The 273466-nt window shown below is 36.6% G+C and overlaps 4 protein-coding genes across 17 annotated transcripts; 1 reads left to right on the forward strand and 3 right to left on the reverse strand.

The window, feature by feature from the left end:
- Positions 1-3227: 3227 nt before the first annotated feature.
- Positions 3228-72679, reverse strand: SANBR (SANT and BTB domain regulator of CSR). 4 transcript variants are annotated; one of them, XM_036926057.2, is made up of 22 exons: positions 72551-72679; positions 57910-58067; positions 46067-46253; positions 45150-45243; positions 42986-43206; positions 39604-39662; positions 38087-38247; positions 36967-37053; positions 36743-36853; positions 34626-34749; positions 31833-31985; positions 26483-26628; positions 25680-25779; positions 24686-24718; positions 23786-23885; positions 16115-16206; positions 15354-15371; positions 14891-14919; positions 14743-14816; positions 14177-14265; positions 12467-12558; positions 3229-5981 (listed from the first exon to the last, which is right to left on the reverse strand). In XM_036926057.2, the coding sequence occupies exons 2-22, from the start codon at positions 58057-58059 to the stop codon at positions 5945-5947; spliced, it is 2157 nt and encodes a 718-aa protein (XP_036781952.2). In that variant the 5' UTR covers positions 58060-58067; positions 72551-72679; the 3' UTR covers positions 3229-5944. The 4 variants fall into 4 exon arrangements, with proteins under 4 accessions (XP_036781954.2, XP_036781952.2, XP_036781950.2 ...); XM_036926055.2 differs by having other exon boundaries at positions 42968-43206; XM_036926059.2 differs by lacking the exon at positions 36967-37053 and having other exon boundaries at positions 3228-5981; positions 42968-43206.
- A 7634-nt stretch (positions 72680-80313) lies between these two features.
- PEX13 (peroxisomal biogenesis factor 13) lies at positions 80314-108824 on the reverse strand. Its single transcript, XM_036926022.2, has 4 exons — positions 108589-108824; positions 94217-94911; positions 91533-91658; positions 80314-82905 (listed from the first exon to the last, which is right to left on the reverse strand). The coding sequence occupies exons 1-4, from the start codon at positions 108678-108680 to the stop codon at positions 82610-82612; spliced, it is 1209 nt and encodes a 402-aa protein (XP_036781917.1). The 5' UTR covers positions 108681-108824; the 3' UTR covers positions 80314-82609.
- A 175-nt stretch (positions 108825-108999) lies between these two features.
- PUS10 (pseudouridine synthase 10) lies at positions 109000-183540 on the forward strand. 7 transcript variants are annotated; one of them, XM_057497176.1, is made up of 18 exons: positions 109003-109196; positions 112494-112631; positions 115023-115286; positions 116897-116983; positions 152914-152948; positions 156370-156481; positions 158484-158545; positions 158841-158886; positions 161005-161069; positions 162452-162537; positions 163581-163706; positions 167138-167194; positions 167997-168130; positions 168222-168277; positions 169332-169449; positions 174615-174757; positions 177109-177208; positions 179321-183540. In XM_057497176.1, the coding sequence occupies exons 2-18, from the start codon at positions 112506-112508 to the stop codon at positions 179357-179359; spliced, it is 1656 nt and encodes a 551-aa protein (XP_057353159.1). In that variant the 5' UTR covers positions 109003-109196; positions 112494-112505; the 3' UTR covers positions 179360-183540. The 7 variants fall into 7 exon arrangements, with proteins under 7 accessions (XP_057353162.1, XP_057353159.1, XP_057353158.1 ...); XM_057497175.1 differs by having other exon boundaries at positions 109004-109275; XM_036926017.2 differs by having other exon boundaries at positions 109007-109275; positions 168054-168130.
- REL (REL proto-oncogene, NF-kB subunit) lies at positions 183057-223753 on the reverse strand. 5 transcript variants are annotated; one of them, XM_036926016.2, is made up of 10 exons: positions 223405-223753; positions 214452-214594; positions 212363-212511; positions 207897-207988; positions 194147-194287; positions 192854-192958; positions 192069-192281; positions 191427-191495; positions 191224-191292; positions 183057-190120 (listed from the first exon to the last, which is right to left on the reverse strand). In XM_036926016.2, exons 1-10 carry the CDS (start codon positions 223412-223414, stop codon positions 189372-189374), a joined length of 1740 nt encoding a protein of 579 aa, XP_036781911.1. In that variant the 5' UTR covers positions 223415-223753; the 3' UTR covers positions 183057-189371. The 5 variants fall into 5 exon arrangements, with proteins under 5 accessions (XP_036781911.1, XP_036781910.1, XP_036781909.1 ...); XM_036926015.2 differs by having other exon boundaries at positions 191224-191295; positions 223405-223752; XM_036926014.2 differs by having other exon boundaries at positions 183057-190156; positions 223405-223751.
- Positions 223754-273466: the final 49713 nt, after the last annotated feature.

Here is a 273466-nt window from a genome sequence, read left to right on the forward strand (position 1 = left end):
AATAAACAAGACAGATAAGCCTCTAGCCAGATATATTAAGAGAAAAAGAGAATCAACACACATCAACAGAATCAGAAACGAGAAAGGAAAAATCACGACAGACCCCATAGAAATGCAAAGAATTATTAGAGAGTACTATGAAAACCTATGTGCTAAGAAGCTGGAAAACCTAGAAGAAATGGACAACTTCCTAGAAAAATACAAACTTCCAAGACTGACCAAGGAAGAAAAACAAAAATTAAACAAACCAATTACCAGCAAAGAAATTGAAGCAGTAATAAAAAAACTACCAAAGAACAAAACCCCCGGGCCAGACGGATGTACCTCGGAATTTTACCAGATATACAGAGAAGACATAATACCCATTCTCCTTAAAGTTTTCCAAAAAATAGAAGAGGAAGGAATACTCCCAAACTCATTCTATGAAGCCAATATCACCCTAATACCAAAACCAGGCAAAGACCCCACCAAAAAAGAAAACTACAGACCAATATCCCTGATGAACGTAGACGCAAAAATACTCAATATATTAGCAAACCGAATTCATTAATAATACATCAAGAGGATCATACACCATGACCAAGTGGGATTCATCCCAGGGATGCAAGGATGGTACAACATTCGAAAATCCATCAACATCATCCACCACATCAACAAAAAGAAGGACAAAAACCACATGATCATCTCCATAGATGCTGAAAAAGCATTTGACAAAATTCAACAGCCATTCATGATAAAAACTCTCAACAAAATGGGTATAGAGGGCAAGTACCTCAACATAATAAAGGCCATCTATGATAAACCCACAGCCAACATCATACTGAACAGAGAGAAGCTGAAAGCTTTTCCTCTGAGATCGGGAACAAGACAGGGATGCCCACTCTCCCCACTGTTATTTAACATAGTACTGGAGGTCCTAGCCATGGCAATTAGACAAAACAAAGAAGCGCAAGGAATCCAGATTGGTAAAGAAGAAGTCAAACTGTCACTATTTGCAGATGACATGATATTGTACATGAAAAACCCTAGACTCCATTCCAAAACTACTAGAACTGATATCGGAATACAGCAAATTTTCAGGATACAAAATTAACACACAGAAATCTGTGGCTTTCCTATATACTAACAATGAACCAATAGAAAGAGAAATCAGGAAAAGAATTCCATTCACAATTGCATCAAAAAGAATAAAATACCTAGGAATAAACCTAACCAAAGAAGTGAAAGACCTATACCCTGAAAACTATAAGACACTCTTAAGAGAAATTAAAGAGGACACTAACAAATAGAAACTCATCCCATGCTCTTGGCTAGGAAGAATTAATATCATCAAAATGGCCATCCTGCCCAAAGGAATCTACAGATTTGATGCAATCCCTATCAAATTACCAACAGCATTCTTCAACTAACTGGAACAAATAGTGCAAAAATTCATATGGAACCACCAAAGACCCCGAATAGCCAAAGCAATCCTGAGAAGGAATAAAGTGTGGGGTGGGATCTCGCTCCCCAACTTCAAGCTCAACTACAAAGCCACAGTAATCAAGACAATTTGGTACTGGCACAAGAACAGAGTCACAGACCAATGGAACAGAACAGAGACTCCAGACATTAACCCAAACATATATGGTCAATTAATATTTTGATTTCGATAAAGGAGCCATGGACATACAATGGGGAAATGACAGTCTCTTCAACAGATGGTGCTGGCAAAACTGGACAGCTACATGTGAATGAAACTGGATCACTGTCTAACCCCATACACAAAAGTAAATTCGAAATGGATCAAAGACCTGAATGTAAGTCATGAAACCATAAAACTCTTACATAAAAACATAGGCAAAAATCTCTTGGACATAAACATGAGCGACTTCTTCATGAACATATCTCCCGGGGCAAGGGAAACAAAAGCAAAAATGAACAAGTGGGACTACATCAAGCTGAAAAGCTTCTGTACAGCAAAGGACACCATCAATAGAACAAAAAGGTACCCTACAGTATGGGAGAATATATTCATAAATGACAGATCTGATAAAGGGTTGACATCCAAAATATATAAAGAGTTCATGCACCTCAATAAACAAAAAGCAAATAATTCAATTAGAAAATGGGCTGAGGAGCTGAACAGACAACTCTCCACAGAAGAAATTCCAATGGCCAATGGACACATGAAAAGATGCTCCATATCATTAGTTATCAGAGAAATGCAAATTAAAACCATAATGAGATATCACCTCACACCAGTAAGGATGGCTACCATGCAAAAGACAAACAACAACAAATGTTGGCAAGATTGTGGAGAAAGGGGAACCCTCCTACACTGCTGGTGGGAATGTAAATTAGTTCAACCATTGTGGAAAGCAGTATGGAGGTTCCTCAAAAAGCTCAAAATAGAAATACCATTTGACCCAGAAATTCCACTTTTAGGAATTTACCCTAAGAATGCAGCAGCCCAGTTTGAAAAAGACAGATGCACCCCTATGTTTATCACAGCACTATTTACAATAGCCAAGAAATGGAAGCAACCTAAGTGTCCATCAGTAGATGAATGCATAAAGAAGATGTATTACATATACACAATGGAATATCATTCAGCCATAAGAAGAAAACAAATCCTACCATTTGCAACAACATGGATGGAGCTAGAGGGTATTATGCTCAGTGAAATACGCCAGGCAGAGAAAGACAAATACCAAATGATTTCACTCATATGTGGAGTATAAGAACAAAGAAAAACTGAAGGAACAAAACAGCAGCAGAATCACAGAACCCAAGAATGGACTAACAGTAACCAAAGAGAAAGGGACTGAGGAGAATGGGAGGGAAGAGAGGGTTAAGGGTGGGGAAAAAGAAAGGGGGTATTACAATTAGCATGTATAATATGGAGGGGGGACTTGGGGAGGGCTGTGCAACACAGAGAAGACAAGTAGTGATTCTACAACATCTTACTACACTGATGGACAGTGACTGTAATGGGGTTTGTCGGGGGGACTTGGTGAAGGGGGAACCCTAGTGAACATAATGTTCTTCATGTAATTGTAGATTAATGGTAACAAAATAAAAATAAATAAACAAATTGTTCCAAGAAGGTGTTGGAACATGCTGATAGGCCCAGATTCCAATCCCAGTGTGTAGGTTACTTCACCTCCCTGAGCTTTCTTCTCCACCTATAAAATGGGGATGACACCCAACTGGGGGGTTTACTGTGAGGCTAAAGGAGATAAGGCATCCAAGAAAGCTAGCTCCGTCCTCAGCATTTACATTCGACAAATAGCACTACTCTTCTACATCACCTCTAGTTTGATAAGAACTGGCCTTATACACATATAGTAAGAGGCAAGCTAGCTACATTTACTCCAGGAAAGATACATCTTGGAAGGAGGGCTGCTATTAGACTATGGTGGAGTCTTCACCCTCTCCCCCTCAGTTAATGTTTTTGAAAACAGAACAGGTCCCTCACTACAACATATCAGAGTTTTCTTACCTAGCTCTTCTTACAAATGATGTTTACTCTTCCTAAACAACACAGGACCTTTAATATAATAAAGTAACAAATGATGCCCTAGCAACCACTAAAGTATTAGAGACCTCTTTTCTTTCTTGCATTAGACACAAATACACATCATTCTTAGCAACTCAGATTATAAGAAGATGAATATCAAACCTTCATCTTAAAAAATCTAAGGCTCCTTTCAAAATATTAAAATAACAATGCAACACAACAACAATTAACATTTATGGAGGGCTTAGCCAGAAAGTACTGCATTGTTTTAGGTCTACAAATCATTTAATTCACCAACAATCCTACAAGGATGGGAATATTATCCCCATATCATCTTAACATTAATCTTAATATTATCCCCAAAACATCTCACAATATCTGGCTGAGTGTTCTGAAAAAGGAAAATTACAGACAAAACAATACAGCAGTGTAGAATCAGCACTATTACCGAATAATCTTTTCTGCAGTATTTTATCCCTCAAATGCGTTGCTGAATCTTTACCAGAATAAAATAAAAAATTTAAAAATACTGAAATTTACAAAGTTTACCTTGTAACAGCTAATTTTCATGAAAACCTGTCACATAGGGACCATCCAGACTTTTTCTGAGAAGATGGACTGATTCAAATCAAGGACTTTTCAAACAACTTTTGTCATTAACATTTATTTCCACCAGAGAAATTTTAATTCAGAATTAATATAAGGTGAAACCTCACAGTATTTGGCAAAAGAAAAGCTATTTAGAGGTTGATGAAAATGTGGTACCTGTGTTATGTATTATGGACACTAACAAAATAAAACCATACTCTGAAGATATCAAATTCTGATAAACGCTGGTTTGTAAAAATCAATTCAGTCGTACAGCTCCCCAAGGGAGAAGAAGCAATTTGCCTTTTCACCATCAGTTAAAAATCAAGAGTGTATTTCCTCTTCTAGTTGAGACCATCACATGACATATAACATGTACAAACCTAAATTCTTTTAATCAGAGAATATAGTAAATTAAACAAGGCTCTGGTATTTAACAGGGTTTACAGATCATGTATAAAACATTTTCTTTTGAAAATAAAAATTTTATAATCTTTTTCAAAATATCAAACAGTTGAAAAATATACAAACTGGAACAAAATTTCCAAACAGAAGTTCAAAATGCTTGGCAAAGCCATACATATATAACATCAAAAAACATCCAGTTCAGTTACCAACTAAAACACGCACTGAAAAAAATAATTTCTGTACATGTAAACTGATTGTAAAATTTTAACATTTCAATGGAAATTGGAGTTCTGTCACACATTATCAGTCTGTTCTCTAAATAATATGTTGAAATTTCAATTATAAGGCAAATGAAGACTAAAACTAGAAACAGTGCGTCTTACAGTTTTTCAGAGACCAACATGTAATTTCCAAACACATAATTTTTTTATATGCTTATGGTCTGGAAAAAATTTTCCCTGAGCACTCTTTCTGCTTGGTCAGAAAAATTAATTGGTTTGTAGAGAAAATTTTTATTTTCATTTCTTTTGAATATATGCGATTTTTTACCCATTTTGGAATATTTTCTTCTAGATATTACTAAAGTAGTAATTATAACTGTTTTAAGGGGCTATTGGAATGGCTACAGAAATATGGCTGGGTTTTAGAGACCTGAGAACTGTATGATGGATGTCTCACACAACTGAAATGATTTACTATCCTAAAACTATCAAAAGTCATTTTAACATATTCAGAATGGCACTAGCTTCACAGAGGAAAGGGGTAATAATCAGTAATTTCAGCTCAAATGACCAATAGAAAAACATTAAAAACTGAGGAAAAAAAGTTGGATTACCATTGTGTTTTCCATGGAATAATGTTGAAAAAATGAACCCTTCTGCCTAACACAGGAAATACCTCACCTTGAAACTTTATTCAATGCAATCTTGAAATCTGTCACTTCTTAATATTCATGCAAACTTAAAATTAGCATCACTGGGAATTTCATCACATGAACTGCAGTTCTCGATGCTATCCCAAGATTTACAGCCAAAAGACATACCACAATCAGTGCACATGCACAGTACCATATCAGCTGTGTCCCCTTAATTTTTTTTACTTCTTAAAAATTTTATTTTAGCTGCTTGAGAGTTTAGGCTTCTTCCTTTCCAAATAAATAAAAGAGAACAGATATTAGGAGTCTTAGCTATGCAAATTGTGAATACTAATTTTTCTACATAACCTAGCATCACACTAAAAGAAAATTAGATTTAAGAAGTTTCATATTTAGGTTTCATAAGACTGCATACATTTTCCTTAGCATTATGATTTATGTGGCTTGCAAGAATAATACATAATTTAGAACATTTAGAAGTCATTGTTCTGAAGATCTTCAAGAAGCGAGCAATTTTTAGTTGTTCAGAGGTATGTCTTCTGTCTTTGTAGTTAGTTATGTGGTAAGGTGTCTTATGCAGGACGCCCTGGACCAAAACGGCTTTTAGACCTACATTTTTTAAACAGAGAAGAATGTCAGAGGTGCTTCTAAAACAATAGGAAACTGTTGCTGGTTTAGGTTATCTTTGCTCGACAGTATCAAAGTTTAATGAAACTTTATATAGTGCCACAATCCACTTTTAAAAACCCTTGGAGTGAAATGGCTTCTGGAATTGAGTTATTTTTTGAGTTTTGGGAGATAATATTATGCATTATGGATCTGGAGCAGTGCCCCATAATCAAACACATCAATGGTAAAATAAGTGAATATTTACATTAAGTAGGATGGATAACACTTATAAAAAGTACCAAAGTAATTCAGTTTAGGTTTGAGTTGCCACAAATATATGAAGAAATTTTTTGGTTTTGTGAGCTCTTTGTATTTCAGAATTGCAGATAGACGTTTGGATCTGTAGTATTAATGATCAAATCTAAGTAACTGTTAGTTTTTAAAAGAATATGTGATAAAATGACATAGGACCCAGAAGTTAGAACTTTTATTAAGAGAAATAATATAAAACAAGAAATGAGAGAAGACTTCAATGATTTATATTAAGTAACTATATAACCTATAAATAGCATAAAAATTCTACTAATTCATGGAAGCACTACAGTTTACATTTTTATCAGCTTGTATTTCATCTGTTGTCTCAGCTTACTCAATAAACAGAAAATGAAAAAAAATTATATTCATTAAATTTTTTTATTTTGATATCATTAATCTACAATTACATGAAGAACATTATGTTTACTAGGCTCCCCCTTCACTGAGTCCCCTCCATAAACCCTATTATAGTTACTGTCCATCAGCATAGTAAGATGCTATAGAATCACTACTTGTCTTCTCTGTGTTGTACTGCCTTCCCCATGCACCCACCCCCCACATTATACATGCTAATCGTAATGCCCTCTTTCTTTTTCTCCGCCCTTATCCCTACCTTCCCACCCATCCTCCCTGGTCCCTTTCCCTTTGGTAACTGTTAGTCCCTTCTTGGGTTCTGTGATTCCGCTGCTGTTTTGTTCCTTCAGTTTTTCTTTTGTTCTTATATTCCACATGAGTGAAATCATATAGAACATGTCTTTCTCCACCTGGCTTATTTCACTGAGCATAATACCCTCTAGCTCCATCCATGTTGTTGCAAATGGTAGGATCTGTTTTCTTCTTCTGGCTGAATAATATTTCATTGTGTATATGTACCACATCTTCTGTATCCATTCATCTACTGATGGACACTTAGATTGCTTCCATTTCTTAGCTACTGTAAATAGTGCTGTGATAAACATAGGGGTGCATCTGTCTTTTTCAAACTGGGCTGCTGCATTCTTAGGGTAAATTCCTAGGAATGGAAATCCTGGGTCAAATGGTATTTCTATTTTGAGCTTTTTGAGGAACCTTCATACTGCTTTTCACAATGGCTGAACTAATTTACATTCCCACCAGCAGTGTAGGAGGGTTCCCATTTCTCCACAATCTTGCCAACATTTGTTGTTGTTTGTCTTTTGGATGGTGGCGATCCTTACTGGTGTGAGGTGATATCTCATTGTGGTTTTAAATTACATTTCTCTGATGACTAGTGATGTGGAGCATCTTTTAATGTGTCTACTGGCCATCTGAATTTCTTCCTTGGCGAACTGTCTGTTCAGCTCCTTTGCCCATTTTTTAACTGGATTATTTGCTTTTTGTTTGTTGAGGTGTGTGAGCTCTTTATATATTTTGGATGTCAACCCTTTATCAGATCTGTCATTTAGGAATATATTCTCCCATACTGTAGGGTACCTTTTTGTTCTATTGATGGTGTCCTTTCCTGTACAGAAGCTTTTCAGCTTGATGTATTCCCATTTGTTCATTTTTGCTTTTGTTTCCCTTGTCTGGGGAGATATGTTCATGAAGAAGTCACTCATGTTTACATCCATGAGATTTTTGTCTATGTTTTTTTCTAAGAGTTTTATGGTTTTATGACTTATATTCAGGTCTTTGATCCATTTCGAATTTACTTTTGTGTATGGGGATACACAGTGGTCCAGTTTCATTCTCTTACATGTAGCTGCCCAGTTTTGCCAGCACCAACTGTTGAAGAGGCTGTCATTTCCCCATTGTATATCCATGGCTCCTTTATCAAATATTAATTGATCATATATGTTTGGGTTAATGTCTGGAGTCTCAATTCTGTTACATTGGTCTGTGGCTCTGTTCTTGTGTAGTACCAAATTGTCATGATTACTGTGGCTTTGTAGTAGAGCTTGAAGTTGGGGAGAGACATCCCCCGCCACTTTATTCTTCCTTCTCAGGAATGCTTTGGCTTTTCAGGGTTTTTGATGGTTCTATATGAATTTTTGAATTATTTGTTCCAGTTCGTTGAAGAATGCTGTTGGTAATTTGATAGGGATTGCATTGAATCTGTATATTGCTTTGGGCAGGATGGCCATTTTGACGATATTAATTCTTCCTAGCCAGGAGCATGGGATGAGTTTCCATTTGTTAGTGTCCTCTTTAATTTCTCTTAAGAGTGTCTTGTAGTTTTCAGGGTAAAGTTCTTTCACTTCTTTGGTTAGGTTTATTCCTAGGTATTTTATTCTTTTTGAAGCTATTGTGAATGGGATTGTTTTCCTGATTTCTCTATTAGTTCATTATTGGTGTATAGGAAAGCCACAGCTTTCTGGGTATTAATTTTGTATCCTGCAGTTTTGCTGAATTCCAAAATTAGTTCCAGTAGTTTTGGAGTGGAATCTTTAGGGTTTTTATGTACAATATCATGTCATCTGGAAATAGTGACAGTTTAACTTCTTTACCAATCTGGATTCCTTGTATTTCTTTGTTTTGTCTAATTTCTGTGGCTGGGACCTCCAGTACTATGTTGAATAACAGTGGGGAGAGTGGGCATCCCTGTCTTGTTTCCGATCTCAGAGGAAAAGCTTTCAGCTTCTCGCTGTTCAGTATGATGTTGGCTGTGGGTTTATCATATATGGGCTTTATTATGTTGAGGTACTTGCCCTGTATACCCATTTTATTGAGAGTTTTTATCACGAATGGATGTTAATCTTGTCGAATGCTTTTTCAGCATCTATGGAGATGATCATGTGGTTTTTGTCCTTCTTTTTGTTGATGTGGGGGATGATGTTGATGGATTTTCGAATGTTGTACCATCCTTGCATCCCTGGGATGAATCCCACTTGGTCATGGTGTATGACCCTTTTGATGTATTTTTGAATTTGGTTTGCTAATATTTTATTGAATATTTTTGCATCTATGTTCATCAGGGATATTGGTCTGTAGTTTTCTTTTTGGGTGGGGTCTTTGCCTGGTTTTGGTATTAGGGTGATGTTGGCTTCATAGAATGAGTTTGGGTATTATGTCTTCTCTGTATGTCTGATAAAATTCCGAGGTAAATCCATCTGGCCCAGGGGTTTTGTTCCTGGGTAGTTTTTTGATTAGCGCTTCAATTTCGTTGCTGGTAATTGGTCTGTTTAGATTTTCTGTTTCTTCTGGGTCAGTCTTGGAAGGTTGTATTTTTCTAGGAAGTTGTCCATTTCTCCTAGGCTCTCCAGCTTGTTAGCATATAGGTTTTCATAGCATACTCTAATAGTTCTTTGCATTTCTATGGGGTCTGTTGTGATTTTTCCTTTCTCGTTTCTGATTCTGTTGATGTGTGTTGATTCTGTTTTTCTCTTAATAAATCTGGCTAGAGGCTTATCTGTTTTGTTTATTTTCTCAAAGAACCAGCTCTTGGTTTCACTGATTTTTTTTCTATTGTTTTATTCTTCTCAATTTTATTTATTTCTTCTCTGATCTTTATCATGCCCCTCCTTCTGCTGACCTTAGGCCTCATTTGTTCTTCATTTTCCTAATTTCGATAATTGTGACATTAGACTATTCATTTGGGATTGTTCTTCCTTCTTAAAGTATGACTGGATTGCTATATACTTTCCTCTTAGACCTGCCTTTGCTGCATCCCACAGAAGTTGGGGCTTTGTGTTGTTGTTGTCATTTGTTTACATATATTGCTTGATCTCTATTTTAATTTGGTCGTTGATCCACTGATTATTTAGGAGCATGTTGTTAAGCCTCCATGTGTTTGTGAGCCTTTTTGCTTTCTTTGTACAATTCATTTCTAGTTTTATACCTCTGTGGTCTGAAAAGTCGGTTGGTAGGATTTCAATCTTTTTAATTTACTGCGGCTCTTTTTGTGGCCTAGTATGTGGTCTATTCTGGAAAATGTTCCATGTGCACTTGAGAAGAATGTGTATCCTGTTGCTTTTGGGTGTAGAGTTCTGTAGATGTCTATTAGGTCCATCTGTTCTAGTCTGATGCTCAGTGCCTCTGTGTCCTTATTTATTTTCTGTCTGGTGGATCCATTGCAGGCTTTAGACTCGTGGTTACCAAAGGTTCAAGGTTAGCTTCTTTATTATCTTACTGTCTAACTTAACTCAGTTATTGAGCTATTATAAACACTGTCTGATGTTTCTTTATTTCTCTCCCTTCTTATTCCTCCTCCTCCATTCTTTATATGTTGGGTGTTTTATTCTGTGCTCTTTTGCGTTTCCTTTGACTGCTTTTGTGAGTCGTTGATTTTATTTTTTGCCTTTAGTTAGTATTTGGTTGGTCTGCTTTCTTTGCTGTGATTTTATTTTCTCTGGTGACATCTATTTAGCCTCAGTAATGCTCCCATTTAGAGCAGTCCCTCTAAAAGACCCTGTGGAGGGTGGTTTGTGGGAGGCAAATTCCCTCAACTTCTGCTTATGTGGGAATTGTGTAATCCCTCCTTCATATTTAAATGGTAATCGTGCTGGATACGGTATCCTTGGTTCAAGGCCCTTCTGTTTCACTGCATTGAATATATCACGCCATTCTCTTCTGACCTCTAAGGTTTCTGTTGAGAAGTCTGATAATAGCCTGATGGGTTTTTCCTTTGTAGGTGACCTTTTTCCTCTCTAGCTGCCTTTAAAACTCTGTCCTTGTCCTTGATCTTTGCTATTTTAATTATTATGTGTGTTGGTGTTGTCCTCCTTGGGTCCCTTCTATTGGGAGTTCTGTGTGCTTCTGTGATCTGAGTGACTATTTCCTCCCCCAGTTTGGGGAAGTTTTCAGCAATTATTTCTCCAAATACACTTTCTATCCCTTTTCTCTCTCTTCTTCTTCTGGGGTCCCTATAATGCGGATATTGTTCCTTTTGGATTGGTCACACAGTTCTCTTAATATTGTTTCATTTCTGGAGATCCTTTTACCTTTCTCTGTGTCAGCTTCTATGCACTCCTATTCTCTGGTTTCTATTCCATTAATGTCCTCTTGTATCTCGTCCATTCTGCTTTTAAGTCCTTCCAGAGATTGTTTTATTTCTGTAGTCTTCCTCCCTACTTTGTCGGTTAGCTCTTAAATTTTTCTTTCAGCTCCATCAGCATGGTTATGATCTTTATTTTGAATTCTTTTTCAGGTAGATTGGTTAGGTCTATCTCCCCAGGTTCCCTCTCAGGGGAGGATGTCTGTGTGATTCTGGTCTGGATCAAATTATTCTGCCTTTTCATGGTGATAGAGGTAGTTGTGGGGAGTTGGCACGTGTGTCAGCTGGGAGAACGTCCCTTGCTAGTTTGTGCCCTTCCTCTCCTGGGAGAACAGCAACCCCTAGTGGTTTGTGGTGGCAGCTGCGCAGAGATGGGGCCTCTTAGTCTGGCCCAGGTGGCTGCTGTGGGTGTGGCTGGTCTCAGGCTGTTGCTCTGCTATGGCAGGGCTGCATCGCAGGGGAAACGGGCGGGAGGCTGTTTAATGCCGTGAGGGGCCTCCAATCTGCGCTGCCGCCCAGGGGTTTAGAGCAACCAGAGTTCCCCAGGATTCCCAGATGCTGGGCTGAGTGCACCAGGACGCTTCCATCCAGCTGTGAGGCCCCTGTCCCTTTAAGACTTTCAAAAAGCACTCGCTTTTCTTTTTCTCAGGGGCACCAGCTGCGGGGACCCGCTCGCAGGTTTTAGTGTTCTGTTTCCCTAGTATCCAGCACACCACGCACTGTGTGCCTGCGTTCCCGGTGGGGATGGCTGGGGCTGGGTAGTTAGCAGTCCTGGGCTCCCTCTCCCTCCCCAGTCCTACTCCTCTCCTCCCACTGGGAGCTGGGGTTAGGGGCACGCTCAGGTCCCGCGGGGCCTTGACTGGTATCTTACCCCCTTCGTGAGGTGTAGATGTAGCCTGGCTGTTGTCCTGTGTCTTCTGGTCTCTCTTTTAGGAAGAGTTGTATTTGTTGTATTTTCAAAAATATATATGGTTTTGGGAGGAGATTTCCGCTGCTCTACTCATGCCGCCAACTTGGCTCCTCTCCCACATTCATTAAATTTTGTCTTAACTTTTAAATTAAAATGTGGTTGTGATTAATGTGCTGTTGATGTAATCCTTGAAACCAGACAAAACTAAACTGAAATTGTATGTCTGTAGTGTTCATATGATTTTCCCTAAAAAAGAAAAATAATCACCTCAAAGCCAGTGGCATTCTGAGTTCATCTGTGCTGATTTACCTTGTGTTTTTCTCTGAGCTGCTTTGCCTCATGCTGACTGGCACAGAGGCCTTGATCTGTGCTTCAAGCCTGGAATAAATACCTCCTGCAAACTGCATGGTAAAGGAGAAAAATTAAATTATTATAATTTCTACAGAATCAATGGAAGTTCTGCTTTATTAAAACTGCATTGCTTTTTAATTTAGAATTTTGATTTTTTACATACAGTAAAATTCATGCTTTTTAGTGTAGAGTTCTGAGGTTTGACAAATGGGTACAATTGTGTGACCATTGTAATAATGGATACATACAACAGTTCCATCACCCCAAGAAAATACCTCTTTTAAGTCAATCTATTTGTTACCACCAATTCCTGGCAAAAGCATTTAAGTAAATTTTAAGTCTTTACATTTTTGTATTTTCCAAAACATTATATAAATAGAATCATACAGTCAGTAGCCTTTTGAATGTGGCTATTTTCTCTTAGCATAGTGTAGAGGAGATCAACCTATGTTGTTGCATGTATCATAGATACCAAAGTAGGTTTTTCTTTTTTATATGTGCCGCAGTCTGTTTATTCGTTCAGCAGGTAAAGGACATTCGGGTTGTTTCTAGTTTTTGGTGAATGTGAATAAAGCTATTATAAACTGTGTGAACTGATCAATATGGTGAGTGAATGTCTAAACTTTGTAAGAAGCTGACAAACTGTCTTCCAAAATGGCTTTTCCTTTAGGCATCCCTGTTAGCTATATGCGAGAGCCCCTGTTGCTCTACATCCTGGCCAGCTTTTTTTTTCTCTTATGTTTAGACATTCTAGGTGGTATGTAATGGTATCTCATTGAGGTTTTAATTTACATTTCTCTATTGACTAATGTTGTTGCATCTTTTCATGTGCTTATTTGCCATCTTTATCCCTTCTCTCATAAAATGGTTAATCTTTGCCCGTTAATTTTTGTTGAATTATTTTATTATTGTAGTTTGAAAGTTCTTTATATATTCTGGATAAAAATCCTTTCTGGATGGAAAAGATAAGGGTTTTACACATATTTTCTCATAGTTCGTGGCTTATCCTTTCATTCTCTTAATAGTGTCTTTCAAAAACAAGAACTTTTCAGTTTTGATGAAGTCCAATTTGTCAATTTTTTCTTTTATGGATCATGCTTTTGGTGTCATAGCTAAGAAATATTTGCCTAATGGTCATAAAGATTTTTTAATGTTTTCTTTTAGATGTTTCATAGGGAAATAAATTTTTAAAAGAACAAGGGCAAGAGTTATTGTGACTACATAATACCAATAATCATGACACTATGACTAATATGTAAGTCTAGTACGAATATAGGTATTTCTAGTCATCATTTTCAGCAAGATACCACCTTACTTTAGAGAGAATACCTAAGCATACATGCAGAGTTGACTGAAATCAGCAACTTCTAGAAAGTCACTCTCTGGGTAGTCAGCATTTGGTTAGCAATGCAATTAATCTATTCTTGGTATGACATTACAATTTCAGCAACAATGTACTTTATTATGTGCGTTATAGAGCACCTATGGACCATGGACAATAAGAGGTACTGGAAAGCTTTTGAGAATGAACTGGCTAACTGGTACAGAATATAAAACTATTAAAATTACTCTTCTAAAATTCTGCCTAAAATATTTTTATACTCCTCATGGTGAAAGTAGGGAAGTGTAGTCAAGCAAACACAGTACACACTAGTATATAATTCTTACTTCTTTTGCTTCCTTTGACTTCACTCGGTCCAGATCACCTAATCTCATCTTTATTAGGTGCCCTGTAATTTCAGACATCCGCCGCTGATCTAAAAGTAACAAATAACAAACCTTACTTTTGCATGAGGATGATTTATAACTTTTACTTCTTAAAGGCTGCAATCATGAGCATTTATGAAAATATCATTGTATATTACTTTAAAGACATATACACCTATTTATCTTTGAAGAATTTTAGGCAGCAAGAGACAAAATGGCTCAAACATCGATAACTGTGTTGCTTTTAACATTACTGCAAACCAACCTAGAACATATTCAGTCATCTTTAGAGTAAAAATAATGAACAAGTCAGTTTGAGAGACCTCAAAACCATAGGTACATAAAACAATATATTATCTTCTGGGATTGTCTAGTAATAAAACTCTGGTGGATGCCTAAGGAATGTGCTAATTCTGGACCTTATTTCAGTTGGAACCTTTAAAGCTACTCAACATACTTCATAAAATGAAAGATTCCTCTCTGTTATTTATACCTAACTTGTACATTACCCAGATTGTGAAACTTACCATCTTCTCTTTGTGCATCCTGGTTGAATCTCAAGGATCTTGTGGCATCCCACTTATTCTTCTGCATACTCACACTACTGAGAAAATTAAAAATCAGCACTGATGCATTAAGAGTGGACATCTGATTAGATTAAGGAGGAATACTCACATGAAAGGAGACACGTCTCTAGAAGTTGGCTAAGAAAAAGGAGACATTAAGGCCCAATTAGAAAATATTTACTCATTAGTGTTAATTAAAGAGCTTACGTTTATTAAATGCAAGACACTGTATCAAGAACATTACAAGTATTATTTCATTTAAGCCTTGTAACAACCATATGAGACAGGTACTATTATTATCTTTATAATAAAACAGGTTCGGAGAAGTTAAGAAATCTGTCCAAAAAGATACAGACCAAGAATTTGAACCCACTTGACCTGTCTGACCTGGAAGCCCCAGCTTAAGCAACTTTTTAGAATTCACCCATTCATGTATTTGTGGTACTTAACAATCCATCCAATGGAATTGTGTGGAACTTTTCTCAACCAGCCTCTCACACATTTTTAAAATCTCTTTTAGCCAACTGTGGTTATTACTGTCCTCTTATTCCTACCTGGCTTTTTATCCCTACCTGGCTTTTTATCCCTTCCTTTGAAGGCACGGGGAGAGAAAAATTTATTTTAAAAGATAGTTTATTAAAAATTTTTTAAGTTTATCTTACTTCTTGAATAAGTAATATTGGTTCAAAATTCAAAAGGTTCAAATAGCACATGTAATAAAAAGCCTCTGTCCCCCAAACATTCAGTTCTTTTCCATAGAGGCAACAATTTTATAAATTTCTTGTGTAGTTTTCCAGAGATATCTTATGTATATACAAGGAAATTCATAAATATTATTCTACTTATTCTACACATATGGTAATATAAATATGTCACTATGCATTCCTTTTTTTTTAACCTATCAATGTATCTTAGAGATCTTTATTCTCAGTCTCTATGGAACTTCTTCATTCATTTTTACACTGCTAGCATTCTATTGTATTTTTTAAAATCGGAATATAGTTGGTATACAGTATTTTATTAGTTTCAGATGTACAGCAGTGATTTGACAATTATATACATTACCAAATGGTCAGCATAGCAAGTATTGCCACCCTCTGCCATCACACCAAGATACTACAACATATGGGATAATCTTCATGCTGTCCTTCCATTCCTGTGACTGATCTATTTTATAATTTGAAGTTTGTACCTCTTTAACCCTTTCACCTACTTCACCCATCCTCCCTCCCCCATTGGGGTACTTTTACTCTTCTTTTTCAGATTTTTCCTGGCTATACTTGCTTATTTCTCAATGTGAACCTTAGAATTGTAATAGACAATTTAGAATTACCTTTTCCAAAGCCTTTTCTTTCTTCTGACAACAAGGTGAAGATATCTGCTTTTTTGGTTGTTTAGTGAACTTCTTTGGCTTTTCCTTTTTCCCTGGTAACAGAAGGTCAATGTTATGAGCATAAGTTCAATATACTTCTCCAATGCACTAGTTACTTCCAAACAATAAAACCATTTAAAAATTTGTTTTTTTTAAAACTAATAAATTATCGCTGGATAAAAAATAAATACATGAGGAAGTAAAACCAAAAGTGATCTATAGGAGTTCACTTTAATCACCTCTCTTCTTTCTATGTGACAACCTTTGAGGGCAAAATGAGGGCAATGAATTAAAAGTCCCAATTAACTTAAATGTAGAAAGACGTTAAGGAAAACTACCTGTTTGTTTCTCTGAATCTAATTTGACAGTGGAGTCATCTCCTACATCCAAAATTTTATATAAATGAAAACTATAGCACAAATAAACACAGTCTGAGAATGGGAGGAGAGAACTCACAAAAAATCTTGTCTTTTGCCTAGGCAGGAGTTAGGGCATGAAGGCAAAAATGGAAGTAGAACAGAAATGATTTTAGGAAGAAGAAGATTTGGGACAAATTGTATTCTGGACTAGCGCATTCCTACAGACAATATTCTGAATTTATTCTGGCTGAGAGTTTAGAGGGAAAGGAGAGGAGGAGAGAGGAAGGAGGGGAAAGAGGCATTTCTCTAAAAACAATGGGTGAAGGTAAGGGTAATACATTTCATCACTATTTCACAAACATCAATTATTTGTATACCACCTGTACAATTTTTGCTCTGTCATTTAAAAGGGAAACTTTATATTATCATAATTGGAAAACTTATAAAATATGCTACAAAGAAGGTAATCTTGAAGATATTAGAATAAAAACAAAACAATATTAATCATCTAGAGAGATTTATTTGCCTACTGGAAAATTCTGAGCCTCTGACATGTGTTTCTTTGTTAAACTGGGAGATTACCCAGTGTTATAAAATGGCTAAAAGACATGATAGGTGGGACATCTTATAATGGCAATGTGAAGACAGTTCCCTCCAAAGAAGGAAATGATAACTACAGAACAAAAAAATTATAAAAGACCATCTGCAATACTGGCAAAGAATCAAAAGAAGGTAGAAAGTTGAGCACTACATTTAGAAGATGCATGAGGTATGAACTGTGAATTTAGGACCTTCTTGCCTGCAGGGACTGACTTCCCAATCTCCCCGGTTCAGGGAGGAAAAATCACAGCCTTAGAAGCTCCAGGGAGAAGATGAGAGTTCAAAAGAACAGAGAAGCTGGCAATTTAAAGGGCAAATTTTGGAGGCAAGAAAGTAAAAAACCTGAAATCTAAAATGTGAAGATATACTCTGCCCAGATTCCTAGCTGAGTGTTAAAATCATGCAAGTGTATGGGAGATCCTAAGAAGCCCAGCTGAAAAAGGCAAGCAGAAACTAGGGTGGGGTGCCAACCCTTGCAAGATAGAACTGCCTTTAGTGAGATGTAGGTTTCTTTTGCCTTTGATAGAACGCTTTCCCCAAACTGCATATAGCTTGAGCTTCTGATAGCAGAAGGCTTATTGACTTGAGGTGTCATAGGTCAGACTTGGGACTGGAAAAACAAGTAGAAATCTGGAAGGAACCCATAAGAAGGTAAGCCAGGGGAACACTAAGCAGGTAAGTCTCCAAATCCTAGTATCAATTCTGCCCATATCCTTGGCTGAACTCTACACTACACAGGGTGGTGTATCCCCTGGCGGACAGGCTAAAGAAGCAGCAGTTAGCAGCCAAGAAAAACCTGTGCAAAGATACCATCCACTGCACACCATGGAGGAGACTGATTTTGCAATTTAGATCAGGTACATTAACTACCTACTAGAATGAAAAAAACCAACAACTCTCAGAACAAAACATTTCAAGAGTTGTACAGAGATAATCTATAATGTCTAGTTTTCAACCAAAAGTTATAAGAAGAAGAAATTGAAAAGTGTGACTCACTCAGAAAAAAAAAAAACAGTGAATGGAAATTGATTCTGAGACAGTCTGCATGTTGGATCGAGCAGACAATAATTTCACAGCAGCTATTATTATAAATATATTCAAATGGAAAAAATGGTGTTATTGAGTAAACACATAGGAAATCTCAATAAAGAAATGAAAACTATAAAAGAACAAAGCAGAAATACTAGAGCTGAAAAGCATAATAATTGAAATAAAAAATTTTACTAGATGGGCTCAAGAAAAAATCTGAAATGGCAGAAGAATGAATGAAGAAGCTCAACAAATCCGACGTAAGATAAAGAGAAAGAAAACCACACCTAGGTATATCACAGCAAAGCTTCTGAAAGTCAAAGATATAAAAAAAAGTCTTGAAAGGAGCAGGTTAAAAAAGGCACATTACACACAGGGGAACAAGAATATCAATGATGGACTTCTCCTCAGAAACAATGGAGGCCAGAATACATTGGAATGACTAAGCCAAAGTGTTGAAAGCAAAAAAGTTCCATAAAGTCTTGTTTTATTTAACCAGGAGGAAAACTATATTTAAAAAACAAAAGTGAAATAAAGACATTTTTAGATAAATAAAAACAAGAGAATTCATTGCCAGTATACTGGCACTCTAGGAAATAATGAAATTTCTTCAGAATGAAAGAAAGTAACATCAGATGGCAACTCAGGCATAAAGAAAAATGGTAAATATGTGGGTAAATAAAAAATACTAAATGTAAATTTTTTTCTTTTGTTCCCTTACATTCTTTAAATAACAAATGTTTAAAACAAAAAATCATAAAACTTTTGGGCTTATAATGTATAGAATATATATGACAATAGCACAAAGAAGGGAAAGCAAATGGAGCTATATTACTTTAAGGTTCTTATATTTTATCTGAAGTAATTCATATTCATTTTAGTAGACTGAGATATAGGTTGAAAATCCATGTTGCAATCTTTAGAACAACCAAATGCAAAGAAATATAACTAAAAACCTAATAAAGTAGTTCAAATGATACACCAAAATTATTTTCTTAGCACAAAGAATGCAGAAAAGAAACAAAAACCTTTGGGGCAATTAGAAAATGAATAGCAAAATGGCAGAACTAATATAACCAAATCAATAAATACTTAAGATATAAATGAAATGCTCTAATCAAAAGTCAGAGATTGTCAAACTGGATAAAAAAAGCTGTTTCCAACAATATGCTATCTACAAAGTATGCACTTTAAAAAACACAAACAGGTTGAAAATAAAAGGATAGAAAAAAGATATACCATCCAAACAGTGAATGAAAGAACTCTAGAGTGAGATTATATTAATATCAAACAAAACAGACTTTAACATCATTAGTTGTACTATAGACAAAGAGGGATACATCATAATGATAAGAATCAATACACTATCAATGTATGTGTGCCTAATCATAAAGCTCTAACATACACAGAACAAAAACTGATAGACTTAAAAGGAAAAAATACATAAATTAACATTTACAGCTGGAGATTCCAACACCCACCCCTCTCTTACTAACTGATAAAACAAGTAGAAAATTAGCACAATGATAGATTTGTGCCAGATAGTCAACTTGAACTGACATTTATGGACTTCTCTAATAATAACAGCATTTATTCACATTCTTTTCATGAATATCCAGAATATTTCTCAATAAAATTTAAAGGACGAAACCACATATAGTACATTCTCTGACCATAATGGAATTAAATTGGAAACCTATACCTGAAAAGTATCCTGAAAATCTGAAAATAAAGCAGCACATTACTAAAACATGGGTCAAAGAAAAAATCGTAAGGGAAATTTAAAAATATTTTGAATTGAATATAAATGGAAACAAAATATATCAAAATGAGAAATAGTGGAAGCAGTGTTTAGAGTAAATCCATATAGCTTTAAATGCTTATATTAGAAAAGAAGAAAAGTAAAAAAAAAAAGTGATTTAAATTTCTACCTTAGGAAGATAGGAAAAGGAAACAGTCCAAAGTAATTATGAGGGAGGAAATACTAAATTTCAGAGTGAAAAATCAATGAAAGACAAAATAGACAAACTATTGAGATAATCAGTGAAATCAAAAGCTGGTTCTTAGAAAAGATAATTAAACTAATAAACCTCTACTTAAAGTGATCGAGATAAAAAACAAATTACCAATATCAGGAATAAAAGGCATTATAATAGATCCTTCAAAAAAGGATAAGAAAATACCACAATCAACTTTATGCCAATAAACCTGACTAACTTGGATAAAGTGGACAAATTTCTTGAAAGATATAAATGATCAAAACAGATTCAAAATGAAGTAGAAAACTTGAATAGCACTATATTAACTAAAGATACTGATTTTGTAATTTAAAACTTTCACATAAGGAAAACTACAGGCCCAGATGACTTTACTGAATTTATAATACATTTTAAAATACATTAATACAAACACTATACAAATTCTTTCAGAAAAGAGAAGTAAACACTTTCCAACTCATTTTACAAGGTCAGTATTACCCTGATACCAAAACTTGAAGGAGACATCACAAAAGACCCAAGAAATATTCCTCATGAACACAAATAAAAAATCTTTAACAAAACATCAACAAGTCAAATACAGTAATACATAAAAAGAAAATACCTTATAACCAGGTAGAGTTTACCCTGAAAGACTGGTGTAACACTTGAAAAATCAATGTAATTTGTCATATTGCTATAATAAAAGGGAAAACCTATATTACCATTTCAACTGAAGAAAAAGCATTGGACAAAATTCAATGATTCATCAGAATAACTCAGTAAACCAAAAACAGAATGGAATATCCTTAACCTGAGAAAGGGCATTTATGAGAAACCAACAAGAAACATTATATACTTAATGGTTAAAGAGTGAAGGCAAGGATGCCTAGTCTCACTAATTCTATTCAACATCAGCTCCTAACTAATGCAAAAGGCAACACAGAGAAATAAAAGGCATATGCATTGGAAAGGAATCTAAAAATTGAAGGAAAATTAAGTGACTTTAGCAAGGTCACAGGATACAAGGTCAATATAGAGATCAGTTATATATTAATTACCACTGATGAACAATTAAAAAAAATTTTTTTAAACCTAATTCCATTTGTAAAAGCATTAAAAATACTTAGGAAAAATTTTAACAAAAAATATTCAACATTTGCATACTGAAACTACAAAACATTTCTGAAAGATATTAAAGAAGAATTAAATAGAGAGATATTCCATGTTCATATATTGGAAGAATTGCAATGGTAAAAAAAAAATTGATATATGGGTTCAATACAATTCCAATAAAAATCCCAGTAGTATTTTTGTAGAAATAGCTACACTCATTCTAAAATGTATAGGAAATACAAAACACCTAAAAATATCACAATAATCTAAAGTAAAAGAACAATTTTGAAGGACTCACACCAACAGATTTTAAGACTTACTACAAAAACTAAGGCAGTGTGGTGGTGATAAACTGATGTAAAGACAGACATAAGAATCAGAAGAGAACAGAGTTTGGAAATACATCCATATGTAAATGGTCAATTTATTTTTTAACAAATGTACTAAGGTAATCCAGTGGAGAAAGAACAGTGTTTTCAACAAATGGTTCTGGAACAACTGGCTATGTCTATGGAAAAAATAGTAAGTTTGACCCTTAATTCACACCATACACAAAAATTAGCCTGGAAATGATCATAGACTTAAAAATAAAAGCTAAAATCATACAGCTTCTAAAAGGAAACAGCAGAAAATCTCTTGTGACCTTGGCATAGGCAGAGGTTTCTTAATTACAAAAACATGAAACATAAAAGGAAAACTAAAAAATTAAGAGTTCACAAAATTAAGAACTTTTGCTCTCCAAAGGATACCATTAATAAAATTAAAAGGCAAATCATAGACTTGGGGAAAATGTCTGCAAACATATGGATTTGTATCCAAAAATATATAAAGAACACTTACAATTCAATAAAATTAAGGAAAACCATCCAATTAAAAAAACAGGCAAAAGATTTAAACTGACACTTAACAAAAAAGATACAAATGGCCGATGAGCACATGAAAAGATGCCTAGAACTGTAGACCCACTAGAATGGCTAAAGTTAAATAAAACCAGTAATACCAAGTACATATACAAATGTGTAGTAACTGGAACTTTTATACATTGCTGGTGGGATGCAAAATAAGTTACTCTGCAAAACAGTTTGGCAGTTTCTTATAAAGGTAAACACACACCATATAACCCAGCAATTCCTCTCCTAAGTATCTACCCAAGAAAAATGAAAACATAAGTCCACACAGACATGTATGCAAATGTTCAAAGCAGCATTATTCATAATAGCCAAGAACTGGAAACAACCCAAATGTCCATGAAATGGTAAATAAATTATAGTATACTTACACAATGGAATACTACTCTGCAATAAAAAGGAACTACTGATATATACAATAATATGGATGAATCTCAAAAATATTATACTAAGTGAAAGAAGCTAGAGTTAAGAGACTACTCATGACTCCATTTATAGGTGATCTTAGAAGAGGTAAAACTTCGTGATGAAAGCAGACAAGAGGTTGTCTGGGGGTGGAAGTGGGGAAAGAGAACTGAGTGTAAAGGGGCAGGAAAGAATTGTTTGGAGGGATGTTCTTGGGCTTGATTTGGTGGTGGTTATACAACTACATGCCAAAACTCATCAATATGCACACTTAAAAAAATGGGTGAACTTTATTACATGTAAGTTATACCTCAATCAACTGTGAAAATAAAAGCCCGCATTAACAGGAATATTTTCTCCTTGACTAACTAGGATGGAAAAATAATTGGTAAAGGAGTAGTTTTTTCATAAAGGGATTCACATGTAAAGAAATATTACTTAAACTTGGAAATAAGACAAAGGGAAGGTTGCATTTCCTTTTGGTGTCATATTGGGGGATTGTTTAAAAGGCCTACACAAGAATAACTGAATTCTCTATAGAATGTCATCATTTTTTACTTTCCTATCTACTGCTGATCAAAGGAAGATGCCATAAAGTTTCATGTGAACCTGTAGTTTTTTGTGTCTAATAGAAATACAAATTATTTCTGTCTAGTGAAAAAGATAACCTCAAACATAATGAGTTTATTGCCTTGTAGGAAATCAGTTTTGTATCTAACTTGCTAACTTTTTTAAACATTCTTTTCAAATGCTTATAAATGCCTATAAATAGGAGTATACAAATGCTCTTTGAAACTGTTATTTATTTCACTAATGAGTTGAAAAATTTTGATGCAAGTTCATTCTATAGTTGTATGAAGTCATGTATACAGTTGTATAAAGTCAGGTTTTAATTTTTAAAAATCATACTTTGGTTACTATGATTTAATCCTTCATTTGAGTGTTACTTCAAATTGTCTTAGGTACCTTGATGTGTCACACATTTTGAGAAACCCATTGGGTTACACCTTGGAGGATTGTTTCTTAATACACTGCACTTTATAACTTCATGAGTATTCTGTGTTAGTGCCAGCATTAGGGAATCTTGAAAGAGCCTCCTTTATTTATTTATTTATTTATTTATTCCTCGTAATCTACCATGTAGACTTATAAAGCCAATTCCTCAGCCCTTGCATTAAAGCCTTCAGAATGCAACCCTTTCGTAAAAGTGACACTTGATTTTAACTTAGAAACCAATACTTTGTTTCTTGGATACTTCTTCTTCATCTCCAACTTCATCTTCAGTGACTTCAGAGCCAGTGGTATATTCTTCTTCTTCTGAAAATAATGACTGTTGTTTCTGAATTTAAGAAAACAAAACAAATCCTGTTAAAAATATAATATTATCACATCTCAAATTAACTCTTTCAAATACATTTATCTGAATTTATTTTGACGAATGAGGCAAACAAGAGCTGATAAAATGTGCCTCGCACAATGTTCAGGAAATGGATATTAGGACAGGATCACATAATACCCAATATTTATTTCCTTCACATATCCTAGCAGAGTGATGGGCACATAATAGGTACTCAGTATTTGTTGAATTGTACCCTCTATCACTCAACTGAATATATACTCTTGATATTAAGATTAGATTAAAATACAATAATTGCTAATATAAAAGTCATCTCACAAACTAGCATGTGTGCACAGTGTCTGGATGACTGTGGCCCTGGATTACTCACATCAAATTCCTACTTCTATCCATTCTACTGTCTGTCCTCACTGATCCATTCTGGTGAATACTTGTGGGAGATGGCACAGTAGTAGCAAACAGGTAAAAAAAACCCCAACCAATCAATCCAACAGCCAAATAACTGGAACTTAACAGATTTGTTGCTTTGTTCCATGTCCTAAATGTGGCTTAAAAGTGACTTTTAAAAAGTCATTTTAGGAGACTTACACACTATGCAGCCAGATAATGAAGCATTATCTTTTAAACAATGGCATTTTTAGTGAGTAAAAATTGTTGAAGCTGAAAAGGATGACACACATTTAACTAAAATCTGTAAAATAAGATACTAGTAAGATTCTATTACACTAAACTTTAATTTAGTAGAAAGAGATCCATGAAATAGAATATAGTTGCTCTCTTACCAGTTGCAGAGTCCAGTTTTTTAGTGACAGAAACTATAAAAAAGACAAAGGAATAAAAGATTAATAAATCTGCATCTGCCCAGACTGTAGTTCCTTATTTTCATATGAATACTGTAGACAGCTGAGAAAAGTTACAAGTTCCCTTCCAGGCTGAAATGTAATTTAAAACTCAGGCTGAAAATGATACACTATAATCTACATCTGCTGCCTAGAGGAAGATGGATATGTTTACAAAAAAAGAGAAAAAGAAAAGAAAATCAGTGCCATTTCCAAAGGAAAGGTAAATCACATGTAGAGACAATATAGTTTTAGTTATATTTTGAACAGCTGCACTTTTTGTGTTTATGTTTTATTATAAATTAAGGAACCAGATCATATATGGATATTCAAGAAATCTTATTTGCTACTTTATAAGAATTCACAAATAAATGTTAATGATTCAGCATTTATAGCCACCTGGAGTTGATAATGCATTTTACATGGAATAGTTGACTTCCCCAAGTAAATGCTACCTCAGCCAACACAAAGTTTCTCTGGTTGTTAGTAACAGGGATCAAAGAAATCAAAGCTTTCTGGTCACCTTAAAAATATTTGTTTTGAAACCTTGGAAAAACTAAATGCATTCCTGGTTACAATTTGAAAGTACAATTTTATACCAAAAAAAGTTCATAGGACTGGGAGGGGACAAAATATCCCATCTTACTATCTTCATTCCCCAAATTATTATTTATCCATAATAATAACCCTGAAGACCATGTTATTTTTTTTCCCCCAAATTTAAGTTGTTTATTATTAATTCGTTGAGGACAAGGAATGTGTCCTGTTATGCTTACAGTCATATTAACCCAGCATAATACCTTGTTATGATCAGATAGTCAGTAAATGCTTATTAATGAAAATTTCAATTTCAGTTTAGACTGACCAGGTTCCTGTCAAAGATTAAATGTCATCAATTGTTTATATAAATAAAGCATAAGTGAAATAAGCTACTCACAGCATTGAGTTCCCCACTTTTGGGGCCCCATGGGGTATTTGGCTCCAGTAAAACATCACATTCTAGACCCTTCTCATCACAGGGACCAATGCCAGAATCACTTGAAAGAAAAAGACATTTTATAAAGAAGTGTCCAGTTTATTAATAATTTAAATGTAAATGATATATCTTTTATTGCAAATGAATCACTCTTTAGAAATGGTTCCCGTGTATAGCACACCACTTCAACAGCTCCATTTCTTAATTCACCTAGTGATTCCCCTGTAGAAGTCCTCCATGTGCAGGGTTGGGGGCACCACTGCACTTCAAATATCATATTTGCCAGGTAGGGAAATGTGCTGCTATGACTGGTACTGCTATGAGAATAGCCTTTACTAAAGGGTCCTCCTACCCTCAACCTGACAGGTGGCTGTAATTACCAAATAAAGGAAGTGACTTCAGAAATTAAATTTAATCATCTTTTTTTCCTAGTGTTTTATCAATCAAATATTTATGATGGGGAACTTGGGAAAAAGAAAAAACCCTCAAAAACTGGATTGCAGTTCCCAAACTTTCAAATGCTAAGAATTTCCTTTATTTGTTTTTTCTTCCCCTTGGACCTCCAATATTTTGCAGTGTTTTCCCTAGCCAACAAATACCTACTTGCTTTATTATAAGCTATCATAAAATCTCAGTTAAGCTTTCTGAAATAATGTACACTATTTGAGGGCTGAGATTATTGATTTAGGGAGGCACTAGGGGAGAGAGGGTGCTAAGAAGTGAACATACTACAGCAGCAGCATAGCATTTTTCCACTGGCTTACCTAACTGCATCTTTAGAAAAAGGCGCAACAATGACATCTTTGTGTTTGTGCAGATCGTCCAATATTCTAGCAGTCGGACAGGACAGCAAATCTCCACCTTCACCTTGTTCACGAAGAGCAACCATATGGTCCCTCACTTTACAACCCTGTCATGTAAGAGACACTAAATTAGAGAGGCTAGTTCACTGCAGAAGCATTTATTTAAAGATGAGTGTATGTTTTCGTTCTTTGCTCAGTCATATCATATCAACCATTTTAAAAACTTTTTCTCAAGAAAAATCAGTCATACAAAAAAGAGCATGAAACATAAACATATGCCTTAACAAATATCCAAGAATATCCATATAATCACCATCCACATTAAGAAATAGAAAATTGTCAACAATCCAGTAGTCTCCATGGGACCATTTCCAATCATAACTGCCTCTCTTTTCCCAAAAGACAAGCTCTATCCTGCTACTAACTTCCTTGCTTTTATTCTTTTACCACTTAAGGATGCATCCCTAAACACTATAGTTTGGTTTTGCCTCACTTGTTTTGCCCAACATTATGTTTTTTGAGTCAGCCATGTTATTGCACGTAACAGTAATGTTTGCTTTAAGGTATGAGTATACACAACCATTTAATCTATTCTACAGTTGAGGGGTGGCCTGTTTCCAGTTTGGAGCTATTACAAATAATACTATCAAACATTCTTTTACGTGTTTCCTGGTGTACAAGTGCTCATATGTACCAAATTGTATTACTACAGCAGTATATGAGATTCTCATTACTCTGTATCCTTGCTAACACTTTGTTAGATATTTCAATTCTAGTCACTCTGGCGAGCATGTAGTGATATCTCATTGTGGTTTTAATTTGCATTTCCCCAATTACAAAGAGGCTGAGCTCTTTTCCTGTATACTGGACAACTGAATGTTTTCTTCTGTGAAGTATCTATTGCCTTTTTTCTTACTGGCTTGTAGGAGTCATGAACCTTTTATGTGTTCTGGTCCCTCAGTGAGTTTGTCTCCTCAGTTTCAGTTTATTTAATGCAGTTAACATACTTTATTTTGCAGTCTCTTCCTTAATGGTATTATCTTTTATAGCTTTCTTAGTTTTCCTTTCGCATATAGGCCTTTTTTGTGAATAGCTTGGGCTGGAGTAAAATTCCATTTTTTTCCCCATATGGATATCCTGATGTCCTAGTACCTCTTACTGGAAAGTCTATCCTTTGCCCACTGCTCTATGTCATCTCTGCATGGTCAAGTATCCAAGTGAAAGTACCCTGTTCTCTTCTAGTGGCCCATCCGTCTACTCTTTGCCAGTATCATCCTGTCTTAATTATCCAAGCTTTATAATAAATCTTGATACTGGGTAGAGCAAGTACTTTTACTTTTGGATTCTTTAAGAGTATTTTAGCTATTTTTGGCCCATTCCATTTCCATATACATTTTAGAATCTGGTTAGCAAAGTTCCCCATAAAACCTTGTTACGATTTTTATTGACAATACATTGATCTATATAGGACAGCTTTAGGAACATTTACATCTTTACAATATTGAGTCTTCCAATCTATGAACAACAAACTATTTTGTTTAAGTTTTATTTTCTCTCAATAATGGTTTATGTTTTCTATATAGAGTTCTTACACATATTTTGTTAGACTTATTCTTAGGTATTTGATATTTTTGAGGCTACCGTAAATTTTTTAAATTTCATTTCTAACATTAGTTGGTTTACAGGAATACAATTGATACTTGTAAATGGTTTTTAGTAGATCAATCTTAAATTCTTTTGAATTCTAACAGCTTATCTGTAGATTCCTCAGGGTTTCCAATGTTTACAATATTATCTGCAAATTATGATAGTTCCTTTTCAGTCCTTATATCTTTTTATTTTTTATTTTTTGCACTGATACACTGTCTAGGACCTCTAGTTCAATGTGAGAAGTGTGGTGACAAAGGGCATTCTTATAGTAAGTACTCCTAATTTCAAAGTTAGACATTCATTTTCTAAGTCTCTTTCTTTTTTTATTTCTCATCATTTCATCTCTTTGTGCTTCATTTTGAATAGTTTCTTCTAATCTTTATCTTTTACTAATTCTTCAGCTGTATCTGATCTGCTATTACACTTAGCAGAACTTGAATTTATTATGTTTTTTAGTTCTAGCATTTATGTTTGTTTTATTTATACCCTCTTTGCCACTTTTTATAGTATATAATTTCCTGTTAGAAATTTCCAAGCTTAGCTTCTATCAACTTAAACTAGTAGTCTTATTTATTTTGTAGTTCTAAATTCAATAATTGCAGTTTTTATAGTTTGTTTTTGTTGTCTAAATTCTGCTGTTCCCATTGCTGGTTAAGTTATTTTCATCTATGTCAGGTTATCTTTGTATACTGAATATTTTATTTAAAAAATTATTTGTAGAAATAATTTGAGGTGTAGAATAATGTTATCTTTCTCCAAAGATGATATTTTATGCTTTTGTCAGATGCTTGGGGACAATGGCAATCAAGGATTACGTTAATCCAAGTTTAGGCTTTGAAAGTTCCTTGGCCACCCAAATGAATCAAAGCCTGGCTGCTATCTAGGCAAGGGATGGTTTATTTCTGATTTACTCTTATTTTCTTTGGAATTCCACTTCAAAGTGTAAGGGTGGGGATATTATTCATGACTATCCCTATTCTTAATAGACTTGGACCCTGAACATTCCCAGAAATTCTGATAGGCACCAAAAGTTCAGCCCAGCCTCTCAGCCACCTCTTTTAGATTGATAATTGCTCTCAGGACAAAAACATGGCCCTAAGTGCCAGCTCACCTTGGGTTTTCATCATTTCCTGTATCTTTACAGTAATTCCTCATTGCCTTATTAGTTCTTTGCTGCTTTTAATATGATCTTTGAATTTTATCCACCTGTATTTTAATTGCCTTTTGATGGAAGGATTGGCCTGAATTACTTAGTCTGCCATTATTGGAAATATAAATCACCATATGAGCTAATTAGATTCCCCTTAGCCCAAGAAATCACCTCAATCAATATCCTCAATTCAATACAAGAATTATCATATAGTTTAATTGCTATTTATTCCCGAATTCTCTCACAATGAATGGAATATTAGTAGTAAATACAACCAGTAGACAGTAATAAGCCAAAGAATTACAACATTTAAAAGTATTGTTCAAAAAAATGTGAATATGAGAGTTAAAATAGAAACATAATATCTACCAAGTATGATGACTAAAAATTGCAGTACTGCAAATCATAACAGTAATCATGAGTTAATTACATATCTTGGGACTATCAAAGCTAATTCAATCTTGCTTCAAGTCTCATGTCCAATTTAAATAGCTTTGTATTTACCTAAAACTGTAAGTATGAACATTATGTGGGTAACCTATTACCTCACCAATAAAATTTCTGACTAATCAAAGTTGCTAATTGATCATAAATAGAACAAATCTCCTAATTCAGCTTAAATCCTATGATCCATCATTTCAATAACATTCATGTTAATATCCCAAATTCTTTCCCCTAAATTTAATCATACCCCAACAGGTAAAGCCCCAACTCTGGATGAGCTCAACTACCTATTTTCTCCATGCCGGCACTCAAGTAGCCAAGGCAGCTAGAGTGACATAAAAAGGCATGTTTGGATTTCACTGTTAAATTTATAATTACTAATTTCTAATGGGCTCTCAAACTGCCAAGTTACCTACAGCATTTATCTGAAAAATTTACTCTCATGTTTTCTAAAAAGACTATTTCAAACCTTCAATACTTCTTTTGAACCTTGAAACCTTCCTTTTTCCCCTCATTCCTAGCAGATGGCTTTATCTTCTACTTTATAGAGAACAGGAAAGACATTAGATTTGAAAATGTTATCATCCAATGACAAAACACAATTTTACTGATACCTGCAACATCCTACTCTTCTCTCCTGTTATATAACAAAGGAGTTGCCTTTTACTCCTGTCTGAATTAATACTGCCACATGTGTGTAAGATCTCACTCTACCTTGCCCTCCTCAACTTTACACTATCAACCTCTCCTCCTCAATTAGATCCTTCCCACTAACTTATAAAAAGATCTTTCCTGTTCAAACAAAACAGAAACAATAAACAAATACCTATAACCTAATTACTGACTTTTCTCTTTCTCGAATTTCCCAAAAGAGCTGTTATTCACACTGTCTCCATTTGTTGTTCTTCCACTAATTCCTTACACTGATATGGCTTCTGGATCTAGTACTCCCCAAAACAGATCTACACACCTATAAATTCCAAGTCACCAAAGCCATTCTCTACATTGCAACTGTTATATTTTAAACCCAAAATAAAGAAAAAACTCAAACATGGCCTACAAAGCCCTGCTCCTCATGGCCTGACACCTCCTCATGTTGCCCGCCTTGCTCTGAATGATGCATGCCTTCCCTAACAGGCCAGTCTCTTTCATTCACTGTTCCTTTTGGCTTTGATGTTCTGACTGGAGTGCTCCTTTCCTTCTTTGCTTCACACATCCTACCCACCCTTTGTATCTCAACCAAATGTCAACTCCTCACAAAGGCTTTCCCTGGCTTCAACACCGAGGTCAGATCAGCCTATTACAGATGTTTATGACCTCACCTACTTCAACATTTCTTTCCATGCTTTTTTTTTCCTTTTGATACTATTGCCTGAATTATAAGCTTCATGAAGGCAGAAACTATCTAGTTTTACACACTACTCTCTGCCTGGCACAGTGTGTGACACAACTCTGGTGCTTTATAAATATTTTATGGATGATGAGAAGAGATTTAGGTTTCTTTCACCTGTTCATGATATTTAATTACATAACATTTTCAAAAGCATTAGTGATCAAGGGCTCTAACCTATAGCAACACTCACATATTGCACACGGTGCAAAGATGTTAATTGCAATACTGTAATACCATCAATCTGGAAACAACCTAAATGTTTATCAATAGGAGAACAGTTAAATAAGTTGTAGTATATGCACAATTTGGAATATTGCACAGCAGATACAGAAAATGACACAGAAAGATGAGCTAAATATATTATTGAGTGAAATTGGCAAATTATAGAATAATATGAATAGTATAATCTTATTTACAATACAGAAACCATATGTAATTTGAGCCTGAAATATATAAAACAATGTCTGAAAGGAAATTAACTGCAGTTATCTTAAAAAGAGATACAGAACAAGGGAGTGGTATAGAGGGACATAATCTTTACTATATTTATTTATGTACTAAAGTCTTTTCTACATGAATGTACTGATATTTTAAAAACAATAAAAGGAAGAAAGATTTAAATAAAAAGTGTTAGTCAACATTGAAACTATAAAAGGGCAACATTCAATATTTACCTTTGTAAGCTGAGTGGGATCAAACCGGAGAACCTTTTGGTTACAGCAGGGATAAATTCCAGTGCCAATAGTACTCAATGAACTGGCTGCAGTAGGATAAACCACTGTTTCTGAGTGATACTGACAATGTGAAAATTCTATACAAAGAAATGCCTAAATAAAAGAATTATATAAAATCTATTATTATTCCCACTATGAAACTATACCTCTCAAAAACACTTTACTCAAGACCATATATTGTATCCTCCATTTACATAATAGGTACAGAAAAGGCAAATCTCTAGAGATACAAAGTGATTGCCTAGGGTTAGAGGTGGCATTGGGGAGTGGCAGCAAATGAGTACAAGGGACCTTTTTGGGTTGATAGAAATATACTAAAATTGGATGGTAGTGATGGCTGCACATCTCTGGAAATTTATTAAAAATAAAAAAACATGAATTTTGTGGCATGTAATTAAATCTCAATAAAGCTATTAAGAAAGCAAAAACAAAAGCACTTCACTAAAAATTCAGATGAATTAAATGGATCTTGATGTACATCCAATTTTACAACTGGTCAGTCATGTAAAAGTGTTTTCCAGTGAAAAAAATGAAATAAAAATTTGCCTCATTTGATTATTCTTTGATGTATTTTTTAAGGTAAATATTTAGCATTAGTATTAATGGAAACTATGGAGTAATTCTGAATCATTGATGAAAAACCTAATCAAGGTTTAATTATAAAATTAATAGGCTTCAGATATGTTTATAAGATGGTAAAATAATTTAAGAAAATAACAAAATTAAAAGTTTTAAGCACTCATCTTGAACATAAAAGAAATGAGTCTATTATTCAGAATTCTTATTGGTTTCAATTATGATTTTTAATTAAAAATTTGAGTCTGATGAAAGCTATAAGGTACATATTCACACACAAAGTATTTTACATACAAACTATTCTGTGAATTTATGAACGCTCCATAATAAATAGTATATATAAGTCAATATTCAATTTTCCATAAAAGGGAAAAAAATCCCTCAAATTTTCTCTGTTCTGACATGCTAAAGAAGTCAAGTTTCAGAAGCCTGATATTCTTAATTATAAGTGATACTCTACTATGAGGAGGACCACTACATACTATTAAGCTTAACAAAACCAGCTTGACACTATCAAGTGCTAGTGAGGATGTGAAATAACTGGATTCATATATGGCTGGTAGCAGTGCAAAACTCTTAGGAATGGTAAATGTTAAGCTAACATTTACCACACAATCCAGCAATCCTACTTCTAGGTAATCACCCAAGACAAACAAATACCTACATTCACATGAAAACCTGAATGGAGATGTTTCTGCTGCTTTCTTTGTAATGGTCTCAGACTAGAAACGCTACAAAGTCCTTCACAGATGAGCAGATAAACATACTGTGATACATTCATACAATGGTCTATTACCTAGCACTAAAAAGGAGTAAACTGATATATACAACAACATAGATAAATTTCAAATCCATTTTGTAAAGTCAAAGAAGCTAGACTCAGCTGAATACTATGATTCTATTTATATGACATTCTGGAAAAGTCAAAACTAAATAGTAAACAGATCAGTTTGTCAGAGGCTGAGGTGGGAGAAGGAACTGACTAAAAGAGGCACAGCGGAATTTTTTAGGGTGATGGAAGGGTTTATGCTTTGATTGTGGTAGTAGTTACATTACTGTGTGCATTTGTCAAACCTCATAAAAAGGTAGAATTTTACTGCATAAGCATACATTTTACTGTATATAAATTACACCATCAATAAATCCAATTTTTAAATATTGTGGAGGCATAGGAAGTTGGTGTAAAATATTGTAGAGGCATGGGAAGTTCCAATGAGTTTGAAATTTAAACAGTTTGAACAATCTCACCATTGGGTTTTGATAAAAGCTGCTCTTCCTTTCCCTCTACTGAAAATCATTACCCAAGTGCAAGGAAAATTACCAGAAGCAGGAGATATTAGGGATATCATAAAAAATGTATGTAGAACACTCTGGATTTATACATAAGACTAATTAGGAATGATTGTGACCTATAAAGAATGAACAAAACCTTATTGGGGATACAATTGTTATAACAAAGAGGGCACATATCAATAGCCTCCTATCTGCAAAGGTGCTTCTGAATTTCTATGAAAATTTATGGGCAACAGAGAAAGTTTAAATAGAAATAATTAAAGACAAAAAGAATTGTTTGTTTTTTTTCCAGTGGAAAAAATGGATTTGATCACTTTAAACCTGTTGGTTTTCTAAAGATTGGCAAGGCATTGATTGTTTCAGCAATGAAAATAAAAAAGAGGCATAAACATAGCACTGTCCTTTTTACCACTATGGCTGAACCTTGAACAACACAGGTTTGAGCAGTATGGATTCACTTACATGAGGATTTTTTTCAATAAAAATATTGGAAAGTTTTTGGAGAGATGTATAACAATTTGAAAAAAACATTTTCTTTTCTGTAGCTTAAGTGTAAGAATACAGTATATACTACATATAACATATAATATATGTGTTAATCAACTGTTTATGTTATAAGTAAAGCTTCCAGTCAACAGTAGGCTGTGAATAGTTAAGTTTTTAGGGAGTCAAAAGTTATACACGGATTTCTGACCATGCAGAGTGTCAGTACTCCAACCCCTGCATTGTTCAAGGCTCAACCACAGTTTCTTTAAAAAGATGCAGATACTGTCCAAAAAATCCAAACATACTACTTAAACAGCATATATTAAAAGAGTCTGCTCTCACTGTTTACAGAGAAGAATATTTTTTAGAAAACCTCACCTGATAACATCTCGAACAAGTTAGCCAGTTGACTGTTCCCCATAAGCGCCAATACACATCTCTCCAAGACTTTAATTCTTCAAAAAGACTATTCAAATACTCATGAACATCCCAAGTCTTATCTCTAGGGAAAAGAGACTCAACTTCATACTATTTTACAAGCAAGCAATATAGACAGTTTGTTTTAAGCAAATATTTTTAAATTTGTTGCTTATTTCCAAGAATATTCCCCAAATGATGGCTGTGGGATGGCCTACATTGAATGGTAGATAAAACATCACTTGGGAGTTTGTGTGGAAACTCAAACTTCCTTTCTATGGACAACAGAAAAAGGTGTGCAAGACTGAATGCCAAATTATTTTGCTAAGCTAGATAAATTATTTTACTAACTAAATTAAATACAGTTTGAGCAGGCTAACATTTGGGATTTAGGCATATGTTGCTAAATGGAACCTGTATTCTAATTGTACGTATAAAGTAAGTTATTAATTATTGGTGATTCTAAACATTTCATTAATGGATTAGTTCTTTATATTATTTTTCAATAGACATTTTCTAGTCATTGAGTGATAGAATAATATATAATCAGCTCTTGGTAATATACAGTTTTAAGTTAAGTAATATAAACTTAAAAAAAATAGCAAAGGCTTAAAAACCTATTTGCTATGGTTATATGTAACTCAAGTTCCTATTTTTTTTCTAAGTGCCTTCATCCTTTGTACTTTTACTATTTTTGCCCTTAGTTCAACAAGTAACAAAATGTCATTATGTTATTACAAATTATAAAGCATATCTTTTTTAAGTTATTTAAAGACAATTTTTAAAACGTCATCAACAGCTGACTTACAGGAAAATAATTTAAATAAAACAATAAAAATGAATGCTAAAGTTTTATCATTTTTTTCACATAGTAGTGTTCTAGTTATTGCTGTCAGATAGAAGTAATTTTCAAAAACGGAATCAAGTCTCAAGACACAAAAGTATAAAATTCTAAGTGCTCTGAATAACTAATGATTCCCTGATTATTGTATGGAGAGTAAAATGAAACATTTAAAAATTGACTGTGCTATTAATACTAGAGTCAAATGTACTTCTCTGTATTTCTGTTTTAATGTTTGAAATAAGAAATCAAACATTTGTAGGGTTTTTTCTTTAACTAAAGTGCTGTATATTTTTAATACAGAAAAAAAGAACAAGGAAAAAGAAAACTAAACCATCCATATACCATTACTGAAAGGTAAAACCACAGTTAACATTTTAATAAACACATTTTTAGTTTTGTTTTATAACCTGTTTTTTTTCCACTTGATTTATGACTAGAAACTTTCCATGTAAGTATATATTCATCTACAACATCATTCTCAAAGCCTGCAAATGAAGAATTCATTAGATGTGTTTTATAGAGAGACACTATTATATGGATTTATTTTAGTTTGTTTTAACATTTGGGTATTTACTTTTTTTTCTATTTAAACAATACAGCAGTAAATGTCCTTACTAAGTGCTTTCATAAATCCGCTTTACATGGTGGGATAAATTCAACATTACCTCTTTGCATAAATTCCTAGCAATAAGATATTGTCAGAGAATATATACATTTTAGAGTTCCTGCTTTCCTGAGATCTTATACAGATTTAGAACACTCTCCCCCCAACTCAGAAAGAGAACTGGTTTTGAACTTAAAGGGGAATAAAACAGGATCATGTATTAATGGAATTTGAAAAAGTATGAAGGATAGATTATGGAAAATCCAGTTTTAAAGACAATTTTCCTCGTTTGCCAAAATCCACCTGAAAATAAATTTGGTTCTGCCAAATTCAATATAGCACTTGTATGGACAACTAAAATTTGTTAGTGAAAAGAATCATTTTAATGGTGCTGACCAGAATGTATTTCAAGATAAAGGCACAATAATTTTTACTATTTTAAAGTTTAAAAAATCATGAAATTTACTCAGTAAATAAAATATGGCTTTTACAACTTTCTTTTGAAAGTAAGACCTTTAAGAAGTTGGATCATGTGCAGAAAAGATGTTATTCTATTTTTTATAGTAATTATGCTTTTATAAATACACCAGTAATTCACATTTAAAAAGCTGTATTTTATTTCCACTATACCTTATGTGAATGTAGATAATATTTCCATGTTGATCCACATTGATTTTTCCAGGAATGCAAGGAATTCTTCGTTCTGTTTCTTTTGTTAAAAGTTTCTTACACAAATAGCATCTATAACACAAAGGAGATACAGAAACATCCAAGAAGAAAATTTTAAATGTAGTAAAAATTAAATAATTTAGCTGCATTATATTAGTATATCAAAGGAAAACACATTATCGTACCTATATAAGGTTGCTGCATTATTCCGAGAATCTGGGTTCAAGTACTCAGGATCAAAGAGTCTCTCAATCTTCTTACAAAAAAGTTTACTATTAACAAAGGACCAACAAATTAATTTTCTACATTTACTTTACTAAAGTCACTTAATAGTGATGAAAACAAGCACTGACCCAGCTGCACATGAAGAAAATAAAATTAATAAATCCTTAAGAGAGCTTCTCTTTGGGAATTTATAATACATTTTTAGTATTCTAAGTAAATAAACCTACTACCAAGAACTGCTTCATCAGGAACCTATTTATGCAAGAAAAAATAGGAATTTATTTTCACAAGGATATCTACCACGCTTTAGTTCTTTGTTACCAGACTAGTCAAGATTGAGGATGTCCAGCAAGTATATTAAATAATCTTCACAAGACCCGGACCCATCTCTTGATTCCCCTCACCCCAATCTTTCCTGTTCCTATTAAGGGCACTACCATCCACTTAGCTGTTCAACTTTAAAACCTAATAATTATCATAGAATATTCTCTCTTCCCACATCATTCCATTTGAAAATCTGTCAAATCTTCCTAATAACACACTTTGAATTCACCTACTTCTTTTCAGTTCCACTGCTTCTACCCTAGTCCAAACCCTTTCATCTCTCACTAGACTACTGCCAGCCTCATAGGTCTCCTTCTTTCCCTTATCCTTACAGTCTATCCTCCACATAGCAACCAGAATGACTGCTTAAAATCAAATCAGATCATGCCACTCCTCTGCTTCCATTCACACTCAGAATAAAGTACACGCTTCGTGCTATGTCCTAAACAGCCCCAAAGCTGGATTAAGCTCCTAACCATTGAGATATATCATACCACTCTTTCCCTTTATAGTAAAACCTGTATTAATAATTTTTAACATAATTCACTATTACAGTATGCTTTTATATACATTATACAAGAAAACTCACTTGTTGCTAATTTTATCTTGAGCTATCTGCTCTGGGTAAATTTTACTTCATTTAAAATAAAAATACTTCTAAACCTATTCTAAAAACAGAATAATTCATTAAAATTAAGTTGAAATATGTTTCTTCTAACAGGAAAATTAGGTTAAAAATGAAATTTTAAACATTACCTCCTGAACTTATCTTTCTTGTCCTTTAAATCATCAACTTCATTGTGTGTAAACAGATCAGCTATGCGCGTAAGAAGATTTGCATTAATACAGTTCATATTGCATGGGGTGACTACTATGGCATTCATGTTTTTGTGGCAATACTGAATACACTGCTCAACCTAAGAAAAACACGGAATAGAAAATGAATGCTGTAAAAAGTACCATGAATGATATTATCACAGTAATACTGTTCAAAGATGAAATTCATTAAAAGCCTGGATTTTGCTATTTGGGTTAATCTACACTATTGCAAAGTGGTCTAGCATGTAAAATTTGTAAAAACACATACACGTACTAGAAAAATAATTTTTTATCTTATTAGCATATTTTAAACAACAACGCAATGATATCTTTTGTGGTTGTGGCAAGTATAAAACTGAGTCCTCAAACTCAAGTGTACAGAATATGTGACTCTAATCAATTTAGTGGAAATTTTAAGCCTCCATTTCTGATTGGCAGAAGCGTAACTTCAGTCATTTCAGGGTTTTCTCAGTTGTGTTGCGCTTGCTCTTTGACTTTCTTCTCCTTTCTCCAACCTGAGGGATTTACTGATTAGTTTTGGGAAAACTAGCACTGGCTAACCATGTATTCATCCAAATATTTTGTTTATGGCATAAAAATTATCCTTTAAGGCTCAGATTTCAAAACCCAAAGGTGAAGGACTCTTTTAGTCTCTGTTTTTTCTGTAACCCTTCCTTAAAACAATACCTGTAACTGAGTGAAGAGCAACTAAGGAGTAGAAAGGATATAGGGAACTAGTAAAAATCCAAACAACTAAATGAAAAAACTTCACATCTGCTAACATGGCAAGGAGTACTCTGCCTATGTGGTTTCACCAGGGGCTAAAAGCAAATATTTGTTTAAAGTAAAACCATAGAAACATATAAAATCAGTTGAAATGATAAAGAAATTTATTAAATGAAAAAAATGAAATTTAATTTTAGAGCTTGGTACATATAAGAATATTCTGCAGTTATGTTTCATTAACTGCTCTTAAACAATAGACATGAGCATCTGGTTTATACATATAAAATTACATTGTTTAATAGTTAGGTATATGTGCTGAATTCACTGAATTATAAATATGAAAGACAAAAATAAACAAAACATACTTAAAGAAATTACTTAAACAGACAAATATATTCCAATTAATTTTCATTTAATTTGGTTTTAGAGCAAAATCTGATAAAGTTAACTCCATCTAGTTTCATCTAATACAACAGTGAGCTCCTACTTGAGGGCAAACTACTTGCATTAAAGGTATAATATACAAATGATTACATAGTCTAACCCCTCCCAAAAGAACAAAGTACCTCCAAATAGGAACAGTTTATTCTAATGGCATCACACTCTTGAATTAACAACTATTTTAGTAAGAAGTCTTAGAAATTTCTAGACATTTGGAGGAAAAATCGGTTTACATGTTAAATCAAACACAGGTGAATAGAAGAGTTGGATCTTTTATTAATACTTACCAATGAATCCATTTTCAAAAACTCTGAAGAAATAAGAATTGAAATGACATTTCCTGGCTCTAAAAAAAAGGAAAAAATTAAATTCTCCTTTTGATTTGTACCTTAGTCTCCTCAGAACAGGTTCCTTCTCACCTTAAAAGAGTATGTGTTCCCTTATATAAGAACGATTTATTATAACCTTACTAAGCCATATAACTTAGATACATGCAAGAAAGAAAACACAAGGCTAAAACAGGGTTTCGAGAAAATGCACAGAAAATTTGCCTTGTAATTAGATTAATATAAAGTAAAAAGACCCCAGGTAAAAATACAACACATGCAAACTTCTGCTTAACTAAATCAAGGAAAAAGATAATTACAATTGAGAATATGTCATCCTAAAAAAATCACAGTGAGAATTTTATTTAATGATTAATGAGAGCACTTGTTATTAGTGAAATTATTTCAAAAGCTTGTAAGGAATGAATATTTAATCAAGAAGATTCTGAAAGATAACATAAAATTTGCTACTGTGGAAGTATTAAAGTTACTGCCTAAAGGCAGACTGAGGTGAGCCTTCAGAAGCATAACTGGGGGAAGAGGGATGCTGGCTGACACTACTGTTTCAGTAAACCTAAGTTACCTTCCATGAAGTATATTTAAAAAAAAAGAAAACACTGATTTTTACCCTTATGGCACTAAGACAGTCCTTCAAAACAAAGTACTATGCAGGCAATCCTTAAAATAAATAGTCTTAATCTTTCTTTGAATAACAAATCTGGATTAAAGGTTCTCAAATGGAAACAGTGATGGGAGGAAGGAGCTGGTGAAAAAGTTCCTCACAGAACTGTAATATAACCAACCCATTCCAGTTAAAACCCACTGTCTGGATTATTAGAGATTTAATTAAGCAGTCTAAATTTCCCTGGTTAGAATAAAAATTGCTTTTATAAAAATTTACATTTGTAGTCACTGATTTAAGGTAGAAAATGACAGGGTGACTAGTTTTGCTCCATTTCTTTTACATCTACTATACATATAAATATCCTGGATCAAACAATATTTTTTTCTCTCTACATATTTTGATTATTATTTCATACATATTTTTCATATCAGGGTGGTCTGGGTGCTCTGGTTGAAAATTTTGATTTAGGAATCTTGTAATTTTTATTTAAGGACTACTAGAAACCTTTTCCATTAATTTGGTCACTAAAATGTAATAAATTATACACTTCTCCAGAAAACTCTTATACTGTGAGTATAGATTTATTTGCTAATAAGAATTTAGAAACATTTTGGTGCTGCTGTATATAGCAATTCCAGTGCACAGAAAGGCTTTCTTAAAACACAAGTGTGATTTCTCATTTAAGTTTATGCCTAATGTAAGATTACTTGGTAATTATTCTCCCTATCATCTAGAACACTGGTTCTCAAACTTTCAATCTCAAGACCTCTTTAAAATCTTAAAAACCGAGAATCCTAAGGAGCTTTTGATTATATAGGCTGTATCTATCACTATTTACCATATTAGAAATTAGAACAGAAAAAAATTTAAAATATTCATTTAAAAAGAACTATAAATAATAAACTCATTATATCTTAACATATTTTTATGAAAATATAATGTATATTTTCCAGAACGAAAAAAAATTTAGCAGGAAGAGTAACACTGACGTTTTTTGCTTATCTCTTCAATGTCTGACTTATAAGAAGACAGCTAGATTCTCTTATCTGTTTCTACATTCAATTTGTGGGTAGTCCATTTGCAACAACATGCATGGAGCTAGAGGGTATTATGCTCAGAAATAAGCCAGGTGGAGAAAGACAAGTACTAAATGATTTCACTCATTTGTGGAGTATAACAACAAAGCAAAACTGAAGGAACAAAACAGCAGCAGAGTCACAGACTCTAAGAAGGGACTAGCAGTTACCAAAGGGAAGGAGTAGGGAAAGGGGGGCAGAAGGAAGGGAGAAGGGGATTAAGGGGCATTATGATTAGCATACATAATGTAGGGTGGTCACAGGGAAAGCAGTATAGCACAGAGAAGACAAGTAGTGACTTTATAGCATCTTACTATGCTGATAGACAGTGACTGTAACAGGGTATGTGGTAGGGACTTGATTAATAGGGGGGAATGTAGTGACCACAATATTGCTCATGTGAAACCTTCATAAGATTATATATCAATGATACCTTAATAAAAAAAAAAAGAATTGAAAAAAAATTTGTGGGTAGTCTTTGATGTTACATCAAAACTTGACAAATGGTAGTTTCTTAAAAGTTAGTTGCAATGGAATCTGAAATCATATCACTGAACTGTTCTTATTCTGTTACCTCAAAATCCATTGATTGCTCTCAAACTGAATGGAACATGCATTGGTTATTTGGAAAATACTGAGTCAATGAATTATGTAGATCTTCCAAATGTTGAAACATTTCATTGTAAATATTTAAAAATGACATTCATTAATATGACCACCATTCTCACCAGAAATGTTTTTAGATACTGACAAACTGTCAAGCACATGGAAGGAGATAAAGATTTCCAAAAGTCTAATTCTCACTTGCAAGTTTGAATTTCATCATTGGCAACAAATACTGATGGTTGTTTCCCTTTAGTTGACCAGCTCACTTAATTCATTTTCAAGAAAATGTCTGCCAAATGCCCAAGTCTGAACAACTATAATTTGTCAGTCATTCTTTCAAATAAAAATGGTTTTGTGTTTTTAAAAAAGTAGCTAGCTTAGTTTGCAGCTCAAACAACTGCACGAGTGCTTTTCCTCAATACGAACATCATATTACGGTGCACAGCGGAAGCACACTTTCCATGTTATCACGTAGATTATTAAAAAGAGGTTTACTCAAGGGTCAAGAGTTAATAAATTTAGTAATTTTTACTGCTTCATCAAGGACATTCTTAAGAAAAACTGGATTTTTTTTTCTTTTTTTCCTTTTCATTATGAGTAAATGGTGTTGAAGAATACAATAAACACTCATACAGTCTGTGAGCTACAGCTCCAACAGTTTTACCTTCCTTTACTTCTGTAACATTTGAACTAATGTCAACACAGAAAGAAAGACAAATAACACCTTGGTACAATTACTATGGAAACTGTCTTGGCCTCACGGATCCTCTAAAAGTATCTCTAGGACACCAGCACCTGGTCCAAGATTCACCCAGAGAGAACTGCTGACCTAGAGATGTTTACAAAACATCACTATAATTTGCTAAAGAAAAGGATGAGATACCAGTTTGCTAAAAGGCAGTTACTAATCTGAGCATAAATACTAATGTCTAATTTCCCGCATTTTATGTTTGTCCTGAAGCAACTACCAAGTGACATGCAAACTGCACTACAAAATAAGCAACAGACTGTCTTTTACCTAAAGTGGGCATCTCACCATCTTTATTTTCCTTAGTGTTCCTTTTAACATATTTTATCAACCAGTTGAAAATGTGAACGTCACAATGAACTGAAATGTCCACCTCTTCCCAGCGTTGAGCATCCATAGACAAATATTCAGCAAAGTACTTCATTTCTGATATCAAAAGATCTCGTGGGCAAATAAAATCTTCTTTCAAGTTTTTTGCTTCATCACATACATGGATCACCATGTTTGGCCTTTGTAAAAAATGTTACACAGAAATGAAATTATTAGAGTTCTAGAAAAGGAGATGAGAATATTGACATTTATTGGAAGTACAAGAACAAGATGTTTCTGAAAGTTCTAACCACAACTCAGTTTACTGGGGTTTGACATTTAGAATTTTTGTTAAGTATCTTGCTAACTTGATCCTTATCTTAGATTGTGACTAATTTTAGTTGAACTGTTAATTAACATAATAGGTTAAGTTATTAAGCTTAACAAGTTTATAGTTTAAAAATAAAAAATATTTTTACTATAGGATTAATAATTTACATGGCTTAAAATTTATTTTTATAAGTTAATTAAAAGGCTTTAAAAATAATACCAATTCACAGAGAAAAATTAAATACTACATTCTATTTCTTTTGAGGAATATAAAATAGCACTTATACATGGTTATGAGTATGAGGAGAATAGGATTAAATAGTAAAATATTCTTACTATTAATAAGATAAAAAAAGTTATTCATTAAAGATCTAAAAATCAGCATGGCTACTTAGTTATTTGTAACAGGAAGAAAGTTGTTTCTAGGAATTCATTAAATATAAATTAGTAAATGTAGTTAAAAGAATTAAGACTACAATGTGTTCATTTACATTATTTAAAAAATAATTTATTTATATGATAAGTCAGAAAGATTGCTTCAAAAACCATATACTCCTTGAATTCACTTTCCTGTAAAAATTATATCACCTCAAAAAGACCATCAGTGTGATCCAGAAATGCCTTCATGTCATTACTAAAGGAAGAGAATAGGAAGAGATACACTGTTCTATGTTAAATACGAATGTAAGTGTGTTTAATTGAATTTCATATATTTCTAATAGAAAAAAAATTCATTTGAAATAAAATTGGGCTACTAGAAAAAGGATTATTAATCAACACTCTGTCAAAGTTAAAGGAATTTAAATAACTCTTTGCAAATTGTTCTTCCAAAGAAATTATGGTCAAAATGTAAAAAAGTAATGCCTGATAAAATGAAGCGTAACATTTTCTGTGGATTTTTGGACCTCAATATGAAATACTAGATAAATTACCTCATACTTTTTTGTGCCACACAAACAAACCAGTCAGTTAAAAATCTATGTGAGTAAACTGAAAATCACCACTTTATACACTTTAAAAATGTGAATTTTTTTATTGTGGCAAAATGTACTTAACATAAAATTTGCCATTTTAGCGATTTTTAAGTGTAGATTTACATTGTTACCATCATCCATCTCCAGAACCATCACCAACCATTTCCAGAACTTTTTCAAAAGGGTTAATTTTATGGTATATAAATATGTAAATTATATATTAATACATCAATAAAGCTGTCACAAAAATAGTATCAAAACTGAAAAAACAGAAAGGAACTTTGAGAGATGATGAAAATGTTCTATGTCTCACTGAGTGATGGTTACATGTATACCCATCAAAATGAACATTTAAAATATGTGCAGTTTATTGTATGTAAAATATACAAAAGAGTAGAAAATTATCAAAACTTGAAATATATTGAAAGATATAATTATTACATGTTTCTCTAATGAGCAATTATATTCAAATAGTTCTAAAATAGTTTTAACAACATTGGGGAACTAATGGCAGAGATTCTTCTTTGGTATTTAAAATTTATTATTCAAAGTTTTATGTTAACTGATGCTATTTCTAATATTTACAAAAATGAAAATGAATTTTTAAAATGGAGAACTGTAGTCCAATTCATAAATGACATGAATAAGCCATAAGTTTAGGTATCCAGCAACTGTTTACAGTTCAGCAAAAGAACTAACCTGATTTCAATTGTTTCAGAAATTGTATAATGTGAAATTACTAAATTATGGTAACTTATATATACAATCCCAATCATATATTTTATAATTTAAAGTTGATATTCAGATTAAATCTTATCTAGCAAAGACCAGCCTCCTACCCTTCAGATTCTTCAGTCTTTTCTCCACCATTACGAGTAGTACAATTTTCACTTTCTGAAGAACAATTCCTTGTAGAAGCTGTACTATGTCTTCCTTAAATACAGAAACAAACACATACAAAAAAAAGCAGGAAGGTTAGCATTTCTAGCTGAGACAGGGTTTTTTACTTATTGAATGGTTATACTGTAAATGCATGAATTCCAAGGCTAGTTAAAGATTGAAATTTGTCAGGTGGCATTTCCTTTAATACTTTTGAAGGTATGTAGAAGAAACTGTACAAAAAAAGATCACAAATTGTTAACATTACACTGAAGATTTAAAAAATATTGATATGGTATGTACAGATGGGGCCAAATGTTCAAAAGTCATAACAATTAGCTTTCCCTTCCTGAAGCAAATTTTTATATCAATACTCTGTTGCTGCTGAGATTAAAATAACTCACTGCTCAGGATTTCTAAAACCAGTTATTATTTCCAACATAGTTGTAGAAAACATCTCTTCTACCCAGATGCTGCATCATTTGAAGCTATTGTTGACTGCACTTAAGGGTACTAAAAAAAAGATAACATGAGAGACAAGCAAGGTTCTCTCAGTAAAAAAATATTAAGTAAAAGGTATAGGTTAAATCCCTTAAAATTTTTTAACATAACTAGGCTAACAGACTGGGGTAATAAATTTTGATATAGGAAAGAGTGTTTTTTGGAGATAGTGTTTGGCCTGTTATTAACGTTAAAAAATTTTTTCAAATATAACAAAAACAAATTTCTAAAATTCAGGAAGATACAAATAAATAGATTTTTCTATTAATATTTATAATAGTCTTTACATAAATAAAGGAAAGTTGATTGGAATGCATAATATATTGCAGAATTTTCATAAGGACAAGCACTGTTTTTTTTATTTTAAAAACCTTACCTGTTTTGGAAACTGCATCCTGACCAACTGAAGTCTCCTGAAATTCACCTGGTGTCTCAAGAAGTGAGGATTTGATATACATGGCTAAACTTTCAATTGGATTCTCTCCAGCAGCCATTAGGGGGTTATACTGGTTGTCAACAGGTGAGCTTCCACTGCTTTTCAATTCATCAAACCTTTTTGCACACTGTAATGATATAAAAGGAAGGAAATTTTAAAATGAGAAGATAATGTCTTCCATTTAAAGATAATTTTCTATAATAATTTTTTATAAGTGAATATTAGTCCATTGAGTAACATCTAGAAAATTATTAGCACATATTTCAATATACAAAAGCCTCCGGCTTTTTTTTTTTAATTCAACGTAGAATTTTTTAATACACTTTCACTCAAAGCCATAATATACTTAAGCTTTTGTGAAAAATGAAGAATGTCTTTATTAGCCATATTTCCCTGTGGTCTGTTTCTAATATCAGTTGACAATATTAATAATTTAGTTAATTGGGCTTTAATTTTTACATTAACTGAGTTTTCACCAGGAATAAGACCAAATTCTAAACTTCAATGGAAAGAAAACCAAAAAATTTCTGATTACTGACACTAAATTTTTTAATTAAAATAATGAAGACTTATTCTTACTAACACTGAGGTTCACCTTGCATAAAATGTGGTATAGTAACACTTCATGGTCACATATTTGGGCATAGTTTGTTCTAACACAGTATTTTCCCTTAATCTATTAGGCATGGAATCAATATAGAAGGTCCAGATTAGTAACTGGGAAAAAATAAGAAATAAAATACTGTAAATTAGAAAATATCAGGAGTGTATTAAGCATGATAAGGTTTAGTATTCCTTTATGAAAATGTTCTCTCTATGTTTGTACTAGGTCACAACATAATGTCTTCCTTACTGTGGGTCTTGGTCAAACAATACTGTTACAGCACCCATTTTTGAGTTTCCATCAACATCAACATGACAGATTCTATAGCAGACCAAGCAATTCGGGAGGTGCAAAAGGAGAAAAATATATACCATGTATATGTGTATATAGTAAATGAACAGTGCATTGAGTATGGCATTGACAAATATTTATCAAGTACCTATTAGATATTAAACACTATCTTCAGTAAGGACTATTTAGATTGTTACTATTACAGTTTACCATTGAACAATGTGGAGGTTAGGGATGCTGACTCTGGGGCACAGTTGAAAATTCAAATACAACTTTTGACTCCCCAAAAACTAGCTGCTAATAACTTACTGTTGATGAGAAGCCTTACTGATAACATGACTAGTCAATCAACACATGACTAGTCAATCAACACATATTGTGTATATGTATTATATACTGTATGCAATAAAGTAAGGTAGAGAAAAGAAAATATTTTTTCAAATTGTTGCAAATCTGCAGAAAATTTTCCATTTGAATTGTGAACCTGCACAGTTCAAACCCATATTGTTCAAGGGTCAACTATCTGTGCCATGAAGAAATGCCAGTCTTTTGAAAAGTGAAGTAATACTTTTTTAAAAAGGCATTTAAGAGCTACGTAAGTGCAAGGGAAACAAAATAAAATATAAACAAGTGGACTACATCAAACCCAAAAAGCTTCTGTATAGCAAAGGACACCATCAACAGAACAAAAAGGCATCCTACAGTATGGGAGCATATATTCATAAATGATTTATCAAATAAGGGATTAACATTTAAAATATACAAAGAACTCAGATGCCTCAACATCAAAAGAACAACCTGATTAAAAAATGAGCAGAGGACCTGAACAGACATTTTTTCCAAAGAAGAAATACAGATTATAATAGGCACATGAAAAGATGCTCCACATAGGAGGCGGAGCCAACATGGCGGCGTGAGTAGGACACTGGGAATCTCCTTCCAAAAACATATATACTTTTGAAAATACAACAAACACAACTAGCCCTAAAAGAGAGACCAGAAGACGCAGGACAGTGGCCAGACTGCAGCTACACCAGCGAGAACCCAGCGACTGGTGAAAGGGGTAAGATACAAGCCCCGGCCTGCGGGACCCGAGCGCCCCTCCCCCCAGCTCCCGGCGGGAGAACAATAGGCAGAGCGGGAGGGAGACGGAGCCCAGGACTGCCCAACACCCAGCCCCAGCCATCCGGGCCAGAGCGCAGACACAGTACATGCCCAGGGGGCCCTGGATACTGGGGGAACAGGGAGTAAGACCTCTGAGTGGGTGCTGAAGCTGATGCCCCTGTGACAAAGAAAAGCGGGGGCTTTTTGAAAGTCTTAAAGGGACAGGGACTTAACAGCTTGACGGAAACAACCCAGGTCACAGTACAGCAGCTGGAAATCACAGGGAAACCGGGTGCACTAACCCCCTGGGCAACAGCTCTGAGACCCCTCACGGAGGCAAACAGTCAAGCAGTCCCCCCATCCATCACCCCACCGGGCGCTGCGAAAGCAGAGAAGCAGCCTGAGACAAATTCCGCCCACAGAAAGGGAGATTTCTCCCTCCCGGCCAGGCAAGACACAAAGACCCACTCTACACGCAATTACCCAACACAAGCCACTAGGGGTCGCAGTTGCCCCAGTAAAGAAAGGCCAGTAGTAAGTGAAAATTTTGGCCCTCCCAGCTGACAGTCAATAGCACCTGTCAACATGAAAAGGCAAAAAAATATGATCCAGACAAGACTAACCCAGACAGCTTCAGCATCTACTACATCTTCCCCTGAGAAGGAATCTGGGGAGATAGATTTAGCCAGTCTACCTGAAAAAGAATTCAAAACAAAAGTCATAACCATGCTGATGGACTTGCAGAGAAATATGCAAGAACTAAGGAAGGAGAATTCAGAAATAAAACAAGCTCTGGAAGGACTTCAAAACAGAATGGACGAGATGCAAGAGACCATTAATGGACTAGAAAACAGAGAACAGGAACGCAGAGAAGCTGATGCAGAGAGAGATAAAAGGATCTCCAGGAATCAAAGAATTTTAAGAGAGCTGAGTGACCAATCGAAAAGGAACAATATAAGAATTATAGGTATTCCAGAAGAAGTAGAGAGAGAAAAGGGGATAGAAAATGTCTTTGAAGAAATAATTGCTGAAAATTTCCCCAAACTAGGGGAAGAAATGGCCTCTCAGACCACAGAGGTACACAGAACTCCCATGACAAGGGATCCAAGGAGGGCAACACCAAGACACATAATAATTAAAATGGCAAAGATCAAAGACAAGGACAAAGTATTACAGGCAGCCAGAGAGAAAAAAAAGGTTACCTACAAAGGAAAACCCATCAGGCTATCATCAGACTTCTCAACAGAAACCCTACAGGCCAGAAGAGAATGGCATGATATACTTAATGCAATGAAACAGAAGGGCCTCGAACCAAGACTACTGTATCCAGCACGAATATCATTTAAATATGAAGGAGGGATTAAACAATTCCCAGACAAGCAAAAGTTGAGGGAATTTGCCTCCCACAAACCACCTCTACAGGGCATCCTACAGGGACTGCTCTAGATGGGAGCACTCCTAAAAAGAGCACACAACAAAACACCCAACATAGGAAGAAGGGAGGAGGAGGAATAAGAAGGGAGAGAAATAAAGAATCATCAGATTGTGTTTATAATAGCTCAACAAGCGAGTTAAGTTAGACAGTAAGACAGTAAAGAAGCTAACCCTAAACCTTTGGTAACCACAGACTTAAAGCCTGCAATGGCAATAAATTCATACCTTTCAATAATCACCCTAAATGTAAATGGACTGAAAGCACCAATCAAAAGACACAGAGTAATAGAATGGATAAAAAAGCAAGATCCATCCATATGCAGCTTACAAGAGACTCACCTCAAACCCAAAGACGCGCACAGACTTAAAGTCAAGGGATGGAAAAAGATATTTCAAGCAAACAACAGAGAGAAGAAAGCAGGTGTTGCAATTCTGGTATCAGACAAAACAGACTTCAAAATAAAGAAAGTAACAAAAGACAAAGAAGGACATTACATAATGATAAAGGGCTCAGTCCATCAAGAGGATATAACCATTATAAATATATATGCACCCAATACAGGAGCACCAACATACCTGAAACAAATATTAACAGAACTAAAGGAGGAAATAGAATGCAATGCATTCATTCTAGGAGACTTCAACACACCACTCACTCCAAAGGACAGATCCACCAGACAGAAAATAAGTAAGGACACAGAGGCACTGAACAACACACTAGAACAGATGGACCTAATAGACATCTACAGAACTCTACATCCAAAAGCAACAGGATACACGTTCTTCTCAAGTGCACATGGAACATTCTCCAGAATAGACCACATACTAGGACACAAAAAGAGCCTCAGTAAATTCCAAAAGATTGAAACCCTACCAACCAACTTTTCAGACCACAAAGGCATTAAACTAGAAATAAACTGTTCAAAGAAAGCAAAAAGGCTCACAAACACATGGAGGCTAAACAACACGCTCCTAAATAATCAATGGATCAATGACCAAATCAAAATGGAGATCCAGCAATATATGGAAACAAATGACAACAACAACACTAAGCCCCAACTTCTGTGGGACGCAGCAAAAGCAGTCTTAAGAGGAAAGTATATAGCACTCCAAGCATATTTAAAAAAGGAAGAGCAATCCCAAATGAACGGTCTAATGTCACAACTATCAAAATTGGAAAAAGAAGAACAAATGAGGCCTAAGGTCAGCAGAAGGAGGGACATAATAAAGATCAGAGAAGAAATAAATAAAATTGAGAAGAATAAAACAATAGCAAAAATCAATGAAACCAAGAGCTGGTTCTTCGAGAAAATAAACAAAATAGATAAGCCTCTAGCCAGACTTATTAAGAGGAAAAGAGAGTCAACACAAATCAACAGTATCAGAAATGAGAAAGGAAAAATCACAACAGATCCCGCAGAAATACAAAGAATTATTAGAGACTACTATGAAAACCTATATGCTAACAAGCTGGGAAACCTAGGAGAAATGGACAACTTCCTAGAAAAATACAACCTTCCAAGACTGACCCAAAAAGAAACAGAAAATCTAAACAGACCAATTACCAGCAACGAAATTGAAGCGGTAATCAAAAAACTACCAAAGAACAAAACCCCTGGGCCAGATGGATTTACCTCGGAATTTTATCAGACATACAGGGAAGACATAATACCCATTCTCCTTAAAGTTTTCCAAGAAATAGAAGAGGAGGGGACACTCCCAAACTCATTCTATGAAGCTAACATCACCCTAATACCAAAACCAGGCAAAGACACCACCAAAAAAGAAAACTACAGACCAATATCCCTGATGAACGTAGACGCAAAAATACTCAACAAAATTTTAGCAAACCGAATTCAAAAATACATCAAAACCATCGTACACCATGACCAAGTGGGATTCATCCCAGGGATGCAAGGATGGCACAACATTCGAAAGTCCATCAACATTATCCACCACATCAACAAAAAGAAAGACAAAAACCACATGATCATCTCCATAGATGCTGAAAAAGCATTTGACAAAGTTCAACATCCATTCATGATAAAAACTCTCAGCAAAATCGGAATAGAGGGCAAGTACCTCAACATAATAAAGGCCATCTATGAAAAACCCACAGCCAACATTATATTGAATAGCGAGAAGCTGAAAGCATTTCTGCTGAGATCGGGAACTAGACAGGGATGCCCACTCTCCCCACTGTTATTTAACATTGTACTAGAGGTCCTAGCCACGGCAATCAGACAAAACAAAAAAATACAAGGAATCCAGATTGGCAAAGAAGAAGTCAAACTGTCACTATTTGCAGATGACATGATACTGTACATAAAAAACCCTAAAGACTCCACCCCAGAACTACTAGAACTGATATCGGAATACAGCAAAGTTGCAGGATACAAAATCAACACACAGAAATCTGTGGCTTTCCTATATACCAACAATGAACCAACAGAAAGAGAAATCAGGAAAACAACTCCATTCACAATTGCATCAAAAAAAATAAAATACCTAGGAATAAACCTAACCAAAGAAGTGAAAGACTTATATTCTGAAAACTACAAGTCACTCTTAAAAGAAATTAAAGGGGACACTAACAGATGGAAACGCATCCCATGCTCATGGCTAGGAAGAATTAATATCGTCAAAATGGCCATCCTGCCCAAAGCAATATACAGATTTGATGCAATCCCTATGAAACTACCAGCAACATTCTTCAATGAACTGGAACAAATAATTCAAAAATTCATATGGAACCACCAAAGACCCCGAATAGCCAAAGCAATCCTGAGAAAGAAGAATAAAGTAGGGGGGATCTCACTCCCCAACTTCAAGCTCTATTATAAAGCCATAGTAATCAAGACAATTTGGTACTGGCACAAGAACAGAGCCACAGACCAATGGAACAGACTAGACAATCCAGACATTAACTCAGACGTATATGGTCAATTAATATTTGATAAAGGAGCCATGGACATACAATGGCGAAATGACAGTCTCTTCAACAGATGGTGCTGGCAAAACTGGACAGCTACATGTAGGAGAATGAAACTGGACCATCGTCTAACCCCATATACAAAAGTAAACTCAAAATGGATCAAAGACCTGAATGTAAGTCATGAAACCATTAAACTCTTGGAAGAAAACATAGGCAAAAACCTCTGAGACATAAACATGAGTGACCTCTTCTTGAACATATCTCCCCGGGCAAGGAAAACAACAGCAAAAATGAACAAGTGGGACTATATTAAGCTGAAAAGCTTCTGTACAGCAAAAGACACCATCAATAGAACAAAAAGAAACCCTACAGTATGGGAGAATATCTTTGAAAATGACACATCCGATAAAGGCTTGACGTCCAGAATATATAAAGAGCTCACATGCCTCAACAAACAAAAAACAAATAACCCAATTAAAAAATGGGCAAAGGAACTGAACAGACGGTTCTCCAAAAAAGAAATACAGATGGCCAACAGACACATGAAAAGATGCTCCACATCGCTAATTATCAGAGAAATGCAAATTAAAAGTACAATGAGGTATCACCTCACACCAGTAAGGATGGCTGCCATCCAAAAGACAAAGAACAACAAATGTTGGCGAGGCTGTGGAGAAAGGGGAACCCTCCTACACTGCTGGTGGGAATGTAAACTTGTTCAACCATTGTGGAAAGCAGTATGGAGGTACATCAAAATGCTCAAAACAGACTTACCATTTGACCCAGGAATTGCACTCCTAGGAATTTACCCTAAGAATGCAGCAATCAAGTATGAGAAAGATCAGTGCACCCCTTTGTTTATCGCAGCACTATTTACAATAGCCAAGAATTGGAAGCAACCTAAATGTCCATCGATAGATGAATGGATAAAGAAGATGTGGTACATATACACAATGGAATACTACTCAGCCATAAGAAAAGGGCAAATCCAACCATTTGCAGCAACATGGATGGAGCTGGAGGGTATTATGCTCAGTGATACAAGCCAAGCGGAGAAAGAGAAATACCAAATGATTTCACTTATCTGTGGAATATAAGAACAAAGGAAAAACTGAAGGAACAAAACAGCAGCAGAATCACAGAACTCAAGAATGGACTAACAGGTACCAAAGGGAAAGGGACTGGGGAGGATGGGTGGGTAGGGAGGGATAAGGGGGGGAGAAGTAGGGGGGTATTAAGATTAGCATCCATAGCGGGGTGGGAGAAAGGGGTGGGCTGTACAACACAGAGAAGACAAGTAGTGATTCTACAACAGGTTGCTACGCTGATGGACAGTGACTGTAAAGGAGTATATAGGGGGGACCTGGTATAGGGGAGAGCCTAGTAAACATAATATTTGTCATGTAAGTGTAGATTAATGATTAAAAAAAAAAAAATGCAGTTCCTATGTGGTGACCTCTAATGAGTTCTACACAATGATATAAAGGACATATAAAAGTGTAGGCAAAGGGTCTGTTTGTGCTTATACAGAGGATCAAAGCCTAATTTGGCTACCCCGAAAATGAACTAAGAAACGATATGAAAGAGAACTTCCAACATCAGCACTCTCTGGAAGACTCATGCCAGAAGATGATCATCAAAAAACCCCAACAAAGATCCACGCACTGCTACAGCTGTAGATGCACTCATCCCACCAGCTCCTGGACTTGCCATGGGAATGAAGGAGATATCTAAGCTGGCCTGTGCATACAGTAAAACAACAAATTTGACTGGATCTATACTGTTGGAACTCAACCAAGAATTAGGAGAAGTGCAAATTGTAGCGCTCCAAAATCTTACAACTACAGACTATTTACTGTTAAAAGAACATATGGGATGTGAACAGTACCAGGAATGGGTTGTTTTAATTTGTCTGATTTTTCTCAAACTATTCAAATTCAGTTAGATAATAACCATCATATCATTGATAAGTTTTCACAAATGCCTAGGGTGCCTAACTGGTTTTCTTGGTTTCACTGGAGATGGCTGGTAATTACAGATATGCTTTGGTTATGTAACTATACTCCTATTATGTTAATGTGTGTGCGCAATTTAAGTAGTAGCTTAAAATCTATACATGCTGAAGTTACTCTACAAGAAGATATGTCAAAGAAATAATCAATCTTCCCATGCTTTCTCCCGCCTGCTACTTCTATAGCTTTTCTTCTTCCTTCCTAATTACAACGAATTCTTAAATAGAATTCGTGCCTCATATCAAATTTACCGAGTATCATAAATCCTCCAAGTGGTAAAGATACCTCAAGACAAATGCTGGGCATAGAAGCCACAGGGCATAAATATGCAAAGAAATAAAAAGCTAACCATTTCAAACAATAAGGCTTCTCTCTCACTTACCAACTTAACATTTCCCTGTATGGCCCCGGAAGATGACTGGTTAGCCAGAGACGGGTAAGATTCCTCAAGGGAGGAACAACCTAAGACAGGCACAGTCGCACGGGGGCCATCAGGTGAGAAATTGGGGATCAACAGAGGTGAGGCTTAGAACCTCACCCTCCCTGTTCTGAGAGAAATCTTCTGCATACGTGGATGTTTTATTGCCCTTGTCTAGCTTGGATTAACACATAGTCTACAGGCACACACCTGATCATCTACATTTGCTCTCTTACAACACTAAACTATGTTTTCTACCTTTATGTTGTATCTACCTACCACTTCAGCATCTTATTAAAAATAATAAAGAGAGAAATGTGGTATCCACATATAAATCAAGTATAAAAATCAAATGTGTACTCATATTTGAACTGACTGTTTATAGTTCACAATGCATGAGCAAAACCAAAAGTTTCTGTGATGACTGCCCTTGTACTGTTCACCATGTAACTTATTCACTATGTAAGAATTTGTTCTCCATGTAAGAACTTGTTCGTTATGCTTCAGAAGACTGGAGACTGACGAAAATTAGGCTTGGGGTGGATTAATGATTGTGCATTGAGCATTGACTCCCCTATACAGAATTTTATTGTTGTTAACAACCATTTGATCAATAAATATGAGAGATGCCCCAACAACAACAACCAAGAAAAAGTACACACTTCCAATTGTAAAATAAATAAGTAACCGGGATGTAATGTATAGCATAAGGAATATAGTCAAAATATTGTAACAACTTGGTATGGTGATAGCTGGTACTTAGAATTATCATGTATATAAATGTTGAATCACTGTGTTGTACACCTGAAACTAATGTAATGTGATACTGTGTGTCAACTACCCTTCAATAAAAAATAATTATCTAAAAAAAAAAAAAAAAAAAAAGATGCTCCACATAGGTAATCATCAGGGAAATGCAAATCAAAACCACAGTGAGACATCATCTCACATGAGTTAGGATGGCTACTATCTAGAAGACAATAAATAACAAGCACTGGCAAGGATGTGGAGAAAAGCGACCCTTTCTACACCATTGGTGGGAATGTAAATTGGTGCAGCCACTGTGGAAAGCAGTATAGAGGTTCCTCAGAAAACTAAAAATAGAAATACCATTTGACCAAGTAACTCCACTCCTAGGAATTCACCCAAAGAAAACAAAACTCCTGATTCAAAAAGATATATGCACCCCTATGTTTACTGCTGCACTATTTACAATAGCCAAGATATAGAAACAACCAAAGTGTCCATCACTAGATGAATGGATAAAGATGATGTAGTACATATACAGAGTGGAATATTATTCCACCATAAAAAGAAAGAAACCTTGCCATTTGTGATAACATGGATGGACCTAGAGGGTATTATGCTAAGTGAAATAGCCAGGCAGAGAAAGACAAATACCATATGATTTTACTTACTTGTGGAATATAAAAACAAAACAAAACAAAACAAAATGGACATAACAGTAGACTCATAATGGCAGTAGACTCAGAGACACCAAGAAGTGACTGGTGGTTACCATGAGGAAGTGGTTGGGGTGGGGAGGGAGGGTAAGGCAGATAAAAGGGCACAAAAATCTCAGTCATAATATAAGTTTGTCATGGGGATGGAACTGTTGCATGGAGAATACAGCCACTGGTGCTGTAACATCATTCTGTGTTGACAGATAGTAACTGCACTAGTTGGGGTGAGGATTTAATAATGTGTATAACTGTTGAACCAATGTACTGTGTACTTGAAACCAATATAATATTTTATATCAACTATACTTCAATAAAATAAAATAATTAAATTACTAACAGAAATGGTAATGTTTTTCTTTTGGTTGCTTTTCTAGGGCTGTGCATATTTATAGTACTTAACACAAAGCATGGAGATACTACAAAGTATAACAAATGAAAGGAAAAAAGTTTTGATTTCCAACCATTTTAAAGTGCATTTCAAGAACGTGGGTAACTGCTGAACCACGGTATTGTATACTTGAAACCGATTTAAGATTTATATCAATTGTACATCAATTTAAAAAAAAGCTATGGAAGTGTAAACCTTTTGAAATATTATGTAATCAATACTCCCACCTTTACTCAAAGTCTTAAAACTAAATAAAAATAATTAATATGATAAATAAGAAACAAAATTTTTTGTATGAAGACTATAATGATGAAAGTCGGGGCAAAGAAAAGAAACAAATGCTCTAACATCGTAGAAAAATGTATAGATTCACATGTATATGTATAGGATAAAGAATATAAATGGTTTAATTGAATCCATTTTTCCTACAAAATGAGTTCACTTTCTACACACAGTAAGTGGTAGGTAGGCTTTTAAAACACAGATTCTTTTGATATCTCTTAGGTTAAGTTTATACCTGTATTGGAAACTGAAGTATATTTATCTTATTTAAGAAGCTTACAAAGATTTCTAATACTTAAAAAACTTAAGTAAAGATATTTTTTAAAAGATTAAAATTCTGAATATTTGAAAGGAGTACATGATTGCTTAAACAAAAAATTCAAGTAAAATGTAAATAATTTAAGCTATACTGTTAAATGTTCTTTTGTGTTTAAGCGAGAATTACATGGTACTGTATGCAAAAGAACAAGGTTGGACCCCTTATATCACACCATATGGAAAAATTACCTCAAAATAGGTCAAAGACTAAATATAAGGGCTAAAACTATAAAATTCTAAAAAATATAAATGTTTGTGACCTTGGATTAGGTAATGGCTTCTTAGATAAGACACTAAAAGTACATGCAACAAAGAAGAATTAGATAAACTAGACTACCAAAACCTAAGACTTTGTGCTTCAAAGGATATCATCAACAAATCTAGTCAAATCAAATAATATGCACATTCAGGATTTATATATGCATATAAGTATGTACAATTCAAAATATTTTTTTCTCTCTTAGTAGTTGTTCCTTAAAATTGATCACCTTTTCTGATTTTTTTTTCAGGAGGTATATGAGGGGCATTATTTACCTCTTTGGGTGTTAATCCAGGCACAAGCCTTGCCACCGTTTCCCAGTTGATGGTCTGATGGATTCCAACTAATGGATAAAGGATCATGTCCAACACCATTTGGTTGTTATTGTTCAGGAAACTGATATTTTCTGAATAACCACGACTCATCTTTACAACTGCAGAAGACAAATAGATTTATTTACATCTGAAATCCAAATGTTTTCAGAACATTATAAATTAGCTATAATTCATTCCTAAGAATTATCTGCTATCATGTGAAGGAAAAATAAAACCAACCTAAAATGAACAGAGAATATACAGCTCAAATCTCTTCAAATATAATAGCTTTTGGATATTATAGATTGGTGGGTGTGTGAATAAATGTTATTAAAAAAGCATAATAAAATACTAATGCTAGAATATAAGTGGTGGGTACATTGATTTTCACTATATAATTCTTTTGACTTTGCTGTATGTATAACATTTTTCATAATAAAACATTGAGGGAAAAAGTTTGATACAATATATCTTAAAAAATCAAGTGTACCTGATTCATATTTTGATTAGCAATTTATGGCTGGTAGAATAAAACTGTTAAAAAGAATTATAATTATAATTTCATTCTAGTCCTAAGCCATCTTTAATTTTTTTTTATTAAGGTATCATTGATATACAATCTTATGCTCAGGTTTCACATGAGCAACATTGTGGTTACTACAGTTCCCTATTATCAAGTTCCCACCACATACCCCATTAGTCACTGTCCATCAGCACAGTAAGATGCTAGAGTCACTACTTGTCTTCTCTGTGCTATACTTCCTTCCTTGTGCCCCTCCCCCATATTATGTGTGCTAATCATAATGCCCCTTAATCCCCTTATCCCTCCCTTCCCAACCACACTCCCCAGTCCCTTTCCCTTTGGTAACTGTTAGTCCATTCTTGGACTGCAGTTCTGTGAGTCTGCTGCTGTTTTGTTCCTTCAGTTTTTGCTTTGTTGTTATACTCCACAGATGAGTGAAATCATTTGGTACTCATCTTTCTCTGCGAGCCACCTTTAATTTAAAAAATTTTTCTGTGAGTGTATGTCCACACCACAATGAAGGCTAGAATACTTAATTTTTACTGATATAATCAAATAGAACTTAAAACCAAGTTAATCTGACATTTTAGGATAAGCATTCACTGTTATTGTGTCATGTGATTATTAGTTATAAATGGTGGGGAGATTATATCAACAACTGTAATTAGTAGTTGTTTGAAACAACTTTTTTGGGAAAGTTCTCCTCTTCCTTATCTTCAGATGCAATGCAACAACTGGCCTGATAAGGCTTATTAAACCTTACATACTGCCCCCCACACACACCCTGACACTCATATATAAAAAGCCAAGGCACCTCCAAACACATACACACATGCACTCACTCCTGCAGAGTGGAGGCTTCCCTTGCTTCTTCACCTGGCTCCCAACCCATCTCTTTTCCTTTAATATCCTCTAGTTCAATCCAGGAGCCCTTGAATAGCATATCCAGTAATGAAGGGTTTCCAAGATCTTCAGGCAATAGGATCACCACAAAAAAGGGCTTTCCAAATGGATACAGTTCACTAAACATTGAGTGAGTTCCAATTATGTGCCAAGCATTGGGGATATAAAAATAAATATGACATGGCCCCTCTTCAGTGGTTACAACTCATGAGAGATAATAGCAAACAGATAATTTTAGTATCATTTGCTAAGATCCAAAGCAGAGGGGATCAATGGAGGGGGAGAGAGGAAGGACACATAATAACTGCTATTTACTGAGTATTTATTAGGAGCCTGGAACTGTATTAACTATTTTATATAAGTCATTTCAATATATTATGATCACAGCCTTATCAGATAGGTGCTCTCCCCAGTTTTACAAGATGAAGAACCAGGTTCAGAGAAAATAAGTAATTTATACAAGGCCACAGAATAAGCAGAGTAAGGATTCAAACCCATGTTAAACTGACACTCAAATCCATACTTTTTCTGTTAAATACAAGAGATGTAATATAGGGCAGACAGCAGATTAGGAATGATGGCTTAGGGTAGAGAGAGACACAGTCTAACATATTTTGAAGTTAATTATGATTCAATGGAACAATTCTGAAAGTTTCTGTTTGTGTATGTGTGTGGAGGGAAGACTGCAGTATCAAATAGAAAAATAATTTACCTCATTTACACTTAGAGAAATAAGAATTTATGTTGATTATGCCTCCAAAAACTGGTAATTAAAAAAAATAATTTTAAAAACCTTTTTTGTGTCAACATGTATGTGATGTTTTTTATTTTATTCAAACATTTACTGAGCCCTCTCTATGTGTCAGGCATTGTATCTGAAATTAGAATATATATTTACAGATGGAAATAATGACAAAGGTTTACAGCTAGTCGTATCTATGATTTAATTGATGTTGAATTCTGGGTTGAGAATACAATCTCCAAATATAAGCTGTTCCTATGGAAAAATATTATCTATTTTAGGATAACAAGTACAAAGCAAAGATCCACTGACAGGCCAGAACAATGGAAAAAGCAGTGTATACAGGAATCTGAAACTCTGGTTTGAGCTTTAACTCTACCCATGGTAGTCAAGGGATCTGAACTGAAGCAATAAAATTAAGTCACAGTAATACCTCTTGACGGACATCACAGGGAGAATCAAAGGGATTATGCTGTGAAAGCACTTTGAAGAAAATAAAAGCACCTCACAAATGTAAAGTAGCATAAAATAACTTATCTACCTCCTAGGATGTGCTGAGGATTATATGAGAAGTTTAAATGTTGGAATGGGGAGTTGGAATGTAGAAACTCTTGGTGTTAACTATGGAGAGCCGGAAGTGGGAACACGGGAAGTGAGATCACTGTGGGTGGCTCACAGAAGTGAGCCTGTGTATGTAAGTTATGCTGTGAAATAAAACTGTGTCAATGGTCCGCCATCCGCTGTCAGTGGACCTCCTGACCCCAACTTTGATTTCTGTGTCTTTCTTACTATATCTGTGTTTTTCTTATTCTCCCACCCACCCCTCTCAGGTTCAGCTGGTTTGCAGAGGTGGTCTCAGCAGATGGAACCCAATCAGGGACCTGAGAATGGGGTGACAAAAAACTTAAGTGAGGAGACTCCCCAAGGATCAAACGTGCATCAGGAAATAAGGTACGGAAGCAACAGAGTCTGAAGGGAGGTATGGGAGCAATAGAGTCAGGAGTAAAACAGTCAGGGTCTAAGGACCAAGAAATCTTTGTACATATGCTTAAAGCTATGCTTCGCACCCGAGGCAATAATGTGCACAGTCGGCAGCTAGAATATTTTCTTGCTTTTGTGCAAGATATGGTTTCCCAAAGAAGGAACCATAAATGAGCAGGCTTGGCAAAAAGTAGGGCTGCAGCTTAAACAGCGCTTCACCCTTCATGGGCCTCGGGACTTTCCTGTAGAAATATTTGCTTTATGGAATTCAGTGAAGGAAAGTTTGGACCCCTCCCCCGAGCTTACTTGTTTGCCTGACAGACTTCTGGAGGGAGGCTCTATAGTCAAGCAATTGAAACAATAGTCACCGGTTATGAGGCTTTGGCTAATGCGACAGCCCCCATGGACTGTGAGCCGTTACCTCCCAAGTATGAACAAAACAATGAGCTACTACCTCCCAAGTATGAACAAGAGTTGTTAAAAGAGGAACAGCAATGTGAGAAGGAGCCCCCTAGGAATGGGCAACATGGCATCCAACATGGCAACCAGGAGTTGCCATGTGAGCAGGAGTACTCGTATTATGAGCAGGAGGAACCTGCCTCCTCAGAGTCCAAGATGGAGGGAGAGGGCGACACAGGGCCCTCTGACACCTTGAAACCTCCTACCTACTACTGTGGGTCTATCTCAGCAACTTTTCAAAAATTGAAAGTGTCTTCTCCTAAACCCCTGCAATCACGCCCTCATGTACTAATAGGCCTTGGAGCAGTGAATTGCAAGCAGGAAGCCCCTCCGTACCTCTGCGCCCCACTAATAGTCTGACCAGGGACATTCCCTATTGTTGCTACCATTGTAACTCCCGGTGCCCCTCGCTGTTCAGCTTTGCAGCGCAGCATCCAGGAAGCCCAGAAGTGGGATGGGTTCCACACCCTCTGCCTACGGGTCATTGAAAGGCAGGAAGGGGATGGAAATAACAGACAATACAATCCTATATCTTTCAAAACTTTGAAAGAGCTCAAACAGCCTGTCTCTCAATATGGCCCAAGTGCGCCTTTTACCCTTGCTCTCTTGGAGGGAGTATCATCTGAAGCTCTGGCTCCTAATGACCGGAAAATGCTCGCTAAGGCATGTCTCACTAGAGGTGATTATTTGCTATGGAAGAGTGAATTTGTAAACTTGTGCACACAACAGGCCAATAGAAATCAAATGCATAACATTCCCACCAGCCTGGATATGTCAACTGGGGAAGGGCAGTATTCTGCCTTGACAAATTAGCTTCAGTTCACTTTACAATCATATCAGCAAATTAACATTTGCGGAAGCAAGTCTGCCCACCCCAGGAACCAGAACAGAGGAGCTCAGCAGCATTAGGCAAGGCCCAGATGAGCCATTTCAGGAATTTGTATCTTGCTTACTGTAGGCACTATCCAGAGTAGTTCCTGATTTTGAGGCTGGGAATATTCTCGCTAGACAACTGGCCTATGAAAACGCACAGAGAACATGTTAGGGCCTCAGTCAGCTTTACAGAAAAAAGGGAACTCTTTCCAACTTTGTCAAACTCTGCGCAGATGTGGGATCTTCCTACATGAAGGGTGCAGCATTAGCGGCCGCACTACAAAAAACATTCGGGCGAACACAAAAGCCCCGCCCCTGGCAAGGTACAGAGTGCCATCTTAAAGGTGGATGTTTTCGCTGCAGGCAGCTCGACTATTTTGCTCAAGAGTGCCCTCACTCAAAAGAGCATCCACGGGCGCCTCCTGCCATCCCCTACATACCCCAGAAAAACCAAATAGGACCCCTGGAATTTGCCTGTGGTGTTGCTAAGGTAAGCACTGGTCCCATGACTGTAGGTTTTATTTCATGAATTGATGTTCAGGGACTACCATTGTTGGGAAACTCCCAGCGGGGCCCACATTGGCCACAGCAAATAATGGGGGCCCTGTCCATGACTCCTTCAATTATCCTTCCCCACGCAAGAGTTAAGAAACCCCAAGAAGTGCAGGATTGGACCTCAGTCCCACCTCTCAATTCGTACTAACTCATGTAATGGGACCCTAAGCTATTCCCACTGGAGTATATAGCCCCTTACCTCCCAGTACAGTAGGCCTTATTTTAGGCAGGAGTAGCTGGAACTTGAAAGGACTGCAGGTGCAGCACGGAGTCAAAGACTCCGACTGTATGGGTGAAATTAAAGTGATGTGTTGCTCATCTTTCAGAATTATTCAAATGTTATCCTCTGACTGCATAGCTCAACTTGTGCTGCCTTTTGTACAAATTGGCCACTGCCAGTCCTCCCAGACAAGAGGGCACTGAGGCTTCAGTTCCTCGGACACCTTTTGGGTCCAACAGGTGGGATTTGAATGACCTACTTTGACTCTTTGGATTGACTGGAAGTGTTTTGAAGGTGTTTGGATACTGGAACCAATGTGTCCATCGTTTCATCATGGCACTGGCCCACCACTTGGCCCACCCAAGAGGCTATGACTGATCTGCAAGGTATTGGTAAGGCACGGGGTCCTCTACAGAGTTCTCAGACACACACCTGATCAGACAAGGAGGGACATACAGGGACTTTGCGACCTTATGTCCTCGACCATCTCCGTGTTCATCTGTGGGGATGGGATATTTTAGCTCAAATGTCAGTTTTACTCTATAGCCCTAGTCCCCAAGTTGCTCAAATGATGCTGGATCAGGGGCATGTGCCCAGCAGCGGCCTGGGAAGTGAGGGCAAAGGTCAGCCACTCCCGATCTCCCCCTTCTTTCTTTAATAGAAACCTCACACTTAAAAATCAGTTATTTAAACAAAAAGGGGGAACATAGGGAACTCCCCCGCAAACCAACTAAACCTTGCCCTGTTCACACTCAATTTTCTTTCAGTGGATGAGCAAGGCCTCACAGCAGCAGACAGATTTTGGACCCCCCAAATTAAAAAAATTAGCTTTGGTCAGATGGAAAGACCCCCTCACAGGTCTTTGGCAAGGACCTGACCCGGTATACTTATCTGGGGGAGAGGTCATGTTTGTGTTTTCTCTAGGTCTGCTGCAGGTCCTCACTGGCTCCTTGAGTAGCTGGTCACGCATCATCATGCAGAGGTTGACTCCTGGGATGAGGCTGAGGACCACCCCAGAAGTCTGCCACAATGCCCAACATCATATCAAACGTGGAGAGCTAATCCCCCGACATGGGGACAGCTCAAAAGTCTGACTCAGGAGGGAGAGGAGATGGTCAGACATCAGGGTCTGATCCTTATGCCTGATAAGCTGTTCCTGGAGATGTTAGCTATTGTCACCATCTAGGTGGGATTAGTACATGGAGAGGCCTACTGGACCTTTTATCCAAATCCCCCTATGTTATACCCAATCACCTGGGGTGATGAATTGGTCCCAGTGTCTGTTAATGACACCCAAGTCCTGGGAGGGCACCCAGGATCAGATGGGCCACACTGGCAGCAATCAGCACTATTTAACTATTCTGGACGGGTGGTGGATCCTCCCTTATGTGGAGTCCACCAACTCATGGATGGGTGCTTGTTGCTAGGACAGGTTAACAATACTGCTATGGGAGGCTCCGTGATAGCAACCATTAGTGGGCCTTGGGACATTGGCAAATACATATCCACTGTCTCTATAGTAGGGCTACCTAGTACCACCACTGTTGTGGCCCCAACTCATCCTCCCTTACCTACCGTGCAAACAGCACCAGTGTAGAATCGGAAAAATCTGTCCTTTGGGTAGACTGTGCTCACCCTCTGGCCGCCCAACACAATCTTAGTCATTTCTCAGAATTAGTGTTTGATTGGTCCCATCACTTAACTTGGCCCAATCGAGACTAGATGACACCTGGAGCATATGTATTGCCCATCCTTACCACCTCACAGCGTAAGATGCAATGAGAGTTGTGGTGTATTTAGGCCGCCACAGATTATGTTAACTTTTCCTCCTCCTCCACAAGTGACCTAAATCTTGTACAACCCTATGGGGTATGTGCCTGCGTGTGGTCCCCAGATGTGCTGCTTGTAGGACCTTTTAACATCTCTTTCCAGGGAAGCCTGTATAACACATCCTACATAAAGTGCAACCTAACCAAGTGTCTACCTGGAACAAAGGGAACTTAGTCCTTTTCCAACCACCATATATTATGCTGCCCTCCAACCTATCTGAACCATGGTATGATGACCCGGGGACATAAGCCCTTACAGAAATGAAGAATGAGCTCTCCAGGAGCCGGAGAACTGTTGGACTCATAATTGCTGGATTAGTGGCTGCTATTTATATCCTCATCACTGCTGTTACGGCAGCTAGGGCCCTTTCACAATCCATACACACTGCCCAATATGTCAATCAATTGGCCCATTACGCCTCTCAAGCTCTAAAAATTCAAGAGGCCATTCATGTAAAGATAGAGAACTGACTTGCAGCCCGGGAACGTACAGTGATAGTCATGGGTGATGAGGTGGAAACCTTCCAATGGCAGTTACAATGCCATGCTGCATTTAAAAGCATCTGTATTACCAATGTACCTTATGACAATTCCCAAAGGGAATGGAACAAAATTTGCATCCATCTCCTAGGAGTGTGGAAACATACAAACCTTAGTCTCAATCTACATAATTTGCATTAAGAAATATTAGACATCTGAAATGCCTGACTGGATATAATAGATCCCCGAGAGCTAGTGAAACAAGTTCTGGAACATCTTAAGGGCTTTAACCCATTCAGTATGCTGAAACATACCCTCTGGTACCTGCTTGCTTTGGTGTCTGATAATCGTTTTGTTTTGCTTGTTGTTATTCAGCTGGTGAGCCCTCAAGAAAGGAATCCGCGCAGACCAACTGAACCTACATGAACTGGGGCTTCAATTAAAGAAAGGCGGAGAGCTCCCAGCTTTGCCCTGAAGTCTCCTTTCCAAACTTCTCACCTGACTACCTGTTTGCTGGTTCTGTGACCTTTCTTCTTCCTTCCTAAACACAGTCCTTTCTAGAATCTCCCTACTCTGTTGTTCCAGGAAGGGTATCTTCCATTGTCTATTGTGACTAAAGGGTGTCTTGTATATGCCCCATACATGGAGTTGCCTTGTGCCAAAGGCCCTCCTTGAAGAAGAAACCTGGGTTCCCCAAAACATGTGACCAGAGCTAGGCCCCACCAGATGAGGGAACCCAAGGCAGGTGCTGGGCATGGAAGCCATGGGGACAAAGACAACCAAGGAGCCAGAGAACTGACCCTCTCAAAGGACGCTGCTCCTCTCTCACTCACATGCTTCACATCACCCTGTTTGGCCCCAGAGGATGGCTGGTTAGCCAGAGACGGGTAAGATTCCTCAAGGGAGGAACAACCTAAGACAGGCACAGTCACAGAGGGGCCATCAGGAGAGGGCTTGGGGGCCAACAGAGGTGGGGCATAGACCCTCACCCCCCAACCTTGCAGAGGCCTGAATCCCCACCACTTCTGACGGAGGTCTCCTGCCCCCATGGCTGCTTTCTGCCCATGCCCAGCTCAGATCAGGACTCAGGCAATGGACAAAGACCTGGCCAAAAGCGGCTGCCCCCTCATTGCAAAAAGATTTGTTTCCTGCTTCTATCTTGGACCATGGCAAAAGGGCAGCTGAAGGGAAGGGCTGTGCTGGAACACCTTCTGCTTGCTATAATCTTTATTGTATCTATCCACTACCTGAGGTTTCTATTAAAGAAGGGGGAGATATGGAGAGCCAGAAGTGAGATCACTTCCGGAAATGATATCTCTGAAAGTGAGATCATTGTGGGCGGCTCATGGAAGTGAGCCTGGATATATAAGTTCTGCTGTGAAAACTGCATCAATGGTCCACCATGAGCAGTCAGTGGACCTCCTGACTCCAAGTTTGATTTCTGTGTCTTTCTTGCTATCTCTGTATTTTTCTTATTCTCCCACCCACCCCTCTCAGCTTCAGCCAGTTTGCAGAGCTGGTCTCAGCAGTTAACTATGACTAGAATTATGTAATTGTTTACATAAAACAATCTTGTAGGAAATCAGGTGATAGACATCATAAAGTTATCCTACATATTTCTTCATGAACATTAGCAAGATACAAACAAAACACTGAGCACTCTAAAAATCATAGCTTTCTAGCAACCAGAGAGGTACCTTGTTGATTGGCCAGAATCATGTTATGGGTAAGAGTATAGGTTATGGAGCCAGACTGCCCAAACTGTCATCCCAGTTCTACCACTTAATGTATTATCTGGTTCAGATTACTTATCTCTATGCCTTAATTTCCTCATCTGCAAAACAAATAATTATAGTAATGTAAAATTAATCAAGGGAACCTCACTAGAGCAAGGAGGCTAGAAGGGGGAGCCTTATCACTGTCAATTACAGGAAGAATTGTCAGTTACAGACCCCAACAGAAGAACTGTCAGATGGAAAGAATCATCAATTACAGATCCCAACAGGAAAAGATATACATTGCATCTCCTATAAGAAATTTACTACCTCTGCAACTCCGCCAATGAGAATCTGGCATCACCCAGAACTCTTGGGATTTCTCCACTGGACTTTCATTCAAAATTCCCCCTCTCAAATTCATCCTTCTTCATAAAATAACGTTCCTCTCCTTTGTTTGTTTTACTTGTCTATGGTTTTGCCATAGCTTGCTTTTCCTGAACTGCAATTCCATCTATTCCAGAATAAACCCATTTTTGCTGGTACAATAACATAGTTTTATTTTTAAGGTTAACAGTAGCTAGCTCACATATTTTTGAGGATATATGAACAGTGCTACCTGGCACATAGTAAGGACTATATAATGTTTGTAGTAGTATGACCATTTCCAGAGATCCTCAGATTAAACAGATTCATAAAGATAAATGTGATAGATAAAAGGAGAGAAAGCAACATTCCAATGAGGTATGCTCTCAACAAAATAGGCACAAAGTCGGATTTAGATTCTTACCCAGTTTTACCACTTTCCATGTACACTATGGTTTCAATTGTCCCAGCTAAAAGGAAAATAATACCTACCTTTGGGGTTATTGTAAGGATTAAATAATAATACACATAAAGCACCCAGCACACCACCTGGCACAATAAGGTACTCAATAGATAATCTAGTACTGCTATTATTGTTTTTTCCCTACCTATTTTGGCTTTTATAGGCATAGAAAATTAATAAGAATTAGTTTACTAACTATAAAACACTACCTTGAGCCCAGTAGAAAAGACTTTACAGAACTCCACTTGTGCACCTAGCTTATCATCACTTTTCATACCACACAATTTGAGATGTATGTTAGGGTATGGAGTGCCTTATTAACATTTGTTTGGGTCTCAGAAGAACAGTCTAAAACAGAATTCAGGGTAAGGACCTGGGTGCTGTATTTTCCTCCCAAAAAATATTCATTTAAAATTTCTAAACTATTTATTGTGGCCTACAATGTGCAGGCACCTGTCAGCTAATCAAAAATACTGTCCACATCAAATACTTAAAAACTGTGTGTATATTTCAAATATGATTCTCATTTATAATACACATACTTAAAAATAATTTAAATCATCTAGATGTGAAAAAATTTTTTTTCTGTTGACATGTTCTTTATGGAACTGAATCATACCAAGCAAGGGAAGACTATCCAGTATTAATTTCAGTTAAATTAATGTTCAAGAAAGCATCCCTTGGATTCTGAATATAAGTATGAAAAGCACAGCATTAACAGATAATCCCTAAAAGCATATAAATTCTCTTGAAATAGTTGTCACAGGGGGGTGGAGCCAACATGGCGGCGTGAGTAGGACAGTGGGAATCTCCTCCCAAAAACATATATACTTTTGAAAATACAACAAACACAACTAGCCCTAAAAGAGAGACCAGAAGACGCAGGACAGTGGCCAGACTGCAGCTACACCAGCGAGAACCCAGCGACTGGTGAAAGGGGTAAGATACAAGCCCCGGCCCGGCGGGACCCGAGCGCCCCTCCCCCCAGCTCCCGGCGGGAGAACAGGAAGAGCGGGAGGGAGACGGAGCACAGGACTGCTGAACACCCAGCCCCAGCCATCCGGGCCAGAGCGCAGACACAGTACGTGCCCAGGGGGCCCTGGATACTGGGGGAACAGGGAGTAAGACCTCTGAGCGGGTGCCGAAGCTGATGCCCCTGTGACAAAGAAAAGCGGGGGCTTTTTGAAAGTCTTAAAGGGACAGGGACTTAACAGCTTGACGGAAACAACCCAGGTCACAGTACAGCAGCTGCAAATTACAGGGAAAACCGGGTGCACTAACCCCCTGGGCAACAGCTCTGAGACCCCTCACGGAGGCAAACAGTCAAGCAGCCCCCCCCATCCATTACCCCACCGGGCGCTGCGAAAGCAGAGAAGCAGCCTGAGACAAATTCCGCCCACAGAAAGGGAAATTTCTCCCTTCCGGCCGGGCAAGACACAAAGACCCAGTCTACACGCAATTACCCAACACAAGCCACTAGGGGTCGCAGTTGTCCCAGTAAAGAAAGGCCAGTAGCAAGTGAAAATTTTGGTCCTCCCAGCTGACAGTCAATAGCACCTGTCAACATGAAAAGGCAAAAAAATATGATCCAGACAAGACTAACCCAGACAGCTTTGGCATCTGCTACATCTTCCCCTGAGAAGGAATCTGGGGAGATAGATTTAGCCAGTCTACCTGAAAAAGAATTCAAAACAAAAGTCATAACCATGCTGATGGACTTGCAGAGAAATATGCAAGAACTAAGGAAGGAGAATTCAGAAATAAAACAAGCTCTGGAAGGACTTCAAAACAGAATGGACGAGATGCAAGAGACCATTAATGGACTAGAAAACAGAGAACAGGAACGCAGAGAAGCTGATGCAGAGAGAGATAAAAGGATCTCCAGGAATCAAAGAATTTTAAGAGAGCTGAGTGACCAATCGAAAAGGAACAATATAAGAATTATAGGTATTCCAGAAGAAGTAGAGAGAGAAAAGGGGATAGAAAATGTCTTTGAAGAAATAATTGCTGAAAATTTCCCCAAACTAGGGGAAGAAATGGCCTCTCAGACCACAGAGGTACACAGAACTCCCATGACAAGGGATCCAAGGAGGGCAACACCAAGACACATAATAATTAAAATGGCAAAGATCAAAGACAAGGACAAAGTATTACAGGCAGCCAGAGAGAAAAAAAAGGTTACCTACAAAGGAAAACCCATCAGGCTATCATCAGACTTCTCAACAGAAACCCTACAGGCCAGAAGAGAATGGCATGATATACTTAATGCAATGAAACAGAAGGGCCTCGAACCAAGACTACTGTATCCAGCACGAATATCATTTAAATATGAAGGAGGGATTAAACAATTCCCAGACAAGCAAAAGTTGAGGGAATTTGCCTCCCACAAACCACCTCTACAGGGCATCCTACAGGGACTGCTCTAGATGGGAGCACTCCTAAAAAGAGCACACAACAAAACACCCAACATAGGAAGAAGGGAGGAGGAGGAATAAGAAGGGAGAGAAATAAAGAATCATCAGACTGTGTTTATAATAGCTCAACAAGCGAGTTAAGTTAGACAGTAAGATAGTAAAGAAGCTAACCCTAAACCTTTGGTAACCACAAACTTAAAGCCTGCAATGGCAATAAATTCATACCTTTCAATAATCACCCTAAATGTAAATGGACTGAATGCACCAATCAAAAGACACAGAGTAATAGAATGGATAAAAAAGCAAGATCCATCCATATGCTGCTTACAAGAGACTCACCTCAAACCCAAAGACGCGCACAGACTTAAAGTCAAGGGATGGAAAAAGATATTTCAAGCAAACAACAGAGAGAAGAAAGCAGGTGTTGCAATTCTGGTATCAGACAAAACAGACTTCAAAATAAATAAAGTAACAAAAGACAAAGAAGGACATTACATAATGATAAAGGGCTCAGTCCATCAAGAGGATATAACCATTATAAATATATATGCACCCAATACAGGAGCACCAACATACCTGAAACAAATATTAACAGAACTAAAGGAGGAAATAGAATGCAATGCATTCATTCTAGGAGACTTCAACACACCACTCACTCCAAAGGACAGATCCACCAGACAGAAAATAAGTAAGGACACAGAGGCACTGAACAACACACTAGAACAGATGGACCTAATAGACATCTACAGAACTCTACATCCAAAAGCAACAGGATACACATTCTTCTCAAGTGCACATGGAACATTCTCCAGAATAGACCACATACTAGGACACAAAAAGAGCCTCAGTAAATTCCAAAAGATTGAAACCCTACCAACCAACTTTTCAGACCACAAAGGCATTAAACTAGAAATAAACTGTTCAAAGAAAGCAAAAAGGCTCACAAACACATGGAGGCTAAACAACACGCTCCTAAATAATCAATGGATCAATGACCAAATCAAAATGGAGATCCAGCAATATATGGAAACAAATGACAACAACAACACCAAGCCCCAACTTCTGTGGGACACAGCAAAAGCAGTCTTAAGAAATAGTTGTCACAGTGCATCCCATTCTGCAAAAAAAGTATAGACTTATCAAAAACTATGACAGTAAGAAAAAGTTTGAAGCTCAAATTACACTATCTAATCTATTCCCATTCATATTTTTTTTAATGTTAATGTTTTTAAGGTGAAACATATTATTTATCAGAAATAAAAAGTCTACTTGGTTAACGCACTAGACTTTTAAGGACCACACCTCATTCCCATTCCCACAATCTTGGTTTATTTAAATGTATTTAATAACTGGTATTATTACACCACATATTATAAACCACAACTGGCATCTGACTTTTTTTTCTCTTCAAATAGAGAAAGGCTCTTGTAAGACCGACTTTTTTCCCTAGGCAGAGGCAGGATGAGAAGCGAGGGGTCCCGGCAGGCAGGTCAGAGGCCTTTGGCATGACGGAAGGTGGGAGGTAACACTGAGTCATCCCGCACCAGAGGAGACTTGTGCCCAGGCTCCTGACCACTAACGAATGAGAAAGACGGCAGCGGGTTTTCATCTTGAAGGAGAAAGTAAAATCCCATTGGAAACCTAGGATGGCTAGATCAAAGCCCTGCAAACCTTCCGCCCAGAGGCTCACTGAGCGGCCCGTCCTCTGGGCACCGCAGACCTTCGCGGTTTTCCCGCCTCTCCCGCAGCGGCAGATACTCTCAGGGCCAAGGGCGGGTGGGGCGGACAAAGGCGCAAGGCTGGAAGATGGGGGCAGAGACCCGGGGCCCTGCCGGACTGGCAGACGCGCTGGGGTCCCTCAACTGGTGCGCGGGCGGGACGGGCGGCGGGGATCTGGCGCCAGTAGGGCGGGCTACAGGCTGCGCAGCCGCGTTCGGGGCGTTGGGGCGAGAGGGAGACCGGCCCAGGCCGCCGCGGGAGGAGGCCGCGGCGGGAACACGCCGGCTGCCAGCAGTACCGCCCCTCGTCGCACTTCCCGCCCTCCCACCGGCGTCCGAGGCTCCACCGCATCCCGCTCACCTCCACAGAGTCGCGGCGGTCCTCGCTCCGCCGTCACCTGCAGAGGCCAGCACCACCAGCGCTTGTGCCATGAAGAGCTCCGGCGACCCTGCTCACACACCCAGCTTCGGCCGCCCTCACACGCCTCCCCGCCGGCTTGTGGGCGGCTGGGGACCAGTGCCCGGGGGCGGGGAGCTCCGCCAAACGCCGCCTAGCCAATGGTCGGCCAGCGCTGCAGAGGCGGAGCCAATGAGCGACGAGCTCCACCGGCGGGCGGCCGCTCGCCTTACCTTTGCCTCCTTCATCCCCCTCTTGCTTTCACTCCCAGGCTTGTCGCAGTGCAGCGTCCCCACCCTCCCAGCGTCTGGTCTCTTAGCAACCAGATCCTCCAAGCCTGATCGTAGGTGGCCAACTCTGAGACCAGAAGAAAAGTGAACAGAGGAGAGAGAAAAGAACTTGGAAAAAATGAAATGGTTGGCAGTGCAGGTCACTTTGGTATACCTGCTGAGGTTAGGTAGAATGGAAGATTGTATGGGCTAAGGGGCACCTAAACTATCTTGAGTGAAGCATTCTCTTTAGGAGGCATCGCCTGAAAAATGTAAGTACATTTTCTCTGGGTTACAAATCCAGTTTTTATTCACATTAATGAGTTTAACGTGTGTATCACTGTGGTCAACACCACTACTAAGAACCTAGTAAGACAGGCTCAGTCTTGCAAGGTAAATGATACATGTCAGTATTTTTAATGTCCACTTAAAATGTGTCTATTCTGAGAACCGAAACTAAATGTTAGAAAGGACAGAAAATGTAAAGCCCTATCCAAATGAATAATTACTATGATGAGATGTATGGTTGTCTAACTGTACAGAATGTCAGTTTTTCCATTTGTATCACTTGTGCTTTCTGAAAATCTTTTACAGTGTTTGTTCCACAAAGACATTAAAGGTAGGCAAGCTTTTACCATAAGATAATTGGTAAATTCTTAAAGAGAAGCCACTTGCTCTCTACTTCCTTTATTTCTCCTTTCACATAGGCTGGAATGCAGTGGTGACGGTGGTGAGCCAACTGAAACCATGAGGACAAGAGGGACCGGTAATGGATTGAAAGGCAATAACAGAAAGAACCTGGGCCCTGAATTACTTTGTAATTCACCTGCATTAAATTGGAAGGCAGATTATCAAGCCTATGGCTCTGAAGGTAGTGGTTTAGAAAAAGTCAAAGTATAGGTTTGTGTTGGCTGACACTCCTTGCTTTTAGCAAGGTTCAATAGAAAGAAATGAAGAAAATTAATCAGTGTGCAAGAAGAGATAGAAGATAATACTACTGGACCCTATCCATAACATTTGTTTCTGCTGTGGATTCACGTACTACTATGCATCTCTGACAGATCAAGTCAGGTACAGAATGTCTGAAGTTTTTTCTTGTCTCTCCAGCCTTTTCTACAACAATACCCATTTATATAATGACAGAGCTAAAACAGATCCTTGAAAGATCAGCTTCTTCAATCTCTTCATTTTAAGGTCAGAGAAAGTTCAAGTGATGTAGCCAAAGTCAAAAAGCCAACTCATTAGGTTCGATGACCTGTGCCAAAGAAGAATCTTTCTTTGGCATTGCATAGATTCCTTTCTGAGGCCTTTTATGTAGAATGGGAAATTTTACCTATTCTCCTCCTCACCAAGTCTAACCCTTTTGTGTTCATAAGCTCACCTAACCCTTTATTAGTTTTACAACAGACTAAGTTGCTTTAACAGAGACCCCAAATACAGTGGCTTAAACATGATAAAAGTTTCTCTTTCAAATCACAGTAAAGGGGGTGGTCCAGGAGTGGCATGGCTGCTCTGCCATCCTTGACACACACTTCTATCTTCCATCTGAAATGGCTGCAGAAGGCTTACTCTTACTTCCATACCCCACAGAAGGAATGGGAGACAGGGCAAGAAATGCACACCCTAGTACTTTTAAAGGCAGGATCCAGAACTTACATGTATAATTTCCCCTTATATCACATTGGCTACAACTTAACCACAAAGGAGGAGACTCCATTTGAGCAGCTCTGTAGACAGCTAAAAGATGGGAGTTCCCGAACACTTTTGTATTATGGGAGAGTTAATATTAGTGGCCCATCAGCAGTCTCTACATTACAGCCTAGTTCCAAGAGAATTGTGTGCTACCCAGACCTCTACTGTTGAGTTCATTAGAATAAATTATTTTTGAAACATTTTTAACTACAGTGAAATGTGAAACAAAAAAACCCTTCATTAGTACAGTAAAAAATACATATACACAGAAAAATGCTTATGGATAAAAGGAAAATAAAAATAAATGCAAATACCTTTTGGAGTCTAGCTGGAGAACAGCATTTAAAACTAAACATAACTTTCTTCCTGACAAGGCAAAGGGTTATATAAAACAACAAAATAATGTGGAAGAATAAAAGATAGGTATCAATAAGCACATTTCCTTTATCTGCTTCAAAGTCTGGAAGAAATTTAAAAGGTATGTGTTGGAGGCCATGTTCATTTCCCAAAAAACGTCTCTGATGTTTACTATATCCTGGAGGTGGAGTTTTTTACAACCAAAAAGTGGAAGACCCTGTACACAATAACTTACTGTAAACCGATAAGCCACATGTTCAGACTGCAAGTCCTACATGATATCATCACACGTGTTTATGTGTGTGGCAGTTCTATGCCCAACATTGTAGAATCTTGATTGTTTACTCTTGAACAACTTTTCCCCTAGTCCCTCAGTACCTTTGCTAGTGACAGGTAGAGATGATTTCCCACTCTTCAAATAGGCTGCTACAAGTAAATATTCTTGATCCTAAAGGGCACTGTTCCTCTTGATTCCCTTAGCGAGGTCTTCAGTCCTTAGATAGCTCCAGATTCAAAACTGCATCTTGGTAACCTGGCTTAAGTCAACAAAATATTAGCAAACCAAATTCAAAAATACATCAAGAAGATCATACACCATGATCTAGTGTGATTCATCTCAGGGATGCAAGGATGGTACAGCATTCAAAAATCCATCAACATCATCCACCACATCAACAAAAAGAAGGACAAAAACCACACGATCATCTCCATAGACACTGAAAAAGCATTCGACAAAATTCAACATGCATTCATGATAAAAACTCTCAGCAAAATGGGTAAAGAGGGCAAGTTCCTCAACATAATAAAGGCCATATATGACAAACCCATAGCCAACATCATACTTAACAGCGAGAAGTTGAAAGCTTTTCCTCTAAGATCGGGAACAAGACAGGGATGCCCACTCTCCCCATTGTTATTCAACATAGTACTGGAAGTCCTGGCCATGGCAATCAGACAAAACAAAGAAATACAAGGCACCCAGATTGGTAAAGAAGAAGTCAAATTGTCACTATTTGCAGATGACATGATACTGTACATAAAAAACCCTAAAGAATCCACTCCAAAACTACTAGAACTAATATCTGAATTCAGCAAAGTTGCATACAAAATTAATACACAGAAACCTGTTGCTTTCCTATACACTAACAATGAACTAGCAGAAAGAGAAATCAGGAAAACAATTCCATTCACAATTGCATCAAAAAGAATAAAACACCTAGGAATAAACCTAACCAAGAAATTGAAAGGCATATATTCTGAAAACTACAAGACACTCTTGGGAGAAATTAAAGAGGACACTAACAAATGGAAACTCATCCCATGCTCTTGGCTAGGAAGCATTAATTTTGTCAAAAATGGCCATCCTGCCTAAAGCAATCTACAGATTCAATGCAATGCCCATGAAAATATGAACAAGATTCTTCAACGAACTGGAACAAATAGTTTTAAAACTCATATGCAACCACAAAAGACCCCGAATAGCCAAAGCAATCCTGAGAAGGAAGAATAAAGCAGGGGGGATCTCACTACCCAACTTCAAGCTCTACTACAAAGCCACAGTAATCAAGACAATTTGGTACTGGCACAAGAACAGAGCCACAAACCAGTGGAACAGATTAGAGTGTCCAGACATTAACCCAAACATATATGGTCAATTAATATTTGATAAAGGAGCCATGGATATACAATGGTGAAATGACAGTCTCTTCAACAGATGGTGCTGGCAAAACTGGACAGCTACATGTAAGAGAATGAAACTGGACCAGTGTCTAACCCCATACACAAAAGTAAATTTGAAATGGATCAAAGACCTGAATGTAAGTCATGAAACCATAAAACTCTTAGAAAAAAACATAGGCAAAAATCTCTTAGACATAAAATGAGTGACCTCTTCTTGAACATATCTCCCTGGGCAAGGAAAACAAAAGCAAAAATGAACAAGTGGGACTATATTAAGCTGAAAAGCTTCTGTACAGCAAAAGACACCATCAATAGAACAAAAAGGTACCCTACAGTATGGGAGAATATATTTGTAAATGACAGATCCAATAAAGGATTGACATCCAAAATATATAAAGAGCTTACCCACCTCAACAAAGAAAAAACAAATAATCCAATTAAAAAATGGGCAGAGGAACTGAACAGTTCTCCAAAAGAGAAATTCAGATGGCCAACAGACATATGAAAAGATGCTCCACATCGCTAATTATCAGAGAAATGCAAATTAAAGCCACAATGAGATATCACCTCACACCAGTAAGGATGGCTACCATCCAAAAGACAAACAACAACAAATGTTGGCGAGGTTGTGGAGAAAGGGGAACCCTCCTACACTGCTGGTGGGAATGTAAATTAGTTCAACCATTGTGGAAAGCAGTATGGAGGTTCCTCAAAATGCTCAAAATAGACTTACGATTTGACCCAGGAATTCCACTCCTAGGAATTTACCCTAAGAATGCAGCACTCCAGTTTGAAAAAGATAGATGCACCCCTATGTTTATCGCAGCACTATTTACAATAGCCAAGAATTGGAAGCAACTTAAGTGTCCATCAGTGCTTAAAGAAGATGTGGTACATATACACAATGGAATATTATTCATCCATAAGAAGAAAAAAATCCTACCATTTGCAACAACATGGATGGAGCTAGGGGGTATTATGCTCAGTGAAATAAGCCAAGCAGAGAAAGAGAAATACCAAATGATTTCACTCATCTGTGGAGTATAAGAATAAAGGAAAAACTGAAGGAACAAAACAGCAGCAGAATCACAGAACCCAAGAATGGACTAACAGGTACCAAAGGGAAAGGGACTGGGGAGGATGGGTGGGTAGGGAGGGATAAGGGGGGGGAGAAGAAAGGGGGTATTATGATTAGCATGCATAATGTGGGGGGTGGGAGAAAGGGGAGGGCTGTGCAACACAAAGAAGAGAAGTAGTGATTCTACAACATTTTGCTATGCAGATGGACAGTGACTGTAATGGGGTTTGTTGGGGGGGACTTGGTATAGGGGAGAGCCTAGTAAACATAATATTCTTCATGTACCTGTAGATTAAGGATAACACAAAAAAAAAAGAGAGAGAAAGAAAAGGGGGATTACTCCCTGATAGGATAAAACTAACTGCAAATCAACAAGTAATGCATGCTTTACATATCCTTAATTTTGATCTTTTAAAGGGTAACAGATGATCAGCTATGGAAGTACATTTTTCTGATAATATTCCTTTCTCTTAAAAAAAAACAGCAGTTCCTGTGTGGTGATCTCCAATAGGTTCTTCACAATGGTATAAAGGTCATATCAAAGTGTGGGCAAAGGGTTTGTTTGTGTTTATACAGAGGATCAAAGCCTAATTTGGCTACACAGAAAATGAATTAAGATACGATATGAAGAAGAACTTCCAACATCACTATCTTCTGGAAGAGTGGTTCCAGAAGATGATCATTAAAAAACTTCAACAAAGATCCTGGCGCTGCTGCAGTTGTAGCTGCATTCATCCCACCGGTTCCTGGACTTGCCATTGGAATGAATGAGATATCTAAGCTGGCCTGTGCAAACAGTAAAACAACTTTAACTGGATCTATACTGTCGGAACTCAACCAAGAATTAGGAGAAGTGCAAGTTGCAGTGCTCCAAAATCGTGCGACTATCTACTGTTAAAAGAACATATGGGATGTGAACAGTTTCCAGGAATGTGTTGTTTTGTCTGATTTTTCTCAAGCTATTCAAATTCAGTTAGACAATATCCATCATATCATTGATAAATTTTCACAAATGCCTAGGGTACCTAACTGGTTTTCTTGGTTTCACTGGATATGGCTGGTAATTGTAGGTCTGCTTTTGTTATGTAGCTGTATTCCTATTATGTTAATGTGTGTGCGCAATTTAATTAGTACTTTAAAACCTATACATGCTTATGTTACTCTACAAGAAGATATGTCAAAGAAATAAAAAAAAATCAAGTCCTACTGAAGATATAGAGAAAATGAAACCCTCATGTTTTGTTGGTTTAAATGTAAACTGGTACAACTATTCCTGCGGAACAGGTCACCAATACTTAGCTGAAATTAAGTATGCATATACCCCAAACTCGAGTCATTCTACTCCAGGACATACATACACACGGCAGCTTCATAGGAAGACATGTACCAGTTTGTGAAAGTAGGAACAGCTGGGGAACAAACTAAGCATCCATAACTAGAGGACAGGATAAATTATGGTATGTGAATGCAACAGAACAGGCACCAGTCAGAGACATGCTATATACACTAACAGGAGTAGGTCTTTAAAATCTAGTATTTTATGAAACTTAGAAATGAGATTTATACCACAAAACATTTACTAAAGTAAAAAACACACAAAGCAAATATTATATAGTTTTCCAAGGAAATATATAAAAAATTTTGAAAGATGGCTTGGAAGGATAGACATTATAGTAGGGAATGAAGAGTATGGAGTTGCAGGCAGAAGAAAAACTATTATAGTACAATAAAACAGAAGGAAAGTGTATCCTTTCTAAATCAGTGATATTGGTGTCATTAATAAATAATATGATTGATGACTGACTCAGTTCTGAGCACCTGAGATCCTTAAGAAATTAAACATTTATTTTACACCATGAATAGAAACACTGTTAAGACATGTTAGGTTATTTAAACATTACATCTTTAAATGTGAAAAACTAGTCATGGGGTATAATATAATAAGTATCCCGAAAGATTTTTGAGTTAGCTGACTTTTAAAGAAACAGATCATTCTCCCAAATGAGATAAGCTAAATAAAAAACTATGTAATATGAAAAGGACATTTCAATGTTGAAAAAACAGAATTTTTTATGTTGAATATTCTGTTTTTCTAAGTTAGGACGTCTTGGTGTTCAGCAAAATAAATTTAAATAACGTTTTAGGCAAAGTTTGTAAGTACAAGTAAACTAATTTTGATTTTTAAGTATGTGTAAATCTGAAATTCTTGACTGACATACTTGGTGACATTTTTACAGAATGTAGAAAGTCTAAATATACATGAGAAAAAATTGTAAAACATATAATTGCCATAAAACTTTACTTTTGATTGTGCTTTATATTTTTAAAAAATCTTTCTCATGTGAGGCAGATGTAGCACCTATCTCCAATGTTATCAGTGAAGAAACAGAAATAATGTGAGTTAAATCTTACAGTTAGTAGTAGTACTGTCCAAACTGGAAATCTAGGTCCACCAAAACCTAGATTTGTGATTATTTTTATTTAACTCATCTTCTAGGTAATTTTCATATAAATGTATTTTTCTTTAAATTACAAGGAAACAGACACATTGTTTGCAGTAGTTAATATGCAAGATGAGATGAAGAAAAATAGACTTTTTATATTAATTTCAATCCTTAAAGAGTTAACAGCTTATCTTCAAAAAATGTCTATCAAGTTTAATATATTTTTATTTGTCCAGTAAAGGTAACTTTACAATCTACTAAAAATAAAATTTTAACTGAAGAACAGTTTCTTTTTCCATTAAAGAAATACAAGATGAAAGACAGCTGCATTCAAATACATAATTATGACAATTGACAGACTGAACTACATAAATAAATAAAATGTTAAAAGATGAGAATTTTATGTTCTCTGGTTTTTTCCTTTCTAAACTGATAAAATCCAGAAAAAAATTTTAAATGAAACCTGTTTTCTCACTGTAACTTGTGATTACTTAATTGAAAATGTTTTGATTTCAGTAATATCTGTAAATTGGCATTCCTCAAATAAGTTCCTTAAAATAACAATATTTGAGCCTTGAACATTGCACTTAATCTAAAAAAAACATACTAAAACTGTCATTGATAAAAAATTTTATAAAATTTCTTATTCTAGTCCTAATTGCTTTCCTAAAATTTTAATAGAAAAGGAATTTACAGACACAAATAGCTAAGTCAGATAATGTATACTGTAATTTAGCATACTTAACTAAAATATAAACACCCTAAGAAACGTGAAATTGTTTTTGTCATTTATTGTGTGTTATATTCCTTTCCCTATACATCTTTAAAAGCAGTCACAAATTCTATCCTAAAGGCCCACCTTTTCTACCCTTAATAGCACTAACAACATTTCATCTCTACTTTACTTCTAGAATCCAATTTAGGCCTTCAACACCAAATTTCATAATTTATCAAAAATTTATTTCAAGAACAAAATTTCCATAAATTACTAACAAAACAAAGCAGAAACTCTACTGTAGAATACAAACAGAAAATAATACACAAGAAACTTTATCTCCCCTATCTAAAGACTAATATCTGGGTGTTAGGCCTAAGATAAATAAATTTTACTATCTTATTATCTTTTTCTGCATAGTGAACATTTGTTATTTTGAATGATATTTATTATATTGTCATTTCAAAAGAGAGGTTCCCAAGAAGCCTTTAGTAAAGTTCTATGTGAGTATATAGTTGGTTCCTGCATGTTTTAGTCTGAACTGCTCTAGAATTACTTATTTAATGAACAAAAAGTCTGTAGAAAAAAGATGAAATACCAAACCAAAATCTTTACCAAATAACTCCAAGTTTTCAACACTATCTGTAAACATATTCTTGTACACCTGTATTCCTGATAGTATTATTTTGTAGTATAAGCACAGCAAGTAGAGAAAATTTCCAGTTTTGTGGGAAAATATTCAGTATACTGAAATTTAACTGCATTTGAAGTGTTTAAGCAAAAAAACAAGTCAAACAGCATTATCATATTGCCAAACAGCATCAGCATTTTATTTATAGTCTCAGTAGTAAAAATTAAATCTAAAATAAATGTGTATCCAATATGATACCTTTTCAATGTGTAAAGAACAGCCTGAATGTGGAATTTCAAAAGGAATTAAACTAGGTAAATGCACAGAATCTATGAAAATATTCAAAATCAATATTGGTAGAATTGATTATATCATTAAGTGCAAACTCTTGGCCAAAGGAAAGAAACTAAATCTTTCATATGTTCTGACTCATCCAGGATGAAAATTAGTTATATTGTAAATGGATAAAATATTATATTATCCTCAGAAGCAATGGAAATAATCTGTAAGAAAGATAAATTTCAGCTTTTTACTAGCTGAGAAACTATGTGGGCTAAATATCACTCTAGAACTATCTCCTTTACAATGCTTCTAGTGGCCTGTTCAAGATAAATTTTTAAAAATACAGTAAGAGATAATAGTACCAATTGCAAGTAGATGAAAACATATTACTGTCTAAAGCAAACCCAAGACTGAATATAATAGATTAGAAAATTTTTATTATTTAGTTTAATTAAAGTTATAAAAAAAATTAGACTTTTTGTTCTCATGTTATCATTTGATATCTGAGGATTCCAAGTCAATTAATCTAGAACTTTACAGAGCATTAATGATCCCTACGGTAGCAGTGCATTCTATGGTTCATCAGACTTACTCTTCCAATAAACATAGGGTTTCAAATAAGATGAAAATGACAGCAGCCCCCATAATCTTAAAATGCAGGTGAAATAAACATGGTCCAATAACTTGTAAAATGTAACCAGGTCACTAGACCAACACACTAGTGTACAACTTTATTAATAATTTCTAGCAGCAAAACACCTGGAATAGTCATTAAGAAAATGTGTTCATTGGATTTTACATTAATTTCTTTGTAAGAAGTAATTTTTAAAAAGTACTCTAAAGTATAGTTCAACCACAGGCAAACACGAAAGATATCAAAGATCCTGTTTATCACTTTTCCCAGTGGAATCAGGTGCAACTGGAACCTTACTAGTTTCAACAAAAACAGATTCAAAGGCAGCTTCCTGTTCATCCAAAGAATCAACAGGCGTGGATCCTTTAATTAGTGTAGTGTTGGTAAAAGACGGTTGCTGCTTGGAAATTTTACTGGATTCCATTGTTTTTCTACCTCTTCTTTTACCGAGAATTTTGACATAGTTAGCAGGTATAAGTCCTGTTGCTCGACCATCAAGACTAGCCAGAAGCCAACCACGCACTTTGGGTTGCTGTTCTGATGGAAGAAAAGACATCCTTGTAATTATAACATATTTTGGAGGTCCAACAGAATATTGAGAGTAAAATATTAAGTAAAATCTGTGTTACAATTACATAATAAAACATAAAATATACAGATAGTATATATACAAACACTCAAAATCAAATGAGTAGGCTTAACAGTTCAAGGGTCCCTTATAATTTGTACTTTTTTATACTTACTAAATATTTATTTCAACCTTGAAGAACATAGTTTATGTCAGTTGGTAAAATAGGGTAAGGAGATTCAGATCTCTCAAAAGCTGAAAACATCAATGTCTTTCATATTTTTATTTTTATTATTATTTTTATATTGAGGTACATAAAATAAAATGCACAAATCTTAGCATACAGCTTGATGAATTCTGACATGTGTATACACTCATGTAACCATCACCGAGATCAAGATATCACACGTCTTTTACATTTTAAATTGGAATTTAAGGAATGAACTTGTCATTCCTTCTCAGTAGGGTAAGTTTGGGGCAAGTATAGAAAATATTTACCTTTATATAAGCCAGCTCTCTTTACATACTTTTGACCAAAATATAGAAGTCATTGTAGTGTGATTATGATGGATAATCCTGAAGATAGTGAATGTTAATTTAAATCCATAATGGACAAAAATGAAGACCTCAGTTATCCCTGGTCACATGACAAAAAGTTAAAGGCAATACTCTAAGCTTAAAGTAGGAAAGGTGGTTTGATTCATTTGATTTTGTGTTTTGGTATTCTCTTACTTATCCATGTATTTTAAGAAGTTATTTGGCTCTTGGAGCTTTAGTTCAACATTATAATTTAGACACATTACATTTTTATGTTTAATATTCTATAATAAAAGAAAAAAACACTTATATTAACCCTGTCTGTAACCCTAATATCTTTATCAACAAAATGACTTTTGTTCTAAAAGCACAAATGTACTTTACTTGAGTGATAGAGGAAAGCAAAGAAACAAAGCCAAATGTTAAGAGGCACTAGTCGTTGAAGAATAACGTGACATAAGAAATGTTTCTCAAATATTATAATGTAATAAAGGGCAACAATACTTGATGCTTTATTCTTTAGATTAACTAAAATTGATTATCTGTATTGGTCCTATCTCTAATAATAAGTCTTAAAAAGGAATCATTTTTTTGAAATCTGAAATAGCAAGATTCTATTTTCACTAGAAGAAAAACATGAATATAATAACTATAAACCTAGGTTTTGTGTATAAAGGGATGAGGCAGAAATTTCGGAAATTTGATCCCGATTTTTAAATTATTTACACATTAAAACTAATGATTTGAAAACTGAAGGTATTTTTTTCCTTATATAAGGAGTGACTAAAACCAATTAAAGTCAAAAGTTTCCATTAATAGATCACACAGAAAACAGCCAAAGTGGTTAAAGGACAGGTTCTAAAGTCAGAAAAACCTAGGTTCATAGTCTAGCTCCTCTAAATCTTAGCTTTGTGATACTGGACAATTTACTCATCCTGAGTCTTAGTCTTCTCATGTGCAAAATGGAGACAAGATAATAACAGTACTCACTTCACAGTATTATTATAAAATTAAATGAAATATGTAAAGTACAATGCCTTATACATAGTAAGTATTCTATAAATGACAGCTGTTATTATTGTTACTAATATCTTTACCAACAAAATATGACTTTTTGTAGCAAGCCTGAATCCCAAACACAACCTTTTTTTTTTGAATTTTTATATTTTTTATTAAGGTATTATTGATATTCACTCTTATGAAGGTTTCACATGAAAAAACAATGTGGTTACTACATTTACCCATATTATCAAGTCACCACCCATACCCCATTACAGTCACTGTCCATCAGTGTAGTAAGATGCCACAGATTCACTGTTGGCCTTCTCTGTGCTACAGTTTTCCCCGTGACCCCCCACACCATGTGTACTAAACATAATCCCCCTCAATCCCCTTCTCCCTCCCTCCCCACCCGCCCTCCCATACCTCTCCCTTTTGGTAACCACTAGTCCTTTCTTGGAGTCTGTGAGGCCTACTGTTATTTTGTTCCTTCAGTTTTGCTTCGTTGTTATACTTCACAAATGAGGGAAATCATTTGGCAATTGCCTTTCTCCACCTGGTTTACTTAACTGAGCATAATATCCTCCAGTTCCATCCATGTTGTTGCAAATGGTAGGATTTGTTTCTTTCTTATGGCTGAATAGTATTCCATTGTGTATATGTACCACATCTTCTTTATCCATTCATCTACTGATGGACACTTAGGTTGCTTCCATACCTTGGCTACTGTAAATAGTGCTGTGATAAACATAGGGGTGCATATGTCTTTTTGAATCTGAGAAGTTGTATTCTTTGGGTAAATTCCAAGGAGTGGGATTCCCGGGTCAAATGGTATTCTTATTTTTAGTTTTTTGAGGACCCTCCATATTGCTTTCCACAATGGTTGAACTAGCTTACATTCCCACCAGCAGTGTAGGAGGGTTCCCTTTTCTCCACATCCTCGCCAGCATTTGTTGTTCTTAGTCTTTTCGATGCTGGCCATCCTTACTGGTGTGAGATAAAATCTCACAGTGGTTTTAACTTGCATTTCCCTGATGATTAGTGATGTGGAGCATCTTTTCATGTGTCTGTTGGCCATCTGAATTTCTTCTTTGGAGAATCGTCTCTTCCCATTTTTGATTGGGTTATTTGCTTTTTGAGTGTTGAGGCATGTGAGTTCTTTATATATTTTGGTTGTTAACCCCTTGTCAGATATATCATTTACAAAATTATTCTAACTATACTGCAGAATGCCTTTTTGTTCTGTTGATGGTGTCCTTGCCATACAGAAACATTTTAGTTTGATGAAGTCCCATGAGTTCATTTTCACTTTTGTTTCCCTTGCTTGTGGAGATGCATTTAGGAAGAAGCTGCTCATGCTCATATTCAGGAGAGTTTTCCCTATGTTTTCTAAGAGTTTTATGGTTTCATGACTTACATTCAGGTCTTTGATCCATTTCGAGTTTACTTTTGTATATGGGGTTAAACAATAATCCAGTTTCATTCTCTTGCATGTAGCTGTCCAATTTTGCCAACACCAGCTGTTGAAGAGGCTGTCATTTCCCCACTGTATGTCCATGGCTCCTTTATCATGTATTAATTGACCATATATGGTTGCATTTATATCAGGGCTCTGTAGTCTGTTCCATTGGTCTATGGGTCAGTTCTTGTGCCAGTACCAAATTGTCTTGACTACTGTGGCTTTGTAGTAGATTGAAGTTGGGGAGCATAATCCCCCCAGCTTTATTCTTCCGTCTCAGGATTGCTTTGGCTATTCAGGGTCTTTAGTGGTTCCATATGAATTTTAGAACGATTTTCTCTAGTTCATTGAAGAATGCTGTTAGTATTTTGATAGGAATTGCACTGAATCTGTAGATTGCTTTAGGCAGGATGGCCATTTTGACAATATTAATTCTTCCTATCCATGAGTACGGAATGTGTTTCCATTTATTGGTATCTTCTTTAAATTCTCTCATCAGTGTCTTGTAGTTTTCAGAGTATAGGTCTTTCACTACCTTGGTTAGGTTTATTCCTAGGTATTTTATTCTTTTTGGTGCAATTGTGAATGGAATTCTTTTCCTGATTTCTCTTTCTGCTACTTCATCATTAGTGTATAGGAATGCAAGAGATTTCTGTGCATTAATTTTGTATCCCACAATTTTACTGAATTCAGATATTAGATCAGAAGTTTTGGAGTGGATTCTTTAGGATTTTTTATGTACAATATCATGTCATCTGCAAATAGGGATAGTTTAACTTCTTCTTTGCTAATCTGGGTGCCTTGTATTTCTTTGTGTTGTCAACTGCCGTGGCTAGGACCTCCAGACCTATGTTGAATAAAAGTGGGGAGAGTGGGCATCCCCCTTATTCCCGATCTTAACGGAAAAGCTTTCAGCTTCTCGCTGTTAAGTATAATGTTGGCTGTGGGTTTTTCATATGTGGCCTTTATTATGACGAGGTGCTTGCCCTCTATACCCATTTTGTTGAGAGTTTTTACCATGAATGAATGTTGAATTTTGTCAAATGCTTTTTCAGCATCTATGGAGGTGATCATGTGGTTTTTGTCCTTTATGTTAATGTGGTGGATGATGCTGATGTATTTTTGAATGTTGTACCATCTTTGCATCCCTGGAATAAATCCTACTTGATCATGATGGATGATCTTTTTAATGTATTTTTGAATTTGGTTTACTAATATTTTGTTGAGTATTTTTGCATCTATGTTCATCAGGGACATTGGTCTGTAGTTTTCTTTTCTGGTGGTGTCTTTGCCTGGTTTTGGTATTAGAGTGATTGTGACCTCGTAGAATGAGTTTGGGAGTATTCCCTCTTCTTCTACTTTTTGGAAAACTTTAAAGAGGATGGGTATTAGGTTTTCACTAAATGTTTGATAAAATTCAGCGGTGAAGCCATCTGGTCCAGGAGTTTTATTCTTAGGCAGTGCTTTGAATATCAATTCAATTTCATTGCTGGTAATTGGTTTGTTCAGATTTTGTGTTTATTTCTGGGTTGCCTTGGAAGGTTGTATTTTTCTAGGATGTTGTCCATTTCTTCTAGGTTATCCAGTTTGTTAGCATATAGATTTTCATAGTATTCTCTAATAATTCTTTGCATTTCTGTGGTGTCTGTCATGATTTTTCCTTTCTCATTTCTGATTCTGTTTTTGTGTGTAGACTCTCTTTTTTCTTTGTAAGTCAGGCTACGGCTTTATCTATTTTGTTTATTTTCTCAAAGAACCAACTCTTGCTTTCATTGATTCTTTCTGTTGTTTTATTCTTCTCTATTTTATTTATTTCTGCTCTAATCTTTATTATGTCCCTCCTTCTACTGACTTTGGGCCTCAATTGTTCTTCTTTTTCTAGTTTCATTAGTTGTGAGTTTAGACTGTTCATTTAGGATTGTTCTTCTTTCCTGAGGTATGCCTGTATTGTAATATAGTTTCCTCTTAGCATGGCCTTCACTGCATCCCACAGATTTTGCAGGGTTGAACTATTGTTGTCATTTGTCTCCATATATTGCTTGATGTTGGATTTTATTTGGTCATTGATCCAGATTATTTAGGAGCATGTTGTCAAGCCTCCATGTGTTTGTGGGATTTTTCACTTTCTTTGCCTATTTCTAGTTTCTTACTTTTGTGGTCTGAGAAACTGGTTGGTACAATTTCAATCTTTTTGAATTTACTGAGGCTCCTTTTGTGGCCTAGTAGATGATCTATTCTTGAAAATGTTCCACGTGCACTTGAGAAGAATGCGTATTCTGCTGCTTTTGGGTGTAGAGTTGTGTAGATGTCTTTTAGGTCCATCTGAGCTAATGTGTTGTTCAGTGCCTCTGTCTCCTGACTTATTTTCTGTCTGGTTGATCTGTCCTTTAGAGTGAGTGTAGTGTTGATGTCTTCTAGAATGAATGCATTGCATTCTATTTCCCCTTGTAATTCTGTTAGTATTTGTTTCACATATGTAGGTGCTCCTGTGTTGGGTGCATAGATATTTATAATGGTTATCTCTTCTTGTTGGATTGACCCCTTTATCATTATGTAATCTTCTTCTTTGTCTCTTGTTACTTCCCTTGTTTTGAAGTCTATTTTTTCTGATACAAGTACTGCAATTCCTGTTTTTTTCTCCCTATTAGTTGCATGAAGTATCTTTCTCCATCCCTTCACTTTTAGTCTGTTCATGTCTTTAGGTTTAAAGTAAGGCTCTTGTAGGCAGCATATAGATGGGTCTTGTTTTTTATCCATTCAGTTACTCTATGTCTTTTGAATGGGGCATTCAGTCCATTTACATTTAGGGTGATTATCGATAGGTATGTACTTATTGCCATTGCAGGCTTTAGATTCGTGGTTACCAAAGGTTCAAGGGTAACTTCCTTACTATCTAAGAGTCTAACTTAACTCACTTAGTGTGCTATTACAAACACAATCTAAAGGTTCTTTTCTTTTTTCTCCTCCCTTGTCTTCCTCCTCCATTTTTTATATATTAGGTATCATATTCTGTACTCTGTCTATCCCTTGATTGCCTTTGGGGGTAGTAGATTTAATTTTGCATTTGCTTAGTAATTAACTGTTCTACTTTCTTTACTGTGGTTTATTACCTCTGGTGTCAGCTATTAAACCTTAGGAACACTTCCATCTATAGGAGTCTCTCCAAAATACACTATAGAGATGGTTTGTGGAAGGTAAATTCTCTCAGCTTTTGCTTGTGGAAATTGTTTAATCCCTCCTTCAAATCTAAATGATAATCTTGCCAGACAAAGTATTCTTAGTTTGAGGCCCTTGTGCTTCATTGCACTAAATATATCATGCCACTTCCTTCTGGCCTGTAGGGTTTCTGCTGAGAAGTCTGATGATAGCCTGATGGGCTTTCCTTTGTATGTGATCTTATTTGTCCCTCTGGCTGCTTTTAATAGTCTGTCCTTATCCTTGATCTTTGCCATTTTAATTATTATATGTGTTGGTGTTGTCTTCCTTGGGTCCCTTGTGTTGGTAGACTTCACCTCCATGGCCTGAGAGACTATCTCCTTCCCCAGATTGGGGAAGTTCTCAGCAATTACCTCCTCAAAGACACTCTGTATCTCTTTTTCTCTCTCCTTCTTCTTCTGGTACCCCTACAATGCGATATTGTTACATTTGGATTGTTCACACAGTTCTCTCAATATTCTTTCATTATTAGAGATCCTTTTTTCTCTCTGTGCCTCAGCTTCTTTGTATTCTTCTTCTCTAATTTCTGTTTCATTTATCATCTCCTCCACTGTATCTAAAATGCTTTTAAAACCTTCCATTGTATGTTTCATTTCTGATACCGTGTTTCCTAATGATTGGATCTCCATCCAGAATTCTTTCCTGTGTTCTTGAATATTTTTCTGTACCTTCATGAGTATGTTAATGATTTTTATTTTGAAATCTCTTCCAGGAAGATTCATCAGTTCGATTTCATTTGAATCTTCTCTGGTGTATTTATAATTTTGCTTTGAACCAGGTTCTTTGGATGTTTCATATTTTTATGCGGTGCCCTGTAGTGCCCAGAAGCTCTACTATCTGGAGCTGCTCAGCCCCTGGAGCAATGTTGAGGGTTGCACGGGAGTGGTGTTGGTGCCTGGGGGGAGGAAAGAGCTGTTTCCTGCTTCCCGGCTGCTACGCCTGTCTCCACTGCCTGAACCAGTGGGCTGATCACACAGGTATAAGCCTCTTGTGCTTTGCGTTTGTAGTTGCTGTAGACAGGTCTTCACTCTGGCTGGCCTAACGCCGGGGTAGGGTTTGCCGGTTTGTGAGCCAGGTGGGGCTGACCGTGAGGAAGGCGCAGCAGGCTGCATATCATGGTAGGGGGCCTTGGAGGTGCATAGCCAGCTAGGGGGCTGGAGTGCCTGAAGAACGTGAAAGTTCCCAACCTGCTGGGCAGAGTGCACCCAGACAATTTTGTCTACCTATCCTTTCTCCTGAGCAGTAAGCTCTGTGTAATCCTTGCCCCTTTAGCAGCCCTCTTGCTTTTAGGAAGTCTCTCTGACTGCCTGCCTTTCTTTTGTCCCAGAGCAGCCAGATATGGATCCCTGCTTTCCACAAGCAGCTGGAATCCCAGTCTCTCCAAGTATTCTGCCTGTCTTAGCTTTCCAACCCCCCCTAATCTGGAGAGCACCATGAAATGTAGGTTTGTGCTCCCAGAGCAGATCTCCAGAGCTAGGTGTTCAGCAGTTCCAGGCCTCCAGTCCCTCCCTGCTCCGTTTCTCTTCCTTCCGCCTATAAGCTGGGGTGGGGGAAGGGCTTGGGTCCTGCCAGATCACGGCTTTTGTATGTTACCCTGTTCCATGAGGTTTATTCTTTTCTCCAGGTGTATGCGGTCTGGTGCAGCCCTCTTTCCTGTTGCTCTTTCAGGATTAGTTTTATTAATTATATTTTCATATTATATGTGGTATTAGGAGGAAGCCTCTGTTTCACCTCTAAAGCCGCCATCTTTAATCCTGTCTCCACACAATCTTTTTAAAAAAATTTTTTTTATAAATCCACAAAATTTCTGATCATTACTGGGTAAAGCTGAAGGAAAAGGTCATTTTGCCTGGAGCTATTAAAAACTATTAGTGTCCTGGTCCAAAAATAAACCTGAGATATATATGAATTTCTTGCTTAGGTTCTTTAATATTTCATGACAATAATTCCTAAAACATTCATGTTAGAGTTTCTGAAGTAAACATTATTCAAGTAAAAATAGAGAGCAATACCAGTCCCAGTAAAGAGCAATAGGGATACTTAGATGATACTAGATAATTTCTCTGGTTAGATTTTGTTACATTTAGTGCTTACCTCATGTTTTTTTGGGGGGATTAAGAGTTTGGAATTCAAGTGTTTTTAGTTTAGAGGAGATTATATAAACAAAATCTTTTCCTTATCTCAGTGAAATATGACTGGAAACCTCCATTAGGCATTTATTCCCCACTTCCCTAGATTTGGAAGTTCTAAACTGACTTGAAAGAGAAATCCTAGTAACTACTTCTGAATTAACTAACAATGTCCCAGATCCTTTGTTGTGGTTTTTAATACTCCATTTACAAATTCTAAAAATTCAGATAATCCAATTTATTCAAGTTTTGTTACCTTTGAGAGCTAAGTTTAGCATATCACCAGCATGGAAAGAAATTTCTTCTTCAGATACAGCAGCAAAATCATATTCTGCTCTAGCAACTACATGGTCATCCTCACCACTTGCCCAGTTGGTGCTGTCTGTAAATCAAATTAAGAATTAAGATTAGGTTAGTAAAACTTAATGAAAGGAAAATACAGATATTTCACTAACTATACCTTACAAACTGCATAAATTTATTTGCCAACAGCAATGTCCCCCTGCCCAAAGTAAATTCTATAATTAACCCTATGTAAAATCAACAAAATGTTCACTACATTATCTGTTGTGCACTTTTTCCTCTTCAAGCTCAAAATTCTAGCTCCCTTATTTTAAGTCAGGGGTGGACAAATGTTTTTTCTGTAAAGGATCAGATAGTAAATACATCAGGCTATATAGGCCATGAGGCAAAGCCGGAGGTATTGTATAATTACTCATATGAGAGAAAACTTTTTTCATAATTTTTTTGAGAAAACTCAAAATGTAATAAAAATTAAGTTCTTTTTCTGTAATAAAGGTGTACTACTGGTAAGAATGGAATATTTTGGGGTTGGGATATTTCTCATAATTGGGGTTCAAAGGCAGTGTTTCCTATCATCATTTTCAATTGCAGAAGTTCATCTGTTAATGCTCATTTGTAATGAGATTTAAGGTATGTCTCTTTAAAAATGTTTTTTCACACAAACAGGTACTGCCAAATCCTGAAATTATTAGTCCAATGAACATGTGCTTTTACCTAAGCATATTAATCTCTAAGAAGATGAATACAATATTGTTTAATTCTTCTTTTGATATTTACCTTTTACCAAGTCATTACATAGGAATTAAGTCACTTACATATGAAGATTATGTGCAAGTTCCTCAATAGCACAGTTGAATGAATTTTGAAATATGGAAGTTTCCTTTGCACTTGCATGGAGGTCCAAAACACACTGTACTCTTCCCTTCCTCACCTCCATCTGCTCTCACTTTGCTCCATTCATGCTGGCCTCCTTGCTGTCCACATGACATGCCGGGCACACTACCTCTTAAATACTTTGGCACTTTTGCTATTCCCTATGCCTCAAATACTTCCCTCAAATAGCTGCAGGACTTACTCTCTTATCTCCTTCGTGTAGGACTTCCCTGAGTCTATGCAGCATGGTAACCTGACTTCTGCAACTCTTCCCTACTTGGTTTTTTTTCTCTGGCATTTGTTACCTTCTTACTATATATTTTACTACTTGTTCATTGCTGACTACCCCCACTAGACAGTTGCAAGATTAGAGATTTTTTTAATCCTTTGTATTTGCTGCTATATACCCAGCTCCTAGAACTGTGTCTGGCACATAGTAAATGCTCACAAATATTTATTGAATTAATGAATAAAACATATCTAATATTCCAGATTTAAAGATCTAGGGCATTTTGATTCTTCCTTTCCCTTTAAGTAACTCATCTAGCTTGTAACTTAAATCTATTACATCTGTCTTGCTTTTCACATACCCTACTTCAGCCCTTCATTTTTTTCTCATCTAGTCAAGTACAAAAGCATCATAACTTATGTCACCAAATTAACACATATTTATAAGCACCTAAGCAGGCTGTTAGCTTTGGGGAATATAAAGGCAGACATAATCTATAATTATTTATGAATCAGATAATCTAACTTCAACCTGTTTTAACCTGCAATGACCTATCTTAAACACTTGAGACAGACTGACCTATTTAGAGCACTGTTTATGTGTTTGTCACAAGCCTGCTGAAAAACAAAAATCCCACTTTCCTCCCTAGATGAAAATGAAGGGCTTTCACTATTATCTTTCAGCCTAACTTCTCAGCCTTATTTCATATTATCCTTTGATTCCATGCAATAGGACATCTGAACAAATCTCACATTCCCTGCCTATGTACTCTTCTTGTTCCCTCTGTTCCACATGCTTGTCAATCTTTTTTTCCCCTACCTAATTGATGAAATGTCATCTATCCTTCAAAAATTTAACTTAAATGTCACTTCTTCCTGGATACCAATAGCCAAAAAATATTAGTTTCTCTTTTATAAATTGAGACAGTACTCTGTGTCAGTGTATAGAGTAAGGACTTACCAAACAGGCCTGGTTTTGTTTTTGGTTCTGCCTTATTAAAATTGTGATCTTGGGCAAGTGACTTCTCTGAAACTCATTTTTGTCACTTATAAAATGAGGATTAATTCCTACCTCTTAGGGTTGTTGTAAGAATTAGATAAGATAAAACAAAATACATAAACATGTCTTACATATAAAAAAGGCTCAATAAACCATTTCTCTTTCCCTGTCTTTTTCCTCATCACATTCTTTCTGCCTCATTACAATGACCTGTTTATGTGTTTTACCCTCCTCCCCGCCAATAAGTTTTAGAAAGAGGGGGATTATGTCCTACATGTTTGTTTCCTCCACAGCATCAAGTTCAGTACCTTGTAAATAGTAGTTAGGTAATGTGTACTGCTACACTGTGCACAAACAATGAATAAATCAACAAGCCTGCTTTTGCTACATATTCTTTCAGTTCCTAAGTTCTTAACTGAAAATATAATTGGATCAAAATATCAGATACAAATGAATATAATTATGCTAATTTAACGCATCTATTCTTGAAATTTGAGATTGTTATGTGGTTCTTGAAACCACACTCTTACTCTTACCTGTTACTTCATCACTGTAGGTAGACAGCAGTTTCCAGATGAGGTAAGGACCACCAAGGATAACAGCAAAGAACAAGAATATTGGCCAAGACTTTGCTGAGTTAGCTCCACCATCCTCAGCACCAAGGCAAGCCACAGTTCCTTCACTTTCTGCCCACAGGTCCTCATTCTCAGAGCCTTTTCTTAAACCCATCATCCACTGTAACCGTCTGTAAAGATACCTTATGGTCCTAACTAATGCAAAAGCTGAAAAAACCTTTGTGAAGTGTATTTTTAATCGGGAAAAGTGATTTGCTACATCCAGAACAGCCCTGAAACTGTTATAGACAGCTGAAAAGGTAGCATCCATCATCATACTGACAGAGGCAAATGCATGCACAATACTTTCAATGGACTGAAATGCACCTCTGCTACTTTCTTCAGCTTGCTGAACAAATCTACTAGGTGGAAGATCATCTACACGGAGGCGGTTATAGCCTAACCCATTATATCCATAACTATAGGGGCTATAGCTTCCATAAAATGAATTTCCATAGGCACCATATCCTGAAGAAAATGAACTGTAAGCAGGTCTGAAAGTGTTCACACTGCTGCTTCCTGTCTGCTGTGATGGCCTTGGAAGAATAGGTGGGGGCACTCTGGTAAGTGTTGGTTGTCCAGGTCTTGTCAGTAAAGTAGGACCCAAATCAGCAGATCTAAAACCAAAAAAGATTCAAAATAGTAACTTAAGCACACAGTAAATTCAATTCAAAGTAACTGTTAAACACCTCCTATATATTGATTGTTAATGACAGATTCTACTGAAAATATATTAATAGTCTCTAATATCCAGATGCTCAGAATTTCAAGGTTAAGATAAAAATGAGTAATATAAAATAGTTGGTTGACTGAATTCTGACATTTACTGTTTACTTATGCTGGCATTATTAGTAGTATCTTCAATCTGTGATTTCCTTTTAAGACACCAGTTCATTTTTTTCAGCCTTTGTGGATTTCCATCTTTCCATCAGGACTCCATAAACCTACATATTCTTATTTGCTCTATAATGCCTTCAAGCAGATGTTTTCATATTCTACTTAGCTCTTCTACTTGTTCTCACCAGGGTTTTTCTTTCCCCCAAACTACATGTTCTGCCATCATCAGAAGTCCTTCCCAAAATTTTTTGTCCATACTTTGTACAGTATCTTCCATTTGTTTAAAAGTCTGTCTCTTTTTATTTAATTTTTTAATTGAGATATCATTGATACACAATCTTATATTGGTGTCAAATGTACAACACAGTCGTTAAACAGTAACTCATGCTATTAAATCCTCACCCCCTCTAGTGTGGTTACTATCTACCAACATAGAAAGATGTTACAGAATCATTGACTATATTCTCCATGATGTACTACTGTCTGTGTGACTAACTTATACTGTGATTGTGAATTATTGTGCCCCTTTATTCCCCTTATACTCTCCCTGGCCCACCCCAACCCCTCCTCCTTGGTAGCCCCTAGTCACTTCTCAGTGTCTATAAGTCTATTACTGTTTTGATTATTATGTTTTGCTTTGTTTCCATATTCCACAAATAAGTAAAATCATATAGTATTTGTCTTTCTTCACCTGGCTTATTTCACTGAGCACAATACCCTCTAGATCCATCCAAGTTGTTGCAAATGGGAGGATTTTTCTTTTTATGGCTGAATAATATCCCAATGTGTATATGTAACACATTTTCTTTACCCATTCATCTATTGATAGACACTGGTTGCTTCCATATCTTGGCTATTGTAAATAATGTGGCAATAAATACAGGGATGCATTTATCTTTTGATTCATGGATTTGTTTCTTTGGGTAAACTCCTAGAAGTGGGATTACTGGGTCAAATTACATTTGTTTCTAGTTTTTTAAGGAACCTCCATACTGCTTTCCACAGTGGCTGCACCAAATTACATTCCCACCAACAGTGTAGGAAGGTTCCCTTTTCTCTACATCCTCACCAGCACTGGTTATTTCTTTCTTTTGTATAGTGACCATTCTAACTGGTGTGAAGGGATACCTCATTGTGGTTTTGATTTGCATTTCCCTGATGATTAGCGATATGGAGCATCTTTTAATGTGCCTGTTGGCCATTTGTATTTTCTTCTTTGGAGCAATATCTGTTCAAGTCCTCCACCCATTTTTTAATCTGGTTATTTGTTTTTTGGGTGTTGAGGTGTATGAGTTCTTTATATATTTTAGATGTTAACCCCTTATCAAATGAGTCATTTATTAATATATTCTCCCATACTGTAGGCTGACTTTTTGTTCTCCTGGTGGTGTCCTTTTCTGTACAGAAGCTTTTTTGATTTAGTCCCATTTGTTCATTTTTTATTTTGTTTCTCTTGCCTAATGAGATATGCCCAGGAAAAAAATTGCTCATACTTATGTTCAAGAGATTTTTCCTATGTTTTCTTCTAAGACTTTTGTGGTTTCATGACTTATATTCAAGTTTTTGATCCACTTCAAGTTTACTTTTATATATGGAGTTGGACAGTAATTGTTTCCTTTTCTTAAATGTAGCTGTATGTTTTTGCCAACACCAGTGATTGAAGAGGCCGTTTTCTCCCCATTGTATATCCATGGCTCCTTTATCATATATTAACTAACCATATATATGTGGGTTTATATCTGGGCTTTCTATTCTGTTCCATTGATCTATAGGTCTGTTCTTCTGCCAGTACCAAATTGTTTTGATTACTGTAGCTATATAGTAGAGCTTGAAGTCAGGGAGTGTAATCTCCCTGGCTTTGTTCTTCTTTCTCAGGATTGCTTTGGCTATTTGGTTTTTTTTTATGGTCCCATATGAATTTTAGAACTATTTGTTCTAGTTCATTGCAAAATGCTGTTGGTATTTTGATAGGAATTGCACTGATTCTGTAAATTTCCATGGGCAGGATGGCTATTTTGACAATATTTATTCTTCCTATCCATGAGTATGGAATAGATTTCCATTTATTGGTGTGTTGAATTTCTATCATGAGAGTCTTATAGTTTTAAGAGTACAGGTGTTTTACCTCCTTGGTTAGGTTTATTCCTAGGTATTTTATTTTGGGATGTAATTTTAAGTGGAATTGTTTTCCTGATTTCTCTTTCTGTGAGTTCATTGTTAGTATATAGAAATGCACCAAATTTCTGTGTATTAATTTTGCACACTGCAGCTTTGCTGAATCCAGTTACTAGTTCTAATAGTTTTTTGGTGGAGTCTATAGGGTTTTCTATGTATAATATCATGTCATCTGCAAATAGTGACAGTTTAACTTGTTCCTTACCAATTTGGATGTCTTTTTCTCTTTGTGTTGTCTGATTGCTGCGTTTAGGACCTCCAGTACTACGTTGAGTAAAAGTGCTGAGAGTGGACATTGTCGTCTTGTTCCTGATCTTAGAGGAAAAGCTTTCAGCCTTTCACTATTAAGTGTGATGTTGGCTGTGGGTTTGTCATATATGGCCTTTATTATGTTGAGGTATGCCCCTCTATTCCCATTTTGTTGAGGGTTTTTATCATGAATGGATGTTGAATTTTATCTAATGTGTTTTCAGCATCTATTGAGATGATCATGTGGTTTTTATCCTTTTTGCTAATGTGGTGTATGATACTCACTGATTTATGAATATTATACCATCCTTGCATCCCTAGAATAAATCTTGGGATTTATTGGTCACAATGGATGATCTTTTTGATGTATTTTAAAATTCGGTTTGCTAATACTTTGTTGAGGATTTTTGCATCTATGTTCATTAGGGATATTGGTCTATAATTTTCTTTTTTGTGGTGTCTTTGTCTGGTTTTGGTATTAGAGTGATACTAACCTCATAGAATGACTTTGGAAGTATTCCCTCCTCTTCTACTTTTTGTAATACTTTAAGAAGGATGGGTATTAACTCTTCTTTAAATATTTGGTAGAATTCAGCTATGAAACCATCTAGTATTTTCTTTTTGGGAGTTTTTTGATTACCAGTTCAATATCATTGCTGGTGATTGGTCTGTTCAGATTTTCTGTTTCTTCCTGGGTCAATCTTGGAAGGTTGTTTTTTTCTAGGAAGTTGTCCATTTCTTATCATTCTTTCATTCCTAGAGATCCCTTTTCTCTCTGTTCCTTAGCTTCATTGTGCTCTTCTTCTCTAATTTCCATCTCATTGATTGTCTCCTCTACCTGCAGCCATCTATTATTCATTCCCTCTATTGTACATTTCATTTGTTACTGTATTCTCCAGCACTGAGAGGCTCTTTTTCAGATAATCTGTCTCTTTGTTGAAGTGCTCCCTGAGATCTTCAATAGTTTTCCACAAATCAGTGAGCATTATTTATGACTTTTACTTTGAAATCTTTATCAAAGAAGACTGGTGACCTCCATTTCCTTTAGTCCTCTTTCTGGTGTTTCATCTCAGTTCTGTTTGGAACATATTCCTCTGCCTCCTCATTTTTTCAGGGTTTCTGTATTTCTATCTTTGTTTTAGATGGATCTGTTGTGCTCCCTGGCCTAGACAGTAATAGTTTTAGGAAGGAGGCACCCTTTGGTGCTCAGCTCATGACTCTTTACTCTCCAGTGCCTGATTCTACTTTGCGGGAGCCCGAGTTGCTACTGGTATGCAATGGGCAGGGCTGCCTTTCTAACTGTTTTGATCTGAGCCTGCAGTGCCAGCAGTTTAGCCACCTGTGTGATCAGAGGCCTCTGCTGGCATCTTTGTGGATGGGGGAACCCTCTGCCTGCATGGCAGTGATGGCAGAGCTTCAGGGTTAATGGGATGGGGTGCCATTGTGGGCCTCTGAGGCAGGGTGGGATGCAAAGTGCTGGACCTGCATACCTGCAGGGAAGAAGGAGCTCTGGGAGCTGTCTCCTGCAGGCACTGCCCTAGTTGGGCTGAAAAAAGGCCAAGAAAGCTGGGAGAGTCTCCCTGTGCCTGCCAGGCTAAAGTCTGATGTTGCTGTCCAGCCCATTGGGTTGGTTCCCTAGCAGTGCATGCAGGGAGGCAGCTTGGGGCTGGGTTGCCAGTGAGGTGGATGGAGCACCTGAGGCTCCTAAGAGTTTCTGACCTATTGGGCCAAGGGAGGGTTGGAGAGGTATCATCCACCTGCTCTTCTCCTGAGGAGAGAGCTCCACTCAACCTTGCCCCTCTGGCACTCCTCCTGCTGCTGGCATGTCTTTCAAACCGCTGCCTGTCTTTCAAACTGTGCTGAGTCTCAGTGGGACCAGTAGCATGTGCCTGTCTTCACAAGCAGCTGGAGACTCAGCCTCCCAGAGTGTTCCAACTGTCCCTGGTGTCCAGCCCTGATAGTCACCAGAACCCAATGTAATGTTCACCTGTGCTCCCAAAGCAGATCTCCAGGGCCAGGTGTGCAGAGTTCCTGGGCACCTATTCCCTCCCTGCTCTGTTCTTCTTTCTCCCACTTGTGGGCTGGGATGGCAAACGGGCTTGGTTCCCCTTGATCAAGACTCTGCCACTTCACCCTTTTCTGTGTGGTCTTCTCTCCTCCCCCAGGTGTAGGTGATCTGTTTTACAGTCCTCAGGTCATTTTCAGGTTTAGTTATTTTGTTGTGGTTTCTTCCTTTATGTGTTTCTGGGAGGAGGTTTTTGCCTTGCCTTCGTACTCCGCCATCTCTTTTCCAGTTCTGCTTACCACCACTTCACCAAAAACACTGGTCCAAGACCTGCTCTTCAGGCATCTCCTCCCAGGAGTGGCTGCCACAGGTCTGCCTCTTATTCCGGAAGGTGAGTTCCTTAAAAGATTTCCTTGTTTCTCTACCACTTACTACAGTGCTTAGCATATAATGAGTACTGATATAAACCCTATACTGGAGACTTTCATTAGTGAATATTTAATACATATATATCACACAGACTATTAAGACAGATCATTTTTCTTAATATACCCTTGCATTGATTCATAAATTGCAACCAATATATTGCTTTAAAAATTATAGGGAATTAAATGTAAACATTTAATAAGAAAAGTAAAAGTTCTCCTCTTACTTTTCTCTGCTTTTATTGTCTATTTCTGGCATTTACAAGAACATTCAGTGTTCATGTACAGTCTTTCTTTCTGTTACAAACAGCAAAATAAGAACTAAATAGGCCTATACTTAGAAGAGCAAAAGATGGATTTTCATTGATGAATGTGCAGTCTCCCCATTCAACTTTTCATTCTGAAAAAATTCAAATAAAAAAAAGTACAGAAACTCATATACCTTCTATCTCAATTCAAAAACTACTATTGTTTTGCCAGATTTGCTATTTCTCTCTCACTCTCTGGAATTTATAATTTTCCAACTCAGCAACTTAAAATTTCCTCACTCTCAAGGAATTTTTAAAATTCCGGAACCATCTCAATGTAGACTTGATACATTACTCCTAAATACCTTAGCATGCATCTCCTAAGAACAAAGATATTTCACATAAAACCCTAATACCATTTTCCCATTTTTCAAAATTAACAGTAATTCTATATCATCTATTACCCAATTGATATTCATAAACAAATCCATAACCTTCAAATGTATTAACAACTTTGAGATAAAATTCACATACCATAAAATTACCCTTTGAAAGTGTGAAAATGCAATAGTTCAAAAAATATTCAAAGGTGCACAACTACCACCATATGTAATTTCAGAAAATTTTCATCATCTGCAAAATAAATCCCATATTCATTAGTAGTCAGTCACTCCCCATTTCCTGCTCTATCCCTACCCTAGGGAACTACATATCTACTTTCTGTCTCTATAGTTTGTCTGCTCTGGGCATTTCTTATACAGTTGATTTTTATTATTTGTGATATATTCTATAAAGTTGCTGCAAACACTGAATTAGCAAGTATGGAATCATTGCTCTGGGCAGAAACAATGCTCCTTAGGAACACTAGACAATGCTTTAGCACAATGCTTAGATGTCATTTTAAAACAGCAAAATCACCAACAAAAATGTGGAAAATGTGGCACTAAACAGATTGTGAAAGGGGACCTGTTTACAGTATTAAAGCTGAAAAAAGAAGCCACTGTTGCTTTGGTCACCCTGAGCTGAGAGATCACTTGGACCTTTCACCACTCTATGCACGTCTGTGAATGATCAGGAAAGCACTCCGAGTACTGATTTGGGGGTTACAAATAAATTTTTGTGAGTAGGCAAAACTGCAAATCAGGAATCTGTAAATAATAATGATTTACTGTAAATGGAATCACAATATTTTGTATTTTGTGACTGGCTTCTTTCACTTAGCATGTTTTGAAGGTTCATCTATAATAATTTACTATAAATGGGATCACAATATTTTGTATTTTGTGACTGGCTTCTTTCACTTAGCATGTTTTGAAGGTTCATCTATATTGTATTATGTATCAGTACTCCATTTCTTTTTATTGCTGAATTATATTAGTCTATACATCAGATGATGAACATGTGGATTGCTTCCACTTTTTGGCTATTATGATGAATACTGTTATGAACATTTATATATAAGTTTTTGTGTGGACATATGTTGTCATATCTCTTAGGTATATATGCCTATGTATGGAATTTCTGGGTTATAAGCTTAACCTTCTTTAGAACTGCCAGACTGTTTTCCAAAGCAATAGTACCATTTTACATTACTACCAGCAATGCATGAGGGTTCCAATTTCTCCACAACCTTGTCAACTACTGTTATAATTCTTCATGTTCATTGTAGCCATGTGGAATCTCACTGTGGTTAAGATTTGCATTTCCCTGAGTTAATGATGTTGAGTATCTAACTTTTCATGTGCTTACTGGCCAGTTTCAGATCTTTTGTAGAGAAATGTCTATTTACATATTTTGCCCACTTAAGAAATAGGCTATTTGCCTTTTTAATGTTGGGTTGTAAGAGTCAAATGTCTTTCAGGTTGTTTCTTTTTTTTAACAAAAATTCAGGGAAGGTTCACACATTGCATTTGGTTGTCTCCTCATCTCTTCTAAACTAGAACAATTTCATTTTAAAAATGTCCTTGACCTTTTGAAGAGTTCAGCCAGTTTTCTTCTAGAATGTCCCACATTCTGAATCTGTTTCCCCAAAATGTTTAAATGTGCCTCCATCCTCTGTATTTCCAGTTTAAGATTGCATCTGAAGGTTTAAGAGGAGTTCAGGAAAAAGAGATGGGAAAGAACAGTGCTCAAACAATATTTAAAGATATAACTGGTGAATATTTTCCTGAATTAAAGAAAGATATGACCCCTTAGATTGAATGAACACTGTGGATAAATAAGCATGAATACCTTAGCTACTGAGAAGCAAAAAAAAGTAGATTTTATGGCAAGAATGCATGGATGATATTGTTTACTTCATATTGCATCACATCATAAAAAATGGAACAGAACTCAAAAAGGAGTCAGTTGATTACCAAATAGTGTAGTATATTAGGGTTTTGGTAAAGCAGCTTTCTCCAAAGTAGGAGCAATAATAGATAAAACAAAGAGAACACACAGGCACAGCTAGATTTACGGAACAGAAACTAAACAGAAACGTTAAAAGATTGTGTGTGGCAGGGGTCGGTGAAGCTGCAGGCCTACTCAATTCTGGGTCTGGAATCAGGAGACAGTGACTGCCAAGGCTTGGACTTCTAGGAAATAACAAGAACTAAAAGTGCCCCACTCAAATAGAACTAGTTTATTGCTTGAGGCTGAGGACTGTGATGCACCATCTCGGCTCCTAGAAGAAATTACAAAAGTTGCTGACAATGACTTAAAAATTTTTTTTAAGTTACAGTACTAAGAATGAGGGAAGACTCTGATAAGGCCTCAAGCCCAGGAAATGCAACAAGTTAACTACTGACTCAGTCAGTGACTTAATCTTTGATATTCTTAATCTAAACCACCATTTTTATACATGATTCTTACATGGGGGTGGGGTGGTGGAAATAGGTGGTGGGTGCTGAGGGAGCAGGTAGAGGCAATAGAAAACCTACCAGTAAGAGGTGAATGCAGAAGATGGGAAAGGAGTGAAAACAGAACTCAAAAATTCCTAATCAAAATGAATGTATCAGAAACACCAAACATGAAGAAATAAAAACACTAAGAAACCAAGCTAACAAATATCAACAGTAAGAATGAAAATTCATTCAGGGAAAAACTGATTTTATATAATAGCTCAACAGATTCTAAATATGTTTAAAATGGCCAAAGACATGCACAAAGCAATAATATCTATGAAATAAAAATCAAAATGTAATAAAACCATGTAAATAAGAAAAATAATTCCATTACAAATATTAGACATGATGTCCACAGCCATAGGGGTAATTTGCAATTTTGAGGCAAAAAGAAAATTTGTTGTACACTAAGGAACAGAGTAGAAATAAGAATTTGGGGAACTTCTCTTCAAATGATGGCATTCTAGGTAATCAGACTAACCCTCCCACTGAAAACAACTAGAGAAGCTAGAAAAAAATATAAATTATCTGTTTAAAGAATCAGAGAACAAGGCATTGAGGAATTACATAGTCAAGATCCAGGAGAAAGAGAAAACCCAGAAAGCCCATTTTGATATGTTTCTTAAGTGATCAGGGCAAGTTCTTGAAGGGATGGCTGACAGGATGAGAAGCTAACCAGAACTTTTAATAGACCCCTTGGGCTATGGAGATAAAAACAGAGTTCAGAACCCCCAAAGAAAAGGGTTAAGGTAAACCCACACTTCAGACTGGGACCTTAAAGGGCCATATGCTAGGAGTAAGGTGAAAAGTTTTACAGGAAATAGACTAGCCCTGGTAGGAAACAAAATCATAGTTTCAAATCAGCTCAATTCTTTTTTTAAAGTAAAAAAAAATTTTTTTAATCCCACTAACAGAAAGACATTGCCACTACTCCCAGGAAAATTGAAATCTAGTATGGAAAAAAGAACAAGGAAATGTTACGCAGCCACATCCAGTTCATATACAATAAAGAGGACAGATCTGTCATTATTGGTTTGTTTAAAAAATGCAAGTCATCTCAATTCTTGATGGGATTAAAATGATCCTAGATTGCTAATGGCCCAAGGTATGTGTATTAGGCCAAGTAAAAGTAAAACTCTTTGGAGTTAGATACAATTCTAGGCCTTCAATCACCTTAAATTGCCTGTATAAAATGTCTAGCTCTCATTAAAAAATAACTAGACCTCTAGGAAGACAAAACTACGAAAAAAAGAGCAACATCAGACAATACAAAAAGATGCACAGAGGAGGCAGATAATATAGTTATTATGCAGAGACTAACAACTATGCTCAATACATTCAAGGAAAAAAGATAAGACTGAGATTTTTAAGCAGAGAATAGAAACTATAAAGCAGGACCAAGTGAGAATTCTAAAACTAAAAAGAAACCCACAAAAACCTGAAACTATGAACTCAATAATTGGTTTGGTTTAATTCTGACACACCGAAGAAAAATATCAGTGAACTATTAGAGAGTTCAGAAGAAGAAAACACTCAGAATGTAGACTGAGTAACAGAAGACTACATACAGAGAAGAGTATATAGGTTCAGGTTGTATAGTGAAATATAGAGCATACATGTAATGGAGTTAAAGGAGTGAAAAGATGATGGGCAGAAGCGGTATTTGAAGATAATGGCTGAGACTTCTGAAATTAATGAAAGACATCAACTGAGATTTAAGTATCTCTATGAATGCTACCCAAAGCCACACTGAGGCCCAACAAAGTATAACTGCTGAAAATCAAAAACAAAGAGAAAATAGAGGAAAAAAGAGATGCCTTTCAAAGAAGCAAGAATAAGACAGAGATGGTGGAAACTGTCAGAAAGCTGGCAGAAAAAAAAAGGAAGCCAGGAAAAGTATAGGTTTCTTAATAACAATATTGACTTAGCTTCTCTAGATTTATTGTTAACTAAACAATAAATGTCTTTATAGTCCAAAGCACACTAACTCAGGTTGGTTACTTGTATCAGAAACTATTCTGTTATATAATGACATAATGTTTAAGAGGAGTTCCAGAAGAGATAGGAAAGAATAGTGCTCAAACAATATTTAAAGATGCAACAGGTAAGAATTTTCTTGAGTTAAAGAAAGATATGAATCCTCAGATTGAACACTGTAGGTACTAAGCATGAACACTATAGCTACGGAGCAGGTGAAACAATAGACATTCATTAATAAAGCTGCAGAGGACTAAGGTATCCTAAAGGCTACTAAGGAGAAAAAAGTTTACCTAAAGAAGAATAAAAATTAAACTCAATAGAAAAATTTCTGTAGCTATATAACTCTGATACAAAACCAGAAAAGTATAGTACAAAGAAAGAAAATTACAAGCCATTTTCACCTAGGAACATATATGTCAAGATCTTAAAATATTAGATCAGAATTCAGCATTGTATTTTACAAAATAACCACAATTAAACATTCACCCAGAAGATCAAGGATGATTCATCATTAGAAAGCTAAGTGATGCAATAAACCACATTTTCATATTAAAAGAAAAAATACATATAATTAGATACAGAAAAGTCATTCATAAAATGTAATACTCCTTCATAATAAAATTCTGAGTGAGATAAAGAGTTCGATAGGAAATCTATCAAAAACAAAAACCTAAAATCACACTTAATATCAAGACTTAACAAGCATTCCAATGAAAGTCAGGACCAATACAAGGATATTGGCTGCCTATGCTGGCTTATTTGTAAACGGGGATTGTCAACATAGAACACAAAAGAATTTTAAACAAACCTTCAAAATAAATTAAGAGTCTAAATTATGCTGGATATAATATCTGTATCTTATAAAAGATGGGAAAGGACTTTATAGAGACAATTATAAAGTATTATTTAAGGAAAAAAAGATAAAAATTCTCACTGATTATACCTTATGCAATATTCACAGGTGGAAAGACCTACTTGATCGATAAATAAAAGTCCCAGTAAGTCTTTTTAGAAGGGTAAATGTAACAAAGGGAATTCTGAAGAACAGCAATGTGTAGAGGCTCTCGACATATCAGGTATCAAAACTTATTATAAAGACAGTGTGGTGCTAGCATGAGAATAGAAAGACCAATAGAATATTATCAGAAAGTCCCCTGAACAGAGCCAGACCTTAAGGAAAATGGTATGATACAGATGGAATTATAAATCAGTATGGGATAGACAAATAAATGGTACTGGGACAGTTTTCTACATAGAAAAAATTAGATTCCCTATTTCACACTAATTTTGTACAACAAAGTCAGTTCCAGGTGGATTAAAGATATGGATGTGAAAAGCAGACGATTTAAAAGAAAAATAAAGGGAAAAAATTTTTCTGATTTGAGGTAGAAGGGATTGAACGAAGACATGAAAAGTACACACTATATTAAAAATTTGGCTATATTTAAAATTGAAAGTATCTGTACAAATAAATGAACATGAATATACATAAAGCAAGACAGGTCATAGACTGAAAGATATTAAAAACATATAAAATAGAATTAATATGAATAAAATACTCCTACTCCTATAAATTGATAAGCAAAAGATTAAAGCCAATAGAAAAGTACACAAAAGATACCAACAGAAAAAACTCAAATGACCAATAAACAATCCAAAAGATGCTCAATCTTGTTACGATTCAGAGAAGTGCAAATTAAAGATGAAACATCATCTCACATTCATTAGATTGGCGAATACAGTACTAAAAAATAACATCATCAAGGGTTGGAAAGAATGCACAGAAAGAGAATACCTCACTAGTGAAAATGTGAAGTTTGGTATAAAACCACTTTGGGAAGCAAGTTGGCAATAGTCAGTACTTGAAGATAAACATTCCCCCAAGCAATTCCACTCATAGCAGTAACACATTAGGAAAGCTCCTGAAAATGTGGACAAAGAGAAAGGCCAACAATGTTCACTGCAGCAGTTTTTAATATATAACTATAAACACCTAAAACAGAACAAATGAAGTTTGTTTTTATATAATAGAATATCCTCTGGCAATTAAAATGAGCTATATGCACAGGATAAACCATAAAATAATATTTAGTGGAAAAATACTTAGCAAAATCATACACTCAGTTTGAAAATATTTAAAGTTTAAGAACATACTAAACAATAACATACATATATATAATGTACATAATAGCCTAGGTACTAAAATATAAAATATAAAAACATTACTAGGTACACTGAACACTAAATAGGGACAGTAGTTACCAAAAGAAGGAAGAACGGGAGAGTTTAACTGTGTCTCTAATTTTCATTTTTAAAAAATCGGAGGTAAATCTGGCAAAATGTTAATAGTCCTTAAAGCTAGGAGTGAATACACAAGTATTCATCATCTTATTCTACTGGCTCTACGTGTTTAAAATAATTCACAATGAAAAAAACGGAAAAATGGTTAATACTACATAAAGAGAACCTTAAGAGGTACGAGAATAAAACCTCTCTCCCAACAAAGGGCAGTCCAAAAAAAATTTTTTTAAGTCAAACCACTCATAAAAAAGGGAGCAGAGTGTCAACCCAGCTTAACAGCATAATTAAAGCTTATTACTTGTTATGCACCATTGTTAAATTACGTAGCTAATGTGTTTAAGTATCTTAGCGTTTAAATAAAAAATTACGAGATTTTAGAACACAGCAGAAATACATTCTAGTTTGCTTAAGGATTTGTACGTGTTAGGTAAAACCTACCGTAGTAGGTGAACTGACATTCACGTCTCACCTTCTTTATTAAGATGTCCAGATTCGCCCACACAAAACACAGATTCGCCCAACACAAAACACACAAGCCTGTGAAAGTCTTATTCTATTTTAACCTTTTTTGGGTTGTATACACATTTAATACTAATTAAAAAGTCACAAAAGCCACAGGCCTTAGAAAATTATACACTATTTTACGCACAAAGGCCATTAGATTTGGAACTCCCGCTTTAAAGTCGCTTCTCCACATCTTTATCCGAAACATTTCTGAGTTCTGTTGGTAAACAACGCGTCTCAACTGCGTAAAAGTGACCTTTGGGGCTTTCACCAGTTTCTCGAGAGGTTTTCGAAGCTTTAGAGCGACTTTGCTGCCTATCTAGCGGGAGCATTTGCCGCTCTCAACTGCTACAGCCTGAAAGTCTAACGCTTTAAAGGGGATCTGGTAGCTCTGCCAAAGAGTCCCGCAAGCAGAAAGGGGCAGGAAGCCGCTCCCTTTCTTTCAGGCACCGGGACCCAGAGAAGCAACCAGGAGCTCCCTGGAGAACCCATAGCCGTCGGGTCAGAAACAGCTGTCTGACGCCGAAATTGCCTTTGCAGGCTCCCTGGCACCCCCTCGACCCGCTCCCGGTTGGGGGCAGGTTGAGAGGGGGAGGGGACCTCACCCAACAGCGGTCTCAACCGCCTCCTGCTAAGTCCCTGCTCGAGCCCACCAAACCTGCGGTCAGAGGAATCCCACACTCACTGGAAAGTGGGACCGGGCCCTGGTCCCGGCCCGGCCCCTGGAATTCGGCGGGTCTCCCAGGGCTTGGGGGGAGGCGGCGGCTGGGACGCCATCTCCTCCGACTCCGCTCGGCTGTGGTTCCGCGCTGGGACTCTCTAGGCCGCGGTACAGCGGTACCTCGCGCGCCAGGCACGCAGGCAGAACACCGAGCCCTCCACCCCGCCCACTTCTGCAGTCAGGACGTCGTTGTGGTGCCCTGCCAGCTGGGGGGCACGGGATAGGAGGTTGCCACTAATCCATGGTGGTGACGGTGGCTATTTGTCCTAGAAAGAATTTTCTTTCTAGACCTGAGGGTAAGAGCTCATCGATATTTCTGGCAGCAGCTACAATATCCTAGACACCGGAGACCCTTAGAGGCTTCCCGGGTACTAGTCCGACTTAGGCCGGGAGTTGGTTCCTGGCAATTGCACGCTCTCAGGGTCGCTGGGGCTTGGGACCGCCGGCCAGGGAGTTTTACTGATTGCCCTACAAACTAGCGGGGGAAAGTTCACTCCATCCTCGACGGGACTGGTACTTTCGTTCTAAAAAGCTCTCGTTTCCTTGGGGAACAGAATTGCTAGACGCAATAGGTGCGTTATCTTTAGTCTTCCCCGTTCCCTCTGCGGATCGGAAGGGGTTAAATCTCAGGCTCCGGCGCCGTGGGAGAAGGTGAGGCTGGGAGGTCTGAGGTGAGGGGGCGCGGACTGGGTGCCAGAGAGGTGTGGGTGGAGGGGATCGTTTCCTTCCTGCTGTAATGGCTTTGTTAGCAAAGACGGAGTGGAAGTTTCTCGGACCTGACCGAAAGGAGGAAGGGCTTGGCTTGGTCAAAGGAGAGACCCGAAGTTAGACCTCGGATGAATTTCCAAGAATCTATAGTAGATTCCACAGCTAAATGTATCCGTAGCGCAATGAACTTGTGAACGCCCGCTTCTTTGGAAATCTACACCCCACCCTCAACCCCAACCCTACGAAAGGAATGACATCCTTCTGTATGGACGTTAGTGAAAACAGCAAGGAATAGGAGACTCAGTTTGGCCATTTTGGTTTTTCATATGTCTTCCCTGTTTGCAGTGAGTGGTTTCTGTAGACGTCCGAGGTGTGAAAAGGATCTCTCCTCCAGTAAACCAAAGACTGGGCCAGTTCTGATTGGTTTGTGGAGAAGGGACTTGATCCCTGAAGGGTTATTGACCTGAGGGGGTAGGTTCTGTTGCAATGACTTGGTCCAGTTCATTCTGTAAAACAAAAAGCAAAAATCTTAAAGGCAACAACCAACAATAAAAACATTAGTTTGGAATGCATTTCTCAGGGCTTTCTTTCATACGTAATAAATCTAATATGAAAGGACTTATTTCTGATGTCTTTGAAATCCTATCAATTCAACACTGTACTTGAGGATGAAACAACTAAATTTAAGGCATAACATATTTATTTCCTCCCTTTAATGTTAACGTGCAGAAGTCGCTAGATAACTGCTAGGTGAAAATGATCTTGAGGGTTTCTAAGTCCATTCAAGTACCAACACACATTAAAGGGGGCTTTTTGTTTCTTTTAAGACCTCTTCAAATTAGGACAGGTGGTTTCCTAATTTTCAACAGGGTTGGAAACTTCTCAAAGCCAAGAGATGTGTCATTTTTTACTTTGCCTAATATACTTAGGCTAGTGAACCTATTGGAGAAGTAAACATTCAATCTTTGAACCAAAGGAAAAAAAGCATGCATTTTAATAAAACGACTAAACTTAAGTCCTCCCCCGCCCCCCACGAAGTGTTTGATACGAGTTGTCCTTTTTAAGCACTTAAAACTCAACTTATTGGGGAGGAAGGTTTTTTTCTCTTTTTTATTAATCCCAGAAAAGATTAAATGAAATCCTTGACCTTAACTAATGAAAAGGAGGAGAGAAGATAATTTAAAATAGGTGGTGAGAGGTGGAGAAAGACAAGTATGATTTTACTTCTTTGTGGAATCTAAAAACAAAATAATACATAATGGACAAAATGGCAGTAGACTCATAGACACTGAGAAGTGACTGGTGATTACCATGGGGGAGGGGTTGAGGAGAGAGAGAGAGAGAGAGAGTGTGTGTGTTTGTAGGGTGAGAGGGATAAAGGGCACAAAAACTCTCAATCATAATATAAATTGGACACCTGGATGGAAGGGCAGTATGGAGAATATAGTCAATGATTCTGTAACATCTTCCTATGTTGACAGATAGTAACTACACTAGTGGGGGTGATGATTTAATAATATGGGTAACTGTTGAACCACTGTTGTGTACTTGACACCAATATAAGATTGTAAGATTGCATACCAATGATACTTCCAATAAATAAATAAGTAAATAAAATAGATGAAAAAAAAGAAACAGTTTCTCTGTGAGGAAGGTGCAGTAAGGGACACTAAATGCTGATAATCAGCGCCTCATGGAATCCCAACAACTCTGCATCAAATTAGCATATTAAATGCACTGGGGGAAGGAATTCAGGTCACTTGTAAATAATAATGACCACACAGTTTCATTATATATAGTGTTATCCACATATTCTGTGTACTTTTGTGAAAATGCCCTAGATCCCAAAGTTACTTAAGCAACCCTAAATCGGTGTTTCCCAATCCATATGTCTAAAAGTTTCCCAGACTGGTATGTCCAGACAAGCCTCTCTTTCCTCTTTCTTTCCTTGCCAATACAAATATTCACCTGAATTAGAACCCAGCCAGTGGCATTCTGGTTTTTGTACTCATGGCTACTGAACTGTTTTTTTATGAAGAGAATACCTATCTCTCTCTCAAGGATCTACTTCAGATTACTGGCCACAAGCATTTAGAAACTTGCAAGTAAGTAGTAGGTTTTAAAGGGTTGAAAAACACAAACTCTAAGAATCACATCTTTGTAGTAAGTAGTTGGTAAGAGCTTCACCCTCACAAATTTTAAGCGAATGCATTTGAATTATGAAACAGCACAAATTAAAATGTGCTGTCTTTTGTCTTTATGACCACTATGACTCCATACCACAACATTGCCATGCAATCATTGTTTTATGAAACTGCTAGTTCCTCATTTTAAAGTAATGTGAACTGATTGATTGATCTGAAGATCTGTTTTTGCCAAACAGAATGATTAGGTAATTTTAATACCTTTCCTTCCTGGCAGCAAGAGAGTTATGTTAGATTCCCCCTCACCCCAATTCTCTTTAGTATTTGTTTCTGAGTGAGTTTATATTAATGAAAAAAGTAGCAACTTGTTTTAAAGCATAATTACTCTAAACTATTTTGTGTTTAATTTGTTTTTGTTCAAGGTTTTGTCTATGAAAGCAGATTTTTCTCATTTCACTAAATAGTTGGTTGTTGTGTAGTTTATTATTTCATCAAAATAAAAATGTTTTTGGATCTACTGATCAATTTGCTTTAAATAACTGCTTAACTATCATTAAGGTTAGCCAAGTATTATGTAATATAGACTGATCTGGTTATTTTTTTCTAGCAAACTCATTTTTACTTTCTAATAGGAAACGTTTGTTGAATTTACTACTCTGTTCTCTGTACTGAATGGCACAAAAGAGTAACGTTTCACTCTTTGCTATTGTTAACATTACGCTCCTCAAGGACAACCATTCCTGATTATTTCTTCTTATTTAGTTATATTGATATACTTTATCATAATCCAGAATGCTAAGCTAAATTCCTTGACAATTAGAAACTTTTACTTGATTCACCTAATAAATCTTTAAGTTTATGTTTCAACATGCATATAATGGCAGGGATATTACTGGAGAGTATGAAGTAGTGTTTTTCAAATAAAAGCTGGTTTTCATCCCTAAAGGTGGTGACATATTTATCTGTGAAGATAAAACAGAAAAGATGCTCATTAGTTTTATTTTTCTTTCTTTCTAGTTATAATTCAATATGTTTCCACTGATGGAGGAGAACAAGCATGTGGCTCAGTTGTTGTTCAGTACTGGTACTTGTCCAAGATGTATCTTCAGATTCTGTGGTGTGGATTTGCATGCACCTTACAAACTTCCTTACAAGGTATTTGCATTTTTTTTCAGGTTAGAAAGTTTCTCTATTTTTAAACGAGTATCTGTACATGTGAGGGCAAGTATCTATCCATAACTCATTAAATTTTAAAAAAATACTGTAATGGTTACTGATAATGGTGATTTTGGAATTTCCATTACCATAAAAATGTAAGTTCCTCCTTAAGTGGTTATATCTAACATTTAATATAATGGGGTCTTTATGGAGCAATTTCTTGGTGCATTTAATGTTTCGACAGGTCTTTCTTAAAGTATATCTATACGGAATAACACAAAACAGTGCTTCTCAGAGATAATTTAATAAGATGTAACAGGAGGGGATGATAATCCTGAGATCTTCTATTAAGCGGAAGCATTGTGGTTTGATTGCTTTTTTTCTTTTTCTGTTTTCTATATACCATTTGTACTTAGAAGTAGGTATTTGTAACCCTCTTGAAGTAAATGCTTAACATTATTATTTATTGCTATTAATAATAAAAATAATATAATAGAGATATTTGGCATTTATGGTACTATACAGAGACCTTTGACATTTAATAGAATACTTTCACATAAAATATATAACATTTTGTGAAATGTATTTGATTCTATTAGTGATGCTCTTTTCAGAGGCAGATAGCAATTACATATATGTGTGTGTGTATATATATATGTAAATATATACATGTATAAACAACATATACACACACAAATGTGCACTCAGTTTCTTATAATTTTTTTACACTGCCTAGGAGTCAGCAATAGTGGTCATTTTTCCTGTGTATTAGTTGTTCCTATTATTTTTGAAATAATAATTATATCCAGTATTCATATAGCATTATTATATGTCAAGTTCTCATATAATCCTCATGATAACCTATTAGGTAAGTACATACTATGATTGTCTCTATTTTCAGATGAAGAAACTGAGGCACAGAGAGGTTAAGCAACCTGTCCAAAGTTACACAGCTATTAAGTGAGCAAGCTAGGAAATGAACTTTCTGTCTGAATCCAAAGCCTAGAATTTGGAGCTAGAAGATGTGGATTTGAATCCCAGTTCCACCACTTTTCAACTTCACTTTTCTCCTCTGTAAATGGGAATGATGATAACATCCATCTCACAGAATTTTAAGGGACAATATCTAATAAAGTATGTAAAAACATATATGTGTATATATTCATTTATATACACTATAATAAGACTGGTTCTTTGTAACTCTTCTTACATGTTTTTCAGACACATTATATATAATCTATTATTCTATTCATATGTTGTTAAGATTTAAAATACATATTAAAGAGTCTTAGTGTTTCCAACTTTTGTTTGTATCATTTTATGTAACTAAACATGAAAATACTTGAAGACAATTTTTTTGGTAAATGTGCTTAAATTTTCATCTGTTTTATATATATAATTATGTATACATACATATATGTGCTATACTATACTGACATTATAGATCTTAGAAAATAAAACATTTGTGTGGGTCATAATATATATGTGTATGTATGTATATTTCTCTGTTAAAGATAAAACAAGAACTAATGTCTTAATAAAATGAATGAAATTTGCTTACTTTAGAGTCAGCAAGTTGTTACCTGAGTGAAATTCAAAAGGGTATTTATTCAACAACTGAATAGTAAAATCTAATTTAGACAAAGCAAAGGAAAAGTCCTCTGAGTGTATAGGTGAGTGGAATGTCTGAAATATGAGAATGGTTTCAAAGGAATGACATTTTTCTACATTCTAATACAAAGGGGGACAGAAATTAGGCACAACAGAATCAGGCAGAGGGCTTCTTTCAATTAATGCATATAAATGGTTCATAATTATGGTGCCAACTTTCATCAATGCCAGCATCTGTTTACCTTTGTTTAGGTAATTGTCTTGAAATTATTTTTACTTAATAGGCTTCCAATCTCTAATTTTTTAGATTTCATATGAGAGTTTCAGGTAAATAATGAGATTTTAGTGATTGTGAAATTATTAAATAACCTAGCAAGGATGGAAATCTGTTTGTATTTCTATTTCTTAATAATTAGAATTGAAATTTTTTTACTACAATTAGTAAATAAATGAGCCTCACAACAGAATTACAACTCAAATTAATAAATCTGTTAATGGAGCCTTTCTGCCTCAGATTGAGGACTTCAGCTTCACTGATATTTGAAACTTTTCTGAAAAAATATTCATACATTTATTGTAGAAGTAGATAATTCTGTTTTAAATTCCCCAGAATGCCAATGCTGGCTAATACAATTAATTGATTGCTACAAAATTGATACAAATCAATATTGCCTAAGTCTGTGATATATCAAAATTTTCACTCCTGTTTTCATGCTTCATCTTACCCTTAAGGGCATTATCAATGGGTTATTACTTTTTTTTAAATTAACTTTCCAGGAGTTGCTCAATGAACTACAGAAATTTCTGGAAACTGAAAAAGATGAATTAATTTTGGAAGTTCCAAACCCACCTCCCAAGAAAATTCGACTACAAGAACTAGAAGATGGGATTGATGGGATTGATAATCTGAGTCAAAATGGAGAGGCAAGGGTCTCCGTTATTGAAGATGGAAGCATTGCTTCCAAGAACTCAAATTTAAAAGTATGCAACGTATGTCTAGGAATTCTTCAAGAATTTTGTGAAAAAGAGTTCATTAAAAAGGTAAATAATCTGTTTATTATATGTGCAATTATATAGAGATTTTCAGTCTTAAGTCCTGAAATTCTAGACCTAAGGAGTAATGCCATTCATTTCAACTTGTTTCCCAGCAACCTGTTAATTTTCTTATTTAAAAAAAAAAACAAAAGCCTACTATTTTTTTTTTTTTTGTAGATAATTATTTTTTATTGAAGGGTAGTTGACACACAGTATTGCATTACATTAGTTTCAGGTGTACAACATAGTGATTCAACATTTATATACATGACAATCCTAGGTACCAGCTATCACCATACCAAGCTGTTACAATATCTTGACTATATTCATTACATCCCGGTTACTTATTATTTTACCATTGGAAGTGTGTACTTTTTTTTTTTTGTGAGGGCATCTCTCATATTTATTGATCAAATGGTTGTTAACAACAATAAAATTCTGTATAGGGGAGTCAGTGCTCAATGCACAATCATTAATCCACCCCAAGCCTAATTTTCGTCAGTCTCCAATCTTCTGAGGCATAACAAACAAGTTCTTACATGGAGAACAAATTCTTACATAGTGAATAAGTTCTTACATGGTGAACAGTACAAGGGCAGCCATCACAGAAACCTTCGGTTTTGCTCATGCATTATGAACTATAAACAGTCAGTTCAAATATGAATACTCATTTGATTTTTATACTTGATTTATATGTGGATACCACATTTCTCTCTTTATTATTATTATTTTTAATAAAATGCTGAAGTGGTAGGTAGATACAAGATAAAGGTAGAAAACATAGTTTAGTGTTGTAAGAGAGCAAATGTAGATGATCAGGTGTGTGCCTGTAGACTATGTGTTAATCCAAGCTAGACAAGGGCAATAAAACATCCACGTATGCAGAAGATTTCTCTCAGAACAGGGGGGGTGAGGTTCTAAGCCTCACCTCTGTTGATCCCCAATTTCTCACCTGATGACCCCCCTGCGACTGTGCCTGTCTTAGGTTGTTCCTCCCTTGAGGAATCTTACCTGTCTCTGAAAAGCCTACTATTTTTGAATTACCTTTTTATCAACATGATATCTGAAAATTGATGAAATATGTATCCATGTATTTCAGTCATGATTGCTGTTCAATTGAAGAAAAATATAGCAGCTTTCCCTTTGCTATTTAATATAGCTAAGGAGTAGAGGAGAGCTTTCTTCATCTTATCTATTAGTGTTTAGGAAAGACAAGTGTTAACAGCCTTGTGGAAGCTACATGACTGATGTGGGATTGCCTTTTGTTTTCAGCTGTTAAGAGTGCCAAATTTGGCTTTATATTGTTTTAAGTATTTTTTGAATTATGAAATGATCTAATAGAAAACTATTTTGACATTGAACAGATTATTTTGCAGGTGAGTCCTGGCTGTTTTGATGGCTCATTATTATCAGTCTTCAGGGGCATAGTTAGCAATATTTGATTTCAGGATGTGTGTGAGTTTCCAAAAGTGGAAGTTTGGAAGTTCTGCAGTGTCATCTCCTAGAGCAAAAAGTCATGTTATGAAGATTAGTGTGAAATTTTTCAGCAATTCCTGGTAATTTATGTAATACTTCTCTATGTAATAAAAAATACTTTTTATGTAATACTTTTTTAGGTGTGCCAGAAGGTTGAGGCCTCTGAGTTTGAATTTACCAACTTGGTATTTTCAGTCTCCTTCCCACCACAGCTATCTGTAAGAGAGGTAAGGTCATTTACATGCATAAAACTATGTGAAATGCATGCTAGAAATTTCTCAATAATGAGGATGTAAAAATATTCCTTACCATATAATATTTTTCACATTTTGTGTATAGATTGAATGATTGAAAACATAACATTACTATAGCTACTTAATAATGTTGAGTGAATGGATAAAAAAAACAATTACTAGTTAAGTTACTTTATTCATATAGGACTACCTCCTTTTTTAAAAGTCCTCATTCAAAAGCAGACATTCATTGAACATTAGCTGTGTGTGACGCATGTTGGTCAGAGAAAGAGATTTGACTAGAACTCCAGAGATTTTTTGGGGCAGATCTGTGCATTTTATAGTGGCCCTAGGGTAGGGTCATTTCAATTATGATTAACCTTATTTTCTGGAGTTAAAATATAAAAAGTGGTACCTCTTTTAGTCAGTGGAAAAAGGGAGAGAAATTACCTCATGTTTATTTTAACTTCTTCATTTGTTAAGTGAAAAAAAAAAGTCATTACTGTAACATTCTTGTGTGTCCAAACTAACTTGGAAACATAAAACTATCTTTGTTAATGCTGCTAAATAAAATATAGGGAGAATGGCCTCTGTAATCTCAAAATTATAACACTGAGTTGTAAATGTACGCATTTATATGTGTGAGGTATATTTCCCCTAAGAATCGAAAGCATCACAGCTTATTACATTTTTTTTTTTGCTGATTGAATGCTTTTATTTTATTTTATTATTTTAAAAAATTTTGATATCATTAATATACAATCACATGAGCAACATTTTGGTTACTAGAATCCCCCCATTATCAAGTCTCCATCATATACCCCATTACAGTCATTGTCCATCAGTGTAGTAAGATGCTACGGAGTCACTGCTTGTCTTCTCTGCACTATACTGCCTTCCCTGTGACCCCTCTGTTATGTGTGCTAATCATAATACCCCATATTCCCCTTATCCCTCCCTTCCCACCCACCCTCCCTAGTCCCTTTCCCTTTGTTAACTGTTAGTCCATTCTTTGGTCCTGTGAATCTGCTGCTGTTTTGTTCCTTCAGTTTTTGCTTTGTTCTTACGATGAGTGAAATCATTTGGTACTTGTCTTTCTCCACCTGGCTTATTTCACTGAGCATAATACCCTCTAGCTCCATTCATGCTGTTGCAAATGGTAGGATTTGTTTTCTTCTTATGGCTGAATAATATTCCATTGTGTATATGTACCACATCTTCTTTATCTATTCATCTACTGATGGACACTTAGGTTGCTTCCATTTCTTGGCTATTGTAAATAAATATAGGGGTGCATATGCCTTTTTCAAACTGGGCTCCTGATTTCTTAGGGTAAATTCCTAGGAGTGGAATTCCTGGGTCAAATGGTATTTCTATTTTTAGTTTTTTGAGGAATCTCCATACTGCTTTCCACAATGGTTGAACTAATTTACATTCCCACCAGCAGTGTAGGAGGGTTCCCCTTTCTCCACACCCTCGCCAACATTTGTTGTTGTTTGTCTTTTGGATGTTGGCCATCCTAACTGGTGTGAGGTGATATCTCATTGTGGTTTTAATTTGCATTTCTCTGATTAGCAATGTGGAGCATCTTTTCATGTGCCTGTTTGCCATCTGAATTTCTTCTTTGAAGAAGTGTCTGTTCAGCTCCTCTGCCCATTTTTTAATTGGATTATTTGCTTTTTGTTTGTTGAGGTATGTGAGCTCTTTATATATTTTGGATGTCAACCCCTTGTTGGATCTGTCATTTATGAATATATTCTCCCATACTGTAGGATGCCTTTTTGTTCTACTGATGTTGTCCTTTGTTGTTCAGAAGCTTTTTAGTTTGATATAGTCCCATTTGTTCATTTTTCCTTTTGTTTCCCTTGCCTGGGGAGATATATTCATGAAAAGTTGCTCATGTTTCTATTCAAGAGAGTTTTGCCTATATTTTCTTCTAAGAGCTTTATGGTTTCATGACTTACATTCAAGTCTTTGATCCATTTCGAGTTTACTTTTGTGTATGGAGTTAGACAGTAATCCAGTTTCATTCTCTTGCATGTAGCTGTCCAGTTTTGCCAACACCAGCTGTTGAAGAAGCTATAATTTCCCCATTATATATCCATGGCTCCTTTATTGTGTATTAATTGACCATATATGCTTGGGTTAATATCTGAACTCTATTCTGTTCCATTGGTCTATGGGTCTGTTCTTATGCCAGTACCAAATTGTCTTGATTACTGTGGCTTTGTAGTAGAGCTTGAAGTTGGGAAGTGTAATCCCCCCTGCTTTATTCTTCCTTCTCAGGATTGCTTTGGCTATTCGGGGTCTTTTCTGGTTCCATATGAATTTTAGAACTATTTGTTCCAGTTCGTTGAAGAATGCTGTTGGTATTTTGGTAGGGATTGCATTGAATCTGTAGATTGCTTTAGGCAGGATGGCCATTTTGACAATATTAATTCTTCCTAGCCAAGAGCATGGGATGAATTTCCATTTATTAGTGTCCTCTTTAATTTCTCTCAAGAGTGTCTTGTAGTTTTCAGAATATAGGTCTTTCAATTCCTTGGTTAGGTTTATTCCTGGTGTTTTAATCTTCTTGATGCAATTGTGAATGGAACTCTTTTCCTGATTTCTCTTTTTGCTAGTTCATTGTTAGTGTATAGGAATGTAACAGATTTCTGTGTATTAATTTTGTACCCTTCAACTTTGCTGAATTCAGATATTAGTTCTAGCAGTTTTAGAGTGGACTCTTTAGGGTTTTTTATGTACAGTATCATGTCATCTGCAAATCAAGTAAAGGATTTTTTAAATTAAATTTGTATTAATCCCTCCATATTCCTGGTCCTACCAATCCCTTTCTGGGTATAGCTATAGTTTCTATTTATCTTAATTATAAAAGCACTAATTTAAAGGCTGAAGGAGATATATGATAGTGGTGATATAGCAAGAAATTGTGTACCTGCATTGAGATGTAAGATCCTGTGAGTGGAAGGATGCTGAACACCATATAGAGGAGAATAAAAGAGAGAAATAGGGTAGATTCTACAGGGATGGAACTGTTTTGTGTATCCCTTGGCCAAGGGAAAAGGTAATGAGTTGGAGACAGGAACCAGACACAGAAGTTAGTATGTAGAGTAGTATGAGGGACTCCCAGAGTTTAGGCCTTGGATTGATACCACACTTGGTTAAAAGCACATTGTTTGGCAGCTTTTGAATTGGAACAGTGTATTCTTCTAAAGTGGTGGTTCTCAAACTTATTATGCATAGGACTCCTTCGGAGAGTTTCCCGGGCAATTCCCAGAGATTCTCATACAGCAGGTCAGTGGGACCCATGAACCTCTGTTTCTAACAAGCTAATGGGTGATATTGAGCTGCCAATACAAGGACCACACTTTGAGAACCACTGTCCTATAGGATAATGGGGGAACTAATCTGCTCCTAGATGAAAATATTGATAACCTCTTAAAATTTGTGCTCCTGATAGGGAGAGAGAAACAGGCATAATTAGAATATACCCTAGACTTTTGATACGTAGACATCAAACAGTTCAAAGAAAAGGCAGTCAAAGAAAGATGCCAAAGGAATCTGGGCTGGAAGATAAATTTAAAAGGATTGGGAAGTTCAAAGACAGTATAATTCCGACTTTAATTAAAACCAAATTATCCCAACCAATAAAAATAAATTTGGGGAAAAATAACAAATTCAATGAAGGAGAAAGGGGGAATATCCCTCTCTTCCATATTTACATAAACATTTGTATTTAATGTATTTATATATATTATTCAACTTTTTATTTTGGCAAACTTCAAAAGTACTAAGACTAGCCTAACAGACCCCTATATATGTATAATCCAACTCCAACAGTTAAATTCTTTTGCCAGCCTGAGATCAATTTCAAAGAAAAAGATAGAGGAAAGGTAAGTCAAATTAATGCAGATGTAAGGAGGCTTAGGTCTGTAAGAATAACAAACAATTGGAAAATAAAATCTCTAATGAATAGTGGTTTGTAAGAATTACTAAGGAAGACTTGGGATACTTAAAGTTATGTTTAGAGCAAGAAGGAGATGAAAAGGGGATGGATCTGCTCTTTGGAATGGAGATATGCTGCTGCTGATTGATGTAAAGAAAGCAGACCTCTGACGGTCCTGTTTTCCTTCTGTCCTTCCTGTCAAGGAAAATGATCTTCAACAAGAGGGTAGAATGATGATTGGTAAGGGAGAATGAAAGCTCCGCGTGGTGAAGAGTCTCTGAATGGGTTCAGGTGTCGGGCCTGGATGAATTACATTCCTACAGATAAGGATAGTTGCAATTTCCCAAAGGTGAAAAAGTTGGTCTGTTAACTACCAATGAGTGAGCTGGACCCTAAAACCCTAGCAATATTCTAGACCAGCACCTAAAAAATAAATTGTGGGCACTAAAGATAAAAAAACTTGTGTCATCAACACACGGAACAGATTGGCTAAGAACAAGTCATGCTTGCATCATTCCTTCCTTTTACTGACTAGCAGGACTGGTAAAGCAGGACAATACAACACTAGTGTGACTGGAACTCAGCTAGCCATTTGACCAAGTCACTTTCTCATGATAACTTCCTGAAAGTGGCAGGAAACATGAACCAGATGTGAAATAATTGGGCAGATTGTGCCTGATGGTCATACCCAAAAGGAGCTCATTAATTACTGGTACCAGACTCAACAGTGTTTCTTCAAACTTGCTCTGCAGTTCTGGGACTCACTTGGGAATAGGTGTTGAAAACAGATTGCTGGACCTTATTTCAGACTTCCTGAATCAGAGTCCCTAGATAGAAGAGATAGAAGCACCGCAACAATTCATGTACACTCTAACGTTAAAAAATCATGGAACTTAAGGGAAATTTCTGGTGTGCTGCAGGACTCTTCATATCTTGTCTTGTTCATCATTTCTGTCAGTGGTGATATAATGGGAACACTTACTGCAGGTGTGCATGACCAGTTCAGAGTATAGCAGATAGGCTGAGTGTTAGAAGTGAGATCCAGAAAGATCTCAAGAACAGGGAAAATCTAACAAGATGAAATTTAACAGGAATGAACATAAGTTCTTATACTTGTGTTTAGGAAAACAACTGCTAAGAAAAGGATGAGATAGGAGTGGCTTAAAAGCTGTGTTTATAGACCAGGCTTAGGGGTTTTAATAAACAGCCCAATAAGAATTAGGGGTATGGCATAGATAACCTCTTTGGATTTTAGTCCAGATATTAGAAGGATAGTATCTGGAAAGATGAAGGTGAAAAAATACTGTTTCATGCAGTGCTGGCCATACCTGGAATGCCATATTCAGATGGATTATTCTGTTAGGAGGAACAGGGCAGTTGGGAAGGCGTTTTGTGGTAGTCCACATCCTAGTTCTTGAAACTTGTGAATATGCTTCCTTAGTGAAAAAAAGGGGAATTTTGTAGATGTAATGAACATTAAGGGCCCTGAGATGAAGAGATTATCCTAAATTATCTGAGTGGGCTCAACTTAATGACAGAGTCCTTAAAAGTGCCCTTCCTGGCTAGGTCAGGATCAAAGGAAGATGTGATTATAGACGAATGGTCAGACAGATACAGTTTGTTCACTTTGAAGATAGTGGAAAGGAGCCATGAAGCACAGAATATGGGAGGCTTCTGGAAGCCAGCAAAGGCAGGACATGGGTTCTTTTCACATGGGACGTCCAGAAAGGAACTCGGTCTTGTTGTTGCCTTGATTTTGGCCCAGTGAGACCCATGTTGCACTTATGACTGAAAGAACTATAAGATAATATGTTTGTATTGTTTTAAACCACTGTGTGTGTGGTGATGTGTTTTAGCAGCAATAGAAAATGAATATGCATTTAGAGGAGTGTGTTCAGAATGGTGGAGACATCTGAAATCTTGTCATACGAGCTACTGCTGAAGGAACTTGGGTTATTTAAATTGAAGAAAAGATGATTTAGTGGCATAAATTTGCTCTCCTTAAATATTCAAGCGGTGTTCTACTGCAGAGTTAGAATCAAGAGGGAAATAATTTTCAGCTGTAAGGAATTATCCAGAACAGGATAGATTATTTTCAGAGATGGTGAGTTTTCTATGCCCAGAATGTTTAAGCCAAGGCAGGGCAACTACTTGGCAGAGATACATAGAAAGAAGGTGTGTACCACATAGTTGGTTAGATTAGGGACTTGTTCAGCCTTTCAACTCCAAGATCCTATAAAGTATTAAGAAAAATATTTACAGTATTTTTTTAATGTTAGTTTATATTCATGATTGATTCCATTCCACTTCTACACCACAGTAAATTAGTGCTGCTCTAAAATTACTGTAGATTTAATGACCCAGATTTATGCTAATATTAGGCTAAACTTACATTTATGGAAAAAGAGCATTATTCCATTAAGTACTTCTAAAAGTGAATACTTTGTAATATAAAGTCCTGTTCTTTTAGGTTTATCTTTACTAGTGGAATCCAGTAGAGGGCAATATTGTACTATCAGTTTGGCTTATTAGTTCCTCCTCAAGGTGGCTTGTGGGAAATAGTTTGCTTACTCTATTGACTTAAGTAGGTATAGTGTCTTTTAGTTGTATGAAACATTTACTTCTTGAAATGCACCCTAAGACCGTTGAAAACTTTTCTGGGGTTGGGGGAATCAGAACTTTTTCCTTTCATTTGTTATACTTTGTAGTAACTCCAAGCTTTGTACTAAGGACTATAAACTATACACAGCCCTGGAAAAGTAACCAAAAGTAAAAGCATTACCATTTCTGTGTTAGCAATTTATTTATTTTTTATTCAAGTGCAGTTGATACAGAATATCATATTGGTTTCAAGTACAGGACATAGTGGTTCAACAGTTAGACACAGTATAAATCCTTACCCCAACTAATGCAGTTACTATCTGTCAACATAGAAGGATATTACTGAACCACTGACTATATTCTCTGTGCAGCACTTCCATCCCCCTGACCAACTTATATTATGATTGAAATTTTTGTGCACCTTTATCCCTCTCACCCTCCCCACCTAACCTACCCCAACTGCTCCCCCATGGTAACCACCAGTCAATTCTTGGTGTCTCTGTGTCTATTGCTGTTTCGTTAATTCTGTTTTGATTTATTTTTAGATTTCACAAATAAGTGAAATCATACGGTATTTGTCTTTCTCCACCTGGCTTATTTCACTTAGCATGATACCCTAGAGAGTCCATCCATGTTGTTGCAAATGACAGGATTTCCTTATTTTTTATGGCTGAATAATATTCCATTGTGTATATGTATCACCTCTTCTTTATCCATTCATCATTAATGGACACTTTGACTATTGTAAATAATGCAGCAATAAATATAGGGTGCATACATGTTTTCAAATCAGGGTTTTTGTTTTCCTCAGGTAAATTCCTAGAAGTGGGATTACTGGGTCATATGGTATTTCTATTTTTAGTGTTCTGAGAAATCTCCATACTGCTTTCCATAGGGGCTACACCAAATTACATTCCCAACAGTGTAGGAGGGTTCCCTTTTCTCCACATCCTCGCCAGCACTGGGTATTTGTTGTTAATTCTTTTGGATGGTGGCCATTCTAACTGGTGTTAGAGGTGATAACTCACTGTGGTTCTGATTTGCATTTCCCTGATGATTAGTGACACAGAATATCTTTTCATGTGCCTGTTGGCCATCTGTATGTCTTTTTTGGAAAAATGTCTCTTCAGGTCCTCTGCCCATTTTTTAATTGGGGTTTGTTTTTGTTTTTTTTTGGTGTTGAGGCATATGAGTTCTTTATATATTTTGGCTGTTAACCCCTTATGTTTGCAATTTATATTTATAAATTTTTTTCTTGAATTTTGACAAATGGGTATCCAAAAGACTTTGGATTTTTACTTAAATCTGTGGGTTCTTAACCAGTTTGGGGTCATCATCTCATTAAGAATCTAAAGAAAGCAATGAAATCCTTTCCTAAAAATATATTCAAAAAAATGCTCATATTCAAAATTTTGCATTGGGACCTCTTAAACTCCAGCCATTAATCTAGAATCTTTCTTAATTGAATGCTCCAGTAATTTTCTTTCTTTGTAATTGATTGATGTGCTTGCCTTTTCTAAAGGGCAATTGTTTTAATATTATATTTAGTTCATAGAAAGGAATCTGGTGAAATTTCTTTGACTTCAAGTATGGACCGCTACACTTTCAAGTTCATGTTGCTGAGCTGAACTTGCAGGCTGAGCTGGCTGTCTTCATTAACCCAACTCTCTGAGTTAGCATGCATATTTTCTGCTTTTTGTTGATTTTCCATGACTTCTCAATATTTATTTTGTATGACAAATACCCTTCCTAAATCAATTTTCCATCTCACCTACCATTTAAGACCAACCCAAGGTTCACTCCAATCAACAAACTTTCTGAGCTTCCTAAAGAGTTTTCAGAATTTGTAGCCTATTTTTCATTAGGTTAGTTGGCTAGAATTTGCCTCAACCTCTATATGGTCCACTTACCATGCAAAGAATTTTTTTACAAGGTTGCTGAACAAAGGATTAGAAAAACATGAAAAATTATAGAGATCAATGTTTCTGCCCTTTAAGTGTCTTTCAGTAAACTCTACAGCTTAGAAGACAATTACTTTGCTATGTTTTGAATATATAGGCTGCAACTTTTAAGACCCCCTCAGAGGATGTGCAGCAACTCAAACCTATCTTCCTTATACAAGGTAATTCTAAAAGCATGTCCCTGTGAGCACACCACCAGTATATGGAAGTCTGCATTATTAGAATCACAGAATCATAGATCTGTAAGAGACCGTGGTGATCATCTGGAACAGGGCTCCCAACTTTTTATGATACTCACTGAAGAATGATTACATGTATATGCTTTGCCACCTTCCCCAGGTGTAAATCCATTCATATCTATGGAGAATATCTGATGGAAGGTTCATGAGTTCCCAATCTTTGGCAGTTTAATGGATCTCCCATATCTGTGAATTGAGTAGATAATATGGTTGGATGATTTTTTTCAGCTTCACAGATTGTGACCATTTCACTAATCATCTCACTCATCCTCATTTGGAGAGGGTGCCCGATATGTCACATTTGGAATTTCAGTGTGTCTCCCTGCTTTGTGCTCTTTTTTATTTGTTTTCAAACCACACTGTCTCTCCATCATGTATCCATATGTGTGTGTGTGTGTGTGTGTGTGTGTGTGTGTGTGTGTGTGTGTGTGCGTGTTTTACCTAACTACTTTGGCTTCATGGACATTGTCTTTTCTCATGGACATTGTCTTTTCTCAACTACTCTTATCAAGAACATAACTAAGGATCAAGAGATCATCAGAATGATGAACCTAGTCAGAGCTCCTGCAACAGGGGGAATATGGACTCAACATAGTAGAGGTTCAAGATTCTGTTACTTGATACACAACTGGGGCATGTGTTCCAAGGGAGAAAGGATGAGTGACATATAATTAGGCAAGTTTTTGTAGAACCCAAGTCCTGATTAGGATGGGCAATAAGAAATCCAGCTGTCAAGACAGTCAGACCAGAAATTGAAGAGGTGTAATAACTCACTATTAGGGGTGCAGGCCCAGGGGAGCCCAACATATGAAACAAAAACCCATCCCTGAAGTCACTGCATCATGCAACAGAGGAATGAATCATATTCCTGGGAGTGAGATGCCATGGTGAAGCAGGGACTACGAGCAAGCCTAATCCTAAAGACCACCACAGTAAAACAATGTATATTGAATCCAGGAGAGCATTTAGTAGGGTATTCAGACATATGTTTAAATACTTAAAGATGCATCTCTATGTTTACTTCCTAGCCTTGCTTTTTTTCTTGGCCTGAACCAGGTAAGTATCGGTGGAAAAGGAAGCAAGAAAGAAGAGGTTACTTACCTACCTATGTGGGTAGTTGAGAGGTAGCAGGGTGCATTAAGAACATGAAGCAGCCTTAAAACTTGAAATTTACTGTTTTAATTTGTATGGTCTTATTCTTGTGAATTGTCAGATTTTGTATCTTTAAATTTTACATTAAGAAATTGTAATAGAATTAATAGGAATATAAGATGAAGCAAATCCTTTTTCTTCAAAATTCTCTATCAAGTGCAACCTATTACCACTTTGCTATTTACCAACTTTTGAGTTCCTTAACAAACTTTTAGGGCGATGAGGCCTAGTAAAGTAAGTTTCAGAAAAAGGGAACTTGTAATTTAGACTCTGCCTACTTCAGGTTTGGGTTTCTCTTACATAAGGAAGTCATCTCAACTATCTTTTCTGATACCACCACCACGATTTAGACTTAGTAATTCTAACCTACTTAACCTATTAAGTTATGGTTGTTTTTGAAAAATCATTCATAGTAACGATAGCAGTATGTGTAATAGTTTATATGTGAAACACAGAGTAGTAGTTTATATGTGAAACACCCACACCGCCACCACAATGTGTACTCATATCTTAGGGGCAGCAAGATAAAACCCCTTTCTTAGGAAGACAAGGAGTGGTAGCTACCACTATTTATTGAGTATTTGTATAACAGCGTGCTGTGTATGCTCTCTCATTTCATCATTATAACCCCTTTAAATAGGTGGCATTATCTCAACTTTACAGATGGTGAAATTGAAACTCAAGGTCACACTGCTAACAAATAATAACTAGGATTTGAATGCTCATCTGTCCAGCTCCAAAGCATACGCTTTTGATTATTGCTATGCCCTACTGCCTACATTATGATTTAGTCAGATTTCCAAAGTTGGTTATTGTGTTTCTGTGTTTACAGGAGAGACTTAGCCTAGGTTTTGACCTTCACTCTTATTCTTTTTCTTCAAATTCTGTGTAATATCTTCAAAGTTAGAGAAAGGATCCTTGGTAAAAAATATGGAACCAGAGCTCTTGTAATCTTTTAGCGAGAGGAATGATAAAACTACCAGTTATTTGGTGATTCCCTGAAACTATGGCGTTGAAAATAAAATTAAAAATACATAATTTAGCACTTTCCCACAACACTTGTGTTCAAGTTTTGTTATCAGATGACTGGAATAGTTGCAGAAGAGATTTTGAATCAAGTATCTTATTATAGCATGTATTAAGATAGGGGAATTTCTGGTCAGTTTTTGAGGAGGTATGTTTGATTTTCCTTTGATCTTAGAAAGATTGATTCACGTGTGTATGAGAAGATGAGTTATGATGTTTAAGTCCCTAATACTGGTAGGTGGGAGTGCCAGTAAGGCTTTCATCCAAGTCCTTTTGTCACAGATATGTCCAAGTGTCCAAGAAGAGGGGCTGGTAGCAGGGGTGCCCTGAAGTCAGACACATCCAACTTCATTATTGATTTGTCAGAGACCTCTTTCTTAAGAAGTAGTATAGTATTTTTTTCCCTTTTAGAAAAAGTAAAGATTAATTAATGAAATAGTTTTAGACCAGGTTTGTCAGTTCAAAAGTGATGATTAATGGTAGCGCTACAGCTTCTCCTCCTTTTTAAAAAAATTAGTTTGTACTTCTTAAAATATTGAAAGTTATCTTTACAGATCTTCCCTTTAAACAAACCTAATCTGCTTTTTCTCACCAATATTAATACAGTGGATCACTACATATAGAATCTATTTTCTAGAGTAGATACCACTTCAGGCCCAAGTGGAAATGTTTGTATGAGAATTTTTTTTTCCCTGAGAAAAACTGAGTAATTTTCTCCTTGCCATTATTTTTATCCTGCAAAGTTACCCAATTTTTTAAATGTGATAAATATCTTTCAACCAATTTGGACACACTTCATTTATAAAACACTCATGTAAAAGACCTTAGTTGAACATTGGGTTGTCATTTTTCAATACTACTTCCTTTCTACTGCTTGTAGCTTTTGGTATAATAGTTAGTGGGTCAGAGATCAGCTGGGTGTAGGGCAGTCTCTACAACCTTGGCAAGAACACTCAGGGTAGGTACTGGCAAAAGGAAGAGGGCAAGTTTTCTATTTAAAGAATTTATATATATGCATGGAAATTTACATACATAGAGCAAATGAAAGGGTCATATTGTTTTCATTGCATCATAACTTAAATGCTATTCATATACGTAACTACTGAAGTATTGATATAATTGAAACTCTTGATTCTTTTTTATGGTGAAATCTCAGTTTTCCTCTGAAGTGGTTAAAATGTTACTGTGAGTATCTGGGCAGAGCTGATGTGAGTAGAACTTACTTGGGTAGGGAAAAATAAAATGTATTTTATTTAAATGTGGTCATGAAGCATACAAAATGATGAAATAATGAAGTAGATACAAAGGTATCAGCACAGGTGGCCCATTTATTATTATATTTAGAATTATAAATTGTTTCTTTTTAGGATTCAGTTCACATCTAGAATTTAAATTTTCTGTCAAGCTAGGGTATGATGGAAATTGATCATATGATACTCATTTGATATTATCAATATAAATTCATGTTAGAAAGCTTGAGATTTTAGTGAGATTTTGGGTCATATTTCTGAAAGCATTGCAGAAGTCTTCTACCTATCAAGAAAGTGGTGATGTGCATGCAACTATTGAGTAACTCAATAACCAAGCATGAATGCTAAATTGGTGTTCCAAAAGATACTTTAAAACACAGACATGTATTCAGGGCACTTCTGTTGGATAACATTTTTATTCACAATATAACCTTTGTTATTCTACAAATAAGATTAAGATGCACCACATGTGTCTTATGAAAAACTTCTAATCACACTCACTACAGGTATAGTGCAATGAATCAAAGTGAGTGTTCAGATAAACAATATCCTTAGCACAGACACATTTTTTCCTCTGGGCTTATGACATAGTGTCTCTTGTTGAACATCTTAGGTAAAGTCTTATTCCATTTTGTTTTGTCTTTCATATTTCTCACATTTTAAGTAATTGCCTTATAGAATACATAGATTACATAACATGAGTCCTTGAAGTTGAAGTCTATTCTAGAATAGGAATATTTTCATTTTCTTTTTAAATAAGCTTTTGTTAGTGTTTTCATCAGCAGTTAACCCCTTCCTTCTTCTCAGAGGTAACCATTATCTTTACTCCTGAAACTAGAGTTTAAGTGGGCCTGATTTTGAACTTTATATAAAAATGGAATCATAACATGATATATCTCTGTGGCTTCTTTCACTTGATATTATTTCTAAAGATGCACTCATATTGCTCTGGGGAGCTATAAATTGTTCATTTTCATTGCTGTAAGATACACAGTTGCATGAATATACTTCAGTTTGTTCCTACTACTATTAATGGATATTAAGGTAATTTCTAGTTTTTGGCTACTTGCAACAATAAAAACAAACATTTTTGTAGCTGAACCAGTGTATATGTACAGGAGTTTGTCTAGGTATATGTCTATGAGTGGAATCGCTGAGTCATAAGGAATACATATTTTTGACTTCACTAGATTATGCCAAAGGCTTTTCCAAAGTGGTTGTACACAAAGTTTTCATTCCCACCAACAGTGTATGAGCATTGCAGTTATTTTGCATCTTCACTGACTTCGTAGTATTGAGTTTCTTAGTTTTAGCATTTCCATGGGTATTAATGTTATCTCGCATGTTTTAATTTTACGACTTATAAACAGTAAACTGCACCTCTTTAAAGGGTACAGTTGGTTGAACTTTTATACATGCTATACCGAAGTAACCCTCATCACAATGAAAATATAGAACATTTCCATCACTTCCAAAGTTTTCTTGTGCCTTGTGTAGTGCTTCCACTCCCAGCTCCAGGCAACTACTTTTCAGGCATTATAGATAGGTTGGTGTCCATTTCTTTTAGAATTTCATATAAATGGAATCATACATGATGCATTCTTTTCTCTGTGGCTTTGACACAGCATAATTTTGAGAGCCATCCATGCTTTTGTGTGTATATCAGTAATTAAGTCCTTTTTATTGCAAGTAGTTTCATTGTATAAATATAAAACAATTTGTTTTTTGAAAGATATAGGGGTTGTCCCAGTTTTTGGCTATAATGAATAAAGTCTGTTATGAACTTTTATGTACAATTCTTTGTGTGAAAATATTTTCATTTTTCTTGGGTAAATACCTTGGAATGGAATATCTGGGTCATATGTTAAGTATATGTTTAACCTTATGAGAAACTGCCAATTTTCCTAAGTGGATTTACCAGTTTAAGTTGATATTCCACCAGTAGTAAGTTGCTGCTTCACATGCTTGCCAGTATTTGGTATTGTCATTCTCTTTCATTTGAGACATATTAGTGGGTGTGTAGAGTTTGTATATTAATTTTCCTGATGACTAATGATGTTGAGAATCTTTTCTTGTGCTTACTTGCCATTCATAATCTTTGCAAAGTCTCTCTAATAAACTTTGTCAGATCTTAAACCCATTTAAAAAAACATTGGATTGTTTGTCTTTTTATTGAGCTGTGGGAGTTTGTAATATATTCCATGTAAAAATCTTCACTATGTGTATGTGTTACAAATATCATCTCCCATACTGTAACTTGCTCTTTAATTTTCTTAGTGATATCTGTCAAAGAAAAGAAGTTCTTACTTTTGATAAAGTCTAATTTATCAGCTTTTTATTCTTATGGTTCATGTTATTTGTGTCCTAGGTAACAGATCTTCATGTGTTGCATGGTTGCAGAGATTTTTCTCCTATGTTTTATTCTAAGTTATTCTTTTAGTTTTTACATTTAGATCTATGATCCATTCTGAATTAATTTTTATGTATTGTATGAGGCAAAAATTAATGTTTGTTTTTTCCATCTGATGAAAGGACAATTCTTTTCCCATTGATTTCCTTGTGTGTACATGTTCCTTTACTCTTTCTTTGTTACATTGATATGTTAGTCCATCCTTAGTCAATATCATACTGTCTTGATTACTATGGAGTTATAGTATGTCTTAAACAGTCATATATCTTCTTAAAAAGGGAAGAGAAGAAATAAATATACATATATACATATCTATTATATTTACCCACAAATTCACCACTTCTTGTGTCTTGATTCTTTCCTGTCGATCCAAGTTGCTAACTGGTATCATATTCCTTCAGCCTGAAGAACTTAAGATTTTTGTTGTTATTGTTATTTTATATTGCTCCCGATGAATCTCTCAGTTTTTGCTTATCTGAAAGTTTTTATCTTTTCTTCAATTTTATAGGGTAGTTTCACTGGACATAGAACTTTTAGTTGACATAATTTTTCCTTAAACCACTTTGAATATGTTGTTCCAGTATCTTATGTTGTTTTTCTGATGTGAAATCTGTCATTAATTGTACTTTTGTTCTCCTTTATGCAACACCTTGTTTTCTCTTGGCTTCTTTCAAAATTGTTTTCTTTATAGTTGTTCTTTAAGCTTTTTCTAGTACATTAAATTCTGGACCCATTTAGAGTTAGTTTCTGCTGACTGCTATTTTCTTAAAAACGAATCACTTTCTTGTTTCTTTGCATGTCTAGTAATTTTGGTTGAAAATTGTATGTCATGTATAATATGTTGTGGCAAATCTGGAAACTGTTTTGTTCTTCTGAGTGTTGTTTTATGGTTCTAGCCAGTTCATTTGCCTGGTTTCTATTTGAAATCTTATTTCTTCAATGGCATACAGAGCTGATATTTCAGTTACCTCTTTACTGGTCTGACCCCTTGGAGGTCTCCCCTGCCTCCATGAAATTAGAGGTTAGATGGTTTGGGCACAATGACAGACTTTTAGCCGCCTATCTTTAAAATGTTTATTTCTTTTTCTTGCCTTATCACATTGGATCTCCAGTACAATGTCTAGTAGAATTGTGGATAACAGGCATTTTTGTCTTGTTTCTGATCTCAAAGGGTAAATAAAGTTTTAACATTTCACTATTAAGTACATTTCCCCTTTAAATGTGACATGTTTCTTAGGTTTGTGTGTGTAGAGATGCTCTTTGTTATGGGTTCAGTTATGCCCACAAAGCATTTACGTTTTTACCCAGTGCCTGTGAATGTGAATTTACTTGGAAATAGTCTCTGCAGATATAGTCAACTTAAGATGAGGTGATTAGGGTGGCCCCTAATCTAATATGGCTAGCATTATAAGAAAAGAAAAGAAACAGATACAGAGGGAAAACAACTATATGAGAATGGAGGCAGAGATTGGAATTGTGCTGCCACAAGCTAAGGAAAACCTGAGCATACCAGAAAAGAGGCAAGGAAAGATTCTTCCCTAGAGGTTTTGGAGGGAACATCATCCTCCTATCGCCTCAATTTCAGACTTCTAGTCTCCAGAACTGTGAAAGAATAAATTTCTGTTGTTTTGTGCCACTCAGGTTGGGTACTTTGTTATGGTAGTCCTAGGTACTAATACACCCTTTATCAGATAAAAGAAATCCCCTTCTCTTGAGTTTATTAGTGTTTTTTATCATGAATGAGATGCTGAATTTTATCAAATACTTTTTAGCATTCAGTGAAATGACCATGTATTTCTCTTTTATTCCATTAATGTGATTAATTAAATTGTATTGATTTAAAAATATTAAACATTGCATTCCTGGAATAAACTGCCTTGTTTGTAATATATTATAATAGATGACTTGATATGCTAGCATTTTGTTTAGGAACTTTTTGCATCTATGTGAGTGTGTGTGGCCTATAGTTTTTCTTACAATGTTCTTGTCAGATATTGGCTTCAAGGTTGTGCTGCTGGCTTATAAAATTAGTTGGGTAATATTCTTTTTTTACTATTCTCTTTGTTGTAATTTATTCCTTAAGTATTTGGTACAATTAGTCAGGGAAGCCATCTTGGTCTGTAGTTTCCTTTGTGGGAAAGTTTTAAATTATAGATTAATTTCCTTAATAGGACTATTCAGCTTTTTAAAATTTTTGTGTCAGTTCTGTTAACATTTGTTTTTCTAAATATTTGCCCTTTTCATCTAAGTTTTCAAAGTTATTGATATGAAATTAATCCTTTTAATGTGTGAAAGATCTTTAGGGATATCTCCTTTTTAAAATCCTATTATTGGTTATTTATGTTTTCTTTTTTGCCCTTTTCATGTTTTTGAAAAACTAACTTCTCATTTTGTTGATCTGCTCTAATGAATATTTGTTTGCTAGTTCATTAATTTATTATTTTATCTGTATTATTTTCTTCCTTCTACTTTCTTTGAATTTGATTTGCTGTTCTTTTAATAAAACTTATGACATGATCAATTTCCAGTGTTTCTTCTTTTCTAATATATATATTAAAATCATAAATTTCCCTCTAAACACATTTAGATATGTAGTATTTTTATTATTCAGTTAAAAATCTTTTGTAGTTTCCTTTTTCTTAGACCCATGGCTATATAGAAGTATATTTTAAAATTTCCAAATACATAGCCATTTTCTAGTTACCTTTATGTTTTTAGTTTAATTGAACTAATTAGAAAACATACTTGCTCTTTGACCTTTTTTTTGAGATTTCCTTTAAGGTCCAGAATATGGTCAGTTTTCCTAAGTGTTCTGTGTGCATTCAAGAAGAATGTACAGGGTAAGTTTATTGAGATATATGTTATATTTTACATCTGCCTTACAGCCCAGAATGTATATTCTGCAATTCTTGGGTATAGTCAATTCAGTCAATTAGATTGTCTGTTAATGATGTTATTCAAATCTTTTTCATCATTTCTGATTTTTTTTTTTAATCTGCTTATTCCCTCATGTACTAAGAGAGTTTGAAACTACTATGATTTTAGATTTGTCTCATTCTCCTTTTAATTATGTCAGTTTTGCTTTCGGTGTTTTTAGGTTATTATTAGATACCTACAGATCTAGAATTTGTATCCTTGCACAATGTACCATTATAAAGTGTTTATTTTTCTGTCTAGTAACACTCTTTGTCTTAAAAGTTACTTTCCATCTAATGGAGATCTATCAATTTAGGTTTTATTTTGCAAAATAATTATTTGAAAGAACATGAAGAGAAAATATGTGAAAAAAATAATTTAGGTAATGTGTGTATTCTTTTTTGGAAATTAATAGGATTCACACCCAGTAATGACCCCTAGAATCTTTGCAAGTTCTAAGATTATGTAATAGAAGACTGGCAGATAGAAAAAAAAGGTATAAAAAATCATTACCAGTTAGATTCACGAGTGTGTTTAATAATCATTTTTGACATTTCGTAAACTTAGGCTTTTAAAAAATTTGTTTAGTTATTTTAGCTTTATTTTTATATCATATTGTACAAAATTAGTGGTGGTATATGAATAACTCATCACACTGCCATTCTCTAGAAATTTATATGAAATTTCCCTCACACCAAAACTTTGTCATTACATCTTGCCTTTAGGCAGATCTTCACCAAATTATTCCTAGGAATCTGAGGTTCCTTTTTGCTTCTTCCTCCCTGTCTCTCTTCCCTTTTCCCTGTCTTCTCCCCTTTTCCCCTTCCTCCCTCCTTCCTTCCCTTCCTAATGCTACATCAAGAGGTCCTAATAAAAATATTAGCAAGATTTAAACTGGACAAGATTTAAGGTCCAAGGTCCCTTCTTTCCCAGTGTCTTACTTCATTTTGTTATTGGGTGTGTGGTTTGACCTGCCTTGGTCTTTGTCTTGTTTACCTGTTAACCACCATTCATAACTAGAAACTGGCCCGGTTCAGATGCTCTTCCATTCTCAGATTCATAAAAAATTTCAAATATCCACCTTCCTTAAACTTTTAAACTAAAACTAGAACTAAAAGTTTGGAAGGAGAAAAGCTTGAGGAAATCCACTTATTTTGTTTAATGTGCTTCAAGAAATAACTTAATATATTTTTTGAATTACTAAATAAAGTCAGGAGACCTGCATTATAAAAAAAATTAACATTTTTGTAGAATATCTTATTTAAACTTCCAATTATACAAAAAATAGCATTCTCCCTATTTTACAGATGAGGAACAAGCACCAAAAGGGCACTGAATAGCCCCAAATCACTTGCTGCTAAGTAGGAAAAGAACTTGAACCCAGTTCTTTCTATCTAAAAGTCTCATGCTTTTTCCAGAATACTTTAAGACCTCCTTCCCATTCTGGTTCTGACATTACTTAGGCAAGTCCCTGGAAAGAAAAGGAGGTGGCAGAGGCACTAAATCTTAACAGATCAGAGGAGTTTCTCATTTACTTGAAAATATTTTGTTTGAAGTTTTCAGTGCATTGCTTTGATAAATTCAAATATTGATAGCTTGACATATAACCTATTTTTCAAATTATAATAAAATTCATTAATTTGGGGAAAGGTTTTTCTTTAAAGACAAATTATAATATTTGGGAGTATGAATTTTCTTTCACAATATTTTCTATTTGGTTATTAGGAAAGTGTGCGTGTTTTGATTTTTATCTCACAACTGCCTAACTTCCTAGTGCCTCTTAACAGTAGTGGTTTTTCAGTTGGTTATCTAGGTACGTAATCACCTAACTTAGAAATAGTGATAACTTTCTCTTTTATTTTTTACTGTTTATATTTATTTATTGTGTGTGTGTGTGTGTGTGTGTTCCTTATCTCATAGAATTGACTAGAATCTCCAAAATATTACATAATAGTGGTGATACTGGTGATTCTTGTCTTAACCCTCAAAATTGGAATGTTTCTAGCATTTTAATATTAAATATATTGTTAACTCTTTTCTGAGGGATGTTCTATTTAAGGAAGTTTGCTTCTAATCCAGTTTAATAAGTAAAATCAGAAATAGATTATTTGCAATAATTATATATCTCTCTAACTATTTTTGTAGTCAAGTAAATGACAAACACCAGGATTTTCTGGTGTTGAACTTTTATTGTTTTCCTGAAATAAATGTTTTTTAGCATTATTTAAAAAAAATTTACTTACTAATAGTTTATTTAGGATTTTTACATATGCATATGTAAATAAGACTACCTATTGTTTACCATTTTTGTTATCTTTCTTTGGTTTAGGTTTAAGTTATGCAATTAGAGTATATATTAGATGTGGTTTGGGTATTAGGTTATATAAGCTTTGTGGAATTAATTGTTAGGCTTTCTATCTTTTGTGGTCTGAAAATTTTAGCAATAAAAGAATAATCTGTTTCTATTTCTTCAAGTTTTGGTACACTTCACTTATAAAATCATTTTAGAGGGTTCTAATGCTAGACCTCTATTACTTTTTCAATTTCTTCTGTTGAAAGTTATTGGTCATTTGGTTTTGTTGCTTCTTGAGTCAAATTTTAACTATTTGTATTTTCCTTCCAAATTATCCATTTCAGCTAAATCAGTGGTTCTCAAAATGTGGTCTAGAGACCCCCAGGGGTCTTTGCAAGGGGCCTGTGAGGTCAAAGCATTTTCATAATACTATGTAATTATTAGCCTTTTTCACTCATTCTCTCAAGAGTATATAGTGGAGTTTTCCAGAGGCTACATGATATGTACTATTGCAACAAATTGAATGTAGAAGCAGATATGAAAATCCAGCTTTTATTAAGAAACAGAGATTTGTAAAAGTGTACCCCACCAGATGCCATTCTTCTTACTAAATTATTTTTTTAGAAATGTAGTATTTCCCCCAAAAAACTGTTATTTATGTTAACATATGATGGGTTATTACTTTGCTGTTAATTTTAAATGCATTAATATTATAAAAATTGATAGTTTTAATTGCTAATATGGTAAATATTGATTGATATAGCCAACATAAACAAAAACTATTTTGGGTTCTCAAAAATTTTTAATATTGTAGAGAGTCTTGAAACCAACTGAGAACCACTAATCTAGATTTAACAGTTTAATTTTTTTGAATATGCATGTGCTTATCTATAATTCTTGAAATCTTCTTTGAGTAGAATATTCTATTATACAGGTATATATATCTGCATCTGTATCTACACATATGTATTTGCATGCATCTTTTTACATATTTATTATGTTTCTGTTCTTGTGTGCTTGTGAGCAAAACCCCAGCTGAGATGAAAGAACCAGCTTACATTGTGTTTGGATCTTCTTTGTTGCTGATTTTGAACATAGGCCAAATTTACAGAAGTGATTTAGACATATGAGTTGGCCGACTTCTGATGGTAGGCCTGATGAAAGGCATGCAGTTCCCTACCCCAGCAGGAAGAGTGGGAGGCTCACCCAGGGAAGTTGCTGCTATAGGCCAGCCCCATTCTCTAATGGTTGTGCTGCTTTTCTTGAATTCCATGTTGTGCCCAAGGCAGGAATTCAGAGGTATCCCTAGATTGAGGCTTCCCCATACAGAGTCCTGGCCCCTATAAATACTGGGCCCAGTATCCTTTTGGGGCCTGTAGTCTTTGCAAGCCAACTGTCTGTCCTCAGCTGGCAGCCTCTTCCCCAATCACATCATGTTGGATTATTTGATGTCTTCCATGATGGCCGCTCATAAACTTCTGGGTCCGAAGGCCAGTGATTGTGGAGACTGTACTGCAGGGCACAGATACATGAGTCCAGTACCTCCTTCCTGCCCAGAAGCTCCTTCTTGGAAGGGAATCCAGCACAGTGTGAGGCATAGTGCTGCAGGCCAAGACCAGGACCTAGAATAGGGTTATAGCCTGATAAAGCCTCTGATTATTCTTTCAGGAAATGGCCAAGGACTGTTGAGCAAAGGTTAGTTTGAAGGCAGTGGGATCCACAAGTAGAAAAACCCCAATCCTTTTCCTTATTGTACCTGCCAAAATAATTTCCTTTATCCTGAGGTGGAGGTACACAGAGGCAGGTTGAACAATTGTCTGGGTTTTTACAATAGCCTCCTACAGCTCTTCGTTTCCATGCTTGTCCCTACCGCTTTAAAAAGAAAGTCAGCTCATGTTCTTCCTTTGCTTATCCTCCTGTATCTCCCAATCTCCTTCAGAGTGAAATCAAAGTCCTTTAATTGCCTACAAGATCTATACTGGCCCTGCCCTACCACTCCACTTAGTTCTTTGACTTCATCACTTCCCATTCTCTTCTCTGAGTGTTCCAGCCATATTGCTGTTTGTTCATTGGACACACCAGGTACACTTCTGCATCAGGGCCAATGTACTGTTGTTCCCTCTGCCTAAAATGTTTCTGTCTCAGATATATCCGTGGCTTATGCCTTCACCTCCCTCATACTGTTTTCTCAAATGTTGCCTTCTCAGTGAGGCTTTCCCTGGCTACCCTATTTAAAATTGCAGATCGCTGTTCTTCCATTCCCTTTTCCTGTATTATCTCCACTGCTTTATCATTTCCCACTGCATTTATCACATAAAAATATGTGCTCTATTTATTTATTGTACTCGTTTTCTGTTTCTTGACTGTAAGTTTTGCAACACAGGGATTTGTATCTGTGTCGTTTATTAATATATGCCTACACACATGGACCCACACAGTTACTTGTCATTGGCTATGGTCACTCTGGACCACACCCAGCAAGTCCCCCACAGCTGCAGAGGCAGTTTGTATCTATCCAGTGGTCAGAGAAAAAGCAAGTAGTGAATAGTGGGAGGAAGGAGGACCCCCCTCCTCACTACCCACCCAGGGGCCCTCAAACTTTTCTTTGCTGAAGAAATATTATATGAGCTTTAAGGTTGAGATAATAATGGAGAAGGTGGGAGAGAAAATCATTTTCCAAAATAAGTAGTAGTGTATTTATGCTTTTTAATGTTATTTAAAAAGAAGAACATGAGACCCATCAACAGCAAATCTTCTCTGCATGTGTAGTTCTAGCCCCTTTTTGTTTCTAATCGTGTTTATGCTAAGGTGCAGTAAGTGATTTTTCAAGCCTTTTTGCTCATGTACTACTACTCCCTCCCCAGAAGAATTTTGAGAAACTGTGTACTCCCTCACATTTTTACAGTGACGTCTAAAATGTTTCACTGTAAGTTTAAATAGTAGCAAAGACTATCAATCGCTTTAAACAGTATTTGCATTGAAAGGTATTCACAGGTGAAATGATTTGTCTGGGATTTTCTTTTAAAAGCTCTCCTACCAAAAAAAAGTAATGGAGATAGATTTAAAAAGTTTGGCAAAATGCTGATAACATGAAGCTGGCTTGAAGGGTACACAGAAATTCATATGATATTCTTTCCATGTTTGTGTGTGTTGTTTTGGTTTCTTCTTTCATTTTAGAGATTTTCCTCAGTTAACTGTGATCTATGCCCATTCATATTTAAGCATAGGACATTTAAAAGTGATTGAAAGTTATGTGTGTATAAGTGAGATGATGGTCCTTGTTGATGGGGTTTTGCTGGGGGAAAACAGGTAGTTTTTATATGGATGGACCATATGTCATTATGAAGTTTTCACTCAGAAACCATCCAGTTTCTCCAAGGAAGAATGAATTCTCTAATCTTCTGTTGAGAGAGGCAGAACAGCTTGGCTGTTTGAGTACCCAGAGCAGGGTAGGAAAGGGGGCACAGGTCTCTATTCAGACTATAAATTCCCACTGTACCCTCTGTTTTCCTTGCAGGGCTTCACTGTAGCTGTCCTCTTGACAGGGGCTCCTCGCTGTAGACACCTTTAGTTTACTTTCCCAGAATATAAATCTTCTCTTGCTTGGTGTCAGGGAGGGGACCTGGGCGTCTATCCATTCCTTACACAAGCCTTCAACTTTTCCCCTTCTGTTTAGCTCCCCCATCCCGTGTCACCTTCTTTTGTGTTATGTCCAGTCCTCAGCTTTGCTGGGTGCAGAGGAAGAAGTATCTACCTTTATCAACCCTTAGGGATCTTAGGGATAAACTTCTGGGCTCTGCTACTTTTCATTCCTGCAATGCCCTTTCTGTTTTCATGTATCAAGAGTGATGAATTATTTTCTTGTTTCACTGTAGATGGATTTTCTTTTTGTATTCCACATTTTCCATATCACTTTGAGATGATTTTCCAGAGAAGTGGACAGAAAATGCTTTTTTCCACCATCTTGAAGTCAGAAGTCTCATTTTTTTTGTAACAACAACTTCCTTTAGTATATTTAAAAAGTAGTATCTATAATTAATTATTTAATTCAATACATAAATCCTTATCCCTGAGAATATATTTAATGTGAATCAAGTTTAACACATAGAATAATTCCAGTCTTGTAATTTTTCCTTTGGTAATGTGGAATAATTTTTAAATATTTCTCTTTATAGAGTTCTTGAATTATTTATTTAAGAGAACTTTTTCAACAATTAACAGTTTTCAGCAATTAACAATTGATTTGTCTCCTTGGTATTCCAAAACCTAAAGTTTAGTTTTAAAAGCTATTTTCCTTGGCAGTAGTTTTGAAGTAAAATTTTACTTATGACTATTGGAATTGAGCTAGTTGATGCATTGAAGTGTCTTGAATCTACAAGTTCACTTTACATTAACTGGTATCTCAGTAAGGATGCCAGTTCTCTAAAATCAAATTCTAGGAGAAAATATATCTGCAGCCTCTCAGCCACACCCAGTTGCTCACGTATTTCCTTTTGTCATTTCCAATCAAACCCTTTAGAACTAGGCAAACAATAGCACCCAGAGTTCTGGAAAATGCAATGGAAATTCTTGAAACTCACAATTTATAAGTAGTAATTCTCCTGGGAACTGGGTCAGTAGAACTGAACAACCTAATTTGGCCCTGCAGATTCTTTCTGTCTGCACTGATTTGTCCTTGCTTTTCCACTTCTGCCTTGTCAAAAATAAAACGTTCAACCTTTTTAAGGCTGTCTAAAGGTTTGTACTGCCAACAATAGTAAGAAAAGCTGTAGTGAGAAGATTTTATGTCTCACTTCATTTTCTTTTTTTTTTTTTTTCTTAACTCTGTAGGGAAAGATAGTGTAGAAGATTTGGGTGAGGTTTTAAACATAGCTGACATAAGTTGTATTCATCAGAAGAGATGCCCAGTCTCAGTCTGTTTGCGATTAGCTCATGGGTCTGATGTCAGAGCCTCGGGTGGGGGGGAGACTGGGGTTGAGGCAGGGTGGTGGTGGAGGTGAGGAGACACTGGGGAGAAGTCTTGACTTCAGCCAAGTGTGAGCAGAGGTTATAGGAGTATATTCTCTCTTCCTCTCTTACCTTCCTCTTTCTGCCACCGTGCCTGACATCAAACATGGCACAAAGTGAGGAGCGGCCCCCTGGTAAGGCAGATGTTCATGGTTGTAGCAGGCTGGGGGGCAGGGAGGAAGGAGGAAGAGGAGAAATCTTAGGCAGTTGTGCTGGGTGGGAAGAGGGAAGAAGAGTTTCTATTGTTGCTACCTTTGCTATTGGGCCTAGTTCCCAACTGGCTGTTTGTGCAAGAAAAATACGTACATGTATGTGTGTGTTGGGAGAAAAGAGGAAGCAGGGGGTAATACCTCTAGCTGCCTACATAACTATTGTCCCTTTCCTGCTAGTGCAAGTCTATCTTTGTGTTATCTTTGTTGTTATAAATGTGCACAAAAGATGTGTGGGATTCATAAGACTTTAGAGTTTTAAGGGTATTAGTGGTAACTTAGAAACCCTAACACCACTGCGGATCACAAGGTCCTGAGGGTTTGTGTCTTCATCATCTCTTAGAGCTGCCTGCTCCTTTCCATCCCCACCAGCACTTCCATAATATTTTATTTCTCACTTGAATTATTGCTCTAGTTTACCAAATGTCTTCATTTCCCATAGTTCCAATCTTACTACTCTAATTCAGACTGTAACCAGAACGAGCATTCCTGAAGACATGATCACATGTGATAACACTCCAGTGCTTAAAAACCTTCTGGGGCACCATATTGCCTTAAAAGTAAAATAAAAAACCATTAGCTTGGGTATAGTAGTTCTCTGATCTAAGTCCTGCTTCCTCTTTTCTGCTCTCCAGCCACACATCCTCAGCTCTTTTGGGACAACTGACTTATAGTTCCCAGAAGCTTCCTGATGCTCTCTGGCCTTTGCACCATAGGGTTTCCTCTATTTGGAACATACTTTCCCGATTCTTCACCCAGTTAGTTCTAAGCAACTGATCCTTCAGAGCTCAGATTCAGTGTCACTTCTCCAAGAGAGGTGAAGATGCCTTACATGTTCCTTCTAAATATATCCCTGTCACTGCCCTGACCCTGTTTTTTTTATTGATATTATTAATTGTTGTTGCTAATGTTTATTATCACTCTTATGTCCTCTTCTTTTCTCCCAGTTCATGGGTTCCCTTATGGGCAGACTGGACCTTCCTCTCTGTATTTCAAATAAAGATCTCACCATATAGGAGGTGTCCCCCAAATAATGAGATGTTGAACCCCTTCATTTTATTGTTGAGAAGCCAAGGCATAGAGAGATAGGACAACTTGCAAGTGATCATGCAGTATGTAGAGGCAGAGCCTGCCTTTTAGTCACCATTTCCCTCTATTAGGAATTACAGATGCAGGTGTCTATGTAAGGGCCATACAGGCAACAAATAGGAGAAAAGTGGACTGTTCTCTTACAATCATTCTGTCATTTTTCTGGAATGTATGCCTTTCCCATGTATGGTAAAGAAATATTTTATTTTCCTCTTGGGCTTCCACATAAGAAAATAATAGTGTGAAGTTGATGATTATATTGTGGCTTAATGAGTTATAGATCAAAAGTTGTTCCTTCTTTGTGCTTCCATGGGACTTTGTACATACATAAATGTGGCCCTTCTTATGTTATGGTTTCAGTGTTTGGAGTTATTCCCTAACTTGGCTCAAAAACCTGCTGACCATTCCAGTTTCATCTCTAGTTGTGGATCCCCTACTCACATTTATGCGCACATATACATACCCGAAGCTCCGATTTTACTGCATTCTAGTTTCCCAACATGCCATTTTTATGCATCTCTTTCTCTGTCCTTACTTCCTGTCACCTCTGCTTGAATCAGCCTCAATCACTGGTCCTGCCATCACCCACCCTCATTGTTTGGTGCTGGATGAATCCCTGTTCAGAACTCTTAAGCTCAAAAGGTATTCCGGGCACAGACTTTCTATGGCATGTGTGCATGTTACCACAGTACACAAGCACTTTGGCAAGGATATTTTTCAACTGTCTGATTTAAGGCTTGCCTAGTATTCTCTACTGAAGTTAAATCAGAGTCCAGGATTAAACTGTGGTTCCTGAATTTTCAGGAGATGACATACTGCCTTTGGTATCAAATTTGATTAAAACTTGGTAACGTTAATGCCATTTGGTTCTGTTGAAGGCAAAGAATTAAATTATTTCCACTGACTAAGGAATAGAACATTTATTAAAATTATCTTGGTGACCCGAATGGGAGAAAAAAATCCTTTTTCCTCAGCAAAAGCAAGTCTGGGCATTACTACCACACTGTAAAAATTGAGTAATTGAGTAACACTGACTTCTTTGGGATTCAGCCCTCCAGCCCCTGCTGTGTGATTAGTTCTGGTCTAACCTACTGGTATGTTTGAGCAGAGAGCCTGCAGAGGATTAGGAAGGAAAAATCCTTCAGCAAATCTCAGGTACTGAAGACATTTGATTTAATTTTACATGGTACACATTGTAATCTGGTTTCCCATAGCAACCTCCACTTCTGCCCTAGTTATAATCAGAGGGTGGTAGGATACATTGCAGACTTGATGGCATCACCTGGAAGTAACTGTAGAGAAGAGTTTGCCCAAAAGAAGGGGGGGGAAATCAATCAAAGAGGACAGAAGAATCTTCCTTTTCAAGAGGGGACTGATAGTTCTTTATGGCTCAGATAATATCCATAAGGATTTTAGCACTTTGGGTTGTGATGGAAAGGATCAAGTCTTGAAGTCTTTTTTTATTTTATTTTATTTTTTTATTTGCATGGCAGAATTTTTTTGTATCATTAATATACAATTACACGAACAACATTGTGGTTACTAGATTACCCCCATTATCAAGTCCCCACCACATACACCATTACAGTCACTGTCCATCAGTGTAGTAACATGCTATAGAGTCACTACTTGTCTTTTCTGTGCTTTACTGCCTTCCCCATGCCCCCACCTACATTCTGTGTGCTAATCATAATGCTCCTTATTCCCCTTCTTCCTCCCTTCCCACCCAACCCCCTCAGTCCCTTTCCCTTTGGCAACTGTTAGTACATTCTTGGGTTTTGTGAGTCTGCTGCTGTTTTGTTCCTTCAGTTTTTGCTTTGTTCTTATGCTCCACAGATGAGTGAAATCATTTGGTACTTGTCTTTCTCCACGTGGCTTATTTCACTGAGCATAATACCCTCTAGCTCCATCCATGTTGTTGCAAATGGTAGGATTTGTTTTCTTCTTATGAGTGAATAATATTCCATTGTGTATATGTACCACATCTTCTTTATCCATTCATCTACTGATGGACACTTAGGTTGCTTCCATTTCTTGGCTATTTTAAATAGTGCTGCGATAAACATAGGTGTGCATATGTTTTTTTCAAACTGAACTGCTACATTCTTGGGGTAAATTCCTAGGGGTGGAATTCTTGGTTCAAATGGTATTTCTATTTTTAGTTTTTTGAGGAACCTCCATACAACTTTCCACAATGGTTGAACTAATTTACATTCCCACCAGCAGTATAGGAGGGTTCCCTTTCTCCACATCCTTGCCAGCATTTGTTGTTCCTATTCTTCTCTATGTTGGCCATCCTAACTGGTATGGGGTGATATCTCATTGTGGTTTTAATTTGCATTTCTCTGATGATTAGTGATGTGGAGCATCTCTTCATGTGCCTGTTGGCTATCTGAATTTCATCTTTGGAGAAGTGTCTGTTCATATCCTCTGCCCATTTTTTAATAGGGTTATTTGCCTTTCAGTGTTGAGGCATGTGAGTTCTTTATATATTTTGGATGTTAACCCCTTGTCAGATATGTCATTTATGAATATATTCTCCCATACTGTAGGATGCCTTTTGTTCTACTGATGGTGTCCTTTACTGTACAGAAACTTTTTAGCATGATGTAGTCCCACTGTTTATTTTTTATTTTGTTTCCCTTGCCCAAGGAGATGTGTTTAGGAAAAAGATGCTCATGTTTATATTCAACAGATTCTGCCTATGTTTTCTTCTAAGAGTTTTATGGTTTCATGACTTACATTCAGGTCTTTGATCCATTTCGAGTTTACTTTTGTATATGGGCTTAAACAGTAATCCAGTTTCATTTTCTTGCATGTCACTGTCCAGTTCTGCCAACACCAGTTATTTAAGAGGCTGTCATTTCCCCATTGTGTATCCATGACTCCTTTATCATATATTAATTGACCGTATATGCTTAAGTTTATATCTGGGCTCTCTAGTTTGTTCCATTGGTCTATGGTCTGTTCTTGTGCCAGAACCAAATTGTCTTGGTTATTGTGGCTTTATAGTAGAGCTTGAAGTTGGGGAGTATAATTCCCCCCACTTTATTCTTCCTTCTCATGATTGCTTTGGCTATTTGGGGTCTTTTGTGGTTCCATATGAATTTTAGGATGATTTTCTCCAATTTGTTGAAGAATGCTGTTGGTATTTTGACAGGAATTGCATTGAATCTGTAGATTGCTTCAGGCAGGAAGGCCATTTTGACAATATTACTTCTTCCTATCCATGAGCGCAGGATGTATTTCCATTTATTAGTATCTTTAATTTCTCTCATGAATGTCTTATAGTTTTCAGAGTATAGGTCTTTCACTTCTTTGGTTAGGTTTATTCCTAAGTATTTTATTCTTTTTGATGCAATTGCGAATGGAATTCTTTTTCTGATTTCTCTTCCTGCTAGTTCATCATTAGTGTATAGGAATGCCACAGATTTCTGTGTATTAATTTTGTATCCTGCAACTTTGCTGAGTTCAGATATTAGATCTAGTAGTTTTGGAATGGAGTCTTTAGGGTTTTTTACATGCAATATCATGTCATCTGCAAACGGGGACAGTTTAACTTCTTTCTTGCCAATCTGGATGCCTTTTATTTCTTTGTGTTGTCTGATTGCCATGGCTAGGACCTCCAGAACTATGTTGAATAACAGTGGGTAGAGTGGGCATCCTTGTCTTGTTCCTGATCTTAAAGGAAAATCTTTCAGCTTCTTGCTGGTAAGTATAATGTTGGCTGTGGGTTTTTCATATATGGCCTTTATTATTATGAGGTGCTTGCCCTCTATACACATTTTGTTGAGAGTTTTTACCATGAACGGATGTTGAATCTTGTCAGATGCATTTACAGCATCTATGGAGATGATCATGTGGTTTTTTTCCTTCTTTCTCTTGATGTGGTGGATGATGATGTTGGATTTTTGAATGTTGTACCATTCTTGCATCCCTGGAATAAATCCTAGATGATGGATGATGTTTTTGATGTATTTTTGAATTCGGTTTGCTAATATTTTGTTGAGTATTTTTGCATCTATGTTCATCAGGGATATTGGTCTGTAATTTTCTTTTTTTGTGGTGTCTTTGCCTGGTTTTGGTATTAATAGTGATTGTGACCTCGTAGAATGAATTTGGGAGTATTCTCTCTTCTTCTACTTTTTGGAAAACTTTAAGGAGGATGGGTATTAAGTCTTCACTAAATGTTTGATAAAATACAGCAGTAAAACCATGTGGTCCAGGAATTTTGTTCTTAGGTAGTTTTTTGATTACCAGTTCAATATCCTTGCTGGTTGTTGGTCTATTCAGATTTTCTGTTTCTTCCTGGGTCAGCCTTGGAAGGTTGTATTTTTCTAGAAAGTTGTCCATTTATTCCAGGTCATCCAGTTTGTTAGCATATAGTTTTTCATAGTATTCACTCATAATTCTTAGTATTTCCATGGTGTCTGTAGTGATATTTCCTTTCTCATTTCTGATTCTGTTTATGTTTGTAGACTCTATTTTTTTCTTTATAAGTCAGGCTAGGGGTTTATCTGTTTTGTTTATTTTCTCAAAGAACCAGCTCCTGCTTTCATTGATTCTTTCTATTGTTTTAAAATCTTCTTGATTTTATTTATTTGTGCTCTAATCTTTATTATGTCCCTCCTTCTACTGCCTTTGGGCCTCATTTGTACTTCTTTTTCTAGTTTCGTTAATTGTGAGTTAAGACTGTTCATATGGGATTGGTCTTTCCTGAGGTAAGCAATATACTTCCCTCTTAGCACAGCCTTTGCTGCTTCCCACAGATTTTGCGGTGTTGAATTATTGTGTCATTTGTCTCCATATGTTGCTTGATCTGTTTTTATTTGGTCATTGATCCATTGATTATTTCGGAGCATGTTATTCAGCCTCCATGAGTTTGTGGCCTTTTTTGTTTTCTTTGTGTAATTTATTTCTAGTTTCATACCTTTGTGGTCTGAGAAACTGGTTGGTACAATTTCAGTCTTTTTGAATTTATTGAGGCTCTTTTTGTGGCCTAGTGTATGATCTATTCTTGAAAATGTTCCATGTGCACTTGAGAAGAATGTGTATCCTGCTGCTCTTGGGTGTAGAGTTCTGTAGATGTCTGTTAGGTCCATCTGTTCTAGTGTGTTGTTCAGTGCCTCTGTGTCCTTACTTATCTTCTGTCTGGTCGATCTGTCCTGTGGAGTGAGTGGAGTGTTGAAGTCTCCTAGAATGAATGTGTTGCATTCTATTTACCCCTTTAATTCTGTTAGTATTTGTTTCACATATGTTGGTGCTCCTGTACTGGGTGCATATATATTTATAATGGTTATTCCTCTTTTCTGTCTCTTGTTGCTTTCTTTGTTTTGAAGTCTTATTTTTTCTGATACAAGTACTGAAACTTCTGCTTTTTTCTCCCTATTAGTTGCATGAAATATCTTTTTCCATCCCTTCACTTTCAGTCTGTGTACGTCTTTGGGTTTTAAGTGAGTCTCTTGTAGGCAACATATAGACAGATCTTGTTTTTTTATCCATTCAGTGATTCTATGTCTTTTGATTGGTGCATCCAGACCATTTACATTTAGGGTGATTATTGATAAGTATGTATTTATTGCCATTGCACATTTTAGATTCATGGTTACCAAAGGTTCAAGAGTAATTCCCTTACTATCTAACAGCCTATTTATCCCACTTAGTATGCTATTAGAAACACAACCTAAAGGTTCTTTTCTTTTTTTTCCGCTCCTTTTTCTTCCTCCTCCATTCTTCATATATTAGGTATCATAGTCTATAGTCTTTGTCTATCCCTTGTTTGACTTTGGGTGTAGTTGATTTGATTTTGCATCTGCTTAGTAATTAATTGTTCTACTTTGCTGTAGTTTTATTTACCCTATTGACAGCTGTTTAGCCTTAGGAATACTTCTATCTATAGCAGTCCCACCCACTGTAGAGGTGGTTTGTGGCAGATAAATTCTCTCAGCTTGTGCTTATCTGAAAATTGTTTAATCCCTCCTTCAAATTTAAATGATAATCTTGCCGGATAGAGTATTCTTGGTTTGAGGCCTTTCTGTTTCATTGCATTAAATATATCATGCCACTCCATTCTTGCCTGTAAGTTTTCGATTGAGAAATCTGATGATATTCTAATGGGTTTTCCTTTGTATGTGATCTTTTTTCTCTCTCTAGCTGCTTTGAAAAGTCTGTCCTTATCCTTGATCTTTGCCATTTTAATTATTATATGTGTTGGTGTTGTCTTCCTTGGGTCTCTTGTGTTGGGAGATCTGTGCACCTCCATGGCCTGAGAAACTGTCTCCTTCCCTAGATTGGGGAAATTTTCAGCAATTACCTCCTCAATGACACTTTCTATCCCATTTTCTCTTTCTTTTTCTTCTGGTACCCCTATAATGTGAATATTGTTCTGTTTGGATTGGTCACACAGTTCTCTCAATATTCTTTAATTTTTAGATATCCTTTTTTCTCTCTGTGCCTCAGCTTCTTTGTATTCCTCTTCTCTTATTATGTATTTCATTTACTGTCTCTTCTACTACATCTAATCTGTTTTTAAATCCCTCCATTGTGTGTTGCATTTCAGTTGTGGAATTTCTTAATTATTGAATATCTGTCCAAAATTTGTCCCTGAGTTCTTGAATATTTTTCTGTACCTCTATAAGCCTGTTTATGATTTTTATTTTGAACTCTCTTTCAGGAGGATTGGTGAGTTCAGTTTCATTTGGTCCTTTTTCTGGGGTTTGTGAGATTTTGGTCTGAACCAGTTTCCTTTGATGTTTCATATTTCTATGTGGGACCCTGTAGTGCCCAGAAGCTCTAGTCTCTGGAGCTGCTCAGCCCCTGGAGTGAGGTTAGGGGTCTCAGGGGAGTGGGGCTGGTGCCTGGGGGGAGGAAAAAGCTGTTTCCTGCTTCCCAACTACAGTGTCTGTCTCCAGTGTCAGGGCCAGTGGGCCAAGCACAAAGGTGTAAACCTCTGTGCTTTGCATCTGTAGCTGCACTAGGTGGGGCCTCCCTGTGGCTGGCCCGATGCCAGGGCAGTGACTGCCAGTTTGTGAGCCGGTGCTGGCAGGCCAGGAGGAAGGCACAGCAGGCTGTTTGTCACAGTGGGGGGCCTCGGAGCTGAGTAGCTAGCCAGTGGGATGGAGCACCTGAAGCTCCTGGAAGTTCCCAACCTGCTGGGCAGAGTGCACCCTAACAATCTTGCCCACATATCCCTTCTCCTGCGCAGCAAGCTCCATGAAAACTCCACTCCTTCAGCTGCTAGGAATCCTCTCATACAGCCCACCTTTCCTTTGTCCCAGAGCTGCTGGATGTGGATCCCTGTCTTTCACAAACAGCTGGAATCTCAGTCTCTCAAGTATTCTACCTGTCTTAGCTTTCCAACCCCACTAATCTCTAGAGCACCATGCAATGTAGGTTTGTGCTCCCAAAGCAGATCTCCAGGGCTTGGTGTTCAGCAGTCCTAGGCTTCCACCCACTCCCTGCTCTGTTTCTTTTCCTTCTGCCGGTGAGCTGGGGTGGGGAAGGGCTTGAGTCCCACCAGATCAAGGCTTTGGTATGTTACCCTGTTTTCATGAGGTCTGCTCTGTTCTCCAGGAGTATGCAGTCTGGTGCAGCATTCTTTCCTGTTGCTCTTTTAGGATTAGTTGTATTAACTATATTTTCATATTATATGTGGTTTTGGGAGGAGTTCTCTGTCTCACCTCTCACATTGCCATCTTGAATCGCTCTCCCATCTTGAAGTCTTTTAAGGGATAATAATTTTATTTGTGACCTCTAGGTAAGGTTTTAATTTAAAAATGATAATTACGGTTACCATTTAAGTACAGGTCAGGAATCTTGGTTCTTTACAACACAGTTTCACTAAATCTTCACATATCCCTGCAAGGGGATTATTAATATACCTTTATGAATGAGGAAACAATATTTATTGCTCTCTTAAGGCATGGAGGCTGAAGGAAGGTGGGGCAACACTGACTATGAGGTTTCAGCTTTAGGAGACCATTCCTCTTCCTCTTTTCTTCTGTGATCTCAAAGTCCTGTAAGTCTTTATAGCCTCTCTTACAAAACAGTATAATAACTAATATTCATAATGATGACCTTTGGCCATCCAGAAAAGCTTCCATTATAATCATTTTTGTTGAAATCTCTCATTTTACACATTAAGAAACTGAGTGCCAGAAATTTAGTAAAGTTTAAAGCCAGGTCTTCTCTCAGTAATTTGTATATTATAGCATGCTGTGCACTTTCCAAGAGGGCTTGTTAAATGGAAGGGAAGAAGGAAGGGGTCTTGAAGTACTATTGATGGTATTAGGTTGAGTCAGCAAAGTAAACAAACTAATAATCAGAAGGTACTGATGAGACTTCTAGGCATTGGGAACAGTTCTAGTGCTTACCCAGGTCATGATTAACTTACTCAGCTTGGCTCATGTCTGAATGAAGTATGTTTCCAAATGATCAGAAGTCTTTAGAAGTCTGTAGTGCCCTGCCAGTCATTTGAAGTTTAAAAGGACAGGATTCCACATATGAAGCACCACTTGTGTGTGTGTTTGTGTGTGCGTAGAGAGAGAGAGAGAGAGCCCGGTCTGGAGGTGAATGTGAGTGATAATGACTGGCAATGTTTGCAACATGTAGAAGCAGAGACTGCCTAGGGTATTTTATTGACTAACACATTATGTTTCTGTTCACAAAATGCTGTATATTGAAGCAGGACATGTTATTGCCTTTCTTAAGGTGAAAGCTGTGGGAATCTAATGGCAAACTAAGAAATGTCAGTGTCACACATTTACTCTGCAAAGCATTTTACATGAATTTCATTTAGTCCTCATAAAGACCTTGACTGTGAATGTTACTATCTTCACTTCAGCAATTCTTCTCAGTTTTTATTAATCCTCCCCAGGACACTTTCCTTAACATTTTATTATAAGACTTCTCAAACATATAATGCAGTTGAAAGAATTGTGCAGCAAACACCCATACACCCACCTAGACTCTACAGTTACTTTTTTCTGTAGCTTCCTTATTATATATCAATCCATCGATTTATCCACCCACTTACCATAGTTTTTCTTGTATAGGTTCCCCTGCTCTCTGAAAGTAGAGTATTCCTGTGCAACCTTTCGTATAAGATGAAACAGCTTACAAGAAACATTACAAGATGAAGCAAAGAGCAGCTCTTGCTTGTGGAAAGTTCAAGTTGTGCCAGTTTGCTTTTACAAAAGACTACATTAGTACTTGTTTTCATGAACTGAAAGAAATCCAAAGAGGGTTTTCACTTTTACGAAAGGCTGTTACTGTACTAATGTGGGTCTTTCAGAAAGTGGGGGATACTTATATCTCAAAGTGAATTGTAGACATTAGTGCATTTTACTCCTAAACCCTAACACATAGGTATCATTAAAAAGATAGAGCTAAAAGTGTGTTAGCCCTATTAAAAAACAAACTGAGGACCTCAGTTCTATGTTTTGGGGACATAGTATGCACTCAGTCCCTTTGGGCTTTCCCCTATGAAATAATAAGATACTTCAAGGAAAAAAATATAAGCTTCCCCTGTAAAAAGCACTTATGCTTCATTGAAGAGAAACAGAAATTTGTAGAGTGGAGGGGATACCCCTGTTGAATTCCTGGGCCACAGCAAGCCAGCATTGCAAAGTGGCATCTTACCTCATTTCTGATGTTAAATGAGATTGAGGTCACTGCTGCGTTTTGAACACTAACTCCTCTCCTAAAAAGGAGAGTTTGATTAGCAAATTAGTTAAGCACTTTAGTAATTATAATTGGAACTTAATTTCAATGAACATTTTTTCCCTTTTCTCTTCTTTCTGGGTGTGACTAAATTGCCTACAGCATGCTGCATGGTTGCTGGTAAAACAGGAAATGGGGTAAGTAGTTTGGGTAGGGAATTTTTACTGCCATTTAAATATAACATACCTGATTTTTAAAGTACTTTTACTACTACAGTCTTTTTTTAGAATGAGTTCACTAGCTACTGGAGAAAGTGGCACAAAGAGACAAATTTTATTATAAATTTAGGTGTCAACCTTGTTTATTTGGTTTATTTGCATAGCATATTAGGAGTCTATTAAAGTGGATTCATTTTTTTCCCTGTAGATTTAATGTGAATGTAAACACAAACTTTATGTGCATGAAGCACTTATGTAAGGCAGTTTGGCAAATTATTTAAGAGAATAAATTTTATATGGTCTTAGAAACTAACTTATAAAACTAATTATGCTATAAAAGATACAAAGTAAAATCATAGATAAGGCAAAACAACAGTGAGTTTATACATACGTGAGACTTAGAAACAATAGGTCCATAGTCCTTAATCTGAAGTTGTTGGGGGCCTAATGTGTTTTGGAATTTAAAATTTTTTAGATTTTGGAAATGTAATATGGTGGTAAATACCATATATAACATATCCCTTCCCTCCAGGGCCCGGGATGTACTATGTAATCAAACAAATTAATATTTCTGCTGTGAAATATATGAATATTCAACACTGAGTAAAAGTCTCTAAAACAGCTCACATGTTCAAGGCAGAGTTTGGTTGCCAACCAATTTAAGAAAAAAATCTTTAGTTTTCCAGCTTTTTGGATTTTGGAACCAAACTTCTCTACCAATATAAAAAAGAGCCATGTGACTGCTAGAATTTCCTCTGTACTCTAGAGAGAAAAGCACAGAGAGAAATACAAATTTCTGCATTAGAATCTCAAACTTGGTTAATGACTTATAAAAAAAAGTAATTGATTTGGCTTTTTTGTTTTGGTTTGTATTTCCCATCTGTGTTTGTACAAGGGAACCACATTTGATCAAAGGTTTGGGACTTTAGTTAGGTTGTGTTAAATTAGTCTCAAATGCTTGTGATTCTGACATACTAAAGATTGATCCTATGTTTGAGAAATTTTTTAGCATAGTCAGAATATGCTATTTTCTAAATGTTTCCAGTTTCTGTCCACATGGCTTGTGAGTTGCTATTGGTATTTTTTATTGAAGGATTTTAAACTAAGCTTAGTTCATCTAAAAAATCTTGTTCAATACAGGGATACTAAAACAGAAAAAATATAGAACACTGATCTTTCTCCACAGTGTCCCTAGTTCATTCTACATTCAAAAGATTTGGAGGAATTGCTATTAAAGAATTTAGAAAAAATCAGTTGTGCTGGATATTTTGGTTTATCTTTTCTCTAGAATGGTTGTCACATTGTACCTGAAGTGCCAGTGATCCTCAGCAGGTAGCTGACAGAGGAGAGAGGGAAATGCAGTTGCTAAGTACTAAACTAAGACTGGACTGTATTTAATGACTACTGGTTCCTCTAAAGGATCATCAGGCATATGTTGAAGACCTCTGTGAAAACATTTACTTTAATTTATGTTACAAAAGTTGTTAGCCACATTCAACTTGAAGGATTGAAAATCTGGCATTTGAAATATTGTTTTTTTACCTCAAAATAGGGTTAAGGTTTCTAAGATGTTTGTTAACCCTTTCTTCTAGCTCATTAATCTAGAAGAAAAAAAAAATACCTATAGTTGTTTTTTTAGCTGGGCTAAGAGATTCTAAATATACTTCAAAGACTATGAAGCATTTAAAATTCTAGTTTTCTTAAATACAGAGTGCATAATGTTTAAACCAACTTTAAGGATTGGCTTTTGCTGCAATCCTTTGTACTCTTTAGATTCTAAGCAATTTTTAAATAATTATCCATTCTTGAGTTTTCTGTTTCAACTTTTTATCCTTTAAAATGTGTTCTCATAATTATCTACTTTTTGACTGTGATGCCAATTTTTTTTTCCTACTTTAAAAAAAAATTTTTTTTTGGTATTATTAATGTACAATTACATGAGCAACATTATGGTTACTAGACTCCCCCTATTATCAAGTCCCCATCACATACCCCATTACAAGTCACTGTCCATCAGCATACTAAGGTGCTATAGAATGTGATGCTAATTTATGCAAATACTATGTTGATACAATATCAAGATAGTCTTAAAACACTTAAAATGTTTCTGATTTCAGAGAATTAGGAACAGTTTATGAAGCTCAAAAATACTTAGTGCTTGAATAAGTTCCTGAATGTAGACAAGTAATTTGATTATTTGTTACATGTAGAGTTTATCTGGGTTTTTCATTGTTAAACCACAATCCCAAAGCATATGAAAGCATTCTGTGTAACCAGTTATATTCTCAGCTGGATGCAGACTGGGTAGAAATCTTAATTTGCATTTTTTAGAGTAACAATGGTTATTATATTCTTTTTTTCTTTAAAGAGCAATTAAATTTAGCCATTAGCTAAATTATTTTTTGTTTTCTACTTGCAGTTAGTAGTGTTTTATGGTTTTGAGTTAAATTACAATAGCTATTTAATTAATTGCAGTGGGTATGTACAATGGATATTACTTACAATAGATATAAATAATCACTAATATCAGTGAAAATTGAACATTAAAAGAAATGATTTTACAAGTTGGCCCAAACATCTCTTTTGTTAAAAGCAACCCTGTAAATAGTCATAAGAGTGACTGGAAGTTTTAATTATTTGAATGATGTGGGCTTCTTAGATTATGGTGATATAACAGTGTTCTCAGTATAGTAGAGCAGTTTTAATAATATCATAACATATTTTTCTTTCCTTTTACCTCAGTTCCTTTCTATCACAATTTTAGGTTACAAACTAAATGTTAGAAATCATACCTGGGACTTCCCCAAACCTATTTATTGGCTCATGAGTAGATTTTGGGGGAATGTCAGATTTTTATTCAAACATTTATCTGATACTAAATTGACAAGCATTTCAGAACATTAATACTTTTGGATTTAATGTTCTTCAACAATAAAGAAACATACAGCTTTTACACTGATTTCCCCAAAGTAAACCCCATTATCAGGAAGAGAGTAGATGCAAACATTTTTAATCTGGATGAGGTTATTGTAATATGCACTTTTATAGTTTCTGAGCAATACACAGTCCTCTCTATTATATCTTTCTGTCTTCTGATGTATAAGTCCTAGAACCTGGCAGTTGTAGCTCAGAAAAACCCATTAGTATACTTTTGTCTAATGCTTTAAAAACTGTCTTAAATGCTATTTAAAAAGCTGTTTCTCAATTCTACTAAGAATATAAGGTCCATGAGCTGAGGAATTTTTGTCTACTTATTCTTTACCTTCTATATAATGTGTAAAAACTGTTTCAGATATAGTAGGCACTCAATACATTTAAAAAAATAATTGCAGGAATTCTTGCCTTTAGGTAGAAAAAGTGAAGTTTTTCATGTCAGTGAATTAACGTTTATGTTATTCAGAAAGCAGAATCTGTCACTGGGAAGAAATGATGTAGTTCAGCTTAAGGAAGCCTACAAATGGATAACTCATCCCCTGTTTTCAGAGGAACTGGGTATCCCCATTGATGGAAAGGTATTGCATCATCAGCATTGTTGATTTTATTCTCTTGTTTTACTAGATTTACTACATTTTATAGTAGAGTGTTGGTTAACCAAAAGATTCTTCTCTTTAAATAATACAATGAAAGATTTTTAAACTTTTAAAATGTTAATTTCTAACAGTCTTAAATTGAGGTTAAAGTTTTTCTTTCTTTTTTTTCCCCCAAGATTTCTTTGTGATCTAAGACACTTAATGAGTGTAACAGGTGCAATATACTAATTGACTGTAAAAGGTTAGAGATGAATCTGTGCCTTTAGTATACTTACAGTTTAATTAGAGAGGTAGATTTACTGATACAAAGCAATACATAAATAACTATGAGCAAGTGTAGAATCATCTCTAGACTATTTATGTTTGGTTATCTGTGGCTAATCTTGTTTTCAAATATGCAGACAGAACCTATTCAACTAGAGTGAGCATGGGCTCATTCAATCCCACCTTGATGTCTCAGATCCCTTGGTTAATTTTTGGCAGAGACTGCCTTTGAAACCAGAACTCTTAACCATTTCCCCTATTCCAACCAACCTTGCTTCTTTCTGTCTCTAGAATGGATTGAGTTTTAGGGAAGACCTCACCAGGTTTCAGATGTGGAAACAGGACATATTCCCAGCTCATCTTAAATTAGATTTTAATAGCATGGCCTTATTGCTTCATCATTTTGCTTGAAAGTAATTCCCTGAATATCAGATATACTCCTATTCAAGTAAAATCACAAAACCATGTTTCAAGGCTAAATAGTTTAATTTGTTGTTTTTGTTTTTTTTGCCTTTCTGAACTATATAGCTTTTTCCCATTGTTAGTAAGAATAAACACTGTCCTTTAAGGTGAATACTGAAAGAATAGAGAAGAAAACCACTTCACAGATAGTATGAAGAGGAAATGAGGTAATGAAAGTACTTTGGAAATTAGAGAAGTCATTGATGCAAAATATTTTCACCTCAAATATTTTCAGTTTTGAAGCACAAAAAATTTTACATGTTGAACTAGTGAGAACAGAAAATAGAAAATAAAAGATATGATAATGTTATAATAGATTCAGAATGAGTGAAGTTTTCTTAAGTAAAAGGAATATGTTGTAATTTTTATTTTATTTTGTAAGTTAGACAGCAAAAAGGATAGCTATTGTGCTAGAGTAGCTAATATAAAACTCTATATAAAACTCAATAAAAAGTAAAATTGTTACATGGTATGGCACTTATATCATTTTCTCAGTGTGGAATTTTGTATATTCTCTGTGGGGCTTAATGTATTTAGAGTATGAAATTGTACTTTTTTTGTGTACAAAGATGTTCAATAACAGAAAAACTTACTACAACTTTTACTACAACGTGAATGTCCGGCAGTCCCTAGAATTGAAAGGATGTCCGTAATGTAATATTAATTGAATAAAGCAATTTTCCAAAAATATATTACTAGTTTTTCCTCAGTGGAGTGGGGTTGAAAACCCATCCCATGTTTATTTTACTATTTGTATGTATCACTTTTGTACAAAAATTTAAGATCTCTCCCTTAAAAATCAAATCCATGAAGAAGTTTGAACACTTAAAAAAAGAAAAGAAGCCTCATACCAAGTCTTTAAGCATGTGAATAAAGTGCTTTTTGCCTTGCTAATAATTCTAATCATAGTATAGTTGGGAACAATTTTCATTTCTTTCACTTCTCTCTTTGCAGTTCTCTTAATTCCCATTCATCTTCATACTTAATTTGTATACATGTCCAAAAATCATACACATTTATTTTAAAGTTTGTTTTAAACTTGTTTTTTTGGTAGGATCACCAGTGATTGAGCTTTAGAAGTTAAAAAACTTGACAACTGCCCGGTGAACAAGCTGATTTGAGAACAGTAGTCTTTCCAGTTTTCCTTGTCACTTTTTTTTTGGAGCCAATCTTTGAGAGTTAATTTCTATTTCCATTCATAAGTTGTTAGATGTTGGTTTCCTTTTGCTCATTTTTAAACTGTGTTTATAATTTTTAGAGCTTGTTTGAAGTGAGTGTGGTCTTTGCTCACCCAGAAACAGTTGAGGATTGCCACTTCCTGTAAGTCGCCATGTAAATAACAATGTTAATTGTGTAACATTGCTAATCCTTTTCGGTTTTCAAGAAAATAGTATTGCCCTTCTTTCTAATGAGCATATCAGAACCTCATGTCTTAGTAGGTGTAACATGTGCTAATATAAGGGTCTAGGCAAACCAATGAAGCTCATAGAGGGATTTGTTTTGTCTGCTGTTGATATCCTGAATTTAACAGCCATGTTGTATAAAATATATTTGAATTGTATCCAACCCAAAATAAACTCATTAATCTTTTTATATTAACTTGAATTTTACTTAGACGTGCACTATGCCCAGATTGTTTCAAGCCAGCCAAAAACAAACAGGTAGGAATTCCTGCTCTTTATATTTTAGTGAGTTTTGTCTGAGCTCAGTATTCAAATTAACAACAAAGAGGGTATACATTGGATATGTTGGCAATCTATTATACAAAGTATCAGTCTTTAAATATTTCCATTCGCTACATTTATTTATTTATTTGTTTGTTTGTTTGTTTCAATGCTTTAATACCTTAGTCTCTGGCCAGGAAGTCATAACACAAATATTCTCATATTTGTATCATTGTCTGGGTTGTTTCTCTGATGTTCTTAAATTTAGAACCAGTGTTTCAATGTTACCCGTTGGGGGAAATTCAGCTTTTACATTTTAATCCCCAAAATTACATCACCTGGGAAAAATCTGTGTTAAGTATCATCAGCATTCCAAATTTTTGTCTAATATCCATCTTCTAGAAATAGGTATTTAAAAACATAATCCAACATAAATTATTTTGTTTAGTACAGTCCTGAATTAATGCAACTTATTTCAGGCTGTGGGCATTTTATTTAAACTCCCCTTTACTGAGCTGGTCTTCATATGACTGAGCAAAGTAGTTAGCATGTATTTTTAGTGTCTATTATGCCAGGATAAAATGGCATGGCATGGTATTGGCAAGCTTTCACGCCCCAGGTACTTACCTGGTTTTGAGCAGAGACTCAGGCATTTCTAGTCTTACTGACACCCATTTTGCTCTTGTGATTGTTAAAAAGAATATAAGCTTATTGCAAGAGATACATCTGTTGGTCTCTGTTTTTCTTTTACTGATTGCTGGGCCTTTTAGAGCTGGGGGGACCAGTTTGTAACATTTGCCAAATGCCCTGTACAGAAATAATTAGAAATGCAGACCAAGCCTGAAGCATTGCCTCCCTCCTTTTCTCACATCACGGTACATGTAGAACATTACCATGTTTGTTCAGCACCCTGAGCTTAACAGATGATGTTCCTCTAAGTTGGAAGCGGTAGGCCTGGCGGTTCCCACTCTCTTAGGCCCTGCCACTCAGCCCTTGTGAACAAAAGGGATCGTCATCTTGGCGCAACTGCAGCGCACTGCTCTGCCATCCCAGTTGGAAAGCTGCCCAAATGACCTGTAAGCCATATTTATTTTGAAGATCTGGTTTTATTTTTTGTTATCTTTGAGGAAATATATAAGTTCCAGCATCAAATAATATAAGAGAATTTTTGTCAAAGCATCATAGACACCACACTATTTGGCCAGTAGGTGTTGCATGTACTCTTTAATGTAGTTTTCCTGCCTCACAGCTGGGAGTAAATTGAATCATCTTTTGAGATTCATTCAGGCCTGTGATTTCGTATCTTAACAATATGCACTTAATTTTCAGATCTCACCCTACAACACCTTGGGTTTTCCCCAGAATATGGTTTAGAAAATCATTGCTTGAGGATAAGCTGTTGAGATGCCTATATTGTGCCCCTTTTCAGTCAAGTGTGATTTCTCCTAACAGAGGAGATAACTGTGCTTTGTCACAGTAAGCCATGTGCATAAGCACTAATTAGTCCTAGTATGTGTGGCATGCAGTTTGGCTTGTCTTTTAAAAAACCCAAAGTGGGGCATTTGTTGTAGATGCCCTTATATTCTGTAGAGTGGATTTGTTTACTTTGCCTGTGGCTGGGAAGTGATGAGTTGCTGGGTGTCAGGGCAGGCTGGTTGGCTTTGTTTTAGCCTTTTCCCTGGCAGCCAACTCCTAAATTATATAGTGTGGCCCCTGAAGGGATGGAGGGAAGAAAAAGCAGATGGATCAATTTCAATTCCTCTTGAGGTCTGAGAAAAAATATTCAAAGCACATTTCCTGCAATGTCATCATATTTTTATTTGAAAAGTACATTTTGATGGAAGTGGGACAGTGCAGTAAAGCGGACACATTCTACTAGATCCACCTGGCATTATAGACATAGAAAAGAAGGGTTGTAGGTAGGGGTGTGTCAGTTGCACAACTGACAGAATGAATGATTATGTTTTACTTATTTTCTTGGAGTTATTAAATGTTTCTCCCCTATGAGTATGGCTTAAAATAATGTATTTTCTCCAACCCTGTTCTGTGTTTTACCTCTCATGTTTTCTTGTCTAGGTGATAAAATGTCTTTTCTTCTCATTTTACCCTATATAGTCAGTATTCACTAGAATGGCAGTTACGAAAGCTTTGAATAAGATAAAAGAAGAGGATTTCTGCAAGTAAGTAGAAGTATAGAAACAAGGGAGTATTATGGAATTGTACAATAAAGGAAATGTTAGAGATAATCTGGATTATCTCTAAAACAAAAGTGGATATATTTCAGGGACTAGGACTGTGTCTTAGTCATTGTTTATAGCCCCAATCCCTGGCTTGATACCTGGCATGTAGTGGTGTTCAGTATGTGTTTGTCAGATTAATATTTGAATTTATGAATCAAATCCAACTTCTTTATCTCTTAGAAGAGGATATTGAAGTCTAAAAAGGGAGTTGACTTGCCTGAGATCTCAACTGGGAAATCGTGAATTTAGAAAGAGGTGTCATGCCTCTCCAGCCCAGTGGTCACCCCATTACATCCCTAGTATTACTTGTCTTTAGAAGAGGGAGAAAAAGCTCTTGAGTTTCCTTACTTGTTTAAATATGCTGAAATACAATGAAACTTATATTTTCAATTCTCAATATGTTCATTTTATTTAATAAAATATCACTGTAGTTATCCTTTCAGAATACCCTCAAGTAAATTTCAAACAATGAAACTCTGAGGAACGTTTCATAGATTTTACTGACTAAAAATGAGTCTCAGGATGGAAATACTTCCATTAAGCTTTAGAAAGTAAAAATAGTTACTCTCTACAGGCAGTAGTTCCTGAGTTTCTAAGTGGTTTCTTTGCTAAGACATCTTGAGAAGCTATGAAAATTTTCAGCCAAGCATTTTGAATTAAGTCCACATCTAGTTATTTACAGGTAGACAACAGTTCACAGCTTTAGATGTTCCTAGACAGTGGACGGAGAATAAAGCCATACATTTCTCCTTCCTGTCTGTCCTCAGTTGTTCTGAAATTTCTTAGCTAAAAGGGCAGCCTGCCACATTCCACTTTCTCTGGCTTTGTGGTCTGATTCCCAGGGTCATAGTTGAAATGAGAAGGAAAAAAAAAGAAAAATGGTGGAGTACCCTCCCCACAGGTGGAGCTTATTCAAGTGAGCAATCTCTCACAATTACCTAACTGACTGAGGAGTTTATAAGCCAGCAGCAAGTGTTTGTGGACAGAAAAATGGCTAAAAAACCTGGAGAGGCTGCCACTTCCTACATACAGATTTCCCCCTAAACCTCAAGGCTGTTGGAAATTATCATCTGGGAACCTGAGGCCTCCTGAGCATGAGAGATAGTAGCAGAGCCCTGATTTACTTAGGGCAGCTCTCACGTAGTAACATGTATTCCAGAGGCCTTAAAGTCCCTACAGTTCCAAAACTTAAAGTTAGGGAAAGGCTTAGGCCTTGAGAGACTTAGGCTCTGTGTGTGTCAGACAATGCTGAATTCATCTAGTTATGTTCTTCAATATCATGTCCGGAAAATAGTAGCTGTAAAATTTATTTTGTTTTGCAGGCAGTTTCCTTGTCCTCCAAAGTCACCAAAGGCTGTATGCACTGTTCTTGAAATTGAGTGTGCTCATGGTGCTGTTTTTGTGGCTGGTAAAATATTTAGTCTAGAATATTCTTACACTGTTAACTTAATCTACGTTCTGAAAAAACTCAACTGACTGTTCCTCTGTTTTCCTTCTTATTGTTGTTCCTCTGTTCCAATTAGTTAACTCTCAGGAGAACTAGAAGTGATCGGCAAGCCTGTGTTAGGCCCAATAGGCAATCTAAGGATCACTCAGGACATCTGTTACTTGAAATGCCATGCCAAAGGGAAACACTACTTGCCGGGTTTTAACTGTTTCCAACAGAGATGGTCTAGTAGAAAAAGCAGGTACACATAGAGGCCTGAAACACAACTGTGGAAAGGCTGTTTACAAGAAAGTAAACTTGAAAAAATAATTTTGTTATTTACAAAATGACTTGGTTTCTGCCTAAAGAAAAAATAGTTGCATTGATGTTCCCAAGAGGTAATTTAGTAGATAATTTTTGTTTTGAAAGCTACAGCTGTTTCCTAGTAATAGCTGAAATGAAATTGCTTATTAGTCTTGACTGTAATACTCTGCCCTCGGGTAATGAAAGCTGCCTGGCTTAGTGTAGCTTTGTCATAAAGCAGTGAGTCATATTCCTTAGGGTGGTTTTTTTCCTTGATCACCAAAACTTCAAAATTTTCTGTATTTGAACTCAGTGGAATATGTTATCACCAATGACTATTACATTGAAAGTATCATTAATCAGGCATAAAAGCAGTAGTTGCTCTTTTTCTTTTAATGATCTTTGGTGTGTTCCATAATATTATAACTTGTTTGGTCAGCCAAACAGATAGTGAGTATAGTGAACATTCCTTTAGGACTCATTTGATGATTCATTTCATGTCTTTAGCTATCTCTTCTATTGTTACCTTAAATCTTTTCATTTAATTATCTGTAGATCTATGTGCTGGCTCCCCAAATTAGATTGAGTCAGTTGAAGGCTAAGCCTTGTTTTGTCTTGGCACCTAACATACTGGCCCTCAATAAATAGATGTTGCTTTTCTTTTTATCCTGTTGTGTCAATCACACTGTCCCATCCAGGCCACCTTAATATTTCTTTGGCAGGGAGATACAATAAATATGCCAGGGATCTACCACAAACTCCATGGATAATTGATGGAGAAAGGAAACTGGAATCTTCAGTGGAAGAATTAATTTCAGATCATCTTTTGACAGTATTCAAAGCAGAGAGTAAGTGTTGTAGCATTCATATTTTAAGTATATTGTGATTCATGCATAGATTTCTTAAAGGTGATGGAAAGATTTCTAAATTTTGTAAATTTAGGGGGTCGCATGTCCTAAGCTCCTCTGACCTGGGCTGGGTTTGAGCCAAGGGCACAAGGATTTCTTTCCTCTTTCTGAAGGACTGCTCTTTCCTGGGCCAGTTCAAAACAACCGAAACTCCTTCAAGGGAACATACTAAGCTCTGACCTCGGGATACCTCCGCCTCAGCCTCTTTTTGGGAATATGAGGAAATTAAAACACAACTGCCACATCCAGTGTTTGTTCAAGAAAGATAACTGGCAAATGCCTAGCTTTTATGTTAACCGCTAAAATGTTGAGAGAGAAAGTTTAAGCCTAGAGAAAATACATCATTGGCTACCATTTTACGAAGACTTAATGGCAGCTGTGTTGTTTAAATTTCCTAGGTATTAATGACCCCAGGTTTGTAAGATGAGTCAGATCCTGTGAGTTTTACGTTTTCTTTGTCTCAATAGGTCTAGCATAAAGCCTTGTGCTATCAACTAGGCTTGATTAGCCTAGAGAAAAGGGACTAAGATTTCAATCTTAGGAAATCATGCTGTGCATCAGGAAAAACTGTAGGCCTTGAGTAAGTAATGATTTCCTTTAAGTGGGTATCCTAGCATAATTAGGACACCTTTTTTGAGGAACCAACTAGACATCCATCCTCCTTTCTGAAAAACCTAAGGCGAGGCTGCTTTAGGACTGGCGAGCAATGACTGAGATGAGATGGCTGCCCCTGCCAGCTCACCGGCTCCTCAAGAGGAAAGAGAAGTACTTCAAGCCACATCCCTCTTATGCTTCGTGGACTGTCAACTAGGTGGGCCCTCTTTTTAAGGGTCTTTAAGAATTGTTTACTGAATGAAGAAGAAGAAAACCTAGATATCTAATGTTTTCCAAAATTTTAGCAGTTAAGACTGTTATTGCCATGAGATTTTACCTACTTAATTTAATATTTATACACTGCTTATCTTATAAAACTTCTCTAAGTTATAAAGAAGTAAAAATTAAGCTTTAGCACAAAAAAAATATTTTCAAACTCTTTTTGGGAACTTTTATGAGCTAATTTATGACTTTGGGGTTTCTGGTCTGATTCAGTGGTAGACCTGTTTCTGTGTGTCCTGTTCAGTCTCTCTACCCCTACTGGTCATGGGTTATGGTTCAACCACTGTGGATCCCGTTTCCCTGACCTCATGGATGGTTTGGAGATGGAACTGGGCAGGTGTAAGACAAACCACAGTCGCAGGGAGCCAGTATCTTTCAGTTTCCCAGGCACCATCTGGAACTCTCCATGCAGCTGTCCATCGTTACTTAGCATCACTCTTGTCTGTTGACTCTAACTGGAAGCTACTGATGTTGCTCTGGGTTTATTAGCTGCTTAACAGTGGAGTATAAACATGGAATGGAAGGTTCTTTGGGACTTAATGGTCCACAGAATCCTACTCCCTGTTTGGCCTGGATTCTCTGCTTGGAGAGGAGCCTGGCCTTGTGTCCCGTACCGCCGCCTGCTTGACCCGTCCTCGGGTGGTAATGCAGCACAGGCTAGCCAGACTTCTGAGCCTAACTAGCTCTAGCCATCACCTGACCACCCTGGTGGCTTCTCTCTGTGAGACCCACAGCTTTGCACCCTGAGGGGCAGAGAGGAGCCCACTTTACCCTGGCAGTTCATGACATGCAACAAAGAATCTATCTTTCCAACAAGTGTGTTGGCCTTGGCTCGCTGAAGGGATTTCCTAAAGGTGAAGGAAGGGTGAAATACTACTTGCATTCCAGCTGAAGATCCCTGTTAATCTGCAGTATAGTTTTCACAGGACTGTTCAAACCTTTTTTCTAAAATCTACATGGGACCTTGGCATATAATCTTCCCTGGGAGAAGAATGGCGTCAAAATGGCGTTCACTCTCCGTCTGCCTTTCCCATCTCTTCTTCCCAGCAATCTTGTTCTCCCGTCTGTGCTCTCCAAAGTGGCCGGGCCACCAAGGAGCACATCCATAGCTCACAGCTAATATTGCAGTTGTGCTCCTAGGGCCGGAGCATTCCTGTACTATTCCTGTGCCAGCGCTACCCGCTGTCTTACAGTCCATGTCCCACCACAAGACAGTAGGCTCTGCAAGAAGGACTATGTCCATCTTGTTTACCCTTGTGTCCCCAGCATCTAGCACAGTGCCTTGCACATACACGCCATAGATCCATAGATACTTGTTCCTGAATAAGTAAAACAGGATGTGAGCCTGAGTCCTAGCCTTCAAGCTCTATGTTCAGAGACCTTAAACTTTACCAAACCCTAATGACTGATGAGGGTTCCTCAGACATCCCAACCTTTGCTACCCCTGGTCCCAGAAGGCTGACCTTGCTTTCCCTGTGGGTGCAGCTCTGAGCACTTTCCTCCGGCTTGGTGGCAGTGCAGTGTGCACGGGGGCAGAGAGACTCTAGAGTCTGCCTCTTACCAGTACTGTGATCTTTGGCAGGTTACTTATCCTGTCTCCATTTCACCTTCCTTGTAAGTGAAATGGGGCAATGACAGTACTTACCTCATAGTATGAACATACACAAAACATTTGTGTTGATGCCTCCTTGGGGTCATGCTTGCTATGGTGATGATGGCAAGATCATACAGGTCGGTGTCTATAAACCTTGTCATGTAACCGCCACCATTCCACGGCCCCTTTTTTAAACCAATTTCCCATTCCAATATTTGCAGCTTTTAGTTTGTGGATCACTATCTATCTTAGCATGGACACTCACTTTATTGTGATCCCAGCTTAGATTTGCTTATGCAATAAATTTGCTTCTAGAGTCAAACTTTTTTTCCCTTCCCCTTCCTCTCACAGTGTTTAATTCTCAAGTAAATGTTTTTGCTTTATTTTGTTTTAAGGAAAAAGAATGAAGATGATAGGTTTTTTGCCATAAGCTTGTGGCTGGGTTAGTGGCAGGGCCTTCCTCCAAACAGCGCCCTGCCTTCGGCTTTCCCAGGGGACGGTGGTGTGGGATAATAGTTAAGGTCTGGCTTTGACATCAGAAACATCTTAGCTCTGCCACTTAATCATGTGACCTTGAGAAAAGTACTTAACCTTTCAGAAGCTTGGTGTTCTTTTCTAAATACCTACTTAATAAGGTTATGTAAGGACTAAATAAAATAATGTAAGTAAAATTTTTAGCTTAGTTCCTGGCATAAATCAGTGCTCAATAAATGGTATTTATTATTATTATTATTATTATTATTGCTATTATTAGAAGGGATTGGGATTAGAGATGGGATGATGACTATCCCTTGGCATTCTCCTGTGGATTTTTCTAGACAAATTAGGTTTCTACAAAAGGCTGGGAGTGGAAGTCCTAGGACTATTATGTCTCTGATTTTTTTTTTCCTGCTTTGAAAAGGTTTTAATTTTTCATCCTCTGGAAGAGAAGATGTAGATGTGAGAACGTTAGGAAATGGTAAGACTGTAACAGCATTACTTGACTAGAACTAACTTTCAGATTATCACCCTTTTCAGACAGCATATTTACTGTAGTCTAATCAAAACCACAGTGGGCAGAGCTCAGAGCTTCTCCAAGTAAGGAAGCTTTATGGATTATGGAGCTACCTTTGTAAACCATATGATCATGTTTTAACAGGCATCGTTTTCCTCAGAAGCCATCCTTATTGCACACCTATAGGTTATAAAGGGTCTTTTTGTACATTAACAAGGAGGTGCCTGATTTTTTCCCAAAAGCTTGATTATTTACCATTCCATTTACTAACATTTCAGCAGTACCAATAGTTTTCAAAATGCACATATTCATTTAAAAAGGGATGCTGCTTATTTAGCCTTCATTTCTCTCATTTTACATTGTTGTATTAGAAGAAAGAATATGAGAGTTCCTCCTGAGCTATTTGAGATTTATAGTCTCTTCTCATGGACTCACAGCTTTTCCATGTAACTAGTGAATAGGCTACGAGGATGGGTTCAACTTGGCATACCTGGGCAGTGCTGTGTGTGACAATTGTACATTTGTGTCATTAAGACAATTAGTGGTGGTTTGGATTTTAGTTTGTAATTAACACAGGCTTGTTCATGGACCTTTGGGAAAGCAGCCATTTTCACAGATTGCCGGTGCTAGGGTTTAACAGTGCCCAGAAAGCCCCTTGATTCTTTTCACACATTCTTCCCTCCCCCAGATGTAGTCATTGTCACTAAACTTTCAGTCCTGTAGAGCTCAACTCGTTTTTTCACACCTCCTAACCCTCTTGCATTAGCTCAAATGTTAACTCCATCAACATGTTTCTGTTTCATGACGGGGTGTGTGCTGCCAGGAAGGCCCTTTGCAATTGAGCTGGTGAATCCTCATAGAGTACATTTCACTTCACAAGAAATTAAGGAACTTCAGCAGGTAAACCACTTAATGACATGGAAATCGTCATGTTTCTGTAACTCCATAACTGAACGACAATTGCTAATTTTTTCTTTTTCTTCTACTACAGAAAATTAATAACTCATCTAACAAAATCCAAGTCCGTGACTTGCAGCTTGTCACAAGGTAAGGGTAGGCTTCCTGGAGATGATTTCCAAAGCAAAGTTTTAGTTATAGATCATGTATTTGATAAAAGAATTATATTCAGAGTATATAAATAACTCTTATAGCTCAATAATAAGAAAACAAATCAATGAAAAATGGGGAAGATTATTAAGTGGACATTTCTCCAAAGAAGATAGATATACAAATAACCAATGAAAATAAGAAAGGCTCAGTGTCATTAACCATTAGGGAAATGCAAATTAAAGCCACAGTGAGATCCCATTTCACACTCACTAGGATGGCTATAATAAAAAAGACAGAAAATAACCCTGATAATAAATAATAATCCTTATTGACAAGGATATGGAGAACTTGGAACTCTCATTTATCGCTCTGGGATTGTTAAGTGCAGCCAGTTTAGAAAACAGTTGGGCAGTTTCTCAAAAAGTTAAACATAAAGTTACCATATGAGCTAGCAATTCCACTTCTAGATATGATAACGAAAGAGAGAAATGAAAACGTATTCCTATACAAAGACTTCTACATGACTGTTCATAGTAGCATTCTTCTTCATAGCAAAAAGGTAGAAACAACTCAATTATCCATAAAAGATGGTATAGCCATTACAATGGAATATTACTCTGTAATAAAAAGGGATGAAGTACTGATACATGATACAAAATGGATGAACCTTGACAACATTATGAAGTGAAAGAAGCCAGACACCAAAGATCACATACTATGTGATTCCATTTTATATGACATGTTAAGAGTAAGAAAATCTGTGGAGACAAAAAGTTGATCAGTGGTTGCCAAGGGCTGGGAGAAACAGGGAACAGGAAGTGACTGCAGATAGATAAAGAGTTTCTTTTTGGGGTGATGAAAGTATTCTAAAGTTAGATTGTAGTGATCGCTGCACAACTCCGTAAACTTACTAAGAACCGCTGAACTGAATATGGGAATTGCATGTTAACTATACCTCAATAAAGTCATTTTTAAAGAATGGGAAGTTTGGAGCAAGGCTTGTGTGTATTTTATATACTCAGATAAACTTTCTTTTATTGTTTTTGTTTAGAGAGGCAATAGGACATATGAAAGAAGGTGAAGAAGAGAAGACCAAGTCCTACAGTGCCTTAATATGGACAAATAAAGCAATACAGAAGAAAGACATTGATTTTCTAAATGACATAAAGGTACTTAAGGCTCTAAATCTTTTAATTTTATTATTCTACTACCTATAAGAGTCCTCTATCTTGTAGTTTATTACCAGCATGTCACAGAGGAAAAGCTCTTGGGACTGAGACCCAGTTTTAAATCCTGGCTTTGTCATTTACTGGTTGAGTGGCTGGGCGACTCATCTAACCTGTCGGAGAAGCAGCGCTGCTAGGGCTTACAAGCCTGACCTGAGGACAGATTGCTTGGGTGCAGATCCTCGCTCTGCATTTCTTAGTTGTGTGACTTTGAACAAGTTGCTTAGCCTCTTTATGCTTCAATTAATTCATCTAAAAATCAGTTAGAACAATTAAATACATTTAGTCATATAAATCACTTAGAGCAGTGACCAGCACATAGAAAAACCTCATCAGTGATATCTATTGTTATATTATTGATAAGTAAAAAGGAAATATAAGGTAGAACTTATCTACTGAATTGATGCTAAGATTAAGTACATAAATAAAATAAAACATGTATAAATAAATAAAAAGATGAAATAGAGCACAAATATTTGGCCCATGCTAGGTGTTCCTTCACAGGAGCATGTCACTGTAGAGGATCTGCCTGTTCATTTGCAAATTTCTTTCCACCTACCCCCACCTCTTCCTGTAAAGATAATTTACTTTTAAATGCAAGGAATGAGCATAAGTGGGTGCGAAGATGTATACAGTTATCACAACACTGTTTAAATATTGTACAATATTTTGTAATAATCTAGATGATACTAGAGGGGACTGGTTTAATCTTATGGCTTATCTGTAGGATGAACCATTACTAGTCAGCTGTCAGAAATTATGTGATAGATGAATATTTATTGATAAAGGAAAATTTTCCTGATAAATGCTAAGGGGAAAAAACAAGCTATGAGTATATGCAGGTGGTACACTGTGATGAAACAGACACTCAGAGCTAAGTTTTTGTGTATATACTTATATATATATGACTATGTAGAGAACAAATTATATGGCAAAATATACCATAAGTAGGATTTATGTTTATTAAAAGTATAAACACCCAATAGAGAAAAATAGATGAAGGAGATGAACAGGCAGCTCTCAAAAGAGGAACTCCAAGTGGCTAAGAATCATTTGAAAAGATGTCCTACCTGCAGACTGAAGTAACCATAAGACATCATTTTATTCCTTTGAGTCTGGTAACACCTGTTTGCTGAAATGGAGAAGCCTGGTTGTATACATTGTCAGTAGATACACAAAGTGTTTCTGCCTTTTAAAAAAACAAAGTGCCAGTGACTATAAAAGTTAATAACATACTGGTCTTCTACCCAGCACTTCCACTACTGGCATTCTGTCCTGAAGAAATAAAACTCCAGTGTATAAGGACATACCCATAAGGATGTTTACCAACTTTGTCCAAAGTGGCAAAATCAATAACAAAACTGAAAACAAAGTGAATTTCTTTAAGTAAGGCAGTGGTAGAACTATTTGGAATATTATACAGCTATTTAAAAAAACTAAAGCAACAGCACTAAACTATGTTTTCTACCTTTATCTTGCATCTACCTACCACGTCAGCATTTTATTAAAAATAATAATAATAATAATAATAAGGGAGAAATGTGGGATTCACATATAAATCAAGTATAAAAATCAAACGAATATTCATATTTGACCTGATTGTTTATAGTCCATAATGCGTGATCAAAACCGAAAGTTTCTGTGATGGCTGCCCTTGCACTGTTCACCATGTAAGAACTTATTCACTATGTAAGAATTTGTTCACCATGTAAGAACTTGTTCGTTATGCTTCAGAAGATTGGAGACTGTTGAGAATTAGGCTTGGGGTTGATTAATGATTGTGCATTGAGTCCCCTATACAGAATTTTATTGTTGTTAACAACCATTTGATCAATAAATATGAGAGATGCCCTCTCAAAAAAAAAAAGAAGAGAAATATTCTATATTGGTCAAGGTCCTGTCAGGAGATAGAAACCACATCGATTATTTTAACAAAAAGAATTTAACATAAGAAACTGTTAACTGGGTATTTGAAAACTGAAAAGGCAAAAAAGGAACTCCAATGTATCAAAAAGTAGTTGCAACAAACTACTAGAAAATAACAGGTGTTGACAAGGACGTAGAAAAACTGGAATCCTTGTGCATGGCTGGTAGAAATGTAAAATAGTGCAGCCACTATGGAAAACAGTATGGCTGTTCCTCAAAAAATTAAAAATAAAATTACCGTATGTCACAGCAAAAAAAAAAAAAAATTAAGTGCTGCAATACCATGATTTCTTCTGGAAAAATAGTAACATCCATGCAAATTATACTTTTAATATAAAAGAATTCAGTGTGTATAGTTACAAAGCATAAATAATTAGTTTAAAAATAGTATATTGTCTTCTTTTATACTATGTATAATCAGTTCAGGTTAGTGAGATACATGCACTTTTTTGTCATATTTTATTTATATTGCTATATAACATACACATGGAAACTAGTGGTACTGGTTTTAATTAAATATATTTTACCTTAAAAAAAAAAAAAACTAAAGCAGCATGTGATCCCATTTATATTATTATGTGTCCATATGCCTAAAATTGTTGGAAAAGGAGATGGAGGTAGGTCTATCTCTGTGACTTGTAGAAACACACATGGCATTTCGAGAAAAAAAGCAATGCAGAGTAATGTTTATAATATGAATATTTTGGTGAAAATATACAACTCACTTACCTCCTCAGAGAAGTTCATCTATAAAATGGGAGGGGATGGGCCAGATCCCCCAGGCAGGTCTTCTGGTTCTCAGGTTCTGTGGCTCTATAGGCGAAGCCCTTTTTGCCCTATTTTCTAGGGCCTTCAGGATGATAGTTACATTATATAGACAGATTTCTTTAAAATTGCAAAACAAATTTTTAAACTTCTGTTCCATTCCATGTATACAGGTCACTCAAAATGCTATGGGGAAAATGCACACATTTTGCAAATAGATTCACAGGAGTAGCCATAGAGCTAATTCAAAGTAATGCCAGAAGATGATTTTTGTAGGTACAGACTAAGTAGTGAAAAAACCTATTTTAATTGTCTACAGCCCAAATGGACTAATGAGACTAGTTGACTTCTAGTAATTTTTTTAAGTGTTAGGGTTAAACAGTTTTCAAATATTCCCACTGATATTAAATATTAAAAAGTTAGTTACTGCCCCATTCTGAGTAAAAAGTCACTTCAAATTTACTACTTGTTTTCTTTTTAAAGAAACCTACTTTTAAGAAAAAAAAATCATTTGTGTGTGTTTATATGTGCTTCTGAAAATTCAGCAGTATGGGGACAGGAAAGACAACGTTAGAGTAAATGAAGTGGTTTCCTTCTGTCTGCTAAAAACAAGCAGACCAAAAGACCGATGTGAGTGTGTGCTGGTCTGAGTGTTATGTTGGAAGCTCCGTTAGTATATCCATTGACTGGCTCCTGGGTCAAAGTCCTGGGAATGACTAGAGGTAAAGGAAAGGGGAGAAGAGTACTCCATCATCACTCATTTAAAGGCCAGCTTTCCTGTACTCTGAAGTGGAGGCCACATCTGACTCTTACATGGATGGCCCTAGAGGGTATTATATAAGCAGGTGGGGAAAGACAAATGCCATTATGATTTCACTTGTTTGTGGAATATAAAAACAAAGCAAAACAAAAGAAACAAAATAACAGTAGACTCATAGAACGCTGAGAGGTGACTGGTGGTTACCATGGGGGAGGGGTTGAGGTGGGGAGGGTGAGGGGGATAAAAGGACGCAAACTTTCTCAGTGATAATATAGGTTGGTCACGGGGATGGAAATGCAGCATGGAGAATATATAGCAAATGGTTCTGTAACATCTTTCTATGTTGACAGATAGTAACTGTACTAGTGGCAGTGAGGATTTAATAATATGGGTAACTAGTGAACCACTGTGTTGTATATTTGAAACCAATATAAGATTGTGTATTAATGATATGTCTAAAATAAATAAATAAATGAATGAATGAATAAAGTGGGGGCCACATCTTTAGATTCCTTAATAGTTTAGCCTTGTCCTTGTTTTAGTCATTTTGGCCAGAGAAATGTCAAATCTTATGGAGACCTCTTATCTCATCAGAACAAATTCCTTCTAAAAATAAAAGAATTTCAGAATCACAAAACCCATGAGTTGGGAGGGGCCACTGACTTACTGCTCTGATAAAAGCAGTCACACCATTTCAAGTGTAGTCTTTGTCAGAACTTGTTCTTTCTTTCGTGGTAGAAAGGAGAGCAGACAGAAGTCTTTCTTTTCTTAGCATGGCTTCGGGCATTTCTTAATCATGTACTTCAGGAAGGGGTTGTTCCAACAAGAAATTGCAGAGTTCTTAAGAACCTACATTTCTGGTTATGCCCAATATCTATTTTTAAGACTTGGAATTAGATGGCCTTTTCCAGTATTAACCCCTATTTCTTAATTTATATCTTGTGACATAAAATGAAATCTCTAATCATGAGAAAAACAAGCCCATATCCCTAAAAAATCTGAATTGGAAAAAGACATGCAGTATCATTAATCTCAAGTAACTTGAACTAGGCTAGCAAATACTGAGAGGTCCTGGTTTAATTCTAATTAGTATATTGAAATAACACCCTAAACAGTGATGCAACTGTTAATTTTCCAGATATATCCTTTCATATAACCAAAAAAATAACTCTGTGATTAGGTATATGTTTCTCCCTAAAACATACATACAAGTGATGCTGATGTCCCACTTTCTAAAACACCCATTTCTTATCTCAGCTTACCTATTAGGTCATTCTGTTGGGTTAGAAAAAAAAGGTAAGAACACGTCTTCTAGAAGAGCTCTGTTAAAGACAAGGGCAGATAGAACTCCAGGGTCCTAATAAATTGTTAAATATCAGAGCAAAAGAAACCTTGGGGATCATTTACTTCAAAGCCTTTTTTATGGTGTACTAGGGCCCAGAATATGAGTAATTATAAACTAGGTTATGAGAAGTCCCACAGTTTGAATCTTACAGGATACAATTTATTATCATGTTAGTTTCTACCCTGAGAGTGATGGATGGGGTTCTCTAAAGAAAACATCTGTGGTGAGCCATGGATGACACAGGAGGTACTAAGAAAGGCTTCACTGGGCAGCAAAGCTGACTCCATGGTTGTGTCTCATATCCTCCTTTAGGACTTAATGATTGACCAGAAAACACCCCTACGGGTCCTTCACCGGAGGCCCCTGGCTGTGAGAACCCGCATCATTCACTCCATGGAGACGCACTATGTGGATGAGCATCATTTTCGCCTCTACCTGAAGACTCAAGCTGGAACGTATCCTTTCACCTCCTGCAGAGCAATAATCTTAACGGGAACGGGAACCATGCTACCCTAGAAAATAGGTTCAACTTGACCTAGCAACAATTAGGGGAAGGATTAGGTTGGAGAATTCTTTTTTGGTGGGGAAAAAGTAGTGTTTTTTCCATTAAATTTGTGTTTTTCAAAATGACATTTTAAACCATGAGGCAGCCACCAGTTCAATGTGAACTGTAAAATATTTACAGTGTTTCATGCAATGCTGTGCACATACGCTTTTACTGTGGGAAACACTTTTGATTGATTAATTGATTCATACCTTTATACATTTTGCAAGTCACATATTCATGCCCACATGTGGGTCCTTTCAGCATTTGCCCCAGATAATTAAGTACTGATGGTAGGTATGAGTGTTCCCACTTTATATATTGATCTTCATTTTATTTGGCCATTGACCCAGAACCAGAGAATAGTCCAAAGCTGATCACTTTTTCATAAACTATACTGCATTGAGTGGTTTTGTATCAGATCTGAGTTGCTGACTAAGATTTATGAGGGAGCTGCCATACTCTCAGCTTTAGTTTACTTTTGAAGGTGCTCCTACTTGTTTGTTTTTGGTTTGGTTTTGTGATCCAATAGCATGAAATGATAAAATGCTTTCTAACTAGTATAAAACTAATGATACACTTACGGATATAAGGAAAAAAATGTGTTAATCATCAAATAGCATTCTTACTATATTGCTGTAGTCCGCCTCTCCTTCCTCAACAACTTCCTCTCTCCTCTTCTTTGCCAGTCTCCCACCAGGAGTGACCAGGATTTACTAAACTGAAACAGGTATATGTTATCTACTATTAATATCACATAAATTTTTGCAGTTTGGATGAAGGGATGGTCTATTTAGACTGCAGTGGGCAGACCTTTGTAACTTTGTTGTTTGGAGTACATTTGCCTATTATAGATGGAATGTGGATGGGATTTCAAAAAAATCAGATTTAAGAAACATCTTTTTACCTAATCCCAGCTTTTGTTTTGGTGTGCTAGGGAGAGATGCAGTGGTGTTTTGGAGAAGCTAACGTACTTTCAATTTCATTAAAACATTTGTAGAACCAGTCATGTACATGTACTTAAGGTGTCTGCTAAGAAAGACTACTTGGTAAAGCTTTAGATACTATGAATTTTTCACGCACATTGTTCAGTACACTGAATTAGTTCATGTGATGTATACATTGTCCCTCTGGCTGTTAATAAGAACCATTCTGGACCCTTTAACTCATTATTCTGGGGCCTCTTGGTCATCTCCCCTCATCACTGCTACTCAGCCGCGGTATTCTCTGAAAGAATGGGAGAGAAGGAGTAACGACTGAGTAATTACGAGTTTAGCAAAGAATATGGTTACTAGATAATTATGTCTTATGCTTGAATCAAAACATTTGGTGAAAGAGTTGAATAAATTTTCAGAAAGTGAGGACATTGTATCAGCATATTATGGTGTTAATTTTTTATTATTTATCATCTGAGAATAAACTTTTTCTATTCAAATTATATTAAATTTTTATACCAAGTGCTGGTTTATAGAACACAGCAAAATGCTGAATGTATTTTTAGTGAATGCTGGTAAAAACTTATCTTTTAGATATTTTCAAGGCTGTACTAGAGTTTAAGGAATGTTAATGTAATCTTAATAACTAATTATAGGATTAGTCATTGACTTCAAAATTTGCAGACCTATGACGGAAACAAAAATTGCCCTTTAAAAAAAAAGAGAATTAACTTAATTTTCTTGCTAACTGTGTAAGAGTTGCAAACAACTAAATGTTAAGTCCTTTGATACTCCTCTGAAGGGCCTTCATCAAGACTAAATTATCATCATCCCTCCCATCCTATTACCATTGTGTCACTAGGTCACTTATAAGGAAAGCCATCACTGAGAACACACTATTTGTGACCCTGTGGAAATACACCATTTGGCAGATGGCAGCAGCCATTATTGGCAAATGGAAACAAAAATGGTAACAAAATATAATTTGTGGCAAAGAAAAAAAATTTTCAAGCACTGAACTAGTTAATTTTAAAAAATCCATAATTAAACCTTGGCACTTGGAGATGAGCTAAAGGAGAAAGAGTCATGACTCTTGGTAAATTTGATGTAAACACAGGTCCCAGATGCTGATACTGGCTGCCAGGCTAGTCAGAACCAGTTTGCTGTAGCTCATTTTCAACAATACATATCACAAGTCACAGCTCAGAAATAACCTGTCTTTTTTAACATTTCTGCTTTTGTTTATCATTTCTCTTTCACCCATGAAACCTCATCAAAGAGTTGGTACTACACTGTGATCTTCACTTTTTCCTTAAACAAACCCTAGCTACATTAAAGAGTTTGTACATGGAGACTTTGGGAGAACCAAGCCAAACATTGGCTCTCTGATGAATGTGACTGCAGACATTCTTGAGCTGGATGTTGAGGTAAACCATTTTATTGCAGAAATGCCATATGCACATTGAATTCAGCCAAGGTTACGCTTTTTTGGCATTAAGTCAAATAGTACTATCACATTAATAGGTATTTGACAATGGTTAAAATCTCACAGTAGCACTGTATTGCAGGGAGGGGCTATCTCTGGAACTTTTCTTTTTTAAAAATTCCAAGTCTCATTTATGATCCTTGCAAATATGTAACTAAATTTCTAACCGTACTTTATATATGGCATGGATCTAAACCATTAAACCAAGCAAGGAAATAACATCTAAGTGCCCTTCTTATGTCCTTTGCACTGGAGACTTCATTCCCATACCCGTTATGCTTTATAAATAATTTAAGGAAGCCTACTCAGAAACATAAATTCAGGACAGGAATAGAAAATGGGATGATTTTTCATCAGTGGTTATTAATAAAAGCACTTCTATAAGGGACCTCTATGATGTAGTCCAAATTCTGTTCTTATAGTCTGAATTGAAACAAGGTTAAATTCTTAAGTAATTAGAAGAATGGATTGAATGGATTTTTCAGGCAGTTCTCCACAAATATTTTTATTTGAGCATCAATAGGTATTGAGTTACAAGGCATGCTCCTTGAAGAATAACCAATTAGGAACAGTGTTTCCCCTCACAACAAAAAATTTGTAGGTGAGGCTAGCATTTTGCACTTTGGAAGGCATCAGTTATAAAAAAAAAAAGTGGGTAGAGTTGCCTAGTATGAAAACAGGTATGTAATCAAATGATCGCTGGAGAATTACTGCCTTACCAGCGATTCCCCTGAGTGCTTGCAGATTCGACTGCATGCAGCTTCCACAGTACAGCTAGGACAGCACCTTCGAGGCTGCAGGGAGCCCTCTTCAGTGACACTCATACTGGGGAAGACAACCTCCTGTTAAAGAAAACCCTAGCTTCATTCACCATCTTTGATCTCTATTCTTAAAACAGTTTAGGATTCAGAGTCTTAGGGTTTTTCAGCTCTAATTGGCCACTGGAGCCACCTGTACAGCTTTTTAAACCCTAAAACATGCCTATCCTCCCCTCCCTCAACACATACAATATTGTGATCAGTGATGTTTAGTTTTTGGGCTTGAGAAACTACCCAATTACTTATATATGGGTGTTTGGTATATGGCTATGTTCTAAAGCAGAACCAAAGTATTTCCTTGGGATTTGTAAAAGACACACACATGCAGTAGTCATTTGGGCTTTTCTAATATTTTTCGGAAATGGGTAATGACTCATAGATGAATTTTAAAAGTCATTTTTCATAAATCATTTCAGGTTTTAAACATTAAGTCTCAAAAAAAAACACATGGGTGTAGTGGATTTTTTGTTTCTCCTAAATCAGTCTCTCTAGGGTAGTTGAGATGAGATATAACTGCATACTTCTAAAGCCTGGAATGTGATTGTTTATGTGGAGACAGTCTGCTACTGTAATTTCATTATCACTTGAAAATCAAGGGTTTTTTCTAAAAGAGCCAAACCAGGGTCAGTAGAGACAGACAATTTTAAAAGAAACAAAAATTCTGCCAAAGTGATACACAATGATCCTTAACTTTTTCTAGTTCCAGGTGGTGGCTCATGTTCATTTATTTCAAATTTGGTTGCTCAGTTACAAATGAGACTCAAAAATGTAGACTGCTTGAGTATGTTAAATCCAAGATGAGAAAATGAAAATGATCATAATAAAAGTTGCTCAGACTTGTGAGGGCAAGTTGGTGTTGCCACCTGAATGTTTGCTACTTTACCTATAAATAACATTTAAAAAGTGTAAATGCACTCTAGTCTCTTGTGAGTCAAAAGGTACAATTAATAACCGAGTAACCACATACTAAATGAATTCAGGAACAGACCTTCGGCCCAAGAGGTACAATTAATAACCGAGTAACCACATACTAAATGAATTCAGGAACAGACCTTCGGCCCAAGAACCCCAAGTCAGGGAGTGGGTTTTAGAGTGTTAAATTGTGGTAGCCACTGACTATTCTTCAATGCAGTTTCTTCTGTTGCTTCACATTAAAATTATTTAATTTATACAGTATTACCAAGAAATGTTTACTACAACAGTAATATTTTAATGACTTGTTTTCTTCTTTCTAGTCTGTAGATGTTGACTGGCCTCCTGCTTTGGATGACTAGCTTTCAAATTTGGAAACAGAGCAGGGTTTTTCATGGCACGCTGTGGACATCAATTCAGCATACACTGTAAAATGGCTATTTACTCACCATTAACAGTGTCTTGGCAACTATTTAGATCATGTTGATCTATGTATTTTTTAATTTGTTGTAATATCTCAGGATCTATATATCTATATTTAGTGCTAACTTGTTCTAAGGATGTCTTATGATTTTTATTGTTCCCTCTCCAACCCCCCACATGCCAAAGTATGAATGAAACCATTCTCTAAATTTTAGAGAGGTGTACAAACAGGACACATTTTCTGATAATCTGAGAAACTGTCATTTCTTTTAGCAAAGTTTCCCTCCACAAGAGACCTACCACCTTTAAAATCATGTTCTAAAATTTTTTTAATGATGTTGATAAGTTATATTTAGATTTATGCAGCACTGTATCCTATAGTATTCTAAGATATAAAATGCAAACCTGACATTAATATTTTTCCCAGTAAGCTTCAAGCAAACTATTACATAAGTAGTTTTTGGTGTGATCTGTCATAAATCTTAATGAATTCAGGTTACTATTTTGGCAATCTAAAATTGTCAATACATTTCCTTCCTGGGGAGGGAAAGTAAAACCTTAGGTAATGAGGCATATAACATAGTTAAGAAACTTGCATATATCTCTTAAATAAGAGACATGAGTGCCTTCAGTTAACTTCAATCCCAGGGATAAGATTCTTAAAAACTGACATTTGTAGTCAAAGATAAACTGGTTTTATTCCAAAGTGCTTCAATATATTACCCAATTTCAAACATTTTGTTAAGTAGGTAGGGTATTATCATCTTCATTTTATAAATATGATAACCAAAGACTAGAAATTAAGTGACTTATCCAAAGTTTAGTTACTTCCATATGTAGGACTAGAACTCAGTTTTGCTGGTTTCTAGGGTCATTTCCAATAAACCTTATTATTGAGCACCTGCTGTGCAAAGGAGGCACCCAAGTATGCAATTTAAACTCACATAACCATGAGAATTGACTTTTGGAAATTTAGATACCAAATCAAGGAACTTAACAAAAACCAGCCCAAGTATATTTAATATGATCATATATGATTACCATTTGCTGTGTAAATTAATCATCAGTTAGTGCTATGAGGAAAAACATTAAATAAGCAAAACCGAAAGAAAAAAGATGTGTCGTTAAATGTTTCAGAAAGGAGTCTTATTAAAATTAAAGATTTAAGTAATTGCCATTACCCTGTATCAACTATCTAAGCTTATTTTTAAAAACATGTGACTTGCATAGTATTGGGTTATTCAGTCTCCCATCTCTTCATTAAACATACTTATAGATACTAAGATGTATTAGTCACTTTAGAAAACAGGAAGAGATGCATAATAAGATTTAATTATGCAAATAATACCAAAATTTTTTTAAAGTATTTTTCAATGCCAGAAAATGAGAAAGGGATAATAGAAATAAACTTGAAAAAAAGGTAAGAACTTTTGTGTGAATGTTTCTCAGTTGCTGGGGAAATTTTGTGAAAGAGATCTAAGTAATTTGGGAGAGACAGTCTTCTGTGTGATTCTTTTTTGGCTCAGCTTTGAATTCAATGTATCTGCAAAATGGAAGAACTAAGAACCTCAATTTAAAAACTTAAATTAGAAGACTTCCAGTTCTTAAATTCTGTTCCAAAGATTATGCAAAATTTCAAGCAAAGAGTAAACATTAGCTGTAAATATTTATTCCAAATGTTCATATAACTGTGAGACACAGGTTGTTAAAAATTAACATAGGTCTTTGCTTTAGGCAGAACTGGGAACCTTAAGTAATGAGAATACTACAGTTTCACTTTTGCCTATATAAAATTTTTAAAATTAGTTTTGTGATCTAATATTTATAGCTTTGTATAAATTTAAAATATTTTTAGTAACACTTAAAGGCCCTTTGTACTTCTTCTTATCTCTCTGTCCCAAATATAGTCTGAGATTTAGTGTAGAAAAAAATCAACTCTGAATACCTAGAAAAGCAAAAAAAATTTGGTAAAATGGAAAATTTCCCAAGTAAGAGAAATGATTACAAGTTATGCAAAGTAAATTTAGAAGTTAAATTTCCATTTCCAAAGAGAAAAATATTCTACTTAGATTTTTAGAGCTCTATTCTTGATTTTTAGTCCACATAAGAAAATAAACTGTTTATCTGAGTTGATTTTTTGAAATGGTACTTTTATTATAGAAAAAATATTACATTTATAATGACATTAAAAATTTTTTCTCATAGGAAAGTGCAAAGGAACTACAAAGAGCCGTTTTTTTCCTTGACCACTAAACCAACAATGTCCATCACCCTAAATACATTATCATGAAATTCCTACAAATGAGGACCTTCTTCTACTTCACATTAGTATAACTATTAACTCAGGGAATTAACACTGATATTACTGTTATCCACAGAACCCACTCAAGTTTCACCAGTTATCCCAATAAATTACTTCACTGTCAAGGGATCACACTTTGCATTTAACTATTGTCTCTTTTGTCTCCACCAATCTGGGAACAGTTCATCCTTCCATACTTAACATTTTTTGCAGATTTCAGGCCAGTTGTTTTGTAGACGGTTTTTCCATTTAGCTTTGCCTAATATTCTTTATTATTAGATTCAAGTTGTACCTTTCTAGCAAGAATACCGCAGACGAGAGATGATCATCTTATCAGGTGTCACAATTTTGGTTTGTTCACTTACTGATAACTGGGCGTTGAACAGTGAATGAAGATAGTGTCTGCCAAGCATCTTTACTTTTATCCTTTAATTAGTAAGTATCTTGTAGGGAGACCATCAGACTTCCACTCACTAGTTTTAGCATTCATTTAAGATTTTCACCTGAATCAATTATTGTGTCCTTTTGACATTCCCCATCATTCTTGGAGCATGTTCTTACTTTCTAATGCAAAAAGACACTCCAGGCTTATCTTGTATTTTATCTACATCTGTCCTGGAATGGGCTATTTCTCTAATTAAACAACTGATTCCTTTTAGTGGAAAATGATATTCAGAAACCAAGATCTGGGCACCAGGTATGCTCAATGCTATACACACACACACACACACACACACAGCTGTATTCGTCTACATACACTGAAAACTATGAGTGTATACCAGACCAGTACTTCCAATTCCAACCTTATTCTAGTTTTCTCCCTTTCCATATTTGTAGGTCCTTTCTGACAGTGAGAAATCTGGTTCTCATTAGCCTTAATACATTTACTTAATAGATCAGTCCCCCACATAAATAACCCATCTCCTACTGCCACATCCTTACTCCAGTTCACCAAGACTCCCCCTCTATTACTCTCAATGTTCTCAGGATCCACACTGAAATTCCACACTAGGCCCCTTCACCACCTCCACCTCCTGTGGCAATACTACCTGTAAGCAAATGACTTTTGTCCTGAATCATTCAGGAGAGAAGACAAGCAGGAACCAAGTCAGGAAGGCAGAAAATGAAAATCTTTTAAAAAGAACATTTCAGTACTCTACAAAATTATAATTTCAAAGGACAGTTACATATGCAAGTATATTCAGCTACAGCATTCTGTAAAAATGCCTAATGTTTCTAAGCAACCAGAACTACCTTTCCCTGTAAGAGGAATGCTATAAATATGAAGAAAATCTCAGTATTTTTGAAGTCAAATAGAAACAAAATTTTAGTAATGGTTTTAGAATTTTTCCATTTATTATATTACCACACACACAAAAATCATTGAATTCAAAATTACAAAAGTAATAAAATATTCTGTACAATAAAATGCATTGACATTTTAAAAAATGATTGCATCTTGACATCTCATTTAATATTAAATAATTGAACAATACCTGAGAACTTTAAAAAAATCACTTTCTTCAGTGCCCCCAAATTCATTATAGCCATTAAGAAGCATATAAAAATACTTAGAACTGTCAAAAAACAGAATAGTGCCATTCTGTGAGGATCTGGATTCATCAGAGTCAACAGTATTTTTAAATACATTCTTCTAAAATAGAAGTCATCTCTGAAGGGTTAATTTTAACAGTGCATTTAAGAATGCCCATAACCCGCAAAATTTTGTTTTCCTTCCCATCTCATCTTAAAACTAAACTGTGCACCAGTGACCAACATTTTCAACTAATTATCCAATAAAAGTAAGTGTGTCACCAATGAAGTCTCCTAAGACTGAATTCCACAAATGGATCCCTTAATACTCTGACTTACCTACTTCCAACTACATTTTATGCAAAGCACAATGTTTTGATTAGATAATAAAGAAGAAAAACAGGCAAGATAAATGTCTGACACTTGTACAAAATATTTATATTTACCTGCTGATACCCCTGAAAATTCTATTTGTTGAATTACCAAAGTTTTATATTAATTATTGTACATTACTGTTTGTACATAGGGATTTAATTTTTTTTAATTCTTTAAATTTTTGAAAGTCCAATAGTAAATACAATATGACAAATTCTACCCTTTTAAAATAATTACTAGCAGGTGCTGTTTTTCCCTAAAGCCACAGATATTTAGAATAGAAAACTATTTAGAACAAATAATTCTCTAAAAATTTTTATCTGTTTTGTTTATTAGTGAGGGTAGTTGGGGACATGATAGTTTTGGGGTTTTTTTTGGTTTACACTTCTCTATGCATGAAAAAAATTATACACATGATTACTCTGAGATTCAATCTATCCACTGATCTTAAGTTTGTGCTTTAACTAAACTCTACTAAGACATATTAGTTAAGAAACTAATTTGTCTTAAGTCTTAGACAAAGACACAAAACTGGGTACAAACAACCCACACATTTATCTTTAGCTAAGCACTTCTGGGCCTATACTATTAAATAGCATGAAATTTTCTATTATTTTTATACCACATTCATTTTCAACCTCTAAAAACAAAATAGATCAGAAATCTCTCAGTGGCAACTTCATTAGCTATGATGAAACTCCCCTTTAAGAAGATGGTCATATTACTACCAATTCATAGTCAACTTTGAGAAAGAAATACAAGAGTCATAGTATTTCAATATTGGAAGTTGTTAATTGACCTTATCTTCATTATACAATAGGAAATGACTCTAGAAAGAACAAGGCCAAATGAAGGTCTTCCAGATCTGGGCAACAGCTAGCCACTCTAAAGAAAAACCCACGTTAGAGTTCTTACTAAAGAATCTAATCCATGGTGATTTTTCTCATTCTGCCATGTATTAGTTAACGGGAAGGAGTGTTCAGATTATAGGTTAATTAGGGTCACAGATACATACAGCCATTGGTTCATAAACAGTATTTGATTAGAACTATACAATTTACAGTGTTCCTTTTATGCATTATTTTATTTAATACAACACACCTTGTGAGGTAGGTAGGCTGGGTATTATTTGCATTTTATATCTGAGGAGTTGGGCCCAAAGAAGGTGTTACTTGTAAACACTATAAAATTTGAGTGGCAGAGCTAAAGATTCTAACTCAGATGTTCTGACAAAAAATTCCGAATTTTTTTCTATTTCTCCATGCTATTTAGTATCACACTGTTAATTCTTTAATCCCTCAATAAATCAGCTAATGATGTAACACATTATTTGGTGCTACTAGGCAGCCTAATACCGATTCCGAGTATCTCTTAACATGGACAGTATAATTAGTTTTTCTGGAGCACTAGGTTAGAAATTGAAAAGCCAGCTGTATCTGATCACTGAATTTTTAAGAAACCCTGTTATTAATTTAAAAGGCCATTTAAGATAGCAGGTTCTAAAGACAGAAATCTGAATAGTTGTTTTGAGGAGCAGGTAGAGCAGCAAGGAGAATGAAGGAAACTTTTGGTGTGCCAGAAATGACTGTTCACATATATAAAAATTCATCAAGCTGTACATTTAATATTAGTCCACTTTATGCATTTTACTGTGTATGTTTACCCCTCAAAAGAAAAAGACTGATATCTCTGAGAGCAAGAGTTTTGTCTTATTCACCTCTGTGTCATTTCTAGCACCTAACACATTAGACATTCAAAAATGTGAAATAGGATTGTTTACATCAATACTGGAACGTCTGTTCAAGGGTAAGGAACTGAGGAAATGCCCAGAGGGAGAACTAAGATTAAACCTGCCACATATAGTAGAGAGAAGCTGGATCAGTGATATGAGATAATCCTAGCAACTATACAATTTCTACCTAAAACAGTTAATACTGTAAGAGGCAAAAGGTTAAAAAGCCCAGTCTTAAGGATACATGTTGTACAGCTGTAGAAGAGGCAAAGTGGATATTATGTTAAGCATGGAGGCCTGGAAGCCTGAGAGTGAGAGGTTTTTCAATGATGCCTATGAAATTGGGTGCAAGAGGGAAAGGGGTATTATTTTTACCCAGAGTAAAGAATGAAGGCCTATACTAAGAAAGCAGCAGGAATGAAAGAGGGACAAATGCAAGAAACTTTTAGGAGGCACATTCAAAAGGACTTCATAACTAAGTCTGAGTGTGAGGGAGAAAAAGTAAAACATGATTTTGAAGTTCCTATTAAATATCCTGGGTGGCAGGGTAAATGGTAATGCCATTAGTCAAAGTAAAGAATGCAAAAGGAGCCACTTTAGATAAACATTCTGGTAGCATGAGAGAAAGCTGAAGCTATGGGCACTGATGAGGTCATGCAGGAGAAAAAGTAGCACCAACTGAGGGCTGGGGTTGAGATTCTGGAAAAAAATTACCTATCGCAGAAACCTCAGAGGAGTACCCAAAGAGGGAGTGGTGGATAAGGTCATGGATGGGTAAACTGGGTGATGACTGATAGAAAGACACTAGATTTGACAAGGGAGGGAGTCTCTGGTCATTTTTCCCAGGATAGCATAACAAAATAGTAGGAGGTAAAAGGGAAAGATTGATAGGCTAGGGAGTGACTGGGAAGTGAGGAAACAGAAATGAAAGCATAAGTCTGGATGTGATGGGAAGGAGCATGAGGGTGGTAGGAAAGGTCTTTTCGTTTTCTGTTAGGCTGAAGAAGACATTTACCATGTTTATACAAAGAAAAGAAGCACTTAATAGTGATGTAAGGACACAGAAAAAAGATGAGAGAGAAAGGAAGAGGTACATGTAGAGTTTAGAAAGGTAGGTCACCTCTTCCTCAGAAACTTAAAGTGGGTATTACAAGAATAGGTGGAAGTATAAATACATTTCAAGACAGGAAAAGCCAAATTCTTTTTAAGTTACAAAATACATTCTATGATCGGTAAATAGCACCTAAAAAATGAAAATCCACTGGAAATACTCTAAACACAGATGTAACAGTACCTTAATTCAGCTTACACAGGAAAAAAATTACTAGCAGAACAACTCAATTGCTTATCTAATTTTAAAAAATCTATTTAGATACTCTAACAGTTTTTAATTTGATCAGTGCTAATTAATACAAAATTATAGGATCCTGTATTTTTTAAAAAGCTCACCACCTTTTAACCATTATCTGGAGATACCCTGGGTTCATATGTTGAACAGGAAAGAAATTATGCCCTCAGGTTTTTGTTTCTCCCTGGTTAAGTTCTGCTAAAATACGTTATATGCTTATGATTTTTAAAATTATGTAAAAGAAATGTTTCATTTTGAAATCATAATTTCTGAGAAATATTAATGGTATGTAGGTGTCTTTAATCTTTTTTCTTTTGTTTGATAAACCATTCTAACCCAAAGTCTTATTTTTCTCTCCTTCCTATGGTTCCCAGTATCATTCAACTCAGAATTTTTATTTATATGACATTCACATATTCCCCATTTTCACTAAATTGACTAGTTTTTAATTGTTCCAATAAATTTATGGTTTTGTTGGATGCTACAAAAGTGAAATGATACATTGTTTTTAGCTAGGAATATGTTCAACATTCATGGTAGGTCCCAATGGCAAAATAAATGAGGTCTTTAATAAGTTACTTAGTATTATGCCAGTTACATCATAATTAAGATTATTGCTCCAATTCTATCATCATTTTGCCTACTTTGCTCTCAAACAATTTGGATTACTATTCTTAATTCTCAACTTGAATGTACATTATTCTGCTATAAACCCAATGTCACATTAAACAGAACTATAAAAATCATAAAATAAAAAAATCTAATAAATAAAGCTATTCATTCTTTTTAAAAAGTTCTATTAGTAGTATTTTGAAAGTTCAATAAATATTTACTGAATGCTTAGTATGTGGCAGACACTATTCTACACACTGGGGAATTCAACAAACAGAACATGAATGTTTCTACCCTTAGGGAGCTTATATTCCAGTATAGGAGAACAAACAGTAAACAAATAAATGCTTAGTAAAGTCAGATTATGGTAAGTGCTATGGACAAATGCAAAGAGGTCGGGGAGGATCGCGGAGTGCTGAAGTATATAGAGCAAAGGAAGGCCATGCCAGGTAACAGTTGAGGGAGACTGAAGGATTTAAGGAGTGAGCTGTGCATATGTCTCAAAGAAAAACAAATATATGAGAGATGGTCAGCTTTGGATGTCTTCTGAAAGTAGGACCTACCAGATTTGCTGATGGGTTAGATAGAGGAAATAAAGCAAAAACCAAGGATGATGCCACAGTTTTGGGTCTGAGCAACTAGAAGCATGGCATTGCCATTTACTGAGTTGGGGAAGACAGAAGGAGAAGCAAGTTTGGGAGAGGAGATCAAGAACTCAGTTCTGTATACACTGAGTTAAGCTTTAATTAGGTTTCTAGGTAGATGTTAAATAAGCAGTTGTACACACACATACAAGTTCCAAGTCTGGAGCTCAGGGGATAGGTCTAAGTTAGGGGTAAAATTTAGAAGTTAACAGCAAGAAATTGGATGAGATCATAAGTGAGGGAGGACACAAAAAAAGAAACAAGAAGAGTCCAAGAAAACTTCTTCCCTTTAAAAACATGGGTGTAAAGCTAAAATACAAGCAATTATGAAGGTATGGATTTAAATAGTCCATTATATAAAGAACCTCCCATACCTTGAAAGCTCACTTCAATAGCCTTCTGCCCAACTTAGCCTTTTAAAGAAATTATGATTTACATATAAATCTAAGAAACTCCAAAAAGCCTCAGAAAACCCCTTAGGGGTCACCTTGGCCCATGGGCCTCAAAAATAAGAAGAAATAAATTTTTCCAATGACATAGCCATTACCAGTTTTACCTTAGATTTGCTTAAAAGCAAATATCAGCTAATTCATTTAACTAAGAATAGATTAATAATAAAGAAGTATAAAAAAGGATATTTAGAATAACTGGAGCCTGCTCTGGTGTCAGTCTGTCCTGGAGAAATGTGGTAGGGCTCTAAAGATAATTCCCAACACACACTGTATCAGGTCACATGTTTCAAAAGAAGAAATGATAAAGCTCTTTTAAATTTCTATTTAGGAATTTTCCTTTATGACAGTTTCCAACTTTGTATCCTACGTAACAAAAGTTGTGTTTTTGTCTTTTAATGGAAAAATTAATTTCATTCAATATTTAATGTCACAAATTCTTTATATATCCTTATGGTCAAATAATGATTTAACTTAGGCTGATAAACTGGTTTAAATAAACCTTCAGTGTATGTTGGATTCCACAGGGCATCATTGATAGTCTAGAAATTCAGTCTGTGTGAATTTATCTTCTCTTGAAGCAAAAGTCTTCTGTAAATGCTGGACTTTTTCCAGCTCTTCCTGGAGTTGGGAAGAGTTCATCTCTCTCTGTTGCAGCTTCAGCTGTGAGCATTCTTCTTTCATTATATCCTGACAAACTGTCTCCAGCTAAACAAGGAGCTCCAGAGCCAGGATTGCCTATTAAAGGTATCCCCTATATACCCAGAATTTTATACTTCTCCTTGATAAAGAAGTTTTCAAATTATCATTCCTCAAAAACAAAACCCAAAAAACCCCAAAAAACCCTCAAGTTGTAGTCTTGGTCAGTCAAATATAAAATGCTACATCTATATAGGTAACAACAAAATGTTTACAAACATTTAAAAGGATTTAAATCTTGAACCACCATTTAAGTCTCACAAATTAACTTGAAAAAAGCCAAATGCAAATGAGTCGTTCAACTGCTCATTCTGCATAGTGCCAATACCTGCATACTGACTATGAACAAAACTATGACTGTCTGGATTGGTACCATTTGCTGGTCCTGACTCACTTATCATACTGTTATCTGTACAGTTGAAGTCAGATCCCTCAAATGCCTCTGACTGTAAAACAAAAGCAGTAGTATTGGAACTGGTGCCTGCTGATATACTGGAAGAGGACATTTGATGGAGCTGTCTTAAGTCTCTTGGGTCTAACACTGAATTGCAAGAGGGGCTCTCAAGATTCATGCTCACAAGTCTCGGATTATCAGTTCCCCTCATGCTGTCATTACTTGGTGTTATATTCACAGGGCAATTAGGCAGCATGCTGGCATCAGAAATACCATATAAGTCAGTTGGTGACATGGATGATGCTTCCATTCTGCCTATGTCATTAGTATTGTTATAAATGCAAGTGTTAGGAGCATTCAAATCGCTCCCAACGGGTATTTCCAGAAATGGTGAAATACCCTGTGAATTAGAGGGAAGTGCCCCTGCTGAATAACTACTCAGTGGATTTGCATTGACTGAGCATGATGTGGGGTGGGCCACTGATGACCAGCTTGAAGGTGGCGGAGGTACCATTGAGGATATGGCTGAAGCATGATGGGCACTTGACATGGGTACAGATGAGGAATAGTAGGATTCTGCTTGACTTGAAACTCCTGGAGGTCTGGTCATTTCTGTCAAAAGTGCACCATGAGGAAATAAGTCTGATTCTGTGGGGGTGGGGGGAAATGTATTTTTATAAAACAGAAATGAACACAATTATAAAGTACATTGTTTGTAAATTAAAATTGTATAAACACACTAATAAAGAAAATTTTCAAGGAAACTGATACACCATTTTAGATAAAAATGTTAAATAGCACTAAAATTATTAAATGAGTCCAAAATTGAATTCTGAACACTGTTTTATGAATAACTCTAAAATAATTTTGGTAATTTATTTTGGCATAGATATTTTAACTCCAGTTAAATAGGAAAATCTAGCTTTGGATGCCCCATTAATATATTTTTGAAAAGTGAAAGATAAACCAGAATTTTGGCTCATGGGAGTCTAAACAGATGAAACCATTTCATATTCTCCACTTTTAGGAGAAAATGGAGGGATGAAGGAAACACCCATTAGGGGGATTGAAAAATCCACTTTCTAAGCTATGTTAAGATAAAACTCCAAGGTACTACAAAGTTCCCAGTCCGAAAAAAAATAAAGGATTCTATATTTACGTATTATATGACTTCTGTACAACTAACCCAGGAGAAAGCACTGACTTAATAATTTAAGAGGAAGAACAGATTTCTAATTAACTGTGACTGAGTGATCACAAGTTGGCAACTTTTTTTTAAAAGGCCAAAGAGTAAATATTTTAGGATTTATAGGCCATATAGACTCTGTTGAATGAGTATTTATCTCTGCTGCTGGAGGGCAAAAAAAGCTGCCATAGACAATATGTAATCAAATGAACATGGCTGTGTTCCAGTAAAACTTTATTAGAAAGACAGGCAACTGGCTAGATATAAACCATCGCACGTTAATCAGTAAAATTACCACCATATGAACAAAATGTAATTTCTCAAACAATAAATCCAAAAACATCATCAAAGTTTCCAACAGGACCTTCAGAAGTAGAGACTAATTCATTCAATGTTCAAAGCATGAAAAAATTTGTAGAAGTAGAAAATATCAAGAAGCATTTTTCATTCCCCAAAATGGAATTCCAATACACTGTGCAAAGCACTGGTCTTTCTGATTACAAGGAATACTCCATGGGGAATAAAATACCTTTTTTGATGAATCTTCCTTCTCCAGTTGATCCTAGAGGGCCAGGTCTAGGTCTTTCAGGAAAATTAACTGCTGTGATCAAGTTTTTCCATTAGTAAATATAATTTGAAAAGTAACATTATCAGTTAAAATTTGAAACACTGAATAAAAAAGCAAAAAACCCAAAACTTATTTAAATACAAATCAATACAAAGTATTCTTACCACAATCCTGCCATAGTTTCTGGAAAAGTAGAGTTGTTTTTTGTTTCTTTGCTTTATTGCCGTAAGTATCTAGTTAGAAAGAAACCAGGAAAGCATGTAAAGCATCATAGAATTATGCCTCCTCTCCTTTAATAAACAGGTGTTTTAGTCCTATGTAGAAAATGCTTTAAATAAATATACATAATGTAGAATTAGTAAGTATTACAGAATGTGTCCCAAGTCAGTAGTAACTGAGTATTTTTCTGAATAAAAGATGGTTTATAATCATCTTGTTTTCTTATAACACCTATAATAATGACAACTAACACAATAAGGACAGATAAAGACCAAAATGGAGAACATTCTGTGTGACTAGTTTGCCATCTATAAAAAAGAACACAATAAGGACCAAAATAGAATCTCAAATATAAAACAAATTTTGATAAAGTTTAGACACTTTGAAATTATTCCAGATTCTGTTCCTAAGAAAGAACTGCAAACAGCATAAACATCAGTCAAAAATCAACTTAAAGGAAAACTTTCAGGAAAACAAAACATAAATTATAATTAAACAAAACTGTGTTCGAATGTATCTTACAAGAAAATGTTTTTAGCAGGACTAACTTTATGCAGTACATAAAACAATATTACCAGAAGTCATACCTTTTTCATCTGGCAGATATCTAAAATCCATAGATTCACTAACTTCCTGGTCAGAAGGTCTCCGCAACTGCATTTTTACTGTTACTGGTTCTGTTATGGCTTTGCAATATGGTGGAGTCTTGAAAACAATGGCTACTTGACGGTGTACATCAGCTTGAGAAAAGATACCTTTTGCTTCCCAATCGTTAAACACAAACCGAACTTCTATGTCATCTAATGAATATGAAAGCAAAGAAGTAATGGTAAAACAAAGAAAAATGCATCGATTATCCTAAAATAAAGACGGTACAGCTTATGATAGTTCAATTTACAGTTTTTGGACTTTACAACAGTGTGAAAACAATACCCATTCAGTAGAAACTATTCTTTGAATTTTGACCTTCTCCTGGGCTATTGATAAGTGGGTAAGACACTCTCTGTGAAGCTGGACAGCGGCAGTGAGCCACAGCTCCCAGTCAGCCACATGATCATGAAGGTAAATAAGCAATACACTCAACAACCATTGTATGATACAACAATTCTGTTTTTCTCTTTCAGTACAGTATCCAAATTACATGAGATACTCAACACTTTACTATAAAATAGGCTTTGTGTTAGATGATTTTTGCCTAACTGTAGGCTAATCTAATAAGGTAGATGAGGCTGAGCTGCTTGATAGGTTAGGTGTACTAAATGTACTTTTGACTTTCAGTATTTTCAATTTGCAAAAGGCTTATCAGGATATAACCCCATAGCTGAGATTTCTGAATTCAACAAATAAACACACAAGCAAAACAAATAAATACCTTTCTGAACTTTGTCACAGAGTAGAAATATTTCATCTCCTCCTCTGACACTTCCACAGTTCTTATTTACACGACAAATCCTTAATTCTGCTGTGTTAGGAGCACCTAAATACAAAGGGTTTTTAAAAATGGGTTCCTACCTTAATAATATATTTCATTCCTTCACGATGGAGAGAATTTTAGGAAAATAGTTTATAGGACAGATAAAAGCTTTAGTATGTGAGTAAATTAAGGACACTTTAATACATTAATCAACCACATCTGTCCTTTTCCATTCTAACTGCATTGCCCAACCTGGTTAAGAGCCTTGTGACTTAATTTCTAGGCAATGATATGTCCTCTAATTAAATCTCCCTGCTTCTCAACATCCTACACACTGTCATCAGATTAATCTCGTGAATCATGACCATGACTCTATACAATATAATGTTGATGTTTCCTATTATCTAGCCAATATTACTTCAGTAATTCTCCTTGGCACTCAAAGTTCTCCATGATGAAGATACTTTGATCTACCTTTATAGCCTAGCTCTATGTCCCCCATCCTTCTTCATGCAAAACAGATATAGTCAAACATTTTTGGTGGAAGCATATGTAAGAGTACACATGTGTACACACACACACACACACACACACACACACACACACACACACACAGAGTATTTGAGGGCAATTTCATAATCTTTTAAAACTATAAATACCCATAGTCTTGGATCTAGCATTTGCCAACATTTCTACTTCTGTAAATTCATGCTAGAAGACATTTGCACAGACATGCACACACAGGATATTTATTGCAGTGCCATGAGAAGAAAACAAACCAAATGGTTTTTAAGAGGGTAAAGATTTAATAAGATTATGATACAGCCATGTAAGGAAGTTCACATAGCCATACATGTAAGAAAAATTTCAGCTACTAAAAAGAATAAGGTGTCTGGAAGGGAAGAGGTTTAAGGTATATTACACTAAGAGAAAAAAAAGTTTAAAAAAAGATTAAGTGATAATTTTTTTTAAGTTGCCAAAAGTATGTTGTGTGAATTATGAATTATGATGATATATTTGTATGTGTGTGTGTGTGTATGAAGAAGAAACTGGTATGTACCTGAGGACAGTGATTATCTTTAGAGGATGAGATTATAGGAAATTTACTCTCCTTATTATTTATGTCAGTAATGTTTGGATTTTTCCAACTAATGATCATACCCTTTTTCTAATTACCAAAATACTTACAAAAAAATTTAAACTATTAAAAAAACAAGCAACAACTACAAATACAAGAAAAAAAGTACTTACGGTTGTCATAAATTGGGTTAGAGACAACAGGAGGTAGAGCAGCTGTCAAATTCCCATGCTCATCAGGGAGGAAAACTTGAAAACACAATCTCACCACATTGAGGTCACAATCTTCAATATCAAGTAGCTGTTGTTCAGGGACTGAACAGTACATTTTTTTTAAAGAATGTAGAATAGTCCCATAAAACAAAAATCCTGCTAGGTCCTCCCCCCTACCCAATATATCCACTAACCTCAAATAACATCCAAATCTGTACTAACAAAAAAAAAGAATGGCACGCAATTTCAAGAATACCTTTACACTATCATCCTGTAGTCCCTATCTGGCAGTATTAAGTTACGGCCAAAGTCAGGAAGTAACTATTCCAGTTGCCTGGAATTTAGAGCAGAATCTCAAATTGACATTAATAACAAAATTTTTACAAAAATGGTTGCATGTTATAGACAATAGAGAATAGGTATGTATTAATTCAACAAATATATATTTAGTCAAGACATTATGTTAAAGACTGCAAATTATCTTCTAAATCTATACAAGAATTACTATCATCCTCATTTTACAGAAGAGGAATTGATTTTAAAGAGATGAAATTACTTGTCCAAAGTTTCACAGCTACGAAGTGGTATACAATAGGAATACATACTCAGGTCACTGAATCCAGAGCCTATGCTCTTAGAAATTAACTCTATTAGAAAATATTATATATATTTTGCATAAGAATGCCATACACGGGAATACCTACTGAAATTTAGATAAGAATTTTAGGGATTAAGTATCAAGAGGATGCTAGATGATGTATGGTAGCTAGTTTCCATAAGAAATTTTACGTTCAAATTAAATTTTCTTTAAAAACAAACCTTATAGCAGGGAATTTTTGCAGTTCTGAAAAAATTTTTAAAAATTACAGTTTGTTAAATTGATATTTGAAAAGAAATCCAGTTCAAAAGAAAAATATTATTGCCGTTTCAAAGAATACCAGAAGCTGCAGCAATAAACCATAATTAGGTCATGTTTTTAAAAGCATATAATACATATATTAAGTTATATGAAAATTTTTATTTTTCAAAAGGTATTGAAATTTGAAGTAAAAAATTTAGAAACATAGTTAAAAATCCAAATTCTTTAGTCTTACAGGTAGTAACTAATAAAAATAACAATGTAACTTTGATTGTTTTTATTTAAACTACATTCACAGTCTCAGTAGATATCACAACATTTAAAGTTATCCTAACATCAGCATTCTTAAGCCTAGCATTTGAAGGGGTCTACAAAACATATTTGTATGACTAAAAGGTCAAACTGTACATGTGAATATCTGTATCACAGCATCCTGCTCTACTGGCACAATTATGTAGGCAAGGAGAGGCTGACCTCTTCAAAATCAATTTTTTACAGCACTATAAATTTAGACTTCAAGACATTAATGTTTCTCAATTCTAAAGATGAGTAATTGATACACAAAAGTATAAACTGATAGCTAAATGCTCTTGATAAGTTTTAAAACACACCTATGTGAATGGATAAACAAATTGTGATAGCCATACAATAAAACACTAAAAAGAACTATGGATATATACCCCAACATGAATGTTATTTCAAAAACGCGTAAACACCAAAAGGACCAGATATAAAATGTATACTATATGCTTCTATTTATATGAAGTTCTAGAGGAGATTAATCAATAGCAAAGGAAAGTAAATTAATAGTTGACTGGGGCCAAAGGAAGGAGAGGGAATTAAATGGGAAGGGAACCAAGGGAATGCTTAGGTGGTGGTGGTGGAGGAAATAAATGTTCCTTATCGTGGCTGTGGTGGTGTTACATGGGAGTAGATATGTGAGTGGATCTTGCTGTATATACATTGGACCTCAATAACTTTATTTAACATGGCACATAAAAAACTGGTTAATAAACCAAAGTTTAAAAATATTTAAATATTAAATAATTAAATAATTTAAAAATCCTCTCAACACATCAGCAAGCTAACATATGACTGTTTCATCAAAGAGAAAAAAATTCTACCTGCTTCTCCAAAAACCACTTTTTATGGAATTTTATTTTGAATTTTTTCAATGTGTGGGAATGCAGTTAGCTCTGCATCAAAATTACTTTAATCTCTGCACGAAGTGGTTAAAAATCACTGACTAGCAGGAATCATGACCAATACCTGTTTTATTCAATGCAGGAGATTCACTGTAGGGCTGAAGACCCAGAGCTTCTTTTCTACAAAGCCTAACCTCAAACTCTGAAATAGAAGGTGTATCTCCTCTAAATCAGTGCAGCATTTGACCTATACCTCTCTTAAACACTTAAGTTTTTTTTATATTAAAGAATAATAATCTATGCACAGTCTCTTCTACTTTATTAGGTTAAGTTCCATGAAAGCAGAATGGGTGTCTTATGCATGTTTATAAAACCTGGGACATAATGGCTTACATATAATATTTATAAAACACTGTCTCAGGGAGTGAATGAACAATTAAAGAAAGGCCTATGGAACAACCAAACACTTAGACATTTTAGTAAGTTGCTGAAGAAAACTATAAAGCAAAAATTAATAAAGGTAGGTTCTGCTTTTGGCAGTGGCAGATGACATGCAATTGAGACCAACTCTACCAGGAGAACTAAAAAAGGTGGACAAATTATGAAACAAAAATCCTCTCAACATATCAGCAAGCTAACAAGATCATGAAGAATTGGGGGGCCCAAGACATAAATGAAGGAAGCTGTAAGAACACTCCCATTTCTCTCATCAACACTTCTGATGCCAGATGTGCATAGGATTTTTCCACACATAGCAATTCTCCAACTCTTAGGACACCAACTAAGTGTTCCACAATTTAATTCAAATCTGACACTAAAGACCTGGGGTTAGCAGAGATTCCACAAGTAATGGCTCACTCTCACAAGACTGCTCCCCATCAACACACTTAAGACACCAATCACATATTCAGGTTGTCACCTGTGCTTCTGACTCACTGGATACAAATCAGGGGTTCCCATGACCCACTTCTAAAGGTCAATAATTTGCTAGAATGGCTCTTAGAAGCCAGGAATACAATTTACATACTAGACTATCAGTTGTTATCAAAGGACACAAGTCAGACACTGCTAGATAGAAGAGACACAAGGCAAGGTAGGTAAGAAGTGGCGCTGAGCTTTCACGCTACTCTCCCTGCACCTCCACATGCTCACCAATGGACAAACTCTCCAAATCCCTTAGGTTAGAATTTTTATGAAGGCATTATTTTGTAGATACTATTGATTAAATCATTGACCACTGGTGATTAATCACCTCTTACCAGAGGTCATGGGATGTTAAAAGTACCAAAGTTCCAACTCTCTAATGTGGTTGATTCCTCTGGCAACCAGAGCCTGTGATCCCTAGGGGGGATTTCCAAAAGTCACCTCATTAACATACAGTCAGGCGTGGTCAAAAGGGACTTATTATTAACAGCAAGACACTCCTTTCACCTTTTTTACTCTTACCACTTTGGTAAGTTCCTCTGTGCTAGGAATGGGGATAAAGATCAAATATATACAGTTGACCCTTGAACAATGAGGGAGTTGGGGACACTAACTGTCCCCCACTACCCTCTGCAGCCAAAAATCCTGTATAAATTTTGACTTCCCCAAAACTTAACTACTAATAGCCTACTTTTGATTTTTATGGTAGTAAATGATAAAATAGACTAGTATCTACATATATTTTATGCATTCATGATATACAATTTTCTTATTTATATATATATTTATTTATTTGTATTTCTAGGCTATACGGTTCATCTGCTAGTTTTTTCAAATTGTCAAAAATCTCCAAAATATTTTCCAGTATATTCTTGAAAAATAGTGGACCCGTGCAGTTCAAACTTGGGGTGTCCAGGATCAGCTGTATTGATTATAAATCACAATATCACAGAAGCCCAAACAAGTAAGTTTCGAATAAGAAGACTCTTTTTTTTCCAGATACAGTCTGCCTATTTTGTAAAAATTGGCTAAGATGATAAGTTGAGATAACTCTCAAAAGGCTATAGGGGAAAAACAAAGGAATTCAGGGTCTACCAAAGATGGAGGATCTGACTGGATCTATACTGTTGGAACTCAACCAAGAATTAGGAGAAGTGCAAATTGTAGCGCTCCAAAATCTTACAACTACAGACTATTTACTGTTAAAAGAACATAAGGGATGTGAACATTCCCCAGGAATGGGTTGTTTTAATTTGTCTGATTTCTCTCAGACTGTTCAAGGTCAGTTGGACAATATCCACCATATCATAGATAAGTTTTCACAAAGGCCTAAGGTGCCTAACTGGTTTTCTTGGTTTCACTGCAGATGGCTGGTAATTACAGATATGCTTTGGTTATGTAACTATACTCCTATTATGTTAATGTGTGTGCGCAATTTAATTAGTAGTTTAAAACCTATACATGCTGAAGTTACTCTACAAGAAGATATGTCAAAGAAATAATCAATCTTCCCATGTTTTCTTCCGCCTGCTACTTCTATAGCTTTTCTTCTTCCTTCCTAATTACAACCCTTAAATAGAATTCGTGCCTCATATCAAATTTACCGAGTATCATAATTCTTCCAAGTGGTAAAGATACCTCAAGACAAATGCTGGGCATAGAAGCCACAGGGCATAAATATGCAAAGAAGTAAAAAGCTAACCTTTTCAAACAGTAAGGCTTCTCTCTCACTTACCAACTTTACATTTCCCTGTATGGCCCCGGAAGATGACTGGTTAGCCAGAGACGGGTAAGATTCCTCAAGGGAGGAACAACCTAAGACAGGCACAGTCGCAGGGGGGCCATCAGGTGAGAAATTGGGGATCAACAGAGGTGAGGCTTAGAACCTCACCCCCCCTGTTCTGAGAGAAATCTTCTGCGTACGTGGATGTTTTATTGCCCTTGTCTAGCTTGGATTAACACATAGTCTACAGGCACACACCTGATCATCTACATTTGCTCTCTTACAACACTAAACTATGTTTTCTACCTTTATCTTGTATCTACCTACCACTTCAGCATTTTATTAAAAATAATAATAATAAAGAGAGAAATGTGGTATCCACATATAAATCAAGTATAAAAACCAAATGAGTATTCATATTTGAACTGTTTATAGTTCATAATGCATGAGCAAAACCGAAAGTTTCTGTGATGACTGCCCTTGTACTGTTCACTATGTAACTTATTCATTATGTAAGAATTTGTTCTCCATGTAAGAACTTGTTTGTTATGCCTCAGAAGATTGGAGACTGACGAAAATTAGGCTTGGGGTGTATTAATGATTGTGCATTGAGCATTGACTCTCCTATACAGAATTTTATTGTCGTTAACAACCATTTGATCAATAAATATGAGAGATGCCCTCACAAAAAATAAATAAATAAATAAATAAATAAAAAAGGACAGACTTCCAATGGTAAAATAAATAAGTAATCGGGATGTAATGTATAGCATAAGAAATATAGTCAAGATATTGTAACAGCTTGGTAGGGTGATAGCTGGAACCTAGAATTATTTATATAAATGTTTTATCACTGTGTTGTACACTTGAAACTAATGTAATGTAATACTGTGCGTCAACTACCCTTCAATAAAAAATTATTAAAAAAAAAAAAGATGGAGGATCTGATAAATGCCCAGTGCTTTGGATGGGGCCTGGAAGGAGATATACCCTAGGAGTAAAGGTGAACTGGAAAGATGCCAGACCTCACAGGAACAACAGCCTTGCTTCAAAGAATCTAAATCAGTCACTGATTCTGGTTGATCTGGGATTGCTAGTGTAATCAATTAGCACATACCACAAAAAGATCTTCTGAAGGGAGACAAAATCCTAGGCCTAAAATCTTCACACATTTTCATATACGATGACTGGTATTCTATTTTAAATAACCAGGCATATGAAGAAAAAAAATAACTTTTTAAAAAAAGAAAAAACAACAGACTACAGACACAGACCATAAAGGATCCAAGTAATGAAGTTTCAAACAAGATCTAAAATAACTATATTAAAAAAAATGCAATCTTGCCATTTGCAACATGGATGGACCTAGAAGGTATCATGCTAAGTGAAATACATCAGAGAAACATGAGTGATTTCACTTATATGTGTAATCTAAGAAACAAAACAAACAAAAAAGAAATAGACCCATAAATACTGACAAAAGACTGTTGGCTACCATAGGGGAGGGCAAGTGGGGGAAACAGGAAAAGTAGGTGAAGGGAATAAAGTACAAATTTCAACTTACAAATTAGTCACAGGAATGGAAGTACAGCATAGAGAATGTAACCAATAATATTGTATTATCTTGGTATAGTAGTAGGGGTAACTACACTTACCATGGTGAGCATTTAGTAATGTATATAATTATCAAACCACTATGTTGTACATAAGAAACCAATATAATATTGGAAATCAAATATCCAGTAAGAGGAATATAAATTAAAAAACTGTATTTAATGTATTCAAGGAATTTTAAGGTGAGACTGAGTTCAGTAAAGAATTTGAAACTATCAGAAAAGGAACCAAATTCTAGAACTGAGAAGTACAATAAACTGAAATAAAAAAATATCCAATTTACCAACTGTTTTATAGAAAACTGTGTCATCTTTCTATATGCCAAGGACTAAAATCTATTTACCAAAAGTTTTTTACATGTGTTGATTTACATCAAAGTCTTCAATCAATTTTCAGCTGATTTTTGTAAATGGTAAGAGGCAGAGAACAACTTAACCATTTTTTCCAGCTTCATTTATCAAATATATCTCCTCTTTCTCTTGACCTGACATGCTTTCTCTGTCATATACTAAAGTCTCATATTTTCTTAGGTCTGTTTCTGGGTTCTCAATTCTACTACACTACCTGACTTAGTTCTTCATAATAAACCCTAATATCTGATAAGGTCAGTTTCTCATTGCTGTTCCTCTTATATAAAGTATCTTCTTTCTTCTACTCAGAATTATATGTAATGAAAAACCTTGGGGATTTGGAATTGCATCAACTCTGTATATCAACTTGGGAAAAAGATGCCATCTTTATAAAAACCTGGTATTAAAGAACATGATATACCTCTCTATCTATTTAGGTGGTATTTTCTCAAAGTTAAAGTATATAGATTTTTCTAAAGAAATCTTGATCATCATTCTTAGTTTTCTTGCTATGTATTTTGTATTTTCTGAAAGTATTTCCTTTGATTATTGTTGCCAATGTATAGAAATGCAACCGACTTCTGTATATTAATTTTACATCTATTCATTCTTTTAAACCTATTATTTTAACAATCTATTTATAAATCCATTTAAATTTTCACAGTTAATACTTCCAACAATTAGTTTTATTTCCTCATTTTCAATCAGGTCTCACTGCACTGACTATAATCTCCATTACAATGTTAACTAGAAGTGGTAAGAGTACACATCCTTTTCTTCTTCCTAACTTCACAGTGAATGCTTCTGATGTTCCTTCTATTATTTAGGATAATGCTTGCTGAAGGCATTTTAATATATACATATCATTCTATAATACAAAATGCAGTATCTTATTCTGCAATGTTTTGTTCTAACATACAAAATCTAGCAAAAGGAAACATACCAATCAAATTCTTCTTAAATTACTTTAAAACTTCCCTTTATACCTGAACAAAAGGATATGAGGTAAAAAGTGTTCTCCTTAATCATCTTTAGAAGTATTATTACTATTCTCATTTTCAAAAAAAATGATATTATCATGACATATTTCTTAGGCAGCAGGGATTAAATTTTTAAAATTAACTAACATCTACTAGCCCTAGAGATATGATATTTTTAAAATTCTAATACTGTTAAATATGACTGAAATAAAAGTTAATAACGGCAAAAATACACAGTATACAGATAAGCAATTTTAACAGCTGTCTCATTTAAGACAATACATAACCTTTAGTTATAATTCATTTAATTATATTTCATGTATTTTACTTATATAGGTTATCCTATATGTGTAATATATAACATTTAAGTGCTTATGTGTCAGGCAAAAGATTAATGGTCATGGCAGTCTTGTATTAATTTACTCGTTCTTTCAACATATTTACTGAGCTTCTACTATATGCTATCCACAAAAATAAATGTATACTATACACTAAAAGACAGTGCCTGCCCTTAGTAAGATTAGAGATGAGAATAGGTACATAAACTAAAATTATGTAACAAAAAGTGTTATAAAGGGAGTATGTTCAAGGAGTACTGAAGGCATAAAAGAAGTGCTCCAAGTTCAGCTCAGAGTAACCAAAGGCTTGAAAAACAAGTTACTGCAATGAAAAGAGGATAATGAATTACCTAAGAGCCTTTTTTTCTTCTTACTTTTTAAGTTGTGAGAAAAGGCTCTTGTTTCCTTGTATTAAACCGGACTTTGGAGATGAGAATCATGTTGGAGACTACTTGTCTTTTTAAACTGTTCAAACTACCAATACAAACTCAACTGCACAACAGTCATGCTCTCATAACAATTCAATGTTCTCTATACATGGAAAAATAGTAAAATCCCTACTAAAACTGCAAATTCTTTACTGTCGAAATCCTATGGATTTTAATGACTAAATATGAGAATTCTATATGTGACATTAAATATAGCTAGAAAAAGGTAATTAATTTAATTACCCCTCACCCCACCTGGCTTTTGCAGTAAGAGTCCTCTATGAAGTTCTAACTGCAATTCTTTTGTTCCAGCTAAGCAGACACTGTTAAAACTTGTTATCAGAGTCCTTAATTAAGTTCCTCACCTAATTTAGACTTTAACACATAACAGACAATTTGAACAATATTTTACATGAAGCCTCAAGTTTAACACTACTTGATTTCTACATATTCCTATGTGTAAGAGACTGTCCTGTTTTAAAGAACTAATGGCAAGAAAGATAAGAACTGGCCTTAAAACATAATAGATGATGTAGTATACAAACTAATCCTCTGCAAAGAATAAGTTTTAATTATCTTTGTATTTTCACATATTGTTTGATCCTTAGAGAACAGACTGCCACAATGAGACAGCATCAGTCTATAGACCAGAATTTGAAGAACCGATTCTATCAAATATTTCCAATTCTTTTGTTTCTATACATCATAAATATGTAACACAAAAGCAAAATCAGCTAGTATCTTGTATTCTTTACCAGTAGAATTTTTCCTGTGTTAAGTAATTGTTATCTACAAATAAGTGTGAGTTCACTGGGACAAATTTCTACCTAAGTGGTAGAATTTAAACTTGGATATGATGAAAATAACATAAAATAAATAACCAAAGAAAGGATAATTCTACAGTTGAGTCAGTTATTTTAATTAGTTTTTAGTGTTTTGAGTTTTTCAGGGGGATTAGATTTTGTTTTGCTTAGTATTAGAAATGCACATCTTAGGTTTTATTTCAATATTCTAGGGAAACAATAAAATGCATTAGTATTTCTACTATGAAAACAACATCAGAATAGAGAATGAAGCCTATTCTAACCCTATTTAAATGTATAACCTGTTTCCCTAGCTCCTTACACTGCTGTTTTTTTCCCTTAGCACTTTTTGTTATGTAAGATTATATAATATATTTAATAAACTTGTTAATTGTTGGGCTCTCAACACTAGAAGATAAGCTCTTTAAAGGCAGGAACTTCTGTTTTGTTCACAGATTTATCCCAACCACCTAGGACAACACAAGACTTTAAGGACTAAACGAGGTAAAAATCTGTTGAAGAAATGAATGCATAAGTAGTTGAGATGGGTAGCCTATTATATACACTTTAGAAACCCATTACCTTAAGGCACTTAAGGCACTTAACTATGAAGATAGATATGTAACATAACAGTAATACAAATAACTATACATTGTTAAGGCACCAAAGTGAATATAAACAAATTCTGTCATAGACCCTGTCCACAAAGAGCATGAAATTCATCTCAGAAGACAACTGCTGAATAATTAAATGATCCAACAGATGTCACAAACCTTTTCACGATCAATTGCTGAGTGAATGGTATAGTTAAGGGATATTACCTTAACACTTGAGATAACTTTCAGGGCATTTCAGATATGTAAAACAACTTGAGTATTTTTGGCAGACAAATACAAACAAGGCATGTTCATTCACTCATTTGTTCATTTATTCTTTCAACAAATCTTAATTAAGCCTCTACCATGTAGAGGGCTAGGACACTGGGCTAGGTGACAGAGATGCATAGAAGACAGTCTCTGCCCTTCAGTCTCATGATTTAGTAGAAGAAAAACATGTAAACAAAGTTATAGAAAACTGTATTAGAAGTATGTACAACACTTTGGGAAAAGAGATGACATACTTCACTACAGGAAGGTAATGAAAAGCTTGGAAGAGGTGACTCTTAAACATGATCTTGAAGGCTAACACAGGAAGAATTCACTAGGTGTATCAGGACAGTCCATGCAAGGTAACTGCATGAATAAAGGCACAGTAACAAGAAAGAATATGTCTATCCTAAAGTGGCAAATAGTTCAGAATGGCAAAAAGTTCAAATGGCAAAAATGAAGCATACATGTGTGCACTCAGGGCTAGCAGAAGGAGGGACGAGAAGCTGAGGCAGAAGATGACAGCTGAAGTGAAGCTGGCATGGAGAAGAACCAGATTATGAAGGAATTTGAATGCAACGCTTGAGAAGCTGAATCTGGCAAGTAGATCAGTTTCTCAAAGCATGGTCCACAGGCCACTTCCATCAGAATCACCTACGGTGGAGATGTTTAAATTGTAGTGTGGGACTCACTGGTCATAAAATTATTTTAGTGGATTGAATAAGCATTTCCTTAAAAAAAAAAAAGAACAGAAAACATACTGCATGTAGTATGAGTTTGGGACTCACTGGTCATAAAATTAATTTAGTGGGTTGGATAAGCACTTTCTTAAAAAAAAGAAATAAGCAGTATATTGCATGTAGTAAGAATACTGTTTTTTATCTATGTGTGTATGTGCATTTACTAAACAGAGAAATAAAATATATTTCCTTCTGTGAGTCACAGCCAAATAAATTAAGAAACATGGATCTAGAGGCTTCTCAAAATGCAGAGTCTTGGGCCTTGCACCTGACTTAACAAACTGGTGCGAATGTGGCCTGGAATCTACAGCAAGTACTAAGGGATTCCTATGCACATTCAAATTGAGAACCACCACTGAAGATTACTTGGAATCACTGAAGGATGAAGAGTTCTGAAATGATTCACATTGGTTTTAGAAGGATTTTTTTGATGAACGTATATAACCTGCTTGGAGGATGATCAAGAATAGAGGCAGGAACACAATTTAGAGGCTATCAACAATGAATCAGGCTAAAAATGATATAAGCTTTTAAGCTGGTCCTAAGAAGAATGGAGAAAATGCACTGAGAGATGGTCAGGGTAGGTAAACAAGACAGTTTTTCTGGACTAGTGAAGGGCTCATGAAGAGAAGCACTAGAAGAGAAGGTAATAAAGTTATGTTGAAGCTACATGTGGAAGACTTTCAATTCAGGGCCATTTAGTTTTTAAACTATTTAAGAACCACCCCAACTTTTTAATCACGGTTATATGCTAAAGCGCTGTTCTAGTAAGATTATTCTAACACAGGTTGCGGGGGTGGACTACAATTCAAATGAGGTAAGTTCCTAAACTAGGGAGACAGCAAAAGGGGTAGGGGAAGGAATGGATTTTTAAAGAAGAAAAACAACCAAACAACAGAAAACAGAAACACTGTGAAGGATCCATGGCAAGACCGTTACTTCCCCAGATCTACATTCATCTAGGCAGCATAAGGGAGAGAACATGATCCTGGGAGCCAGGCTACTTGCACTCAAATCCCGACTCTACCACTTATCAGCTCTATGACCTCTGAGCAACTCTCTTAACTTTTCTATGCCTTCACTTACTTATTTATAAAGTGAAGATAATAACAGTACCTACCCCATAGGTTGTTGTAAGATTAAATAATATATATAAAGCACTTACAATACTGTTGGAACTATTCTAAGTGCTATATGAGTGTTACTAACACCATGCCTGCTTCTGGACTGGTAAAACAAACAAGACAGAAACAGAGAAACTCCCACAGGTAGTCCACCTGTTTCTTGGCTCCTACCATCTTCTGTTTTAATGACTTTTGCACTGGAGTCAGGAGATTTGGATTTGAATTCCAGCTTTTCACTTGTACTTGCTATATGACTTGGGAAAGTTGTATGACCAAAGCTTTGCTTTTCTCTACTTAAGACAGTTGTGTTGTAATGTTTAAATAAAAAAGTATACATCAAGCACTTAACATTTACTCCTTGACATACAAAAAGTACTAAGTTGTAGCTATTGTTTATAAAATCTCCTTTTTTATACTACACTGTCTCTGTTTTAAACTTCATCTAGATATAGATGGCATCTCTAAAAATTTGATCTTTTACATTAGCAATGAATCCACATTTTAAATAAGCACTCTTGACCCAGAAATTTTCCACTTTTGAAAACTTATTCATAAGGAAACAATAATAATGATTTAATGATAATAATAACAATTACAAAAGAACTCAAAGTATATATTCAATGGAGCTTTTTAATAAAAGGAAAATAACCTAGATGTTCATTAACAGGTGACTAGATAAATTATGGTCTACCCAAACAATAGAATACTCTGTGTTAAAAAGTAAAATAGACTAATTTCTTATTTTTCTGTTCTAACATTCTAATATTTCAACATGAAAGATGTTTAAGATACATTCCTGAGTGAAGCAGAATAGGTAGCAAAACATGTTTACATTTATATAAAAATATATGTATAAATTACTGTATATGTACAAAGGAAATTCTAGAAAAATATAAATCATGTAACAGCAGTCTCCTCCAGTAAGTAGACCATTTCTTTCAGCATTATACTACGTAGTGTTTAAAAAATAGGTCTAGAGAGAAAGATGCAGACCTTATGGTCCATAAAAAAACAGTACTTGTCTATGAGCATATTCCTAAACTATCATGTACCGCTTAAGTTATTTTTATACATTCAGGAAAAACACAAACCAGCAACATAAAGGTGTCTTAAATATGACAAAGAATTTGAAAATTTTAGTGTCGTTCAGTTCCTGAATTAAGCATATTTAAGTAGCTGAGAAGACTTTACAATGGAGACTACTGTAGTGGAAGATGCCAGCATTGAGATTGGTAGTCATTTACCTATTCAAACAATATAGAGTACTTACAATTGCCAGCTGCTACACCAGATGGTGCCATCCCAACAAAACTCATGACAGTAAATATCTAGCCATACATACAAAAATACTATGAAAATATTTCATTTAACTTCTACTATTTCTATACTACTTCTTCCAGATTGGGATTAATTTACTGTTGAATATGCTCTTGAGTTAAATACACTACAATACCTTATAACCGCATTGCCTATTCAACATTCAGTAAGGGCAGTGTATCCTGTCTGCTGGAGTGTCAAAAGAAAGGCCACATTCAAAGAGAAACAGAACACTTCTGAGGTATTCTTACAGAAAAAAAATGACACTCTCCACTGACACCTGTCTGCATAAAAATTTATTTTCAACACTGACAATTTTAAGTAAACTTCATTCCTCAGATCAAGGTGTAAGTTAACAAGTAGAGAAGTGAACACAGAACTTAAAATAGCTTTGAAAACATAGGTTCAAATTACAAAAGAAATGTATTTGATGGAAATAGAACTTAACAGAAATAGAATTTGACTTACACAAATAATATAAATTGTCATATCAAACATACCATTGAAAGGATTGATTCCTGCCCTTAATCTTGAAATAATAGCTTCTTTTACTTCTTTTTTCTTTACACATCGAATACCCAGATTTTGAAAACTAAAAGGAAAACACAAAACTTTCAAACTTGTGTTAGAAATACAAAGACACATAAATGACACAATAAATTCTGCAAAAACCAAGCATACACCCAACACTAGGAGCACTCTTAAAAGAAAAATAGTATATATATCGTTTTTACATGCAGTATTTCACAATCGCACCTTACTGATTACACCTATGCCAAATATGCCAAAGTAAATGAAGAATAACAAGAAAAAAAGACCAAAGAGCTGAAATTCACCTCCCAAACAAATTCATAATCGAGTCAATAAAATCTGTATATTTGAAAATGTAAGCAAAAGTTATAAAAAGAGGTCCAGAGGTGTATTTTGCTGAGCCCAAATATGTTCCTGGAACTTTTTCTTTTTTAAATGTACATAGACTACCAACATTTAAAACTCAGGCAATTGGTTATAAACATCTGGATTTCTGGCTTCTCTGGAACATTTTAAAGATCTGGCAACAGTAGACTGGCACAGAAACATCTGACTGAGCCAAGCATCTATGGCCCCCTTTACGCAGAGCTCTCCAGTTAGCTACAGTGCCTGCCAACCCTTTTACCTGATGCGTTCCACTCCACAGACAGTTTGGTTCTGAGTCCTGACTTCACTGTTAGTAGCAGTGGAATGTTTTATGCTGAATTATATGAAGTTATAATAATCATTCTTAATAAGCACTGAAATGTTTTAATTAAAAATATTTTTTAAAAGTTTCAAAATGTCATTTATGGAAAACTTCTCAATAGCTACAAATATTACTAATTTGCATATGTGTAGTACAGATGATGGTGGGGGGAACTCCCCTACCACCACCAGTCATACTTGTTCCCACATGGAAAAACCATGACATCATTAAAGTTGGGTGGGTGTGAATAAGGAAGCAAAACTTGGTTATAATAACATTACTACTTGTTCAAACTTTACATGGCATTTGGCAACAGGAGGCTGCCTGCCTTGTGTGTCCCTCTCCATGCTTGTGCTGTCTTTTGTTCATGTTCTTCACATTGAGCACATTGGTGATTCTGTTAGCACCTAAAATATCTTTGATATTTCATTCCACTGCCTCCAATAACTAAAAAATAAATCTTGAATTCCTAATCCTTTCTTGAAACTCTGAAACTAAAGTCTTCCTCAAAAGTACCCCTCTTCTTGGAGAGATTCTTAGCTGAATTCTCACTTTTTCTTTGACAAAAGATTTTATAGAATTCTCCATTTTAGTGTACATATACACTACTTGATTTTACTTCACCTAAATAACATTTGACTGCCATTCACAGACCATTAAAAGTAGTGGGGATTTTGAAATTCTGACATGAGACCATGGATCACAGAGATTATTTGAATTAATTATTCATTCACTCATAGTCATTCAACAAGTTTTGGGGTTCCTACTATGCACCAAAAACTCTGGAAAGTAAAGGGAATATACAATCTCTCCCCTCACAGAGCTTAACAGTCTAGAGCAGGGATTGGCAAACTATATATATAGCTCATGGACCAAATCTGGCCTACTGCCTCTTTTTGTAAATAAAGTTTTATTGGAACACAGAGAAACTGATTTGTTTATGTATTGTCTATGGGTGCTTTTCTGCTACAACAGCAGAGTTGAACAGTTGCAATAGAGACCATGTAGCCTGGAAAGCCTAAGATATTTACTATCTAGCTCTTTACAGAAAAAGTTTGCTGACCTCTAGTCCAGTGAAGCAGATAGTTATTAATAACACACACACACACACAAAAAAAATGCTAAACTGAAACCACAGCTAATTTTATACAGGAGATATACATGATATCACAGGAGCATAGGATGGGAGAGTTGACCAATTCACAAAGGATAGACAGGCTTCTTGAAGAAAGTGATTCTTAATATAAACAGAAATGAACTAGAAGAAGAGAATAAAAAGACTTTAAGCAAAGGCACAGAACATGCAAAGGCCCCTACACAAGAGCACTATGCACAGGAAACTAAAGGAAGGCCTTTGTGACTGAAACACAGAGTTCAAGGGGAGCACATTAGAAGGCTAGAAACATGACGGGGCTATGTGGTCTTACAGGCCACATTAAGGAATGTTCTCCCTATTCCAGGAGCCACATAAAGTCAGCATAATGTTTTAAGCAGAGGTGTGACAATCAGATTTTTATTTGAAAACATTACTGAATAAATAAATTAAAAATTTTAAAAGATCACTTTGGCTCAAGTGGAGGATAGATGGGGGAGAGGGGAGATGTATAAAAAGAACTGATGGAAGACCAGTCATGAGGCTATCCTGGCAGCTCACTTTACACTACAACAGAAGTGCAGTGGCGATGGAGGTCACTGAGATAAGTGAACAGATTCAAGAACTGTTTGAGAGGTACCTGTTAATGGATTAGATATGTGCACCTACATGAGGGGTATCAAGGATCACCCCTATGTTTGGGGCTTTTAGCAACCACTAAGTAAGGCATATTGAAAGATCAACTTTGAGAGGAAAGAGAAATGATCATGGTAAGATCACAACTTTGGGTACATTCTATTTGAGGTGCTTTTCAAGGTATGTAAGAGAGTCTGTCAAAAAGGCAATCAGACTAAATACCATTCTCCACTGAAAAGAACCAGGGCCTCTTAGAAAAACTGATGATTTCAGGGCTGGTACAAGAAAGAAAGTATTATTCGTGGTATTCATGGTAACATGAATATAATAATAACTTATCCACATTGAACTATCAAAACAAATAGCCTACACTCTTCAAAAATGTCAGTGTCATGACAGAAAAAAGTCTGGGAAGCTGATGTAAATTAAAGGATACTAAATAAGCATGCTAACTAAATAATACAACGTGTGATTTCTTAATGAGAGCCTGCATTGGAAGGAAAGGGAGAACAGCCAGGAAGGGCATTTCTGGTACAAAAATTTAACTGCCTATGATTAGGATCAAGAAGGAACAGCCAGAAAAGGAGGAAGTAAAACAGGAGAATTTGTTTCCATTCTCACAGAAATCAAGGAAGAAGAATGTTTTAAGAAAGGAGTGGTCTACAGTGTAAAATGCTTTTGGGAGGTCAAATAATATAAATAGGAAATATTTCTTGCCAAGTGTGTAACTAGCTATTTTATATTTCTGTTGTTATTTTAAGAGGACTATTTTAAAGCATATTTTCTAAATGGTTACTATTAATATATAAGGAGGTGACTAATTTTTTCCCTGATGTAATTAGTTTCCTTTTTTTCCACAGGCAATACATGTTCATTACAAAAACTGAACTATAAAATAAACACAAATTAAAAGAAATCAAAACCCCACAAATTACCTACCTAGAAACTACTATTAATTTTACGGTATATACTATCATGTATATGTACATACTTATTTCAAAGAAAAAAATATCACATATTCCGTTTTAAACCGATTTTATTTATCTAATATATTGTGAATATCTTTCTATACTAAGACATATTTGGAAGGCTATTTTTTTTAAGGTATCATTGATATACAATCTTATGAAGGTTTCACATGAGCAGTATTGTGGTTACTACATTCACCCATATTATCAAGTCCCCCCTACATACCCTATTGCAGTCACTGTCCATCAGTGTAGTAAGATGCTGTAAAGTCACTACCCGTCTTTTCTGTGCTATACTGTGCAGGGTTATTTTTAAGGCTACATAGGAGTACATTGCATGGACATACCAGTTTAACTAATCCTCCTTTGTTTATTATTTGGATGGCTTCTAACTCTTTGTCATTACTAAAAGAACTGCAATGAACATCATTATAGCTAAGTGTCTGACCATGCTTAATTAACTGTTTACTGATTATAAATTCCTAGAAGCAGAAATGCTTGTTCAAGAGATACTCATATTTTTTTAGGCTTTTGCTATATAGTTACTGTGCCTACAAGAAAGATTTTATTAACACTCTCACCAACATGAAGAATGGACCCATCTTTTGGCAGCTTCACCATCAAAAGTGTTACATATTTTTAATCTTAGAACTATATTGTATGTTAATTTTATAACCTGACCTTTCTAAATAATAATTTCAGTTTTCTAACTGATTTTTTCATATCTGGCAATTTTTAAGTTAATATTAATGAAAAGATACAGTAAAAATTAAAGAAAACCTTTCATAAATTGTTCAAACTAAGAAAAAAATCAAAGCATAAGTTTAAGTTTACTTTTAGTAACAATAAACCAGCATTTTAGTTACCATCATGGGCTGTGCCTACTAAATAAAGCAGTAGTTCTAATGCAAATGCTAAGAAAACTTAAATGTATACTATAGTAAATGGAAGTAGAATGAGTTATAATTTTATTCTGCTAAAAGAGATGTACAAGGATAGGAAACAGCATCCTATACTTATTCCTAAAGATTCCTGTGAGTGTGTACTTACAACAAAGGTCTGCGTTCTTGTCCAAATTCTGCTTCGTAGTAGCCATCTCTGCAGTCTTTTCCTACTAAATCATGAGGATGAGGTTTATATGGGTCATTCTTTGTTACTAATGTAATTCTTACTTTTCCTTTTCCGTAATAGTTCTTAATCTGAAAAAAAGGGAAATTAAATATATGGTCCATAAATACATCTCATTAAGAACTGATCTATTAAATGAGAGTTCAATTTAGGTAGTACAGTTGGCACTGGATAAACTCCAATTGACTGGCAACTGCAGTTTGGATGAAATTTCCCAGAGAAATATCCATAAGAAAGGATTTACCTCTTTTTTCCTTAGCATATTATTTTTTGCCCTAATTTCAATTAGTTATGTCATCTGGTTCCACTTATTTTTCTTTAAAACAAGTAAAGTTATACCAAAATATTATCATAGAGCACAAGGAACTACTTAGGTGTAGAGTCACCAAATGCTGTGCTCTTTTATTTACTGCAATACCATAAACATCCCTTTAAAGTGAACATTTAAGCCACAATGGAAACAACAGCACACCAATGATCAGTTTTCTTAATATGTGACTTTCATTTCAGAAAAATATGTTAATCAGTAAGCATATCCCAAGTGTTCACTGTACAATAGGCAATAAAATCAAGGTTCACAAATTAAGTACATCTAGAACACTGAGAATGAAGAGGGAAGTTAAGCAAGGAGAGAAAGGGGAACACTCTGAGTGTAGGGAATAGCTAATTAATGTTTAATTTGGAAGCTAGAGGATTTTAAAAATTAGAAAACGGGAAGTTAAGCAAAAAGCAAGGAATATAAAAATTAGCATATGACAAGGGAGCAAGGTAGTTAAGAATGGATGGCTTCACAGTAAGAGGGTGCTGAAATCCATAATTCTGAATTTAAACTTAGTTTTAACAGTAACCATGAAGTAGTTACTGCCTTTCTGAATGAAAGAAAAAGTAACTACTTAAAACCGTAAGACAGGCTAATACAGAACCCAAGCTGTGAAGTGCTTAGGGCCTATTGGAATGGAAAGGATGCAGATCTTAGAAGTATTTTAGAGTATGTATAGAATAAGCTGAGTTATGGAGAAGCATTAAAATCAGCTCTTAAAGGATTAGAAGAATAGCATTTTCTTATTTACCTTAGCATCTCTTTCATTTTAACATTTAAATCAAAGGACTTATATCTCAAATCCACATTGCTGCAGAAAAGTGTGATAAGAATTAGGGATTTGAAATTTAATACACAGTTTTGCCAGCAGTTTATTCTATAATTTAGCATTCCTTTTAAGTTCAATAGGATAGACTTTGTGAATAATCTAGTTTTAACAGTGACTTAAGATCTGTTGATGAGAGATTAAATAGTACTTTTCAAAATTCACTCAGCCATCAAGGTTTTTAATTGGCATTTAAAGGATAAAAAAATTCATTAAAATCAGATGAATTATATAAAGTAAAAATATGGTATATTTTATAAATACATTACCAAAGTCATTTTGAATCAAAAACTATTTTCAAAATTTATGTTAATATGAAAAAACTATATTTAAAAAGTGAAAAATATTCAAATCATTCAATGCAATCCAGAGTATCAGTAAATAATAAAAGTTATTTACTTTTAACAATAAAAGTAAGGAGAAAGAAGACAAAAATGTTCTCCTTTTCCATAGCTGCTACATTAGCCAAAAATCTGACTGCAGGACAAAAACTTCTGAGTTCCCAAACCCGTATTTTTAATTTACAGAACAATTTTGCTCACCTCTGTAGTGACAGTGCTTTTTCCTCATTAGTTATGTGTTCCACTGGAGGGAACATCATCCAAAAGCTGCCATTGAACACTAAGAACTATAAATCACTCTACTTACATTAACTATCTACAGGGATGAAGAATCCATTCTATTTTTAAGAAATGTTCCAAGACATCTATCTAGTATGGATGACTTAAAAAGAAACAAAGGGAGGAAAAAAGAGATGATGAAAAGACCATGGGGTTGACTGTGAAGAAACTGGGCTTTCATGTAATTGCTGTTGCTAAAATATGAAGCAACTAAGGGCAAGACACGCACGGGAACTAGTCCATTACCTGGATAGAAGGATATGTTCGGTTGTTGTCTGTGCTGTGCTCCCCTGGAATGCTGCCTGCTGATCGCCCTTCGCATTTGTATCTAAAACGCATCCCCCTCTGCCTGGGTTGTTCCGCTATCTCTATGTATGGGTTATACCCACCTGAAAATTTTAAAAAGGAGCTTAGTGAGATCAGATGGCAATAATAACGAATTTTAACTATTTTGTTTTTTTCAAAACAGCAGGCTAAAAAATTTCCCCTCCCAGTATTAAATAACAAGGTTGAAATGTAATTATCCAAGACTGGGTGGTAAAGATGCCTTTTTTCCCATTCAAATTGAGCTCCTATACAAGGTTGTTATAAGTCATTCAAATCATATTTGCCAGTGTGAAGTTCTTAGATAACCACTTCAGAGATACCAACTTCTCACGTGAGACAAAGCTGAAGGGTTTCCCCCAAAACTCCCCCAGAAGAGTCATGAGGATAGTCTTCAGCAGTACAATATTATACTCCAAAAGTAAGTTTAAATGCTTGATATTTACATTAGATTCTTAATAGTGGACTAAAGACTGCTAATTGAAAATTAAAACACTTTCGAATCCTTGCTTTAAGGTATGTAAACTTTTTTATAGCTCCATTGGAATCTTAAAGGATTTATACATAGTATATTAAAACAAGTTCCAGATGAGACTTTAGGCTCAACAAAATTTTCAATCAGTCCCATTTAAACCTTTCTAAAACATAAAACCCAATGGAGGAAGAGAAAATAACTGTTTTTTATAACAAATGTAATTGAAAATATACACCAGTGGAATGAACTACTGATACACACAACAATATGGATGAATCAAAATAAATGCTGAGTGAAAGTCAGACCATTAAGAACATATACTGTATGATTATTTTTTATATAAAACTCTAGAATACATAAACTAATCTTTAATTTAAAAAAAAGCAGATCACTGGTTGCTTAAGGGCAGGTGTGTGGAGTGGATGGGAGAACCTTTGGGGGATAATGGATATATTATCTAGATTGTGATGACTTCAGGGTTGTATATTTACGTCGAAAGTTTATCAAACTGCATACCTTGTACAATTTATTATATATTCATTATGTCAATAAAGCTCTCTAAAACATATACACCTTTACCCCTTCCTATTTTCCAAATCGTGGAAATGAAAGGTCAATGAAGACACTCAAGAACACCTTCAAGTAAGGTATTTAGCAATGTATCTTTTTTTCAGGGGTGTAAGGGTGCCTTTCATTAAAAATGAAAGAATCTCCCTCAATCAGTTTAGTGATTTCTAAATTCTCACAGTTAGATATCCATTTCTTTGACTAAAGACTTATCCTTTGTTAGAATGCAAGCAAATCTCCAAAAACGGAAACACAGTGGGTCTTATCAGTGCAGTATAAGGAAGAGGCCTTTTGAGTCCTACCCAGTCACAGCTTAACAGTGAAGACCCTGGAAATGGTAAAAATCTCTTAAGTCTTTTACTCTATAAAATGGGAATAATACTACACCATAGGGTTGTTGTGAGGATTAGAGATAATGTGTTTTAGGTTCTTACCAAGTGTCACACATATAACAAATACCCAACAAATGGTGTCTATTATTTCAGATGCTTTCTGATTTATAGTGATACCATGATGGTGTAACAATTACTACTTTCAAGGATCTAACAGAAGAGTGAGACAAAAAACACAAATTACTAGACTACAGAAGGGATAAAATAAAATTTTGTTGAAGCTAACAAATTCTACCTAAAAGGATAAAAGCGAGAGTCAGCAATGTCCCTACATCTAAAAAGAGTTTATGAAGCAAAAGCAAAAATAGGGAGAAAGGAGAGGTTAGGCAGTCTAGGGAAAGGGAAGAGTGTGTCCAAAGGTGTGGTAGCACAAAAGAGAAGTTACAGAATTACCAATATAGTCCCAGTTGAAGTGGAGTACACTTCTACCATCCTTAGAAAGAGAACCAAAAGCCAGAGTACATTTGGGGATTTGGATTCCATTCTATGAGTGACAGAGAATCAATGAATAGTTTTATGCAGGGGAATCACATCATCAGATTGACATTTTAGAGTAAGAATTCTGGTGGCAGTAGACAGATTGCAAAGAGAAAGCAAGGTTATCAGTTTATAGGCCATGTTGAGGGTGTGTCTGAAATATGGTAGTGATAACAGGAATGATGGATTATAGAAGAGAAAAAATTGACAGTTCTTGGAGACTGAACATTAAGGTAAGAGAAAGTAAAGAATCATTGATAGTTCCATAGTTTCTACTGTGGGTTACTGAGTAAAGTATTACTGTTACTTTTAATTTTATTGTGATTGGTTCAGACTCCTATGCTTTAATTTACGACCTTGCTTTCATTTGCTACCTATTTGTTTATTCAAAAGACAAAGAGCCAGGGAAAAATGACTTTAATGTAATCAAGTTCATTATGCTTATTTCAATTTTACTGAAAAACATAGGGCATGCAGATGAGTATTTCAATTTCACATTCTTATATATCCTTTGTACATTTCAAATAATTCAAATTCACATTTGAGTTTCAAATATTTCACATCCTTATATATCCTTCAGGAGTGTTTAAAAGAAAGTACATTTTTCCTCTCAAAGGTTCATAACACTCAATGGCATTTTTAAAGTGGTATCTTAAATCATATATGTGGTTGAACTAAAGGTCAAATAAATCCCTGCCCACTACTTATTTAAAGGTGTCTTAGTGGGAAGCTGATGTAGAATGACATCATTAATGGTAAGTGGCTAACTTTTGGGGGAGGAGTGTGAATAAAAGTGCTAGGCTCATCACAGTGAGCATTCAAATTTTCGTTGGTTACACAATACTTCCTTAAACTAGGAGGTGTGTCTATGAAGTCTACAGACAAGAAAACAGAAAAGCCATTGTTGAAAGATTAAAACATTAAAAAAAAATTTTTTTAATTATAAAAATGACAATTACTAGTTATTATATAACATCAAGTACTTAAAGAACCTTTGAGATCTATTCTTCCTATTGTAAAAGCTCTTTATTGGTAAAAAGTCTCACTAGCAACCAAGTGAAGGAATTTATTGTAGTAATTCTACATTCCCCCAGCTGGAAATAATTTCCCCTCCTCTAAACTGCCAGAGTATTTTGTTTAGGCAATTATTCCAAATAACTATAATTAGGGGAGACTCGCTGTTTTACTTCTTTTTGAAAAAAAAAACAACTACTTGTATTTCTCCAAGCTACTTCAAGGCAGGAATTGTTACTTACTCATCAGTGCCCTGCACACAGATATTCAGAAATATCTGTGGAATGAATGACTGAAAAATCTAAAGATATTTTTGTTTGTATTAGTTATGCAAATATTGAACACCTATATGAATAATTAATCAGCTTTTCCTTATTAGGTTCAATTACTATGGGAAAAAACAGTACTTTCGTAGGTACTAGAATCACTACATCTTCATACTTTTCATATCCATTCATATTCTAATTTATCTGTATTTATGTTTTTTAAAAACTTGCCAGCTATAAATCATTTGTATCATGCATCAGAACAATATACTTTCTTCCTCAGAAGTGCCATTCTTCCTGAAGATAAAAAGTGCTGAAAATGTAGTCATCTATGGAGTAGAAGAAGGTAAAATATAAATCAGGGAACTGTAAAGAAAATGAATACTCCTAACTAAGATGACCTAAAATCACTATAGTTTTGAAAAGCATTGAAATATCTTCAAAATTGGTTGCAATCAAGTAGATTACTGTATTTTTCTTTAAACAATACTCTGCAAAGCTGGGATTGACTATTTATGTTTTTATTTGCACTTAGGCAAAAAAAGAGTGCTATTTGAGTTGTTAAAATAAAAAAGAAATTACACTGAAATAAAGTTAAAAACTGATCAATTGTTAGAAAATAGACACATTATTATTAAAACCTTTTACCTAGCCCTGGGAACTGCACTAATTGTACAATTAAAAATATTATTACAATACTGTTTTAAAGCACTTTTATGTATCTTTCTCATTTGATCCTCTTAACTTTAATCTCTATAAAAACAAAACCGTAATTATTGTCCCATTTTACAGATGATAAAACTGAAGTTCAAAATTATATGAAGTTGTGAGAAAAACAAGTATGACTTTAGCAAATAAGATAGCTGGGATCCCAGGGAGTCCAATTCAAAGAACAACAAGCCTATAAAAGGCAGCTGGGGGAAGAGTCACAATAATTGATACAGCAAATAATCTAAAATAAATTAAACTCAGTTTAAGAAGATAATTATTTAGATCCAATGAAATTCCTGGAACAGATTTCCTATCAGGAGTGTATATCAGAATAACTTGAGTAGGTTTTCCAAAAAACATACATGGCCTGTCCCACCTGAGATCTGCTGGCTGGAAATAGAAATCTGCCTAGAGCCCAGACATGTTTCTGAAAAACCCTTCCAAGCAATTCTAATTCTAATAACTGCTGACTAAGAACCACTGCCCTAAAACATAAATAAGTGGAAACCATGCACATACCTAGAGAAGCAATCCAAAAATTCAGGTACACCTATGGAAGCATGGGCTGGGTGATGGACAACCTAGGCAGTGGAATTAAGACTACTACTAACTTCTCTTTCTCTCCCATTTTAAAAAGCTTATCCAAATGCAAGCAAGGGAAAAATGCATTTTTACAGGGAAAGCCTTCAATCCCCCCACTAACTTACTTAAAAAGTAAATCATTTGCAAAATTATTATTTTAACTATTATCAGTAACATTTCTTACAATACAGCACACAAATGGATGTGACATGCCAGTGTATTAACACCACAGTTGAGAATAACTGACTAGATACTGCATCTCCCTCACATATGTACTGGGTAACAAGACTGCCAGAGACTCAAAGCAGCAAATGGAGCTAATAATATATACTTTTCCAAATATTACCACCATTCATTTTGGAGAAAAAGATCTACTCTTCTTTCCTCAGAACTAGGAACCCAACTGAATCACAGTGATGAACTTTGCCTTACGACACAGATGAGTTCTTCCATTTTTTTTCCCAATTACAATAAAAATTTAGAGTTACCATTTCTTACATAGATAAAACTATATTTTTTAACATAATTAACAATGGGGCAAAGAAAACAAGCCTATTCCTATGAGGACACAGAAGGTGCAAAAGAAATCAAACAAAGGATAAGTTATATCAAGTTAGCAAGGACACCCATTTATCTACTAAGTAATTTTTTATTTACTTTTTTTTTCAGAATGCTTAAGATCATTTAAATGGACAAAGGAGAAAAGATACACTGCCTCCAAACATCACTCAAATTCCACTCTCCTAGTTTAAATATACATAAAACCATTTCAAATTGTTTAAAAGTAAATGGGCATTATCATACATTCTTGAAGATATATTTTCTATCTAGCATCTGATATAGTTTATTATTATAGGTGTTACAGTTTCATACAGTTCTAGAATCATCAGTATACATAATAGTAAGTGCCAAGTGTCCTTTTAGTAGCTCCTGTTTCCTAGACATCTGACTCCCAAAACAGCTCCATTTACAGGTATGCATTATTTCATTTGTTACTCATAACAAGACTTTGCAGTAGTTATTCCCATTTTTATATCAGAGTGGCAGAACTGGAATAAAAACCAACTCAGGTATATCATGGGCTAAAGCCCAGGTTGATTCAAACACATCAGGTTCTCAATTGAGTCTTAAGAATCCAAGTAAAGTAATTTTCAGATAAGTATTAGACTGATTTATGTACCACAAGGTAAATAAAAGATGTAAAACATTTTGGGAAGAGACTCTACTGCTAGAGATTCCACTGCCATGGTGAGGATGGGGGGGAATAAGTCTTGGAAAAAAAAAACCTTCCAGGGTGAAAAAGCAGGGATATATTTAAAATCTGTCCTAGATTATTCAGATATTTAACTAAATTAAAAATCGATGGCAGAGCTAAGTCATCTGTCTTGATAAGACTTCCAGATTTAAAAATAAAAATTATAGGATGTCCATTCAAATATGACTTAAATAATTTTTTTGGTATGAGTATACCCCATACATTATTTGGGTCGTGTGCCTACAAACATAATCGTTTACAGAAAACACAGATGAGAGAAAGATGGAACAGAAGGCAATTCTGAGTCCCTTAGACTGTATTTGAGAAAGATACTACACACCCTAGACATTTCCAATTGTGATTTGTCATGATTCCTTTCTAATCATTTCCCTCACTCACTACCTTTACATCTATCACAATCACCTTAATCCTTTTATACCACTGTTATCTCTATATTTTCATATGTTGCATAAGTCATTTGCTTTAGCTACCACTTACAGCTTACAGCTCTATCACTAAAGATTAAGTAACATGAGACAGTGATGTTTCCTGCTTATTCAAGGGAAATAGTTTTCTTGAAATTCACACTACAAAGAGTTGGTAAGTAGTTCGGTTTACAAAAACAATTTCTTCATTACTTCCTATTATGTGACACAGCGGAATTATATTAAAGAAAACTGAGAATAACAATACCTAAATTTTAAAACCTATTTTACTAAAGAAAATACTATTTACCAATAAATCTTTGTGCACACAAGATCATTTTGCACTTTCTACTGGAACAACAAGAAGCTTTAAATTCAGACATAAAATAGCTAATTTTATATTAAACAGAATAGAATCATAAATATACAAGAGTAATTAATAGTGACTGCCTAACTATGCAAACTCTAACTGGGACTGGGAACATTTTTCTTGACAATGCCTATTCTAATGAATCGTGCCAAAAGACTAGAATCAAGGTACAATAATTTTTTAAAAAGTAATGAAGACAGCTTAACAGAACCCGAGCTGTGAAATCCTAAATAATTAATCTGATACTTTACCTTATCAAAGTCCCAGTTACTCACGGTATACTTACTTAATTTTGCTTATGAGATTATGATCTGCTACTTCTAAACAGATCACATATTCAGCTGCACATACCTATTTACATATGACATCCGGTGAGAAATGAAGAAACAGTCTTAAATACGTGGTATCAAAAATAGTTTTTGAGGTTTTAATACTACCTTACTACAAACAGAGTCTAAACTAGATAATGATAAACTAAGCAAATTTTTTTGTTACTCTCTGTTAAATTAATGTTTCAAAACAGGATGGAAATTTGTAATTTAGTGAATATTTTCCTCTGAGGTCTTCACAAGTGATTAAGGAAAGTACACCAGACTCATTTAAAAATTATTTGCTTAGCAGTTTTCAAACAACTGAATTACAATTTAAATTGTTGTATTTTAATTGTCCCAATTGAATGCAACTCCAAAAAAGGCAAGAAAAACCCCCTCAAAATCCTAACAGCTTTCCACTCCTTTAAATTTTCCCTCCTTCAATTTAGGGAATCAGCCCTCACAAAAGCACAAAACACTGTAATTTAAACAGGTTTAAACTAAATAACATTTAAAAATGATGTGGATCTTAAAATACTCTCTAAAAATGGTTAATGCTTTTCTCTCTGTTGAAAGAATTAGAAGTATTACATTCATGCCATATATTATGTCTGATTACACTGCCAGCAGGCTGACCATTTTACTTACAATGCTCGCCGTCCTTCACTACTTTCACACAAATTCTCTTTCTGATAACCAACTAACCAAGTATTTTAAGTCCTCTTGGCACTTTTAATTTAAACGTGCTTTTTAAATTTACGAATTTACCAAATAATCTGAAAGTCTGGGGTCACTGCAGTAGGTAAAGAGAAAGTTGAAATATTTAAACGACATTTGTATTCATTCTCACATGAAAACCACAGACAAACTGAAATCAAATGTCATGTGAACCACCTCGATTTCCTTTTCAGCCTACAGCAGCAGTAGCTATGACATTGTTCTGCTCAAACCTCTTTAGAAGTCCTTCATGCTTTCTACTTCCGCTTCTCTGCTAGACATCAGCCTTCTGAGGGTCACTGAACCAGGGAGTTGGGAGGATACGGGTCAACCATCAACAAGCCACCTTCTTCAGCCTCTAGGACAGCGTTAACGTGGACTTGGAGGCCTCCCTCCCTTTCACGCTGCTTCCCCTGCCGGGAAAGCGCCCCCACAAACCTGGCCAGAATACTGTGAAGGTCCACCTGGAACGCAGTCTACTTGATTTACCCGCCTTACAGGCAGACCTAAACCACGGCAGTATAGGAGTCAAGAGTTCCCCCTTGCGCTCTAAGCTGCTGCGTGGCAAACCCGTTTTCCCCTAAAGCAAGAGATCCACGCATTTATTAACTGCAAATAAATATTTACCTACGTGATAGGAAGTTGTTTTCACTCCCACCCACATTTCAAAGCACAGGCATTCTAAAAATCCTCTTTTCCCCTTCTTTCCAACAAAATAAAACTAAACTTCTAATCCGTAAACTCGCAAGTACGCACTTCACAATGAAGACTATCCAACTTTGAAGAAACATTTCCACTCATGACCTGTTAAAATACCACTGGTGACTTTGAAAGCTGCACCACATTTTGTACAACTGTCAGCAAAACAGCGAACACCTCTTGGCACTTGGTGAAATTAAACTAAAAAAGGTAGAGCTCTCCTGGGGTCTGAAAGATCTTCATTTCTGTTCGAAAACATAAAACCACCATTTTCAATGTAAATTAACGTTTAAATACGAGAACTCTTCGTCCTCCATTTAGATTCTTGTTACTTACATAATGGTAAAATCAAGTCGCTGGGAATTTCTAAGGTCGCGGATATAATGGCATCAAATTACAGAGCCTGACTTTGATTTCGCACGCAATCACTGAACCAAGCAACTTTTTAAAAGGCTGACAGTCTTCCAGATGAGGTGATTTTAAAGACAGAGTGCGCCACAACCAAAGCTGAGCCCCCGGAAGACTGAACATCATATCAAGCCCTCTCCGGACGAGCTCCTTCCCCGGTTCGCGCCCGGCCTCGGCCCGCGGCAGCCCGCGCTGGGAACACTCACCGGAGGCCATGGCTCCGCTCACCACGCCGCCGCGTTCCAAGCGTCCGGACTGGAGGCCACTGCACTCAGTCAGCCCGCCAGTCAGTAGGGCGGCTCAGGGACCTCTGCCGGCGGGACCCCCAGGTCCCCTGGCCAGCCCCGCGGCCTCCTCCTCCTTCCCGCCCTCCTCTGGGTTTGTGGCTCACACCTTCCCACCCCCTTAATTCTCGCGTTTCGGGTCACCCGGCGTCGCCCGTCCAGGGTGCAGGAGCTGGGGGCAGGGGGTGGAGCGCGGCCTCGAGCACCGGCAGGTCCAAGGGGTTCGCAGCCCGGCGAGAGGGGGATTTCCCGCGGCTGACGTAGGGCCCTCGCCGCTGCTTCCTCCGGCGGCGGGAGGCGGGGCATCTTCGAGGTCGGCGCGCGCAAATCCGCACTCGGTCCGCGCTCCGCCCCGTCCATGCCCCGCCCCCGATGCCCCGCCCCCAACAGTCACCCGCCCCAATGCCCCGGCGGCCTCTGTTTAGGACCAGGGCCGGGAAGCGCGAGCGCTGGATCTTCAGGAGCGCAGGGAACGCTGGGAGCGGGGGGGAAGGAGGCGGTGACGGCGCGAAAGAGCGGGCTCCGGAGAAATCCCCCTCCTCCAGGTTGTTCTTAGGCGCGTGGTTTAAAGTTCAGTAGCAGGTGGGAGGGTGCGGTGACGTCGAGAGGGCCGGCCGCCTGGGAGCACTAGGGGCGGGCCCGGCGGCGAAGTGGGGCCGACCCTCCCGGGCTGGGGGTGATGGCAACCCGGGGTTTTCGGTGGGTGGTTCCCGGTCTTCCCGATTTCGCACATGCAAATCTTCGCCCCCGCGCGCAGCGCAAGCGTCCCGGGTGCGCCCTGCCGGGGAAGTGAGGGAGCGGCTGGCCGGATTCATTTGTAATTCATGTATTTGCATACTGGGACCCCCGCAGTCTGATTTTTCTCGCATACGGGGACCCCCGCAGTCTGATTTTTCTCTTTATACCTAAATTTCGAGGGCTTGGTTAGCTTTACGTACTTTACCACTCAAACTTTTAAAAGCCTTACAGTCTGCATCATAAGCTAGTTGTTTCATAACGCAGTGTGCTCAAGATTGATTTTGGGATTTGACAGATACCCAAGAGTAAAGGGGGAATGGAACGAACGTTATGTGTTAAAAGTATCTAGTTTTCTAACCTTGTTTTCTTCATATGCTAAGAACCTCCTATGTGTCAGTTTATTTACCGCGTTTATAAGGTATTATTATCCTCATTTTATAGATGAAGTAATCGGGATTTAGAGAAATTTAATACTTCAGAGAAATTAAGTCTATACCTAAGAATGCTGGTAAAAGAAAACGCAGTTTAAACCCAGGATTGTCCGACTCCAAAGTTCCATACTCTTTCCAATATCCCTTACTGCCTAAAATAAGTATAGACGGGGAATGGGGAATGTCACCCTGCCACACAAGTGCAGAAACTGGAAGACCCAGGTGGGAAAATAATGAAAAGTAAAATATCCTACCAACCCCAAAATATCCTCTCCACAAAAGGTAGAAAAGTAGAAACGAATTAAACAATTATTAACTATTAAACCATACTGTGATGCACTATGGAGATTGAAAAGACAAAAAGAAAGCTCATTTGTTTATACAGCTAGGCAGATACAATCCATTAACATACCTGTTGTCTTTATCCAAAGGAAAAGTAATAGAAAGTTACATCTTGAAGCCAAAAGCTGGAATTTAAACTGCCATAGAAACCGGGAGATGGGGCACCATCCTTCTTGATGTACACATTTCAAAGAAATCGCTTCAGGGCTCCTAAGAAAAACCTTAAGGAGGTGCAAAACTGGCAAGATGATTATTTAGTTTTTTTTAAAGATGTACGTACATTCCAAAGAGATAAGAGAAATCATTTTCAATTTCAATTTTTCTGAAAGAATTGCTAAACAAAATGGGAGGGGGTAATGATCTCTGTCCTTTTGGGCACCAGGGAAATTTTTTAATAGTTTTTTTTACGCTTGTATTTACCCTTAGAGCCCCAAATGTCAGACCTGAAAGGCAAACTGTGCACCAAGGTTAAGAATCCATCAGGAGGGTGAGAGACAAATGGGACAATGGGAATGGAAAATATTTTGCATGTATTTGTTTATATTTCACCTCCAGAAACTGATTGGTTTTAGTTGCTTCTTAAACTTAAGGGGATAATAATGTTTGTTTACTGAAGGGTTCTGGGCCAAACCCTGTTGCAGGACAACAGATAAGTACTAAAACTACTCCAGTCTATGAAGTCACAAGATGTATCTTAAGAGATTTTGTAAAACTACAGAATTTTGAACTAATTAACTTTTTTTTTTTGCAAAGTCTTATTTAAATCTCCTCACTAATAGGATGGCATGTTTATATTTCCGGAGCTATTTTTGTCACATGACTAAGCTAAGGATTTATATTTTCTAGCTCTTTTAAATTGAAGTATAGTTGATATATTTTCTCACTTTTTTTAAAGGTTTTTAAAAATCCTTTCACTACTTTTTTAGACCAGCTGAACCCTTATTTAAAAACTCAGTCCACATCTGAAGAAGCAAAAAATTTCAGTTTTGTAGGATAAACTTAATTGGAAAAGCAGGAAGATTACAAGACAAGGTGATGGATGACCTAAAAACACGAACAGAAATAGTGATTATGATTTTTTTCCTGGACTTACGCTGGGGAAAGAAAGTTTATTACTGTAAAGATGATAGGCAGCTATTTTGGGGTATTATGGAGAATAATAACACATGGTATTTTTCCTCAAGGACTTAACAGTTGTTGATACTATTCACTTAGTTCATCAAACCACCTACTCTGTCAGGTGCTTTTTAGATGGTGGAACATACACTAAGACAAAACCTTCTGCATTTGTGCTTATGTACTACATGAATGACATCAAGTGGGTTAGCAAATAGATTATTTAAAATACTATTACTAAGATAATTTTGTTTCTTTATTACTGTAAAGAAAATAAGGCAATAGGTTAAAAAGTTACTCAGGAGAGGGATGCTCTGAAGAGGTGACATTTGAGCTGAATCTTAAGTGATAAAAAAGGTATCTATAGGAAGATTCAGGCAAAGAACATTCCAGTTGGAGAAACAGCAAGTACCAAGTCCTTGAGATATTTGAGGGATGGAAAGAATGCCAGCAGGACTAGAACAAACTAAATGAGGTTGAAAAGATAAGCAGGGCCAGATCATGTAGGACTTTGTAGGCCACCGTAAGGAGGATGGATTTTATTGCAGTTGCACACAGAGGGCAGTTGGAGAGTTTGTAAGCTCATACAGCTTGTAAGCTCATGATTGACTTATGATTACATTTCAAGGTGTTTACTCAGGCTGATGAGTTAAACTGTTAGTATAACTAGGGGCAAGAGTGAAGGCAGAGCAGTTAAGAGGGTGTCCCAGTGGTCTAAGGAAGAAGTACAAGTGGTTTGGAGGTGTGTTTTAGCAGAGGAGATGGTGAAAAGAGGTCAGATTTAGTAAGATACTTTGATGACAGCAAGAAAGATTTGGTGATGGATTGGATGTAGTTGGGAGGGGAGAAAGGAATTGGGGATAACTCACACATATTTGGTGTGAGCAACCACGTAAAAAGGAAGGCTGAAGAATAAAGGTTGAGAGGGAAAAGCAGGAGCTGTGTTTCGGACATATTAAATTATAGGTGTCTCTTGGACATTCTAGTAGACAGTTGAATATACAGAACTAAATCAAAGGGTAGAGGTGAGGGCTAGAAATGAAGATCTGGGAGTCAGCAGCATTTGATTTATGCCATTTAAAAAAAGTGTAGATCAAGAAAAAAATTCTTTTAAGCCCTACGGTCCTCCAGGTCTTAGAAGGAGCTGCCAGTGAAATAGGATGAAAACCAAGAGAAGTGGTGTCCCAAACGGTGTTTCAAAAAGAATGGAAGTGGTCAGCTGTGTTAACTACTATGTTCAGAGGATGAAAAAGATGAGAATCAAGAAATAGATTGGTAAAATGAAGGTCATTAATGACCTTGATAAGAGCCATGTCAGTGGAATGATGGTGGTGAAAGCTGAATTGGAGGAGGTGGAGAAAAGAATGGTGGAAATAAACAGTGTACTTAATAACTCTTTGAAGAGTGTTAAGGAAACAGAAATGGGGCAACAGTTGGAGAGGGATGTGGAGTTGTATTAGACTAAGGGCTATGTCTGACAACCACAATCTTAACTCTGAGAGTGACCCAAGTGCCTTTTATCTTGTAGCACCAACATGCGGCCTTCAGGGTCACTTTGGAAAAGGAAAGAGAGTAGAAGATCGTGAATGGGAAATTTTTATGTGCCAGGCATGAAAGTGGAGTACATTACTTCTGGCCACAGTTTACTTTCCGTATGACCTCCACAAGAGACTGAGAAGTATAATTTGAGAAATGTAAATTTAGCCGTGTGCCCAGGAAGAAGAGAGGAAAATTGGGTATCAGGGAGCACTAGCAGTCTCTGCCACTAAAGTTTTGTTTTGTGTAGAGGGTACATATATATATATATATATATATATATATATATATATATATATATATATATATTTAATTGAAGTACAGTTGAATTACGATCTTCTTTTAGTTTCAAGTGTGGAACACATTGCTTCAACAGTTACCCATATAATGAAATCCTCCCTCACTAGTACAGCTTCTGTCTGTCAACATAGGAAGATGTTACAGAATCATTGACTATATTCTCCATGCTGTTGCAAATGACAGGATTTCTTTTTATGTCTGAATAACATTCCATTATGTATATGTACCACATCTTCTTTATCCATTCATCTATTGATGGACACTTAGGTTGCTTCCATATCTTGGCTATTGTAAATAATGTAGCAATAAACATAGGGTGCATATATCTTTTTGAATCAGGGATTTTATTTTCTTTTGGTAAATTCCTAGAATTACGGAGACAAATGGTATTTCTATTTTTAGTTTTTTGAGGAAGCTCTGTAATGCTTTCCTCAGTGGCTGCACCAGTTGACCTTCCCACCAACAGTGTAAGAGGATTCCCATTTCTCCACATCCTCACCAACACTTATTATTTCTTGTCTTTTGGAAAGTGACCATCCTAACTGGTGTGAGGTGATATCTCATTGTGGTTTTGATTTGCATTTCCCTGATGATTAGTGACATGGAGCATCTTTTCATGTGCCTGTTGGCCAGATGTATTTCTTCTTTGGAGAAATGTCTGTTCATATCCTCTGCCCATTTTTTAATGGGGTTATTTCTTTTCTTTATGTTGAGGTGTGTGAGCTTTTTATACATTTTGGATGTTAATCCCTTGTCAGACAAATTGTTTACAAATATATTCTCCCACACTGTAGAATGTGTTTTTGTTCTGCTGATGGTCTTTTGTTGTACAGAGGCTTTTAAGTTTGATGTAGTCCCACTTGTTAATTTTTTATTTTGTTTCCCTTGCTCAGGGAGGCATGTCCCAGAAAAAAATTGCTCATACTTACATTCAAGAGATTTTTGCCCATTTTCTTCAAAGAGTTTTATGGTTTCATGACTTACATTCAAGTCTTTGATCCATTTTGAGTTCACTTTTGTGTATGGAGTTAGAAAGTAATCCACTTTCATTCTCTTGTGTGTAGTTTTCCAGTTTTCACAACACCAGTTATTGAAGAGACTGTCTTTTTTCCATTGTGTATTCATTGCTCCTTTATCATATATTAATTGATCATGTATGCATGGGTTTATATCTGGGCTCTCTATTCTGTTCCATTGATTTATGGGGCTGTTCTTTTGCAAGTACCAAACTGTTTTAATTACTGTTGCTTTGCAGTATAGCTTGAAGTCAGGGAGCATAATCCCCTCAGCCTTGCTCTTCTTTCTCAGGATTGCTTTGGATATCAGCGTCTTTTGTGGTTCCATATGAATTTTAGAACTATTTGTTCTAGTTCATTGAGAAATGCTGTTGGAATTCTGATAGGGATTTCATTGAATCTGTAAACTGCTTTGGACATGATGGTCATTTTGACAATACTAATTCTTACTATCCATGAGCATGGGATAGATTTCCACTTATTTATGTCTTCTTTAATTTCTCTCATGAATGTCTTACAGTTTTCAGAGTGCAAGTCTTTCACCTCTTTGGTTAGGTTTATTCCCGGGTATTCAATTTTTTTGATGCAATTGTAAATGGAGTTGTTTTCCTATATTCTCTTTCTGCTAGTTTGTTCTTGGTATATAGGAATGCAATAGATTTGTTTGTATTAATTTTGTATCCTACAACTTTGCTGAATCCAGTTATTAGTTCTAATAGTTTTTGGTGGAGTCTTTAGGGTTTTCTGTGTATAATATCATGTCATCTGTAAATACAGTTTAACTTCTTCTTTACCAACTTAGATGCCTTTTATCTCTTTGTTTTGTCTGATTGTCATGGCTAGGACCTCCAGCACTATGTTGAATAAAAGTGGTGAGAGTGAGCATCCTTGTCTTGTTCTTGATCTTAGAGGAAAAACTCCCAGCTTTTTACTATTAGGTATGATATTAGCTGTGGACTTGTCATATATGACCTTTGTTATGTTGAGGTATGTGCTCTCTATGCCCATTTTGTTGAGAGTTTTTATCAGGAAGAGATGTTGAATTTTGTCAAATGCTTTCTCAGCATCTACTGAGATGATCATGAGGTTTTTATCCTTTTTGTTAATGTGGTGTATGATATTGATTGATTTATGAATATTATACCATCCTGGCATCCCCAGAATATAGCCCACTTAGTTGTGATAGATGATCCTTTTGATCAATTTTTGAATTTGGTTTGCTAGTATTTTGTTCGGTATTTTTGCATTTATGTTCATCAGGGATATTGGTCTATAATTTTCTTTTTTTGTAGTGTATTTGCCTTGTTTTAGTATTAAAGTGATGCTGGCCTAATAGAATGAGTTTGGAATTATTCCCTTCTCCTCTACTTTTGGAATACTTTAAGAAGGATGGGTGTTAGTTCTTCTATAAATGTTTGGCAGGATTTAGCCATGAAGCCATCTGGTCCTGGAGTTTTGTTTATTGGGAGTTTTTTTATTTCATTAGGGTTTTCTGTGTATAATATCATGTCATCCGCAAATACAGTTTAACTTCTTCTTTACCAACTTAGATGCCTTTTATCTCTTTGTTTTGTCTGATTGTCAGGGCTAGGACCTCCAGCACTATGTTGAACCCAATTCAATTTCATTGTTGGTGATTTGTCTGTTCAGATTTTCTGTTTCTTCCTGGGTCAGTCTTGGAATGTATTTTTCTAGGAATTTGTCCATTTTCTCTAGGTTGTCCAATTTATTGGCATATAATTTTTCATAGTATTCTCTAATAATTCTTTGTATTTCTGTGCTGTCTGTAGTGATTTTTGCTTTCTAATTTCTGATTCTGTTTATGTGTGTATGTTCTCTTTTTTTCTTGATAAGTCTGGCTAGGGGTTTATCTATTTTGTTTATTTTCTTGAAGAACCAGCTCCTGGTTTCATTGATTCTTTCTATTCTTTCTGTGGTTTAATTCTCCTCTATATTATTTATTTCTGCTCTGATCTTTATTATGTCCCACCTTCTACTAACTTTGGGTTTCATTTGTTCTTCTTTTTCTAGTTTCTTTAATTGTGAGTTTAGATTGTTTATTTGGGATTGTTCTTGTTTCTTGAGGTAGGCCTATATTGCTATGTACTTCCCTCTTAGAATGGCCTTTGCAGCATCCCACAAATATTGGACTGTTGTGTTTTTGTTTCCATTTGTCCCCATGTATTGCTTGATTTCTGTTTTAATTTGGTCATTCATCCATTGATTCTTTAAAAACATGTTGTTTAGCCTCCATGTGTTTGTAGGCTTTTTTTTCCTTTGTGTAATTTATTTAGAGTTTCATACCATTGTGGTCTGAGAAGCTGCTTGATAAAGTTTCTATCTTTTTTTTTTTCACGTAAAGTTTCTATCTTTTTGAGTTTATTGAGTTTCTTTTTGCAACCCAGTACGTGCTCTATTCTGGAGAACATTCCATTTACACTTGAGAAAAATGTGTGTCCTCCTGCTTTTGGGTGGAGTGTTCTGTTGGTGTCTGTTAAGTGCATCTGATCTAATGTATTGCTCAGTGCCTCTGTTTCCTTATTTATTTTCTGTCTGGTTGAATCATCTATTGATGTGAGTGGTATGTTCAAGTTTCTTACAATAAATTGTTGTAATCTATTTCACCCTTTAATTCTATTAGTATTTATTTTGCATATTTAGGTGCTCCTATGTTGGATGCATAGATATTTATAATGATTATATCCTCTTGTTGGACTGACCCTTTATCATTATATGATTTCTTTCTTTGTCTTTTGTTACTTTCTTTGTTTTGAAATCTATTTTGTCCTATATAAGTACTGCTACTCTTGCTTTTTCTCCCTATTGTTTACATGAAAATCTTCTTCCATCCCTTCACTTTTAGCCTGTGTTTATCTTTGGGACTGAAATGAGTCTCCTGTAAGCAGCATATAGATGGATCTTATTTCTTTATCCATTCTACCACTCTCTGTCTTTTGATTAGTTCATTCAGTTCATTTACATTTAAGGTAATTATTGATAGGTATTTACTTATTGTCACTTTATTAATTGTTTTCTGTTTGTTTTTATAGCTCCTCTCTGTTCCTTTCTTCCTCTCTTATGCTCTTCTCTTGTTATTTGATGGATTTTCTTTAGTGTTGTGGTTGGATTTCTATAGGGGGTGATATTAAGACATATCTGTATACAGGTGAGACTGACTCAGTAATGAAGGAGAAATTGGTGATGGTAGAGAAAGGGGATAAATGAATGAAGAAGAGAGAAAGGATGAAATCTAGAGAACGGGGTTATGCGGTTGGCTGGAATGGGGGTACTTTCTCTGTGGTAATAGGAATGGAGGCAGAGCAGATGCAGAGAACCTGCTAGACTTGATGGTATGAGCATGAGGTAGCCAATCAAATTGTCTTTTTTTTTTTCCAGTGAATTATGAGGTAAAGCTTAATTGAAAATGGTGGGCAAAGAGGGAATGGAAGTTTCAAGGAAGAAAAGAAGCTGAAAACATGATCTCTGAGAGTGGAGCTTTAGAAGATTTGTCTGGCTTTTAATGACATTCAGTCATTTGTACTGAATGACTATTTGAAGTTTGTGATCATAAACAATGTCAGACCAGTAAACAGTATTTCTTATATGATTTTTAACCCAGGGAATATCAATAGGCAATATTATCCTGAAAAAGAAGACAAAGAACTAGGAAAATCTAAGTCTGAATGGGAATATGAGGGAGGAATGCATACCTCTCAATGCACACACACTCCCTGGATGATCTCATCTATTCTTGTGATTTTACCTATGGCCCCAGCACAATATATCCAGTTTGGGTGTTTCCGTGGGTTTCAGACCTATATATCAGATTGTCTGCTGGACATTTCCACTGGAAGACCTATAGGCATTCCAAATTCAACCTACTCAACATCTTTACTCTTACTCCCATGTTACTTGTACCCCCATCTACCTAGATGCAGGTTAGAAAGTTGGGAGCATTTTGACTCTCTCTTTCACCATCCCTTACCTACCCCATAACATCCAAGTACCAGTCCTGCTGATTTTACCAATCAAATGTGAATCCATTTCTTCTCCATCTTGATTGACACCATCCTTGTTCAAATTTCCCTCATATCTCACCTGAACTACTGGAATGGCTGCTTAACCATCATGACTGTCTACACTTTCATCCCTTTTGAAAACTATACAAACTTATTCAAACCCATTGCTGCTTGAATTCTCTCTATGAATGCCTATCAGACCATACTGTGTTTCTGTTTTAAAACTATCTATTAGCCTTAGATTCAAACTCTTGGACATGGCTGATAAATTCCTCCATAATCTGGCCGTGCCTCTTTCTTCAGCCTCATCTCTGCACTCTGTGCCTTGCACTTTATCCCTCATTGAACTGCTTTATAGCTTCTCATATTCCTCAAGTCATGCTGTTTTTTGTCTCTCTGCTCTTGTTCATGCTTTTCCCTCTGCCGAGAATGCTCTTCCCCAGAGACATGACATATTCATGAATCGAAAGATTCAATATTGTTAAAATGTCAGTTCTTCCCAAGTTAATCTGTAGATTTTATGAATCCCAATTGAAACCCCAGCATCTTTTGTAGTGGAATTGACAAGGTAATTCTTAAATGTACAGAGAAATGCCAAGGTCTTAGAATAGCCAAGCCAATATTGAAGAAGAAAGCTGGAGAATATATGTTGCCATACATCCAAATTTATTATAAAAGTTCAGAAATTAAGATAGTGTGATATTTGCACAAGTTTAGACAAATAGAATAATGGGCTGGATTAGAAAATCCAGAAACAAACCTATGTATTTATGTATGTATAGGTTTGTCATGTACATTCACAGTCACTCATTTATAACAGTCTCCACTACCATTCTGTCAGGGAGAGGAGGTCTTTTCATTAACAGGTGCTGGGACAAGTTTGTCATCTATATGGAAAATAAACCTGACTCTAACCTTATACCATACATACAATATTGTTTAAAATGGGGCATAAACCCAAGGGTGAAAAGTAAAATAATAAGACTTTTAGGAGAAAATGCAGGAGAATACCTTCATAACCTTGGGATAGGCAAAGACTTCTTGAACATTACACAAAAAGCAGTAACTACCAGAGAAACAATAGATAAATTGGACATAATTAAAATTAATTAAAATATGCCACTGAGAGAATAATAAGGCAAGCCACATACTGGGAAAAGATATTTGCAGTATATACAACTGATAAAGAATTATGTGGCATCCATGAAGATACTCTGCTTATATCTCCATCTAGCGAGAATCTCCCTCAATTTTCAAGCCAAGGCCATATAATCCCTTGGAAACTCCTAGCCAATTACGAGCACAGTAGTCGTATAAGGGCTTGTTATACCTGGCCAGTACAGGATTTCTTTATGGGAAATCTCTGTGTTAGAGCTTTCTATTGAGCTGGCTAAGACTTACTCAGAGATGTACCCCAATATGATTCTATTCTTACTATTCTACTCTATTCGAATTCTTCCTTGCCCTTTTCCTTGTACACATGTCAGACTTGCATTTGAAGACTTTGCCTCTTCCTTTTTCTCTCCCCTCTATCTTTTATAGGTATTACTCAGAATAAATCTCTTGCATTGTTCATTTCATATTGGCATGCAATTCTTAAAGGGCCTAACTGGTATATGCATATCCATTCTACAGATCAATGGAAAAAAGATAGATACCCATTTTTTAAAGTGGGCAAAAGATGCAAACAGGCACTTTACAAAGAAAGTTAGCCAAATGATTAGTAAGCATAAAAAAAGGCTCTCAGTATCACTAGTCATCAGGGAAATGTATATAAAAACCACAATGAAATATTGCTATACCTTCATCAGAATGACCAAAATTAAAAGGACAATACCAAATGTTGATAAGCATGTGGAACAAATGGAATTACCTTAAATTTTGGGGGAGAATATAAATTGGTATGACTACTTTGGAAAACTGGGCAGTATCTACTAAACCTAAAATGTAAATATTCTATGATCCAGCAATACTACTACTCTTGGGTGTATACTGAACAGAAATAAGTGCTTATATTCACCAAAAGATGGACAAGAATGTTTAAGACACCATTACTGGTATTACCAATAATACCCTTTATTAGTATTATTGGTACTGGAAAACAATTCAGACATTCATCAATAGCAGAATGGATAGATAAACTGAGGTATATTCATATCATGGATTTTTTCCCCAATTATAAAAAGGAATCTACTATTGCCACCCAACAATATGGATGAGTCTGATAAACATTAGTGAAAACGCCATACACAAAAGAGTATACACTATATGAATCCATTTATACCAAGTTCAAAAAACAGCTAAAATGAATTATATATGTGGTAGAGGGCAGAATATCGGGAACCTCTGGTGGTGAATATTGATGGGAATGGTCTGATGGAGCCTTCTATGTTGCTAGAAACGTTCTGAATCTTTGTGTAGGTGTTGAGGGACAAAATCTCTTTCCTTGACCAGACTTTGGTCAGGCTCCTTTGAGCCCTCTTCTCAACGAGGCCCCAACCTTGGCCTGTAACCATGGCCAACTCTGAGCACAAATTATTTTTCTTACCACCACACTAAGAAACTTGAACAAACACTAGCAAAGTTTCTAGCAGCTCAAGGCCACATCCCTAGAATGATGGTTTCAGCCCTCTTAGGTTGCTGTCCAGGAAAGCTCAGAATTGCCAAAATAATTACTCTTTGTTCTAGCTAAAAGGTAAAGACCCTTGTCTCCTAGTCACGGTGCGAGAGCCTAACTTCAATAGAAGCCAATTAACAAATGCAAATGGCCTAACTACCCTGACCAGTCCCCTTTCCCATTTTCTGTAACTTTCCACTTCCCTGACTGCTCATTCCCCTTCCCTGTTCCCTCCTTATCCCTTGAAAATGCATAGTCACCTTTGCACAAATGGAAATTGAGTTCAGTTACACTGAGCTCTCTTCCTTATTTCAAAATCACTATAGTGTCTGGCTTTGTTTATCATGGATTACATATTTATAAAAATTGAGCCATACCAGTATATAAAGAGTTGTGTACTCTGTATGTTATACCTGAAGTATTTAAACACTTTTTGAATTTTAAAAAATTTGAAAAAGAGGAGCCAAGATGGCGGCATGAGTAGAGCAGCAGAAATCTCCTCCCAAAACCACACATATTTTTGAAAATACAACAAAGACAACTCTTCCTAAAAGAGAGACCAGAAGACACAGGACAACATCCAGACCACATCCACGCCTGCGAGAAACCAGCGCCTCGCGAAGGGGGTAAGATACAAGCCCCAGCCCTGTGGGACCCGAGCACCCAACACCCCAGCTCCAGGCAGGAGGAGAGGAGTCGGAACGGGGAGGGAGAGGGAGCCCAGGACTGCTAATCACCCAGCCCCATCCATCCGCACCAGAGCGCAGACACAGTGCATGCGTGGGATGCTGAAAACCAGGGAAACAGGACAGTAAGACCTGTGAGCAGGTCCCTGCAGCTGGTGCCCTGGGGACAAAGAAAAGCGAGTGCTTTTTGGAAGTCTTAAAGGGACAGGGACCCCACAGCTGGACAGAAGCATCTGGGACACTTAGTCCAGCAGCAGGGAATCTGGGGAACTCTGGGCACTCTAACCCCCTGGGCAGCAGGGAGCATGGAGGCCACTCACAGAGATAAATAGCCTCCCAGCTGTTCCCCCTCCACCGCGGCTCCACCATATCGGAGCAGCAGCCCAAGGCTGGCCACACCCACAGCAACAGTGGAGATAAACTCCATAGCGGCTGGGCAAGAATCAGAAGCCCTGTCTGCGTACAGCTGCCCAGCACAAGCCACTAGAGGTCACTGTTCTCCCAGGAGAGGAAGGCCACAAACCAACAAGAAGGGAAGTTCTTCCAGCCGTCACTCGTGCCAGCTCTGCAAACCATCTCTATCGCCATGAAAAGGCAAAATTTCAGGCAGACCAAGATAACAGAGACAACACCTGAGAAGGAGACAGAACTAACCAGTTTTCCTGAAAAAGAATTCAAAATAAAAATCAGAAACATGCTGATGGAGATGCAGAGAAATATACAAGAGCTAAGGGATGAAGTCCGGAGGGAGATTACAGACGTCCAGAGGGAGATTACAGATGTCCGGAAGGAGATTACAGAAGTGAAAAAAACTCTGGAAGGATTTATAAGCAGAATGGATAAGATTCAAGAGGCCATTGATGGAATACAAACCAGAGAACAGGAACGCATAGAAGCTGACACAGAGAGAGATAAAAGGATCTCCAGGAATGAAACAATATTAAGAGAAATGTGTGACCAATCCAAAAGGAACAATATCCGTATTATAGGGATACCAAAAGAAGAATAAGAGAGAGAAAAAGGGATAGGAAGTGTCTTTGAAGAAATAATTGCTGAAAACTTCCCCAAACTGGGGGAGGAAATAATCGAACAGACCACGGAAATACACAGAACTCCCAACAGAAAGGACCCAAGGAGGACGACACCAAGACACATAATAATTAAAATGGCAAAGATCAAGGACAAGGAAAGAGTTTTAAAGGCAGCTAGAGAGAAAAAGGTCACCTATAAAGGAAAACCCATCAGGCTATCATCAGACTTCTCAACAGAAACCTTACAGGCCAGAAGAGAATGGCATGATATATTTAATGCAATGAAACAGAAGGGCCTTGAACCAAGAATACTGTATCCAGCACGATTATCATTTAAATATGAAGGAGGGATTAAACAATTCCCAGACAAGCAAAAGTTGAGGGAATTTGCCTCCCACAAACCACCTCTACAGGGTATTTTAGAGGGACTGTTCTAGACGGGAGCACTCCTAACACTAAACAGATGTCACCAGAGAAAATAAAATCACAGCAAAGAAAGCAGACCAACCAAATACTAACTAAAGGCAAAAAATAAAATCAACTACCCACTAAAAGCAGTTAAAGGAAACACGAAAGAGCACAGAATAAAACAACCAACATGTAAAGAATGGAGGAGGAGGAATAAGAAGGGAGATAAGAAAAGAATCTCCAGACAGTGTATATAACAGCTCAATAAGTGAGCTAAGTTAGGCAGTAAGATCCTAAAGAGGCTAACCTTGAACCTTTGGTAACCACGAATCTAAAGCCTGCAATGGCAATAAGTACATATCTTTCAATAGTCACCCTAAATGTAAATGGACTGAATGCACCAATCAAAATACAAAGAGTAATACAGTGGATAAAAAAGCAAGACCCATCTATATGCTGCTTACAAGAAACTCACCTGAAATGCAAAGACATGCACAGACTTAAAGTCAAGGGATGGAAAAACATACTTCAGGCAAACAACAGAGAGAAGAAAGCAGGGGTTTCAGTACTAGTATCAGACAAAATAGACTTCAAAACAAAGTAAGAAGATATAAAGAAGGACATTACATAATGATAAAGGGCTCAGTCCAACAAGAGGATATAACTATACATCCAAAAGCAACAGGATATACATTCTTCTCAAGTGCACATGGAAAATTCTCCAGAATAGACCACATACTAGCTCACAAAAAGAGCCTCAGCAAAATCCAAAATATTGAAATTCTACCAAGCAGCTTTTCAGACCACAAAGGTGTAAAACTAGAAATAAATTCTACAAAGAAAACAAAAAGGCTCACAAACACATGGAGGCTTAACAACATGCTCCTAAATAATCAATGGATCAATGAACAAATTAAAATAGAGATGAAGGAATATATGGAAACAAATGACAACAACAACACGAAGCCCCAACTTCTGTGGGATGCAGCGAACGCAGTCTTAAGAGGAAAGTATATAGCGATCCAGGCACACTTGAAGAAGGAAGAACAATCCCAAATGAATAGTCTAACATCACAATTATCGAAACTGGAAAAAGAAGAACAAATGAGGCCTAACGTCAGCAGAAGGAGGGACATAGTAAAGATCAGAGAAGAAATAAACAAAATTGAGAAGAATAAAACAATAGAAAAAATCAATGAAACCAAGAGCTGGTTCTTTGAGAAAATAAACAAAATAGATAAGCCTATAGCCAAACTTATTAAGAGAAAAAGAGAATCAACACACATCAACAGAATCAGAAACGAGAATGGAAAAATCATGACAGACTCCACAGAAATACCAAGAATTATTAAAGACTACAATGAAAACCTATATGCTAACAGGCTGGAAAACCTAGAAGAAATGGACAACTTCCTAGAAAAATACAACCTTCCAAGACTGACCCAGAAAGAAACAGAAAAGTTAAACAAACCAATTATGAGCAAAGAAATTGAAACGGTAATAAAAAAACTACCCAAGAACAAAACCCCTGGGCCAGACGGATTTACCTCGGAATTTTATCAGACATACAGAGAAGATATAATACCCATTCTCCTTAAAGTTTTCCAAAAAATAGAGGAGGAGGGAATACTCCCAAACTCATTCTATGAAGCCAACACCACCCTAATACCAAAACCAGGCAAAGACCCCACCAAAAAACAAAACTACAGACCAATATCCCTGATGAATATAGATGCAAATATACTCAACAAAATATTAGCAAACCGAATTCAAAAATATATCAAAAGGATCTACACCATGACCAAGTGGGATTCATCCCAGGGATGCAAGGATGGTACAACATTCGAAAATCCATCAACATCATCCACCACATCAACAAAAAGAAAGACAAAAACCACATGATCATCTCCATAGATGCTGAAAAAGCATTTGACAAAATTCAACATCCATTCATGATAAAAACTCTCAGCAAAATGGGTATAGAGGGCAAGTACCTCAACATAATAAAGGCCATATATGATAAAACCACAGCCAACATCATACTGAACAGCGAGAAGCTGAAAGCTTTTCCTCTGAGTTCAGGAACAAGACAGTTATGCCCACTCTCCCAACTGTTATTTAACATAGTACTGGAGGTCCTAGCCATGGCAATTAGACAAAACAAAGAAGTGCAAGGAATTCAGATTGGTAAAGAAGAAGTTAAACTGTCACTATTTGCAGATGACATGATATTGTACACAAAAAACCCTAAAGACTCCACTCCAAAACTACTAGAACTGATATCGGAATACAGCAAAGTTGCAGGATACAAAATTAACACACAGAAATCTGTGGCTTTCCTATACACTAACAATGAACCAATAGAAAGAGAAATCAGGAAAACAACTCCATTCACAATTGCATCAAAAAGAATAAAATACCTAGGAATAAACCTAACCAAGGAAGTGAAAGACCTATACCCTGAAAACTACAAGACACTCTTAAGAGAAATTAAAGGGGACACTAACAAATGGAAACTCATCCCATGCTCTTGGCTAGGAAGAATTAATATCGTCAAAATGGCCATCCTGCCCAAAGCAATATACAGATTTGATGCAATCCCTATCAAATTACCAGCAACATTCTTCAATGAACTGGAACAAATAGTTCAAAAATTCATATGGAAACACCAAAGATCCCGAATAGCCAAAGCAATCCTGAGGAAGAAGAATAAAGTGGGGGGGATCTCATTCCCCAACTTCAGGCTCTACTACAAAGCCATAGTAATCAAGACAATTTGGTACTGGCACAAGAACAGAGCCACAGACCAGTGGAACAGATTAGAGACTCCAGATATTAACCCAAACATATATGGTCAATTAATATTTGATAAAGGAGCCATGGACATACAATGGGGAAATGACAGTCTCTTCAACAGATGGTGCTGGCAAAACTGGACGGCTACATGTAAGAGAATGAAACTGGATCACTGTCTAACCCCATACACAAAAGTAAATTCAAAATGGACCAAAGACCTGAATGTAAGTCATGAAACCATAAAACTCTTAGATAAAAACATAGGCAAAAATCTCTTGGACATAAACATGAGTGACCTCTTCTTGAACATATCTCCCTGGGCAAGGAAAACAAAAGTAAAAATGAACTATATTAAGTGGGACTATATTAAGCTGAAAAGCTTCTGTACAGCAAAAGACACCATCAATAGAACAGAAAGGTAACCTACAGTATGGGAGAATATATTAAAAAATGACAGATCCGATAAAGGCTTGACATCCAAAATATATAAAGAGCCCACCCACCTCAACAAACAAAAAACAAATAATCCAATTAAAAAATGGGCAGAGGAACTGAACAGACAGTTCTCCAAAAAAGAAATTCCAATGGCCAACAGACACATGAAAAGATGCTCCACATCGCTAATTATCAGAGAAATGCAAATTAAAACCACAGTGAGATATCACCTCAGCCCAGTAAGGATGGCTACCATCCAAAAGACAAACAACAACAAATGTTGGAGAGGTTGTGGAGAAAAGGAACCCTCCTACACTGCTGGTGGGAATGTAAATTAGTTCAACCATTGTGGAAAGCAGTATGGAGGTTCCTCAAAATGCTCAAAATAGACTTACCATTTGACCCAGGAATTCCACTCCTAGGAATTTACCCTAAGAGTGCAGCACTCCAGTTTGAAAAAGACAGATGCACCCCTATGTTTACCACAGCACTATTTACAATAGCCAAGAATTGGAAGCAACCTAAGTGTCCATCAGTAGATGAATGGATAAAGAAGATGTGGTACATATACACAATGGAATATTATTCAGCCATAAGAAGAAAACAAATCCTACCATTTGCAACAACATGGATGGAGCTAGAGGGTATTATGCTCAGTGAAATAAGCCAAGCGGAGAAAGAGAAATACCAAATGATTCACTCATCTGTGGTGATTAAGAACAAAGGAAAAACTGAAGGAACAAAACAGTAGCAGAATCACAGAACCCAAGAATGGACTAACAGATACCAAAAGGAAAGGGACTGGGGAGGATGGGTGGGTAGGGAGGGATAAGGGGGGGGAGAAGAAAGAGGGTATTATGATTAGCATGCATAATGTGGGGGGTGGGAGAAAGGGGAGGGCTGTGCAACACAGCAAAGACAAGTAGTGATTCTACAACATTTTGCTATGCTGATGGACAGTGACTGTAATGGGGTTTGTTGGGGGGACTTGGTATAGGGGAGAGCCTAGAAACATAATATTCTTCATGTAATTGTAGATTAATGATAACAAAAAAGAGAGAAAGAAAAGGGGGATTACTCCCTGATAGGATAAAACTAACTGTGAATCAATGATTAATGCATGCCTTACATATCCTTAATTTTGATCTTTTAAAGGGTGTCAGATGATCAGCTATGGAAGTACATTTTTCTGATAATATTCCTTTCTCTTAAAAAAAAAGGAAATGCAGTTCCTGTGTGGTGATGTCCAATAGGCTCTTCACAATGGTATAAAGGTCATATCAAAGTGTGGACAAAGGGTTTGTTTGTGTTTATACAGAGGATCAAAGCCTAATTTGGCTACCCAGAAAACAAATTAAGATACAATATGAAGAAGAACTTCCAACATCAACATCCTCTGGAAGAGTCATTCCAGAGGTTGACCATCAAAAAACTTCAACAAAGTTCCTGGCACTGTTGCAGTTGTAGCTGCATTCATCCCACCAGTTCCTTGCAACTGGACTTGCAATTGGAATGAAGAAGGAGATATCTAAGGTGGCCTGTGCATACAGTAAAACAACAAATTTGACTGGATCTATACTGTCAGAACTCAACCAAGAATTAGGAGAAGTGCAAGTTGCAGTGCTCCAAAATCGTGTGACTATAGACTATGTACTGTTGAAAGAACATATGGGATGTGAACAGTTCCCAGGAATGTGTTGTTTTAATTTTTCTGATTTTTCTCAAACTATTCAAATTCAGGTAGACAGTATCCATCATATCATTGATAAGTTTTCACAAATGCCTAGGGTACCTAACTGGTTTTCTTGGTTTCACTGGATATGGCTGGTAATTGTAGGTCTGCTTTGGTTATGTAGCTGTATTCCTATTATGTTAATGTGTATACGCAATTTAATTAGTAGTTTAAAACCTATACATGTTTATGTTACTCTACAAGAAGATATGTCAAAGAAATAATCAATCTTCCCATGTTTTCTTCTGTCTGCTACTTCTATAGCTTTTCTTCTTCCTTCCTAATTACAACCCTTTAGTAGAATTCGTGCCTCATATTGAAAATTACTGAGTATCATAATTCTTCCAAGTGGTAAAGATACCTCAAGACAAATGCTGGGCATAGAAGCCACAGGGCATAAATCTGCAAAGAAGTAAAAAGCGAACCTTGTCAAAGAATATTGCTTCTCTCTCACTTACCAACTTCACATTTCCCTGTATGGCCCCGGAAGATGACTGGTTAGCCAGAGACAGGTAAGATTCCTCAAGGGAGGAAGAACCTAAGACAGGCACAGTCGCAGGGGGGTCATCAGGTGAGAAATTGGGGATCAACAGAGGTGAGGCTTAGAACCTCACCCCCCTGTTTTGAGAGAAATCTTCTGCATCCGTGGATGTTTTGTTGCCCTTATCTAGCTTGGATTAATACTTAGTCTATAGGCACAGACCTGATCATCTACATTTGCCCTCTTACAGCACTAAACTATGTTTTCTACCTTTATCTTGCATCTACCTACCACCTCAGCATTTTATTAAAAAAAAAAAATAATAATAATAATAATAAGGGAGAAATGTGGGATTCACATATAAATCAAGTATAAAAATCAAGTGAATAATCATATCTGACTTGATTGTTTATAGTTCATGATGTGTGATCAAAACTGAAAGTTTCTGTGATATGACTGCCCTAGCACTGTTCACCATGTAAGAACTTATTCACTATGTAAGAACTTGTTCACCATATAAGAACTTGTTCGTTATGCTTCAGAAGATTGGAGACTGTTGAGAATTAGGCTTGGGGTTGATTAATGATTGTGCATTGAGTCCCCTATACAGAATTTTATTGTTGTTAACAACCATTTGATCAATAAATATGAGAGATGCCCTCTCAAAAAAAAAAAAAAAGTTTGTGGAAGGATTGACAGAATAAATGAACACATTTTGCCCAGTTTTCTTAAAAAAAAAAAAAGACTCTAGACAGTAACTCAAAGCCATAAAAATAAATAAATCGCTCAATAAAGGTAACTATATGGGCAATTTAAAAAAATTTGTAAAGATTCTAAATAACTTTCTTCACAAGGGCCACAGAACCTGCAAAGCATTAACCTTACGACCCTGCTACTGACTTTCCTCCCCTCCACCTCCTAACACATATTTCTTTACTTGGTTCATTCCTACTCATTCTTTAAGATTCAGCATACAGGGAGGCTTTATGGATTCTCCTGGTCAGCTAGGCTGTTCCTTCTCTGTTGTTGGTTAGCAATTTCGGAGTTCCCCAGGTGAAATTTGAAACTGGCCCCCGTAAATGGAGGGGAAGGCGAGACCAAAGAAAAAGGCAGACCACTCAAGATTAGTAGATGGCAGATTTAATAAGCAAGAGAACTTACATATAGAGCTTGTCTTGGGCAACTACAAGACAAGCAGATCTCCACACCCACCCACCAGATTCTTAAAAGTTTATATAAAGGCCTTAACAGGGTTCAGAGAGCTTCCAAGTTGGTAAACATGTGGAGGTGCTGGGAGAGAGTGGCTTGCCTGGAGAGGGCATGGAAGCTCCATGCACCTTCCCACATACCTTGCCCTATGTATATTTCATCTGGCTGTTAATCTGTGTCCTTTATCATGTCCTTTATTTTATAATACACTAATAAATGTAAGTACATGTTTCCCTGAGTTCTATGAGCAGTTGTAGCAAATGACCTAATTCGGTTGGGAGGAGGTCATGGGAACCTCTGATGTATAACCAAGTGGGACAGAGTTATGGGTAACCTGGGGACCTACTACTTACAATTGGCATCTGAAGTGAGGGGGAATTCTCATGGGACTGAGCCCTTAGTCTGTGGGCTCTGATGTTATTCCAGGTAGACAGTGTCAACATTTAGTTAAACGGCAAGATCCAGCTTGTCTCACAGAGAATTACTTAGTGTGGGAAACTCTGCACATCTGGTATCAGAAGTGTTGTGAGTTTGGTGGTAGTGAGAGAGTAAAGAAGAACCACAGGAGGAAAGCTGATGCACACTGGGTGTGACTACATTAACAGGCATGATGAAGTTTTCAAATATTTGCACCTAAACATAGAATCACTGTGAATATAAGTGCTCCAGATGTATCCTGATGCAAATGTATTGTATCGGTAAGCTGTCAGAGTTGTGACTTTCCAACTTTAAAAATGTTTTCTAATAAAACAATCTTCCTTTGATTACATGATAGTTGCAGTCCTAGGAAATTCGGTATATGTTAAAACCACACAAAAATATTTTGTTCACATGTAAAATGGAGTTGTGTTCTAGGCTTATATTATTATAATAGACTTTTTATCTGCATGAATGTGAATGTCTGGTGAGACATTGTTAAGTTATGAGGATGGGGGACAACTCTTGGCTGTGCTGGACTGCCCCTTGCAAGGCATCTACCATTCCTGACCACCCTGCAGTACGTGCCAGTGGTGCCCCCAGTCACTGTGACAACCAGCAACTTGGTCAGATTCCCAACATATCCTTGATGGTTTAGAATAGTGGTTCTTAAACTTTGGGAGTCATAGAATCACTTGGGGAGCGTGTTTGGCATGCACATTCCTTGGCCGCACTCCCAGAAATTCTGATTCAGTAGGTAGGAGAAATGCCCTGGAATCTGTCGATTATTTTGTCAGTTTTTTTTTACTAACCCAAGAGTTTTGTCTCTCAGAACTCACTTTGACAAGCTTTGTTCTATACTACAGCCATGATACTCAACTTACCATCTCCCACTAATGAATCCAAGTCACAGGAGGGGATCATTGTACCCCATAAGGACCTTTATATTAACAGATATTGATTCAGTATCTTAATGTTTTAAGACCACACAGATTCCAGTAGTGTTGTTGGCAATATATTTTATTGCTGTCACTTTCTGGCACCAAAAAAAGTAAAAATTCCGCTAGTTGTTGAAAATTGTAATAATACCGTTGAGTATATTCTTCCTACTCTAATAACAGAAGTAAAATTTATAACTCAAGTGATAATAACAGAGAATGAGAAAAACAATGCATAGTTTTAGGTAAGGTTAAACAAAGTACTTGGAGAGGACAGGGGGAGCCCCAGGTTAATGGTAGCCTACCAAGGAGTCCAAATGGAAGAAATGGCACCCTCCCCTTCTAGGTGAACATCAGAACTGAGGGAAGCTCCGCTGAGTGTTTACTATGCACACATGACACCTCACCTAAATGACACATTTTTCTCTACCAGTTGAGAACCTCCCACAGTTCTGGAGTTGTATCAGAGATCTTTCTTGTGAACAGAGAGTAGTTTATCCACTAAGACTAAGGCACTCCTTTTACCAGGAGCAAGTTGTTTTGGAAGAAGTAGGAACACTGTTTTGTGGATAAGAAGTCTTACTATATGAGTATTGTTTGAGACCTCTGCAATCCATTTCCATGAGTTTAACATGTTGTAAAAGACAATGGCAAGGGGGAAAATACCTCATAAAGAACAAGGGTTAGGATCTATCAATCAGTTCTGAAAAGCCCTGGAACTATTTCTACTTCCTTCAGTTTACTGAAGCATTCTTTGAAAATGGCTGCAATGTTCACAGAAGGAGGTAATACTTAAGCAGGGTGGATGTTATTTAGTTAATTGGAGTGAAGGGAAGGAGAGAAAGAAAGAAAAACTGCACATTGGAGAGGCCAGGACAATTGAAGCAGAGGGTAGGTGGCAGGCAGTGCTAAACACCTTTCCTTCTTTTTTCTGCTTGTTACTTGATTACCCAACTGTACTGTATCTCCCAGCTTTCCATGAGTAGAGATATGCCCACCCATTCCCAAGTAAAGACTTTCAGATGGTGAGCCTGCTTCTTTTTTGCCTTCCCTTAGGCTAAAAAGATGTCCTGCAATGCATAGTCAACATTTGTTGAGGACAATGTCCTAGGCATTAGGATTAAGAAACAATGTGGAAAGAACCTGTGTTATTGTATGGATCATCCTAGAACTCAGACAGTGAATTAAGAAATGAATTTCTGTCTTTTCTGAGTCATTGCATTTGGGTCTCGTTACAGCAGCTAACACTGCATTAACTAATATGAGTATATATTAGGAAACAGAGAGAAATAAGGTGAAGATCTGGCAGTGGAGAGGTTAGAATGCTGGGGGGAGCAGTTTAGTTTTATCTTAGAGGCAGTGGAGAAATACTGCAAGTTTTTAAACTGGAGGGTGCTGTGTTGGAAGTCAGTGTTCCAGGAAAGTCACACTGGTAGCACAGCAAGTCTCCTTTAAGTGGTTATTGCTGTGAAACATGTGAGCCTGAAACAGACCGGGATAGTGAGCATGGAAATGAAGTAAAAATGAAGAGGAAGGAAAACAATCAAGAAAGAGTGGGAGATTTTAAGTAAGATGGTTCTGAAGTAAGAACCAGATTACAAGGAGAAGTTTTAGGCTTTGGCTACCAATTGGGTATAGAGAATTAAGGAAAACCTGGAGTCAAAGATTTCTAATCTGGAAAACTGCTAACACAGCAGGAATTGCTGTCAGGGAAACAAATATATCGAAGAATTTCAAAAATTCATAAATAATTTGGAATGTGGTAACAGAACCAGATCCTGCCATCCTCCTCTTTGCCTCTTCTCCCTCCTATCCAACATGAGTCCATGTTCTCCAAACTTTAAGGGAAAGAGACAGCCCCTAAAATAGGAACTGTAGGTCTGAGGAAACCTGCCCCACTCACCTATTTTCAGTTAAGGAACTGAAACAAGGCTTGTGAACACCCAGAGAAATGAAATTTTAGGACATGAAAGTTCTAAAAATCAGTCATTAAGCAGTTGTTTTTAAAATGCTTCTCTCTTTTCAGTCTTTCTGTGTATCTTGTGTAGGCCCTAGTAGTACATATGCTAATGTTGCATCTATGGCACTGCTTAGAAGTATGACACTGACTTGGTTTCAGTAGCAGTGTGGTATCTGATGTTTCACAACATGAGGTCCAATAATTACTTGTACAGATTTAAAATTAGCATTTTTCAGAACTGGTAAAATCATCATCACCTTAAAGTCTTAAGATATTCTGACGTATCTCAGCAGGGGAGAGTAAATTTTAAGGTTGGAAGGAACCCTATAATCACTTAGCTCACTGCCTCCTTTTACACATGAAGAAACTGAGGCACAAAAAATGTAAGTACTTTGCCCACATTTGTGCAGCTAGTTAGTTGTTGAGTTGGGACTTGAAACTAGGTCATCCCATGCTCCTACTCATTTCCGAAAAGTCATTTTAACATCTCTGTGGGAAAAGTAAAATCACTCCTTTAACTTTTTTTATTAAAGGCACTGAGTGTGTCTTATTCACTGTTTATTACCTATAGTGGTTGGTACAGTGCCCTGAGTACTGTAGATGCTCAGTAAATATCTAATGAAATGTAAATTGTTATACACTGAATCACTCCAGTATTGTTATGAATGTACCACTAGGCATTAGGTATTATTATTATTATTATTTTTTAGATAATTATTTTTTATTGAAGGGTAGTTGACGCACAGTATTACATTACATTAGTTTCAAGTGTACAACACAGTGATAAAACATTTATATACATAATTCTAGGTTCCAGCTATCACCCTACCAAGCTGTTACAATATCTTGACTATATTCCTTAAGGCATTAGGTATTATTTAAAAAAAAGAGGCACAAGGCTTAACTCCTTTCTCACCCCCAAAGAGGTAACTGTGCCTGTAGAGACACGTAACGATGATTATATTAAGACCAATACCAAAGTCATGGATTAATACTGTAGAAGCAAGCTGAGCCCACCACTCAACAAGTTCTTTCATGATATTGAAAGTCCTTAATTTTTTGCTGAAATATTTGTTTTGAAATTACATTAAAAATATACATATAAAACATTAAAGAAAGATTGAAAAAAGAAGAAAAATGACCTATAATTCTTCCTTACTAATACAAATGCCATCTATGTGAATGTGTGATTGTGTGTGCATATGTTTGCTTCCAGAGATTTTCATATGAAGGGTTTGATTTATTTCTTCTGCTATTACTTGATCATGGTTAAAAATTAAAGCAGAGAAAATGAGAATTAATCAAAATGGCCTTGTCCCCAACCCTGGGCCAAAAATATCCCAGGTTGAGAAATGGTTTGGATTATATCCTCACATAACTTATATTGTATATTTTATATAGCTACAATCATAAATACTATACATACATAAAATTTTGTAGCCTGTTTTTTTTTTCACTTGATATTATACTCTTCCACACAACACTGTATTTCACTTTGCTACTAGGACTCAAAAAGGACTGCTTATGTCCAAAGTCTCACAGAATGTATCATGAATACAGTTCCTTTATCTTTTGGCTTTAACATCTTCCTCTACTGTGACTCCAAACCATCATCAGATTGATGATAGCCAGCCCCATGCCATCTTCTCTACTGTCATTGCTTTCCCACCTGTCTCTTGAAACCCCTTGCACCAGGACTATTTCATACTTCTGCAGCCACAAAACAAATTTCACCATGTAAATAAACTCATGTTGGAGGAAGCAGACAGTCAAAGAGGCATCTTAACTCCATTTCTAGTATTTAAGATCCAGTGAGAATACTCTGGTAATCTATGGGAGAAAGCTCACTCTGAACAATGTGCAAGATGGATTGGGGGAAGTGCAAGACTAGAGGCAGGATATTAGTAGGGAAAATAATTATAATCATGTAGGAGAGACAAGATAAGTGCTTTAATTAAGGCAGTGGTTTTGGGGAATAGGTATTTGGGAAATGCAGGTGATGAGAACAGGCTTCTGCTTTGAGCAACTGTATTAATTGTGGTGGCTTTGAATAATTTAAGAACTCCAAAGGAGGAGAATTTCTCCCTTTGTATTACAGTAAGTCCAAATATTAAAAGCCCCCCTGTCTGTCATTCTTTCTCCTCTTCCCCCTTTGCAACAGGACCTTGATTTTGTTTGGCTAATCCACCCTACTATAAATGCCAAGCACATCTTTAAGTCAATCATGGTAATCCCATTCCTGAGCTAGAGAGTGGTTAGGAATGGGAAAATGATACAACTCTGACCAATGTAATGGGGGGAAATTTGCCGAGGAGATCCTGGAAAAAATATTTTTCACTCATTAGAGGAGACAGCCAGGAACTCACTAGACTTTGCTGTGTCTGCTGGTGACAAATGAACTATAAACACCATTTTAAGGCCATGAGCTAAAAATAAAACCAACGTGCTGAAGATGTTAGAAAGATTTAGAAGGAAATCTGAATTATTTATTTATTTATTTATTATTTTTTATTTTTGAGAGGGCACCTCTCGTATTTATTGATCAAATGGTTGTTTAGAACAATAAAATTCCATATAGGGAACTCAATGCACAATCATTAATCAACCCTAAGCCTAACTCTCAAGTCTCCAATCTTCTGAAGCATAATGAACAAGTTCTTACATGGTGAATAAGTTCTTATATAGTGAATAAGTTCTTACATGGTGAACAGTCCAAGGGCAATCATATCACAGAAACTTTTGGTTTTGATCACGCATCATGAACTATAAACAATCAAGTCAGATATGATTATTCACTTGCTTTTTATACTTGTTTTATATGTGAATCCCACATTTCTCCCTTATTTTTGTTTTTTTTTAAATAAAATGCTGAAGTGGTAGATAGATGCAAGATAAAGGTAGAAAACATAGTTTAGTGCTGTAAGAGGGCAAATGTAGATGATCAGGTCTGTGCCTATAGACTAAGTATTAATCCAAGCTAGACAAGGGCAACAAAACATCCATGGATGCAGAAGATTTCTCTCAAAACGGGGGGGTGAGATTCTAAGCCTCACCTCTGTTGACTCCCAATTTTTCACCTGACGGCCCCCCTGTGACTGTGCCTGTCTTAGGTTGTTCCTCCCTTGAGGAATCTTACCCGTCTCTGGCTAACCAGCCGTCTTCCCGGGGCCATACAGGGAAATGTAAATTTGGTAAGTGAGAGAGAAGCAATATTCTTTGACAAGGTTAGCTTTTTACTTCTTTGCAGATTTATGCCCTATGGCTTCTATGCCCAGCATTTGTCTTGAGGTATATTTACCACTTGGAAGAATTATGATACTCAGTAATTTTCAATATGAGGCACAAATTCTACTAAAGGGCTGTAATTAGGAAGGAAGAAGAAAAGCTATAAAAGTAGCAGACAGAAGAAAACATGAGAAGATTGATTATTTCTTTGACATAACTTCTTGTAGAGTAACATAAACATGTATAGGTTTTAACAAACTACTAATTAGATTGCGTACACACATTAACAGAATAGGAATACAGATACATAACAAAAGCAGAACTACAGTTACCAGCCATATCCAGTGAAACCAAGAAAACCAGTTAGGTACCCTAGGCATTTGTGAAAACTTATCAATGATATGATGGATATTGTCTACCTGAATTTGAATAGTTTGAGAAAAATCAGAAAAATTAAAACAACACATTCCTGGGAACTGTTCACATCCCATATGTTCTTTTAACAGTAGATAGTCTATAGTCGCACGATTTTGGAGCACTGCAACTTGCACTTCTCCTAATTCTTGGTTGAGTTCTGACAGTATAGATCCAGTCAAATTTGTTGCTTTACTGTATGCACAGGCCAGCTTAGATATCTCCTTCTGCCTTCCAATGGCAAGTCCAGGAACTGGCGGGATGAATGCAGCTACAACTGCAACAGCACCAGGATCTTTGTTGAAGTTTTTTGATGGTCGGAAATCTGAATTTTTGATGACATGGTTAGCTGCTGAGTTGGAAGCATCCCATCTTACTCCTTGTTATATAAGATACTAAATATCCCCTTATGGTTTAAACCAGTTGAGTTGAGTTTCCCATTGTAGTCCAAAACAATTTAAGAGCTATAGAACTGTCCCTAAAAGAGAGAATCCTAGCTAGGTTTGCAATCACTTGGAATTAAGATTTTGGGGGCTGTATACTCAATGGTCCAACCAATGGCCCAAAGAAGTTCACCACTGAGAAGGTGAACTCTTTGAGGTTTGAGATCCTGGAAAATGGTCTCCATTAAAATTTGTCTTTCCTTAAAGTGGGCATTGAATTCTATCAATAAAAAGTGAAGACATAGTATTTTAATTTTCACTTCCTGTATTATACTTACAGTTACTGTATGCATACTATTGCTCAAGACTACTGGCAGATTCAGAAATAGAACACAGAGGCTAGGCCAAAATGGAAGTTTACAACTTTAACAAAGCCCTTTGACAAAGAGTACAGGAAATAAAAATAAACCAAACAGGAAGTAGACAGAGTTGAGCAGAACAGCCAGAACTATTTGGGCCTGGCACAAGAATTACTCTATCTACAGAACATAAGCACCAAGCAAAATATTTAGAGCTGAAATCTTTGAATAGTAAACATTTTAAGGGGATCATGAAAGAGGGACAAAAAGCAAAACAAAAACAGGAAAAAAGGAAGAGAGAAATAATGTCTTTTACCAGTATAATTATTGCATAACTCAAAGAATATCTTCTGCATAGATAATGACAGTTTTAAAACCTTTCTCCTTGACCCTTCTCCGATGGAGAGGTGAATTCTGTGGCCTCTCTTCTTGAATCTGGGCCAAACCTTAGTGACTGGTTGACCAGTGAAGTACGGCAGAAGTGACATTACATGACTTTCCAGGCTAGGTCATAAAAGAGGGTGGAGATTCTACTTGGTTTGCTGGATTCCATCTTGTTTACCATGAGCCACTGTGTAACAAGCACCACCACCCTGAGGCCACCATACAATGAGGAAGCACAAGCAAACCCATGCAGACAGACCACATGGAGAGGCCCTTTGGTATGGAGAAAGAGATGCCCAGCTACACCAACCTCCCATGCCCTTTCTTCCAGTTCCTGCCATGTCTGGCTGCAATTGCATGAGAGATCCTAAGGCAGAGCCACTAAGTGAGGCTCTTCTTAAATTCTGGACCCACAGAAACCATGAGAGATATACAATGATTTTTGTTTTAAGCCAATGGGCTTTGGGGTTGTTATGCAGCAGTAAATAACTGAAACAAGAAATGAGGTGATTTAAATGCTATGGTTCTTTAATAAGTAAGGGAAGAGCCCAAGGGCTTATTAAGTCATTATAGGTCATTATTAGAACAAGCAAAGTGAAGTGGTGGTTTCCAGTCAGAGGACCTGTTACCAGTAATAAAAGCAAATAATTAATTAGTGAGGACAAGATTTTTTAAAACTCTTGATTCTGAAAGTACTTTAGTTCATATGAAATGTTCATATGAGAAGATTATGCCAAATTTCTCAAGGACAATTTGTATAAGAAATTTTCTTTTACCACTTTTTAATTCTTATTTCGGAGATTCATATTATAGTAGTTACCCTTATCTGTGGGAAATACCTCCTAGGACCCCCAGTGGGTGCCTGAAACTGCAGATAGTATATACTATGTTTTTTTCCTATGCATACACACCTATGATAAAGTTTAGTTTATAAATTAGACCTAGTAAGAGACTGACAACAATAAAATAGAACAATTATAACAATATGCTGTAATAAAAGTTGTGCAAATGTGGTTTCTCTCTCTCTCAAAACATTGTACAGTTCTCACCCTTCTTCTTGTGATGGCATGAGATGGTAAAATGCCTACTTGGTGAGATGAAGTGAGGTGAATGACATAGGCTTTGTGCAGTGGTATTAGGCTCCTATTGACCTTCTCAGGAATGTCAATCATCTACTTGGGGATCGTTGTTGACCTCGGGTAACTGAAACCATAGAAAGTGAAACCATGGATAAGGGGGAACAACTGCACCAACAAACATTTCACTTAACTGAGGTTCAAAGTTAATGTTCCCTATCCTCAAATTGATTGAAGATGTTCTAGAAAACGAAAAGCAGATGAGCCATATAAAAATGACAGTAGACTGGATTTGGCTTATGGGCCGTAGTTTACTAATCCTGCCCTAGAGGACTAAATTCCTAAGAACTGATTTATTGGTTTCCTAGGGTTTCCATAACAAAGTACCACAAACTGGGCAGCTTAAAACAATAGAAGTGTATTACCTATTTCCAGGGACAGAAATCTGAAGCCAAGATGTTGCAGGGCCATGCTTCCCCCAAAGGCTCTGAGGGAGGACACATCTTTGCCTCTTCCTGCTTCTAGGTAGCCCTGGGTGTTCCCTGCTGCCATCTTCATATGGCTGTCTTCCACCTGTATCTGTACCTGTTTCTTCTCAACTTCTTATAAGGACACCAGTCATACTCTAATTCAGTATGACCTCATCTAAACTAAATACATTTGCAATGACCCTATTTCCAAATAAGATCACATTCATTGGTTTTGGGGGTTAAGAATCGAACACATCTTTTTGGGGTGCACAATTCAACCCGCAACAGCAATGGACTTAGCCAGAGAGCCCTGGAGGGTCCATGGGTCAAAGGTGTCCTCTTTATTATGTAACTCTTAGAAAACAGTTATGCTATTGATGACCACCAGATGTGGCTCTGTTCTTGTCCTAGGGAGCACTTGCAAACCTGGAGCAAACAGAAAGCCCACCCTTCATGGCTCCCACAACTCCAAACACTTGGACACTTATTTTTTTGTTGTTTTAGAGCCCCTAAATATTAGTTAGACTCATTCATTTTAAAACATGTCACTCACTATTAGAAAAAAGGGCTAGAATTCATTTTAATAAATGTTTCTTAGCTATTTTGGACTTAGTGGAAGCTTTGTGATATATCTGAGAGTTTAGGAAATAGGCACATTTTTGTCTCTACAGTTTGTTTTCAAACTATAAACTTAAAACTTTAGAAAAAGCTATTACTGTGGTCCAAGAAAGAGTTAATGGTGGCTTGTACCAAGGTTGTAGAAGTGATGATGGAAAGAATGGATGGATTAATCTATTCATAGATAAGATCTATAGTATTTGAAAATTCATGTATATAAGGGTGAGAAGAAGTTGTCAAGAATGACTTCCAGGTTTCCAGCATGAGCAACTTTGTGGACAATGGTATGATGGAATGAAGTAGGAAACTTTGGAAGAGGTTTGGGGTAGAACAAAGAAGATCATGAGTTTGGTATGGATATGTTTATTCTGAGCACCTTGCTAAACAAGACAGCTGTCTATATGGGTTTGAAACTGGAGATATAAATTTGAGAGTGGTTGTTGGGATTTTAAGAGACCAATAAACAATGCCTCCTACTTTCAGAGGTCAGAACCAACTGGGAAATAGATCTTAAGGTACAAAATCTCAACTTTTTAATTGGTTAAACTGGACTGTAGAATACACCTTTGATATGCTGACAAAACTGGACTTTTTTTTCTATTGTCCCCCTGAATTTAACTATTGGTCCCCAGTGGCAGACCTCCCTATTGCACACACAGAGCCTGGTCCAGTAAGATTGTGTCATATAGGAGAGAGGACTGAGTGCCTGCCACAGGGGGCTTGGATCCAGAGAGAAAGGAAGAGGGGGGAGAGGCACCCAAGTTCCTTGTGAGTCACTGTCCCTGCGGGAGGACCTGATGTTTTAGCAGGAAACAAAATGGTGTACTCAAGAGGTAACTGAGAGAACATAGCAAAGAGATAATTTGCAGAGGTGTGGGCAAGGTTAAAGCATACCAACAAAGGATGTAGAGGCATCCAGAAACTACATACAGGGAAGTTCTTGTAGGGATAAGGGGAAAGCACTCTTACCAGAACTCAGTGAGAGCTGTAGGTAAGGCAGAGGCACTACTCTACAGGAAGGTGGCAGAGGAGAGGCGCCAGTGCCCAAACAGTGGCTCTGATTACCCAGGGGCTAGGTGGTGAGGGAAGATGAATATCCTGCCCACTAGCTCTTCTCACCTTAATTTCCTCCCATTGACCAAACCCACAGGAAACGAGAGGACTATAATGACAGGCATGCCGTCATGGCAGTCAGCCTGTCCAGGCACAGAGCAGTGCAGAAAAGGGTAGGGAAGGGGCAGTGAGAAAGTAACCATCACACTGCTAATAAGGCCTAGAGAGAGCGCAAATGGGTCACTTTCCTGTCCTGGCAATGAACTTCCCTTAGATGAAGATTGGAAACCTACTGTCCTGCTATGAGGCCAACCTCCACATCTTGTTCCCTGACATCCACTCCTCCTTTACCCACTGATGGGTAGTCTAGCTTTTACTCCAAGAAGGATCTGAAATGGGAGCAGAGAGTTCTTTAAATTATCAATGCTCACTGCAACCTAGGGTAAAGTTTATCACTATCCCATTTCCTATTTCTGTTCAGCTATATCATCCAAGTGGTTTACTAGAAGATATGCAATGAGATCAAATGACAATACAAATATGACAAAATGCCATCTGACAATGATGCAATGCCAATAAAATTGAAATGTCCCAAGTAACCTTCTTCCATTACAATATTTCATTGATTTTAAGATGTGAATTTTTTTCTCATTTTAACGTCTCTAAAATTAGTGATATCACAATCTCATCAGTCAGGCAGCTGTTAGGTTGGAAATGTCATTGCCTGCCATGTGCATTCTAACTGGCACAATGGGTGTCCGCAGCTTGGAAGAAAACCCAGCTGACAGAGCAGGGGGCTGCTAGAAAATGCTCCATCACAAGTGCTCTTAATGATGCAGAAGGTGACACCATCTGAGATCACTCAGTCTCACTCTGAGTGAGACTGTGGTTCAGCCACAAAGATGGAAGACAGATTAGTGGTTGCAGGAGTGGGAGTGTGGCAGGAATAGAATGGGGGAGTGACTGCTCATGGGTACAGGGTTTCTTTTTGGGGTGATGGAAATGTTCTGGAAAAGATAGTGGTTGTACAGCTTTGTGAATATACTAAAAACCATGGGCCTATATGCTTTAATGAACTTTATGTGTGAATTTACAGTATGTGAATGATACTTCAGTTTTTTAAAAGTGACTCAGAACATTGAGGGAAGCAGGTAATAGATTTGTACTATCTTTGCAAGTTATTGTGATTCCACAATTATTTCAAAGTAAAAAGCTTTAAAAAATACCTTTTGGAATACCATCCAAAGTGGAGGGGGGTGTCTTATATAAAAAAAGTCTGTATTCAGAGTATTTTATAGACTTGTGTGAAATATGTCTTAGGGGGAAAAAGTAAAATGACATTCAATGAAAGCACTTTGGAAATGAACATGGTTCAGAATATTTAGGTTCTGAATATACAGAGCTTCTAAGAATACTTAAGTTATTTTGCTCTTATTTTCCTTTTTATGTGTGCACAGGAGGACAACATATGATAAAAATCTATAAGTAAGTCTAAAAGAGCTTTTAAAGAAAGTATAAGATAAACATTTAAAGTGACAAGCATTGTTTCAAAGTTTAGTTGGCAGTTTCTCCCCCTTCGTTTTTTTTTCATTTAAAAAAAATTATTTATTTTCTTATTTTTATTGAAGTATCATTGATATACACTCTTATATTGGTTTCAAGTATACAACAGAGTGGTTGAACAGTTATCCATATTATTAAATCCTCATCCCCACTAGTGTGGTTACTATCTGTCCACCTAGGAAGATGTTACAGAATCATTGCCTGTATTCTCCATGCTGTACTATCATGCCTGTGACCAACTTATATTATGATTGAGAATTTTTGTGCCCCTTTATCTCCCTCACCCTCTCCACCCACCCACTTCTCCCCCTCCCCATGGCCCACCAGTCGCTTCCTAATGTCTGTGAGTCTACTGCTATTTTGTTCATTTTGTTTTCTCCCCCTTTCTTGGTAGAATGTTGGATGTTATGAATATAGTATCACATTCCCAGGGAGGAGTAAAAGCCTCCAAACCAAATCTCCTTGCTCTTATAAGATAAAGACCACAGACATTAAAGCGCACAGTTATCTCCTACAAACCCTTATCCTGTTAAGCCTCAGCCCTGGGGCCTGACTCAGTGCCTAGGAAGAATGGGGTCCCCTCAGCAGTTGTAGCCAATATGTCTTGTATGTTCCACTTTTAGAGTTCAAAAGGCTGAGAGGACATAGAAGATTACCCCAGCACCAGCCCCACACCCAGAAACTTAGAAGACATGAGCAGATCTGCTCGCCCTTATGGCACTCAGACCAGTTGTGGCAGTCCTGATTCTAGGTTGAGCTGCAGAAACTAATTCTGCCTAATTTAAGCAGAGAATACATTTATTGACAGTTCTTTGGAATGTTGGGGCTGTTGCAGGAAATACCGCAAAACCTGGCTTTGAGTGGTGTGGCCTATGACCAGGTGCTCAGCTGCTGACCAGTCGTCAGCTGCTGAGCTGTGGATCCACCACCATGGGGAATTCTCCACTAACCCTGAGGTTGTGCATTGCTGACTCCTGATTCAAAGGCCATGGTGGGTGTGTCTCACTGAGCAAACCTTGGTCATATGGCTGCACCCTTGTCATATGGCTGCCAGGGAAGCTGGGAAAGTGAGTAAGTAGCATTTTCTGCTCTAAAAAGAGAGTCTCTGCCTCCTACCAAGACTCTTAAGGAGGAGGAAGAGGTTCAGTTAGTAGGCAGCCAAAAAGCATGATAAATGTCTATTTCAATCAAAATAAAGATCTTGAAATACTAGAACACTTACATAGTACTGGCACCAGTACTATTAACCACCTGGCAGAGGCCTAGCAGAATTGGAGGGAAGGAGGGAAAACATGAAATAGAAAACCTTGTCAATGACAATCTTGTCTGAATGCCTCTCAGTCTCTATGTCAGTTCTCTATAATTTGTTACCTGTGGACTTTACACTGTGTTGGAAGAAGTCTCTCATCAAAAGGTTATTTATGGCCTAGTTTTACCATATCATATCTGGAAATTGAAAACTTCCCAGCCTCTTACAAAATGTGGAAATTTTTAATGATGCTCCAGGATTTACTGGAGGTTCCTTTCTTCCCCATTTAGTACCCCTTAATTTCTATTTCCCCTGTGTCCCTGTCAAACCAAAGATACAGCCACATTTCCTCTTGTGAGCAGTCATTGCAATGGTGTGCTGGTAAACTGGTTTTCTGAGGGTGGGGAATGCATTGATTTATAGTATTTGCCAATTCCCTTGGTGTAAATATTCCCAGTGTGGAGGATTTCAAGCTACCCTACCAAAGTTGCAGTTGCAAAATCCCTGAATATTTAACTACCAGTTTTTATAAGCGCCTATGAGCCATCACCTCTTGCCTGAAATGTCTTAAGCTGGTAATACCTGCCTCACAAAACAGTTTTCTCACTTGTTTAATCTGGAAAATCATTCATAATGGCTTCCTCAACCAAAGCTGCTATTGAAAATATGTTCCCTGAGAGCAGGGGTCTTTGTTTGCTGCTCTGCTCTCCTCCCAGTGCCTAGAACAGCACCTGGCACATAGAAGGTTCTCAGTACATATTTGTTTGTGGTGGTGGTTTTGAGGCTCTTCCCTGGGACTGATGAGGACAGCCACCTCTGTCACATGCTAGTCCACAGAGCACTGCCTTTCTTTTGGGTATTCAAGCTGTGTCAGAGGCAGCAGAGACTTTCCTTATGTCCTGTCTTTTTCTGTGAAATGGAGCATGTCTCTGATCATGTTTGCTTCTGGTGTTCACTTCTCTTTTCAGGAGGACTGTGCCACATTTTAACATTTTAACTTTCTTCTAAAGTTGATCATTCCCTTCTTTATCACATCAGCCAATACTGTTTGATATATGATTAGTGTTTTCTTCTTTGTTTCCCTTTGCTTTTAAGTCAAGACATTTGTTTTTTCTGATACCCTCTTAGATTCTGTCTTTTGGGGTCCACCACAGAGAGCAATATAACGTTAGGAAGTTTTAAGTACGCCAGAAACATGGCTGTTGACATGGATCTTGTCCTCCTTTATCTGTCTTCCTGGCTAGGTGATCCTTCATTCATAGTGTTGTCTTACCAGACCAATATCTAAACCATGCCTGGACTCTATCTATCTATCTATCTATCAATCTATCTATATCTATCTAATCTATCTATCTATCATCATCTATTCATCTTGCCTGGTTCACCAACAGCTCATTTCATCTTCCTGTGCCTTCCCTGAAAGTCCCCCTCCAAAATTTCCAGGTGTGTTCTTTCAAGGCATATACCATGCCTGCATTCTCTTTTATAATAATTGAACCACTTCAAAACTCACTGTTAATGCTAGAAGCATTCTATGCTCATCTTCCAGACCCCCTCCCTCAAATCTGGCCACAGTTGCACGACTACCTCATGTAACTGTCGCAGTCATTAAAGGGTGGTTCCCCATTTAAACTTATTGTTGACTCTTTATCTGACCTTTTAAGAGGGCATTTCTTAAGAAATTCCTGGAACTGCACTCTCTGGTTGTGGGTGGTGGGGGTGTATGGTATTCCAGTTTGTTTTCTAAAATCTCACCTTCCTCTATTAGAGTTCTTTAGATCCCAGTCACTCTTCATGGTCTAGTAATAACCATAACAAACAAAAGGGTTTCTAGCAACCAAAACAAACAAAAAGTTATCTTCCTTAAGGGCAGTTAAGTCTAAGCACATCTCTTTTTGCCTTTCATATGGATTGGCCTCCATGACCAAAACCTATCTCTTAAAGAAACCCTTCTCTCTACATGCAGTAGTGGTAAGGCCCATGCTGGCCAATCAGAATGGACCCTGGCTACTACAAACAGCCAAAGTGTAGTGCCAAATCTCAGGCTTCCCCTGCTGACCAACCACCTCCATGATCAGCCTGGCTCCTTTATTTATCCTTCTCTCTCCAATTGCTCTCATTCTGACTTCAAGATCAAAGTTCTGTTAAAGAAAAAGTTACTTGTGACTCCTCTTAGAGGGTGGTAAGATAGACTATATTCAGGACCATTGTGGTAGATGTAGGCACTGCTGCAATGGGGTTTTTCAGGAGAGAGATATTGGGCTTAACTCCAAATACGACAAGGAAAAGTGGGAATTTATAGCCACGGAGAGGGAAGGGGTGTTTCAGTGGATGGAAAATTACTAAAAGGAAGCATCAGGAGTAAGGGGAATTCCAGCTGAAATGACCTAACAGGATTCTTGCTGAAGGCAGGCCAGGGTGATCAGACATCACCTGGGTATGGTGAAGGATGAAGAACCTAATCAGATGTCAAGGAGGATCAGATATTGAGGGTGGGGAATTCCTCTGAGGAGGAAACAAATCAAATTAACAGGATTCTTGTGAAAATTGGATAATGCAGAGACAATTATGGAAGCCCAAAAGTCAGGGCACACTGGAGAAAAGAGCCTGACTAGAGTTTGGCCAAGGAGAGAATCTTTGTCAGTTTCCAGATCAATCCAATAAAGCTCCTTCTTGATTCCTAGAGAAAGTATGTTCCTGTCACAGGCCTTTTATTCTTCCTTCTGAGCCTTTGGCTTACTAATATTTTCATTAATGCCCCAAAAGATGGCCTGCCAGTTTTTAATAAGTATAAAATTAGGCCCCTTTTTCCTCTATTGGTTCATTGATGAAAAGCTACCACCTTACTGTGGCTGAACCTCCAAATCTGAGTCTCTAATCAAAGCCATAGCCAGACTTAAAAAAGCAAATCTAGAGAGGACTTTGATCCATGTGGTGAGGTTTGAGGGTGATTCTAGACTCTGAAGGTGAGTTACATAAGGCACAGGAGGTTGATTCCACCACAGTTCATTCCTTGGCAATAAAACTGTATTCAGCTCAACAAAATACAAAGAGGAAGAGACTTTGAAGCAATTGGTTTGAACACCAATTCAAGGGGCCTACAGAAGTAGCAGACCAGCCTCTGATTCTCGGGATGGAAGAGTGTCTCCCTGGTCCAGGTGATGGTCTCTGTCTGTCACTAGTGTCAGAGCTGGTCTGCAGACACTGTTTATAACCATGGACCTTTTTTATAATACCTTTTTTCAATAAAGTCACTTCCAACTCTGATGTCATAGAAATACTGCTTTCAGAGGCTTTTTAATGTAAGCATCCCCCTGCTAGTACCCAACTCTTCCAAAATAAGTGGACTTGGAAGAGAGTGCTTGGCAACTTTGCTAAGGATCTCATAGATCACTTAGTACTTGTTTTTCAGTAATAATCAAATTCTGTAAATAAAAATGTTACTACAAGGTACCTTAAATTTATATTAAGATTTAAATCTGCTATTGAAGGAAAAAAATTAAGATTGTTGCTTAAAGTTTATTTTAATTGGCCTCCAGATAATTGAGAAATGTAAGTCTTTTTCAAACAAACAAACACAAACACACACACACGTACACACCCCACTCCTATCAAACAGCCAGATTTTAAAAGTCTAAGTTTGGATACTATACTTAAGAGTTCATTAAGTTAATTAAAATCTATGCATGTTTTTGGTGCTCAAAGGGAAGTGAAACAATCTATAGACTTATTAGGAAATGATTAGATAGAGGAGATCACTGGAATACTCAGGAGAAAGTATGATGACCAAAATTACTATACGTGCAGTAGCCAGAAATGTACAACACTGTTTCCTGAGAATAAGTACAGAAACACCACTCTATCCACTGTATAACATGCTAAGGTCTTTTTTAGCAGATAAAATATTACCCTGGGATGCAAAGGCCTTGATAAAAATAAAACATAGCAGGGACTTTTATGTAGATGAAAATAAATTCTAATGAGATTTTGGCCTTTCTTTTGCGTGGGGTCCAAAGTGGAGTGATCTTTGCCAAAGTCCATTCTAGCATGAGCATGGTCTCTTGGCAGCTCGAACATGGTTCTGTTCTTCTTCCGAGGTCTGGGAGGGAGCTGACTAGGTCTTGTACTGGACGTGGAAGACACATGGTCACTTCAAGAGACGTAACAGTTCTGTGCAGAGGAATGGTCCCCTGGTTGAGGCATAGCCGAGACACAGGGCTATTGCACCCAGAGATGAAGAGAGAGGAGCCAGGATGGCCTTCTCCACGTACAAAATACTCTCAGAATGGTTGCCAATGGGGTAGAGCAGGAAATGGAAAGAATAGGAAGTAAATACATGAAACAAAAACAAGAGTATCTTTTACCTCCCAATGATATAATAATGATGATGATGATAATGTGCCATGAACTGGGAGTATGATTAACAGTTCAATGAAAATACATCAGACTTACATAAAATATCTCAGGGTGAGTTATAAAGTGGTTTGCAGTGCCTTTTCACTTTCTGCTCACCTGCTTTCCCATTCCTTCTTTCCCAGCTTTCCTCTACCCCACACCTGGGCTGGCCCACTGGCTACATGAAGGTCATGTAGCATCCCATGCTGGCCTACATATGCATCCCTTCTCCCTCCCTTGTCTTCTGCTTCACTCCCCACAACCTGGAGGCACAGCCCTTAGACACAGGCAAGAGGGGCTCCCATGCTGAGCCCTGCCCTCTAAAGAAGGCTGTTCCTGCCATGTCCCTCTCCATGGGGTGAGCAGTCCTTAGGGCCAAGGAGACATTCCCTTTCCTCATCCCAGAGCCTATGTTCTTCTAGAACACATTCTGAGAACCTGAGACCCCAAAGAGCCCTTCAGACCTATTCCAAGTATCTGTCCTCTTGAGAGCAGGCTGTGTGCCCTCAGTGCGTGTACCCAAAGCCCAAGGTGGCCAAGGGGAAGCTGTTTGGGGAGCCGAACAGAACTTGGAGGTGCACGCTGGGGTGTCCACCTGCATGAGCATGAAGCCCCTGAGGTGTGGGATGGAGCCAGGGTGGGAGGAGAAGGGAGGCTGGACATGGGTTGGGGGTCAAGGGCTGGCCCTTCATGTGCTACCACTTCTGGCAGAGAAGTCCAAAGAATCTGAGAATTCTAAATTTGAACCCAGTCTTCCAGGTCATTGTCAGGGTAGAAGGATGGACCATATCTTACCAGTTTGTTGGCTTGATTTATAACCGAAATATTTAAACACATTTTATAGGACTTCATTTGCACTCTTACCCTGACAAGTGTAAGTGACCATTTGGATTGGACTCCCTGCCCTCCACAGAACATCTGGAGCTTTGGTTGGTGACCTCTGGAAACACAGCACTTCAACCAAGGAAGAGCTGCCCTAATCAGAGCAGGTGAGTGGTGTGGTAGGCTTTGATGCCCCTCAGATCATCCCAAGGAAGAGGCTGCCTCACCTGCCTTTGCCAGCTAGTCCTGCTGGAGGACTGTGGTTGGCTGTTATCACTGTGTTGTGAAATTAAGGAAAGCAAACTGCCCCCTCCCTATCAGGCTGTGGGGCTGGCGGCATGCCTTCCTCTTTCTCACCTCTAATGGGAGAAATGGTATTTATGCTGGCTATAAATAGTTCTTCATTCTTTCTTAACATACATCACTGTACAATGGAAATTTTAAATGGGGAGGCTGTAATACAACCTCAATGAAACTCCATTACTGATATGCCAGCCAGGATTCTTTAGATAGGAGGGGTGATGAATGTGGGAGGGACCAGGGAGCAGACGCTCAGGTGGGAGGCCTGCTTCAGGACATAGCTGAGGCAAGGAAGCCCTAGTGAGGTCATAAGGGTGTGGATGCATGGGTGGAGGATCCTGGAGGATTTTTGTAAGCACTTTAAGTTACTCTGAACAAGATGGGAATCCACTGTATGGTTTAAGCCAAGGAATGATGTGATCTGATTTGTATTTAACAGGATCACTGTAGTTGCTGTGTTGAGAATAAACTGTGAAGGAGAGGGTGAAACCCTGTTAGGAGGCTATTGAAATATTCCAAGGAAGAGAAGAAATCACCTTAGACCAAGGTGGTTGTAATGGAGGTGGTGAAGGGTGGTGAGATTCTGGACGTATTTTGAAAATAAAGTAAAAAAGATGTGCTAATTGTTTGGTTGGGGGTATGAGGAAAAGAAAGGAGCCAAATAGAATGCCAAGGTTTTTGACCTGAGCAATTAAAAAAAGGGAGTTGCTATGAACTGAGAGGGAAGCCTTCAGGGGTGCAGGTTGGGGAGAAGATCAGGAATTCAACTGTGGGAATTTATATTCTAGATCCCTGGTTAGACATCCAAGTGGAGAGCCCAAGTAGGCAGTCAAATATATGAGTCTGGAATTCAGGAGAGAGGTCGGGGCTAGAGATAAACTTGGGAGTCACCAATGAATAGATAATATTGAAGGACAAGAGATGATGAAATTTTTGAGGAAATGACATTAAATGGAAAAGAGAAGTCCAAGAATGACTACTGGAACAGTCTAGTGTTTATGAGTGAGGGAAAGAGGAAACCCAAGCAAAAAGACAGAAGGGCCAGCCTATGAAACAGGGGGAGAACAGGAGGAGCGTGGTACCTGTCCTAGAAGCCACATGCAGAAGAGATAGCAAGGAGGAGGGAGCAGTTGACCACACCCACTGTTGCTGATAGAATGAGTAAAATTAGGACTGAGAATTCTCCAAAATCAAAGTCACTGGTGACCTTGAAAAGAGATGGGTCAATGGAGTGATTGGGGTGAAAGTCTTGTTGGAAGTGTTCAAGAATGAATGAAGAGGAAGAATTGCAGTCAGTGAGGACAAACTGTGTTTTGAAGACCATTGGTTATAAATGGAAGAGAGAAATAGGGCTCAAGCTAGAGGAGGAAGTAGGTTTGAGAGAGCTTTTTAAGGCTAAATATAGCTACATTGATACTTGATGGAAAAGATCCAGTAAAGAGGGAAAAATTAATGACTTGGGGCTAATGGGCTCTATCTGGTAATTTTAAGAATGTCTATATTGTATATATTATCATTCCCATTTTACCAATGAGGATATTAAGACTGAGTCCCTTGTCCAAGTTCACCTAGTGAGGATAGAGAAGAGCTGAGAATCAGAGCCCAGTTTGTCTGAGGGAAGCTCAGGCCATATTGCCCCTGTGGGTACTGACCTCTCTTCTGGTTGTAAAGCTCCTGGGCATTGAAGGGGTACATTTACTGTTTTATATCCCTGCCTCAGTGAAGAGTGTGTGTGCTTCTCACAACCCTGACAGGAAACTTTAGTCATGGAGAAAGTCTGAGTCTCTCTGCTTTCTTTTCTTTTTAAACCCTGGGACAGGAGACAACAGAAAAGGTGCCTTGACATCTGGTTTGCCCCAAACCTCTACACATTGGACATATAATGAATAATTTTGTGTTGTGTATTCGAACATACAAAGAGGTAGAAATCAAGATTCCTGGATTTTAGTCCTCATTGTCTTAGTATTTGGCTATGCTATTTCTGGCAAGTCAATGAGCTTTGAGTCTTAGTGCCCTCATTAGCAAAATAGGCATATAACTATCTGTCCTTCTTGAGTAGTTGTGAAAACATCATACTATATCTCTCTTTCCCCTACGTGAGACCATATGCCATTTCCAAAGTGTTTGACATATGATGGTATCAGTGGTTCTCAACCTGATAAACAGCAGAGCACCCCCCAGGGAGTTTTTACAAATACTGCTCCTCCTAGGATGTAGAGCAACTAAAATTCACAAATATTGCTAACAGGAGTGTAAATAGGCACAACTACTTTGGAAAGCAGTTTGGCAGCCTCTGTTGCATTTGAACCACCATCTTGCACTGACCCAGGAATTCCACTCCTTGGTTTATACCCAAGAGAAATGTGTGCACATGTGCACCAAGAGACCTGTGCAAAAATGTTTATAGCAATATTACTTGCAGTGGCTCAAACTGCAAACAACTCAAGTGCCCATCACCAGTCGAATAGATGAATAAACTGTGATATATCCATATAACGGAATACTGAACAGTATTGAAAGGTTGCAAACTACAGTTACAACCACGTGGATGAATCTCACAAATATAATGTTCAGTGAAAGGAAACTGAAATAAAAGAATTTCCTCAAAACATGAGATATCATATGTCTTGCCAATGGGTTTCAGCCCCCAGCAAGTTCGCTATTGATTCAGTGTGACCAAAGAAATGACAGAATGTTCTTGGGGCGAAAGGGTTATACCCAACTTAATTTCTATGGTGGCAGGTCAATCACTAAAATCTTGTTCACTCAGAGTAAGTCTGCATGCAGCAAGCTGGTCTCTGTCTGCACAGCCATCCCACACAGCCATCCTCTAGGCCTCTCTGTCAGCACAGCCGTCCTCTGGGCCTCTCTGCCTGCACAGTCATCCTGCACAGCTGTCCTCTGGGCCTCTGTCCTCAGCACTGCCACCAACTCCAGCCTCTGCTCTCCTGCAGCCTTGCAGCTGTGCCACCGTTTCACACAGAGCACTGGGCGGAGCTCTTGATATAGAGTCAATAGCAACATATTGCCCACATGTGTGTAGTGAGCCAGCCAACCAGGGCCAGGTGAGAATCCTGGCCACAGGAACTTTCATTTTATCCACATCATAAAATAATGAAAATCAGGAAAATCCTAAATCTCTGTGATGTTAAAAGCCAGAGGAGGAGTTCCTTTGGAGAAGAGGAAATGGGTATAAAGAGGAAGGGCACAAAAAGGGCTTCTGGTTGTTGGCAATGTTCATGTGTGTTGTGGATAAAACGAGAGTTCCTGTGGCCAGGATTCTCACCTGGCCCTGGTTGACTAGCTCACTTTACACCTGTGGGCAATACATGGCTGTTGACTCAATATAAAGAGCTCCGCCCAGTGCTCTGGGCATGACAGGGTGGCAGGGCTGCAAGGCTGCAGGAGAGCAGAGGAGAGGCTGGAGTGGTGGTAGTGCGAGGATAGAGGCCCAGAGGACAGCTGTGAGGGACAGTTGTGCAGAGAGGCCTGGAGGATGGCTTTGTGGGATGGCTGTGCAAACAGAGGGCCCAGAGGCAGAGACCAGCTTGCTGCATGCAGACTTGCTCTGAGTGAATGGGATTTTAGTGACTGACCTACCACCTGGAAATAAAGTTAGGTATAACCCTTTCACCCCAAGAATGTTTTGCTGTCATTTTCTTTGGTCACTGTGAATCCATAACGAACTTGCCTGGGGCTGAAACCCACTGGCAAGACAGTGTTTGTGTGGATAAAATGAGAGTTCGTGTGGCCAGGATTCTCACTTGGCCCTGGCTGACTAGCTCACTGCATACCTGTGGGCACTACATGGCTGTTGACTCTATGAAAAGAGCTCTGCCCAGTGCTCTGGGCACGACACAGTGGTAGGGCTGCAAGGCTGCAGGAGAGCAGAGTGGAGGCTGGAGTGGTGGTAGGACAGAGGCCCAGAGGACAGCTGTATGGGATGACTGTGCGGATGGAGGGGCCCAGAGGCAGAGACCAGCTTGCTGCATACAGACTCGCTCTGAGTGAATAGGATTCTAGTGACTGACCTGCCACCTGGAAATAAAGTTGGGTATAACCCTTTCACCCCAAAGAGCGTTCTGCTGTCAATTTTCTTTGGTCACATTGAATCCATAGGGAACTTGCCTGGGGCTGAAACCCATTGGCAAGACAGTTTACCTCAATAATGGTTATCCAAATAAAAAATACATATACATGGCTAATTCACTGAGCTATACACTTAGGATTTGTGCACCCTTTTTGTCTATATATTTTATATCAATTAAAAAACAAAACTGTCAAGTTCCCATTTTAGACCAATTAAATCAATCCCTGGAGGTGAAGCCTGGCATGGGCATTACAACACAGGGATTGCCGTCCACCTTAGTTGGTACAATTCCCTACAGGAGAGAAGACTGGCAGCTGTGCATCTGGGTGCTGACTGAGTGTGCCTCAGAACTGTGAGGAGGACAGGGCTGTCTGCTGGAGAACAGGCTGAGGACCCTGTGCGCAGATGAATGAATGAATGAACAGCAAAAATGATGCTCAAAGACACATCTCTGCAGGTGAGGACGAGGCTCCTCAGCTGGGGCAGTGGCTGAAAACTACCACCAGGGACACCAGCCTTCAGGGACTGTAGCTACTTTCCCTTAAGAAGAGATTCCTGAATTTAACTTCAAGTTCACTGTTCAGAAACAGCTGATGCAGCTTTTAGTTAATTTGCCTGGTCCTTTGTGGAGATTTTTCCTCTTTGTATTTTTGTGTTTTACTGTACTGACCTGGCTGTTGCTTTAATTCTCTTCTGTCTTCCTTTTAATATATAATCTTTGTCCACAAATGATAGAGCCACATCCAACAGCTGTGCCTTCACCTGCGAGGAGGTCTGGGCTTGTTTTCTAACTCTTGTCCCATGTGTGAGGGACAATCAAATTTCAAGTGTACTTGTGGAGAAAGTGAAGGTTTCTATGGCCAGGATTCTCACCTGGCCCTGGTCAGCTTGCTCACAGCACACATGTGGACAATATGTTGTTATTGATTCTGTACAAGGAGCTCCGTCCAGTGCTCTGGGCTGCAGGAGAGCAGAGGTCGGAGTGGTGGCAGGACAGAGACGGCTGTGGGGGATGGAGAGGCCCAGAGGCAGAGATTGGCTTGCTGCAAGCAGACTCACTCTGAGTGGACAAGATTCTAGTGATTGACCTGCCACCGTAGGAATAAAGTTGGGCATAAACGCTTTCACCCTGAGAGTGTTCCATTGTCATTTTTTTCAGTCTCACTGAATTCATAATGAACTTGTCTGGGGCTGAAACCCATTGGCAAGACAGTACTCCACTCTTAATTTGCCCTATTCTTCACCTATGTGAGAAAAGGGTTATAAAACAAAGAAAACCTTTATTATCTCTTGATCATTACTGAGTTTGTAAATAAAAAAACATTTATGGGCCACATTTTATAGCTTGATAGTCTACATTTTTAGCATTTCTTCAGAGGCTTTCCTAAGATAATGCCTCTAGAATTCAACCCTAACTAGCATTCTAACAGGGATGTAGCCTCTTTAACTTTTATTAACTATCTGGGTACAGTTTTTCAAAAACTTTTTATTATAAAATGCTCAAGGTATTATCAAAAGAAATAAACTTTGTTGTAGCTCTACACTCATATCTTATTGTATAATATTTCAATATGGAGCCCATTGAAACAATGCATATTTTTAGATGAAAAAATGTTATTCATATGACCATTATAATTTCTGAAAGATTTAAGTATGTACCTTTTGTGTAGGAAAAAAAGCTGCCTTATTGTGCTTTATCATTGGATTATAGGTGATTTTAATATTTTCATTTTTGTTGGTCTGCATTTTTTTTTGCTTCAGTTCAAAATGCTGAGAAAAAGTAGAAAATATGAAAAACAGGTATCTTTCTCTAAATGGTAAAGATCTTAATAGTAAAGCAATTAAACTTCTGTAACTTGCAGGATCAGCATGACCTGGGAACAGTGAGAAATGCAAATTCTCGAGCTCACCCTAGACTTTCTGAATTAGAAACTCTGGCAGTGAGCCTAGCTATCTGTTTTAACAAACCCTTGAGCCGATTCTAACATGTCCTAAAATTGGAGAACTGCCCTAAAGAATAGCTTGAAACCAGTTTGGCCAATTTGGCAAACCCTCAACAGGTCCACTCAGGGAACAGGTGTTTTGTTTGATAAATTTGTTTTTTGCTCCCCCATCAATCTTGCCCCAAACCTATACCAGTTGTTCTCAATCTTGACTGTGGCACTTTTAAAAATGTCTCTCCCCAGATGGGTCCCAGGCATCCAGGTGCTTCTCATGTGCACCAGGGCTGATAAACTCTGTTCTATATTCAGGTACTTTTGTGGTTGAGACAGATCATTGTTAACACCTCACCCCAAGGTCTTTTGGTTGTTTCCTGCAAGCGCCGTGAAGCAGAACTCAGGCCTCTAAAGGCTGCTTGTCCAGATCTAAAGGTGTTTCCTGAGGACTGATTCGGCTTTGCATGCAGGTACCTCTGCAGACCACAGCAATACACAGAGATGCGGTGCTGCCTCCTGGCACGCATATGGGGCAGCTCCTCACCTGCACATCAAACAGCAACACTGCTGCCATGCCGGATGCCAAGTGAGATAATGTGAGTTAAACCCTTAGTACAGTGCACAGAGAAAATGTCAACAAATGCTAGCTATCCTTATCTTCATTATCGAAAGCATATGTATCCCTTTTCATTTAAGCCCACGAAGTGCTAGCTTGGAAGGCCCCTCTTGGTTTGTTTCATCTTGAATTCTCTACACACACCCCCAACTTTCCTACAAAACCCAGGAGGGACCACTCACATTTATGAGGTATATACTAGGTTGGAGGTTCTTAAAATGTGGATGCATGTGTGTTGGGGGTGGTAGTTGTCATCAGCATGAGTATCACCTGGGAACTTGTTAGAAATGCAAACTCCTATCACTATAAAAGTAGGCAGGAGGAAACTATGGAGTTGATGGATATGTTTATGGTATAGACTTTGGTGATGGTACACGAACCTATATTTATCTCCAAACTCATCAAGGTGTATACATTCATTATCTACAGCTTTTTATATGTTAAGCATGCCTCCATAAAGTGGTTTAAAAAAAAAAAGAAATGCAAACTATTGGGCCCCACCCCAGAACTTCTATATCTGAGACTCAGCAGGTGGGGCCCTGTGATCCACATGTGATTCTGATGCATGTTTACCTTTGAGAACTCTAAGCCCTGCCTCTCAAGATTGGCAAAACCTCAGGCCCCAACCCTGAGCCAACTGAATTAGTCCCCAGGTCACTAGGAAACACATAAGAATTTGAACGGCACTACTGTTAGCTCTCTCCCTCAATCCAGTTAAAATTAGACCACCAGAAAGATACATTCTGGGGTGGTAGTTTCTCAGCTCCCCACAGAAATTCAATCACAAAACAGTAATTTAAGTGTAAGAAACAGATGCATGAAAAGGCTTTTCTGTATCTGTGGAAAACAGTTTCTAATGCCATTCATAACCCTCTCAGTTAAAGATTCATCCTATCAATTTTCTTAGAGTTTAGAGCAAGTGCTTATGTCTGTTATTTTAAAAAAGAAGTTGAAATTCTAAAACTCATTGTATGTAAGTTGCCAGGACACGTGGGTTTTTTTTTTCATTTTGTTATCATTAATCTACAATTACATGAAGAACATTATGTTTACTAGACTCCCCCCTTCACCAAGTCCCCACCACAAACCCCATTACAGTCACTTTCCATCAGCGTAGTAAGATGCTGTAGACTCACTACTTGTCTTCTCTGTGTTGCACATCCCTCCCTATGCCCCCCACCCCACATTATACATGCTAATCATAAGGCCCCCTTCCTTTTCCCCATCCTTATCCCTCCTTTCCCACCCATCCTCCCCAGTCCCTTTCCCTTTGGTAACTGTTAGTCCATTTTTGGGTTCTGTGATTCTGCTGCTATTCTGTTCCTTCAGTTTTTCTTTGTTCTTATACTCCACATATGAGTAAAATAATTTGGTACTTGTCTTTCCCTGCCTGGCTTATTTCTCTGAGCATAATACCCTCTAGCTCCATCCATGTTGTTGCAAATGGTAGGATTTGTTTTCTTCTTATGGTTGAATAATATTCCATTGTGTATGTGTACCACATCTTCTTTATCCATTCATCTACTGATGGACACTTAGGTTTCTTCTATTTCTTGGCTATTGTAAATAGTGCTGCGATAAACATAGGGGTGCATCTGTCTTTTTGAAACTGGGCTGCTGCATTCTTAGGGTAAATTCCTAGAAGTGGAATTTCTGGGTCAAATGGTATTTCTATTTTGAGATTTTTGAGGAACCTCCATACTGCTTTCCACAATGGTTGAACTAATTTACATTCCCACCAGCAGTGTAGGAGGGTTCCTCTTTCTCCACAACCTCGCCAACATTTGTTGTTGTCTGTGTTTTGGATGGTGGCGATCCTTACTGGTGTGAGGTGATACTCATTGTGGTTTTAATTTGCATTTCTCTGATGACTAGAGATATGGAGCATCTTTTCATGTGTCTGTTGGCCATCTGAATTTCTTCTTTGGAGAACTGTCTGTTCAGCTTCTCTGCCCATTTTTTAATTGGATCATTTGCTTTTTGGTTGTTGAGGTGTGTGAGCCCTTTATATATTTTGGATGTCAAGCCTTTATCGGATCTGTCATTTATGAATATATTCTCCCATACTGTAGGGTACCTTTTTGTTCTATTGATGGTATCCTTTGCTGTACAGAAGCTTTTCAGCTTGATATACTCCCACTTGTTCATTTTTGCTTTTGTTTCCCTTGCCCAAGGAGATATGTTCATGAAGAATTTGCTCATTCACAATTGTTTATGTCCAAGAGATTTTTGCCTATGTTTTTTTCTAAGAGTTTTATGGTTTCATGACTTACATTCAGGTCTTTGATCCATTTTGAATTTACTTTTGTGTATGGGGTTAGACAGTGATCCAGTTTCATTCTCTTACATGTAGCCGTCCAGTTTTGCCAGCACCATCTGTTGAACAGACTGTCATTTCCCCATTGTATGTCCATGGCTCCTTTATCTTATATTAAATGACCATACATGTTTGGGTTAATGTCTAGAGTCTATTCTGTTCCACTGGTCTGTGGCTCTGTTCTTGTGCCAGTACCAAACTGTCTTGATTACTGTGGCTTTGTAGTAGAGTTTGAAGTTGGGGAGCGAGATCCCCCCCTATTTATTCTTCCTTCTCAGGATTGCTTTGGCTATTCGGGGTCTTTGGTGTTTCCATATGAATTTTTGAACTATTTGTTCCAGTTCGTTGAAGAATGCTATTGGTAATTTGATAAGGATTGCATCAAATCTGTAGATTGCTTTGGGCAGGATGGCCATTTTGACTATATTAATTCTTCCTAGCCAAGAGCATGGGATGAGTTTCTATTTGTTAGTGTCCTCTTTAATTTCTCTTAAGAGTGTCTTAT

This window comes from Manis pentadactyla, chromosome 2, assembly GCF_030020395.1.
Source record: "Manis pentadactyla isolate mManPen7 chromosome 2, mManPen7.hap1, whole genome shotgun sequence".
NCBI classification, from domain to species: Eukaryota; Metazoa; Chordata; class Mammalia; order Pholidota; family Manidae; genus Manis; species Manis pentadactyla.

Coding starts and splice junctions, on each gene's coding strand:
- SANBR (XM_036926055.2), bottom strand. CDS start 58,059: ATGAGTCGTGGTTATTCAGAAAATATCAGTTTCCTGAACAATAACAAC. Junction 38,248..39,603: donor TTTTGAAAATGGATTCATTG/GTAAGTATTAAT, acceptor TGTTTTTCTTAG/GTTGAGCAGTGTATTCAGTA. Junction 31,986..34,625: donor CTTGTTCGAGATGTTATCAG/GTGAGGTTTTCT, acceptor TCTTTTATTTAG/GCATTTCTTTGTATAGAATT.
- PEX13 (XM_036926022.2), bottom strand. CDS start 108,680: ATGGCGTCCCAGCCGCCGCCTCCCCCCAAGCCCTGGGAGACCCGCCGA. Junction 91,659..94,216: donor CTACAGTGATGAAGTAACAG/GTAAGAGTAAGA, acceptor TTTGATTTACAG/ACAGCACCAACTGGGCAAGT. Junction 82,906..91,532: donor GCTAAACTTAGCTCTCAAAG/GTAACAAAACTT, acceptor TTCTTCCATCAG/AACAGCAACCCAAAGTGCGT.
- PUS10 (XM_057497176.1), top strand. CDS start 112,506: ATGTTTCCACTGATGGAGGAGAACAAGCATGTGGCTCAGTTGTTGTTC. Junction 116,984..152,913: donor CACAGCTATCTGTAAGAGAG/GTAAGGTCATTT, acceptor AATTGCCTACAG/CATGCTGCATGGTTGCTGGT. Junction 169,450..174,614: donor ATTTTCTAAATGACATAAAG/GTACTTAAGGCT, acceptor ATCCTCCTTTAG/GACTTAATGATTGACCAGAA.
- REL (XM_036926013.2), bottom strand. Junction 192,282..192,853: donor CTGTGACAAAGTTCAGAAAG/GTATTTATTTGT, acceptor CATATTCATTAG/ATGACATAGAAGTTCGGTTT. Junction 191,496..192,068: donor ATATCTGCCAGATGAAAAAG/GTATGACTTCTG, acceptor CTTTCTAACTAG/ATACTTACGGCAATAAAGCA.